This window comes from Rhineura floridana, chromosome 1 (assembly GCF_030035675.1).
Source record: "Rhineura floridana isolate rRhiFlo1 chromosome 1, rRhiFlo1.hap2, whole genome shotgun sequence".
NCBI lineage: Eukaryota > Metazoa > Chordata > Lepidosauria > Squamata > Rhineuridae > Rhineura > Rhineura floridana.
The window spans coordinates 244,382,989-244,617,362 of NC_084480.1; the positions used below are offsets into that span (position 1 = coordinate 244,382,989).

The following is a 234,374-nucleotide window of genomic DNA, read 5'->3' on the forward strand; positions in this document are numbered from 1 at the left end:
AGATATTAGCAGAGATTGTCAACAGTCTATCTCTCTCTGGGACTGGGAATCTCTCTCTTTCTCACAGAACATGAGTTTGAGAGCTGGGGGACTGAGAGGAGGAGCTGCAAGGACCCTACTTCTCACCTCATCTCTGCCAAGAACAAAAAAAATCAGCCTTAAGCCATTTATTATACGCCTAATGATTTTTTATTTTTATTATTATTATTATTACTGAGACAGTTTTTGTCCCACATACAATTCAGTCTTGTGATTAAACAGGACAAAAATACAAATAAAAAGAAAGATGGAGTTCAAATAAATATACAATAAAAAGCTAGCTGGCATTTTAAAAGGCAGGAGTGCTCTGTCTGGATAAATACAGCACACAGGTATGCATAGGAACAAGGGGGAGAGTTCAAAAAGGGGGGGAAGGAAGAGAAGTAGGCTAGAGCTTGGAAAAGTTACTTTTTTGAACTACAGCTCCCATCAGCCTAATCCAGTGGCCATGTTGCCTAGGGCTGATGGGAGTTGTAGTTCAAAAAAGTAACTTTTCCAAGCTCTGATGGCCGAAGTTTCAGAAGTGCCTTGTGATTGATGGGGGGGCGGCAGCAAGGCAAGGAGAGGCAGTGGGAGGGGCAGAAGGGGCCGCAGGGGGGGAAATGCCATGGGGGGCGGAAGGGGCCACGGGGGGGCACACACACACACACAAATCATCGTCACTCACCTCCACAGCTCTTCGCCATTCTGCTGCTGCCTTCTCCTCCGTTGTCCTTGCCCTGGCTTTTTCCTCCGGTGTCCATTTTTTCCTCTCAGACACTAGCAGGCCGTGCCTATTCACCTCTTCCGTCGTGCCTCCTAACACAGATCACGAGGGAAGAGAGAGTCTGCGCAGAGGTCCAATCAGTGTGAGGCACATGTCTTGTGTTAACCAATCACAGCCAGGAGCTGTCTTCCCCTTGTTCCCGCCCCCAAGTAACGTCCAACCTAACGTGGAAACGTTGAAGTTGCAGCTGAAAAGTAGGGAAATTACTAGTCGTTCCATTACTTGCCAAATGTAATGGAATTACCCACTCGTTATTTAAAATTGTAACTAATTACAAGTAACTCGTTAAAAATAACGAGTTACTTCCAAGCTCTGGGAATTCCACAGGGTAGGTGCTGCCACACTAAAGCTCCGTTTATGTGCTGTGTGAAGTACTTTCTTTTGTCTGTCATGAACAGCAGCTCCATACATTTAGGGCAAAGTATCTGGCTTTAATCCCATTTACGGGCATTCTATGTGCATACATGGTTGGAGAGAGTACAGAGGAAACATTGTACTGGATTAAGCAGCTTGTGTAAAAGCATATTAAATGTCATAAAGGGGAAGGTTGGATATGGAGGAAGGACTGGAAACCTGTGGCCCTCCAGATGTTGCTGGACTACAGCTCCCACCATCCCTGACCGTTGGCCATGGTAGCTGGGGCTGATGGAATCAACAACAGCTGGAGGATCACAGCTTCCCATATAGGAGATGAAATGTTATGTATGAACTCAAGAGGCGTTATTTTATTCATTGCGCCCATTCTTGATCTGCCTAGTGGTGCAGTTAAGACATCTGTGACACAAAAATAGTGAGTTACTTCCAAGCTCTGATATTTGTAAACATTGTTTGGTTGACAAACTGCACTGCAAAATTCGGATAAGTGCAAATTTTGAAGGATGGCTGTGTTTCTGTTCTCATATTGTTTTCGAAAGTGCGGATTTGATAGATTCAATTTGAAATGTGAACTGAATCAAATTTCTCCCCCATCTCTACTGGCTGCTGCAGAGTGGATCTTTTCAATAGTGCCTCTGCCAGTGGAGGCTAGTTCTTAGGGCAAGTGAGGCACTATCCCACCAAGTTCAAGCTGCCTTCAGTAAGACCACACTTGCCTATCTCCTTGCTTACAGCCAGTCTAGGGGTGGCACTAGCTGTCACCCTCCTCTTCAGTCTGTGTTGCTTCTGTAGAACTCAGTAAAGAGGATGATGGGGACAAAAGAAAAATTAGATAGCTCCACCTATCATTGGCCCTAGCTCCACTAGCATTTGCTCTGGCTAAACCAGGGTTGCAGCCTTCTGGGGTCGCAGAGGGTTGTAGACCTGGGACTTTTTGGGGAGCAGGGTCCCAGCCAGGTCATCTATGTGTGAGCCAGTCAGCATGAAAAGGGGGCATGTTAGCCATTGAAAAAAGTCCTTGTCCTTTCATGCTGATTGTAGCCAATCAGAGTGAAAGGAGGTAAGTCAGCCACTGAGACTATTCTTCTCACTAGCTAACACACAGCCTCCCCTTACATTGGCTCCTAGGGACATCTTTTGTAGTGGAGTGTGGACTTGTGAGATGACAGAGAGAGCAAGGGAGATGACAGAAAGTGGGAAAGGGGGCATGGCTGTGAGGGGGTGTGGCATGACTGTCATGAAGGGAACCTGCACTTCTGAATTTGTCACTACACTGCTGTCCTAAACCTACTGTTGGCCTTGCTACCTTTTGCCCTACCATCAGCCTCCACTGGACAGCTCCGCAGCTTTGAATGCTCTGACTAGACAGGTTTGCTGTCACCCACTTTAATGTCTTTCTGGTATAAAGCAAATAACTTTTTATTTTCACAAGCTTTTAAACTTTTTGTTGTTCTGCTGTACTTTTATTCTGCTATTATAAATGTCTTGTTTTTCGTTCATTTTACTGTACTATTTTTAATTATGTTTTTAATATTTAATTGTAAGCTGCGTTGATAATGTATTTGAAATATGTGGTATAAATCTATATAATACCGTAAAATTGCATTAAATGCAAATAAGATGCCTTCCCAATCTTTCCTGGAGGTGATGATGATGATGATGATTTAGTTCAGTTTAGTACAGTTTTATACTTTTAATCCTGAATTGCTTAGGACAACCCTACTAGAATAAAATTGTGTCAAAAATTACACACATCATGTGTTTTGGAAGTTTCCCCTCAATAAGGTGTAGAATCATAGCAATGAAGATAGCAAATAAGGTAGGAGCAATGACGCATCCCTGTTTTATGCCTGATCCGACTCTGAATGGATCGCTCTGAAAGCCATTGTTATCCAAAATTGTTGCTGTCATGTTGTCATGAAGGAGTTGCAAAATATTCACAAATTTATCAGGGCATCCAGCTTTCAGAAGGATGGTCCAGAGAGCAGTTCAATTCACAGTGTCAAAGGCCTTAGTCAGATCAATAAACTCCATTTATAAAGGTTGATTCTGGTCCCGGCATTTTTCTTGAAGCTGTCATGCAGTGAAGATCATGTCCACTGTCCCCCTGGAAGGGTGGAAACCATTTTGAGATTCAGGGAGGGCATCCTCTGAGATCGGCAGGAGGTGATTTGCAAGGATCCTTGAAAGGATTTTACCTGCAGTAGCAAGAAGAAATATACCTCAATAGTTCCCGCAATCTGTTCTATCACCCTTCTTAAAAAGGGTGATAATTATGGCGTCCCTAAAGTCTTCCGGGATCTCCTCCCTCATCCAGATTTTTTCGATGAGTTTATGAAGTTGTTGTGTAAGTTCAGGCCCACCTTCTTTAAAGACTTCAGCAGGAATCCCATCAGGTCCACTAGCTTTGTTGTTCTTCATTTGATTGATGGCTTTACTGACTTCATCCAAATTAGGGGATACTGCAAGCTCGTCTCTAGTTTGTTGTTGTGGAATTTGCGAGAAGACTTCATCAGCCACGATAGAGTTACGATGAAGGAGGTCGTGTAATGCTCTTTCCTGCACAGTGCAATAGACTCTTTATCCTTAAGAAGTTTGCTACCATCCATTGAACGTAAGGGATTTGTACCATAATTTGTTGGTCCTTTCTGGCATTAAAAAAGCCCCATACATTGTGAGCATCTGCAAAGTGCTGGATTTCTTGAGCTTGCTTTGTCCACCAGGCGTTCTTAAGTTCTCTAGTTCTTTTTTGGACCTCAGCCTTTGCACTGGCATAGATGTTTTTGTTAGCAGCACAGTTAATGTCTTTTTGCCATATCTGGAAGGCTTTCCTTTTCTTGTCGATGATATGTTCAATCTCACTATCATTCTCATCAAACCAATCCTAATGTTTCTTAGTTTGCTATCCAATAGTTTGTTCACATGCTGCAATAATGGATGTCTTCAGTTTAATCCAGTGTTCCTCGACATTGTCTGGGAGTTCCATCGGTAGATGTTTCTTGAGAGTTGTTTGAAAGCAGACTCGCTTAATAGGATCTTGAAGGGCATGGATGTTCATTTTACGCCTTGGTTTTCTTCCTTGGAGCCTACGTTGAGGAACAATATTAATGGCCATAGTGGATCAAATTAATCGGTGATCTGTCCAGCAGTCATCAGCACTCGTCATAGCCCTAGTGAAGATAACATCTCTGGCACGGACACTTACATAATCCAGGAGATGCCAGTGTTTTAACCGAGGGTGCTTCCATGATGTTTTAAATTTATTTTTCTGACAAAAGAGTGTGTTTGTAATAACAAGATTATGCTCTGCATATTTAGTCAGAAGTAGAATGCCATTCAGGTTGCTATTGCCAACTGCTTGTTTCCCAATGGTTTCTGGCCATAAATCAAAATCACGCCCGACTCTTGCATTTAAATCACCCAAGAGGATAATTTTATCCTCCTTAGGTATCTCTGCTAAGATGGTGTCCAGCTGCTTATAATAATTTTCCTTGATGTCTTCATCAGCATCTAATGTTGGTGCATAAGCACTTAGAATAGTTGCCTGCTGGTTTTTGGCAAGTAGTGTTTTTAGCTGGTAATGTGTACACAGCTACTGGTACAGAAATACCTGTGTGTCTGTCCAGAACAGAAAAAGGTAGTGGTGGTGGATGGAGGAGGAGTGAATGAGGGAAAGGATGAAAAACCACAACCAGATCCATTTTGTCAAGCACCACTCAATGATGTGGATGGCAAGCAGCAGAACAGGAATGAATATCCATGAGTGAAAAAATGGGAACAAGAGCACAAGAAGAGCCCTGCTAGATCAGACCAAAAGCCCATCTGTTTCAGAATCCTGTTCTCATAGTGGCCAACCAGATGCCCCAATGTATGGAAGCTAACATGCCAAATTTGCACACAGAAAAATTGGAATTGTATGTCATTCGTGATATAAGGACCCCTTCTGGAAGCATCCTAATACTAGCATAATGCCACTATAACAGAGTCACGACATCAGCTGAAAGCCATCACAGCAACACTGAGCAACACTCCCACAAAGTCCGTTTTATATTGCTGTTCTGTTTTATTAATTGTTTTATTTAATTATTTTATAAAATAAATATTTATTTATTTTATTTACTTAGCTATTGTTTTATTAATAATTTAAACTGTCATAGTTTTTAAAGGATTTATGTTGCTGCTATTGTAAGTTTTTTGTGTTACGTTTTTATGCTGTGTAGACTACTGTGATTGGGCTATGCTCCAAAAGATGGCCTATCCCTGGTAACTCTAGTATGCCTATCAATCCTAGGGGTGCTTACTAACAATGCCACCATATTAGCCATGCAGGGAAGGTGCCAATTAACTCACAGAAATCGCTAAACAATCTGATACAACACACAGCCTGGTACATACCTGCATACACTCCACACGGAACATACCACCTCACTCTCTCCAGTGCAGAATGCCATGGTATAGAAGGCAGATAGATAGCAACTGATACTTATAGCCACATGCTCCAGGCCTCCCAGTAAATAAGCATTTTTATTGTAGAAAAGAATAATACGTATTTAAAGGAACATAATAAAATGGACATATGTAATTGTGTACACCTCTGGCTGGGAGCCACCAGATTATATATATAAAATAAGAAAGAAAAGCTGCTGTGACAGCCAGCATCATCCCCATGCCAGCCCAGGTGCTGAGAGCGGGCCTTTTGCAGCTGACCCCATCATTCGCCATACTCTAGGTAGACATTTGAATGCCCCTTGGGCTAAGGGCCCTGGACTAACTGCATTACTTAACTTGAGCCTCTAATTAAGCCTAAGCATGTGTAACTGAAAATAATGCCTATCACTTTCCTGTTTAACCCTGTCTCCATTTCTCTCCCTTTGCTCTGTGGTTTTCCTCTGTTGAAATTTGGGTTGTAACCTCCTCGGAGCAGAGATTGTTTGTCTTGTGGCTTTTAAAGCTTTAAACACGGTAGCACGAATACAAATAATAATAACTTCATTGTGGCAAGTCACTGGCTGTAATCCAAAATTGTGAGTGGCTCTCACTAACCTGGTGCCCTCCAGATGATTTGGGATACATCAGCCCCAACCAGCATGGCCCTGCTGGCTGGAGCTGATGGGAGTTGTAGTCTAGAAGATCTGAAGGGTATGAGATTGGCGAAGGCTGCTCTGATACATGTGCAGCAGCAGAACATTCCAGTCACTGAAATGCATGGGGCAGCCACTGCTTGCCCAGAATTCTTTCCATATATAAGTCATTACTACACACACCCCAGAGCTGCTGGATCAATGTAACATTTAAAACTTTTATCTGGGAAGAAAGAAAAGCTCACATGGTGAGTGGGATCAAAATTGATGACGCTCAAGTGACAATATACCCTCACAACTTGTTATTTCTCAGAATTAAACCTGTAAAATGGCCAAGTGAGAATGCTTTTCAAGATTCCTGGCTCTATTCCTAATTATTGTTATGTGCCTTCAAGTCAATTACGACTTATGACGACCCTATGAATCAGTGACCTCCAACAGCATCTATCATGAACCACCCTGTTCAGATCTTGTAAGTTTAGATCTGTGGCTTCCTTTATGGAATCAATCCATCTCTTGTTTGGCCTTCCTCTTTTTCTACTCCCTTCTGTTTTTCCCAGCATTATGGTCTTTTCTAGTGCATTCCTAATTATACTGAGTTGGTTTTCTTATCTAAGCTACAGGTCACAAATGCATCACATATTTTGCTGGTGGCAATTAACAAATTAAAATACCCTGAAGCCTTGTTAGAATGCCTACTCTCTGATCCCCATCTTCAGTGGATTCCACAATTAATTGTCTTTCCTAACTAGCTTCTCCTGACATCATTTGCCTCTCCATTATTTAAAGAGGAGCTGTAGCAGATGTCAACACTCTTCCATGCTATTAACCTCAGAGTGAGCTTCAGGCACACAAAGGGTAATTCTCCTCTAGATGCCCCTATCTAGAGCTAGGGAAAAATTGTCCCTCACAAGTAGAATTTGAAGAGTTCCCTTGGCTCCTGTTTATAAGACAGGCTCCAGTTATTGCCAGGATCAACTCTGCCCACTGACAGATAATGTTCTAGTGGGAAAACAAAAACTGCAAGACAATGTGTAAAGTGTCCTCCTGAGTACAAAGGATAGATCATCCCAAACATGTAAATTGAGACTTTCTCTTTCTAAATGTATGAATAAGCTTGGGCAATTCTGTTCTGAAGCCAATTTTTAAATACATGTATAAACAAATACACTTTGTATTGCTATTCTGAAAAAATAGATAAAAAGTTATACGAACCACAATTAAAATATGTCAAATATGATTTATCATTAATAAATTAAGGGCTGCTGCTCCACATGGAACACTAATGACACAATTGCCATTGTGTTGTATCATGGATGAACATGTGAAAGAGACTGTGTGAGGAGAAAGAGTATCAACACTCTGATCTTGATACTCGAAGCACACATGGAGGTCCAACTCCAAATCATTGCTCCCCCCCCCTTCACAACTATGTCAGAATGGTTCTGTCTGTGCAGGAAATGTAGATATGAATGCATAACAATTCCTGTCATTGTAGTAAATGGGGAATTCTGTATGTGCATGCTCTAGATGGTCCAATCAGAACACCTGCTGCATACAGGTTTACTATCCATCTGTAACTGCCTTATTCCATGCATACTAGGCTCTGGTATAGCAGCAGGCAAAGAATGACGCTGTGTAGCTGAGCTGAAATGTTGTCTTTCAGAGATCTTGGTTACTGAATTTCATTAAGGGATTGGGGAGGGAGCATCACTGTCAGAAATGGAAATAGTAATACACCAGACAGGGGCCCCAATTTCTCTTACTCGCACAATTAATGGAATTTATGACCGTTTCTGAGATAGTTATTTCCCATGTGTCAGGGCAAATTTGAGGCATCTGTAATGTACATCTGATCTATGTAATCTGCACTGTAAACATCTGGAAATCTCTATTGGTGCAATGCTACCACCACCCTTCAATACTAACAATCAGAAAAGGAGCAAATATAGCTTACTATACTTACTACAGTACACAAATGCTTGGGGCTGGGCACTCTGAAAACTACACTGTGACTATTGCAATGGGTGCTGTTCTGTGTGCCCCTATGTCCTTCTCTCCCCACCACCTGACTGCTGGTACATTGCTTGTTTCTACTCTTGCATTTTATTGTAACACGCAAATCTATATATCAATATTTTTTTTCTGAGATAGCAATGTCCATCTGAGAATTAACAGATGACTATTGCCTCTGCACTTGCCTCCCAATGGCTAACAAGGAAGAAGAGCATGTTAGGATTTGGGGCAGAAGAGATGAAACATGGCAAATGGTGTAAGCAACACATACCCAAAATGTGCAAAACAGGAAACACTGTCAACATAGCCTAAAAGAAAACAAGGGAGGGGGAGTTGCTAATATGGATTCAGCAATATATATAAGATAATCTTTTTCTTTCTTTTTTTCTTTTTGAAGGGAGGTATATGTACTTTCTGAAGCCTGCTCAGCTCCCACCCCTCACCACTACTCCAAAATAATCAAGGTCAAAGAAGACTAGAAACACTTATTAAAACAGTTACCAGCCAGGAAAGCAAAACATCAAAGTCTCAGTATTTTCATAAACAGTCATTTACATTAATTACAGAGGTGCTGGCCAAAATACCGTATGATTAGTATCATATTTAAATGCTTTGTATATTTTCTGGTTTCAAATTAGGAGAGAGTGGTGTGTTACAACATTTATTTTCTATAGGTTTAGTTACACCTACCGACTAAATGTGAGTCTTAATTAGTACAACTGGAATCCTCAAAAATCAAAGTAGGAAACTTGAGTAACAAATCTACTTTTCTTGCAGTGATCTCAATATCTTGAGCATCCTCAGACCAGTTTAAACAGATTCTAAGCCCCAAACATCAAATGCAAAGATGTATCACTGAACCCCAAAGTCGAGATCATTCAGACCATGGTATTCCCAATCTCTATGTATGGATGTGAAAGTTGGACAGTGTTTTGTACACCGCCCAGAGAGCTATTAGCTATGGGCGGTCTAAAAATGAAACAAATAAAATAAAATAAAATAAAAAAGCGGATAAGAGAAAAATCAACTCATTTGAAATGTGGTGTTGGAGGAGAGCTTTGCAGATACCATGGACTGCAAAAAAGACAAATAATTGGGTGTTAGAACAAATTAAACCAGAACTGTCATTAGAAGCTAAAATGATGAAACTGAGGTTATCATACTTTGGACACATAATGAGAAGACAAGATTCACTAGAAAAGACAATAATGCTGGGAAAAACAGAAGGGAGTAGAAAAAGAGGAAGGCCAAACATGAGATGGATTGATTCCATAAAGAAAGTCACAGACCTGAACTTACAAGATCTGAACAGGGTGGTTCACGACAGATGCTCTTGGAGGTCACTGATTCATTGGGTCGCCATAAGTCTTGAAGGCACATAACAACAAGCCCCAAACATAGCTCTGTGTGTTGATTTAGGCCACATTCCACAACAGATAAAAGGAACTATAATCCCTTTCAAATATAAGTGAAATATTTCAACATATCTAAATATGAATCTTGTTCATATCTTGTATTTCTTTGATTCGGCATTATTTTAGACTTGTTTAACCTCTATTGTCTTGTGAGTAGGACTAGGACAAGTGATGGATCTTTCCAATCAGCCATGTTCATGGGAGTCTTTCAGACTGAGTACTGTGAGTAAAAGTGAACTGAATCAGTGCATCTGACACACACAAGTTAGTCACACAGGTGTTTTGTCAACATCTGTGCTGATTCCTGCTAGTCCAAACTATTGGACTGGCATACATGCTATGTTCGGTCCCAGACTAAAGCACAGTCTCTCTTTTAATTGGTGTCCATGTGGATGGGGGCTATTTTCCCTACACTTTTGTTGAACTGCAGCTGTTAGCAGCCATTAGATCAGGATCATTGGCAGTGTGCAGATCTGTGGGAGGGTCCTGCTCCCCTTGCTCCACATCCTAGAAGACCTCAGATTCAAGTTCTGGGAAAGGATGAACCCTGACGCTAACCCAGTGGGGCTTACTTCTGAGTAAAGATACATAGGATCAGGCCACATATTATCATGTTTCTCACTTCTATTCATTGCTTTGGTAGCTGGGATGAAGATTACTTACATCCTGATCCTATACAAGTTTACATAGTAGCAGACAGTAAATCATTTTACGTCCAAACATTGCGGTATAACTGGGTTGTGGATCAGCTTGTTAACACTATATAAACCTGTTTTTATTCATTCATCCAGTCATTCTGGAATGTAGACTGACAACATAAATGAATCAATATGCTTAAGAATGTAAACAGGCTTAATAAAAAATAATGTCCTTGCCTTTAAACACCCATTTTTCTTCTAAACAGATGTTATTTTTTAAAAAAAGAAATGCACAAGGCCTGGGTTATTGTTCTCAATTTCCTAAAAATCTTGTCTAGACAACTGCAAACATTGTCAATAAATGCTTTATCAGAAGATATTTCATATCTCTGGCAAACCTCTGCTCTGGTGATTCTTAGTAATATAATTGTTCAGTTCTGGCACATTTTCAGGAAAAAAGATGTAGTCCTCTTTTTCACTTCCCACAATATCATTAGTTCTCCAACCTTTTACAATATTTTAAATATTTCTTAATATAAATAATATTTCTTAATATAAATAAATAAATAATTTTCTGTGCCTCCCTTCCAACTGTAATCCTGTTGTAAACATACCAAATGGTCCAGGAATCTCCATAAAAAAACACCATAGTCAGGAGACCTCAAATCAAAGGAGATGAAGACAGCCACTTACACACTTGAACATTACAAGACCTGTTTTCTACATTGACTGTAGCCTTGCGTCTCTTCCGGTAAGGATATGGAAGTCCTCTCTCTCCAAGTAAGAGCGGAAGGAAGCAATACACCTTGCGCTGAAGTTGCTTGGATTAAGGGTATGGCTCTTTGGCCAGAGCCATCCTGGGGATGGGGAGTAGGAGTGATCTTCCTGGGCCTCATACATTGGTAGCCCTGTGGCTGGCACTGGCAGCCCCAGCCAGGAACCCTGCTGACACTTTCTGCCAACCCAGTGAGGCTCTCCACCTTCATCCTTCCTAGAGCAAGGCAGGATGGGAGGGGGAGTAGCAGCAAAACAAACAAACAAAAGTAAGGCGGGGGGAAGGTCAACATCAACAACTAAGCCAGGGGGAGAGGCTGCTGCTGCCACCGTGAAGAGGAAGAGGGATGGCGGCAGCAGCAGGGGTGAAATGAAGGCAATGGAAGGCACATGGTGTGATTTGCCCTGGGCCTCCACCTCCTTAGGGATAGCAGTGTGTGGGCAGAAACTACAGTTCAAGCAAGGTCAGAGATGTCAGTTTGAATCTTGTTGGAAGTCACCTATGATGACTTAGCATGTTCTTTATTAACAGATGCACTATTGCTTACGAATTATTGTTAAGAACTACTTCAAAATAGTAACAATTTTATTGAACAAATGTTAAGTTCAAGGGGTTGCTTGTCTTCATTCTGACAAAAACCTCTTGCAGAAACAACATCTTGCATAAGATAGTAAGAGCTGCAGAGCACAATCCCATGCATACCACAACTTCAGACATACAATCTGCAGAGGAAAAACACTGGGCCTGAAAATGTAGGTGGGTAGTGAACCTCAGGCCTGATGGGGAGCAAATGTGGCCCTCCAGGCCTCTCTATCTGACCTTTGCAGCTCTCCCCAGGCTACACCTCTTCTTCCTAGGCCACACCCCACATTGGCCCTATTTCACACCCTGAGTATTTTTGCCTGGCTGGAATAGGTCCTTGAACTCTGAGAATGTCTTTTGTTAAATATTGGGATGAAGGATACAGTGGTGTGCGGGTGTAGAAAGAAACTATCCTACTGTTCAAACATAAATATTACATTTGTTTCTCTGTCCACTTTTACTTCTGGCCTCACCTACCAATGGCATGTAGCCCTCAGAAGGTTGACCCCTAGGGAATGTGGCCCTTGGAGCAGTTTCCTTACCCCGCTGTAGAGCGTGCTTACTGCTTATCATGGTGCCAAAGATAACTTATTCCATGTTGTTTGTGTATGAATAAATTTGTTTGGTGCCTTCATTCTTTTAAATCGATTTTTTTTGTTGGTTGGTTTTAAAAATTGTAAAATACAGATTTCACATAGCTTTATAAATGTAATCTTTAAAAGTGTTTTAAAAGCTGTTTGGGTTTCGTTTTCTAATAAGGATGCTACTACTGACCGAATCGAAGTTGAAACGACATTCATACTCTGCGGCGATTATTCACCCTTCAGGATAAAAAGTGCCCCCCTCATCCCTCCATTTGTTTTCTTTTAATTAACAAGAGGTGATGTCCCCCAGCCTGGGGAAGGGACAAGCGTTTCTCAAACATGATACGAAGAGCTGGGGCTGTCTGGGCTTCTCCCTCACTTTTGTCCATCCTCAGAGCAGTTAACCCAGGAAAGGCTACACCTAGGTGTCAAACCACCACTTTTGCCTCCCACAAGCAGACCTCCGTAGGAGCCCGCTGCCGAGGAGAAGTCAGCAGCCCCAAGTAGAGCCGGGAGGGCGGCTGAGAGGTCAGGAATTTTGCAGGACAGTCTGGAGGTTTGGGAAGGCTGCGGTTAACAGAGTGAAGGAACAAGCCCTTCAGAGCTTCTCTACTCCTCACTCAACCTTCGCCTGAGGGTTTATTATTTCAGATTCTTCCCTTGCATCAATTTACAGCCCAACTCGTGAAAGAGGCGGGGAAAACGAGGGGGGAAACGAGGCGGGGGGGGAGTTGCTGGGGAGAACTGTGAAGCCAGCAGCTTTCTATCTTTTTCCAAACTGAGCAGAGATTGGAGAGGAGAGGCAGAGGCTGGTCGTGTGAGTTCAGGCCGGTGGGGAGAGTGTAAACTCTACAACTCTTTGAGGCAGCTGAGATAGACAGAGGGAAAGAGGTTGGTGCTGCTGCTGCAACCAGTTAGCCAGCCGGACAGCCAGCCAAGAGTTCCATGCATCTACTGATCAGAAGCTCCAGGGTGGTGCCCAGCATGAAAGTCCAATAAAGGAGTTCTGTACAACTGGAACAAACTTCTCCAGCGTCTGAAAGTTTCCTATGTGGCTGACCTGTGTGCCAACATGAAAGGTAAGCAAGAGACAAGGCATATGGCGCTTTTAGAAAGTGTTTTGGAAGGAGCTGGGCTGTGTGAGTATGACTCTGTCAGCAGTGAACATGTGGTGCTTGTTGAGGGAGCAAATATTTTTGTAAGAGTGTGTGTGTGCACGCACGCGCGTACAATTGAAGCTATAGTAGGTCTCTGCTGTAGTCCATTAATGATGAAAACTGCCATTTGTTCTTTAAGAAAAGTCTGAGCTCAGCTTCTTGCAAGTTGTTTACAGGTTCCCCGTTCGGATATTTTTATTGGAAAAATCTGTTCAGGAGAATGGAGTGCTAGCTCATATAACAATTTCTGCTTTCCCCAGCGCATATTTCTTGACCACCTATCTTTTTTTATCCCCCCCCTTTTTCAGCCCCCTGCAGTTTTTCAGAGAGCACAGTGGGGGGTTGCCAGCATTTCGTGATGTTCTTAGTATTGCTTCTAGACATCTGGCAATGATTAGGTTCTAGCAGAGGCTTAACTGGTTTGTGAAATATATTTGGCATTTTTCTCCTTCCTCAAGATCCACAGACTGGAAAATATTTGGTCTTTACATTACATGTGCTAAAGTCTGAAGTTTAAAGTCTTGCCTTCGCTTTTGAATCACACTTTGGCAGTAATTCATTGGTTATGCCAGTTGTGGTCCATACCTTGTGACTGCGGAGTGCCACTTAAATAATTAAGGCTCCAATCTTATATCCATATACCTAGAAGTATATCCCATTGATATATACAAAACCTGTGACTGGGTACTAGCTTGTTGCTTAGGTTGTGCTGTTTAATTCTGGATGCCAAGAGGGCAGTAAATATTATGATAGCTTTTTCCAGAGGCCAATAACAACACCATGGGATCATTGACTTAGCTTGCCAGAGAGGTAGTCCATGGGGAAAAGTATTTTATTTTACTGAGCCAAACACATATGAAAATAAGTTTTGAATGTCGTCTTGAGGGAAGGACTGTACAGAACATTGGAGATTATTAACCATTCAAATTGTCTGTAGAGCCACCAGGGTTCATATTTCCGATAACACATGGTACTACCGGGATTGACGTAGGGACACTAACAATTGGGAAGCAATGTACTTTTGTGTAATGCATAACTTACAATGTTCTTGTCAAGTAAGCCCATCATGCAAGTTTCTTATTTGGGAAGGAGGAGAGAGGAAGTTACCTTAACACTCCTTATTCCAATTGTTAAAGTGCCCTGGTCCCAACATAATTTTTTCATTGATTATATTGCCTTTCTGTATAATTTAGGTCACATGTAGATTTTTATGTAGTAAATGTATTGTACAAAAACTTCCTGTTCCCTTGACTGGTACTGTTTGCACGTGATAGGCTGCATATATGATAAGCTGCCACATGATGGGAGATTTCAGATAGCTGAAGCCATCAAAGGAAAAGTATTGTTTTAATGTTACCAAATGCATTATTTCTGCCTTGTTAATAGTCAATGCTGTGACATCTATAGCCCAAATGTTTGCCTGGAAATAAGCCTCACTGGGTTCAGTGCTACTTACTTCCAAGAAAGCGTGCATAAGATGGCAACTCTAGTGAGATTTTTCATTCTGATAAAGTAAAACTTTGAAATATTGGAGCTTTTACTCTCTAGGAGTTGCAGTGTTTGTAATGGTGATTCTGTCTGCGTAGGATGGTTGCATATTCTCAGCCTCCTTCATGGGCCAAATGACTCTTTTACTGTAAGAAATTTCACAATCCCTTTGGAGTGTTTTTCCAGAAACGTATAATACGGCTAGTAAAATGAAATCTTTAAATTACAAAGTTAACAAGAAACATTCTTCAATGAAAATTTGAAATGAGCTGGTAATGCAAGAGTTATGAAAATCATAAGCAGTGCCAAAGCCACTTTCACATCTATTTTTTTCTCCTGTTGCATCTTTAACTCACACATGTGGCTTTCCATACTTTTTTTGTTTAAATCCTCTCCTTTGCAAAAACTTGAGCTTTTAAGTATAGCATAATCACATGTTCGGTTCACGAGTAACAGAGCTGACCTGCTGTATGCAGTAAACAACTGTCTCTTCTTGCATCCAACTTCCCTGGGCAGCTGAATACTAACTAAATAATTACATCATTAGTGATTTCAAAATTGGGTTGATCCAGTCTTAGGGCACAATCCAACTCATATTTATGCCGAGCTGAGGGGAGATGGATATGGCAGATTCCCGGCAGAGCCAGCAGGGTCCTGGCTTAGCCAGCCTCCACCAATAGAAGCCCCTCACCCTGGCTTACCTGTAGCGGAGCTGGGACCCAGCTGGGGTCTGCTGGGGAAGCCCATCCCAATGGAAGGGGTGGTGGTGAAGGCCAGCATAAGGCCCAAAAAGGGGAGTTCTAGGGGCATGTCAGGAGGGGCCAGAGGGACTTACACAACATCTATATATATCTGTTTTTGTATTGCTTCTGTGATTTTCTTGTATTTATTCATATTTGTTGTACACCGCCCAGAGAGCTATGCTAGTGGGGCGGTATAAAAATCCAATAAATAAATAAATAAATAAATAAATAAAATAACATCCAGCTCCCATTCAGAGCACTCGTGCAGGTCCTGTTCTGGGCCAAAGTTATGCCAGGAAAAAGGTTTGTCTAAGAAAAGAATTACAATGGAAGTCTATGGAGAATGCTTACTCTCCAGAAGGGGTATTCATGAGAGCCAGCTTTTACTTTCTGGTTCCTGTGTGCAGCTCCCGGCTGAGCCTGCATTCAGCTGGCTCAGAGGCTCCCAAATGGAAAATGGATCCCGTGGACCTTCCCACCGGCTCCCACCAGCCCCTCTTCTGCTGGCTTCCCATGAGTTGGATTGCTCCGTTAGTTATCTTTAGAGTAAACCCATGACTAACTTAAGTCCCATTGATTTCAGTGGCTCTGCTCTAAGTAACGTTGTGTGTCAAACTAATTTGGATTAACAGGTGAAGCACCAGGCAGGGTGCAATGTGTGATGGTTGGGCTGTGTCCACTTTGGTGGGTCAGAAGTTGTGCTTGGTAAAACAAGAAAAATATTATTTGTGAAATGTACATAGCTGTTGTTTTATGTATATTAGGTTGTAATTGACCAAGTCATACTCAAAGTAGACCCAATGAAATCATTAGACTTAAGCGAGTTGTTGTGATTTAACTTAAATCCATTTATTTCAGTTAGAGTACTCTATGACTGATCGGATATAGCCCATTTTATTTAATCCAGCCTTTCAGGCTACTCTGCTCTCATAGGGCAGTGTACAAGACTGTAAAATTAAAAATGCAATAATTACAGTTTCAGTATTTGAAACCCATAAAATTAAAAGCAGCAGCTAATTTTTCCCCAACTATGGCACAATTCAGCCAAACACAAACTGGAAATGAAAACAACTTCAGAGTTGTTTTTTGTTTCTGTTTTTAAAAACCAGCAGAAATGAAATCCTCCCTTGGGTGGAAGTTCCAAAGATGTGACTAGCCAAAGAAAAGGCTTTGCCCTGCCATGCCAGTGTGGTGTAGTAGATAGAGTGTTGGATTCTGATTTTGGGAAACCAAATAGCCACTTTCCCATGAAACCCACAGGGTGATCTTAGGCCAGTCACCATCTATTAGCCTAACCTACCTCACAGGGTTGTTGTGAGGATAAAATGGGGAGGAGGAGATATGTGCACACCAACTTGAGCTCCGTGGAGGGAAGATGGGATATAAATGTAATAAATACATACATACAATACTCACAAGTCTGACAGCTTTCACTGGCAGAATTCTATCACCTAGGGAGGCTCATACAAGGATAGGTAGTCCCTTGGATAATCAACCATAGGCATTCCTTTACATAATCTATACACACTCCCCTCACCATTTAGGGCTTTAAAGTCAAGATCAGCATGCTGAACTGGGCCAGAAACTAACAGACAACCAACGTAGCCAATGCAGAATAGAATTAATATGATCTGAGTGCCTAACTTCCAGTAGCATTCTAGTTGCCACATTCCGTACCATTTGCAGTTTTAGAACTGTCTTCAAGGGAAGCCCCTTGAAATTTTCTATTCTGAAGAGATCTGTCACATTAACGTTTAAAACAAAATTTGAAAAAGTGCATAACATTGTTATCAAGAAGATCCAGTCTTCCTTCGGTCACCATTAGAAGTATTCTATATTTGGGTTACACAGCATGTCTCCTCAACAAGCAGTTCAGTTTCTTTGCCAAATTCCAACTTTCCCTCCAGCTTTCTTCATTTAAGGCTGACTTTTAAGAAGGAAAAAGGTCAGAAGGTTTTTTTTTTTCTTATGAGTGAAAAGTCATTCTCCTTGAATCCAGAAGTATTTATTGCTGTTCTGTCCTGGATCAAGGCCAAAGTTCAAATAGCTTTTCTCTTGGGTTAAAAAAAGCAGGTCCAGAGTATAGTAAATTTGCAAATTGTTATTAACTGCAAACCAAGGATTATAATGGAAATGATCTAGAAACTTGAGGTTCATTATACCTACCCCAAAGACTTGCAAATGGAACATATGAGCAGGTACTATAATAGTATGATGTAATGAAGAACACATTCTTAAGTATGCTACTATGTGATCATAAAATACGATAGCAATAAAACAAAACAGGTATTTGTTGTTTCTTGGAAATGGGATAGGGGGAGGAAATAGAAAATAATTGTGATTAATGGGAATAGACTTACACATTCAAGTCCACTCAGTTGGTATGGACATGTTGAGATCCTCAACTCACATCTTCTTCATTCATTCAGATTTAGGGACAACCCTGAATCCCCAGCAAACTTGAAACTCCCCCATGAAATAAATGGGAAAAACTCCACCCCCTGTCCCAACATCTCTGTGTGCTCATTAGAGCACACACACAGATTGCTGGATCAGAGCCATTAAAGTGGAAGTGACAGTATAAATTTGTTCCACCACCCTAATGCAAGGCATATTACACCTAAGCATTTGTAACAGGTAGCTGCTTAATCTTTCCTTCAGAATCTCCCGGAGGCGTTATTTCACATGTTCCCTTTAGGTAGCTGCTTCTTTTACTAACCTGCTCTTTTAGCTAGGTTTACCACCACATTTAGCTTAAATTTACTTTTCCCATAATTTAAACCCATTGCTCCTTGTCATATTCTCAGTAACTGTGGTAATCAATTGTTTTCTCTCTTCTTTCTGTAATTTGTCTTTTAAAATGTTTGGAAACTGCCATGTTAACTCTTTAACTAGCGTGCTAACTTCTCCCCACACTTGAGCCCCAGCAAATTCTATTCAGACACATATTGCCTCCAATACAGGAGGTAGCATACAGCTACCATGGCTAGTAGCCATTGATAGCCTTATCCTCCATGAATTTGTCTAATTCCCTTTTAAAGCCATCCAAATTATTTCCTTTTTTATTTGTATAAAACTATCTCACCTTTTTAGAGTTACAGGTTCATGATAGATTTCCTTTATTATTCTTTCCTAAGTTCACCATCCTAAATATGAAGTTCATAGGGACTGTACTAAGTTTGGAACACAGACATGTCTTTGGCCTTGATTTGTCAATTGTGATAACCAGCCAATCCATATCACTTGCTAGGAAGTCTAATTTCTCAAGTTTTCTTGAAAGAATATTATGTGACTTGACTTACTCTAAAGCCTTGATGAATGATTCTACTATATTTGCAAAATGCTTGCTTTGCAGTTTGCAGTTTGTTTTGTGTCACAGCCAGTTTTATTTTGTTCTGGCACCTGGGCTCCTACTGGGAGGAAGGGTGGCGCAGAGTGGTAAGCGGTGGTAACGCAGCCGAAGCTCGGCTCAGAGCCGGAGTTCGATTCCAATGAAAGGAGGAAGTCGAATCTCCAGTAAAAGGGGTCGAGGTCCACTCAGCCTTCCATCCATCCGTGATCGGTAAAATTTATTTATTTATTTTATTTATTTATTTCATTTGTATACCGCCCCATAGCCAAAGCTCTCTGGGCAGTTTACAACAATTAAAAACATTAAAAACAAATATGCAAATTTAAAAACACATTTTTTAAAAAAGCAATTTAAATTGTTGTGACTGGTCGCTGATGATGGGCTACTGCCAATTACTGCATTTGCAAAATATATAGGACAACGTTTTCAAACAAAAGTAATTACACATTTATAATTCCATTTTTCAAACATAGTGCCTAACTCTTAAAGAGTTTTATGTAGTATTTGGAGAAACATTTTTGGCTGAGAGAGAGAAGTATACACATTTTTAAAATGTATTTATTTATATACTGTCTTTCTCAGGCTCACGACACTTTGCATAAATACAGTAAAATCACCCAGTTATATAAAACACACTGCAAAATTCTGCAAATTCAGCAGCCAGAAAACATAGAAATTCAGAGCAACCTCTCATCAAGTCAGCCTCCTGAAATAAGTGGGTCTTGTAGCTCTGTCTGAAGACTACAAGATAGAAGCTAGCCCTGATTCCACAAAAAGGGCCACTCCCATAAAGGCTCTGCTCATGGCAATTTATTATTTTGTCTCACATAATAAGGGTATATACTATTTATTATATTACATTACATATTCTAAATGATAGTTATTCTCTTTACAGTAATGCCTCAGTTAACAAAGTAGATGCATTCTTGGATATTACTTCTTTAACAGAAACTTTGGTACCAGAGGTAGGAATCACATGGAAAGAATAGGGATAGGTTCCTGCTCATAGATGGTGGGGGCAGCTTCAACAGGGGCTTTAAAGGCAGCCTACCCAGCACCCACCCATTCCCACTCCTCTCTCCCCTCCTTCTCCTCCTCTGGATTGTATTGGATCCTTCCCTCCTCAGCCCTGGGCGAAAGCAAGAGATCTCTTTAAAGCAAAGCAAACACACAGGCTGGTCAGTTTCACTTTAAAGCAAAGGCACAAGCTTGAAAGTATATCATAGCAAAGCAAAGCTGGTCAGTTTCACCTTTTAAAAAAAGCCTTCCTTAAATGGAGCTTGTTCCTGGAGGATTTGTTTACTGAGGTATTACTGTATTTATATTTAATAGTATACCATTTGCCAGCACATATTTTGATATCTGAGCATTTCTAACTATTTAATTAGGAGACCATAAAGAAATGAGAGATGGATGGGTCAACAAGAAGAGGTATGTGGGAGTCAGCAAAGCATTTGGTCTCCAGCCCAGGGTATTGTGATCAGCCACAATTTTTTTTTTTTTAAAAAGAAACTTTGGATCTCGGGCTCCCTTTGAAAGCTGTTCTCAAAACCTCAGGGGGGGAAACCAGACAGGAGCAAAAAGAAAATCTGCCACAGACAAGACAATTTTAAAATGAATTGTCCTTTGATAGGTTCTGCTTAAGCCAGTGATCCAAGCCCAACTCACAAATGTAAAAACAGGAACACACCACTGCAAGGGAGGAAAACCCATTCAGGGAAGACAAATTAGGCTGCTTGTATGGCTGTGCAGGTCATTGTACACAGGGACCAAGGAATTAGGGGTAAAGAAAGGCCGGGGATGGAACTGGCAATCCCACCCCATATATATGGTCTGCCTAGTAAACATCGCAAGACATCACCCTAAGAGTCGGAAATGACTCGCACTACAAGTGCGGTGACACCTTTACCTTTTTATATCAGTGTGCCCATTCTTTGTGACCTGCCTGACTTTCCATATACTGCCATTTTCCTTTTTTGATTTTCATATGTGATCCATAGTTTGTGAAGATACATAGGGTTCTTCACATATTTCACAGCAGCCCATGCTAAAGTGCCCAGAATTGACAGAAGTCACACTGAGCAATTGTCTCAGGAATAATCCTTTTGAAATCAATAGGATTAATCTTGTGCAAATCATTTCAGGATTATTTGACGAAAGTGTATTTCTAAAAAATATGGTTTAAAACGCTATAGACGGTCAAATGGAATTATAACAAATCCACACTAACAAAGATATGGGAGATACAGGAAAAGTACATATATGTAATATGAATCAACACTAGATTTGCTGCTAAAATGCACAACACCCAGAACTGTTATTGATTTGTGTTAGGGGTAAAACGAAATTATTCTTGGGATCCTCTCTAATTGTAAAACTAGCATCAAGTGAAGAGGAGGACTATTAAAATGATCAAATCATTTTATTAAGTAAATAGTCTGGCAAATTCTGCTAAGTACCTCCTTTGCAGGGGCAATATGTTACCACAGAAAATAAATAGCAAATAAAGAGGGTATGTCTTTCTTTCCCCTCCTTCTGGCTGAAGGTGATGTCATTGAGGTGTTTGTGTGTGAAAGAGAACAATAAACTGGCAGTTTTGGAGTCCCACAGAGTCAGAGAGAGAGAGAGAGAGAGAGAGTTTTAGATTCTGGAAGCTAACAGCAATTGGGGATGGCTGTGTCCTCTAGAAAACTGATGGGAAATAGAGAACTTCAAAATTTGTTGAAGTTAAGCTTTATCTTCACTTCTCCTCAACTTGCATATATGTGCAAATAAAACCATATATCATGAAAATGCCATAAACCTCCAGTGACTTCATTCCAGGGAGACGTAGCCAGTGAAGTTCTCATTCCATGAGAATTGACCGCATGTAACAATACCAATAAAAGTGATGCAAATGGGATGATACAAACACCCCCCATTTGCTGCCTCTTGAATGCCTCCAGTGTTGGAGAGCTCACCACCTCCCTAGGTAATTGGTTCCATTGTTGTACTGTTCTAATAAAAATAAACTCGAGTCAGCAAACCAGAGGGATTGGAATCCCTTTGAATATAATGCTGGATCAAGCTGAAGATCAATCTAGTCCAGCATCTTGCTTCCCACAGTGGAAACTACTCCCCATCCAGCAATACCAAGCAATATATACACACACAACCTCCCCCTCTCTTCAAGAAATCTCACCACTTGCATTTAACAAAAGCTTTAAAAAATTCTTCTTCCCACCCAACAAAAGAATACATACCACACACACACATCTACTGTCCCCCTGCACTGTCCCCTTACAACTCCCAGACCTCAAGAAAGAGCCAAGAAGGAAGCCAATGCTCAAGCAAGCAATAAAACACAAATGACTTACCTCCTCTTCCAGGAAAACCTGTTGCTGATTTGTCTCAGTCAGTTCTCTCCTTTCACATACACACAAATTAAGTAAAAACAATGGCTGCTACCAAACCCTATTTTTTACTTCTGCTGTATAATTTCTGAAAATGAGGGAAGGGAACAACCAGCAAAGGACAGACTGGAAATTGGAAGAATGATTGACTGGGGAAGGGCGGACACAAGCCTGCCCTGCCCTCTCTTTTTTTCCCCTGAGTCTTTTGATATATGAGTGAGTCCATTAGCTACTTAGAGAAAAGGTGGAGGAGAGGAAAAATGGATGGACCGTTTGTGCCCTGCCCTGCCTAATCATGCTTGATTTTTTAAACCGTTTCCCTCCCAGGAGACAGAGGGTAGAACCATCTACTTCTACTGAGAAGCCTCTCAGTCAGTAAAAATGTATTAATTTTACTGTGGGTGTCAGTGAAAGACTGGCCTATGGCTTTGGAGGTTTGGGAGGGTTGGAGGTACAGAATATTGGGAGGTCTACACTCCCAAGATTTGCCCTTTAGACCACTTTACCCTTCAGAGCAGCCTTTCTAGCTGTGCTTCATAAAAGAAGGTATGCCTGGCTACAAGGGCTGGGGAACTGGGAACACAAGCCTGCATGGCCTTGGCTAGCAATACAAATTCATGTAATACAGGGGTGGAGAATTCCTCCCCACAGGTCCCCCATCCAACTTGTGGCCTCCTTTCCTCATCCTGCACTCGCATGCAGCAATTAGGATTATTTTTTTTAAACATCCATTGATGCCATAAGAAGCTTTTTTTAAAATTCTAATCACAATACAGGAGGCATGGGGGGCTGCTGGAAGGAAAGAGCTAGCTCTACTCCCCAATGAATATGTGAACCCAGTGAAAACTCCATTGCGTGGCTCGAAATTGAACTTGAAATTGGCTGCTGTTGGCTACAATGAGAAGCTGTTCCCAAGCAGTGGGGAATCTTCATGGAATTGGTGAAGAAGGGGTTAACCCTCCTCATGGTCTGCAATGTCCACAAATATCACCCCTTCCCTGGGAGACCAGGGTTGGAATCCCCACATAGCCATGAAGCTCACTGGGTGACCTTGGGCCAGTCACTGCCTCTCAGCCTCAGAGGAAGGCAATGGTAAACCCCCTCTGAATACCGCTTACCATGAAAACCCTATTCATAGGGTCGCCATAAGTCGGAATCAACTTGAAGGCAGGCCATTTCCATTTTTCCCACTAGCAATTAGGCCTGGAAAAGGTCCAGTGTTTTTCTCAAGCTTTGGAGCTGGGGAGGTATTGTGTACAAGAGAGAGTATGAGTGAGTAAGTGAGAGGACAGAGTATCTTGGGAAGTATCAGAGTGATGGAATGAATGAATGGCGGTATGTTATGTGTAAGAATGGATTATGTGGGTATTATGTGTATATGGATGTGTATGAATGCGTGTGTGTATAAATGTTTATGGCTATATGTATATGAATGGGTGTATAAGAGAGAGAGCGTGTGTTGGCCCTCCCATTTTTGCATGGCTGTGCCACCACTGGCATGTGGCTTCCTTCCGGGAAGGTTAGCTATAGTGGAATATGGGTCTGATGTAATATATAATTAATTGACAGACTTAAATCCCACAAGATGTTGTGATATAATCTATAACAGAGCTCTCTTTTAAAAGAAAAATTAGACATCTTCATGGCGGGCAGGTATGTCAGTGAAAACTACTCATAGTGTTTTTTTGGAGCCCCATTCTGAATTTGGACCCTGTTGAACTTCCAAATATATTTTTGGGGAGTATGCCTTCCCTTGAACCCTACCTACAAGGTCCCTTCTCCTCCCACTTACTTAACTTGCAGCAGGGACAGATGGGTGGTCTTGTTGGAGACCTTTGTACAAAGCCTCTCTCCCTTTCTGTTGTCTGGAATGTTGTAGTGGCAGCACCTAAGGTACCAAGAGCCCTGGAAAATGTAGTCTAATAGACTTATGTTCCATGAGAAAATTGTATTTTCCAGGACTTCTGGCACCATTGTTGCCCAACAGTCTCCCTGCCTGAACTGACAGACCTGGTCTCAGAAATGGTGCTGAGAATTCCGAGACTGTTGCTTCTGGGAGACTTCAATATCCATGCTGAGGCCACTAGCTCTGAGGTGGCTCATGACTTCATGGCCCCCATGGCATGGCCACTGATCCAAGATGTCATCAGCCCAACGCGTGTGGCAGGACACACTCTGGATCTTTTTCAGCCTGGCAGGAAGTGGGTGATCTAAGGGTGGGGGATAGTAACATCAGTTCCTTGTCATGGTTGAATCACCTTCTGTTGAGAGTTAGATTTTATGAAACATATTTCTGCGGTTTTTCAAATGTCCTCTTTAGGGCGCTATTCCATTATCTCATCTGGCCTCATGTTGGGCACCATCTTGATACTGGCAAGGCTGGCCCCTTCTTGTGAATGCACGGGGGTAAATGCACGGGGTTGCTTTCTCCTGTTACTCATATCTACTCAGAGTCCTTATATATTGAACGTTAGTTCACCTAAGCTCACAGGTTTCCAACACCAGTTGTCTAGAGTATTGAGCCTGCTTAGTGTCAGTGAAGGTGGCAAAGAAAACATACTTTGCTACTTCCATTGTATCCTCACTGTGTTATCTAGCAGAGCTTTTCTGGGCAGTGTGGAGCCTTTTACAGTCTGGCCCAAAGGAGGTGGTGGAACCTATGATGGCTTGCTAACTTGTTTGCAAAACACTTTGAGGATAAAATAGGTTCCATCTGCTGGGAAGTTAGAGCAGCTGAATCTCAAGAGGTGTTCAGAGCACTGTCTAGTCCCATTGTGTTGGATGAGTTTCAGTTGGTAGGGCTCGAGGAGGTGGACAAGGTGCTTGGCTCAGTGTGGGCAACCACTTATGCTCTTGACCAGTGCCCTGCATGGCTGATAAAAACTAGCAAGGAAGAGATGGCTGGGGCCAGATAAGTGATTAATGCCTCCTTGCAAGAGGGGGTGGTTCCCGCCTGCCTAAAAGAGGCAGTTGTGAGACGACTCTTTAAAAAACTCTCCCTGGATTCGGAAAATCTAAATAATTGTCGGCCAGTTGCTAATGTTCCCTTCATGGGCAAGGTTCTGGAGTGCATAGATGAAGGCCAGATCCAGGCTCTCTTGGATGAAACTGAATTTCTAGATCCATTTCAATTGGGGGTTAGATCTGGTTTTGGCACAGAAACTGCATTGGTCACCCTGTATGATGACCTATTTTGGGAAAGAGACAGGGGAAGTGTGTTCCTATTAAACTCTCAGCGGCTTTCAGTATCATTAACCATTACATTCTTCTGGAGAGGCTGTCCAAGTTGGGGGTGGGTGGCATTGGTTTGCAGTGGTTCCAGCTCTACTTGGACGGTCGTTTTCAGAGAGTGGTGCTTGGGGAGTATTGTTTACCCCATTGACCCGTCAGAGTGGGGTTCCACAGGGTTTGATTTTATCCCCATGCTATTCAGCATCTACATGAAGCTGCTGAGTGAGGTCATCAGAGATTTGGAGTAGATTGTCAGCAATATTCTGGTGACATACAACTCTGTCTCTTTACATATCCAGGTGTGGTAGTGGATTTGCTAGACCAATATCTTGCCTCGGCAATGGACTGGATGAGAGGCAATAAACTGAAACTCAATCCAGACAATACTGAGGCACTGTTAGTGGATGGTTCCCTAGACCAGATGGAGGGGGTATGGCATGCTCTTGATGGAGTTATACTCCCCCTGAAGGAGCAGGGGTGTAGCTTGGGGGTACCTCTGGATCCATTACTGTTGCTTGTGGTTCAAGTGACATTGGTGGTGAGGAGTGCCTTCCATCAGCTTTGGCTGGTGTTACGTTCCTATCTGGACAGGGATAGCCTGACTTCTGTTGCCTATGCTCTGGTAACCTCTAGACTAAATTACTGCAATGGGATATATGATAGGCTGCCTTTAAAGACAATTCAGAACCTGCAGCTGGTGCAGAATTCAGTAGCCAGATGGCTTAGTGGGGCTTACTGGGGCTTTCCATCTGTTCGATATGTGATTTCCACGCCAGTGGGAAGTTTCCCCTCAACAAAGCATAGAATCATGGCGATGAAAGTAGCAAATAAGGTTGGAGCAATGACACATCCCTGTTTTATGCCTGATCCCACCTTGAATGGATCACTTTGAGAGCCATTGTTATCCAAAATTGTTGCCATCATGTTGTCATGGAGGAGTTGCAAAATATTTACAAATTTATCAGGGCATCCAATTTTCAGAAGGATGGTCCAGAGAGCAGTCCGATTTACAGTATCAAAGGCCTTAGTCAGATCAATAAACGCCATATACAGAGGTCGGTTTTGCTCCCTGCATTTTTCTTGAAGCTGTTGTGCAGTGAAGATCATGTCCACTGTCGCCCTGGAAGGGTGGAAACCATTTTAGGATTCAGGGAGGATGTCTTCTGAGATAGGTAGGAGGCGATTTGCGAGGATCCTTGCAAGGATTTTACCTGTGGTAGCTAGAAGAGAGATGCCTAGGTAGTTCCCACAATCTGTTCTATCACCTTTCTTGAAAAGAGTGATAATTATGGCATCCCTAAAGTCTTCCAGGATCTCCTCCCTCATCCAGATTTTTTCAATGAGCTTATGAATTTGTTGTGTAAATTCAGGCCCACCTTCTTTAAAGACTTCAGCAGGAATCCCATCAGGTCCACTAGCTTTGTTATTCTTCATTTGATTAATGGCTTTACTGACTTCATCCAAATTAGGGGATACTGCAAGCTCATCTCTAATTTGTTGTTGCAGGATTTGCAAGAAGACCTCAGCCACAATAGAGTTATGATTAAGGATGTCGTAGTAATGCTCTTTCCAACGCAGTGCAATAGACTCTGGGCTCATCCAGACGACTGCAAAATGTGTGACACGCCCGCTATGTGTGTTCATTATTTTTCGGTCGTCCAAATGACGTCTCGTGCTGTTACGCATTTTCGCGGGTTAAATCCGCTCCTTGCAATACTGGCAAAAATGCAATTTGCTGTTTAAAATCGGGAATCATCCGCTGTGCCTTCAGAAGTTAGGATGCAATACCGCGGACTTTACAGCTGATGGGCGGTTCTTGGGTGTTTCCCCTTGCCCCTTCTCCTCATTCCAGCCAATCACGTATCTGCACTTTTGCTCATGTGCAAGAATAAGCCCGGGAAAATTGAACCAATCATTGCAATGGTGGGGTGTTGGGGGGGTCTGCAACTACTGCGCAGTTGCATTTTATTTTTTGCCAGCCTGCAAACTGGGCAGCCGCTCTGGGTGAGATGTGCAATGCACAGCAAGCGAGAAAGGGGTGGTGGTCGGTTTCAGCCTGCCTCCGGAAAGCTTTGTGAATTTCATTGTACTTGCTGGGGTTTTTGCTTCAAATCAGAAAAGCATACATTCGTTTAAGTGTAATATCGCAAATACAAACTTAGAAAATGGCTTCTGATCGGTTTCAAGCCTGCTCCAGAAAGCTTTGTCAATTTCATTCAACGTGAGAAGGAAAGGGAGAAGGAGGGGGTGGCACGTTTTTTGCTTTTTTGGAGAAATAAGTGCAATTGCCAGCATGTGTATCTCCTTAAATACCAATAAAGGCAGAAAAGCATACATTCGTTTAAGTGTAATATCACAAATACAAACTTAGAAAAGGGCTTCTGATCGGTTTCAAGCCTGCTCCCGAAAGCTTTGTCAATTTCATTCTCCAAGGAAAGGGAGAAGGAGGGGGGGGTGACATGTTTCTTGCTTTTTTGGAGAAATAAGTGCAATTGCCAGCGTGTGTATCTCCTTAAATATCAATAAAGGCAGAAAAGCATACATTCATTTAAGCATAATATCGCATATACAAACAAGGCAGGCGTGAAACCGACCAGCAGCCTTTCCTTCCCAGGCCAGAACTCCTTTACAGCCATATTGTGCTTTGTTGCAAAGGGGGAGAGGAGCATACGTCATTTTTTTGCTGATCAATTTGTTGATAGGGGGAGGTTTTAGAGGCGGAGCTTGGAAAAAGCGAAAAGAATGTACGGGTCTTACCGCTGCGTGTGCGGGTGCAAAAAAGTTTTTTTTTTAATTGGGAAAGAGCGAACTAAAAGGCAAAGTGAGGACTATCAGATGACAAACCAAATATGGAAACTGTGGATTATCCCGCTCCGTTTGGATAAGCCCTCTTTGTCCTTTAGAAGTTTGGTACCATCTATTGAACGTAAGGGATTTGTACCATAATTTGTTGGTCCGTAGATGGCCTCTGTGGCATTAAAAATGCCAGTCATGAGTATCTGCAAAATGCTGGATTTCTTGAGCTGTCTTTACCCACCAGACGTTCTTAAGTTCTTCTTTGGACCTCAGCCTTTGCACTGGCATAGATTTTTTTCTTAGCAGCCCAGTTAATGTCTTTTTGCCATATCTGGAAGGCTTTCCTTTTCTTGTCAGTGATATGTTCAATCTCACTATCATTCTCATCAAACCTCCTGATGTTTCTTAGTTTGGTATCCGATAGTTTGTTCACATGCTGCAATAATGGAAGTCTTCAGTTTAATCCAGTGTTCCTCAACGTTTTCAGGGAGTTCTGTAGGTAGATGTTCCTTGAGAGTTGTTTGAAAGCAAGCTCGCTTAATAGGATCTTGAAGGGCGTTCATTTTACGCCTTGGTTTTCTTCCTTGGAGCCTACGTTGAGGAACAATATTAATGGCCATAGTGGATCAAATTAATTGGTGATCTGTCCAGCAGTCATCGGCATTCGTCATGGCCCTGGTAAGGAGTACATCGCGATGATCTCTGGCACGGACAATTACGTAATCCAGGAGATGCCAGTGCTTCGACCGAGGGTGCTTCTATGATGTTTTAAATTTATCTTTCTGGCAAAAGAGTGTGTTTGTAATAACAAGATTATGCTCTGCACATTTAGTCAGAAGTAGAATGCCATTCAGGTTGCTATTGCCAACTGCTTGTTTCCCAATGATTTCTGGCCATATATCAAAATCATGCCCAACTCTTGTATTGAAATCACCCAAGAGGATAATTTTATCCTCCATAGGTATCTCTGATAAGGTGGTGTCCAGGTGGGTATAAAAGTTTTCCTTGATGTCTTCATCAGCGTCTAATGTTGGTGTATAAGCACTTAGAATAGTTGCCTGCTGGTTTTTGGCAAGTTTTAATCAGAGAGTTGAGAGTCATTCATTAATGCCAGTAGGAACTTCTGACAAGAGCTTCACAAGATCATTTTTAATAGCAACGCCTACTCCATGTATTTGTCATTCTTGTTCAGGCAGTCTTTTCCAGAAGAAGGTGTAACCAAGGAAATGTTATGTTCTTCATAATAGTTGAGAGAAGTGAAGGTTACTGCAAGAGGGACAACTAAGTCACCATCTCTCTGTTTCCTTAAATAGGATGCTGTAGTACAGGAAGCCACCACTTGCATCATTGCATCTATACTGACCCTAAATATGATCTTTGGATGGCTAGGCCTGAGCCTCAGCTTTTGATTCTCAGTAGATTTGCCCCCTAAATGTTTACACTGAGAGTATGTATCATCAAGCATTTTCATTCACTATTGATTAGGCTTCCTTAACCTAGTGCCCCCTCCTCTAGGATGCACATCTTAATGTGGTAAAGGGGTTTGAGAGTGTTGAAGAAGCTGAGAGCAATGCCATCAGGAGTCTAGACCAAGAGGTTAGACTCCTAGCAGAGTCACCCAAGACAGAATGGTCAAAGCTGAGACACCAGACTAAGATGCAACCGGACTCAGAGGAAGGCAATGGTAAACCACCTCTGAATGCCTCTTACCATGAAAACCTACAAACAGGGTATCCAAAATGTAACATGAGATAGTGCTGGAAGATGAGATCCCCAGGTCAGAAGGCACTTAATGAGCTACTAGGAAAGAACAATGTACAAGTACAAGTGGCACTGTGACTAATGATGCAGCTGGGTCAAAGCCGAATGGAAGCCCAGAGGCTGATGTGCCCAGATGCGAAAGGAGAGTCCGGAGTTGTACAATGTACACAATGGAACATGGAACGTAAGAAGCATGAACCAGGGAAAGTTAGAAATTGTCAAGCAAGAAATGGAATGTATCAACATTACAATATTTGGCCTGAGTGAATTAAAATGCACGGGAATGGAACACTTTCAATTGGGCAATGACAAAGTATTTTATGCAGGAAATGAGAAATTAAGAAGAAATGGGGTTGCTTTAATGGTGAGAAGTGATGTAGCAAGAGCAATCAAGGAGCTATAATGCAAGGTCTGAGCAAGTTATATCAATGCGATTTAATGGGAAACCTCTCAATGTAACCATCATCCAAATCTATGCTCCAACGGCCGACACAGAAGAAGAGGAATTAGAGAGATTTTACGCAGAAGTACAGGAAGAAATTTATCACACACCAAAACAAGATGTGCTGATAATCATGGGGGACTGGAATGCAAAAGTAGGGTACAGAGAAGAACTAGAAATTGTGGGGAAATGAGGCTTAAGAGATAGAAATGAAGCAGAAAAAAGACTTATTAAATTCTGTGAAGCCAATAATTTGTTTCTTACAAACACATTTTTTGAGCAACTGAAAAGATGACTGACTGTACACATGGACATCACCAAATGGTCCATATAGGAATCAAATCGATTATACAATTGGTAGCAGAAGATGGAGAAGTTCCATATTTTCTGTGAAAACAAGACCAGGGGCAGACTGCAGTACAGATCATGAACTGATAATATAGTACGTAGGGACAAAGAGAACGATTACAATAGTTATTGTATAGAAATAGAAGATAATAAAAAGGTAGAACAAGAGCCCTATGCCAAAAGTTTAGAGAAATGAAAGGGAAATTTAAACCAAAAGTAGGGATGTTGAATAATCAACAGGGGAACACAATGACTGACCAAGATGAAATAAAAGGAAGATGGAAGCAATACACTGAAGAACTCTATAAAAGAGATGCCAGGATGACAGACTCATTCACGGAGGAATTGTATAATGAAGAACCAGAAATCTTAGAATGTGAGGTGAAAGCTGCTCTTAAAATACTTGGAAGAAACAAATCACCAGGAACAGATGGCATACCAATAGAGTTGCTACAAGCTACTGAGACTGAATCTGTCCAAATTTTGACAAAAATGTGTCAACAAATATGGAAAATAAAACAATGGCCCACAAACTGGAAGCATTCAATATATACCCCAATGCCAAAGAAAGGAGATCCCAAGGAATGTAGTAATTATTGAGGTATTGCCTTAATATCCCAGGCAAGTAAAATAATGCTCAAGTTTCTACAACAAGGCTCTTACCATATATGGAGCAAGAAGTGCCAGACGTCCAAGCTGGATTTAGAAAGGGAAGAGGTACCAGAAATCATGTTGCAAATTTATGTTGGATAATGGAACAGACCAAGGAATTTCAGGAGAAAATCACCCTGTGCATTATAGATTACAGAAAAGTCTTTGATTGTGTGTAGATCATGAAAAACTATGGAATGCTTTGAAAGAAATGGGGGTGCCACAGCATCTGATTGTCCTGATGCACAACCTATACTCTAGACAAGAGGCTACTGTAAGGACAGAATATGGAGAAACAGATTGGTTCCCAATTGGAAAGGGTGTGAGACGGATGTATTTTATCACCGTTTGTTTAATCTGTATCAGCCTTCCCCAACCTGATACCCTCCAGATGTTTTGAACTACAACTCCCATCATTCCTGACTATTGGCCATTTTAGCTATGGCTGATGGGAGCTGGAGTCCAACAAAATCTGTAGGGCACTCGGTTTGTTGTTGTTGTTGTTATGTGCCTTCAAATTGATTTCGACTTATGGCGACCCTATGAATCAGCAACTTCCAATAGCATCTGTTATAAACCATCCTGTTCAGATCTTGTAAGTTCAGGTCTGTGGCTTCCTTTATGGAATCAATCCATCTCTTGTTTGGCCTACCTCTCTTTCTATTCCCTTCTGTTTTTCCCAGCATATGTCTTTTCTAGTCAATATTGTCTTCTCATTATGTGTATGATTACCTCAGTTTCATCATTTTAGCTTCTAGTGATAGTTCTGGTTTAGTTTGTTCTAATACCCAATTATTTGTCTTTTTCACAGTCCATGGTATCTGCAAAGCTCTCCTCTAACACCACATTTCAAATAAGTGGATTCTTCTCTTATTTATTTTTTTCACTGTGCAACTTTCACATCCATACATAGAGATTGGGAATACCATGGTCTGAATGATCCTGACTTTAGTGTTCAGTGATACATCTTTGCAGTTGAGGACCCTTTTCTAGTTCTCTCATACCTGCCCTCCCCAGTCCTAGTCTTCTTCTGATTTCTTGACTATTGTCTCCATTTTGTTTAATGACTGTATTGATAATCCAAGTATTGATAATCCTTGACAAGTTCAATGTCCTCATTGTCAACTTTAAAGTTACACAAATCTTCTGTTGTCATTACTTTAGTCTTTTTGACGTTCAGCTGTAGTCCTGCTTTTGTGCTTTCCCCATTAACTTTCATCAGCATTCGTTTCAAATCATTACTGGTTTCTGCTAGTAGTATGGTATCATCTGCATATCTTAAATGATTGATATTTCTCCCTCCAATTTTCACACCTCCTTCATCTTGGTCCAATCCCGCTTTCTGTATATGTTCTGCATATAGATCACTGTTTTGCAGCCTTAGGTCCCCAGATGTTGTTGGACTACAACTCCCACCATCCCCAACTAGTTTAGCCACTGGTCAAGGGATCATGGGAGCTGTAGTCCAACAACATCTGGGGACCCAAAGTTAAAGAACATTGGAGTAGGCCCATTGAAATTAGTGGAATTTAAGTTAGTCATGACTAGGTCTAATTGATTTCATTGGGTCTGCTCTAAGCATGGCTAAGTCTAGATTCAATCCAACAAGTTTAGACACTTAACAAATAATAATAAATGATGATGATGTCAGTAAAATGAAAACCTGGTAAGCCTGCTAATTCCAGCCCTCTTTTATCTGTGGAAGAACTAGACCACATGAAGCATGAGATCAGAAATTTCAACACATCTTGCTAGGAGGTCTTCACCCTTATTCATAAAGGATCTTTTCTAAGACAGGACATGGGTTAAATCTCTGTTTGTTTGCCTTATTGTAGTTGCTGCAGTGATACATTTAAAGCCAAGTATAGCTTACTTTCCTGGATATTGTTGGTAAGTAAAATTAATCTGTTCTATTAAACTATGTGCTAGACCACCCAATAATTTCCACACACAGGCTGCTGAGCATGACCAGATGGTTTTGTGCTTGTGATTCAGACAAACAGAGCTCCAAGAGTTATGTATCAACTGAAGATAGATGTTGCAAGGGACGAAAAATGTTGTTGATATTTTGATATTTTTCAGGCACCACTGAGTCATAGATTGCATTCAAATGCAAATCCTAAGCAGAGTTTTCAGCAAATGTCTAGTTTAGACATACATCATCATAGACTATATTATATATCAGTGACTCTCAAACATTAATACAATATCCTGCCTATTTTTTTTATATATCTGTCTATCTACACAGACGACTTTGGAGAAGAGGAGGAGGTTCAGTCCTTTGGCTATAAGAGGTTTGGTAAGTTAAATCCTCACATTTTCATATTATTTGAATTGAGAAGAAAAATGTCTTCAGGTATAGCACAAATGTGTTATGTATGTTTATGACTGGAATGTGATGCAAACATAAAAAGGAAGAGGCAAAATAATTGAAGACTGAAAGAATATGCCTGGAGCAGATGTGTTAGTTCATTGGTATTTTTTAAAAGATTACTTCTTATAGGGATCTCTTTTGATAATTTGTTTATTTACATTACTGTTTTAGCCAATCTTTGTAATTCAGCAGGAGTCATTCCTTGCTAGCAACTGAGATACATACCATCTTGATATTTTTACTTAAGTCACTTCCTGACATTGGTCTTAATAGTGACAGTAGCAACAAGAGAAGCCATGAATGAAAGTGCTTATTAAAGTGTTGCTTCTTGTTGTGAGTTTGAGTTACCATCACTGTTCTTACCTCTGTGGATGCTCTTTGTATGAGTAGAATGGGGAGTGCCCTCCTTGTGAGTGCTTGGTACTCTTATGTATCACCTTAAGGGCATTGCAGAGAGGATGTAGTCCTTTACATTGCAGAATATTTTTATTATTATTTATTAATCTATGAATCTCCTTTTACATATATATCTAAAGTCAATTTACAGACTTATAAAAAGAGCTACATCAATTTTTAAAGAGAGTACAAAAAACAACTGAAAATAGCTTTATACAAAATGAAAAGCTTGTCAAAACAAAAATGTCTTCAATTGTTTTTGGAAAGTACAAACAGTAAGTGCCTATCATATCTCAACAGGAATGCTGTTCCACAGAACATGGGCAGCCACACTGAATGCCCTGAGCCAAATTACTATGGAGTGGTCTTCTAATATTTTGGGGATTTGGAGAGAAACTCTTCTGCAGAACATAGTGACCTTCTGAGTGTATAGGGGATAAGGTGGCCTGTCTGGTCATGAGCTGTATAGGGTCCAAAACCTTGAACTTGGCCTGGCAGGAGACTGGCAGCCAGTGCAAACAAGATATTATATGCTGGCAGTCATTTTCCCACAAAGACAACCTAGCCGTCACGTTCTGTACAAGATGTAGCCTCCAGACCAACCTCAAGAGTAGCCTGACATAGAGTGCATTGCAGCAGTCCAACTTTGAGGCTACCAACGCATGGACAACCGCTCGCTTGAAACATGGTTATAAATGTTTGCATTGTCTAACAGGCAACGTGACGTTCTATTTTTGTTCTGCCCAGTCATGATGCTTTAAGTGGGTCACTTCTACAGTGCTCACCTGGTGCTTCCCTCATCCTCGCCACTCCCCTGCCCCCCCATCCTAGTACCAGCAACTGTCAATGCTACTACAGTTAGGAGGACAGCACAGCAGTGCCTGACTGCATCCGTTGCAACTGGTCCTGGCTGGCTTTTTGTGGCACTGCTGGTGTGTATTACTGCAAGAAATATGAGGGTGAAGTGTGCCTTTATTGTTGTTTCACACAAACAGGAGTTAATGCTGGATCTTCCCACGGTAAGGCTATTCTGAAGTAGCCATTTACATGCAGAAAATGCATGTCAAAATGGTGACTGTGCAGAAGATGCGTTTTAAGCAATTATGCTGCATTCAGACATAAATTCCTATTATATAAAAAGTTCCAAAAGCTAACAAATGAAGAACCAGCCCAGTGCAGGATTGTGGTAGAGTAATTGCCTTTTGCAGTTTGACAGATGTTTGCTATGTGGCTAGTAAATGCAAAAAGCATCATATCTATTCTAGAAGGACTCCACCTTGTACTTATTTAGAACAAATTTGGCCACATGAAAGTATCATTGGACCTCTGGAATGGCAAATGGGAACATTGTATTTTAAAAATGACTGACTAAGCAAAATTACAATGGAACAAAGATATATGATATAGTGGTTAATATAGTATTGAGATTTATAATTGTTGCATCAGTGAATCATTATTACCTACTTGTATTTTCTTTGGATTTTGTGTATTCTTCCATTTGTCCTGTACATGACTACAGCTTGATTCTCTTCATGGAAATAAATAACATTTTGTTCAATACAACATACTCCTCGGTAAATATACATAAGATTGTATGTATATAGAATACTGTACTGCAGTGTAGTTCTGTGCATGTCTACTCAGGAATAAATCTCACTGAGTTGAATGGGACAAATTCATGGAGGACAGGGCTATCAATGGCTACTAGCCATGATGGCTGTGCTCTGCCACCCTAGTCAGAGGCAGTATGCTTCTGAAAACCAGTTGCCGGAAGCCTGAGGAGGGGAGAGTGTTCTTGCACTCAGGTCCTGCTTGTGGGCTTCCCCTAGGCAGCTGGTTGGCCACTGTGAGAACAGGATGCTAGACTAGATGGGCCACTGGCCTGATCCAGCAGGCTCTTCTTATGTTCTTATGGGTAGGTAGGATTGCAGCCTAAATCTATCATTTCTGTTTGCAGGAATAACAATATTGGGCTTATATAGACCTTCTGGTTCTGAAGTTTAACAATTGTCAAAATATTAACATGCCCTGTATACAATATCTGGTGGCACCTACCCTTTGGAATTCCCTCCCCTTAAATATTAGACAGGCACCATCTCTGTTATCTTTTCAGCACCTACTGAAGAACTTCTTTCAACAAGCCTTTTAAGTAGAGACCTTATCCTAGTCTGCGTCTGTGTTGGACTTGCTTTTTAATATGTTTTTTAAAGCTTTTTAAAAAGTTTTTAAATATGTTTTGTGTTAATGTTTTTAAGGATGTTTTGTTTTAATATATTAAAATCTGCTTTTATGATGTTTTAGAATGTTTTTAGTGCTTTTGTTTGCTGCACTGGGCTCCTACTGAGAGGAAAGGGAGGATATAAATGTTTGTTGTTGTTGGTTGTTGTTGTTGTTGTTGATGATGATGATAATGAAAGGCCAATGAAAGGCTGTTCCATATTCTGGACAAGTGTTTCATTCCTGAAAGAATCACACAACCTTTAAGTCACATTGCCATTTTATATAGTCCTTCTTGACTGACACAGAGATCATCAAGTTGCTATGGTGGATAGGGCATATTCACCTCATCTTGCAACAAGGCAACTTTTTCCTCAGAACAGCTCCCATCAGACAGGTGTCCCAAACTGGTTTAGGCTCATGGACTCATTTGGAAACCAAATCACTGTTATGGGAGCCACAGAAGAAAATCTGGTGATGCTCAAAAATACTCCCCTCTAGTATTACAGGCAGAGCACCCACCCACCCACACCTAATACCCCCAAACAACCCACCCCAAAAAAGGTTAGGTAACCCCACCAACAGTCAACCAATGCAGGGACTCCCTCCCCAAAGCCACCAAAACCAAGAATACACTGCCCCCCCAAAAAACACAAGAAAAAGAACAGTCCAAACATTCTAAAACAACCACCACCCCCAACAAGCAAAAAGCATGCAAAGCAATTCTAAAAAACAAACAAAAGCAGATACAATGCACATGTATATCAGAGAAAACACCCCACACTCCAAACAAGTAGCAACAGTAGCAGCAGGGTCCATTTTCCTTTTCTTTCAGATGTCCTGCCATCTTCCTTTCCTATCCAATGAAGAATGTATCTCGACCCACATGGAGTTTAAAAGCATTCTGTGGAAAGGAAGAGAAGAGGGCAGTTTGGCTTGTGGTCTGCACTTCTCTTTCCTGCTGGCCCAGCCACCAACCAAAGTAAAATAAAGAGGAGAAATGCCAAAACAACCCTCAAAAACACAAAACTCGGGAGTAGGGTTGCCAGGTCAGAAGCATCCCAAACCCTGAGATTTCAGGGGGGGGGGCAAGTGTTGTCATTAAGCATGATACATTAAGCATCAACCACAGTTGCTTGGAGCGTACAATTCAAACAAAACCATTTTCCTGATTGGAAATCAAGAAATCTTGCTGTACTACAAGTTCCATCATCCCTGACCATTAGCAATTCTGGCTAGGGCTGATGGGAGATGGAGTCCAACAGCATCTAGAGGGCCATAGGTTCCCCATCCCTGGTCTACATGGAAACAGCTGCATGGACATAGACTCTTCAATGTGATTTGTAGCCCAGCATGATCAGAGTGCCCAATCATGCATATGCATGTAGCATATCTTCCACTGAGTGTGCATAGGTAAGGTGCAGAGCTAAATTTTCTCTCCATGTGTGTTCAGTCGATACTCGTACTGAATGAGTGAACAGGGGTTGTGAGTGCAGTACAACTGCAAACAGTTTGTAGAAGAAACTGAGGTCACCTCCAGACTGCCAGTATTTTGTGGGAAAGATTCAATTATATATCAGAAATTTAGGTTTGCACAATTAAAAGTGGATTGAAACACTCTTGTTGCAATAAATCCACTTTTGTTTTTTAAAAATGGACTTTTTGTCATTAGGAAAGTGACAGCGAAACATGGGTTAAACAACTGATTAACAGAAAGATGTATAATTGCAGTGCAAGCAAATCAGGATGGATATTCTTTGTCATACAACCTCCCCCTCCCCCCAAAAAAACCAGAACGAATGTTCAATAAAAGACTGGACATCATAGAACCTCCACATAAGTTTAGTGCAAACAAATCAGGATGAATGTTCAATAAACAGGTCACCTGGAGGCCCTGAGTTTTCATTTGGAAGCCTTTCAGTTGGCCTACACCATGATGGATTTAGCCGACAAAGAATTTAAAAACTGTAAATTAACAAAATAATAATTCAGAATTGCTGCTCGGAGGCTTTTTAATGTAAAGAATCATTGACACATCCTTTTCATTATCCATTATGGGACAGAATAGGTACTAATCAGTTAAGTTTTCTTTTGTCCTCTGTGGATGATTAATTTACCTTCTTTAAGCTATAGTAAATATCTTTTGATAATTTCAGAACTATCATATTACTGATGAGAAAGCAGAGTGGAAAGCTTTTTTAGGGTTGACAGCAGGAAGGAATTTCACACAGTGAACTAAAATGAGGCGACAGTTATGTCATTTCTTCATTGTTCACCCTCTTCCTAAATATACACCGGCGGTTTCTCTTCACTCTTGGATTCTATGTTTCTTGGTGGTTGAAGACAATCTTATATTTGGAAGATATCCCTTTTAAAATAGTCTAAATAGTGAATTCTCCCTCCCTCAACAAACAGGCATATTCCACATCCTCTGTCTGCGGGATTTATATCTTACTGAGTGAGTTCACTTGAAACACCAGATTATGCTACCATTCTCTGCAACAGACAAAACCATACTCTCGCTATATTAAGCCAAAAGAGTATTGAATAACAACCATTGCAGACTCTGGCCCTCTTTGAAAGCGCTTGGAGAAATATGAACTAGCTGTGTATGTGTGTGTGTTTAAATAAACAATAGAGGAAAGTCACAAAGGTTAGACATTCTAAGTTTTCATATTCTTCTGTGTTTAAATTAGCTTAGAAAATAGATGATTGGGGTGACCTGTTGAAATCATGAATGAGAAGGGGAAGAATAGAAATAATACAAGTTCAGTGCTGTTCTAAGTTTGTTTAAATCAAAGAAAAGAATCAGAGCAGCTTATTTAAGACAAAAGGATTCTATGAATATATAGAGGTGTGATGTATCAGTAACTACAATCTATGATAGCCAGAAGTACAATCTCCCCTTGCCAGTGCCAGTTGCCTAGAAGAGGCTGAGACTATAACAGGAGAGACTGGTTTTCCTGTCATTTTCTTGCTTATAAAAACTCCTGTAACATCTGGTTGGCCTCTGTCAGCAGATGCAAGAATGTTGAGCTAACTGGACCAATGATGTGACTCAGCCTGGTGATTTTTATATTCATAGGAATAACATGGGCCCTCAGTGATGGAATAGCATCTTCACACATTCCAGTGATGCTGTGGTGTTCAAAGAAATTGCCATGAGTGAACTATTTGCTGATTCAGATGTTTATTATTCTCATCTTCTGTGTTGGGTGCATGACAAAGCAGCTTTCCTTATCACTCTTAGTTAGACATCAGTCAGGGAGTAGCTTCTTTGAAGTCATTTGCTCCAGATAATGAACAAGAGATTTATGTATATTGTTTTCCTCCAGGAAGCTGTCACCAGCACTACCCCCTTCCTAAGCCAGGAATTTCCTGTTGAAAAGCACTCAGTGAACAAATTGTGGAAGATGGTTTGTTGAGATGTGTTTCTAAGAATTCTGTTTGATGCTTATTTCCTTACTATAAGAGAATGTTGGCTTTGATAACTTACTCCTTTGCATTTTAAATCTAAGGTCAGACCAAGTAAATTTGGAAATGAATTGGGGGGGGGAGTTTTACAGTCCTAGCCCCAGAGCTATATATAACTGTAACAGGTAGTGCTATAAGGAATACACTATAATGTCTGTGCTGAGCCAAAATTTATAAGACATTTTTTCTGAGAAAATTTCTGAGATTCTTCTTTTGCTCATCCACCAGAAAAAGGCCACTTTACAGTATGTTCTCCAAATATTCTCACCTTTTTTTGTGTGTAGTTGCCACATTTCCCCCCCCCCCATGATGCTAGGTTCAGAACATTGTGGACAATGCAAAATGGTGTCTAGGCTGCAGTGGCAGCAAAAAAACCCAAACCCATAGGTGTAAAAGAAAGAAGCTTTACTAATTCCACTGCTAATTGTGGGCTCCACCCCTGAAAATGTTTAGGAGAACTGGTGTATTTGGAGAATTTCTTATGGAGAAAGTAGATGAAATTGTCTCCACAACTTCTCTACCCATTTATAGGATGAAGAATGTTTAGAGATTAGTTGTGCACAACTCTAGTCTGTGTGTAGCAGAGCAGATACATGCTACTTTATACCCCACATATTATACACCCTGACAGGCCTTCACCTGCATGAATAGGTCTCTTGTCATGCTTATCCATTTTGTATTTTTTTAATTCATATTCTGATGTTTTTAAATGTTTTAAATTGTTTTTATTATATTTTGTACATCACCTTGAGAGAGAGAGAAAGAGAGAGAGAGATGGAAAGTGAATAATAACAATAATAATAAAGAACTATAGCCTATCATTTTACAAGTAAATGTAAGTTCATGTTGTAAGAAACGTGGTTTTTCGTGGTTTTCTTTAAGGGAAAAACCCCCTATGAGACCCCAAAATGGTCCCCTGTGGAAGACCCAAGACAGAGACAATTGTGAATCAAAATTTAAAGTTTTATTTCGTGCTTGCAAGCCCGGGTGGCTACCAGAAGGCAGACACACCCAACATGACATTGGTACAGACTTTTATCCCCTAGCGCGACGCTATGATTCCCTCCCCTGCCTCCTGATTGGCCAGAGGCAGGGTTTACAATCTTATCCGAAGAACGCCTTAATGAAGTCCCACCCCTATTTATTTTTCTTATTACTTAGATCTAAGATGTTCTACACCAATATTTGTTATGCACATATTAATTAAGCAAAACATTCTCAGTATATTCTCATTACGTCAAGCAAAAGAAAAATTTCCCTATGATTCTGCCAAGCGAAAATCCCCCTTTCTATATTAAAACAGACTTCTAACCGCAAACAGGCTTAGACTTTCTGTGTTCCAGATGTTTATCTCACCTCATTCTATCTTTATAGGAGAGAAACCCCCTTTTACCTAGCAACGTTCTGCCTAAAATCAATCTATAAAACAGTCATTTAAAGCAATCTATCATTCAACTTATCCCCCTTACATCAAGCAAAGCAGTTAAAGAATAAAAACCTCATCTAAATCAGCCAAGCATGAATCCTTTATCTATTTTAAAATTAACTTTGTCTAAAAGGCAAACAAAACAGCTACAGCCTGACAGCTTGTGGTCAGTCATGTCCTGTTTAAAGAAAAAGCCCCTTTTCTCTATTCTATGTTTACTTCAGCCTCTATAGAATGTCTACTGAAAACAGCTCATTAACTTATTAACCTTTTATTCTTAACACTAAAATCACATATTTTATTTATCCTTAGAATATTCTGAAAAAGCAACATATTATATGCATTTCTCTCAATCCCTCCTCTTTTTATTTCATTCTTTCTGTTGTCTTTTTCATTAAGTCTTCAGGTTTCTGTATGGTCTCACATCGAGTTTCCTGGGAAGATTGAGAATCTCCTTCTGGTTCTGCTAAAAGAAACATATTTTCATTATAGGGAGGAGGTTCCAAAGGCATTTGTTTGGTTACAGCTGTCTCTATTATTTTCTGTGCTAACCCCCGTACACATGGTATGATGCAACACCCTACAGGCATTAATACCCCTGCTACTATTATTAATGAAGTAAATATATATATAATCTATCCCTTCCATTTTCCAAATTTAGACTCCAACCACCCACTCCGTTGGTCATCTATACCTGATAATCTGTTACCTCTCTGTTATTTCTTCTACTAAACATTTTAATTTGTTCAAATGCCAGGGTAAAATGGTTTTGCCAATTTTGCTATAGCACATGTCCAGTCTTCAAGAAGGATAGCCTGTAATGTTCCACCTCCACAATACCATCACAAGTCTGCCTGTGCTACTTGAAGGTGAGAAGAACTACTTGACCCATCCCCTGTCCAAAGTTCCAACCTCTTGAGTGAGTCCTAGAAACTCTGGCGAACACTGGAGATGTCCCCAGTCTCTAGGTTTTAAGGCTAGGAACTGGTGGGAAAGCTCTTGACAGGTCTCGTCGTTCCAAGCACTCCCATGCTGGTATAGAGTCAACAGGCAACTTATTTTGGTGGTACTGTCTGGTCCTTCTATAGAGGAGGGAGCTATTTGTGCTATTAGCCTACTTGTTTCGCAAGCATAGCAGTTCAATTATATATTTTACCCATCCTACCCAGGCATTTTATTTCTCCATATCCTGTCTCTATTTTGAATATAAGCACACGGGCTAGGACCGTCCTAACCAAACTGCAATTTAGACTCCCCTTATCTCCTCATGAATTCCTGTCTCGCCCCTCTGCCTCACATCAAGCTTCTGCCGGTTGCCTCCCCCCTTCTTTCTCTGGTTAGTAAGGCAGAATATGCATATATTCCTAGCCTGTTTGTCTTCCATCTCGCCCCTGGTGTTGTAGAGAGTGTTGAGGCAGGGTTGTCCCTCCTCACTGTCCTCGCCTAACAGCAGGACATTGGTCAAGTGGGCGATATAGCTAGAAGCCAGACGCAGTGTCTCAATCTTGGAGACGGGCTTAAGGGGGATGAGGGTGCGGAGAGCCATAAAGGTCATGCTAATTTTCTGGGTCCGGACCTTCTGACTGGCATTATTGGCCGCCTGCCGCTTTCTCACCATTATCATGAATTTTATATTTTGACATATATTTCCCTTTTTCTGGTTAAACAATATAAACATAAGGATTAACACTTATTCCTATTGCTATTCCTATTCAAACTGCCCATCCTGAACTTCCATGACTTTTATCCTATGGAGGTCAATCTGTGGTGAACTGGATGACTTTTCTTGAGCATTTTTGGCTCTTTTTCTGATGGGAATGTTATTATCTGAAAACAACATTTCGAATGTTATTTTCTCCCAGATAACACAACTCCCATTCTAACTTCCACATTGCTCAGACTCATGCATCTCTTCATCTCTGGTGATCTCTTCACCAAACCAGAAATATAAGAAAATGTTCAACAGACAAAGTATTATTATTATTGCAACTCCAATCCAAACAATTCCTGTACAAATTACTTCAGGGATCATTATACATTTAACCCCTACCTGGGGTATTCTGTTAGGTGTTGTCTCAATCTCGAGGGGTGTTTGTACTAGAACCCTTGGTCTTAAGTGTTCAGGTTTCTTGTATACAAATATTATTGGTTGAGACCCCCCCCACTCCCTTATAGGCAGAAATTTGGTTCTTATTAGCTGTTTCTTTTGGCAATATTCTGCCTGATATTTTTTAAATCTTATGTGTGGGCACGGGGTCCTAACCCAAGTTTCCTTCCATTCCCACCCTGAACTCCAAGTATCTAATACTGGAATTAGTAAATTCTCAAATCTCCCCTTATCTGTCCAGTTTTTATCCTCTAAGTCAATCCGGTAACGGTCTTCCGGAGGAGTAGCCGTGGTGCTTGTCCTGGAGCTTCCGTCTGTATTGTACTGGTTCACATAGTGGGTAAGGAACCTGGTTTTACTGTAATGTAATGAGTCCAGCCTTTTTAGGAACACCCAGTCCCCTGGCTTTGTCTTATCTACAGCGTTCTCCAACGGTGAGGTTTGGGCCTGAGGCCCTTTTCCTTAGAGAAGATATAGAAGAAAATAGTGCCAATACATAATTTTTCATAAATTGATCCCTAATTACAAAGGTTAGTGTTTTTGCCATACCCCTAAATATAACAGTCCATAATCCCCAACCCATATATATAGTAACAGTTACAAAATGTGTAATAGTCATAATATATAAACATGCAAAAGGAGGGTCAGATTATACTGAATCCTGAAACTCTGGGCCATGAAATGAACGTCCACCATCCTTATCATGACCCAGAATAAAACTGAAATGCTCTTTTGCCCAATAACTTTGTTTATCATTATATATAGGGGCAATAAATGTGTATTATTCTTAACATAAAAATACAAATAATTTTAATACCATGATTATTTCTGATATTATCTAAAAACACCCCCCAACTTAAGGAGAGTAATTTTCTATAGTTAAAGGGTGTCTCAGGGCAATACCAGATAGATATATAAATAATTATATTGCCCCTTATCTTATAACGTTATCACAAACAGGCACTTCCTCCTGGGTCCATAAATAGGAATCTGTCTGTTTTAGCACAGAAGCAGTTCTTTTGTGGGCAATTTCTAAAAAGTTGGTCTTTTCAGCCTATGCTGGAACAATTTATCAAACTACTAGTTTCTCCATATTAAATATTAAAAAGTAGAGGTTCTGTTTCAGATGCTTTCTCCTAAGCCAAATGTCAGGCTGTAGTAAAAAAAAACAAAGCACGCATGTGAACCTTTCCCTGAGCGACCTGCTCAGCTGGGAAAGTCCCTGCCACTCAATTAAGAGAGAGACTGAAATGAAGTAGTCTCTTCAACTGGATGTTACCCCAAAAGTCCATTCAGACCTGGACTTTCCAGGTGACCGTTGGACTGGATTTTAAGGAAACTGGCACAGCTGAAAGTCCACTTCAGTAGATGCCCAGGTGTGAAGTTTCTGGCCCTTCAAAAGAACAATAGGCTCATGGAGAAGTCTCCATCAAAAGACTGGCAGGACCAATAATCCAGACCATGTAATATAAAACGGTAGGAATACCTTTTAGTTTCTTAAATATCCTTCCTTTACTTTTTATAAACTAACATTAATATGATTTTTATCCTATCAAATGATTAAAGTATACACATGTGTCAATTCTGTATACAGAATTTCTCAATGTTTTTCATCTAACAATTTATCTTAAAATTGTGTTTGGTTTAACAATATTTATGACACTATTTCCTAATTAAATCAGTCAAATTCATTTATATCTCATTCTCCTTATATATAATTACTATAGTCATGACTCCCCTTTCTCTTCTCATGACATTGTTCACTTTCCTGGGAGTATGTACTTATAACTAAATACTACTTATTCCAATTATTTTTAATCTTGAGTGAGTGTCCCCACTCAGGCACTACTTTATAATTACTGAGAAACATTCCAAGTTTTCCTAAAAACCTGAATGTTTATACATAAATCCTTACTCATTAGACAACAAAGGAGTAGGATAGAGTAATTTCCCTCAAAAAAAATATACATGTAAAATCATATGGCAGTTCCAAAATTTTAAAGTAATTGGCCCTACATTAATAACCCAAATAAAATTTATATTCATCCTATAACTTATTAGAAATTTAATAGGTTCTCTTCTCATTTAGGGGGACCTAGTTGTCAAAACTGGAAAACCAAGTCCTACCTTCCAAAGCCATTTTAATGATTTTAATTCTAAATCAAAGATTCTTTCTTCTGGGAACTGCTACTTTTTGCTTTAAGTGCTTATATGAGTATGCCACAAAGACAAGAATTCTACTGGAAACATGCCATATTTCTCATACATTTTGGACATTTTACTTTCTTATTTTCTGTTACAAAAGTGACAAGTGGGTAAAACTGACCATCTTTATACACATTTTACTTCTTTTTGTTCTCAATTTATTTTTCTCCACAACAAATCCTTGATAATGTTTGGAATCTAAACATTTGTTCCTTACAAAATCCAGAGGATGAGTTGTGGGGTTTATCTTAACTTGGGTGCATTAATTTTGGTCTGAATCCTAACTTCCTAATATGACCTCCTGCACTTGGTTCCCAGTTTCAAATTCCAATCTTTATCTAACAACTTTCTCCACCTCTCAATTGAAAACACTGGAGTGAAGGGAATAGCCTTCTCCTAAATTTTCCTTTTCCTTATTTCTATACCTATGTCCTCTTTATTCTGACGTTTTGATGGGAGAGGAGTTAATGTACAGGCCTGGTTTGCCAATATGTCTAAGGGACCTGTATTACAAATATTAGTTGGGCCTTGAATCACTGTTGGACGAACAGATTCAAGGTGACTAGGGAGGACCGAATTATTTCTAAAACAAGGAATTCCTGGTGGAATTCCAGGACAGGATACTATTTTTGGTCATCTTTTTCTCAATTTATTATCAAAATAAGGGTTTATTTTCCAAAACACCCTCTGCCTGGTTCTTCTGGAGAACGTGGTGTTTTGATGAAATGACAACTCACAGAGAGAGTATGACGTATTGAACTCTGCCATGACTTGTCTATGGTCCTATAATAGGGATAATTTTCCATTATGTACATATAAATTTCTTTTACTAAAAGTTTTTTATGAGGTGACATCATAATTGCCTGGAATATTAATTGTACATAGGACCAATGTGGCTTTGAGTCCTCAGATGTTTCTTCCTTATTTTCTGACTGCATAATGTCAGTCACTATGTTTGATTTAAATAGTTTTACATAGTTCATCTTAGAATCAGACCTTTCTTTCAACTTTTTCACCACTCTATACTCATTTCGTGTCCAGGACATGTCTCAGTCACACACATTCAGATCTGACACACACTCACACTTTTAAGGCTAGTACCTTCCTCTTCCTGCTTTACAAACAAGATGACAAGGTCCAACCCGGGACTTTATCCCCACTCTTCCTGTCTCACACACAGGACAGTAAGGTCCAGTCCTTGACCAAGGTCAGGGAGACTCTAACTCCTCACACCCCGGCTATTTTCCAAAGTCAGGGAGACTCTAACTCCTCACACTTTGGTTTTCTGACCATCAAGATAATACACAATTCCCAGTGGTTTTCTTACCTTGATCCGTGCACGGAGTTGCCTGGTCAAATTCACACATGTTCTAGGCAGTGTGCCTACCGTTCCAGGCCTTTCCTTCCTAAGAAACCCATACCCAAAGAATTTCCCCCTGATTCACAATGTCTGGTCTATTAAATTGGGTCCTGGGACTTTTTGTCAGTTGAAGGACCGGACTGTCCCCTTTACTACCTGGGACCGTTGAAAGACCAAGGGGACGCGTCCTCCCACAGTAGAACTGGGACTAGCGGTCACTCCAAGGACTGGATCCCGGACGAGCCCCCATCTGTAAGAAACGCGGTTTTTCGTGGTTTTCTTTAAGGGAAAAACCCCCTATGAGACCCCAAAATGGTCCCCTGTGGAAGACCCAAGACAGAGACAATTGTGAATCAAAATTTAAAGTTTTATTTCGTGCTTGCAAGCCCGGGTGGCTACCAGAAGGCAGACACACCCAACATGACATTGGTACAGACTTTTATCCCCTAGCCCGACGCTATGATTCCCTCCCCTGCCTCCTGATTGGCCAGAGGCAGGGTTTACAATCTTATCCGAAGAACGCCTTAATGAAGTCCCACCCCTATTTATTTTTCTTATTACTTAGATCTAAGATGTTCTACACCAATATTTGTTATGCACATATTAATTAAGCAAAATATTCTCAGTATATTCTCATTACGCCAAGCAAAAGAAAAATTTCCCTATGATTCTGCCAAGCGAAAATCCCCCTTTCTATATTAAAACAGACTTCTAACCGCAAACAGGCTTAGACTTTCTGTGTTCCAGATGTTTATCTCACCTCATTCTATCTTTATAGGAGAGAAACCCCCTTTTACCTAGCAACGTTCTGCCTAAAATCAATCTATAAAACAGTCATTTAAAACAATCTATCATTCAACTTATCCCCCTTACATCAAGCAAAGCAGTTAAAGAATTAAAAACCTCATCTAAATCAGCCAAGCATGAATCCTTTATCTATTTTAAAATTAACTTTGTCTAAAAGGCAAACAAAACAGCTACAGCCTGACAGCTTGTGGTCAGTCATGTCCTGTTTAAAGAAAAAGCCCCTTTTCACTATTCTATGTTTACTTCAGCCTCTATAGAATGTCTACTGAAAACAGCTCATTAACTTATTAACCTTTTATTCTTAACACTAAAATCACATATTTTATTTATCCTTAGAATATTCTGAAAAAGCAACATATTATATGCATTTCTCTCAATGTCCATTAAGATGGCTCTGCAAGACATAAATGCCTTTAGGATGCTACATGGTGATTCGTCTCTTTACTTAGCTGTTAAATTGTGGTCTTCCCTTTCTCCAAGGAGCTCAGATCATTTTAACCCTGAATCGTATGTTGAGATATGAGAATTTGCACATGTGAACTTAATAGCTAAATGGGAATTTTAACTTGAGTTTCACACAGTGAAACTCAACACTTCAGCAACTCACCGACCCATTCTCACCTTTTGGCATTATGTCTGGCCTCAGCCTATACTATCTTGATGGTATTCAGCATTTAACGGTGAATAGCTACTGACAGCCATCCCATTTTGACGCCAGTAGCATATCCCTGGCTTTAGACGCCAGCACAATACATCATACCATTAAGGTGGGGATAGGCTACTTGCAGCCCAGGAACTCAGCCAAGGCCCCAGTAATTGCTGATATAGTCCCCCATGAAGCTCATCAGCTTCATCCTGCACAAAAAAAAGCTGTTCCAGGCAAAGGACTTTTAGCATCTTCCTCCACAATTGAAACATTGGTCCTGCTCTTGCTCAGTTAAAAATATGGTCTCAGCTAGGGATGCAAGGACTTGTGATATGCTTTAAAAAGATGTTCATACAACTAGCTCACTAGAGTGCATGTAAAAGAAAATTAAAAAAGAAAAGTGAACAGACATATTTTCACCCATTGCAAAGGTATCCCATCTCCAGAGCAAAAAGCCACCACTATCTCCCCCTTTTTGTTAATGATCCTCTTATAGGTCTGGGATCAAAATTCACCATGAGTTACCATGAACAAATGCCTGTTTGTCTGTCTGACTGTCTGTCCATATCACAGCGAGCATTCAATGGGGGCAGGCACACAGCAGGTGAGAGGCAAGCCAGGACAGCGGACCAGTGGGCAGGTGAGGCCGGTATGAAGTGAGCAAGCAAGCAAAGTGGGAGAGCCACGGTGGAACACTCAGGACATCCATCCTGCTCTGCTGCTGCTGTCCCCCACCTCACCAACAGCCTCAGCATCAGAAGGCAAAGAGGAGAGAAGCAGCTACAGAGAAGGATGGTTGCTAAGGTGCTGCCTCGGCCATTTCCCACTGTTCCTGTGTTGCTTGCCTTGGCAGGCTGCTTCCCTCCTTGCAGGATAATGTCGAAAGGGGAGGAGAGGAGGAAGCTTAGTGACCCATTTGAAGGGAGAGGGTGACCTGTTTGGGAGTCTCTGTGTGTGTAGAAGTTGAAGAATATTTTTAAAATTAAGTTTTTGATAGCTGTCATTTGCTGCACAACTGTATGGAATCATTCAAGAAGCTGCAGTAAGTTGTCCTTCTTGAATATGAACAGAACAAGCCAAACTATAGGAAGCCAGCGTAACTTATGCCAGGATAAATTAACCCCATTCCAAACACTTTTCAGGAGTGGGCCAAGCTTGGCAGAGGAAAAACAAGTCTTTAAAATAGAGTTTGACTTAAACCACTCTTTTTGTCAGTGTAACTTCATGTGACTGAGCTGGACAGAGTTTGGGTTGGGGGTAAGTCTCCCTCTGCCCTTTGGTTAAAGCAGCTGAGCCCTGGCTGGCCCAAGATGGAGGACCTATGCTGGCATATCTGTGGCTGATCCAAGGTGAGGGACTTCAGCCAGCATATCTCCAACTGAGCCAGGATGAGGGACCAGCTGGCTCAGCCAGAGATCCTGCTATCCCAAACTCCACCCCTCCCGGCAGATCTTGGGTTTGGATTACTCCCTAAATGTTTTATATGCAGATATCACTTTGGAATTCCCTCTGTTTTGAGAAAATAGATTCCTTCAGTGTTTTAGACTCTTGTCATTGTTGAGTTAGCATAAGTTTCATGACAAAAAGCAAAAACTGGGAAGAAAGGGAAATAATTAGAGTCCATTGTTGCCATGGAATCATGAAATGGTGCCTGGTCTATGGATAATGGAGACAGGAAAAAAAAAATTATCTTCCTCAGCAATAGAGTGAAACAATGGATAAGGTTAACATCCATTCATCAATATGAATCCATCAACATTCATGTTGATCTCTGAGCTGAAGCAAAAATCTGAAAGAGATGTGATATATTCACACAAGGGTAAGTCAGAGCTTGGAAAAGTTACTTTTTTGAACTACTCTGATGGGAGTTGTAGTTCAAAAAAGTAACTTTTCCAAGCTCTGGAGTAAGTGTATTGGGATGCCACCCTAAATCTGGGGAGAAGCAGTTAACACAAAGCAGAATTTCTGAGGTGTGATAGAAAGGGTAGCATGTTGATGTACTGGAATTTAAATAGGGTCTTCTACAGTTGTTATTACCCCCATAGCCCTAAGGTAAAACAAGCTTAATGAAGCTTTGTTGTTCTCCCCATTGTTCAGCTTTCACAGGTTGAAGCTATTTAGTAATGGTCTGCTATGGCATCTTTAATTCTCAGCACTAAATTCAGAACAGCATAATCACTGGGATTAGCATAGAGTGGCTAGCTCATTGAAGGTAGATACCAAGACAGTATATGGTCTAATCAGTATCCATCCATTTATTATTTGATGAATCATTATGGACTAATCCAAGGTAGGGCATGATCTTTATAATAAATTGCTGCCAGAGCAGAGTACCAATTGTTCTTGTAATTGTCAAAGCTTAATGGAGAGCTCCCCATCATTATTCAGTGCATTGTATTCCCTCCATTCCATTCACATAGAATTGTGTTGCTTTATGACTTTTGCCAGGGGGAGTGTATGAATTAAGAGTCAAGTATATCCTCCTCATGATCATGTAGATTGTAGATGAATGAGGCAGCTGTTTACATAGTAGACCTATTCCTGACCAGTGACTCTTCACTCCAAGGGGGTCATAGGATGATAAAAAATGTGTACTGACCAAATTTTATTTCTACATAGAAACAAACTAGAAATATATTTTAATAGTAAAACATTTTCCCTCCCCATAGTCTTTTAATAAGACACTTGTGTGTGTTTGGAATCAGCTGCAGGTCATTCTTTTCAGATAGCTGGTTTGTTGCTTTGTTTTTATTGCAATCATCATTGGTGATCCAAGTTTACAAAGTTATGACATTGTAAATCGGATGAAGCTTCTGTTATAAGTTTGTTTCCAAGTGCAACAAACATATACCTTAAATAGCAGTAGTATTTTCTCAGCTTTATCTTCTTCTTTTTTTCATTAACCCACTCAAGCTGTAGACTCAACTTTGTGGTTCCATATACTTCCCTCCCTACTATTCCTTTGTATTTACTAATGGTGATTAAAATTGCCCAGGCTAGTTAGACCATGAAGTTGTTCCGATTTAAAAAATGTAAAAGAAGAGTAAGGTACTCAACAAACCGTAAATCACACCGTTCAAATGGAAATTTGCAATACATAACATTCTCAACTGCATATATGTCAGTATGCATGTAATAAACTCTCTAAATGTAACATAACACTTAGTTGGTATATAGTGTCTCAGTACTGCACACTGGCAACAGTACCAGCATGTTACTCCATTCACAGAGAATGTTCAGAACAAATACTGCCAAACTACACATAAATGTATTTTTTTTAAAGTGTGCTTAAACTGGCCACTTTATTTTGAAGAAAAAGCAGCCATGAGGGATCCAGTCTGGAACATGCTCCCATTGTAGACCGAGGTCGTGTTCTCATTTCCTGCTGAAAATCACCACCACCCTGGCTGTTCTTTGTCCCCAAAGCTGTAACAGCACTTTTGGGCACAAATAATAGCCAGGAGACATTTGCCAAAAAACTGGCATTGGGTCCCAATCTAGATCAGGATGGGGATCAGAAATGTGTTTTTTTCAAGTCCAAAGAAGGTCTCTAGTCCAAAAATGTTGAAACTGATATTATATTATGTACGCATACATACGTCTATAATATTCTAGGTTTGCTATGATTCTGCTGACTTTGAATCACAGTTCCACCATATGTTGCTATAGATTAGCCTTCACCAAGCTGGTGCATTTGGTCTACAAATCCCATCACCCCAGCCAGCACAGCTGTGTTGATGGGGGAGTTATAGCCGAAAAACCAAAGAAGGCACTAGGTTGGGGAAGGCTTCTGTAGACAGTACAGAATTAAAGGACTGAAAACACTTAATGCTTGCCTGTAGCAGAGAACAAGGAACTCCATATTGCTTTTCTGTCAGCAGAGTGGAACTGAAACCAAGCCTTTGTCCAAAATGCTGAGATCCTAAATGCTAGCCAAGGAACAGCAGGAATAGCAATTTTATTTAGTCTTGCTTCTTTTGAAAATGGCATTTTCCCTTTTGCAGTGAGTTATCAAAACAATGAAACAAAACTTTCTTTTGTTTGTTTTGAGCATATGTGGTGGCTTTCTGGATGAATGTGTAAGCACATCATGAAAAATATATGAAAGGAGAGACTTTGTTAAAGAAAATATGAAAGAATGTTGAGCAACAGCCTCTGTTTTCTTTCCCATTTTCCATATATGGACTGATAATGATACTACCAGGAAAGCTCAGCTTTGGGGGTGGAGGTGAAGCTGAATTTGTGTATTATAAAAAGATTGAGAACAATCCATTCTTGGACTTGTCTACATGAGGTGATATTAATATCTGATTTTAACATGAAAAAGCAAATTATTATTTTCACAGATACTTACTAGGATGCTGGATTCTAATGTTTTCATACACATGAATCCTTGTCTACCTAGTAGGATTGCCAGATTGTTGAAGACCAGCTCTTGTAGAAGAGAGGACATTGGGGTGAAAATTTCCTGCCACCAGCCTAACAACCAGTTCATAATATCATAGAGTTGAAAGGGGCCTATAAGGTCATCGGGTCCAACCCCCTGTTCAATGCAGGAATCCAAATTAAGCCATACCTAACACGTGGCTGTCCAGCTGCAACTTGAATGCCTCCAGTGTTGGAGAGCCCACCACCTCCATAGGTAATTGGTTCCATTGTCATACTGCTCTAACAGTTAGGAAGTTTTTCCTGATGTTCAGTTGAAATCTGGCTTTCTGCAACTTGAGCCCATTATTCCATGTCCTGCACTCTGGTATGATCAGGAAGAGATCCTGACCATCCTGTGTGGGGCAACCTTTCAAGTACTTGAAGAGTGCTATATCTCCCGTCAGTCTTCTCTTCTCCAGGCTAAACATGCCCAGTTCTTTCAGTCTCTCCTCAAAGGGCTTTGTTTCCAGTTCCGTGATCATCCTCATTGCCCTCCTCTGAACCTGTTCCAGTTTGTCTGCACCCTTCTTAAAGTGTGATGTCCAGAACTGGACACAGTACTCAAGTTGAGGCCTAAACAGTGCCAAATAGAGAGGAACACATGTTCAGTTGTGTTCTTCTGACAGACTGTAAAAGATTCTGCATGGATGTACATTCAGATCAGAGCTTCAGGGCTGCTAGAAAGCAAACAAATTTGAGGGGTGGGAATCAGGGTTTAGAACAATATATCTTATTAGGTCAAAGGGCACAGCTCTGAGGCAGCCATGAGCTACCTCTTCACGGTCTTCTAGGATTAAGGTTGTCCTGTTCTGGACAAGGCAGACAATTCCTAATCTCTCTAAATCTGTCTTGGTCAGTTTGTGAACTTCCCACATGGTCATTATAAACATGTAACCACTAGTCAAAGTAAGATACAAGCCCTTTAGAAAGTTATGCAACACCTGTTTAAACATGTGGCACCCTGCCTACACAAGCCTAGTAAAACACGTTATGTAATAGATTTTGGCCAATATGTTTAAAACTCGTGTTTTTTTTCAGCTGCGCTGTTCCTTCCCACTTCTATAACCATATCCCTTCTTTTTTTAAAAAAGCCAGTGATCAAGACTTTTAAAATGATAATTTCGTCATACATTTGAAGCCATAGCTATGGACCAGTTCAATTGGATTTGATTTTAGTATATTATTTCTATGCACTTTCATACACCCATAAGCTATGAGTGAGGTATTTGTTCACACATCTGCATGAAGAAAAAATATTAAATTTTAAAGTCATTTGTTGCATATCTGTACTATGAGGATCAGAAGCACTGACACAGCACACTCAGTGCAATTCAATACATGTCTACTCAGAAGTAAGTCCCGTTGATTTCGGTGACACTGAACTAGTTCACATGCCATGCTCAGCCATAGTTTTTTGTACATGATGGCTTAGTCATGAATATGCCTCCCCAGCTTCCCTGGCCCCCATGGATGCCACATGTTGGACAAACAATATGGGTTGTCATATTGTGCAAACCTGAATCATGGTCTGTTTGTTTCAAACCAACCATGAGTATTAATCCAGAAAAACCAAGGCTTGTTCTTGGGTTATTTCTGGCCTATTGCTCATGGCTAGTTTAAAACAACCATGATCTGGAGTCACATGGCATGTCAAGCCGTATTAGGGCTTGTGTTATGCATGGCATCTGCAGAGGCAAGAGACTTGTTCACAGTGAAGCCACACTATTGCTTAGTGTGACATACGAACAAGCATAATTACTTCTGGGTAAGTGGGTATAGGATTGTAGTCTTAAAATTCAGCCTTTCTCAATGTAACCTATTAGTTAACTAATCCTAATTACAAATAGTCTCCCTCTCACACAGACATGTGGTTGAGAGAAACTTTAATATAGATAGTGCCCTTGTTAAAGAGTCTGCATCCTAATTGTGACCATCCCATCTTCTGCTTTTTTGTTTTTCATTTTTTATAAAAGTTGACAATAATAATTAGAATAGAAGGAGTAAAGGGATAAATAAATAAAGACAGGAAGAAAAAAGAGAAAAGTTTAAAATAGGAAGCACCCACAAGGGTATTATATACAGTGTTGTTTATATTAATATATAAAGTTAGAAAGTAATGTTTTTATTTTAAAGTAATATAAGGATAAGGAAGGTTTACATAATTGTTTTAGTTATTTTTAAAATATATTTAATTACCTGCTTTTAACTGCTTTACTGATAATTTTAATATTTTTTGTAAACTGCTTAGAAGTGTTTAAATTTTGTTAAATACAAATGAATAAATATGGATAAGCATAAGATCAGGAGAAATATTGTCAATGATTTTGTTATTCTAGAAGTCGTTGAGAAGAGCCTGCCTTTCTATAAATTTGTCATGGATTACTTAAAGCTCTTCTTTGATAAATCAATTTAGTGATTACTTCCATTATGTTTTTTGTTTTTATTTGAATAAAAACCCTAGAAATGTATGCAAGATTCAGCTCTCTGCATATATACACTCTAACAGACTAAAAATAAAACTAAAAAAGTATTTTGTTGGGCTTCTCTCTCTCTTTTAAAAACATAACATTGGGACCTGTCAGTAATCAAAAATGTGGATATGGAAAAGAGTGATATGATGTAGTAGTTTCTCCAAGGTCAAACTTCTCTTGTTTGACTGACCATGACTACTTGGGGAATTAAAGACAACAGGGGATTGGGAAGTTCTGTTTTTTGCATTCCTTATGTGCCTGATATGTGAAATGTTCATCATGATAAAAGGTTGTTGCTGTAGTTATTTCTATACATGCCTCATTGAAATAAATGAGAGCTGAACAAGGACACTTTCACTCTTTTATGTAACTCCCATGCTTTTATGCAATTCCTTTCAGTTGAGCAATGGTTTCTGGTTTTTATGATTATGGAATAGAGCTCCATAACTTGTTGGTAAAAATCAACAATTGGTCTTGGATGACAATAAAGTCATTTGTTTCTTGAATGCTGCAAAGCACTTTGCTTTTTCAATAAATGCAAAGGGAATGCAATTTCAGATTTTATACCAGTTGCAATCAAAATGAAAACCACTACCAATTAACAAATGTTTATGGTGGGTGAAATGGGAACAACATATCTCTCTAGCCCTGTTACCAGCATCTGGCTTGTACTTAAAGGCCATGCAGTAGTAATATCAGCAAAAAACACAGAGGTCATCTTTTACCAATGGAAATAGCTCCAATGAAAATGTCGTAATGTTTCTTTAGTATTTTTTTGCCATAGCAACAGCATTATATTGCATTAAGTCAAACTGAATTTTATTCCAAAACATACAAGTAAGTTTGAGAACTACTTTCTACATTTTTAATAATATGCAAGTAGAATTTTCTTCTTGGTTTCTGTAACAGGTTTTAGAAAACATTGTCTTTCATATCTTTGAAAAGTCTTTTGGAAAGCATGAAGAAATATTTATACTCAATGGGAAGAATGTTATATTTGAATAGGTGGGTTTTAAGACAACATCAGTCCAGTAAATCTTTAATATAAATGCAGATTTTTAAAAACAACAGTGACCAATCTCAAGTCCCGGTTGGGAAAGACTTGCCAGCATAACGTCTTAAAGAACAAGCTAATAAACCTTTTAATTTAAAGACAATTTCATGACACTTGGCTCAGTTACATCACATGTCTCTGGTCTGGCACTGTGGTATTTATTATGCAGCTGGAAGCACAGGGAGCAGCAGCAACATGTCCCATGGGACACCCTTGAGCCACCCATGCTGCAGCTGTCCCGGTCCTTTGACTCTTTATGTTATGGCTTGTCCATTCCATTAGAGGCAAATGGATGAGTTCTAAGGGCTCTTCAGTACACAGTGGCTTGTTAAAGTGGATTGTACCTTTTTCTGATGTGTTTGTGCTTTGTGAGCCAGTGTGGTGTAGTGGTTAGAGTGTTGGACAGGAACCTGGGAGCAAAATGGAAATGGACTGCCTTCAAGTCGATACCGACTTACAGTGACCCTACGAATAGGGTTTTCATGGTAAGCGGTATTCAGAGGGGGTTTACCATTGGCTTCCTCTGAGGCTGAGAGGCAGTGACTGGCCCAAGGTCACCCAGTGAGCTTCATGGCTGTGTGGGGATTCAAACCCTGGTCTCCCAGGTCATAATCCAACACCTTAACCAGACCAGGGTTCATCCATGAAGCTCACTGGATGACCTTGGGCCAGTCACTAATCTACCTCACAGAGTTGTTTTGAGGATAAAATTGGGAGTGGGAAGTGAGTTTGTATGCTACCTTGAGCTCCTTGGAGGAAAAGTGGGATATAATTATAATAATAAAATGTTGGCATGACCACACAATTAGTCTTATGCATCTGCTGTCCAACTTGTGCCCCTTTCATATCAGCATCATGTAGGTATATTTGTGGGAGTGTACTATCTGTGCTATCCCAGAGTGCATCATACTGGAATTACTGCAGGGTGCCAATTTAGCATAAATAATGTGCCCCAAGGCTATAGTCGAGCATGTTTGTGCCAGTGATTTTAGCCTGTGATTGTTGTTGTTATATGCCTTCAAGTCGATTACGACTTATGGCACCCTTACGAATCAGCAACCTCCAGTAACATCTGTTATAAACCACCCTGTTCAGATGTTGTATTATACAGCCACGAGAGTGGCTGTACACTATAGCCAGCATGGATTTTTCACATTCCACAATGTTAAATTGAAAATACCCCCATGCTATTCTGATGCTTCCCATAAGCTCATTTCAAAACAAAACCTTACAAAACTTATAGCCCTGAACTCAGAAACGCTTGCTTAACAACTCCCTACATTTTCATGGTGATACACAAAACAGTCAGAGAGAATCAAGAGTTCAAAGTCTAAAAAGAGAGAGAGAAACCCCAGAGCCCTTTTGGGGTTTTTTCTGCCAGAGTTCTCATAATCTGTTGAAATTCATTAAAAATCAGCCATGTTCACAGAGTACCTGTAATCCTAATACTGACCTTGTCCCATACTCTGACTTTCATCTTCTGCAGTTTAAAAGTTAAAAAAATGCTTGGCTGATTTTATTTATTTATTTATTATCATTATTTTTACCCCGCCCTTTTTCCAAAACTGGAACTCACGGCGGCTTCCAGATAAAAGCACTCATATAATTAAAAACATACAAAAGTCTAGATTAAAATCAAATTAAACAATTTACAGTATTCAAACCATTCATACATACAGTTAAAATAATTAAACCTCAGTTTAAAATAATACAATTAGGCAACAGCAATGCAGCACCCTACAAGACCTGCCTTAACAGCTTTCAGTTCCAAAGGCTTGTTGAAATAAAAAAGTCTCTGCTTGCCGACGGAAGGACTGCAAGGAGGGGGCCATTCTTGCTTCCCTAGAAAGGGAGTTCCAAAGCCTCGGGGCAGCCACCGAAAAGGCCCTATCTCACGTCCCCACTAGTCGTGCTTGTGAGGACTTAGGTATTGAGAGAAGGGCCTCTTTAATTAATTTAAGAAATTTTGGCTTGAAGCCAATGATAAGGGCGGGCATGCTCAGTAAGAACCAACTGTCAGCCTCACAGCTGCTGGGCTTGGCTAATCAGGGTGCCACACACCAGACTTGATTTCACTTGAGACAGTCATGGCTTCTCTCAGAGAATCCTGGGAAGTGTAGTTTGTGAAGGGTGCTGAGAGGAGACTGCTATTCCACTGACAGAGCTTCAGTGGCCAGACTTGTTTAACAGTCAGCCACTCTGATTGAAGTCTGTGAGGGGAACAAGGCGTCTCCTATCATCTCTCAGCACCCTTCACTAACTACACTTCCCAGAATTCTTTGAGAGAAGCCTTGACTGTCCAAAGTGAAATAAAGGCCTAATGTGGATGTGGCCAGGGACAGCTTTGGTTTAAATTTGGGTGGGAGGCTACATGTGCCTGCTGTAGAATACAAAGGTGGGGGAAACGCTGAAAAGCAATGATACTGTTCATAATGTTTTCCTTTTGCTATCTCTGCTATCTTTTTGGTGCCCTTTGAAGACTTTTCCTCTTTCAGCAAGCCATTTAAGTTGACACCTATCCCAGTCTGCTTCTGTGTTACAATTGTTTTTAATATGTTTTCTTTAATAATATGTTTTTAACCCTTTTTAAAAAAAATGTTTTTAAAGCTTTTTAAAAAATGTTTTTAACGTTTTGTTTTAATATATTTTAAGGTCTTTTTATGATGTTTTAAAGTGTTTTTATCGTTTCTGTTTGTTGCCCTGGGCTACTGCTGGGAGGAAGGGTGGGAGAGAGAGAGAGAGAGAGAGAGAGAGAGAGAGAGAGAGAGAGATGAATGAATAAATGAATGAATGAATGAATGAATAAATAAAGGAAAGGGGCTTCCCTTCTGCCCAGTACCCACCTACCCAATCTCCTCCCCCTCCCCTCCCTGCCCCTCCCCCAGGTCAGTGTTGGACTACGACCTGGAAGACCAGGGTTTGAATCCCCATACAGCCATGAAGCTCACTGGGTGACCTTGGACCAGTCACTGCCTCTCAGCTTCAGAGGAAGGCAATGGTAAAACCATCTCTGAATACCATTTACCATGAAAACCCTATTCATAGGGTCAACATAAGTCAGGATTGATTTGAAGGCAGTCCATTTCCATTTTCAAACATGATTGCACAGAATTAAATCCCATTGAACTCAAAAAGTATGCAAACCATCAAACCCACCCTCCCTTCTCCTCCCTCCTATCCCCTCCCTCTTGCCACCTCCCTCCCCCTTCCTTTGCCTCTCCCTCCCCCTCCCCTTCCAATCCCCTCCTCCCCCTCCCCTTCTTCTTTCCATGGTCAGTTTTACCTATCTTAAGCATGATTGCACGGAAGTAAATACCACTGAACTCTATAAGCATGCAAATGATCAAACCTGCCCTCCCTCCCTCCCTTTGCCCCCTCCAATGCGCTCCTTCCCCCTCCCCCTCCCCCATGGTCAGTTTTTCCTATCCTAACCATGATTGCATAGGAGTAAATCCCATTGAACTCAATAAGCATGCAAAAGATCACACCTGTTTTTTCCCTCCTTCCCCTCTTCTCTCCCTTCCTCCTCCCCTCCCCACTTCCTTCTTCCTCCTCCCCTGCCCACTCCAGCCCTCCCTCCCTCCCCCCCGGTCAGTTTTACCTATCCTAAGCATGATTGCACGGGAGTAAATCCCACTGAATTCAATAAACATGCAAATGATCAAACCTGTCCTTCTCCTCCCCTCCCCCTCCTGCCTGCTCCCATCCCAGTCCTCCCCTCTGTGTTTCCTCCCCTCCCTCCTCCTCCTCTCCCCATCCTCTGTGGTCAGTTTCACCTATCCTAAGCATGATTGCAGGGGAATAAATCCCACTGAACTCAATAGGCATACAAATGATCATTCCATTCTCAGCAAACTTGGACAGGATCCCATTTCTTGCCTCCCGGATTAAAAAGCAGGGAAACAAACATACAAAAATATAATTCTCTGTCTTTGGAGATGGCAGGTGTTGCCACCACTCAGCATATGCTCAGAGGCACATTACCAAATTCTTCCAAGCTACACAGCAAGTGGATTGGACTGTGAAAGACCAACCCAAATTGTGTTTGCATTCTGACAAATTTGTAGGGCAGTCCAATATCTCAGAGAGGAGGTCAGGTCTCCTGCTCCCCTGGTGCATTCACTATAGCTGCTCAATTTCCCTGCTTTTTAAAGTTTGCTAGAAATATCTGTGGGCTATAGGTACATTCTTAAACGGCTAGGTTTTTTGCCTATTAGTGAATAATATAGCTAAATCAGCATACACACATCCTGGGCTGACCTCTAGCAATCCACATTTTGATTACATTATGCATAACATAACTTTAAATAGTTCTTTTATATTGCAGACCATTCAGAAGACCACCTCTACCTGTGGCAAATCACAGGCATGACACACTGAGGTGAATGTGTGGACAGGTCTTCTGTTTTGCAAAATTCCAGATTATTTGGGGATCTCTCCTGGGTAGTAAATATCATTCAGAAAGTTAACATTAGAGACATTCTGCTTTCTTAATTATGTTGAATAGTGCTTTGACAGACGTGCAGAGCCTACTCCTAAATTATTCTACCACAGTGGAAATCCCATGTGGAATGCAACTTGTGCATTCAAATTCTTTGATGGAATCACATGTATATACAACTTTGTTTTAAAAAATTGCATCTAAATTCCCCTAGAACTACAGAGTTAATCTAGTACATAAAAGGTGACCTGTCTAAATGCTAGGATGTGTTTAACTTAGTCCCCAGTACTTAAACCGTCCAGCATCCAGTTTTTCTTGGCACCAGGTTTAATAAAACTAAATGAAGACAGTTTTATTTTTCTGTCCTGTGTTTGATGTGTGTAGTGCTGAGAACAGCAAAAATGAAGAACAAAGTGCAAAGACCAGAAACAAGGTGTAGTTGAAGAAATAGTTATAGTTAGTGGAAGCGTCTCATGCTTTTCAAAATATGGAAGTCTCTTATTGCAGAATGATGAAAAATAATCTGTTGAGCAAACTTTAGCTGAGTTTTTCATTACAGCTATGTATCTGTTCTGTTGTTCTGGACACACTTCTTCAACAATTCATATTTTAATGTTCATTCATAGAAAGAAATATTAAAAACTTCAACTGCTCCAACTGACATACCTTAAAGTTCCCTCTGTGCTGTGACTTTAATTGTTTTGGTTTATATACTGTACTTAACTTCATCAGATTCGAATATGTGATACAGATATATTCTAAGACAAGGTTAAAAACATCTGCAGTTTAGAAACGGGGTCCCTAGGGAGGGTGTTCAATCCAGAGAGTGCTGATCTGTTTCCTGTCTTTGTTATGATTTCTGCACTGTAACTGAATATCCCTCTGAGCTACAGCAAATGAGAGTTATCCTAGTACGGCTGTGTCAGCAGTCCAAGAATTGCTGGCTTTACCTCCTCCTTTCACGAATTCTTAGCTAGCTTCCAGAATCCCAAAGCAGATTTTTATTCATTTACATTTTAAAGTGTTCTCTTAGAGGTCGCTTTGAATAAAATGGATACTTGCTGCATGCTCTCATGCCCTATTTGTTAAAGGAGCAAATGCCTGTCCTTGCCTATAAATACCTATGCTCATGTTTGCTTTCTCCAAAATTACATAAGAATACAATAGAGAACTTATTTTGTTTAAAAAAATATTGCACATTATATCCAGTCAAACCAGGCTAACCTAGTCCTGTTCATGATTACAGTAGTACATTTAGTGAACAAGGGGACAGCAGTTAATGTGACATGATCAGAATTCCACAGGACGTAATTATAGGAAGCTCAAGAAAAATGGCCTAGAAAAAAAACTGCCATAAGGTGTGTAGTGAGTGGCTGAAAAAACTCATGCAATTAATGAGTTAGTATCATGGAAAGAGGTATCCACCATCGTACTGCAGTGGCTAGTGTTTGCCCCGGTACTCTTCTGTATGAGTAGTCAGTGCTTTTTACATGAAAAGCATTATTTCCAAGATTTGAGGCTTAATACTATCAGGCTACACAGTACTGATAAGATGTCATTTGGACTGTAGTGTTCTGTGCTGAGTAATATATTCAAGAAGGATGTCAAACAACTTGGAAAGGATTGAAAGAGGTACATAAACTATAAACAATCTAAATGAAGAACCCTACAAAGACAGGTAGTTCACTATATGTGGAAAAGATTGTGGGAAGAGTATCATGCCAGCAGTTTACCAACAGGCTAGTACTGGAACAAGCTGCAGAAGAAACTTGGGATCTGCTTTCTAGGAAGTTTCAAGGCATGCATCAGGGAAGGATGCTATAGTATAGGATTTACTGCTTCAGGACAGGGCACCCATTGGTTTCCTTCCACCTATACAATTCTATCATTTAGAGTGAAGCAGATTTGTTTTAGATGATAGGTCAATTATTAAAAAAAACTAGACACTCCTGAAGAAGTATGACAATATTCTTATGGCTGGTTTGGTACATAATCCATATGATAAATATTCATTTAAATCACAAGTTGTCAACCCTTTTGTACCAGTGGGAACATCTGGAATTTTGAGAGTGGGTTGTGGGGGCCAGTCATAAAATGGTTACAGTGGCATGTATGGCATAACACAAAATGACTGCCCCATCTAAATGAGCAGAAAAAGTGACAGGAACCATCTCATGTACTGGGAATTTTATTGAGATCTTTTGTGGGTGCCACAGGAAGTTCTGGCAAGTGCACTAATACCCATGTATGCTGGCAACCCCTGTATAAACTATTTCAAAAATTAGCTAAATAATGAGTGTTAGTGATTTTGTACCCTGATTTGGATAAAATGGAAGCTTATTTTCCCCCAGAAGATTAGATGCTATGGGGTGCTAGTCTACCAGTGTAGAAGGACTGTTTTGAATACCATATGGAGAGCCAGTGTGGTGTAGTGGTTAAGGTGTTGGAGTACAACCTGGGAGACCAGGGTTCAAATCCCCACATAGCCATGAAGCTCACTGGGTGACCTTGGGCCAGTCACTGCCTCTCAGCCTCATGAAAACCTTATTCATAGGGTCACCATAAGTCAGAATCAACTTGAAGGCAGTGCATTTACATTTTATGGAGAATGGCTTCTATAGTTGTATGAGAGAAATGAATAAACAACTGCAAAGTCATTTACCATTTTTATAGCTTTTTGATTAAAATGTCCATTCAGTTGACAAAAAACATGGCCCTTGGGCCAGGCTCTGTACCACTAGTGAAAAGCAAAGGCACAACCAAATTCCAAACACAGCAATTTGGTTCAGTTTAGGTTTGTATGATTTTCTATCTGCATTCAAACATGTAGAAGGCTATACCTTCTGTAGTAGTCAGAGGTGTCTCAGTTTTCCAGTAAGAACAGACACTGCTACTTAATGGAATATAATTATTTATTTTGATATAAAACACAACTGAGGCCTAGATCCTCTAACTACACCCAGCTATCTTATCAGTATCAGAAACAAAATCAAGAGTTTTTCATCCCTTTCTGCCTCAGAAAGGCAGATGGCCCCTCTTACAATGATTAATTCTTCACTTTCTAGTACCATTGCATGCACTTTACCATAATACTTACCCAAATATAATGTTCAATAAAGGATTTTTGAACACCAAAGGATTTTTGAACACCAGCTACCAATGTGTTTTCTCTGTTTCCTTCCCTTCCACTGGAAGCTTATCTATGCATTCTTGAGGACTTTGCACTCATCAGCTGGATTGGGAAGGGGAACCTGTAGCCCCCCAGATGTGGTTGGACTCCCAATTCCTTTAAGTCTTAGCCAGCATACTTATTCAACCCTGGATGGTGGTCTAGCAACACTGGGAAGGCCACAGGCTCCGACCTCTGAGCTAGAGAAAAGTAACTGTGCCTTAGTAGACCAGCTGGGGGTGGGGGGAGGACTCTGTCCTTGAAAGGGGAGGACTTCACCCTTGAAAATAGTGGTGTTCCGTTCACAGTAATTTGTAGTGGTAAATGTGAGGACCAGGCCACTGAGGAGAGGAAGTTGAAAGAACAGTAGGCAGAGGGGAGCAACAATATCTTACATGATTTTCAGGAATAGAGAAATGGATCAAGTAGTTTTGGTGCCTTAGGTGGAAAATGTAAATAGTAGTAAAATATAATAATAAAAACAAATTGTTAAATAATTGGTGGTAGGACTTAGCAAGCTTAAAGCTGGAACAATAGAGTCTGCCTGTGTGGTACTACTAGAACTAAACTGAAGTGTTTATAGCTCGTCCTTTCATCATGTAGCTGATGGTTTTCCTGATTGTTTACTTTCATAAACCTAAGTGATAATTTACTCTATGACTGCTTTTGCAATGATTCTTTCCTAATCCTTTGTTGGGTGCCTGAAGATTATACCTTCCCTACTGGGTTAATTTTGTTTGTTTGTTTTCATTCTTGCTTGGTAGAGAGATGGACATCTGGCAGCTCTTTGATGCTTTCTGGTATGAGCTATGTGTTCTCAGGCTGCTTAAGCTGCCAGGGCTGACCGCCACTGAAAAACAGTACAACTAGTCAGCATATTTCTTGGTCTTGGAAATACATTGCTCAGAAAATCTGGAACTCACATTCTTCTTGAACTAAGCAATGAGGAATAGCCAACAGATTTCCAGTAAACTGTACATATATTTAACTCAGAAGAAGCAGTTGAACCATGTCCTCTGCGAGACATCTGAGCAAAATGAGAATGGTGCTGGAAATGGAGCGAACATAGCAGTTAAAGTAGTGACTTGTAATTTCTATGTCCTTTGTTCAGTGTAGGGGGAAAAATACATACCATGGGCTGTATCCAGCTATGTCAGATTCAGAGTAGACCTATTGAAATTAGTGGACTGGTCAGTGAAATCTATTTTTTTAATGAGTCTACTTTGAGCCTAACTTAGTTGGATACAACCCGATGACTTTTTTTTTTACTATTTCCACTTGAGATGTACAGAAAATGTAAGATTTTACTTGTTTTGTGCTATTATTTGTTGCATTTCAGTGCAACAAATAATAAATTCCATATTTCCAGTGATCTAGAAATATTAGTGTGCAGAGGTAGACTTTATTCACATAAATATTTCCCCCTCCTTAGTAATATCTGTAGTTTCTAATGACATTGATCACCAGGGGAGGGGGAAAACCTGGATGCTTGTATGTAGTTGCCTCATCCAGCCCCACAGTAGTGGTGATCAGTGCTGTGCAGAGATGATTGTAGAAATTATAATGCAGTCCATGAATCCCCCACCTACTGTATGGAAACTTTTTTCTTTTGCCAAACCCTTTTGTGAATGTGGACCTGATCCAGAAAGGCAGGTTCTATGCAGAAGTCTGTTCAATTCCTGTGGATGATCCTTATTAGTTCAGGGTAACTATATTTTTGTTGCAAACAGGATTCCATGCCCTACCTCAGTGGTGTTCTTGGAAATTTGAGTTCACTTTAAACAAAAGTACTGTATTAATGATGAAGTTGTAAATAGTTATCCTGCCAAAACTCTAAATAAAGTCAATCCAGTATAAAGGAACCCTAGATTATGATCCAACACATTTTGATATTTTTGTAATTTAAAAGGAGACTGATTATGAGTTCATTTATATTATCTGCTCCTGTGCAATTGGTATGGTTGGACTGGAGTTAATAAACTTACAGTAATACAAGGTAGTCCAAGGGTTGGTAAGCTCAAATTCAAAGATGCTTCAGAATTTCTTAATAATGGAGAACTTCCATCCAAGTTTATAACATTGATTTGCAAGTCAGTGAACAAATTATGATCAGTTTGCTCATCACTAGTTGTAAACCTGGAATGTTTCCATTGTTTCCAGCAAAATGTATTGTACAATCTACTGTAACTAAAAAAGAAATATAGGGTGATATTTAACTAAATTATACTCAGAGTGGACCCGTTTAAATCAATGGACAAGTTACTTATGACTTAGTTGGATGTTACCCATAAACACACTAATACTGAAATTACAAGCCACATTAACATGAGACTATTTTAGTGCAAAAAGGCTATTAAAAAGCTTCTAGATGAGCCAAAGTAGAATAGTGGTTATAGTGTCAGAAACCCAGGTTCAAGTCTGTGCTTGTTGGGCATTCTGGTCTCTCAGCCAGCTAGGCAAAACTATGACCCCAAGGCAAGAGAAAGCCAATACAATCATTGGAGCATAGGTGCGGCATTGTTTAATTGACCTACCTGTCAGTAGTAGGGTTGCCAGGTCACAAGCATCCCAAACCCTGAAATTTCAGAGGCGGGCCCAAGTGATGTCACAGGGCCGGGCCTGAGTGATGTCATAGGGCCCCAAGTGATGTCACAGGGCCGGGCCCAAGTGATGTCATTGAGCATGATACATTAAGCATCAGCCACAGTTGTTTGTAGTATACCATTCAAACAAAAACATTTTTCTGATTGGAAATTAAGATAGAAATCTTAGCTAAAAGATGAAGCCTGGGTAGGTAACATTTAATCTAGCTTGCTTACTTCTAGCAAGAAGGGTTTAAGTGCCCTGAGGCCAGGCCAGTCACCAGAAAGCCATTGTAGGAAGAAAGGAGCCTAGTGTTGTAGAGATGTTAGATGGGAGCACTCCGGAGTAAAGATGGATGCCCCCAAAGGCTGCAATTCTAAATACACTTACTAAGGGACTAAGCCCCTAGAACTCAAAAGGACTTACTTCTAAGTAGATATGGTTTGGATTGTGCTGTTGGTAAAGCTTGACTAGAGATCCTCTGCAAAGATATCTATACCCAAGCAGGGTTGGCAACCCCCTGTCTAGAATGCCCTGCTCTTTTAACATGGCTGCTCCAAATTTCTTTACAGATTTGACCCTTCACTTCAGAAAGTGGTCTGAGAAATGAGTAAGAGTTAAGAAGATTCTCTATACTTTTCTGCCTACCCTGTGGGCTGCTATAAACTCACTTTGACAGCCAACCCAATTCCAGTGTGTAATAACTGACAAAGAGAAAACACACATGGTTTGATCTACCTTCACAGGAAGCAGCTTGGGAACAACAACCATTTCAGACACACCAATACGTGAATTCTCTTTTACCACTATTGGGCAAGAAACCAATCAACCAACAAGGCACATCATCAGTGTGTTTAGAGGGTTGAGTTGAGTACATGGAACCACTGTTGTTGCTTCTATGCATATAAGGAAATGAGGCTAAAGGTAAATGAAATTCAAACAGAACCCTCCCCCCACAAAAGACAGTGATGATTTCCTAAATGTAATATCATACCAACCACAAGTTTCCTATGACTAAGTCAGAAAATTCAGTCTCCCACAACCAGTCAGGGTCCCTAACCAAAAAACAAAACTAAAAAATCCTGTCAGCCAGTAAGCCAAGGTCACAGAAATCCCTGTGCAGCATAACTGACTTGGGGATGCAGTTAGTGCACAATGCTGCAGCACAATTGCTGACATGAATGAGACTCTTGTCAGCAGATAATACCTCTGCTCTGAAATTTGCACTGGTTGCCGATTTGCTACCAGGCCAAGTTCAACATGTGCTTTCCATGTTACGCGTGCCACATCATACTTGTTTTGTTCTTGTAAGAAATCAGTCCTTTAATGTGGCAGCACCTACGCTTTGGAACTCCTTGCCTATTGTCTTTAGGCAGACATCTTCATTGTACTCTTTTCGGCACCTGCTAAAAACATTTTTGTTTAGGCAAGCCTACCCAGGCATGTAGAAACTATTTTGTTTTTTTGCCCGTTTTAAACTCATTGTTGGTTTTTACCTTTTAAACTCATTGTTGGTTTTATTATTTTAAATGTTTTTAAATACTCGTTTTTAATTGTTTTTGCCAATAATTTTATTGTTTTAATTCCCTCTGTAAACCACTTTGAGATTTTTTACAATAAAGTGGTATATAAATGTTGTAAATAAAAGACATAAATAAATTTTGGAGTCATTGTGGCCCTTGGGTCTCTTTCTACTTTTAGGAACAAAGGAATCTGCCTTATACCGACTCAGGCCATTGGGTACCATCTAGTTCAGTACTGATGACATGAACTAGCATTGGCTCCCCATGCTTCCAGGCAATAGTCTTTTTCCAGAAATTGAATTTTGGACCTTTGCATGCAAAGTATATGCTTTACCACTGAGCTACAACCCTTCCCGTTTAAAAAAGTATATTTTAAAATTGTTCTTTTAAATTCACTAATGAATGCACAGCATACGTAGGGCAGATCCACACCATTCATTTAAAGCACATTCAACACACATTTGAAGCACGTGAATCCCACCACAGAATCATGAGAACTGTAATATGTTAAGGATGGTGGGAACTATAACTGTGAGGGGAAAACTATACTTCTCAGGATTTTTGGGGGGAAGTCATGGACTTTAAATGTGAGTTGGATGTGCTTTAAATGAATGGTGTGGATCTGCCCTACGCATGCTGTGCATTCATTAGTGAATTTAAAAGAATTGTGTGAATCTACTTCGTAAACTTTGCCTGTATGTAAATAGTTTTAATTAATTTTTTTAAATGGAAACATGCTATAAAGTTTACTGGGTGACCATGGACTACTCACCATCTCTCAGCCTAATGTGCCCCTCAGGATGAAGACAGCAGAGGAGAACCATGACCACCCCAAGGAAGAAGGGCACACTTAAAATGTGGAGGAAATAATCATGTGCAACCATAGTGTGAAATCAGATACTTATTGGGACATAGTATGAAAAAATATTTACATAAGCATGACTGTCAAAGATGTTTATTATTTACACAAGCTGTAAAGATGTTTATAGTGTAATCCTATGCATGTTTACTCAGAAGCAAGTCCCAATGTATTCAGTGGGGCTTACTCAAACAGGGAAGCATGCATGATAAGGAACTTCACTCACCCAACCAAAAATTCAAAATCATGCCACTTTAAGCTGTTTTGCAACTGTTTATACTTGTTTTTATGGTTATTGGATTTTAAATAGATTTATTTATTATTGTGAGTTGCCTTGGTTTCCATTTGGCAATCCTACTTCATAGGGTTGTTGGAAAGACACACACACACACACACTGAAGATGTAAAAATACATACACCCCTTATAATAGTTTATTGTCAAAACTGATTGGTCATTGCAGAAGAATTTGTTCAAAAATATAAAATCAGTATTAGTTTCCTACATAATAAAAGCAGTGTACCTAAGTAAGTTCTGCCTGATTGCTTTAAAAAATAGGATTGGTGGGGGAGAGAAAGATTTAAAACACAAAAACAATTGTTTGCTATGTTCATTAAAAAGTTCTGTTAATTTACAGCACAATTCTAACCATGTCTACTCAAAAGTAAGTCCTATTGAATTCAATGGAATTTACTCCCAGTATGTGGGATTAGCATTGCAGCTTTACTCCCAGAAAAGTGAGCATTAGATTAAAGCTTCATATTGGGAAGGTTTTCAAAACACTGCCCTCTTCAACAGCCCAGGAAAATTTAAATTTGTTTGACTCCTGCACACTAGAGAAAAAGACTGAAAGCTACATACTTGCACAGTTTATCAGATTTTCAGATAAGCAGGAAAAACAACAGTTTTCTAAGCTTGCAATGGGGTCTAGCTACTGCCTGGAGGTCAACAAATCACAATCCTGACTTGTTGGCTACAAACCTGAAAGGGCGGGGTTAGAGCAGCCTGCTGCGATCTCATTTAACAGAAGTTGCAGGGGTGGTGGTTGACATTTTGGTGTATATCTCTTGAACCAGACCACCTAGAAACTTTTTTTAAATGAAAACTGAGTCCACAGATTAAGGTGACTCACCCAGAGACCTGGAGAGGACCACAAAAATCTGGAGTCTCCAGGCAAAAACTGGAGACCTGATAACCCTAGGTCAGTAGGTGGAGTACATTAAATGTCACATGCAAAACAGTTTTGACAGTTTTTATGTCTGAAAATATTTTAATAATATGCAATATCCACTTCATTGATTATTTTATTTTATTTTAACTGTCTCAGTGCTGGCTTTGTCATATAAATCAGAGAACCTTTTCAGCCCCAGAGCTGCATTCCCTTCTAGGCAACCTTCTGAGGGCCACATGCGAGTTGTGAGTGGGGCAAGAAGCAAAAATGGGCAGGGCAACAAATGTAAATTTTACATTTGCACAGCAGACTAGTTTCTACAAACATTCACACACCCCTTTCTATCCTTCTTCCAGACATGCAAAATACATTATCAGAGTTCAAGGGCATATTCCTACCTGGCAAATATACTCAGGGTGTGAAGCAGGTCAAGTGAGGGGTTTGTTCTGGGGAGATTTCCACGGGCCAGATAGAGAGACCGGGAAGTTGCATTTGGTCCCTGGGCCTGAGGCTCCCCAGCCCTGGTATAAATTCTTTAATAATACACTTGTGCAAATCGAATGATAGTAATTGTTCCTCTAGTGGGCAGAAAATGCTATGCTTATCCAGTGCATTGCTTTTGAACCATCGCTCAATTCAGATCACATCATTAAGATCCATGGATAATATTGAATGCTATTCTTACTCAGAGTAGACCCATTGAAGTTAATACACATGACTGACTTAAGGTTATTAATTTTAATGGGTCAACTTTGAGTAGGACTTAGTTGACTACAACTCCATATCTTCATGTTAAGAATGTTACATTCATGGGACTTTCATAGACATGTTGGAACTATATTACAGAATGCTGACTTCCTGTCCTCCCCATATTGATCTGAATAAACCACAATTAAAAATAATGAAATCACATTTTTGCTACTTGGCACCTTCACTGCTGTTTTTACTTTCAAAAGGAAGAAAATAGGGGTTACTCTATAATTCACTAAGTATAGCAAATCTGTGTTGTGCAGCTCAGAAGCTTGTCAGTTTGCTAGAACAGTTTCCTGGTTGATTCTATAAGAAATTTTTCTGGCTCACATTCTTTAGGCAAGCTGATTGTTCTGTACAAGTACAAGTTCACATGCCTTTGTAATTCCTAGTTCAATGAGTCAAGACAATAGGAAGTAGTAGTTTCCTATTTCTGTAATTGAATTGAATCACTGCATTGTACTGATTTTGATACAGGAAGTGGCCAGACAGCTTCCATTAATTCCTGTTTAAATATAAGAGCCAATAAATAGTGCAATCATATACTTATATACTAAGAAGTAAGCACCATTGAATTCAGTGGAGTTTACTCTTAATCCATGTAAGTGGATATAGCTTCTCGGTGTGTGTGTAATGTATACTTTTCAAGTGTGTGTGTTTAAACTATGACTGTTGTCATGTATATAAATGCTAGGAGAATGATGGACAGCTGCACTACATGTGGTAATGATAACTGGGTGATAGATTGCCACCTCACCTGCATATGGCATAGAAAGCGCCACCCCTCCTCTGTGGTTCCTTGCAACATTCCAAACCCATGAGCAGCTTCAGGCAACTGCCAAACTGTGAACACTTAACAGGAGGAAAAATCCTCCTTCCCCTGAATATGTGATTTGTTCCTTGATATTATATTGAATTCATGTCAGAACACAATGAAGAATCTGCTCGTAAGAAGAAGACAGGCATTGCCCCATTAGCTTAAAAGCTGGAATGTAAGCATCTGTTGGAATCTCCTTGCCTGTCTCTGGTATTGCTTATTTTATCAGCACCGGCATGGCAGATGAACCAATTGGTAATCACATGTAATTAAAATTTTGAGTCACAGTTTCTTCCAAGTGTTTCTGCTTCATTGCCAAAATACATGTTTTGCTGAACATACATTTTGGGGGAAAATCATAACATTAATAACTTTTCCTAAGTGACCTTAATGTCAGCTTGGAAGATGAGGTTCCAAAGGAAACGTGCAGGAAATTTTTACATTGAATTGGATCTCCATATGCCTGGTTCACCTATTCATGGAAGGCAAAGCATGAAATTCAGTTTAGATCAATCCATTTCCTCAATGTCCCTCTTTCAAAAACAGCTATTCCACAGTAGTGGAAAGTGTGTCAAACTGTCAACTCCTATTTTATGTCTTCAAGTTCAGCTGATTTTTGCAATGTCATCAAAGCCAAAGAAAAATTGAAATAAATCTATGACCACAACAGCAAAATCAGACTGATGCCTTTCAAGCAGCCTCTGTAACTGGGCAAGTAGTGCCCATCAGATATAGAGGACACATATTTAATGGCTGCATATATAGAACTTCATTATGTTTGCAGTTTGATTTTTTTTTTAATATCAGGTTATGTTTTCAAAACATTAAGCCTTCCCTAAGGGGTGGAATGATGTACAAACAATTCAAATTAATCAAGAAGTAAATATCTCACTGCAGGGTCAGTTTTGAAATGTAGCCCAACCATCAATGAGAAATGAGACTGGTGCAATAGAAGTTGTTGATGATGAGGATGATAATTTTCATGCATCTGTGCCATCATCCACTAATAGTTAAACTATAACCTATGCATTTCCCTTTTACACTTTCACAAAGCATTTTGTTAATGAAAACACCTCTCCTGCTTATAAAAAAGGGGAAAAGAGATTTATGGAGACATGTTTTAAAACATGAAAGCTTAATATGAAAGCTATGAAAATATTGGTGCTTGAAAATGTTTTTCTGAGGTCTATGCTGTAGTCATTCTAGTCAGTGGACCATGACCACAATCTACCAAAAGCATTACTTCTAGTAGTGTAGTGGCAAATTCAGAAGTGCTAGGTCCCTTCCTGGTAGTCACAGACCTGCCCCTCCTCCTCCCCCCATTTTTGCTGCCAGGTTGATAATGAGATCCTTATTAATGCCTTCTCCCACAACAAGAGATGTCTTCTCAGTGGCTGACTTACTTCATTTCACTCTGATTGGCTCCAGTCAGCAGGAAAGGACAAGAAGCATGTTAGAAGATTCTTCTCAGTGACCAACACACTCCCCTTTCATGCTGATTGGCTTGTAGGATGCTGGAGACATGGAGACCCTGCTGGGACTCTGCTCCCCCCAAAAAAGGAGTCTAAGCCCCCCCCAAGACCCCAGACAACTACACCTCTGATTACTGCTATGCATTAATTTTCCATTAATAGTAAGGAAATTTGTGCAGGAGTTCTGCTGAGTTAAAGTTACACAGCAGCCGAGGTTGGTAGACTGCAGCATGTATACTTTTCCTATAACACAAACTTTCTCATTTCTATATTACTCTGCTCTGCTTTTTAGGTCATTGATACAAAGTACCAAATTTTATGTCCAAGATGACCGGGACTTAATTAAATACAGTTCAATAACTTCTTGTCAGTGCTTAGCAACAAAACACATTATGTGTCTCATAAGTTACCACAATGAACAGAGGTAGATGGCAAAGTTAGGAAGATAACTCAAGCTGATGTATAACAGAGACACAAGCTATAAAGAACTATGCTGGCTAACATACTAGACATGTTAGTCATGGACCATTACTATTGATTTAAGTTTCCTACAGGTACAATAAAGAAACTAAGGAGAAAAGGTTTTCTTAGCTGCCAAAATGATATCAAGAGGCTAATTAATATGCACATGATGTGATGATAAGAACACAGCACAGTTTTATTTTCTTCTTTGTATTATCCACAAAGGGGGGGGAGATTGACTTTTCAAAGAGATTCTTGAAATCAGCATAACAAAATAACAGCAGGTAGAATCAGTACTCTATGACTATTGTCCTGGCACAAACATCCATTTAGCTCTCCCATATCAATGTACATAATTTATTTGTTTGTTTGTTTGTTTTATTTGTTTACCGCTTCATACTTGAAAAGAAGCCTCTGAGTGGTTTACAGTGTTGAAAAAAATTAACCAAAGTTACACATTTAAAACAATACAAAACACTGAAAAGAAACCATCTTAAACATTAACATGTTAACATTAATAATAAACATCATAAAAAGCAAATTACACATTTAAGACGATACAAAACGCTTTAAAAAAACCTTAAACATTAATAAAATCTAAAATATCTAACATAATAAATCATAATCACTACTAACAGATTAAAACACAAATATACCAGGAAGACAAAAAAAACCCACCCACCAAACACACAAGTGTGTGTGTACAGGTAGCAGCATCACTCCCACTTCTGTTGCTGATGAAACTGAGGATATCATGCTTTGGACACATAATGAGAAGACATGATTCACTAGAAAAGACAATAATGCTGGGAAAAACAAAAGGGAGTAGAAAAAGAGGAAGACCAAACAGAAGATGGATTGATTCCATGAAGGAACCCATAGACTAGAACTTACAAGATCTGAACAAGGTGGTTTATAACAGATGCTATTGGAAGTCGTTGATTCATAGGGTCGCCATAAGTCATAATCGACTTGCAGGCACATAAAAACAAAAACTGATAATGATCTCCTGATTAACGGAGTGGAACTCCAAACCCTAAAATCCATTTAGCTGAGAAACCCAACCAGCTCCTCTTGATAGATGATCTCAGCATTCCCTGGTCTATGCCCAAATACGCATAAATATACTCTGCCTGTTCTCCCATATTCCCTGTTCATGTTGCTCTAGAATGTGTGTCAGAAGCCAGATTCACACAGGGATGCATACTACTCATCACTAGATATCTCATAACTATACGTAGGGATGGGTGAGAAATTTGATTCAGTTCGCGTTTGAAGCTGAATCTATCAAATTTGCACTTTCTGAAACATGAGAACCGAACCACAGCCATCCTTCAAAATTTACACATTCAAATTTTGCAATGCAGTTCACCAGCCAAACAGTGTTCACAAAAATACTTATGTTAGGGGGAAGTGTGCCTAAAAATGAATATATGAGTGAAAATAACGTACAAAAATGCATTATATGACAAGAAACTGCTTGCAACAATGTGTATGTTAGTCAAAACCGCCTACAAAAATGTGATTCTGGGGAATATGCACTAAAATGCTGAAGAATTTTCATGAGGATTTTTTTCTAAAAAATATTCATAGATTTCTGCAGAAATGTGAAGAACTGAATTTAAGATTGGAAAAATGACAAATGGAGAGAACTGAACTTGACAGAACTTCCCATCCCTAGCTAGATGTAAGAGTTATCTCCATTGAAAAGTACTATTTTTCATTTCATATTTTACAGCACATGTGCTTTGAGGAGTTAGAAAAAGAGGTACATAAAATGTATTACTATTTTATTTAATATAAGTGCTGCATATAATATTTCAAAATCGGTAAATGATGAAAGTGTTGTATGTGAAGTGATGCTAGATGGCATGGCATGTCTATGATAATGGTTTCATACATGTAATTCATCCCTTAATGTTGCTGCCACTGAGTGATGAAAGTGCATGTTTGAATTCACTCATACTTGCATAATAGGAGGATCTTCTCTAGAATTCTCTCTTGTCACTTTATCTGACATTTAGCTTTATCATCCATAGCCCTTTCCCTCCTTAAGATACAAGGCAGAGGATACAGAAGGTATAATAGCCAATATTGGCACAATTTGCTTTTCTTATCAGAGAATTAAGTGCATCAGATATGTGCCAGAACAATGAATCAATTCATTATATATTTAGCATAACTAACAATAGAAACTGGAGAGGAAGTAGCATAATTTATACTTTGTGTGCTGTGTTTAAGCTATTGTGGAAAATCATGTACTCAATATAATCCTAAATGCATTCCATTTGAATCATCTGCATTGATCCTCAGAAGGGGCTTGTTTAATTTTTCATTTTGCTTAGAATAGCATCGCAACTTATGACACAGCAAAATGTATTCATTTATTTATCTAAAAGTATTTCTCACCTGTCCTTCATCTCAAAGCTATTCCAGAGGGTCACAAAATAAAAAAACCCTCATCAGTAACAATCACAAAGCATTTTAAATATTTTATGTTAATACAAGCATGTCAATAAAAACAAAGTTGTTTTAAAGGGGGTGGAGCCTTAATATCTTTCATCGGAAAAGGCGTTCTCCATGATTGCATGAAAATTACTCCATTTGAGGTGATGAGAGGTTATATGAAAGTTCTATCTATAATATGATTTACACAAGCAAATTATATTTTAATGTCACAGTTGCTGAGTGATTAACATGTATATCTAAACTTGCACTCATTACCTTACAGAGGAAGGAAAAGAGTCGCCCACAGATAAATTCAATCTCCTTCACATATTGGGGAAAGCGCACAGCTTATAATTGGGGAAAACACCAGCAGTGTAAAAAGCAATGGAATAGTCTTTCCACCACTTCACAGAGTAGTGCTGTCATAGCAGTACGGCTGAAAAATAAACTCCAAGAAATGAATTGTGAATTGAGACTTGCCTATTTTCAGTGAAGTGAAAGCCGACACAGTTACATTTGATTTCAAAAGAGGAAACTTCCCAAAATTGATGGGACTGTTAAAAAGGAAATTGACTTTGCCTTTCAAGAGGGTCAAATATCTTCAAAATGCTTGGGAGTTGTTTAGAACCACAATATTCGAAGCTCAGCTAGAATGCATACTGCAGATCAAGAAAGGTACTACCAGAGCCAAAAGTATGCCACAACCTTAATGAGAAGAGTTAAAGAAGCAGGCTTCCTTCAGAAAATGGAAGTCTTGTCCAAATGAGAAGAACAAAAAGGAACACAAACTTTGGCAAAAGAAATACAAGTGGACGGTAAGGGATGCTAAAAAAGAATTTGGTGTGAGGAGGCAATGTTAAGTACATAAAGACCAACAACAAATTAATTTTTAAATACATTAGTAGCAGGAAACTAGCTAGGAGCCAGTTGGACCTTTGGACCACAGCGGAGTCTAAGGAGTGCTAAAGGACGATGAGGCGATTGCAGAGAAACTACATCTGTCTTCACAGTGGAAGATATAGGGCAGATCCCTGTGTCTGAACAAACTTTTGCAGGAAGGAAGTCTGAGGAATGAAAGCAAATAGTGATGACAAGAAATGAAGTTCTAGGACTTGCTGAAAAAATAAAAACTGACAAATTGCTGGGCCTGGATGGCATACATCTGAAAGTTCTGAAAGAACTTAAATGTGAAATTACTGATATGTAACTTGTCCCTAAGATCAGCCTCCATACCTGAGGACTGGATAGTGGCTGATGTAACAACAATTAAAAAAAAACAATCTGGGAAAGTAAAAGCCAGTTAGGCTAATGTCTGTTTTGAGAAAACAGGTGGAAAGCATTGTCAAATGTAGAATTACCAAGCATTTAGAAGAGCAAGTCTTGCTGAAGGAGGACCAGCATAGCTTCTGCATAAGCAAATCCTGTCTTGCTAAACTTTTAGAGTTCTTTGAGAGTGTCAACAAGCATATAGACAGAGGTGATACAGTTAACAATGTGTACTCAGACTTCCATAAAGCTTTCCACATAGTACCTCACCATAGATTCTTGAGTAAGCTTAGAAGTCATGGAATAAGAGGAGAGGTCCATTTGTGGATCAGTAACTAGTTAAGAAACAGGAATCAGAGAGTAGGAGTGAATGAACAGTTCTACCAGCGGAGGGATGTTGAAAGTGTAGTCCAACAAGGATCAGAATTAAGACCTATTTTTTTAATATTTGTTCATAAATTATTTGGAGTTCAGGGTGAGTGGTGAGATAGCCACATTTGCTGATAATATCGAAATGTTCGGTGGTTAAAACAAAAAGGAATTGCAAAGAGCTCCAAAAGAATGTCTCCATACTGGGCGAATGGGCACTAAATTAGCAGATGCAATGTAATGTAAACAAGTGTAAAGTGACATACATTGGGAGAAATAAAATCTAAATTTCACATATACACTGGCAGTGACTGACCAGGAACGAGACTTTGAGATCGTAGTATATAGCTTGATGAAATGTTGACCAATTATGTGACAGCTGTGAGAAAGGCAAATTCAATTCTAGAGATCAGTTAGGAAAAGGATTGAAAATAAATTTGTTAATCTAATGTCATTATAAAAATCTATAGTGTGACCACACTTGGAATACTGTATATAGTTTTGGTTGCCCCACCTCAAAAAGAAAATTGTAGAGATGGAAAAGGTTCAGAGAGGGCAACCAAAATGATCAAGGAGATGGAGCCACTCCTCTATGAGGAAAGGTTGCAACATCTGGACCTTTTTAATGTAGAGGAAGGGCAAGTGAGAGGGGACATAATAGAAGTGTATAAAATTATGCATGGCATGGAGAAAATGTATGGAGAAAAGTTTTTTTGTTCTCTTATAATGCTGAAACTTAAAAAAATATTTTTATTATAATGCTGAAACTTGGGGGCATCTAATGAAGCTGTTGTTGGAAGATTCAGACAAAAGAAAGTACTTTTCCACACAGGGCATAGTTAAAACTATGGAATTCACTCCCACAAGAGGTATTGATGGCTACTAGGTTGGATGACTTTAAAAGGTAAGACAAATTCATGGAGGATAAGGCTACTGGATAGCCACAATGACTGCCATGTTCTGCCTTCACTGTCAGAGGCAATAAGCTTCTGAATACCAGTTGCTGGGAATCACAATAGGGAGAAGGCTGTTCTGCTCAGAATTATATTCAGGTCTATTACTATCAAAAATAAGACCCAATGAGTTTATACAATTACATTTTATAGCAAAATCTCACCATGACAGTGAGATTTCTTGATGAAATAGGAAAAGTCTTTAAGATTTGCAAATAGTAGGAAGAATGTTAAGGTAGGAGCATCTGATTTAAAATTGAAGAAAACTTTGTTAAACCATGTGTGAATTTCAGACTTCATTAAAATAAAAAAAATACATACTTCTGATTAGGAAATGCTACTTAAGAACAGTTTTTATTGCCACATAGCCACGGAAATTGCAAGGTCAGGCAAGCAAAAAGACCTTTTAATGTTGGTTGCTTAGTCAAAGTGAACGTTCATTTTATATGATGCCATCAGAAGATCTGAAATCTTTCTCTTCTAGAAAACAAATTAAGGAGCTCAAAACAACTTTGTTTAGTAACACAATAAAATTAGTAACACAAATTTAATGGCAGATTATTTTGGCTTCCTTGGAGACAGCATCTGTAAACAATCAGGCAGAAGCTTTTCCATAAAACAACACAGAATAATCTCAAAGAGCATTTAAAGTCTACAGCATTTAAACAAGATTTTTAACCTATGGGGAAGCCAAAGTCAACATGATACTTCCTGCACATAAAAGCTTGGAAAGTCATATCCATGTGGGGGCAATAAATGGGTTATACATTTGCCTCCAAAAGAAAGGAAGGAAGGTAGGAAGGAAGGAAGGAAGGAAGGAAGGAAGGAAGGAAGATCTGGACAGTGTTGGTATGAATATTGGCAGAAAGAAAATTGTGATTTATGAAGAATTGACTATTTTGTGGTATAAAAACAAGACATGTAATAGCTCTGAATTCTCAAAGATCAAAGCTGATCTCATCCAGATATTTATTTATTTATTTATTTATTAAACTTGTATACCGCTCCATAGCCGAAGCTCTCTGGGCAGTTTATTCTATATTCTATATAATAAAGTAGAAGCAGCTACTTCTGAGTCCATTTTATAATAGGTCAGAAGAAGAGGACAAAAGGTGTGATGTGGGATGGATTGCCTGATACTTCAAAGTAATAAAACTTAAAAGCCTTCACTCAAGATCCTAGAACCATTTATCATGATCCAGTTCTGGGTATGGGTATTTGGATGTGCACACAATGATCCCTTGCCTGATAGAGCTATCTCACTTGAAGCAAATTAAATATATTTGTGTTTGTTTTTTGCATAGATATGTCCTTTCCATTAAAGGCAGGGCACCCACAAAATCTGAGTGCACATTTGTCTGTACACAAATCTCTGAACTGGGGTAATTACATGAAAGTAAGGCTAACAGTGCTATGCTATACATTAGGAATAACAAGATGGTGCCCTTCAGGTGTTGTTGAACTCCAACTTTCATCAGCTCTATCCAGCATAGCCAGTGGTCAGGGATGATGGGAGTTGTAGTCCAGTAACATTTGGAAGACACCATGTTGGCTATCCCTGCTGTACATAGAAGAATGTATACACTTGAGTTCAGTGGGACTTACTCCCAGGTAGCCTAAGTGTATTAGAAAGCACTGAACATAAAGTGAAATATCTTCCTAGATGTGGACTTTCATAAATGCAACTCACATCATGAAATAAAATTCAGCCATGGAAAAAGGACTTTTTGTGCCAAATGCAGCCTCAGAGAGACAGTTTTTATTAGGACTGTGAAGTGAGGGAAAAGAGTTAATCTCCCCTTTCTATGCACTGTGGTGCTGTTCCTGATTGGGACTCTTTCCTCCCTGTCTGTTTTTTCTTTGTAAAAGCAAGGCATGTAAAATGTGATCATTGTTTGGCTGTTAATTTCAGTTAAGGAATGTTACATGATTACATTATAAAATGCAATGAGGTTTGCATTTATACATACAAGCAATGGAGGCTTTTCCACTAGGGCTTCTGGAACAGAGCCCTCCCTTTAAGAATGCCAAGCAATTAAGATCCCCCCCCAAAATCTCAAAGCTACACACTCCTTCCTGTCCCACACATATCTTCTATTTTTGTGGACTTTAACAGTGGCTTCTTTAGGCATTTCTGTCAATGTCCTGTTCTCTGGCCAATCGGCTCTCTGCACCACTCAGCCAATCCTAAACCAAAAATATAGCTATGGCAAAGAGGTTCCTCCCGTGTGTCTCTGGGCAGAAAAACTATGTGATAGACAGTTGATTATTAGGAGGACTGCTGACTTTACAGCCCCTCCTGTGAATGTTCCACTTTCTCTGTTGTTATGAGGGCAGTCCAGCAGCCGCAGTATCTGATTAGGGAGGACTGCTTGAAAAACAGTCCTGCCCCATCTGGTAGCCTCTATCCAAATTGTACATATGTTCTGAGCATGCTCAGAACTCTTTCCTTGAAGGCCAAATCTCATATCTTTTAGCATGTTCTGATAACCAGAGAAGCACCAACAAGTGTTTCCTACTTTGAGCTTTGTTTATTTGTTTAGTGACCTTACTAGAGAGTGAGAGAGTGACCAAGCAACAGTAGACTCAGTGTGTCTCTCTACCTATCTACTTGTATTATATTTTTGTAAGTGTCCCGTTACCAGTGAACGTGTCATGTGCCTGCACAGAAGCATCCACAAGTAGTGTGATGCTTACAGATGAGGCAGGCAAGGCAAGGCAAACTGCTGCAGGGAGAGGATGGCAGCAAGAAGGTAAGTGGCGGAGGCAGGTGGTTTAGGGAGTTTCTAAGGAGTAGGGGGAGTGATGGTGGGCCCACATCATAGGCAGGGGGAGCGATGGTGGGCCTGCACGATGGGTGATGATGAGGCCTGGCTTGATGATGGGCCTGCACAATGAGGCCCAGAGCTCAGCCTCACCAGGTGAGTGGGAGACTGGTTAGGGAAGGGGGGTTCTTGCACCCCCTGGGGTGTTATGGTGGTGGTGAAAAGGGGAGGGGAGGTCTAGTGACCTCTGAGGTGGTAGGGGGAAGGAGAGAGAAGTACTGGCATCCCCTGGGGTGGGGGGAGAAGGGGGAGAGGAGTTCTGGCAACTCCTTGGGTGATGGTGGTGGAGAGAAGGGCGGGAGCTCTGGTGACACCTGAGGGGAATGGGGGGACATCTATGGTGAACCATGGGGGGATGGGGCTTTGGTGACCCAGGGGGGAAGGAGGTTTGGTAGGTGGGGTTGGCAAATGAAGCGAGCAAGGGCAGAGACCCTAGTGATAAATATCTATTTTGTTACTTAATTGTTTTGCATTTTTGTGAATTGGAGTTGGGAGGAGATATGTCAGATGCCTTGTGTATGTATTGCAAGAAACTCTGTATTAACCATTTCCCTGCATTCTGTCATTAAAAGCTGCAGCAGCTGCTGCTGGGTGGAGCAGGGTGCATTTCCAGATTATTTTCCAGAGTATTTTCAGAAAAGGTTTGTGGATTCACTGAAGCCTTTTCCCTAGTTTTATTTGCGACTGAGGGGCAAAATAAGACACAGATGCATCAGCTTGGGTTGAACAAGGGCCACTTTATTAAATTATAGCAAAAAAACCCTTTTTAAAGTGACCTGCAGAGGGAAAACCTAGGTGCAGGAAATGTCTATAAGCAAGCAGCTTGCCATACAGCCCTTGGGCAACCAGCCCCTGCTGGGGCAAAGGGCAAGCCCATCTGCTTACCCTGGCCACACCCTGTAGGTGAGTAGGGGGTCCTTCTCACGTCACCACCTCCCGGGGCCATGAAACTCCGGGTTGATGAGGTAAGTTGGCCCCAGAAGCAGCCCATATCCTGCCCTCGAGCTGTAAAGTCCTGACAGACAGGCCTCTGGAACCACCAATCACCTCCAAAGGTGCCTAAGGGGGCCACCTAGCTGTCCTTAACTACTTCCCTTCCCGCACCTTCCTGCCACAAAAGGGGGACAAATCTCGGTATTTAGTCCCCCTTTACCCCACTGCCGAGAAGCACCTCTCGCAGATACCTCTGCAGGTCTCCCAAAAAAATTGTCGTTCGCTGCATCTGACAGGTGTACGGCATGAGCCGTATACAGTTCAACCCTCCAATGCTGTATGTGGGGATGCTGAATAGCCAACCCCCTGTGTCCAAGAAGAGCCAACCGAATCCACCAGTTGACCTTCTTCCATGCTTGATCAATCCCCCATGAGTCCCATACACCATGCCACACCATGCATGGGAGAATGTCTGACCACAGCAGAAGTACCGAAGGCAAACGTTGCCTTATCAACTGTATGTCCTCACATGCCTGCCAACTGACGGCCTTGCCCCTAAGTAACCGAGGCCATTGTTGCCTCTCAAACTGCATGTCTTCACATGCCTGCCATCTGAGGGCCTTGCCTCAAGTAACCGAGGTCATTCCCACCTAGGGGAATGACCACCACATGCGGAACCATCCACACTGAACCATGCTGGAACAAAGTGGGTAGGAGCCCATCCCAATGTATTCCTTGCCGGCCAAGCCACTGCACTGCAGCCCATCGACTGAGGCCCAACTGTGAGCCCATGCTCGATTTCACGGCCCTATGAGCTGCCCAGAAGACCATGCTGTGATTAGGATGCATGCTGTGATATTAGGATGCGTATCTGCTCCATACCTGTCCAGCAACCTGTCAAAAACAAATTGCAACTTGTTAGGCTTCCGAATTCCCAGGCCCCCCTTTAAAAGGGGCAAATATAGCCCTTATAAGCACCAGAGGGCCAGTGTCCAACAGCCTGCACCTTTGCCTGGGAAAACCCAAGACCTGCTGCCATAGAAGCAGCTCCTATTCTAAAAGAGTGGGTTCCAAACCCTGAGGAGTCCTGCCCTAGCCCCTGCAAGGCCCGTTTTGTGAGCACCCAAAACTGATATTTTGTGGGGGGATCCCCACTTGCATGGGTGAACAAATATCCTTTTCCAGATCCCCTGGCCCCCAGAAAAAAGCTCGCAAAGCCAGCACAGGGCAGAGGTTCGGTACCGAGGAAGGGGCTAAACGCACGGTCCACCCCTTGCATCTCTGATTCGTCTTAGACCTCCACAATTTTATGCAGGCACAATCCCCCTCCATGGTGACATCTGATAGTTGGGCAAGACAGGTCTCGCTTGGATCCAGCCACCACCTCTCCTATCCTAAAAGCTCCAAAAAACAGTGTAAGGGCTACTGCCTGGAATAGTCTGGCTTCATAGCTGGGGGATTGGGGGTGGCAGGGTGTTCTCTAGCCCACCCAGCTAACATACGGCAGACTCTAAAGTCCCCGGAATGATCAGGAAAAACCACTAGCTTTTGCTAGGAAGGAAGGTCCCGCCAGCTTACCTTGAAGTGCTCGAACTGACAGGTCCCTTCTCCTGCCATCCACTAGGAATCCCAGCAGGTGATTCCCTGGAATAGGCCACTCTGGCGCAATAGCCCTTGCTGGCCCAAAATTCCTGGGAACCCCTTCCTGCATTCTGATAGCTGTTGAGTATGCTGGGGCGACAGACAGGCTTATGGCCATCTCCAACTCCGCTCCCCAATCTCCCAATGTGCGGTTGCACAGCACTGCCAGAACCCCTCCAACTGATTCTGTGACAGCGTATCAATAACACTATGGACTTGCAGTTCTACCTCCCAGAGTCAGTCCTTCCTCCAAAATGGAACACACCCTTGCAGCCCCACAGGAAAGAGGGCCACACAGCCAGGTCAGCGCATAAGGCAGCCATAACCCTGAACCTGTGATAAGGCTGTGAAAGCCTTGCCATGGCATCATAAACCCACTGTAAAGACCCCCAACATCTGGGGGCAGAAAGGAAACATTTTCCTGGCTCCTGAAAACTCCAGGATCTTGATCTGCAACATTTCAAGCTTTTTTCCTGGGCAGTCTGCAGCTTTGGGCCCAAGAGTCAATCTTGATATCCAGGAAGGTTAGCACTTGGGCAGGATCCTATTTTCCCGGCTGCCAAAGGAAACCCCCAGATACATAGCCAGGCTATAAACTGTGACATCAGGTGCTAACATGCACCCCAAATCTGCCCTACCCATGAACAGGAAATCCTACAGATAGTGCCCCACTGCTTCTGAGCCCTCTCGTCTCCTGACTGCCCCCTCTAAGAAGGAGCTGAAGCGCTCCATGCGAGAAATAGAGCAGCCCATACATAATGCTCTGCCGCATAGAAAGGCAAAACTCAGCAGCTCAAAATCCTCCGTGTGTACCAGCAGGAAATGAAAGGCAGATTAGATGTCACACTTGCCCATAAGGCCTCCCTGCCACAGGCGTGCACCATGTTGAGTGAAGTGCAGCACATTATTCATAGACTATCTGGTATGAAGCCATAACTGACTGACCCCGTAGGTATGACAAATGGTGACTTAGGTGGACTTCGCCAGCTGCCACTTTGGTCCCTATACCGGGGGGGCATCCTGAGAACAGAGGTAGGGGATGATGGGAAAGGGCCAAGAACCCTGCCCAACTGTATGCCTTTCTCAATCTGTCTCTGGACCATTGTGTCCACGCTTAAGACAGATTTAAGATTGCCAGCCATGATGGCACGCCAGGGGCCACAGTATAGGATCTGGAAACCAAAAGAAAACCTCCTAACAAAAATGAGACTCCCCATAAACTGCGCAGTCTGAAAGCAAGGTCCATAGTACCTCAAGCTTAACTGGGAAGGGGCACTTTCCCTGAGCAGCTTCTGCTGGGGGCTTCTTCTTACCCCTTTGAGAGCCCCTGGCCTCATATCTCACTGTGTCACATATCCTTCTGTAAAGAAAGAGAGGAAATAATTTATGAGTAAGTACACTTTACCAACTACTATTCCATCGCAGCTAATCCCATTCCACTAAAGCACAGAGACTGAGAATATGTTACCATCACCAATAATTGGCCCCGCTGCTACAGCTTTCTTCCAGTGGGTTCCCAAACACCTATCAGAATAAATGTTCAAAATGCAAAATTTGCATGCTATATTGATTTCATGTAAATCATATCATTCCTATAACAAAAGATGCTGAGGATGTGTTGCTGTCACCCATATGTGGCCCCACTGTAGCAGGTTACTTGTTGTGGGTTTGCCCCCACATATCAAAATAGATGTGCCAATGCAAAAGTTGCATGCTATATATGATTTCAGGTAAATGTTATCATAAGTCCTAACAATGAAAGTTTTGTTGTTTTTGTTGTAAAATCATCAGGAAAGGGTGAAGATTATGTCTGGACCTTAAAAGGTACCCTCTGTGTCAATAAGAGCCTAAGATCCTGTCAAGGCAGCCTCTGTTTCAATAAGGGGCTAAAATCCTGTAAAATGAGGATAAGAGCCTGTTAAGTAAATCTGGCTTTCCTCTTATTCCTTTCCTCCAATCAAGCCACATTATCATCTGTTAGACCTACTATTCCTTGTGGAAGTGTGCATTTTTAAAAAACAACAACTAAAAATGCCATATGGCAATTTAGACATTCTCTAGCAAACCCTGTTATCTCTGCACACCATTATTATCCAAATAAGAATGGCACAAAAGGCTCACCAGGCCCCACAAAAGGCCGCAATGTACTATAATAGTAATATAATTAATGACCTCAACCTAATATATGCCTGGACCTAGCAAGAAGTCTTAAGCCTAACCAAAGAGCTCTGCACCCCACAATGCAGCCATCATGTAATAAAATTAATAAAGTACCTTAAACCTAATATAGGCCCTGGTCTAGCAAGAGGTCGCAAGCCTAACCAAAGAGCCCTGCACCATGGCCAATAAAGGCTGCCAGGGCCTAACCCTCCCCATACTGTGCACCCTACCTAGGCTGAACTCACACCCAGACATGGCATCCAAAAGGGGAAAAATAGGGCCTATGTTGAAAGGCTCGAAAAGCCTGTGCAGCCTCCTCTCCTATAGTCTGTCCAGAGCATTGGGGGGGGGGTTCTTAAAGGCACAAAACCTATCCCAGGTGTATGGGGGGAGGGAATTGAAAAGCCCAAAAGGCCTGTGCCACCCTCTCTCCTACAATGTGCCCTGTGCTAAGGGGGTGTGACTTAAAAGGCCCAAAGGCCTATATATTTTACAAGGGAGGGGAAGGCCTGAATGCCAAAGGGGCGCACAATCCCTTCCCTTATATCCCCTTAATGAACTGGCACATATCTATACACCCCCTGAGAAAAACCCACCCCTTGTGTTTATGGGGGGGGAGGCCTGAACACCCAAAGGGCAGCACAATCCCTTCCTTTATAGCACCCCACCTGTACCAAACCACCTGTATGAGGGAATGGATGCAACTGAAAGCTGAATGGTGGGGGAGGATGCCAGGCCCGAAGCCTTAAAACGGGGTGCTAGGCCGCCCAAGTATATCACCCCCCAACTACAGGGGGTGTAGCCAACCACACAATTGGCCTGGCCTCTTTAACGAGGCCCGCACCTTCGCTGCCTAAATCCTCCCCACCGCTTCAGTGGCTCCAGCCACTCATCTGCTGTTGCCCAACTGCCATGTGGGGGAAGGACAGCAAAACAAGGCTACCTTGGCCCCGCAAACACATGGCCTTCTTGCCACCGAACACGCAGTCTTCTCGCCGCTGCTGCTACTCAAAAGTGTCACCAAAATGGCGCAGTCCATGCGGCTGCCACAAATGGCTGCCGCTGCTCTCTGTCCTGCGCTGCTCCGTCTTGTGCCAAAGAGGAGGATAGGAGGGGCAGCCTGGACTTAAATAAGCCCAAGAGCTCCACCCCTCCATGCTGCACGTTGAACGTGCATAACCGCTGCGATGCGCGACGTTGCCCATAACAAAGATGACAGCGACAGCATCACCCCCATCTGCAACTATGCCCCGCTCATCCAGGCTGCACTGGCAAGTGGGGATTTATTTGAGAAATCTTGAGTGCAGAATGGAAGGAAATTATAGTGCTGTTGTTTCTCCTTTGCTTTTTTGTGAGTTTGTCAGTTAATTTCTAAAATGTATTGTTTGGCTTCTATGCTTTTCTGGATGTTGCTGACTGATTTCATATCCTTCCCCAAATCTGGAAGTTATTCTCGCTAATCATAGACATAAGAGGTTGATTATGATTACTCTGGTGTGATGCACTATGCATACAAGCAGAGATTACTACTTCATATTTTCAGGACTGAGCCATGCATTGCAAATATGTTGTGCTCTGATGTGCCCTGGCTCAAATGAAACAATCACTTTTGTCTATTGGTTGGAATACCTTGTTCTTTTAATTTAGAGAAAAAAGTGTTCTGCATAATGAAAAGTTTAATTGATTTTTTGGGGTGGAAGAAAACTATAGAATGTGTTCCTCATATTTTTAACATTTGTATATGCTTGTTTAGTTTTTTTGGCAACGAATGTCATGTGGTATGGCTTAATTTCTAAATAAGAGATATGGGGTCAAGTCTTATCTTAAAATCATTCAGATCATGGAAGCTCTTGCCCTGTCTGCGGATGTGCAGAGAATAATTAATGTTTTTAGTGAGCAGACAATAACATTCTGCACATGTGTAATGGCACACTTTCCTAAATAAGTGTTGTTCAAGTCCTATTGTGATGAAAACATCAAGCTTAAAAATTGCAACCCTATCAAGTTAAAATGTTACCAGCCACAATTGAGAATAAGTAATGGATTTTTCACTTTCATGATGAGCCTTTGCTTTTAAAAATAATTACATACATTCATACAAAGTCACTTTGAAATCAGTTGGTCTTATCTTTACATAATAGATGTAATCCTATAATAGTGGTATCCTGTGCACTCTCATTTATCCAAACTTTCATTTTCCTTCCTTTTGGGTATTATCCTGGCCCTTCAGATAAATAAGGTTACTTCCACCTTACAGCAGGCACCCTTGCTATCAATGCATAAGCTGTTACCTAGACAGCTTTATTAGAATCAAGACACTCTTTCAAATTGCTAGCTAGCTCATACTTTTTCTGAAACTTAAAATATGCCCATATTTCTTGCATGTGTATATGATGACTAAAATACATATTTTTAATGATCTGGCTTGTAAACAATATATATGGCAATCTGTGCATTGATTCTATTTCTTTCTTGGAAAAAATCAAAATGATTTAAAGAATACTGACAAGACTTCAGATACTGGAATGCATTTGAATGTGCATTGGAATGCACTATACCTTATAGACAGATGGGTGTTTGGCAAGCAGACAGACTGTTACTAAATAAGTGTATTTAAATAAGTACATTCATTCTGAAAGTATCATTTTTTTCTTGCAGAAACCTTGTTAAGAGAAAGAGAAGGAGCACATTCACCAGTATGAATTTAATCTTCATGCTCGTGTTCTTCCTTGTTTAATTCCAAACTGTAGTAATAAATTGGCTGATCTCCCACAAAAGGCAAATTGTGTCTCCTCTCCTTCCAGGTCATCCGGTATTACTAATGGATTATATACTGAAAACCTCAAGCTAATGACACAGCCCAACAATCCTGAAACTTGTTTCTTATTTTTTCAGTGGTCTGAAAGATTTATTTTGACATTCTCTTTTTGCTAATAAGTTCAGAAACAAATTACAGCTTTTTAGAAGTTTCTTTTGACTATGTAATTTATAGTGTAGCATAATGTATAGACTGTTAGAATGCTAACAGTTTGTTTTATAATGGCAATTGCAATAAATATCAGTATCAGAAGGGGATGGTCGAGAATTTCACTGAAATAGAATTTGGCACCAGACTTCCCTATATAGTAATACCTCAGTTAACGCAGCAGATGCATTCCTGGACATTTCTTCTTAACAGAAACTTTGGTACCAGAGGTAGTAGTAATAATATGGAAATAATAGGGATAAGTTCATATATCCACTCATAGATGGTGGGGGCACCTTCAACAGGGGCTTTAAAGGGTGCCTACCTGGCACCCCCTCCTTCCCCCCCTCCTCCTCTGAATTGTATTGGATCCTTCCCTCCCCAGTCCTGGGAGAAAGCAAGAGATTGCTTTAATGCAAAGCAAATACACAGGATTGTCAGTTTCACCCTAGGAAAGCAAAGGCACCCGTGCTGGCCAGTTTCATCTTAAAGCAAAGGCACAGGCTTGAAAGTTTATCCATAGCAAAGCAAAGCTGGTCACAGTTTCACCTTAACAAAAACCTTCCTTAGAAAGGAGCTTCCTTCCAAGAGGATTCATTAACTGAGGTATTACTGTAGTTCACATACTTGCTGTCTATGCGGACCAATTTTGTATGTGGCAAGCTTCTGCAGCTTTTGTCAACACCAGATTTTCTTTAAAAAGTATAGAATATAACAATATTGTTATCATCGTATTCCCTTTAACTTCCTTCAAGGAGGTGTCCATGATAATAATTAACATTCATTGTTTGCTGTAGAGTTTCTTTAGAGAGAGAAGGTGGCAGGGCTGCTCTACAAAGCCCTACAAAAGCCTGAGAGAGAGCGTGGCTTTCTCTCTGCCCAGTGCCTGCCTTTCTACCAATGGTCTTGAAGAGGGGAAGGAAGGGAAGGGAGGGTTGCACAATCATGGAACCAGAGGCAGAGAACCATCTACACTGACTGGCACTGACTCTCCAGGGTTTCAGAAAGAAATCTTTCCCAGTTTGACCTCATGAAACTGACTAGCATGTGTTTTTGCTTTGCTGACTGACCAGGTGATTTCTTGCTTAATCCCACAGTAACTGACCGGGCAATCCCTTGTTTTCTGCTATGGCTGGGGGATATCTTATACAATTTGGGAGGAGGGGAGACAAAGGGAGGTACTGGGCGAGTGGGCACTGTGGCAGAGAAAGCCACTTTCCTTTCTGAAAGGAAAACACAGGTAGAAATAATGATAATATTATTTTGGGGGAGGAAAAACACGAACCAGTAAAAGAAAAGGGTAGTGGAAAAATAACAAATAAGGATTATAACCACCTGGAGTTTACCATGAAAATTCCATCTCTAGTAGCAGGGCAATACACCTAGCACATGGTCTTATGTTTCGTAACAACTGAAGGGATCTAGAATACCATAAATAGAGTTCTGCTCATGCAGTGGTGATTTCCTTCCTTCACCCTGTAGTTTCTTTTGCCCCTGAAAAAGCACTCCTAAAGGTTGGGAGACCCTCCACAACAGTGTGAAACATGGTGCTTGGCTGTAACTGAAGGACAGAATTCATGGGAAAAACACCTCTCTTACATCATGGCCAGCAGTGTCATGATGCAGTGTCATGATGCAAGGAACTTTCTGGATCCTGCCTCTTTAAATGTATTTATATATTTTAATCCAGCTCCTCTTTGCAGTGCAATACTTGATGTGTAATTTCAATGCAAGGATTTCCAACATGGCACCAGCAAAAGCACATGAGTGTGCAGAGGCTTATCCTAGCATCCACAGGGTACCTTCCCCTGCTGAAATTAGGCTTGAAAGAAATATTCCATTGTAGCCAGTAGAAAAGATTGTGATGTGTAAGGATGGACAAATCTGTCAATTTCAAGGGTTTTTTGTATGCAATTTTGCTTAATATAACATTTTGCAAAGCAATTTCGCCTCATACAATGCATTTTGTATGTTACGACATCAGGTTTAGGGCAGGTGAGCGTGGCTTGTCCAAAACAGCCTCGCGGGCCAAATGGGGAAGCCTGGTAGGCCATGTTTGGCCTCTGGGCCAGAGGTTCCCCACCTCTGCCATACATTGTCTACCTCCTCATCCTGTTTTCAGTGAAGAGCGAGGGTGGCATGCACAGATCACAGTTCAATTTGTGCAGGTTCAGTAAAATTAGATAGCATTGAATGGTATCCGATTTGCTCTAGAGGCTAAAATACTCTTATGGGGTCCCTCCAGATGTCCTTTTTACTGAGCATGATGTGCTCATGATGCTATTGAGGTGGTTATAGGCAATCACACTTTTAATATTTGTGCCTGGAAAAGTTTCCAGATGGTCATAAAGCTTTACTTCCAATAGGTGCATGCACCCTGGTTTCCTGGTAAAACCCAGTAACATTTCATACCAAAAATTTTCCAAGTTTTGTTTTTGTAGTAACACTGGGGAAGTATTACAGAACAACTAATAAAGTGGAACAATGTGTGGACAGTGCAGTATAAATCCACCATAAATGAACTATTATTATGTCAATTACATGTTACAGAATGCACCTACCAAACAAAAAACAAAAACAACCAACCTATCAGTCTGGAGACACCCACTGTCTCACACTGCAAAAACTGTCTCCTCAGTCATCATCCTTCATTTGGTAGAGGCACCTGGAATAGAGCCTTTGACAATGAACTAAGGGACAGGCAGGCTGATATGTAGATATGAGATACAAGGCCCCAAACTGTAAGAGTAAATAATGAAAATTACTTAAAATAGAGACCTCTATTTTCTCTGCATCCAAAATATTTATTGTGACATATAAATATATTTCTATGTATGACCTATAAATATTTGCTCTATATCTGATCACTTACCTTAGTTGTGAAGCATTGTAATGGAATTTTTGTCTGAAAACTATAAAATATTTCTAGTTCTTTACCCATCAAAATAAATTTATCTGGGACGCTTTCCCACTCATTAAGGGTTTTTAATACATATTAAGATAAAAAATTGAAAAATATTAACACTAGTTCCTATCAATTTAAATAAGGTTCATAAGAACATAAGAAGAGCCTTATATTGTTCATAACTGTTTTTAAAGACTTGGGTCCAAACTAAGCTGGTTGAGATCAGAGGAACAAGTTAGTCAGGACTTAAAATAAGTCCCACTGATTTCAGTAGGAACTAAGTTCAATGAATTTGGTCTAGATTCAGCCCAATGACCTTTCATAACAAAGAGATGTCTGTTACTTCATTTATTTGTTATATGAGTAAAGGAATAGTCAGTCAAACTTGCAGATTGGTAGTGAACAATATAACTTGGTGAATGTACCCTGTTTTCATTGTAGATGTAGTTCAACTAGGTGGGTGGTATCCCTGAAAGTATCTTAGTAAGAAGTAGCCAACTGCTGTTTGTTTTTAGTAAGAAGTAGCCAACTGCTGTTTGTTTTCCAACTTTTCATAACACTTTTATTTCTAGTCCACTTCTAGCTTCAATGCTAGAATGTTGATGTTGTGAAAAACAGACTTTTACAAATAGCAGAAAGGATTGTTTCACTTAAGGCTCACCTACAATTTTTTATATATTGATGTTTGGGGAAATTGGGTGGACTGTTGGAGCTCAAACGCTGCCTCCCATTTATTAATGAGAGACAAGAAAGGTTTTATTAGGAGTCTGCATTATAAATAGCATTTTAGATGAAATATACTCAAGTTGATTGCTCCAAAAATTACGTACTAGTGCATATGTGAAAATCTAATAGCCATATATGAAGGAATATTTCATTCCTCCTCCCCCATATTTCGTTTGGTAATCCCACACCCACTTTTCGGCAGAGTATGTCCCACTGGACTCAATAGGATGCACTTTGGAATAAACATGCATAGGTTTGGACTGTCAGAGTAGGGATAATTTCATGTTATTTCCTTTGATTTCATATTTTGGCTGATGGCACGCATGCGTGCTACATGTGCGCGTTGCTGCCATCAACAAAGATGGCAGCAGAGGCTTCAGCTCCTTAGGGAAACCTTGGCAGACATCTTGATTGATGGCAAACCTGCGCGCACCGCAAAAAACAACGGAAAGGTAGGTGAAGTGTGGGGATAGGGGGCCCCAAACACCAATCAGCCTAGGGGCCCTCCTCAGCTTAATCCGGCCCTAGCTGGCCTGCCACCACTTGTTCAAGGACCTTGCCCAGGAATGGAAGATTTGCCACCGGCCTATAATTATTAAGATTTTCTGGGTCCAGGGAGGGTCTCTTCAAGAGTGGTCTCACTACCGCCTCTTTCAGGCAGCCAGGGACCACCCCCTCTCGCAGAGAGGCATTAATGACTTCCCTGGCCCAGCCGGCTGTTCCATCTCGGCTAGCTTTTATTAGCCAAGAAGGGCAAGGATCCAGCACAGAAGTGGTTGCACGAACCTATCCAAGCACCTTGTCAATGTCCTCAAGCTGTACCAACTGAAACTCATCCAAGAAATCAGGACAAGGCTGTGCTCTGGATACCTCGCTTGATTCACCTGCTATAACACTGGAGTTTAAGTCCTGGCAGATGCTAAAGATTTTATCCTGGAAGTGTCTAGCAGATTCATTACAGCGGGGGTCAGATGGATCTACCATGTCCCTGGGGCCAGCATGTAATAGTCCCCAGACAATTCTGAAGAGCTCCGGTGGGCAGTAGATTGTTGATTTGATAGTGGCAGCAAAATATTGTTTTTTTGCTGCCCTCACTGCCCCTAAATACCGCTTACCATAGGCACTTACCAGTGTGTAATTGCATCCACCAGGAGTTCGTCTCCATCTGTCCATCAAGCTGTCTCCTATATTGTTTCATCGCTCTCAGCTCTGGGGTATACCATGGAGCCGTATGAGCTCTACACAGGAGAGGGCACTCAGGAGCAATCGTGTCAACTGTCTGGGTCATTTCTATACTCCACAGTTCAACCAGGGTTTCGACAGGAGCGCCAGCCCTATCAGCCAGAAAACTCCCCAGAGCCCTTTGGAAACCGTCCGGATCCATTAGTCTCTGAGTGCGGACCAACTTAATAGGTCCCCCATCCTTGCAGAGGGGAAAAGTCGCTGCAAGTCTAAACTTCAGCAAGCAGTGATCTGTCCATGACAGAGGGACTGATGTAAGGCCCCCCACATTCAGATCACCATCTCCATGTCCAGTTGCAAAAACCAAGTCTAGAGTGTGCCCTGCTATGTGTTGGGCCAATGGCATATTGGGACAGTCCCATGGTTGTCATGGAGACGATGAAATCCTGAGCCGCCCTGGATAAGGTGGCCTCGGCATAGATGTTGACATTCCCCAGGACCAACAGTCCGGGGGATCTCAGCAGTACACCCGAGACCATCTCCGTCAGCTCAGTTAAGGAGTCTGTTGGGCAGCGGGGTGGGCGGTATACCAACAGAATCCCCACTCTTTCCCACTGACCCAACACAAGGTGCAAACACTCCAGACCAGTAGTCACATGGACAGGGTGCTTGCAGAGGGAGATGGAGCTCCTATAGACCACAGCAACCCCCCTCCCCGACCCTCAGGTCTACCCTGATGCTGAACCAGGTACCTGGCAGGCATAGCTGAGAGAGACTGACTCCTCCCTGCTCACCCATCCAGGTCTCAGTTATACATGCCAGATCGGCTTCTCATCCACAATTAAATCGTGAATGAGGGATACCTTATTGTGCACCGATCTGGTGTTTAGGAGCAGCATCCGGAGGTCTGAGAGCTGGCTGATAGGGCAACCAACAAGCTTGCGGGTGTGGGGAGGACCGGAACAAGGTACAGTCATTAACTGCCTGGGCCGTGGTCCCCTTACCTGGCAAGTCCTCCTCACAATGCCACATCTCCCTCTACCCGTCACTACACTGATTGGGGGGCCCTCAAGTCTCCCCACTTGGGGAGTCTTCTGTCCCAGGCACATGACTCAAGACCCACAAAAAGCCAGGCAATCTGCAAAGCAGGAGCCACCTCAGCCAGCCGGCTTATGTATCCCCTCCAGGGAAAGGACAGGTGGATTATATCAGCAACAGCTGGCTGAGTACCTGGGGGCCTGGTTTTGCAAGGCGTGACCCCTGCAGAGCAGAAGTCCAACAGGGAGAGGGCGGTAGTGGTAGCTGAGCAGCAGCAAGCAAGCAGACAGGCAGACAGCAGCAGCAAACGGCTCTCCTTCTTCCCTGGACGGTGGTGCTCCCCTTCCTCCTGCAGGCACTGGGTCTCCCCAGTGATGAGACCATGCTCAAAGTAGTTCAGCTTTTATAAAGGGAACCTGGACTCACTTTTTAGATAATAAAATGCCATAATATGGGTGGTGAGTAGTATTTCATTTTAATGGTATAAACATATGTATCTACCTACATTTTATTTAAGGCTTTGTAGACTTTCAAGATTGAGTTGAAAGACCTTGAGGCCTGGTTCATATGGCATGCTAAGCCATATTATGGCTTACAAGGAATGTACAAGCATGCAGGGTCTCCAACAGGAGCTCACAGCTGCTCTGCTCCTACCTGGTCCTTTTTGCTGCTGGGGTGTGCTAAATTAAGTAAAGGTTTGGCTTAGCATATCATTTGAGCTGGGACTCATGGTTAAGTTCCCTCCTCACTAACAATAAGCTATAACCAAGGTATAGTAGTAAATCCTATTAAATTCAGTGGTACTAGGTAAATCAGGTAAAGTAATGGAAGAAAATATTTTTAGAGATGGTACAACCAATCGGATTCATCTGGTATGGGATAGAGGAAAGGGTCCGTATTTTCCCAGGAATTCTCTGAAGCTTGGGATTATCCAACCTACAAAACCTTCCACATCATACCATAATCAAATCTCTAGTCTGCACATCACATCCCCCCCATTCCACAATTTCCCAACCTTACAAGTTGTGGGGAGGGGAAAACAGCAGCTGCGAGGGCTTGCAAAAACTGAGCCACCTTCAGTGGCATTGGGGAAAACCCTCAAAATAAACTAAGTTTATATTCCATAATGTTCTACACACATACATACACTCATCACTTTTTGATGAAAACAACCCGTTTCCTAAAGCTGAGGCAATTACATTTACAGTTTTTTTTTTAAGTTAAACAACAAAAGCAGTAAATGTTGTTTTGACTTTAAAGAAAACAACAGCATATGTGAATGTTCAATATGTGAAGAAAATGTTGGGAAACAAGACAACCTGGAGCGTTAAATTACTGTTTATTGGTCTATTCCTATACAAGCTGAAGACCCTGGAAACGTAAAAGAGATAGACATCAATAGTAAAGTGGACAAGAAGCACAACTAAGGGCTTATCCACATGGGAGCATTTCTTCATAGCAAATACACAGCTTTTACCAAAATAGATTTGCAAGAACCGCACTTTGTGTTCAATGGTAACTTCAAATCCATTGTTTTCCACTTACACAAGTAGGCATTCCTCTGGGAAGGATTTGTGTCGCTGTTTCCTTGTGGCACCACCCTCTAATTTTACATTGTTACTCCCTCCAATTGCTCAGTTACTGGGCATGTGCAAATATTTTTGACCTGTGCAGGAACGCCCTCCTTTCTCCCCTGCTTCCTAAAGTTTGGCGGTTGAAAAGAAGTATAGTCATCTGCCCTCCTTTTCTCCACTGCCCCTTGCTTTTTCTGAGTTAATTTTTCCCCACTGGAAAAACAAATCAACATAATATAAATATTTTTTAAAAAATCAATATTTTCTCAAAATATCAATACCAATATTTTCTTAAAATATCAATATCAATATTTTCTGAAAAAATGATATTGATATTTTTGACGCTACTTTTTTAAAAAAACAACCCACTTTAGATTTTTTTAGGAAGCAAAAGGAGTGAAGTAAGTTTGCTTGAGGAGAAAGGGAGGAAAGAAGGGAGGGCTGCAGCAAACTGTGAAGGGGGGAGGACAGAGCAGTCAGAAAAGTTGCTAGAATAACCACCGGAAACAAAATAGAATTCATGGAAGCTTTAGAGGGCAGAGAAAGGGGAAGAGCTGAAAGTGAGATTCACCCGCCCACTAAAAACCATTGAAGCAAACCATCTTTAAAGATGTGTGGAGCGGAGTAGAGCCGTATTCTAAACTTTTCATATTATCAGCGGATTGGGTTAGTGCGGATTTACTATGGAAAAACTGTGTGATAGCTTCTGTTTGCCGGTTGAAGTCATGTGAACCATGTGAATTAAAAGTAGTACCAAACACACTAAACCTCTGTGTAGATGAGCCCTAAAACAAAGGACTAGAAAGAAAAGGCATTGGCACAACTTTTAAATCGGCCTTTTTCATGAATTTCCACTTTATAGAATTTAGTTCAAAGTAACTAATCAGGATCACATTCTGCCTCAAATGTAGTTAATAATGAAAAAATGGACTCCTGTCAAGTCGATTCTGACTTATGGTAACCCTACGAATAGGGTTTTCATGGTAAGCAGTATTCAGAGATGGTTTACCATTGCCTTCCTCTGAGGCTGAGAGGCAGTAACTGGCCCAAGGTCACCCAGTGAGCTTCATGGCTGTGTGGGGATTCGAACCCTGGTCTCCCAGGTCCTAATCCAACAGCTTAACCACTACACCACATTGGCTCTCTTAGATACTAGCAAAAGGTTTAGCAGCTTGTCTTGTAAATTATCTGTTTTATACATCTGCCTTCATATATGTTCACATACATTCACACTAATGCACTCACTAATGTTTTTCCCTCTCTCAAGGAGTCTACAGTATGAAATAAGCAGTAATTTGCTGTTCACTGACCTGGTTCACAGGAAACGCCATGGATATGTATGATGTGTTGAGTTTCCATGTTTCCACTCACTTTCCTCCTCCACAGCCAGGAGGAGAAGTTCTGCTTTCAAATAACCCCTGCTTAATGTTACTTACAAACAGGGAATCCTGGGTTACCTCCAGACTGCTACTGTTTTGCAAGAGGGATTCAATCGTATACAGTAAATTTTGGTTTGTGCAATTTAGGTTGATTAAAGCCCTCTGACTCAACAAATCTACTAAAAAAAAACTTCTGAGTTCTTGCAGTTCGGAAAGCAATAGGGAAATGTACTCAAAAGTGAGGGTAATGACTGATTGATAGGAAGACGTATAACCATGCAAGCAAGCAAAAATGAATACTCAGTAAAGAGGAGACATCATATGACCTCATAAACTCTGTGCAAGCAAACCAAGTTATCTGCTGGAGCCCCTGGTTTATAACAATGTAACTAACAAGGGTTAGTTGCTAAACAAGCCAACTTCCTCAAACCATGGTTATGAAGGTGACCTGCTTAGGAACTACATTACAGTAAACCCTTGTTGTGTTCCTTATTTTAGCTTTCTGGTTTGTTTATGTTAATCACAAATCACTTTGAAATCTGAACATCCTAGATACTTGAACCGATCCACTCTTCAATCTATTTGGATACTTCATGAAGGTGGTTTTGTTTTGTTTGCTAGTTAAACTGAGTAGTGAATTCTATTGAGTTTGGCACATTCATTTGAATGCATTTCTCCTACTGCTTAATTTCATTTCTAGTACCGCTTCAGTGTTTGTAGGAATGGGCTGATCATATTTACACTCCATACTTCCTCCCTCTTGTCAGGGCTACTTTGCCTGCACTAGATTGGAAAGTACTGGGAATTTTCATCATGTACCACCATCCAGATAACTGACTTTTATTTGGCAAAAAATTTACCTTCAAAGCTTTTTGACTTTGCACAGAGTCATATTTTCTTTTGCTCCAGTTCAAGATTTATTTAGTTCATAATCCTTGGGAAGTGTATGATTCCAAATATCAGATATGCAGCAGAAAGAGCCAGCTTTCTGGGAGGAGCAATATTGGTGTCAGAAGGAACTACATCACTGGCTCTTCTTCCATGATCTCAGACCTCTGACATTACTGGAGTGGCATAGGGAGAACATAAGCAAGACTGAATCCTCTGTTTGTAATGTTCCTACTGAAATGGAACACAATGGACAGCTCACGTGAAATTGATGTAGAAATACTCCTAAATTTCACATTGTTCCTACAGTGTTCAGGGCTTGGATTAGGGCACACCAAATATTCTCCTATTTTGATTTTTAGACTGAAAATCAGGAGGTATATATGCCTTATAATGAGACAATTGGTCCATCTATCACAGTATTGTCTACACTGCCTCAAAGCAGCTCTCCAGAGTTTCAGAGAGGGGACTTTCTCAGTCCTACCCAGAGATACCAGGGATTGAACCTAGGACCTTCTGCATACAAAGCAGTCGGATGCTTTATCACTGAGCCATGGCCTTACCCCAAGGTTTACAAGTATTATAAAAAAAAACCTTCAATTGTGAGAATTTTTTTATCCTGTTCACTGCTATTTTTTTCCTTATCTTTTGTAGGTTAAGTACCCTTTTCACCTTCAGTTACTAATTCCCTCTTATTTATTTATGGATTAGGTATAGAAACAGATTTGACTATCTGATGATGTTTCTGAGGACAATCAGTTGGAACTGAGAGCAGTGCTTCCTGAATCAGTCGTGTGGGTGATCCCAGACAGTCAAAGATTAGATAGTGAATGGAATGATATCATGATGCTACAAAGTATATCAAATTTGAATACCTTGTGACATCACTAAGGGCAAACACAGTCAATTAATAAAAATATCAAGAGAGGGCAACATAAATGAAGAAGTGAACATTTTCACAAGCATTGCCAAATATATATGAAACTGGTGGGTGCTCTTTGATGCTGTGGAAAATGCAGTCAGTATTTTTGGCACAGCCTTAGTCAGAATCAGAGCTTAGCCTTCAAACAATGGCACTAGATGTTCTAAAAACCTGATTAAAATATTTAGATGTGCTCCATCTCTTGAAATAGCAACCCTGTTATGAATGAAAGCGGGACATGGCAATTAGTTGTGAGAGCGGCTACATCTGGGGTCCCCATCATGGCCCCCTGCCCCACACAATTTAAACAAAATGGAGGTTGTTTTGGATTTCTTTACCGTGGGTGGTGCAGGGTTGGCTGGAAAGCAAAGTGCAGGCATCCAGTCAACCCACCACCTTACATCCCTTTCCCTTGAATGCCTCTTGGCACCACACAGGGGTTCTTTGCCTGCATTTCTATGGTTTGCTGTATTTTTGGATTTTTTTCTGTTAGCTTATTCAGGGGTGTTCTGTCCATGTTTGTTTGAGTGATTTTTTTAAATTGTTTGCCTATTTTTGTGGAGAAGGGATGTTGCCTTTTTTCTTATTGTCTGTGTTTTATTTGTTTTGGGATGTGCATAGATGTTTTGCCTGTTGTGTTTTGGAGTGAGATTCTTAACATCACCAGTTTTTATTATGTGAGACTTGCATTTTGTGGTGACTACAACTGTTTCTTAGATTTCCAGATGTGTCCCTGAGCCCAAAAAGGTTTTCTATGGGTCATAAGCCACTCCCATAAATTCATTTCAAGCCCTATGTTACCTTAATATAAATGTGCATTTATATTATACATTTAATTATTAAATATAATGAAGTGCTATACTAGAGTTGCAATAAGCATGTGTACAAGAGTGCTTCTAGATGGGGGCTTAATTTGCAAATACATTTTTGCAACAGATTTTTAAAACTTAGATTTAAGTTTTAAATCTAAAAACCTAAATCATCATCATCACCACTGTTTATTTGTATGCCAACTTTCCATATCAATTTATGCACAAGGCGGCTCACAACATGAACAGAAAAAAAGTTACACAACTCACTGTAAGAAATAAATTCAAATGGTCAATAAGTTAACAAAAACATCATAAAAACATACAATAAATTGATACATCCTTGTACTTCCTAATAAAATCCAACACTAAAATACAGAAGCATAATCCCAATAACAGCAAAACAAACTGACCATCAGAAATTAAACTTTTACCCAAACAGAAGCCCCTAAACAACACCCCACAGTCAAGGTGGTCTCTGGCATCTTCAGGTAGTGATACCTTTTACAGCTGCAGTCAGTCAAGGCCCCACCCTTCCAGGCCAGACGGAAAGAGGCCAGCAAGCAGGGAGAGGGTCTCACAGCCAAGAAATGCCAATTATAGATTTAAATTAAAAATGTATCTCTGCTATTGCTGAGAGTCAGTGAAGCATAGTAAAGGTGTCAGATGGGCTGGGAAGCATTTAGTACAAATCTTATTTCAGTCATCAGGCAAGCTAACAGGGCTGCCAACAGGATTTTCTGGGCCTGGTTGATACATATACATACATATATATATATATATATATCTTTATATCTATCTATCTATCTATCTTTATATCTATATCTATATCTATATCTATATCTATCTATCTATATCTAGATATAGATATTGATATTGATATTGATATATATATATCTAAATATATAGATATATAAATATAGATATATAAATATAGATATATATATATTTATCAACCAGGCCCAGAAAATCCTGTTGGCAGCCCTGTTAGCTTGCCTAATGACTGAAATAAGATTTGTACTAAATGCTTCCCAGCCCATCTGACACCTTTACTATGCTTCACTGACTCTCAGCAATATATATATATATATATATATATATATATATATATATATATCCTTAGCATCTTGCTCTGCACATCTTTCTCCTTGCTTAACACTCTTGAGCTTTGAGACACACACCTCTGGCTTTTTATGACCTCCCACACTGCTAAAATCAGCATGTTTAGGTTAAATATAGTTTACGTTAGAAAAACTACACCCAGATTAAGGGGAGGGGGAAACAGGCTGGCATTTTGACACCAAAAATGTGTGAATGTTGCAAAAATATGCATGCATGAGGAATGCTGATCTCACAGTAAATACCTGTCTGAAAGTACTCTAAGAATATTAGGGTGCAATCCAACTTGTATTTGCTCTGGGCTAGGGAGAGTTGGATGTCCAGTGGACAGAGAGCTGGGAAAAGTTGGCAGAAGGCCCAAAAACAGTGTGTTCCAGGGGCGTGGTGGAGGAGGAGCCTTTGGGAGGACTTACATGCCATTCTACTCACATTCAGGGCGCTCCCATGGACCCCGATTAGGGTTGCCAGGTAAGAAGCATCCCAAACCTTGAGATTTCAGGGGTGAGCCCTAGTGATATCACGGGGGCAGGCCATAGTGATGATATGGACTTGGCCCAAGTGATGTCACGGGGCAGGTCTTAGTGATGTCACAGGGGCAGGCCCTGGTAATGTTGTTAAGCATGATATCTTAAGTATAAACCACAGTTGTTTGAAGCATACAATTCAAATAAATACATTTCTCTGATTAGAAATTAAGATAGAAATCTTAGCTAAAAGATAGAGCCTGGGTAGGGAACATTTAATCTAGACTACTTGCTTCTCACAAGAAGGGTTTAAGTGCCTTCATGCCAGGCCAGTCACCAGAAAGCCATTGTAGGAAAAAAAGAGCAGTGTTGTGGGTATGTTAGATAGGAGCATTCAAGAGTAAAGATGGATGCCCCTGAAGGCTGCAATTCTAAAAACACTTACAAAGGGACTAAGTCCCATAGAACTCAATAGGACTTATTGAGTAGATATGGTTTGGATTGTGCTGTTGGTAAACCTTGACTAGGGATCCTCTGCAGAGATGTCCATATCCAAGCAGGGTTGGCAATCCCCTACCTGGAATGCCCTGCCCCTGCCTTTTAAATGGCTGGTCTAAATTTCTTTACAGATTTGACCCTTCACTTCAGAAAGTGGTCTGAGAAATGAGTAAGAGTAGGAAGATTCCCTACCCCTTTCTGCCTACCTTGTGGGCTGCTATAAACTCACTTTGATAGCCAACCCAATTCCAGTGCGTAATGATTGACAAGGAGAAAACACATGATTTGATCTACCTTCACAGACAGCAGCTTGGGAACAACAACAATTGCAGCCACATTTCCCAGTATGTGAATTCTCCTTTACCACTATTGGGCAAGAAACAAACCATCATGCAACCAACAAGGCGCATCATCAGTGAGTTTAAGGGGGTTGAGATGAGCGCATGGAACCACTGTTGTTGCTTCTATGACTGTAAGGGAGTGAGGTTAAAGGTAAATGAAATGCAAACAAAAAAACAAAAGACAGTGATGATTTTCTAAATGCAATAGCATACCAACCACAAAATTCCTATGAGTAAGGCAGAAAACTCAGCATCCCACAACCAGTCAGGATTCCTAACCAAAAGCCAAAACTAAACAAATCCTGGTCTCCCAGCTCACAGTTCAACACCTTTAGGGAACATTTAATCTAGCTTACTTGCTTCTGGCAAGAAGGGTTTACGTGCCCTCAGGCCAGGCCATTATTGGAAGAAAGGAGCTTAGTGTTGCAGAGATGTTAGATGGGAGCACAGATGGATGCCCCTGAAGGCAGCAACTGTAAACATGCTTATTAAGGAACTAAGCCCCATAGAACTCAATAGGACTTACTTCTGAGTAGATATGGTTGCAGCCATATTAAACAAATTAAACCAGAACTATCACTAGAAGCTAAAATGATGAAACTGAGGTTATCATACTTTGGACACATAATGAGAAGACATGATTCACTAGAAAAGATAATAATGCTTGGAAAAACAGAAAGGAGTAGAAAAAGAGGAAGGCCAAACAAGAGATGGATTGATTCCATAAAGGAAGCCACAGACCTGAACTTACAAGATCTGAACAGGGTGGTTCATGACAGATGCTCTTGGAGGTCGCTGATTCATAGGGTTGCCATAAGTCATAGTCGACTTGGAGGCACATAACAACAACAGGCTTCAATCCTAAATACATATAGTAGGTTGTATATGCCCCGCCCTATGGAAACAGTGGGACTTATGAGTAAACATTCATAGGATTGTGCTGTTAAGTATTGAAGTTACAGCTATTTTTGTTAACCTTTTAAACCTCAATCAGCCTTTTTACTTTGAGCTTTTCATTGCATAAATTATTCTAGACATTAACATTTCATAATGAAGTTTTGCTTTGCATATAGTTTACAGATTTCTGGTTAGTCATGCAATCATTCCAGAGTCTTTTAGATATTGAATAAATCTGTTGCTGTGTCTTAATAAGGCAGTACATACAGAATTCTGCTGCAATCAGCGAGGAGCTGGGTTGCACTCATGGTGCGACCACATTCAGTGAAATCAGTGATAATTTAGGTTGCTGTCCTATGCATATTTAGGACTGGGAATAAATATTGTTAGTGGGTTAGACTTCCGGGTAAACATACATATAATCAAACTGTTAATTTCATAAAAAAGAAAGCAAAGCTAGTTTAAGGGCAGATGTACTGGCTGTTACAGATGCCATATTAAATACCACAGGGACTTTCAAAATTGCCCAGAAGGGCAAATTCCAGCAGACATAGTTTCTCACAACATTACAACCTTCCAGAAATTGTAAACTACTGTTAATTAAAAGGCATATAGGAAGTTGCTTTGCATTAAGCCAGGCCATTGGTCCAACTAGCTGAGTATTGTTTTGCAGGATTTCAGACTGGGGTCTTTCCCAGCCTGACTTGGAGATGCCAGGCCTTGCACCCAGAACGTTTCCTGTTCAAAGCATGTGGTATACCACTGAGCCCTTCCTTCAGGAATTTGCTTTTTTAAATCTGGCAGTGTTATAATGCAGGGTGGGGAAACCTATGGCACCCAGATGTTGGACTACAACTCCATTCATTCCTGACCATTGGCTATGCTTGCTGGGACTGACAGGAGTTAGAGCAGCCTTTCCCAACCAGTGTGCCTCCAGATGTTGTTGGACCACAACTCCCATCAGCCTCAGACAGCATTGCCAATGGTCAGGAAAGATGGGGATTGTGGTCCAACAACATCTGGAGGCACACTGGTTGGGAAAGGCTGAGTTAGAGTCTAACAACATCTGGAGGGCCATGGTTTCCCCAGCCCTGCTGTAGTGGCTGGTGGATCTTGAACTGTAGTGTATGTGGCAACTGGATATTTGCAGGATCAGAGCCCTCTGATAATCAGTTTATTGACCCAATGGGAGTTTCCACCCACAGCTCCCATCATGTATCAGCTGACAATTTTAATCAGGTGTGTGGAACCTTTGGCCCACCAGATGTTGCTGAACTACAACTCCCATCATCCCCAGCAAGCATTGTTAATAGCTAGGTAGGGATTATGGGAGTTGTAGTTCAACAACAACTAAAGGGCCACAGGTTCCCCACAGCTGCTTTTAACTGACTAGAGTCATTTATTGATTAGCCAGAAGACAACATGATTCAGATTATGTTGCATTGTGACTGAGCTGGGACACAATGGATCATCTGTAACCATTAGAAACAACAAGCTGACATGACAGCCCTTAACATGACTGTATCTTCACTAAACTAACATTACAAAGTTACCAACAGTTTGTAAGCTGCAGTCATAAACTGTAAAATAGCTGAAACTATGTCAACATCTATGTTCAGCAGGCACTTTGAGATAAAATAATTACAGTTGAACCTTCTATATTGTGCAGTAATTTTCAAGCAGTTTCTTTGTTTACAAGCTAAAGGAAACATCAGTTCAATACTATGTCACTCTACAGGTTTGAGTAATACTATACATACACTTCATCCCTGATAATTTCCAACAACTCTTCAGCTTGTGTTTACACATCCTTAGATTTCTGGGAAGCAATCACTTTGTAACCAGCTAGCTTATTTTATGCACAAGTTTAAAAATGTGGTTTCAAGAAACAAGCAGTCAGACTCAGTTCAGAGTTATTATTTCTTCATGTTCTGTTCTGTGCCTCTTGCAGCCCAGTCCCACATACATTTACTTGGAAGTAAGTGCTGAGTTTAATAGTAATTATGCTTGTGTGTGCACAGAATTTCAGCCTAAGGACAGAAGGGACTACATACTATTTTAGCAAATGCAGGTTCCCAAACCTGTGGTAGCCAAAATAATGTAAAGTGAAAGCAGGGGAGAACTGGCATGTTATTTTACTTTATCTGGAATATTTCTGTTTCACCCCATCCCAGGCTGGTTAACAATGCAAATGTTGGAAAGGAGAGAGGAATCTTTAAACTTACCTCTCACCTGCCAATTCCCCCGCCTCATGGCTCTAGCAGCTCAGTTTACTTTCAGTTATGGAGTCCATAAAGAGTGGGAGCAATGACCCAGGGGGTATTTGTCTGCAATAGCAGAAGGTGCAGTGGGGCTGAATCTGCTCACTCCACAGCTCAGTTGCCTGCCTGCCCCCCCTCTCTCTCTCGGGCCTACCAGCCTGTTTCCCCGGCGCGACGACTCCCAAGCAGAGGCCTAGCTACCAACAAGCCGGGCCGGCCTCCTCCGACGAGGCCTTCTTGCTCCAGGGGCGGCGGCTACACTTTACTCACTTCCTGTCTCTCCAGTAGTCCCTCCCTCAATGACAAACGGCGGGAAACAGCCATCAATCACGCATGCGTGCCTGAGGGAGACACTGAAAAGCCGGAGATCAACGGCTTCAAACAAACTATGGCCGGAGGCCGGAGACGGCCCCCTTTTGCCGGAGACTCCGGCAGAAAACCGGAGACTTGGCAACCCTAGGAGAAACATCTAGAAAGGGGTTACATCAGCCCATTCCTGATTGGATAATTAATCTGGGACCGTTAGGATCTTTTCCCTTAAGTATAGGGCTGGAATCCCAAAGCTTTTGTTCCCTGAAGTTGACCTAAAGGGTTCCTGGTTCCCTAAGAGTTGCCTATGGGAGGCAACTACGCAGGGTTCCATTCTTCTTGTTCTGATGCCAACCTCTCTTAGGAGAGTAGTCATTGCAACCATCTACCTCATGTGTAAGTATTAGGTTAGAAAAGGTTGTTATTTTCTTGTTGTGTCTATGAATCCTCTTGTTTGTACCAAAACCCCTGTTTGGGTGTATGGTCTTAAAGGATTACTTGCTGCTATATATTTGATGTGCATTTATATATTTTAATAAAGCTACTTCTATTTAACCTGGTGTGTTCATTGAGAGAGAGGGTGGTTCTGAATTCAGTACCTTGACCATCTCAGTCACGTAACTACCAAAGAGGGAGAAAGAAGTTAAAAGCTTAACTCTAAATTGAGGTATTAAACCAGAGGTTCCTGGCAAGGAGTGTAACTGTGGCTCTTGCCTCATAGGATCTTGGTTTTACCTACTGCCTGGGCTCACAGATCCCCTGGCTCTGAGTGGACCAGTAACAGGGGTGGTGGCAGCCTACCTTCTACCTTGCAGGGTTGGTGTTGGATTGCACAGCCTTGGCAGGGGTGAATTGATATTTTTCGGTTCCAGTCCCATTTCCTTAAGGGTGGGGTTTGGGTCTGACGCATGGTCCCTGTGCCTTGACGGTAGGGATTCATGACAGCATGTACTGGAGGTTGGGCCCAAAGGGCAGTTTAGGGATTCTACTTGTGTACCACCCACCCCGCTGCACAGCAGACTCCCTGACCAAGGTGCTCGAGGTGATCTCGAGCGTGCGGTTGCTTTCCCCCAACCTATTGGTTGTAGGTGATTTCAATGTACACGCCGAGACTGCCCTTATGGGACCCCCTTGGGATTTCATTGAAACCATGACTTCTTGGGATCTGCACCTTAGTAATACGGGGCCCACCCATGTAGCCGGTCATGCTCTTGACCTTGTGTTTGTCTCGGGAGGGGAGGGAAGTGTTCTGAAAATGGGGGCTGTTTCTTCTAACCCTGTGTCATGGTCAGATCACTATCTGGTGAATATAGATCTCTCGATGCCGCACACCCTCCGCAGGGGACAAGGACCTATTAGGATGGTCCGCCCCAGACGCCTGATGGAACCGCAGGGATTCCTGAATGCGCTGGGTGATTTGGAGCTGACTGAAGGACGCCTGGCCGAAGCCCTGGTGATGGAGTGGAACAGGGAGATCACTGGGGCTTTGGATAGGATGGCTCCAAAACGTCCTCAAACCCTGAATAGAACTCAGACAGCACCCTGGTATACACCACGGTTGCGGGGTCTGAGACAGGAGGTGAGATGACTTGAGCGCCGGTGGCAGAAATCTCGCACTGAAGACGATCGGACACTGGTTAGAGCGGCAATAGCTGCCTACCAGGTGGCAACAAAGGCAACAAAGAGGGAATTCTTTCTTGCCTCTATTGCATCAGCAGAGTGTTGTCCCAGGAGATTGTTCCAGGTGGTCCGAAGCCTGGTTGGTCCAGTTGCTCAGGAACCCATGGAGCAATTTAAAATCTCCTGTGACATTTTTGCTAAACACTTTGCTGGTAAAATCGAGCGCCTGAAGAGCATGATTCTGTTCGCCGTGGATACAGGTAGTAGGCCAGGGTCGGCCAGTTGCATTCCGGTCCGGTGGGATCGGTTTCAGCCTCTTCCCTGTGAGGAAGTGGACAAGGTGCTCAGTACTGTGAAGCCAACCACCTGTCTGCTTGATCCTTGCCCTTCGTGGCTCGTCACGAGTTGCAAAGAGAGACTGAGCGAAGGGATCAAGGCAGTGGTAAATGCATCCTTGAAAGACGGTGCAATGCCATCAGGAGGCGGTGATAAAGCCCATCTTAAAAAAACCCTCGTTGGATCCCCAAGAGCTGAATAACTTCCGCCCAGTTTCTAATTTACCATTCTTAGGCAAGGTAATTGAGCGAGTGGTGGCCAGACAGTTACAGACACATTTGGAGGAAACGGATTATTTAGATCCATTCCAATCGGGTTTCAGGACTGGACATGGAACTGAAACAGCCTTGGTCGCTCTGGTGGATGATATGAGGAGGGCGTTGGATAGGGGAGAATATACCTTCCTTGTCCTCCTAGATCTCTCAGCGGCTTTCGATACCGTTGACCATGGTATCCTGTTGGATCGCCTAGGGGGATTAGCAATAGGGGGCACTGTTTTACAGTGGTTCCATTCCTATCTCTCAGATAGGCACCAACAGGTAGCTTTGGGAGATGAGGTATCAGACCCTTGGCCTCTTAATTGTGGGGTGCCACAGGGCTCTATCCTCTCCCCCATGCTGTTTAACATCTATGTGAAACCGCTGGGGACCATCATCAGGAGTTTTGGGCTGAAGTGTCACCAATATGCGGATGACACTCAGCTCTATCTCTCATTTAAGTCCTCACCAGAGTTGGCTGTGGATACCATGTCCAAGTGCCTGGAATCCATAAGTGGATGGATGGGAGAGAACAGGCTGAAGCTGAATCCCGACAAGACCGAGGTGTTGCTTGTGGGAGACAGAGGAAGGCTGGGTATTACGGACCTGATGCTTAATGGGGTGAGATTACCCCTGAAGGACCAGGTCTGCAGCCTCGGGGTTATTCTTGACTCCAGGCTGTCCATGGAGGCTTAGGTCTCGGTGGTGAGTCGGGCAGCTTGGTATCAGTTACATCTGATACGGAGGCTGTGACCCTACCTTCCTGTTCATCTGCTCCCACGGGTGATACATGCCCTGGTCTCCTCTCGCTTAGACTACTGTAATGCGCTCTACGTGGGGTTACCCTTGAACATGGTCCGGAAGTTACAGCTGGTACAGAATGCGGTGGCACACTTGATTAAGCACAGCTGTCGCCGTGACCATATCACGCCAGTGTTAATAGATCTTCACTGGTTACCAGTTGTTTACCGGGCCCAATTCAAGGTGTTGGTGCTGACCTTTAAAACCCTATACGGTTTCGGCCCAGTCTATCTGAAGGAGCGCCTCCAGAATCACCAATTATGCCGCCTGACAAGATCAGCCTCACCAGACCTTCTCTCGGTCCCACCGGTTAAAACAGCTAGGCTGGTGCGGACCAGAGAGAGAGCATTTTTATTGTGGCCCCCACCCTCTGGAATTCCCTTCCTTTTGATCTCCGACATGCTCCCTCCCTGATGGGTTTTCGCCAAGCCTTAAAAACCTGGCTATTCAGGCGGGCCTATGGGATTGGGGAGGATTAATTTTATAAGGTTTTAAATAGAAATTGGTTTTAAATTGATTATGATTGTGTTTGCTTGTATTTTATTTTGTATTATATACTGCTCTCTATTATTGTAAGTTGCCTAGAGTGTCCACTAACCTGGACAGATAGGCGACCAACAAATAAAATGTATTATTATTATTATATTCAATTCAGTGGGGTTTACTCTGGGTATGTGGGATTAGCATTGCAGTTTTACTCCCAGAAAAGAAAGTATTGGATTAAAGCTTAATATGAGGAAGGTTTTCGAAACAGTGCCATTTTCAACAGCCCAGGAAAATTTAAACTTGTTTGACTCCTACACACAACAGAAAAAAAGACTTTTGGTACTGCTGAAAGGCATATACTTACTCAGTTTACGAGGTTTTCAGATAAATAGGAAAAAACAACAGTTTTCTATGTTTGCAGTGCAGTCTAGGTACTGCCTAGAGGCCCAGAAATCCCTTGTCAATCACAACCCTGACTTCACTTATTGGCTACAAACCTGAAAGGATGAGGTTAAAGCAGCCAGCTAAGAGATCATTACACTGAAGTTGTGGGGGGGCAGCTGATGTTTTGATGTATATTTCGTGAACCAGACTACCTAGAAACTTAATCTTTTTAAAAAATGAAAGCTCAGAGTCCTGAGATTCAGCTGAGTCACCCGGGGACCCAGAGAGGACCCCAAAAATCCAGAGTCTCCAGCCAAAAACCAGACATCTGGCAACCCTAGTCCTGATCTGGGCAATATTTCCTCTGGCAAAAAAGTCGGCATAGGAAAATAATCATAATGGCAGTCAATGGGCAGTGCTTACTCGCTGGTAGGGGTATTCATCGTAGCAGGCTTCTGCTTTTCTGATTGTGTGCACTGCTCCTGACTGAGCCAGTATTTAGCTGGCCTGGTGGCACCCAAATAGCAGGTGGATGCTGTGGAGGGTTCCGCCGGCTCCTCCTCTGCTGGCACCCATTCCTGCCAGCTTCCCATGACTTGGATTGCTTTGCCCAAGGAATAGTAATGAACTCTCTCTTTATCCTCTTTTTTTTTTAAGACAAGCTGTTCTAAGATGTAAACCAGAAAATCTGGAGAGGTCTCTGGTTTAGACTTGTGAATTAAATCCATATCTTTTGGACAGCCACATACATGTGAAATTGTAGTATATGAACTCCCCACTGAGTCCTGAACTTCATACAACCATAAATAATTCAAATCTACACTTATAGTCAGTCCTTTCTGAGACTCAGAAATGTCACTCTTCATATATTTATGAAGTGCAAGAACTTCTGTTATAAGGAAATGTTATAAGGAAAAAGAAAATACTTCTAAATCAAAACTGTTTGTGTAGTATTGTACATTTTTAGATGAAACAGATTCATGTTTTTAAAATATTTTGGTGTATTGCTGCATAACATATATATTATACGTCCACGAGAGTGGCTGTACACTATAGCCAGCATGAGTTTTTCAATTCCGCAATGTTAAATTGAAAATACCCCCATACCATTCTGATGCTTCCCATAAGCTCATTTCAAAATAAAACCTTACACAACCTATTGTCCTGAACTCAGAAACGATTGCTTAACAACCCTCTAAATGTTTGTGGTGATACAAGAAACAGTCAGAGAGAATCGAGAGTTCAAAGTGTAAAAAGAGAGAAAAGAAACCCAGACCCCTGTTGGCCTTTTTTTTGGTCAGAGTTCTCATAATTTGTTGAAATTAATTAAAAAATCACCCATGTTCACAGAGTACTTGTAATCCTATTACTGACCTTGTCGCATACTCTGACCTTCATCTTCTGCAGTTTAAAAGTTTTAAAAATGCATGGCTGATTTTTAATTAATTTAAGGAATTTAGCATTGGAGTAAATGATAAGCTTGGGCATACTCAGTAAGAAATGTCAGTGTCCTAAAAGCCAGACTCAGAGCTGCTTGGCTTGGCAAATCAAGGGCCATGCCCACACTAGACCTTTATTTCACTTGAGACAGTCATGGCTTCCTCCAAAGAATCCTAGGAAGTGTAGTTTGTGAAGGGTGCTGAGAGAAGACTCCTATTCCCCTGACAAAGCTCCAGTGGCCAGAGTGGTTTAATAGTCAGCGGCTCCAATTGAAGCTCTGTGAAGGGAACAGGGCATCTCCTAGCAACTTTCAGCACCCTTCACAAACTACACTTCCCAGGATTCTTTGGGAGAAACCATGGCTATTCACTAATAGGCAAAAAACCTTGCGGTTTAAGAATGTACCTATAGCCAACAGATAATTCTATCAATTTTAAAATGCAGGGAAATTGGGCAGCTATAGTGAATGCACCAGGGGAGCAGGAGACCTGACCTTCTCTCTGAGATATTGTATTGCCCTACAAATTGGTCAAAATGCAAACACAATTTGGGTTCATCTTTCACCATCCAATCCACTTCCTGTTTAGCTTGGAAGAATTTGGTAACGTGTGTCTGAGCATATGGTGAGTGGTGGCAACACCTGCCATCTGCAAAGATGGAGAATTACATTTTTGTATGTTTGTTGGTGTTCTTATTTTGCTTTTCTGTGTTACTACTGTTTCTACAGAGAATCTAACCTAGAAAATTATATTTCTCTCATTATTCATCCTAGAAATCTGTGTCAAATTTATTTTTATTAATTTCAAAGCCTTTTTATTGGTTGATGTCATACGATGGTGAAGATAGCCTTTTTTGTTTCAAACTGGAGGTTATGCTCTATTTCTATTTTGGACGCATTAACAGTTGAATCTGAAACTGCAGTTTGATGTAAAATCAGACAGATTACAATATGTTGCTAGTTAAGCAATGACTGTAGCTGTTGGAAAAAACAAACTTGGTCTGCCCAAGATGCATGTTTTCAGCCTGCTATGCTTAAACTACTCCACTTAAGGAAAGGTGGGCATGGTCAATAAAAAACCTAGAGTGCACCTAGAATTTTGCTAGAATATATTTCACCTCCCATTGTTTGATCTTGTGCAAACTGAGACACTTCCTCATGTCCATTGGAAGCTATTCTGCAGAACAGTCAGTGCCATTATTCCACAATTGTTATTGGAGCTTTTTTTTATTGTTGCAAAATGTTGCTGTAGTTCACATAGTCATAGAAACAGAAGCAAATGTCAAGAAAATGATTTACTATAGGAAACTTCACAAAAATTGCAAAGTAAATCAAACATATTTAAAGTGACTATCTGAACCATATCAACTGTTTTAATATAGTTGCTTCCTCCCTGTTAGGGGAGGGGAGGAAGGAGACGGGAGGAATGTAGCCTTCCACCCAAATTTAAACCAAAACTGGCTCCGGCCACATCCACACCACACTGTTTTTTCACTTTATGCAGTCACAGCATTTCCCAAAGAATCCTGGGAAGTGTAGTTAGTGAAGGATGCTGAGAGTTGCTAGGAGACACCCTGTTCCATTCACAGAGCTTCCATCAGAGCGGCTGACTGTTAAACCACTCTGGCCACTGGAGCTCTGTCAGGGGAATAGGAATCTCCTCTCAGCACCCTTCACAAACTACAGTTCCCAGGATTCTTTGGGGGAAGCCATGATTGTCTCACCTGAAATCAAAGTCTGATGTGGGTGATGCCCCCTGATTATGCAAGCCCAGCAGCTGTGAGTCTGGCTTTTAGAACACTAACAGTTGGTTCTTATTGAGCATGTCCGACATTGAGTTCAAGCCAAACTTTCTTAAATTAATTAAAAATCAGCCATGCATTTTTTAAACTTTTAAACAGCAGAAGATGAAGGTCAGAGTATGCGACAAGGTCAGTAATAGGATTACAGGTACTCTGTGAACATGGCTGATTTTTAATTAATTTCAACAAATTATGAAAACTCTCAGAGAAAAAAGTCCAAAATGGGTCTGGTTTTTCTCTCTCTCTTTTTACACTTTGAACTCTTGATTCTCTCTGACTGTTTTGTGTATCACCTTGAAAATTGAGAGGCTGTTAAGCAAGCATTTCTGAGTTCAGGACTACAGGTTTTTAAGGTTTTATTTTGAAATGAGCTTATGGGAAAAATCAGAATATCATGGGGAGGTATTTTCAATTTCTCAATGCGGAATGCGAAAAATCCATGCTGACTATAGTATACAGCCACTCTTGTGGTTGTATAATCTAAAGTGGTGACAGCTTTGGTTTAAATTTGGATGGGAGATTAAAAGGTGGGGGAAGCGCTGAGAAATGACACTGTTCACAATGTTTTTCTTTTGGAAAGGAAAGGGCTTCCCCTCTGCCCAGTGCCCACCCATCCTAACTCCTCCTTCCCCCTCCTCCTCCTCCCCCCTCCTCCAGGTCAGTTTCACCTATCCTAAGCATGATTGCACAGGAGTAAATCCCATTGAACTCAGTAAGCATGGAAATGATCAGACTTGCCCTCCCCTCCATCCTCTCATCACCTCCCTTTTGCCCCTTCCCGCCCCCTTCCTTCCCTCTATAGGAAACTTCACTAAATTTGCAAAGTAAATCAAATATATTTAAAGTGACTATCTGAACTATATCAACTGTCTTAATATTGTTGTTTCCTCCCTGTTAAAACAAGATCAGCACAGCACATGTCTTGTTTTTGTTATTTGGTCTGATTGAAGGTGTTGCCACCACTCACCATATGCTCAGAGGCACATGTTACCAAATTATTCCAAGCTACACAGGAAGTGGATTGGACTGTGAAAGACCAACCCAAATTGTGTTGACATTTTTACAAATGCGTAGGGCAGTACAATTTCTCAGAGAGGAGGTCAGGTCTCCTGCTCCCCTGGTACATTCACTATAGCTGCCCAATTTTCCTGCTTTTTAAAGTTTGATAGAAATATCTGTTGGGTATAGCTATGTTCTTAAACCAGAAGGTTTTTTTTTTGCCTACTAGTGAATATATATATACACACACAGAGAGAGAGAGATTCCCTACACAAGCTACAGTTAAGAAAAGCCTGCTGGATGAGAGCAATGGCCCATCTAGTTCAGCATCCTATTCCCACAATAGCCAACCAGAGGCCTAAGAGAAGCCCACAAGCAGGACCTGAACTCAAGGAATACACTCCCCTTCTGCAGTTTCCTGCAACTGTTATTCAAAAGCATGCTGGGTTCCAACCATGGAGGGAGAGCATAGTCATCATGGCTGGTAGCCATTGATAGCCTTCTCCTCCATGAATTTGTCTAACCCTCTTTTAAAGATATCAGAGTTGATGGCCACCACCGCCTCCTGTGAAAGGGAATTCCATAGTTTAACTATCTGTCCTGAATAGGGTTGCCAGGTCAAAAGCATCCCAAAACCTGAGATTTCAGGGGTGGGCCCAAGTGATGTCATTGGGTGGGCCCGAGTGAAGTCATTAAATATGATACATTAAGCATTAATCACAGTTGCTTGGAGCATACAATTAAAAAACTCTGATTGGAAATTAAGATAGAAATCTTAGCTAAAAGATGGAGCCTGGGTAGGGAACATTTAACCTAGCCTATTTGCTTTTGGCAAGAAGGGTTTAGGTGCCTTCAGGCCAGGCCAGTCACCAGAAGGCCACTGTAGGAAGAAAGGAGCCTAGTACTGTGGAGATGTTAGATGGGAGCATTCGGGAGTAAAGATGGATGCCCCTGAAGGGTGCAATTCTAAACACATTTACTAAGGGACTAAGCCCCATAGAACTCAACAGGACTTACTTCTCAGTAAATATAGCTTGGATTGTGCTGTTGGTAAACCTTGACTAGGGATCCTCTGCAAAGACATCCATATCCAAGCAGGGTTGGCAACCCCCTGCCTGGAATGCCCTGCCCTTATCTTTTAATGTGGCTGCTCCAAACGTCTTTACAGATTTGACCCTTCACTTCAGAAAGAAGTCTGAGAAATGAGTAAGAGTAAGAAGATTCTCTACCCTTTCTGTCTACCCTATAAACTCATTTTGACAGCCAACCCAATTCCAGTAAGTAATAACTGACAGAGAGAAAACACACATGGTTTGGTCTACCTTCACAGGCAGCAGCTTGGGAACAACAATTGCAGCCATACTTTCAAATATGTGAATTCTCTGTTTATCACTATTGGGCAAAAAACAAACTGCCATGCAACCAACAAGGTGCATCATCAACGGGTTTTAGGGGATTGAGCTGAGCACATGCAACCACTGCTGTTGCTTCTATGGATGTATGGGAGTGAGGTTAAGGTAAATGAAATGCAAACAGAAAATGAAAAAAAAAGACAGTGATGCTTTCCTAAATGCAATACCATACTAACCACAACAAGATTCCTATGAGTAAGGCAGACAACTTAGCATTCCACAACCAGTCAGGATTCATAATCGAAAACCAAAACTAAAAAATCCTTGCAGCCAGTCAGTTAATGCAGAATGCTGCGGCATGATTGCTGACATGAGTAAGATCCTAAATGTAAATGTACTGCCTTCAAGTTGATTCAGACTTATGGCGACCCTATGAATAGGGTTTTCATGAGGCTGAGAGGCAGTGACTGGCCCAAGGTCACCCAATGAGCTTCATGGCTATGTGGGGATTCGAACCCCAGTCTCAAGGGTGGTAGTCCAACACCTTAACCACTAGACCACACTCTGTCTAGAGTGAGATCCTATCAGCACATAATACCTCTGCTCTGAAATCTGCATTGGTTGCTGATTTGCTACCAGGCCAAGTTCAAGCTGTGCTTTCCATGTTATGGGTGCCACATAGTACTTGTTCTGCTCTTGTAAGAAATCAGTTCTGTAAAGTGGCTTTTGGATACTCTGTTCATAGGGTTTTCATGGTAAGAGGTATTCAGAGGTGGTTTACCATTGCCTTCCTCTGACTTTGGACACATATCATACTTTGGACACATAATGAGAAGACATGATTCATTAGAAAAGACAATAATGCTGGGGAAAACAGAAAGGAGTAGAGAAAGAGGAAGACCAAACAAGAGATGGATTGATTCCATAAAGGAAGCCACAGACCTGAACTTACAAGAACTGAATAGGGTGCTTCATGACAGATGCTATTGGAGGTCACTGATTCATAGGGTCGTTGAAATTGACTTGAAGGCACATAACAACAACAACAACAAAGTGGCAGCACCTATGCTTTGGAACTCCTTGCCTACTGACATTAGGCAGACGCCTCTTTTCAGCACCTGCTGAAATCATTTTTGTTTAGGCAAGCCTATCCAGGCAGATAGAAGCTATTGTGTTTTTAAATCTGTTTTTAACTCATTGTTGGTTTTATTAATTTGAATGTAAAGCAGTATATAACTGTTGTAAATAAAATACATTAATAAATTTTGGAGTCACTGTGGCCCTTGGGTCTCTTCCCATTTTTAGGAACAAAGGAATCTGCCTTATACTGACTCAGGCCATTTGGTACTACATAGCTCAGTACTGATGACATGGACTAGCATTGGCTCTCCAGGATTCCAGGCAATAGTCTTTTCCAGAAATTTAATTCTGGACCTTTCCATGCAAAGCATATGCCCTACCAATGAGCTACAACCCTTCCCCTGTTTAAAAAAGTATCTTTTAAAATTGTTCTTTTCAATTCACTCTTATTTATTATTTATTTATTTAATTTAATTTATATACCGCCCTAAGCCAAAAAGGCTCTCTGGGTGGTGTACATAAGAGATAAAACAAGCAGAATATATAAATACAATAAGTATAACAAAATCAAAGATCAAAACAAACAATAACAAAGAACCAACAATGTCAAAATACAACAATAATGAAAATACTGATAAAATACACTATAAAATACAATTTAAAATACACTTTAAAATGCCTGGGAGTATAAAAAGGTTTTCACCTGGCGCCAAAAGGATAGCAGCGTCGGCGCCAGGCGTACCTCATCGGGGACACTATTCCACAGTTCGGGGGCCACTACCGAAAAGGCCCTAGTTCTAGTCACAACCCTCCGGGCTTCTCGATGGGATGGCACCCGGAGGAGGGCCTTAGATGTTGAGCGCAGTGTACGGGTAGGTTCATATTGGGAGAGGCGTTCCACCAGGTATTGCTGTCCCATGCCGTGTAGGGCTTTATAGGTCAAAACCAGCACTTTGAATTTAGCCCGTAAACAAATAGGAAGCCAGTGCAGACGAGCCAGAACAGGTGTTATATGAGCAGACCTTCTGGTCCGCGTAAATAATCTGGCCGTTGCATTCTGGACTAGCTGTAGTTTCCGAACTATCTTCAAGGGCAGCCCAACATAGAGCGCATTGCAGTAGTCCAGCCTAGAAGTTACCAGAGCGTGAACAACTGAGGCGAGGTCGTCACTGTCCAGATAGGGACGTAGCTGGGCTACCAGTCGAAGATGGTAGAAAGCATTCCGTGCCACTGAGGCCACCTGGGTCTCGAGAGACAAGGAAGGATCAAAAAGAACTCCCAAGCTACAAACCTGTTTCTTCAAGGGGAGTGTAACCCCATCAAGGACAGGATGAACATCTTGAATGCATTTCATACCTAGGGCAGATCCACACCATCCATTTAAAGCATATTCAACAACCATTTGAAGGACATGAATCCCACTACAGAATCATGGGAACTGCAGTTTGTTAAGAGTGGTGAGAACTATAACTGTGAGGGGGAAATGACACTTCCCAAGATTTTTTTGGGAAAGTCATGTGCTTTAAATGCAAGTTGAATGTGCTTTAAATGTATTGTGTGGATCCACTTAATAAATTTTGCCTGCATGTAAATTGTTTTAATAAATTTTTCAAAATGGAAATGAGCTATAACGTATAGTGGGTGACCATGGGCTACTCACCATCTCGGCCTATCTGCCCCTCAGGATGAAAACAATGGAGAACCATGACCACCCCAAGGAAGAAGGGCATACTTAAAATGTAAAGGAAGTATTGTACAACCATAGTGTGAAATCTGATACTTATTGGGACACAGTATGAAGAAATATTTATATAAGCATGACTATCAAATATGTTTATTATTTACACAGCCTGTAAAGATATTTATAGTGCAATCTTATGTTTGTTTACTCAGAAGCAAGTCCCAATGTATTCAATGGGCTTACTCAACCAGGGAAAACTGCAGCCTCAAGTGATAAGGAACTTGTTCTTTTAACAAGCCTTTTAAATTGAGACCTTATCCCAGTCTGTGTCTGTGCTGGAATTGCTTTTTATTATGTTTTTAAACATTTTCTTTTTTAAAAAAATATTATTATTATTATTGTTTTTATTATTTTCAAGTGTTTTTTAGTGCTTTTGTTTGCCACCCTGGGCTCCTATTGGGAGGAAGGGTGGGATATAAATCAAATAATAAATAAATAAAAATAAATAAATAAACTTCATTCACCCAACCCAAAATTCAGAATCATGCCACTGATTGCTTTGCAACTATTTATACCTGTTTTATGCTTATTGGTTTTAAAAGGGATTTATTTCTTATTGTGAGCTGCCTTGGTTTCCAGTCACCGACCCTATCTCACAGGGTTGTTGGAAACACTCCATACACACTCACAGACACACACACTTACAGGTGTAAAAATACACCCCATATAATAGTTTATTGTCAAACCAGTTGGTCATTACAGAACATTTTTTTAAAAAATCAGTATTAGTTTCCTACATAATAAAAACTGTGATACCTAGGTAAACCCTGCCTAATTGCTTTAAAAATAGGATTGGAGGGGGAGAGAAAGATAACACAAGTCTGTGCTATGTTTACTCAAAAGTCCCATTAATTTACAGCACAATCCTAACCATGTCTACTCAAAAATAAGTCCTAATGAATTCAATGGGGTTTACTCCAGGTACATGGGATTAGCATTGCTTTACTCCCAGAAAAGCAAGTATTGGATTAAATACTTTCATATTGCCAAGGTTTTCAAAGCACTGCCCTCTTCAACAGCCCGGGGTCTGACTCTTGCACACAAGAGAAAAAAAACTTTAAGCCATATTCTTACTTACTCAAACAAACTGAAAATCTCAAAACCACCATTTTCTGATGTTGCAATGAAGTCTAGGCACTGCCTGGGTCAACAAATCACAACCCTGGCTTCACTTATTGGCTGCAATACTGAAAGGGCAGGGTTAGAGCTAGGAGCTGCTATAACAGATCTGTTTGATTTAACAGTCGTGGGTGGCAGTCGATGTTTTGGTATATATCTCGGGAACCAGACCACGTAGAAACTTTTTTTTTTAATTGAAGCGGAGAGTCCGGAGATTAAGGTGAGTTACCCGGAGCCAGTGTGGTATAGTGGTTAAGGTGCTGGACTATGACCTGGGAGACCAGGGTTTGAATCCCCACACAGCCATGAAGCTCACTGGGTGACCTTGGGCTAGTCACTGCCTCTCAGCCTCAGAGGAAGGCAACGGTAAACCCCCTCTGAATTCTGCTTACCATGAAAACCCTATTCGTAGGGTTACCATAAGTCAGAATCAACTTGAAGGCAGCCCACCCGAAGACCAAGAGGGGACCCCAAAAAACTGGAGAATCCAGCCCAAAACCAGACACCTGGTATCCCTAGTCCTGAATCTTCCAACATTTATCTATTGAGACTGTGGGTGCTTCCAGGTGGGGGATAATCTGCAAATGGGTCATTGGCAACAAGTTTGTTACTTACTGGTAAACAGACATTTTGTGTTATACACGTACACACACACACACACACTGCAGTCATTTTGTGACTTGCGTCCAAGGCACTTTCTCAAAATTTCAAAATGTGCCCACTGGTTCATAAGGATTAGCAACCCCTGCTCTAAAGTATTATACTTTCCTATTCTGCCAAAGGTTGTTCAGTAAATTTTACATGTATAATCTATGGTTGGCATTCACAGAGTTATTTCAAGGATGCAACCAGACAAGGCAATAGGTGATCCATGAACATTTCTACCATGATTTTTTAAAGTGAAATACAGACATTGGTCCCCTGATTTAGATCAAGCTAAAGCACTTGGGAGAGAGCACCTCTCTATGCTGTTTGTCACCTTCTTTCCTTTCAGGGTAAAATATTCAGGTACCATATGGCAGATTAACTAATGGAATTATCTTGAATGCCCAGTGATAACACATATGCAAAGTGCTTTAGACTTTTATTTAGTTTGTTAGTGGCTTTTGTTTTTGAAGTACTTGTGATTTCAGCTCTATTTGATCCGTTCCCTCTGCAGCTTTAAAAAAGAAAGCCCTCTTATAGGGTGTTTCCAGATGGATGTTTTATATTGCAAACAGGTTGTTCAGATCTAAATTTTCTGTGTGTGATTGGCATGTTAGATTCCATGCATTTGGATTTTTTTCAGTTATTAATATTTGTTGTTATTTCAATGCTTGCTCTCCACACCAATGGGTGGGCCTTGACAGAATGTATTCAAGCTGTGTGGTTTGGTTTTTGTCCCCCTCCTGACCTCCACTATTTTATTTTTTTTGTTCTGGGAATGCACCCTGTTATTTCTGTGCCTATACATGTGTGTCTACACCTTTGTTCGTTAAGAAAAATCAGCTGTAAGAGCACAAGAGCATACATTAACAGCTCTTAGTTTTCATGCTTCACAATAGGCGGAGTGGTGGAGACTTGTGCCTTTTGGAAGGGTGTCAATATTCTTTTTATTTGGTTTCTACATTTTTTAAATAGAGGTCTTGCATAAGAGTGATCTTTCACTATATTGATCTGCTGTTGATTTGGTGGGGGTGGGCTGGGTGGTAATATCTCAAAGCATTAGGAATACCCCCATAGACCATTGTAACTATTAATAGCACAACCATACATTTTCACCCTTCCAAAAACACTTCAGGAGCAATGACATAGAATTATGTCAAATAAGTCTTGCATAAGACCTCTCTATTTTTTTCAAACACGTTCAATGTATATACTACAATTACAGTCACCAAAGTAATCCCCCACATTTCATGTGTAGATATATTGAGAGAAAAGTGTTTCTGAACCAGGTTGTTGAAATTTGTACATGCCTTCAGCATGTGGCAATAGATAGATACAGGTGTCTTTCATTACATTAGAAGCTGCCAGAAACAAAATGACTAGGTTGTGCTCAGGTGAGGGGTAAATGGAAACATGGGTGTGGATCCCACCTTCTGCAATGTCACCATACACGTCAGAAACAGAAAATGCTCTTATTAACTTCCACATCAACAGTGACAGTCTATAGTAGTATTTTTCTTTATTGTATTTTCTGTGGTAAGGAGAAATTCTAACTAAAAGTAAAAAAAAAAAGTACAGTTGGCATTTTGATGATAATAACATTGTGTGGACATTGTGAAAAACATACGTGCATGAGCAGTGTCTATTCCAGAGTAAAATTCCCTCTGGAAGCACCTATATAAAAACATGACTACTTTTCTTGAGCAGTGACATGATTTAAAACAGAGGTTCCCAATCTGTGGGTGAGCTTCATCCAGATGGTCCAATGGCATGTTCACATTAAATATTCATATTTATTTGTAACTGAATTTTATTGCTTTTTTATTTTTTATATCGTATTTTATTGTTACAGTTTGAAATCTATGGGATGCAGATTGTAATACAGTAAAATACAATACAGGAAGTAAAAGAAGCAACAAAAATATAATTCAAAATCATCAAGCATCCAGCACAGTGCATTCCATTTGCTACAACAGGCAGAAAAATAACTGTGGTTCACCAAGAGCATCAGCCACTTTCAAGTGGTCCATGGAGAAAAAAGTTTGGGAACCAATGAGTTAAAATATTGCTACAAAAAGGAAGCTAGTATAGTAAAAGTCAGACCCCAAAGTCAGTGTAACTGCAAATCAAATTATTTTCTATCTGAAAGTATTAAATATTACTTAATAACAATATTATTTCTTTTTTAAATGTTTTAATTAGGTTTTCAATATAGCAGTTACATAAGTAATATGTGTAATTTTAATAATAATTTCACATATGATTTCTAATCATACTATTCTGATTTCAGTAAATTTTCTTATTTCATTAGTTGGTAAAAGCAATAGGTACTTGATTTAAGTTCTAAAATAGGTGTAGGAACCTGTGGCCCTCCAGCTGTTAGGAACATAGGGAGTTGCCTTACACTGAACCAGACGATGGATCCATGTAGCTCAGTATTGTGTATTCTGATGGGCAGCGCCTCTTCTTGGACCAACCCTAGTGGCAGCTAGTGCCCACTAGACCTGGTATGGGAGTGTAGCCGACGAGGTCATGGGGGAGTGCCCAAGTTTTGGTTTTCTCCCCATCCTCCTCCCTTGCAAACATACTGTGAATATTTAAGCATTCCAGTTTTGTATATAGCACTCAACTAAACTGTAAAGTGTCTTACTTTGGTTCAGAAGGGATACTGGCTGCTATCACAGCAGTATCGTGGATAATAGTTATTGCCTAAGGATCTCCAGAGTTTCTTTTTTTAAAAAAATAAAACCAGCCCTGTAAACTGTATGCTCTTATTGCTCGGAGAAAAAAATATGGCAGATGGAGAAAAACAAGAAGCCAAAATGTTAGAAAAAGGACACTGTCACATCATATGATGAGTTCTGAATACTGTTGCAGAACATTCCAGAGGTTCCTGCAGTATTCCACTGGTGTGGGGACTCAGACATTCACACAAAGTATATTTAAGTCTCTTGGTTTTTATAAAAGCAGGGATTTGCTTAACTCAAAATTCCTTCTCGTTTTGATAGACCACATTTACACAGGTCCCACCTCCCCACTCAAGGTGAAATTGGGGCTGGAAGTGTGCAACAACCACACATGCCCTGCTAATTGGATTACCAATGCCAGTATATCTGTGTTACCCACTACTCTCTTCTCCCACAGCCCCCCTCATGAAAGACACAGTCCTGGGTTCAGAAAGAAAATAAACATCTGGACTTCTTCAAAGTACTCCAAAGCTTTTTGTTCTTGGTCTTATCCCTATGGGGGTTAATTATTTTGATTAAGCCCATATCAAATGTTCAGATACTTTAAATAAATAAAAATAAATTTAAAAGGTCCAGACCAGACCAGTCCATTCTTGGGGCACTTTGCCACCAAAAACTCCTCTGACAATAAAAAAGGTCTAGTTCAGGTCCAGCCCATGAAAAAAATAGATTATCTCCATGCATGCACACACTTATGATGCCAGCCAAACATTTAGGGTGAGGCAGTTTGCTACCAATAATCTCTCCCCCCCCAACAATAAAAGGGCCCAGTTCAGCCCATAAAAGACTACGTGGCTTTGAGATTTTTGGGGGAGGGTTTTTTAAAAACTGCTTGACGTTCTCATTGGGAGGGCTGTGTCCAACTCCCATCAGCCCCAGCCAGCATGACCAATTATCAGGGACTATGGGAGATGTAGTCCAGCAACATCTGAAGAGCCATTGGTTCCATATTTCTGCTCAAGAGGAAAGTAAGATGACAATATGATATTAAAACAGATACCTGTCATTTATGTGTTGTAATAGCTATAAATAGTCTCAAAATCATAATAATCATAACCCCTCCAAACATGTCAAGAAAGCATTTGGCTATATTTCCCAAAGAAAATGCACTTAACAGATGAGTATGCTCAGCATTTGAAATGGGACAAAATCCCATTTCTTAAAAAATCCATACGGCCATAATGAAGGAGGTGTGAAAATTGGAGGGAGAAATATCAGTAATTCAAGATATGCAGACGATACCATACCCTTGGCAGAAACCAGTAATGATTTGAAACGAATGCTGATGAAAGTTAAAGAGGAAGGCACAAAAGCAGGCCTACGGCTGAACGTCAAAAAGACTAAAGTAATGACAACAGAAGATATATGTAACTTTAAAGTTGACAATGAGGACATTGAACTTGTCAAGGGTTATCAATACCTTGGCACAGTCATTAACCAAAATAGAAACAATAGTCAAGAAATCAGAAGAAGGCTAGGACTGGGGAGGGCAGCTGTGAGAGAACTAGAAAAGGTCCTCAAATGCAAAGATGTATCACTGAACACTAAAGTCAGGATCATTCAGACCATGGCATTCCCGATCTCTATATATGGATGTGAAAGTTGGACAGTGAAAAAAGTGGATAAGAGAAAAATCAACTCATTTGAAATGTGGTGTTGGAGGAGAGCTTTGCACATACCATGGACTGCAAAAAAGACAAATAATTGGGTGTTAGAACAAATTAAACCAGAACTATCACTAGAAGCTAAAGTGATGAAACTGAGGTTATGATACTTTGGACACATAATGAGAAGACATGATTCATTAGAAAAGGCAATAATGCTGGGGAAAACAAAGTAGAAAAAGAGAAAGGCCAAACAAGAGATGGATTGATTCCATAAAGAAAGTCACAGACCTTAACTTACAAGATCTGAACAAGGTGGTTTATAACAGATGCTATTGGAGGTTGCTGATTCATAGGGTCGCCATACACCAAACTCGACTTGAAGGCACATAACAACAAAGCTCTATAATTCTCAGATTATTTCTCTTTATACAAGAGTTTTTATTCTTATTTATAGAGCTGGTTTGCACATAATCCCAAACCAAACCATAGCTTAGCAGGAATGTGTTCCTGGAGTGGACATTGTAGCCACTACAGTCCTCCCCCAGTTCTGCTGCTGTGTTGCTATGAGCTAAGCTTATAGCATGTTGTCCAAACCTGGGTCATGGTTTGTCTCCTGCAGACGAACCACACATTGTAAACCAAGAACAAACTTTTGTTATGTACCACAGTCCTGTTGAACTTCTTCACCCCAGAATAGATGCTGCAATTTTTACAGTGATTGCATGTGTTTGTAAGTCTGCAATTACTAAGCAACACCATCTACACATATCTGACCACCACAGAACAACCTAATAAAAACAAACTGACTGCAGCTATAGTCACATCCGCATCATACATTTAAATACATGGCTTCCCCCAAAGAATCTGGGAACTGTAGTTTGTTAAAAGTGCTGGGAATTGTAGCTTTGTGAGGGGTAAACTATTAGTCCCATGATTCTTTGGGAAAAGCCATGTGCTTTAACTGTGCTTTAACTCAAGCAGATCAACCAGCCACATGTATAAAGCACATATATGCAGTATAATAAGTAATGTTTATTTGAAGTGCTTTTTTCAAAGATCTTTGCAAATGAAAGGATGGATTCAATGCACCAACGCACACACACTTTGTTGTCTGTGCGAACATTAAAGTAGAGAAGCCAATAGAAACAGTGAATAATTAGAATTATTTCTCAGTACATTTTGTGGAAGATCCCAGGCTCTGATACTATTCATATAATCTGCTTATCATTAACATGGTAAACGAGAATAACTTCTTAGGAGCTGAGGCCTACAAAATAGTTAAATTTATCACAACCAATTAAAATAAATCAAAATTGTATATTTTTATTTTATAAGAAGGGGTTGCAATATTGGTGAATATTTGTTTTCTTTGAAAGGTGTGGGGCCACAAGGGAGAAGGAACTTGGTTTGAGGAGGAAAGGGAGGGGACAAGGACCTGCTGATACCCTGTGCCCAGAAACCTAGAGTTGGCCCTGAGAGTGTCCTTCTCCTCAGCCACTGCAACAACCCCCAAGTACTGAACAAAGAGACAGTCAACCAAGTTCCTTCTTATAGCTATTCGCAGTGGAGACTTTCAGGTCAGCCAGTTGGATTACATTTTCCATACAATTCATAGTATGCCCTACACACACTGGAACTCCCTTGATCCAGAAAACATCCATGCACAATAAACATGCATGCACAATGCAATATATATATATATTCAAAGAACAGTTGAATGGAGGTAAGGAAAAGTAGTTCCCCTGTTTTCTAAACATGGGGAATTCAGACATCCCAAAGCTAACTGACTAGTTTATAGTTTATTTCCAAGTTGGCTGAAAAGACTAGACAGAATTTATACTGGATACCCTTCATGTCTCTTTTGCATTGAAAAAGGGTACATATCCATTTTTCATCCATACCTGTGATTCTTTATGAGTGAACAGCACAAGGCTGAATAACTACTAATAATTTTTATTAGAACATTTAATGCAATTTGCCTTTCTGTTTACTCACTGCATTTAATGAGAAAACATAGAGTGAACACAGTAAGGGAGTGGTGAGCAAAGAACAGATTATGGACAATGAGAGAACAGGTTGAGATATGGGTTAGCTTGATATGAGTGATTGGTAGAATTCAGGAATTATTTAAATGTGCGGGGTGTGGAGATTGCAGCATGTTTACAACTGATAGGAGCTGGATATAAGAAATAAAAATAATAGGACTGAGATCAGACGACATTGAATAAACAGCTAACATATGGCAAAGGGTAGAGGAAATACCGGGTAGAAATCCCCAAGGACATCTGTGGGTGCTGGACCAGGAAAAGCTCAGGCTTTGTCAGGACCAAACAGGAAACTACATCCCATATGGTTTAGAATGCCTGGGGACTACGGTTGCCAGGTTCATGGCCTGAGACTGATCCTGTATCTTTAGGAGAAGAGAAAGTCAGCCAAGTGCAGGTGTTCTTGCAACACTTTAATGAGAAAAACCACAAGATGGAATTCTCCCTTCCCCCTGCACAACTTTTAAAGATACAGAAGACCTCTTGGAGACCAGGCCTGGCAACCAAGAGGTCTTCTGTATCTTTAAAAATTGTGCAGGGGGAAGGGAGAATTCCACCTTGTGGTTTTTCTCATTAAAGTGTTGCAAGAACACCTGCACTTGGCTGACTTTCTCTTCTCCTAAAGATGCCAGATCAGTCTCAGGCCATGAACCTGGCAACCCTACTGGGGACAGGGACATGAAGACAGAATTTGCTACAGTACAGTGTTGAAGCTGGGAAGGAAATGGTTAGTTCTGCTGGATGCTGAGAGAACCTCATGCCCAAGTTCTTGGACATTACTGACAGGGAACTTCTGAGGAGCCACTAATGGCCAGGAGTGCCATATGTCCCACAGCCCTTCCTGTTGAAGAGTACCTCAAAGTATGAAGAATCTACCCTGTGGGGGCATGGAAGGATGGGATAGCATTCCATCCACTATCTGAATCTACAGGAGTCACTAGTAACACTCAGGCCCAATCTAGAATGATACTTGGTAAGGTAAATCATGAAGAGTTTGAAACATGTACAAGGTAATGGGTGGTATTCAATGTTAGTCAGAGTAGACCCATTGAAGTTAATAGACAACTTAATGGCTCAATTTCAGTGAGTCTACTCTGAGTAGGGCTTAGTTGAATACAACTCATGGAGTGAAAGAGAAGGGCTAAAGAGCCCCAAATCTCCTACAGTCATCAAACTCCCCAGATGTCTGCTTTAAAAGGGTTAAATTATACAGTGAAATATATTCATGCAGACTGTATTTAAAGCAGTCTTTTGGAATGTTAGGAATGTATTGTGCTTATGTGAGATTTTAACCTTCCTGCAAAGAAACTAAATGGTAGGGGTCCTGTAATGACTAAAACAGAGAAGAAACAGATGTTCATGACATAAATTACATTGTATCCTTCCATGCTACAATTTTATAATGAGCAAAGTTTTGCTTTGTAGTCACAGGACTGTCCAATTAGTTCAAATCAATATGTTAATTTTAGCCCTCCTCACCGCTTCCTTTCTCCCTTTGGGTTGCTCAGTCATACACCAGTGACAAAGGCACAACTGGCAGATTTTTTTTTGTCAGAGGTTGATTCTTGATACAGTTACCACTCTCTTTGGCCACCATCTCTTGACCAGCCTCCCAAACACATTGTCTCCTTCCATCCCTCCAGCATACAGCACCTTCTAACCTTAAGTGCTAAGGTTTCTTCATAGCTCCTTCTCGATTAGAACCCTCATAACTCAGTTCCTTGTCTCTGCTCTTTTCTGCTCTGCTGCACCCTTCCTTCAGTGTCTTTACCTCTGGACTCACTATCCCTGGTTAAGTTTAAGAAGACATCAGGGCCTTCTCCAGTTGGACTATCTCCCCCCATCCATCTGGGCACCGACTGCCCTGTGTAAAGAAGAAGAAAGCAAGAGACGCAGGGGGAAAGCAACATCACTGCCTCCTCCAAGTTGGACTGCCCCCTCTCTGATGCTGTAAGAACGAAATTCTGATGCCAGCTCCCGCTACAGAGGGGCTGGTTTATTTCTTGTGGGTCTTGATGTAATTCAGGGATAGGAGTGTAACTCAATGGGTCAGATCCTGAGCTCCCCTTCTCCCCCCAGCCACTTTGATAGGTGGGTAGGGCCACCCACTTGGCAATCACATGATGTCACCATGATGTCAGGTGACCCATTTTTCCTTTGCAGCGCTGCTTTAGTTCAAGCAAAGGCTGCAAGTGAAAAATGTCCCTTTACATGCGTGGGTTGCATTCAACCCACACCTGCAAAGGTACTCAGTGGGTCTTGAAATCTGATTGGTGGTGACTTCAAGCCCCACTTTTGGCATGGACTGGCTGCATTCCAGAGTTCTCCATGCCTTGTGTAAGTGTTGTGTTTTATTAATGTTGTTAGTGACTTGAGGACTCTAGTCAAAAAGCAAGATACAAATCTACTAAATAAAATAAATAACAGACAAACCTCCCTACATTCTGAGAGCTCTTCCCAAACCTCAAGCCACTCCTTTGTAAGATTTTCATCCCAGCCAAACTAACAACTTTCCTTTCTCCCACAAAGAGTTGCAAGTTCCTTCTATCTCTACAGTTCTATGGTTCTAAATTCTGTTTGTTGAGGAGGGGAGGAGGTGACCTTCGAGGAGGTGGCCGTGTATTTCACGGAGGAGAAATGGGCCCTGCTGGATCCCGGCCAAAGAGCTCTGCACAGGGAAGTCATGGAGGAGAATTATGAGACGGTGGCCTCTCTGGCAAGAGAAGGAGAGGGCAGGAGCTCCCAAACTCCAGCAGAGCATCTTCTCCTGCATCCTCAGCAGACCCAGTGCCTGCAGGAAGAAGGAGAACATCTCTACCCAGGGAAGGAGAGCCTGCCATTGCTGCTGCTGTTGGAACACCACCTCCACCACCCTTCCCAGTGGGACTGCTGCCTGGCAGATGTGCCTCCTGCAGGACCAGGTCCCAGGTACCCAGCCAGCTGTGACTAATTTCCATCACCTGTCCCTCTTTGGAGGGATACATAAGCCGGCTGGCTGAGGTGGCCTGGGTTTTTGTCTTTTGTTTTGTTTTTGTTTCGCTGCTTTTTTTTCTTTTTCTTTTTTCTTTTGGGTGCCATTGGTTTTAGCTATGGGTGGGTTCGGTTTTGTTTTATATTGTAGTTCTTGGGTTTTTATGTCGTTTGTATGTTGTATTTTACTTTATTTTGTACGCCGTCTAGAGTGGCCGCTTGTGCGGCCAGATAGGCGGCCTAGAAATAAAATTTATTATTATTATTATTATTATTATTATGTATCAAACATTTCTCTAGAACTTAATTCAGAGCCTATATGAACTTTGTTGCGGGAGGGTTAGCTGATAGAAATTTGGACTTACAGTATAGAAATTTGGACTTACCCAGAAGGAGCCAAAGTTCCAAACTGAATTGGTACTACAGCATTGTTTAAATACTATTATGTGAGATGAAACAAAAGGCCGTGACTCTTATGTTTATAACTTCACTACTTCCATAAATTGCTACCAGACTGTTAATGGCTTTAAAATAATGCCAAGGCACTTCAGATAAAAAGGCATTTTGGCGTTTTGCAATGCTATAATGTATGGCACTGCCTTCCATATACTATAAACAGTAGGCTAACAAATCTCAACCATAGTTTGCCTTTGGCAAACTGTGCTAAACAAAGGTATAGTTTGCTGTTGCAACCTTTTCCCAAACTCCTAAGAACCATTGCAAGCAAACAAACAAAGCCACAGGAATGAAGACAGTTGGGAAGCATAAACTGATGTGGTTATGGTTTAATTCAGAGGGCTGATGGCTTGTATTAGTAGAACAGAGCCTCTGTGTTAGCAACACTTGTGTCAGTCTTTTCATTATAAGCCATCATCTCTGTGACTTACTTGCTTTACAGACTCTGTGGCACATTCATAGAAAACAATATGTATCCCAAGAGAAGCTAAACTTCTCCATTTACTCTTGCAGGCTGTTTAAAGAGCTGTTCTAGTTAAAGTACCAATGGGTGCTTCAGTAATCAGTCTACTTGCCTTATCTCAACAAGCTTTTGCAGAGCAGTTCAGGAATACACCTGCAAAATGCTTTTAAAAAGTAGTCCAGCATGGACTACTTAAAAACTAGAAATATAAAATGGAGAGATCATCCTTCTCACTAGTTCTTTAAATATGACAAGAAAAAAAAATTAAAAGCTAAAAAAAAGAAGTTAGGCATCTTTCCAGCACAGCCCTCCCTCTCTCATCCACCTGTATAGCCAAACTAGACAAGACACTATACATGCAACTGCATGAATCACTTTTAAAAAGTAAATAGCAGGTGCAGGAGACCTGATCCAGCTCAGGACCTGGGGTATAGGGGAATGTCATCATTTACCACCATCCCTGCTGTGGGTTTGACCTGGACTGGAGACTCCATGCCCACTATTTGCATTGGAAGTAAACCCCCAATTTGCACCAATGGAAGCTTTAGTTGCAATGCAAATAGCACTTTATGGGAGGGATCTGGACTGGTACCATACAGGGAACAACCCCAATACCATGTTCCTAATCCAGATCTGTCCCATGATTGCTGTTTACATTTTAAAAAGTCATCCACACCATTGCTAATAGTGTACATTGTATTTTCCCCACAAGGAGGATAACTGACTAAAACAGTGTGGAAAGGCCCCACCACTCTAATAATATCCATGGTAACTCTCTCAAATATTCTCCAATGATGGCCCCAAGTTACATGCATTTCAGTGTGTATATGACATTATAGAACATTAAGACTATATTGTTTGACAGTCTTAGGTTTGTAGGGCGTCCCTGTTATAGTAATTAGTACTCCTATCATCCATTAATGTCGGTACTAATAGTTCCTGGATCTTTTTTAATCCTTTAGAAAATAAGAAAATGATAGAAATGACCTAATTTTGAGGGTCAACCTATAAAACTTAGAAAAGAGAAAGCAAGCCTGGTGTATAACGAACTAAAATGATAAGAGCATTGCTATATTTGATGTATAATGAATTCTTCACCTACTGGGATGCAAACAAATGAAAACTGGAAGAATTAAAGTAGTATATATTAATCTCCCTCCCTCTAGGATGCACACCTTAACATGGTGAGGAGATTTGAGAGTGTTGAAGAAGCTAAGAGCAATGCCGTCAGGAGTCTAGACCAAGATGCTAGACTCCTAGCAGGGGCACCCAAGGCGGAATGGTCAAAGCTGAAACACCAGACTAAGATGCATCTAAACTCAGAGGAAGGCAATGGTAAACCACCTCTGAATGTCTCTTACCACAAAAACCCTATGAACAAAGTATCCAAAATACAACACAAGATAGTGCTGGAAGATGAGACCCCCCCCAGGTCAGAAGGCACTTAACAAGCTACTGGGGAAGAACGAAGGACAAGTACAAGTCTTGCTGTGACTAATGACGCAGCTGGGTCAAAGCCAAAAGGAAGCCCAGAGTCTGATGCGCACAGATGCGAAAGGAGAGTCCGGAGTTGTATGACGCACACAATAGGAACATGGAATGTGAGAAGCATGAACCAGGGAAAGTTACAAATTGTCAAGCGAGAAATAGAACACATCAACATTACAATACTTGGTGTGAGTGAACTAAAATGGATGGGAATGGGACATTTTCAGTCAGGCACCTACAAAATATTTTATGCAGGAAATGAGAAATCAAGAAGAAACGAGGTTGCTTTAATAGTGAGAAGTGATGTAGCAAGAGCAACTAGGAGCTACAACACAACGAGTTATATCAATGAGATTGAATGGGAAATCTATCAACATAACCATCATCCAAGTCTATGCTCCAACGGCAAATGCAGAAGAAGAGGAATTGGAGAGATTTACTCAGAAGTACAGGAAGAAATTGATCACACACCAAAACAAGATATGCTGATAATCATGGGGGATTGAAACACAAAAGTAGGGAACAGAGAAGAATTAGGAATTGTGGGGAAATGAGGCCTAGGAGACAAATGAACCAGGAGAAAGACTTATTGAATTCTGTGAAGCTAATAATTTGTTTCTTGCTAACACATTTTTTGAGCAACCGAGAAGACGACTGTACACATGGACATCACCAAATGGTCAATATAGGAATCCAATTGATTATATAATTGGTAGCAGAAGATGGAGAAGTTCCATACTTTCTGCAAAAACCAGACCAGGAGCAGACTGCAGTACAGATCATGAACTGGTCATATTGAAAATCAGGGTAAAGCTAAAGAAGACCAACAAAGCAATCATAATGCCAAAATACAATTTAAATAACATCCCAGAAGCGTATAAAGATCAAATAAGGAACAGGTTAGAGGCTTTAAACTTAGTTGATAGAGACCCAGAAGAACTATGGAATGAAGTCAGAGACGTTATCAGGGAAGAATGCAAAAAGACAATACCTCTAGTTAAAAAGAGAGAAAGACCTCAATGGATGACTGAAGAAACTCTGACCAAGATGAAATGGAAGGAAGATGGAAGCAAAACACTGAAGAACTCTATAAAAGAGAGGCCAGGATGACAGATTCATTCATGGAGGAACCATATGATGAAGAACCAGAAATTTTAGAATGCAAGTTGAAAGCTGCTCTTAAAATACTTGGAAGAAACAAATTACTAGGAATAGATGGCATACCAATAGAGTTGCTACAAGCGACTGAGACTGAATATGTCCAAATTTTGACAAAAATCTGTCAAGCAATATGGAAAACTAGACAATGGCCCACAGATTGGAAGCGTTGCATATACATCCCAATTCCAAACAAAGGGGATCCCAGGGAATGCAGTAATTATCAAACTATTGCCTTAATATCCCATGCAAGTAAAGTAATGCTCAAGATTCAACAACAAAGGCTCTCACCATATATGGAGCGAGAAATGCCAGACATCCAAGCTGGATTTAGAAAGGAAAGAGGCTCCAGAGATCATATCGCAAACATACGTTGGATAATGGAACGGACCAAGGAATTTCAGAAGAAAATCACCTTGTGCTTTATAGAATACAGCAAAGCCTTTGGCTGCGTAGATCAGCCTTTCCCAACCAGTGTGCCTCTAGATGTTGTTGGACCACAACTCCCATCAGCCTCAGCCAGCTTTGCCAATGGTCAGGAAAGATGGGAATTGTGATCCAACAACATCTGGAGGCACACTGGTTGGGAAAGGCTGGTGTAGATCATGAAAAACCATGGAATGCTTTAAAAGAAATGGGGGTGCCACAGCATCTGATTATCCTGATGCACAACCTATACTCTGCACAAGAGGTCACTGTAAGGACAGAATATGGAGAAACCGATTGTTTCCCCATTGGAAAGGGTGTGAGACAGGGGTGTATTTTATCACCCTATTTCTTTAATCTATATGCAGAACATATCATACAGAAAGCAGGATTGGACCAAGATGAAGGAGGTGTGAAAATTGGAGGGAGAAATATCAATAATTCAAGATATGCAGACGATACCATATTACTAGCAGAAACCAGTAATGATTTGAAACGAATGCTGATGAAAGTTAAAGAGGAAAGCACAAAAGCAGGCCTACGGCTGAACGTCAAAAGGAATAATGACAACAGAAGATTTATGTAACTTTAAAGTTGACAATGAGGACATTGAACTTATCAATACCTTGGCACAGTCATTAACCAAAATGGAGACAATAGTCAAGAAATCAGAAGAAGGCTAGGACTGGGGAGGGCAGCTGTGAGAGAAATAGAAAAGGTCCTCAAGTGCAAAGATGTATCACTGAACACTAAAGTCAGGAACATTCAGACCATGGTATTTCCAGTCTCTGTGTATAGATGTGAAAGTTGGACAGTGAAAAAAGCAGATAAGAGAAAAATCAACTCATTTGAAATGTGGTGTTGGAGGAGAGCTTTGCACATACCACGGACTGCGAAAAAGACAAATAATTGGGTGTTAGAACAAATTAAACCAGAACTATCACTAGAAGCTAAAATGATGAAACTGAGGTTATCATACCTTGGACACATCGTGAGAAGACATGAGTCACTAGAAAAGATAATAATGCTGGGAAAAACGGAACGGAATAGAAAGAGAGGAAGGCCAAACAAGAGATGGATTGATTCCATAAAGGAAGCCACAGACCTGAACTTACAAGATCTGAACAGGGTGGCCCATGACAGATGCTATTGGAGGTCACTGATTCATAGGGTTGCCATAAGGTGTAGTCGACTTGGAGGCATGTAACAACAACAACATATTAATCTCTAATTTCATTTATTCTGTTAGTTACTTGTAAGATGCCAAGTAGCATCTCACGCTGGGGTTTCTAGCAACCAAGCTCTAGTGCAAGGGTGAGAAACCCTCAGGTTTCCAGGCCGAATGCGGCCCTCAAAACCTGTCTCTCTGCACTCTCCCCAGGCCACATCCCCTCCCCAGTTATACCTCTTACAGGCCCTGCTTTTACCCTGTGTGTTTTTGCTTGGCTGGAATGTGTCCTGAAACTGATAATGCTTGCTTTCCTGGATGGAGGACAGAGAGTACGTGTGAGTGTGTGTAGAAATTAGCCTGTTGAATAAAGGTAACATTTACATTCACCCACTTTTACTTCTGGCCTCACCTATCACTGGTGCATGGCCCGTGGAAGATTACCCAGAAGGGAATGCAGCCCTCGGACTGAAAATTTTGCACCACCGCTAGAATCTGTTCCTTCCTGTTCCACTAGTATTCTGATCTCATGAAAAGTAACAATGACTGAGGAATCCAGTCTTTATGAATTCTGATGTGAACTGACCTGATCTGCACCTATCAAATTAACGTGCACCTTTCAGGTTGGTTATCAACCATGTTTTGCACTTTCTAAATATTCCAATACAGTTCTTGACTCAAAAAAGTATAAAAATACATTTCAAAGTAGATGTTTTGAGAGAAAACACATTTAGAAATGTGCATTTTAAGAGAAAATGTGTTTTTAAAATACTATTCAGAAACCTATTTAAATGCAAAATTTCAGGTAGATTTTTTTTTAAAAATGGATATGAAAACAGAACGGGACAGACTTATAGGATGAACAAATGTAAAAGCAAAATAGACCAGAAATAGACTTTCCCATCATCATCCATTGCTAACTATAGTCTTGGCAAACTGAATTCTGTGGTTCATGAATGCCACCTAGGCTTAGTACCAGGCTGCCTGACTCAACAGCCAATCCTGATTCACCAAGTCCTGTGAAGCCCTGGACTCAGAGCTTGCTCCTCAGTCTGAACAACTTGTATATACAGTATGAGGATTCTGCATAGCTCCTCCAACTCTATTTCCTGATTTTTACTTTGGATCTTGACCTCTGCCTGCCTTTATTGATTACCTGCTTCTGGCTGTATGATACCTGTTTGCTGCTCCAGACCTTGACTTCTGCCTTATTCTGACCTATGTACCTGTCTCCAGCCCCTGTAATCCTTCTTGATCTGCCCTTGAACCTGACCCTTGCCTGTTTTGGACCAGGCTTCTGCCTCTGGCCTGCCTTGATAACCAGCCACCAAAACTGTTGCCATGTTTGTGGCCCTAGACCGAGTGCCTTCTGGGGGCCTCTCGGGTTGCTCTGCTCCTTCATCCCTTCCCACTCTGGTCTTGCCTTACATGTACAAGGTGGCTGAGGGTGGGTATTTTTTAAGAACATAAGAACATAAGAAGAGCCTGCTGGATCAGGCCAGTGGCCCATCTAGTCCAGCATCCTGTTCTCACAGTGGCCAACCAGGTGCCTGGGGGAAGCCCGCAAGCAGGACCCGAGTGCAAGAACACTCTCCCCTCCTGAGGCTTCCGGCAACTGGTTTTCAGAAGCATGCTGCCTCTGACTAGGGTGGCAGAGCACAGCCATCATGGCTAGTAGCCATTGATAGCCCTGTCCTCCATGAATTTGTCTAATCTTCTTTTAAAGCCGTCCAAGCTGGTGGCCATTACTGCATCTTGTGGGAGCAAATTCCATAGTTTAACTATGCGCTGAGTAAAGAAGTACTTCCTTTTGTCTGTCCTGAATCTTCCAACATTCAGCTTCTTTGAATGTCCACGAGTTCTAGTATTATGAGAGAGGGAGAAGAACTTTTCTCTATCCACTTTCTCAATGCCATGCATAATTTTATACACTTCTATCATGTCTCCTCTGACCCGCCTTTTCTCTAAACTAAAAATCCCCAAATGCTGCAACCTTTCCTCGTAAGGGAGTCGCTCCATCCCCTTGATCATTCTGGTTGCCCTCTTCTGAACCTTTTCCAACTCTATAATATCCTTTTTGAAATGAGGCGACCAGAACTGTACACAGTATTCCAAATGCGGCCGCACCATAGATTTATACAATGGCATTATGATATCGGCTGTTTTATTTTCAATACCTTTCCTAATTATCGCTAGCATGGAATTTGCCTTTTTCACAGCTGCCGCACACTGGGTCGACATTTTCATCGTGCTGTCCACTACAACCCCGAGGTCTCTCTCCTGGTCTCTTAATCTCTTTTTTACATTTAGAAGGGTCACAGTGACATGAAGCCCTTTCAGCCCACTCCTGCTGCTACACTTCCTAGAAGGGCTTCAGTGCGACTTGTCACAATATGGTATTGCATTGCTCTGGAATCACTCCAGGAAGTATGGCTGGCTGCTTCCCTCTTGCCACACTTCCTGGAGTGGCTTTAGAGAGATGCAAATTTACCCCTGCCCTCTCCAAAAGCCCAAGCCGCTCAACTCACTTGGGAGACTCCTGGGTGGCGGGGATCCCTAGACCTGTACCAACTAGTCCATTTCTAATGGAACCACTGCTGCCCAGTCTCCCATGCCTGGATTCTTATGGTCTAGAGAAGGGGTGGGGAACTTGTGGGTCTCCAGATGTTGCTGCTCTCCAACTCCCATCATCCCTGACCATTGGCCATGCTGCCTGAGGTTGATGGGAGTTGGAGGCCAGCAACTTCTGGAGAACCACAGATTACCCACTGCTGATCTAGAGCTTCATCCTGCTGCAGCCTGATATTGTTTTGGTTTGTCATTCTTTAGCTGTTTGCTTGGTAGACCAGAAATCCTATCCAAGTACTCTGCATGTGTATATAGGAATACATGATTCAGAACATTTATAAAGGAACAGATATAGATCATAATGTTTATGGTTCATTCAATAGGTCCCATTTTGTTTTCAAAATGGCATTTTCTGGTGATGAAACAGCGGTTGTCAAGTTGGAATTTACCTGATGTGCATGGGCTAAGCCAGAAGCTTTGTATTAACTAAACATATATTTTGGTATTAAATTAGTAACAAAAGTGGAGGAATTCAGACATATTTGTATTAAATTTGGTTTTGGAGTTCGACCCGTCAATACTGAATTTCTTTCTGCATTTACATAATTCTCCATATATTGTGCTATTTGAGAACAAGGTGGGTTCACAGATGTTCCCTAGTGACATGAAATGAGGCAGTGTGTAGAACATGTGATGAATCATATCAGCTGTAGATATTTGTATATGGAGACACACAAACTGTCTGTGATAATCAGATGGTTTTAAAAAAATTCAGCAATAGATCAAATTAATTTTACTATTTGTCCTAGTTTATAGACCCAACAGAATGCTACATTGACTTATTTTGGGTATTTCCCTTTATTATTTGTAAGTAAAATTGATAAACTGCTGGGTTGTTCTAATTTTAACCCAGCCTTTACATTATATTTTTTTATCTGGAATTAACATTGTGCATTCAACAGTTTTTACAGAGAATCAGGACAATGTTGTCCCCAGATTGTTGTATTCCAGTGTATCCTCCCATCTTTTGTTGTTGTTATTATTTTTTGGTCCTAAAATTTAATTGTAGTAGACTGTACAGCATAGACTGGCAAAGTGTTATTTTGGGTTTTCAGAGCTACTGTATTTTTAATGAATAGCTTCCTCCTTGCTCTTTCCTTTTAAAGAGGCTTCTGCACCTATGCTTAGTTGTTTCCTTCTGTTTTCTCTGCATTTCTGAGTTGGTCCTTGGTCAACTCCTGTTCTGTGTGGAGGATGGGAGCTTTAATTATTGATTTCTTCTTTCCAACCAAAGCAGTTTTTTTTATAAAAACAAAATTTAAAAATCAGCAATAGCTCTGGCTGCAATTAAATGGCAGTTTCAAGAATGCTAGGTTACATGAGCAAACAGGAAGAAATGAATTAAAGTGGCAGAAAACACTTTTTCTGGAGGAGGAAGCTACATAGAAAACAGTTGCAGGAAGAAGCAGGACATTTGCTATAACTTTCCTCTGAGTAAAGATAATAGGATTTTCCCCATGGAATGAACTGTCAGATTTTTATGGGGCATTTAGTGTTATATCAAGTGCTGAGTAGAACTACCATTTTAGTTCCAATTGCAGCTGAAAGTGGAAAATCCATACTGGAGTTTTAAAGGGTGCTAGTGTGGAAGTAGCCTAAAATCCTGTAATTTTATAAATTACACCCTGCTTGCTGAACAATGATACTGCAATTCCTGATTATGGAGCTGAAGGATGGAGAGATACATGGATATGGATTTAGAAACATCTGACTTTTGCAGAGCTTGGAAAAGTTACTTTTTTGAACTACAACTCCCATCAGCCCCAGCCAGCATGGCCACTGAATTGGGCTGATGGGAGTTGTAGTTCAAAAAAGTAACTTTTCCAAGCTCTGGACTTTTGTGTGGTTGGAATGTAGTCTCCTGTGCAAAGGGAAGAATCACTTAACATTTTGCTCCACCTATTTTCTTCTCTGGTCCTACCCAACGCTAGTGTGCAGCTCCTGGAATGTTGCCCATGAGGGAATCTGCTTCTCAACCTGAAGAAGATTCCCTGCACTGGTCCTACAAGCTAGAAGTTGCCCTGCAAGTACATTTAAATTGCCTGCCACACCAATTGCATGAGATCCAAAGGCTAATAGTATTTCCACAACTTGGGATTTATGTTAATTGAATAAAATGTTTGGCAAGGAAGAGGAAACGTATCCAGAGACATAACTTAGTTACATCTGTTCTTTCATTTGTTTTAGATGTTTTATTGTTTTTAGATGTGTTTTAACAGTTTTTACATGTTTTTTATTTTATTTTTAATTGTATGTTTATCACAGAAGTCGTTGTTGCCCTGGTTCCCTGGAGGAAGAGTGGGATATAAATTTAATAATAAGAAGTCATTGGGCTAGAGCCATACTAAGTTAGTTAAATGTAGTTTCCACTGTAAACAATTGGACTTTAGAAATCATGACTAATTTGTCCCTTTGGTGAAATCAAACTTAAGGTTACAGCCAAATGCTAGTCTTACTCAGAGCAGACCAACTAAAATTAACAAACATGACTATCTTAAATCCATTAATTTCTGAGTAAAAGTTGGCTACAACCCTTAGTCTGGATCCAGCTCATTGGAACAATGGATGAAGTAACACCAAGAATGAAAATAAATGTCCTTGTGTTCCTTGTGAATATTGAAACAATGGGATGATTACCTGAACCTGATGTGAGTGTGATAATCAAGCATAGAACTAGAATATATAATGAGGTCACTTACTCTTATCTCCTGCCACATGTTAAAGAAAGATCCTCTACACATAAATAAATAAATTTGGACTATTTCACTTAATCTTTAGTAAGTTAATTATTGCCAGTATGATGGCACATGGGGTTGAATTGAATAAGTGAGCATTTCTAATGGGGGGAGGGGAGAAAAATTAAGACAAGGAAGGGATATGTATTGATGCTGAGAGCAAGCTTATACACACAAATGTGGTTTGTATTTGCATTAACAGAGTGCACAAACACACACACATGCACAAACACACTTTCAGGCCACCTGGCACTCCTGCCTCCAAGAGTACTGTAAAATTATAAACCCCTGAAACCAAACTGGCTTTTAAAAGCTTGGAAGTCTAAATGGAAGACTTCAAGAGTGACTGACGGGCTTCCTGAGTTTCATTTAGTGATCCCTTCGTGAGTCCATTTCAGAGGTACAGCTTTATAGCACAGTTTGACACTCTGGAACAGGCTATCTTAGTTAAAAAGCTGTGAAGTGAATAAATCTGATGGTGAGGGGAAACCCTGAGACAAAGTTCTTGGCAGTTTTCTACTTCATGTATAGTGCTTCAGGTCACAGAGGTCCTGTAAATATAGCCTAGTAATGGTTGGTTCCTCAGCAGGCCTAAGCATGTGCTTTGAGTTTGCATAATAATTCAGAAGCATGCTGTGAGATAGCTACCGATAACAAGCAGATGTGAAGCTTGTTTTTCAAAGTGGGGGGGACTAATAAGAGGGAGTTGTAGTAGACATTAGTTGAGTCTGATTGTGGTAGGCATGATATAATTCCCATTGTAAGTGCTTTTGGCACCAATGTAAGCATTAAGGAGAGCATATTCTAAGAAAAATGTTATGCCCCTGTCCTGCAGATACACAAGTTCAAAATTTGCATATAATTTAAATGGGTTCTGAGTTCTTTATTTATGATCTTATCTCAAAAGATTATGAAAAACAGTTTTCTACTGACCTGCTATAAAAGCTTATTTTGCCTGTTTTATAATATCTTGAAGCATTTTAGTAATATTACATACCTGCTACCACTTTTAAAACCAAAGGAATGAAACGCCACCCTTGCATATATATATATATATATATATATATATATATATCTTTTAAAGGCTTGTATAATTTTACCAACAGGAACCTTTCCTGCATTCGCACCACAATGAAGTTCCACAGTATGCTGGTTCACATTATGGAAATGGAACCAACCCTCTTGGCACAGCCGACTTTGTAGAAAGAGTGAATGCTTCTTGGTGGCTAAACATCATGTTTTGCGTACATAGCACTGTAAGAATGGACTAGCACCTTAGTGTACATGTGGGTTGTAGTCCCACATGCCTGAACAGATAAAAATAAAGAGAAAAGAAATTTTCTCTTTGACAGTGGGGGGGATATGAGCTGGCACAATGGTTCAATTTGGGGGGAATGTCAGAACCCTGAGGATGCTGCTGTTGGCCCTGACTACTTTTGTGATTAAGAAGACTCAGAAATGAAAAATTGTTGACACATCAAAAGCTATTTGAGTCTTTTACAGAGGCCAACTGTTGCTAATTGCATATTATTGGATTCACTGTTATAGGCAGAGAGACCTTTGCCTTTCCTTTTGTTCTTCTTCCAGGAAACAAGCTAATGCTGAGGCTGTCTCAAGTGCTTAGTTAGCAGCTACAGCACTCCAGAAGTAGCTTTGGAATGAATCATGAAAGATATTTATTGTGTTTTGGAATGAAAGATACCTGGAGAATATATATCGATATAACATTTGCACTTCTGTAATGTGATATAATATGATGTTGTTTGGTATGATAAATATGTATGCATAAATCATTTTATCTGCAAATAAAACAATTTAACTGTTCCCCCCTTTTTTTCTTTTTTAATGTATTGTAATGTAAATTGCTAATAGTTTTGTTATGTCATATATATTTAAATAAAAAGTATTTTAAAACACACACAAAAAAATACTGATTGAATACATATGAATTTAACCAACTTCTCATGGAGCCCAAGACTAGCATAAGCAACGTGGGGGAAAACAAAAATAAGAATGTATTTATTTATTATTTTTGAAACTTACGTATGTGTTGGAGCTTTTTTTATCAACAGCATCCACTCAGAAGATTAAGATTTGTTGTGCAGTTTCTAGGTAGTTTCTAGGTAGATTTGTGGCATTTAAAAAATTAAGGGTGCATCCAGTCTTGCAGACAGGTTATTTAGATAAGTTGTTAGCAACAGCTTGTTGTTGTTTTATTGGGTTTTCTGTGGAAAAGGTAAACTTCGATTAAAGGCGTTAGGATTCAAGCTGGCATGTTGATGCCAACATCATCTTGTGAGTGCTGCAAAATACTAACATTTATCCATTAGATTTATATCCCGCCCTTTCTCCTAATAGGAGCCCAGGGAGGCAAACAAAAGCACAAAAAACACTTTAACACGTCATAAAAACAGACTTTAGAATATATTAAAACAAAACAACCATTAAAAACATTAAAATAAAACATCTTTAAAAAGCTTTAATAACATCTATTTTTTTTATAAAAGAAGGTTTAAAAACATATTAAAAAGCAATTCCAACACAGATGCAGACTGGGATAAGGTCTCTATTTTAAAGGCTTGTTGAAGGAGGAAGGTCTTCAGTAGGCGCCGAAATGATTACAGAGATGGATCCTGTCTAATATTTAAGGGGAGGGAATTCCAAAGGGTTGGTACCACAACACTAAAGGTCCTTTTCCTATGTTGTGCAGAATGGACCTCCTGATAAGATGATATCCGCAGGAGGCCCTCACCGGCAGAGCACACTGGTTGACTGGGTATGTAAGGGATAAGATGGTCTTTCAGTTATCTTGGTCCCAAGCTATATAGGGCTTTGTACACCAAAACTAGAACCTTGAACTTAGCCTAGTAGCTAATAGGCAGCCAGTGCAATTCTTTCAGCAGCAGGATGACATGTTGGCGATACCCTGCCCCAGTGAGCAGTCTCACCATCGCATTTTGCACCAGCTGCAGCTTCTGGACCAACTTCAACAGTAGCCCCACATAGAGTGCATTACAGTAATCCAGCCTGGAGGTTACCAGTGCATGGACAACAATGATTAGGCTATCCCAGTCCAGAAACGGCCTCATAGCTGTCTTACCAGCCAAAGCTGGTAAAAGGGACTCCTAGCCACTGAGGTCACCTGGGCCTCTAGCGACAAAGATGGATCCAGGAGCACCCCCAGACTATGGACCTGCTCTTTCAGAGGGAGTATGACCACATCCAAAGCAGGCAACTGACCAATTATCTGAACTATGAACCTACCCGTCCACTTCATTCAGTATCTAAGGCCCTCCTCCAGGTACCAAATCATCAAGATGCCCGGAGGATTATTACTAGATCCAGGGCCTTTTCTGTAGTGGCCCCCGAATTGTGGAACAGCTTACCAGAGGAGATACGCCTACGGTACTTTCTTTTAGGCGCCAGGTTAAGACCTGGCTATGCTCCCAGGCATTTTGATGTTTAATGTTAACGTTAATGTTTTATGTTTAATGTTTAATGTTCTAGTTTTAAAATCTTGCTGCTATTTGTTATTGATTTTACTGTAATACTGTATTTTAACCTTGTACACCGCCCAGAGAGCTATTAGCTACGGGCGGTTTATAAATGAAATGAAATAAAATAAATAAATAAATAAACTCGGGAACCAACCCACAGCGTCTCTGTCTTGCTAGGATTCAGACTCAGTTTATTGGCCCTCATCCAGCCCACCACTGAGTCCAGGCACCAGTCCAGGGCTTGCATGGCCTGTGCCAGTTCAGATGTTACAGAGAAATAGAGCTGGGTATCATCAGCATACTACTGACACCTTGCCCCAAATCTCCTGATGACTGCTCCCAAGGGCTTCATATAGATGTTAAACAGCATTGGAGACACAATGGTACCCTGAAGCACCACACAACACAACTGCCAGGGTGCTGAAAGACAATCACCCAATGCTATTATCTGAAAATGACCCTGGAGGTAAGATCGGAACCACTCTAAAACGATGCCTCCGATACCAATCTCACTAAATCAGCTCAGAAGGATACCATGGTCAATAGTATCAAACACCACAGAGAGATCAAGTAAAAATAACAAGGTCTCACTCCCTCTGTCCTTTGTCCAATGGATGGGCATTTTCAGGAGTGGTTGGATCACCGCCTCTTTCAGGGCATCTGGAACCACTCCCTCCCACAACGATACATTGACCACACCCTGGATCCACTAGGTAACCCCCCCTTGGCAAGCTTTAATAAGCCAAATAGGGCAAGAGTTGAGAGGACATGGTGCTGTCCACAGTGTTGCAAGCACCGTGTCCACATCATCAGGCTGCATCAACTGAAATCGATCCTAAGAAGTTGTAGCAGACATTGCACTGACACCTCACTGGGGACTACAGTAGATGTGGACAGGACATCAAGATAGGTAGATTACGACATTAAACAGAAGTGCAGCAGAACACTTCATGTATTTATTTTTCAGATGAGCATAAGAAAGGTTTAATCGTTGTTACCAGGACAAGGATAATTTTAACTAAATGTTTAGTGTATATTTCCGTCTAGGGCTAGATTGTGGGATAATTAAAGTTATCCCACAGGGAATTTAGGGGCCATAAAAGGCAATTATTTTGACACTTTTCCCAGCTGATCTGTCAGAAAACAAATGACAAGTAAATTTGTTAAAGAACAGAGACACATGAAATGTCAGGGGATCCATCATGAAGGTATGCATGAAGAAAGAATGTGTGATATTTAAGTTTTGCTCCTCATGTGATGGTGCCTGATACATAATTTCTAAAAATGATGCAATGTTTCAACATTTCTTTATGTTGCAATTTCTTTTATTGAATTTGTCTAATATTCAGCAGTCCTTTGGGTGGATGGTCCCAAACAGCAATACACGTTTGTATTTCTTTAACTAAGGAACATAGTCAAAATCATTGTGTTGCACAAGATTTCAGGTTTTTTAAAATAAAAAAACCACCTTCATACAATATTCAGCAACTTTTGAAGCTATTAAAATTGTATGTATGCATTAAATTAGCAATCTCCAATTCTCTGCAGGCTATTATTTATCTTGAATTGCAGAATTACAAAACAGCATCAGATCAGCATCTGATCACTTGGTTCTTCAGATGTTTCTGATGTTCTTTAGGGATCTATTTTGGATTATAGATTAAGGATGTGTACATAAGAGAATATGTACATATAGGGATGGACACATCATCATATGGCTGTCCCAACCAAGCCTTTTTTGCTTTTATGCCAACCTGGCACCATTTTGATCCATTTAGTGGTAGAATTTTTAGAAAAAAATCCTATTAAAATCTGCCTTTAAAAAAATTACTTGCAAGATGGTTCAAGGGCTGCCTCTTTCTTTAACCCTAAGCATTAAGCATTTTAAGCTGCTTAAAAGATCCTTTTTAAAATACTTCCAGGAAATAACTATATGCCATTGTATGAAACCAAGATAGCTGACCCCATAGGTCACCATCTTTATTTCCATACAATTCCCAAGGAAGTGGCTGCACATTTTGACATGCAATCACTTCCTAGAAGCATTTTACAGAGCCATGCACAGTTCAATCTGTTTATGTGGCTTAATCCTCAGGTCAATATTCTGATCTGTGCAAGGGTCTGAAGGAGTCAAAATGGGAAGGTTCACACCAAAATGCAGAGCAAACTGGAATCATCCCCAAACCTATGTTCATATGAGGTTTGCAGTTTGGGATGATTCTGGATCAAGCTTCACTCCTGGATTCTCAGGTGACAGATGTGGACAAGGATACTTTTTACCAGCTTTATTTGGTGTTCAGCTGTGCCATTCCTTGAGGCTGACCACTGAAATCCATACTTTGGGTAAGACTGTGGTAATGTGCTATACATGAGATGGCTCATGAAGAAGGTTTGCAAATTACAACTATTGGAACTCAGTGGTAGATCACACGCTTTGCATGCAAAAAACCCCTAGTTCAATCCCTGGCATTTCCAGTTAAAAGAACCAGGCAGGAGGTGACATGAAAGACCTTGAATTTTAGAAAGCCAGTGCCAATTGGAGTAGATGACACTGAGCTATATAGACAAACAGTCCAACCTGGTATGTGGCATGTTCTGTTGTAATTGGTACAGCAAAACACTGCCCAGTTCTTTTAAAAGCATGAGGATAAAATGTTTAAAGGGGAAATTTCATTGGTGTTCTTGTACTGTTCCCTTATTAATTTTCCTTTTTTAAACTTTAAAGCTCTCGATAACTCTAAACCATCAACCTGCTTTTCAGCTAAGGGGATTTGAAATGCATTCTTTGAAAATTTTGTTGGAGCAATTTATGAGAAGGAAACTCTTAGTCAATGAAATGGTGCACATGTGCATAATATGCATGCGTGTTTGTCTGGAGGACTGGCAATGCCTTCATATTGTTGGCTGTTTTCATAAGAGATGTTCTGGTTGTGATCCAGTCAAAGTTAAGCTCATTTTAAGTCACATGATTTTGGTGGGAGATAGCTAATCATGTGAGCTTTGCTGGTCTATGACTGTAATAAATTTATTGTTATTATTATTATAATCATGTGAGCAACTCTCCCATTTGCATCAATGGGACTTAAAAGGGTTTAACTTTGACTAAATAGTGCCCATGGAATTTTTGTTGAGAAGTTGCCACACACATTTTCTTTTTTATAGTGATGGCAACTAGTTACTGACATTGCATATTTTTATAATTCAAATGTCATGCTGTATAATTAATTAAAATGACTTCCTGCATTAAATGCTGAATTAACAGTGCAGTCCTACTCTCCTGATCAGCACTGCTGGATGGAGTTAGAATTAGGTAGAAGTGTCCCTTTCATAGGCTGGACTGGCGGTGTTGGGGGCTCCATAACAAGTGTGAATGGTTTGGAAGCTACAATTGTAGTCCTTGCTGGTGTTAGCCAGCATCGAGCCCCGAAGCCAGGTGTTATGGGTGGAGCCAGAGCCAGACAAATAGTGGAGTCAAAGGTGCTCCATTCCACCAGAGAGGGGCCCAATTCAGGCCATTCTGCTGTGCCAGCCTGAGTCCATGCAGCAAAACAGAAGAAAAAGACCCCCCACACACACCTTCCACCCTGCCAGCGTGAGTGTTAGGTCTTTGGATGTGGTGATGCCCAGTGGTGCAGTTGTCCAGGGTCTCAGAGGGTCTTAGAGCCCTTTCGTTTTTGGGAACAGGGTCCAAGCAAGGTCCCTATGTCTCCAGCATCCTATGAGCCAATCAGCATGAAAGTGGAGTGTGTTAGCCATTGAGAAGAATCTTCTAACATACTTTCTTGTCCTTTCCTGCTTATTGGAGCCAATCAGAGTGAAAGGAGGTGAGTGAGCCACTGAGAACACTCTTTTCAGTACCTAACACTTGTGCTTATTGGCTCCTAGGGACGTCTGTTGTTGTGGGAGAAGGCATTAACAAGGATCTCATTCTCACCCCAGCAGCAAAAAAGGGGAGGGTATGGCTGTGACTATCATGAAAGGATCCTGCACTTCTGCATTTGCCACTACGCTACTGGTGATGGCTCTGCTGCTTCACTCCACCCACTGCTCCTTGCCCTGACCCCATTTCAGATTGCTCTGACCCATATCCATAGTTGCTTTTTAAAATCCAATTTAGTATTTTAAAGCCTGAAGTGAAGTTTTGATTTGGCAAGGCTTGCTTTTTAAAGTGGCAGTTGAAAGGATATCAGTCCCAGGAGTTTAATTGTCTTAGCACGTTTCTGTGGTTTGACTGCTGTAATAAATCTATGCTGTTCCTCAGAATGAACCATGGCTATCTTGAAGTTCATAATGTTTGGTTAACATGCAGTTCAGATACTCTTTAGAGTTGTTGTTTTTTAATTTCCCCATGTTGTAGTTGAGTCTTTTTCTTCTGTCGTTTCAATTAAGATGTGTTTAATCATAGTACGGTATTGTTTGGTGATTCCCTATAATTAAATAACTATGGCTGTTGAAGTGTGTAATTAGGATTTTTAATGATTCATTCTGTATCTCTGGCCTACAATGAACAAGAGCAAAGCCATAAACAAAATGACTGAGTTATAAAAACAAATGAGAGATTATGATCAAACTGGGTAATGGGAATTCTTCCCTTCTTTAATGAAAAGGTTTGTGTACAGTGCATGCAATCAAAAGTATTTTCTTTGATGAAGCTCTTCCAAAGAAAATAATGGCATCATTTTGGGACATTTTGTTATGTCAGATCTGAAAGAGTGGGGCGCAGCAGTTGAATCAACGGTTTTGCAAAAAAGATCTTTCCTGTCACTTCGTGTATAAAGATTTTTTTTAAAACTGGGTATATGACATTCAGAGATACTGATGGGAAATTGGAATAAAAAAACTGTTGAAATTTAGAGGCTTGGACACATCTATGTTTGTCTAAAAGACCAAATGTTAACATATTTCATGGAGTTCCTAGCAGCATCCACTTTAATTTGACTTCATTTGAATCAATAGCACATGCAGCACTGTTAATCAAAAGCTTTCAACATTTGTGAGCCAGTCTACCACCTCCACTCCAAGCCCTGGAGATTTTGTTCTTTAGATGTCATATTTTCAAGGCCTTTTCGTACCACCACAGATTCACCTGGATGATCTTATCTGAAAGCTCTCCCACCACCTCAAATTTCCAAACTAGCTTCATTTCTGATGAAAAGCTTTTAACATGAGGGAATGCTCTATTTTCAACTGAGGTAATATGGGCATGTGAGGTGAGGTGATTCAGTTATGTGAAGTACCATGTCAGTTCTCCACCTTTGAATGGGTCTTCATTTGGTCTGAGAGTTGAAGGAGGCATAAAATTTCTCATATAATTAGGGCATGGGTGGAAAACGTTGTCTAGGACCACATTCCTACAGGAGGTAATAGGTTGTACCCAGTGCTAGCCCTACTCAGAGTAGACCCACTGAAATTAACGGTCATTACTAACTTTGTGCCATTAATTTCAATGGGTCTCTGCTGAGTAGGATTTAAATAATGACAACCCAATGTTGCAGGGGCTGAGACCAGAGCTAGTGGTGGGTGAAATCAGAGTCAAAAGTGGGTAGGGCACCCATTTCTATCTTTTTGCCATCACCTTTTTCTCTGTGCTATTCCATTGCCCCTATTCACCCACAGAAATTAGACTGATGGCTGCATGATTTAGAATGTTAAGTGTTTCTGATAGCACTTTCCCCTGGAACACTCCCTTTGATGTCCAGCTACTCTTGAAATATTTTGAGTATCACAGACTATAGCCATGGTCTATAGATACATAAGCAACTTCCCCCACCTATTTTCTCTTCAGCAGCTCCCCCATCCCCTGAATACTGAAAGCATTCTTTTTTTAAAAAAATGTATTTGTTTGTGGCTTTGTGCAATGAACAGTCAAAAAGTATAACCCAGGTGAACATATGATGTCCTTTGTACGTATTATATTGACCAAATTATATCAAAAGCACTGCACAAGAGAAAACTAACTGTTTCCTGCAATTATTCTAGAATTTGGGGGGGATACACATTCATTTTCTGTCAATACAGAACATTTCTCGTATCAGTTTTAGTCCACTTTAGACTTAGAAGTGTTAAGACTGGGGTTCCACAAAATTGCCTGGTTTTATTTTACATTTCAAGTTATAAAATTCATAAAGAAGCGATCAGGAAACGGCTTTGATGTCTTCTAGTCATAATACATTGAAAGCATAAAAGCTAAAGAAATATATGCTCATCTTCTTATAACCAAGTCATTCTTACGCATTACGGACACTGATAGTATTAAGTCCCTCCAGCATAATAAGTCCCTCCAGCATACCTGGAAAACCTACTAGGCTTGTCAGACTTTCCTGTCGAATGCTCAAAGAAACAATTATAGTAGACAGAGATGCCAAAAGCCAGTGTTAACAGTCAGAAAAAAACTTAGAAGAACTCTGTTCTTAGCTGCCTGCAGAAGCATTCAACAGTCTGTGCCTGCCTGATTTCCAGAGGGGAATCATTCCACAAAGTAGGTACCACCATGGAGAATGATGGACACCTGCAGATTATATTATGTTTAACAGGGTCTTCCCCACAGATTGCAGTGACTGGGCTAGTCTATACAGGAGAAAGCATTCTCCCAGGTAACCTGGTCCTCGGCTGTTTAGGACTTGATAAGCCAATACTAGAACCTTAAACTTGGCTTGGTAGTTAACTGGCAGCCAGTGCAGCCCTTCCTGAGCAGGTGTTGTATGCATACAGTAGGAGGCTTCAGTTACCTAGTCACCACATTCTGCACCAACTGTAGCTTCTGAACCAACCTTAAAGTAGTCCCACATAAAGTGCATTACAATAATGCAGTCTTGAAGGTATTAATGTGTGGATCACACTAACCTAGCTATCCCCATCCAGGAATGGTTGTAGCTGACTTACCAGTCAAAGCTAATAGTAGAGGCTCCTTGCTCCTGAGATCACCTGGGCCTCCAGCAATGATGATGGGTCCAGAAGCATCCCCAGACTACATATCTGTTCCTTCAGAGGGAGTGCAATCCTATCCAGAACAGGCAGATTCTCCAATTCCCAGACCTGGAACATCCTCTGTTATCAGAATTCAGTTTCATTTTATTGCCTGTAATCCTGCCCGCCATTACATCCAGACACCAGTCTGGGTGATGCACAGGGCAACATTCATAAATGTGGTCTCCCATCTCCAATCTGATGGATCACCAGTGTCTGCTGTTTGAATAGGCAGCCTAACTTCAAGCACCTGATGTATCATGTAGGTATGCAGGTAAAAAAATAATGTAAATGGCCTACTTAGGTCTCGTTTGCACTACACATTTAAAGCAGTATCATACCACTTTAAACAGTCATGGCTCCCCACCCCCAGTGAATCCTGGGAACTGTAGTTTGTTACGGGTGATGAGAGTAGTTAGGATACCCCTATTCCCTTCACAGAGCTACGGTTCTCAGAGTTTCCTGGGAAGAAGGATTGATTGTTAAACCACTCTGGGAATTGTAGCTCTGTGATGGGAATAGGGTCTCTTAACTCTCAGCACCCTTTACAAACTACCGTTCCCTGGATTTTTTTAGAAGAAGCCATGGCTTTTTAAAGTGGTATAATACTGCTTTAAATGTATGGTGCATATGGAGCCTTAGTACATTTTTATCCAACCCTTCCCACATTTTATCCTCACAACAACCCTGTGAAGTAAGGTATGCTAAGAGAGAGTAAGTGGCCCAATGTCACCCAGTAAGTTTGAAAGAGTTCTTGGAAGGAAGCCCTTGTTAGGATAAACCAGGTATAATTTCAATAGAACCTTTAGGTCTTTATCTGTCAGCTTTGCTGTATGTTAAAATTTAAAAAATGGACTGCCTTCAAGTCGATCCCGACTTATGGCAACCCTATAAACAGGGTTTTCATGGTAAGCGGTATTCAGAGGTGGTTTACCATTGCCTTCCTCTGAAGCTGAGAGGCAGTGACTGGCCCAAGGTCTCCCAGTGAGCTTCATGGCTGTGTGGGGATTTGAAACCTGGTCGTAGTCCAACATCTTAACCACTACACCACACTGGCTCTCACTGTATGTTAAGCATAAGATTTTATATTTTCACCTCAGATAGACTCACAGAAATAGCTCAATGGTGTGTGTGCATGTGTGTGACACATACATACACAGGCACACAGGCACATACAGACTAACATTAAAAAGAATGACACATGAGATGAAATTTAATATGTTAGACAGTTTGCCTCTTTGAAAAGCATTTCTCTCCTTCCTGAAGAGGCTTTTTTTTTTCATTCTTCCATAGTAAAACAGTCCAAAAAGAATCTGCAGATGGAGACCCCCCACATGAGAACAAAGTCCCCAGTCACTGGAATGTAATACTAGAAAAACAAATGCTACAAAGGCTAGTAACAGGAGGATGTCTTTCTAGCTTGTTTTTGTGTGACCATCTTGGCTCCTGGAGAAAGGGGGTCCCCAAAACATGTGCACCAGCTGGATCCCTTTGTACTGAACTCCAGTCTGTTTAGTCAGATGTCTTCCCAACAGTGATGAAAAAAACAGAGCTCTTATTATAATAAGTCAGGAAATAAAAGTGTGTCAAGTGAAAGGAGGCTTATTGTGTCCCATCTGATATTTATTAACCGTTGTTTAAGTCAGCAGTGAGAAATGTGCAACATCCGGAAGTGACCCCGACTCTCTGGTATGCTCAACCAGTGACAAAAGTCTGGGAGCAGCTCAACATTAAAGCCATGTGCTCAGATTGCATAACGGTGCGCAAAGAATGGAACAATAATAACAAATGAAAATCTGATGCAGTCAGCTCAGTTCTGCATGACTTAATGTAAGGCTTCTAAATAGAACAATGTATGGAGTACTGGTCTATGAAGTTTTAATAAATAATCTACTAACGAGATGTCAAAAAGCTCTTAAGACTGCACACTTCTTTTTTCATAGCAAAACAGTCGTGGGACTGCAGTTTTAATAACACTTGTGCATGCTTAAATTCCATTTATCTTAATAGGGCTTGCAGGCAACTAAGATTGTTCAGGATTCAAATATTCTATTTTAATAGGAGTAAAAAAAACCTTGAGTATATATGCACTTGTGATAAAAGTGAGTATCTACTTTATGCAATGCTGCAATTTTGTTGGCTGCATTAAGATGACATTGTAAACTGTGATCAGAGCTTGGAAAAGTTACTTTTTTGAACAACAACTCCCACCAGCCCAATCCAGTGGCCATGCTGGCTGGGGCTGATGGGAGTTGTAGTTTAAAAAAGTAACTTTCCCAAGCTCTGACTGTGATTTAGTATTGCAAGAATGAGACTAGCCTCCACCCCATCCCCATCCCCGATTGATCCACTACTCCCACTTCCCTCTTCTCCTCTGACATGACTGCGAGGAAGAGATCAGAAGCTTAAGAGCATAAGAAGAGCCTGTTGGATCAGGCCAGTGGCCCATCTAGGCCAGCATCCTGTTCTCATAGTGGCCAATCAGTTGCCCCAAGGAAGTCCACAAGCAGGACCTGAGTGCAAAAGCACTCTCCATTCCTACAGTTTCCAGAAACTGGTATTTGGAAGCATACTGCCTCTTACTATGGAGGCAGAGCATAGCCATTATGGCTAATAGCCACTGATAGCAGCTTAGTTTGGACATACTCTATTCATTATTGGCTAAGTATCTGCTTCCCCAATGTCTCTGGTTTATCAGGTTCCACTTGATTCTTTTATGTCTACCTGGAAAAAGCTAAGTGGTAAAATGAGTACTGTTGGTTTGTTCCCTTTGGATCCCTTGTCTTTGGATCCAATGCAAACTAACTCCATTGTTAAACAGAAATCAAAAAATATGGATGGCCAAGAGCTACATGCTTTAGCCAATGGGCCATGTTCACCATGCTCACTGGGCCTGACTTGTTCTGCCTCTAACCAACATATGTCAAACTTTTTCACAATGCCTAAATACTGTATAGAAGAGTTGTTTTACTGGTATGTTTTAACATTTTACCTTCAAAGATGTTAGAGCATGGATTTGCTAAAGTGCCTATCCAGGAGTGCAGTCCTCCAAGGTCGTGGGGGGTCGTAGACCCATTACATTTTTGGGAGCAGGGTCCCAGCCAGGTCCCTATGTATGAGCCAATCAGCATGAAAGGGAGCATGTTAGCCACTATTATTTGTCCTTTCATGCTGATTGGAGCCAATCAGAGTGAAAAGAGATGAGTGAGTCAGCCATTGAAAAGACCCTTCTCAGTAGCTAACCCACAGCTTCCCCTTTCATGCTGATTGGCTCCTAGGGATGACTGATGTAATGAAGTGTGGACTCCGAGACCACATGGAGAGCAAGCAAGATGAGGGAAAGTGAGAAAGAGGCATGGCTGTGAGGGGACGTGCTGTGACTATCTTGAAGGGACCCTGCACTTCTGAATTTGCCACTACACTACTGTGCCTATCAAGGATAGGTGCTATCCATGCAATCAGCGGGAACTTGAAACAGTTTCTCATGTGCATTTTTACTGTAGATTTTATCAAGGGGTCGGAGAACACATATAATCTACCCCCTCATGAGGCAGTTTCCCTGTTGATCCTCATTAACTCTTCTGCGTATTTCCTTGCGGGGGGATCTCAATATTTTCATTACTGAATAGGTAGCAATATTTCTGAATGTAGTAATATTTGTTAGACATTCAATGATTGTTAACCCTTAATCTTCACCTTTGCTATTTTGATTTTGTGACTATGTATTTATACAGTTGTATATTCTTTAATAGTTGGTTGACTGCAATAAAAATGTTGATAGCCTTATGCTCCATGAATTTTTCTAACCCTCTTTTAAAGCCATCCAAGTTGGTGGCCCTCATTGCCTGTTGTGGGAGCAAATTCCATAGTTTAACAATGTGATGTGTAGGGATGGGATCTGTTGACTGGCGCTACTTTGAAAACATTTTGTTGACCCAACAGGCAGTATCGATTCAAGTTCATTCTTTGTCCACTATCTGCTACTTTTACTGGTCCATTTTTGTGCCCCTCCAAATTGATATTAATATCGATAATTTCTTTCAGATTATCAATATTTTGAAAGTTTGAGATGTGTTTGCTCTAGTAAACGATAGTTAACACCATACTTTATCCAGGTTCAGATATAATTAGAAATCTCTGGTTTCACCAGAGGAGGGGAGGGAAGAGGAAGTACACAAGCCTCAAGCTACGAATCTAATGCCAAAACAATAGATTAGCATTACATGCAAACACAGCCAATGATTTTAGTTAGCTCATACACCCAGTTGTCACAGGACTATTCAAATGTTATTCTGTCTATAGGCTCTTTCCATAATTAACCATAATACACATAGGGATCCTCCAGTCTGCTATATGCATGTTCAAAGTAACATATGAACAGTTCTTATATACTGAGTGATCAAGTGATGAGAAATAAAGCGTACATTTCAGATGTACATAATTGAGCAAATGAGCCTTCTGAGGAAACACACATCACATGTTGGCTCAGATATGCAGTCTGAGCTCAGGGGAAGGCTAAACCTAAAATCTTATTTTCTTTTGCAGGCATTCAAGAAGGAACACAATGCACAAAGTGTAAAAGTAACTGGGCACTGAAGTTTTCCATCATACTGTTGTATATATTATGTGCCTTGTTGACAATAACAGTAGCCATTCTGGGATACAAAGGTATGTACCACATCTGTAACAGCTGACTCTTGGGTAGGAATCCAAGAAAAGGGACAAAAAGGAAATGTATAAATGGAAGGATTTAAAAAAAAAATCAACTGTGATGTGATTACAGAATAGGCTATACAGTAGGGCCCCACTTTACAGCGATTCGCTAATGCGGCAGCTTTCATTTAGGGAAAGTCCCCGCATTAAGGTGCTTGTTCCGTTTTTACGGCGTTTTTTTCCGTCGCGCACCATTTTGACGTCATTTTCACACGATGTGTCCCATTATCGTCAATGGGTTTCGCTTTACGGCGATTTCCGCTTTATAGCGGGGGTCTGAAACGGAACCCGCCGTATGAGCGGGGCTCTACTGTACCGGGGGTCCCAAACTGTGGAGCTTTACTCAGGTGGTCTGCAATGCCTCTTTGAATTTGTGGCTGAAGACGGGAGACAGCACAGTCATCACATTAAATATTCATATTAATTTTTAATTATATTTTTATAGCTTGTTTTATTTCTCTATGGAATTCAAATTGTAATACAATAAAATACAATGTATAAGAAATAAAACAAGCAAGACAATTAAAAATCATACAAAGCACCTAAAGATTGACAGCAATAGGACAAGGCAGACCTCTCTGAAAACATTCCACAATTGGGAGCCACCTCTGAAAAGGCTTGATCTCATAGCCACCCTCTGTATCTCCCTCAGATGGGGCACATAATGAATGGCCTCAGTTGATGAACACAGGGTCCGGGTATGTTTATATGGGGAGAAGTGATCCCTAAGGTATTGGGGTCCTGAGCTTTATAGGTCAAAACCAGCACTTTGAATTGAGCCTGGAAACTAACTAGCAGCCAGTGCAGTCAAACCAGAACTGGTGTTATATGACCAGACCTCTGACCTTCAATGAACAATCTGGCCACTGAGTTCTATGCTAGCTGCAGTTTCCAAACTGCCTTCGAAGGCAGCCCCACATAAAACACATTGCAGTAATCTAACCTAGAGGTTACCAGAGCATAGACAACAGAAGTCAGGCTATCCCTGCCCAGAAAGAGTTGTACAAAGCTGATAGAAGGCACTCCACACCACTGAGGCCACTTGTGTCTCCAGTGACAGTAATGGTTCCAGAAGTATCCCCAAACTGCACACCTGCTCCTTTAGGGGGGAGTGCAACTCATCCAGAACAGGTTGAACCCTACCTATCCAGTCAGAGGAACCACCTACTAACAGTGCTTCAGTTGCATGGCTGTTATCCAGTCCATTATCCAGTCCGAGGCCAGATGCCAGTCCAGCACATCCACTGCCACATCAGCTGATGTAAAGGAGAAATAGAGTGATGTGTCATCTGCATATTGATGACAACACACTCCAAATCCCAGGATGACTCCACTCAGTGCATACATGTAGATATAAAACAGCGTGGAGGATAAAACAAACCCCTGTGGCAACCCACATTTGAGGGTCCATGGGATGGAACAGTATCCCCTAAGCATCACCTTCTAGCAATGGCCACCTGAGTAAGACTGGAGCCACTGTAAAGTGGTACCACCCATTCCCAACTTGGACAGCCACTGCGAAAGAATACCACGGTCAATGTTATCGAAAGCTGCTGAGAGATCAAGGAGAATCAATAGGGTTGCACTCCCCATGTCTCTCTCCTGACAAGGTCATTATAAAGTGTGATCAAGGCAGTTTCTGTGCCAAAACAAGCCTAAATCCTGATTGAAATGGATTTAGAAAATCAGTGTCATCCAAGAGAGCTGGATTAGCAACTGGATTCATGCCATTCTATACATATTTGTTTGCAAATAAGAGCTAGTTTATGTAACTGCAACATAAAGAAATTCTGTACATATGGTAGAGAATTGGGGGGAGTGCAGTCTGTGCACACATGAATCCTTAACCTATCCAGCCATTTTTAATAGTTTTATTTTATGGAGAAGGATCACAGAAATTAGGTGTACATGTATAGGCCACATGTTTCATATGTATGGTAAGCTGCGCACATGCAGACCTTGATACTCCACCAAATACAGATTTTTCCACTGCTGTGCCCTGTTGGTTTCCAGGGAAACTGACTTCCATATAAGTGTGCTTAAGGAATGCAGACTGTGGGAGAGAACAAAAGTCTTTTTATGGAAGGTGTTAACATACATTTCTTTGGGAACTTCATCTACGTAATTCCTGTTGAAATCTATCATGGGAGATTAAGTCCATTTACTTCAAACCTCTGCATGAAGAAGGAATGCTCATACCCAAACAAGTTTATTGTAGTGCAATATGCTTAGGGATTTTGTGGTGGTGAAACTTCTGGTAGCAATTGGTAATGGAGAGAATGAAACAGTCAACAATATTTAGGTAGTGGTTTATTTTAACCCTGTCCAAAGGCACATGTTTGAGGTGGGTAAAAACTTTTTTAATTCTATTAAACAGTAACATTCTATCTAAATTTTGTGGAATAGAATGCACAGCTTCCGTGAGGGAATCTAAACTCACTTTGGCTTAGGAATCCCTGTCACACAGGCCTGAGGGGCAGTACATAAAATGCAAAAATAAAGCAAGGCCAAAGAGGCAATGATGTGAAACAGAGGGAGTTGCCTCTACATTTGATACATTGATTGACACACACTAAGTTCCAAACATTGAAAAATATACTACAAAGGAAGAAATGTGTGGCAAATATGTAGGATGTGGTCTACGCAGAACCCCATGCCTCCACTGAAGGAGGGAATGAAGGTACAAAGCTTTGGTGTGTCTGCCTCTTGTGGCAGCATTGCCAGTTCTCAGGCCACATATCCCTCACTTCGCTTTGTAGTTCACAGATGAGCTACAGTGGTGACCTTAGGCATGTAGTTCTAATACAATAATGGAATTGGTTCAATGGTAATAAATCTGCTTAGAATAATAACATAATTTTAATTCAGATGATTCTATACATTGTGGGGAGGTAAAACAGAGCAGCAGTAGCCAAAGTACATTTACCATGACTCAAGTACCCATAGGACAACGAATATGTTACTAATGCAAATGCAGATAGCTCAAGCAAACAACTCATGCCACACACAAAAAGGAAATATTAACCATCTTGACTATTTCCATGGTTAACATTCAAATGTAACTAGAGTGTTGCTTCCCAAGTCAGATGCATTACACCAGGGATAGGGAGACTCCAACTCTCATCAGCCCCATCTGTCATGTCCAATGGTCAGGGAGATGGGAATTGTAATCCAACAACATCTGGAAGGCCACAGGTTCCTTAGCGCTCCATTAGACTCTGATTATGAAAGCAAAACATGTCCATAAAAGCATACCTAATCCTTGGGGGAAACAAAGATAATCGGTCTTTACCATTAAGCCATCTTAACTGGAACCTCGATCCTTTGATTACCATTTATGATGTCTCAGATGAGAAAATATAGCAGGGACTCAGATTTTAAGATGAGAGTCTTTAGTCTCCTGACTGTTCTAGAAGGAATAGTTAGATTATCAACTGCCCTCTTTGTTAGAAACATTTTTATATAATATTGGCAATGTAATGCAATTATGTTGCTAGGTATGAATATTACAAGATCATCATTTTCTGCTTATTCCATACCCATATTATTCATATTATTATCAAATATCATTGTTTCCCTATCAGGAAGTAAAAACTCCTCCTATTTCCAAAACAAAGAAAAAAACAGAGGCAAGCATCACTCAAGTCTTTGTTGAACTATAAGAGTTTAAATCAGAAAAAGCATGGCATCCTCCAGATATTGTGTACTACAATTGGCCATGTTGGCTGATAACGCCACATTGGCTACCCCTGATTTAAATCCATACAGTGCAGAGTTACCGTAAAGTGTATTGTTTATCTGAAACGCATTTGTGAGCAAATATTGACAAAATACAATGATATTTATTAACAAACAAATGTCAGGATTTGGCATAAAGTATTTACTAAAATGATTTGACTTTCAACAAGCACTATTTTAGCATAGCCACCCCCTCCCAAATGTGTCTTGTAGCCTGTATTTTACATTTTCGTCCTGCTTCCCAGGTATGTTGCTTCTGTTTTATATATGATGCCTTGCTCCGTTTGCCTTCCTGTCACTTTGCTTGCTTTCCATTCAGTAATAATAATAATAATTTTATTTCTATTACTACCACTACTATTACTAAGATTTGTTAGTAGCTTGTTAACCGAAGGTTTCCAAGCAACTTACAACACTGTTAGAAACACAAATAAATTTACCATATATTTAGACCACATTCCAGCACAGAGTTAGGTAAATTTAAGCACATTGCAACCAATGAGCTGTGAATGTCCTAAGCAGGTGCAATTAGTATTGAAAGTGCTGTTGCATATAATTGTCCGGATAGCATCATAAGCATGAATCATGATGAATGCACAATAAAAGGGACATCTGGAGCATTACAGATGAATTTTGTGTTTGGGAACAACAGCAAGAGGCTATTGCCTTAATTGCCTGCTTGTGGCCTTTCCATAGGCCCCTGTTTGGCCCCTGTGGGAAACGGGATGGTGGACTAGATGGGCTTTTAGTCTGATCTGAACAGGTCAATCAGAAATTAATATTAGAAGTTCAGTAACTACAACTAATGTATTGTGAATGTGATTGTAAAAATGTATTGTACAAGAAGATGCAAGAGTGTAACTCCATGACTTATATCTCTATTCCTTTTTATACGAACAAAACGTCAATAAAACATTTATTAAAAGAAGAAGTTCAATAAACTACAGAAACCATCTGAACTATCTGGCCAGGATTACATTTAATGCAAATTCCTCCACTCTTAGCACTCACAGAGCAACTAGAATATGGAAATTCTCAACATATTTATTTGTTACATTTATATTCTGCCTTTCTTCCATGATGATACAGGGAATTTAGGTCAGTGTCAGAGGCCTTGCTCTCTGTACCATTTCAGGGGATTTGGCAACTGAGCACAAGAGACAAGGCTATCCTATGGGGGTGCCATGACTCTAGAACTGAAATGGTGGAAGTCACTTCCAGATTGGGTCACGCCAGCTATAATTTATGGTATAATGTTTTTTTAATTATTGCTAAGATAATGTTTTCATTGTTCTAGTTGTAGAAAAAATGGACAATGTTACTGGTGGCATGGAAAATTCTCATAGAAGGTATACTGAGAAACTCACGGAAGTGGAGAGTGACCTGAAAAAATTGGGTAATTCAAATAAAAGAAAGATGTTAATTATTGCCTGTTTACTTTATTGATTGATCAGATTTCCTTGTCAGTTAATTAGAACTTAAATCCTATTCCGGGGTAGTGGTGTGGGTGTTTTTCCATGCAAAGGAGAAATATGTGTTGTTGGAACTGTTCCCAGAAGGGAGGAAAGACCTTGTGTCTGATCCCTTGCAGAAACCCGGATTGTCCCACATGAAGGAATGGGGAAGAAATTGGATTCAGTTCATAATTATAGGTGAACCTCCCTACTTTACATTTTTTGAAACAATACACAAGCTACATCACAGCCATCCTTCAAAATGTGCACTTCTCTGACTTTTGCAGTGCATTCTCCAGCCGAGTAATATGTACAAAAATGTATATATACTAAGGTAAGGTGTGCATAAAACTTCCTATATTTGTGGAAATAGTAAACAAAAATACATTATATAAGGAGAAATTGCTTTGCAAAACTGTGTAAATTAGGTAAAATTGCATTCAAAGATGTGTATATTAAGAGAAATTCACATTAAAATGCTAATGAATTTTTATTATGATTTTTTTTTTAAAAAATCACAAACTGGTGTGGAAATGTGGAGAATGGAACTTAAGAGAGCAACTATTAACCGGAACTGTAATGCCTCTGATGCATTCTCTGGTGGTTGGCTACATATCAAGCAATTGTAAGCACTGTATATAATGCTATATGTATGTAGCCAGTGAAATGGCATGTTGCTTGGTGTTGGATTTGGAGTTTGAAGACCCATATTCAAATTCACATTAAGTCATGAAGTTCTTTGGGTAGTCTTGTGCAAGTCATTGTTTCTCAGTCAAATCTACTTTGCAGGGTTGTTGTGCAAATAAGCCAAAGGTGGTGGAGGAATCTAAATAAATTAATGTCAGGACAAGCTGAGTTTGGGTTGAGGAGCTGATAGAAACTCTCATTTGCTAGCTCTGCCTTGTTCAACTCTGCCCTGTTAAAAGTGGGTTAGTCCAGTCAACATTAAGCACTTTTAAATCCCATTGACTTTAGTAGGAGCATAAACATATGCTTAACACTCCCACTGAAAACAAAAGGACTTAAAAGTGTTTATCTTGGCTGAACTGGACCCAGTGACTGAAGCACTGACACAGAGGATAATAGAATACAGATAAATATGAATCCCTACCATTTTGAAGCCTTTCTCTCATTAGCACTGGTGTTTCACAAAGTGAGCCTGGTCTGTTTATTTCATTTTTTGAAGCAAATTGGATGTAACAAGGGAGGCCCATAACTCAGTGGTGGAGTGCAAGCTTTACATGCACAAAGCCCCAGGCTCCATCTATGGCATTTCTTAAGCAGCAAAACAGAGAAAGATCCTTGTCTGAGACCTTGGAGTACTCCTGACAGTCAGAACAGACAGTAGTTGGCTATACGGATGAATAGTCTTCCTCTATAAGACAACTCTTTCAGATTCATTCAATGCATTCTAGAGAAAATTAGAACTTATAATGACATCAATGTATTTTATTTCAAATAAACAGGAACTATGTTAATGTGCATAAAATGTATTTTGTTTCAAAGAAAAAGGAACCATCAGCTTATGTCTAGTGTATATACTGTTTTTTTTTGTTCCTGTGGAGTTAAAAATCCATCATATGCCAAAAGATTTTTAGCTTGTTTCATCAGTGGGATTAATTCTAACAATGCAACAAACTATTAAACTGAAGTTCCTCTGCAAAATAATAAACCATAAACTTCCCTAAATTTTCCTTTTCCTTTTTCTCAGATTACCAAACTGGAGAGAAAGCTGTGAGCACCAACACAGAGCTTTCAAGCTTCAAAGATGACATCCTGGCACTTCGCCAGCAGCTTCATGAGATTTCAGAGAAAACAGCAAAGAACAAAGACACACTAGAGAAGTTGCAAGAGTCTGGGAATGTGTTGGATGACCAGCAGAGCCAAATTAAAGGTGTTTTGGATAGCAACTCTTTCATGATTTTAAGTGTCAACAAAACTCTCCAGGCTTACAATAGCTACATCAACGATCTTCAGCAAGACACAAGTAATATTCAGACAAGTTTGCAAAGTCAAATGCACTCACACAACATAGTGATCACAAATCTAAATAATCTGAATCAGACACAAGTTCAGCAAAGAGATCTTATCAGTGCTTTGCAGAGATCTGTGGATGATACAAGTCAAGCTATCCAAAGAATCAAAAGCGACTTTCAAAACCTTCAGCAGGTTGCCCTCCAAGCAAGGAAGGACACAGACTGGCTTAAAGAGAAAGTGCAGAATTTGCAGACATTAGCGGCCAACAACTCAGCTTTGGCCAAAGCTAATAATGATACACTTGAAGATATGAGCAATCAACTTAGCTCATTCAGCGGACAGATGGAGAACATCACTACTATTGCACAAGCCAATGAACAAAGTTTGAAGGATATCCAGGAACGCCACAAAGAATATGAAAACGGAACATCTGCCAAGTTTAGCCAGCAAGACGAGCGATTTCATAACTTCGAGACAGATATTGTCAACATCATTAGTAATATTAGCTACACTGCCCATCACTTGCGGACACTAACTAGCAATCTCAATGATGTCAGGACAACATGCACAGATACCCTTAGTAAACATACAGATGAGCTGACTTTTATGAACAACACATTAGCAAATATTCGCCTGGATGCTACTGCTCTTAGAATGCAACAGGATGTGATGAGGACAAGATTAGACATTGAAGTATCCAATTTATCAGTAGTAATGGAAGAAATGAAGGTGGTAGATTCTAAACATGGCCAGCTCATTAAAAATTTCACAATACTACAAGGTAAGAAATGTCTTGGATAATCCTTTATGCGTGGAACCAAGATACTGCCTAGTAATACTCAGTGTGTATCATATGAAATGAAATCATATCGAATCTGTTGTTTTTAAAAAACCTAAAACATGGAGCTGTCCACTAAGAATGATTTCAGATACATTGATTTCCTGTAGCCGTCACCTAAAATCCACATATTCAGGATACCAGATCCCCATGACAATGGGTGCTGATGCAAATAGATAGCTTGGCTCAGTCGACCCAGGCAGTACAGTTACAGTTGTGCCAAAATAGCACAATAGTTCTATTTTCCTCTCTGCACTGCTTAAGAAGCACTTGTTCTTTGTGGTACTACATATTAAACTTGCCAGTCTGGTGCTAACTGAATTTCTGGGAATTACAGAAGCGTCCTTCCTTTTTCTTAACACTAGCTTGACAGATGGTTCTGCACCTGAATATTCTGTAGTATGGTTGAGTGTGGTTGATTGTTTGATAGTCTGTCATCTTCTAAGCTGTACCTGTATTTTCACTGTGAACCTTGCACATCACCACCTTGATTAACTTGGCTATAGAATGAGCACATGTATTTTGTATGACTTCTTGTAATTCAAGGTTTCTGCTTTTTGCATGTCTGCCTGTGCTCTCTGTCAGTTTGTTGATGGTTTGAGTAGCTGAAAAGGAAATAATGCTAGATATGCATGAAAACAGCTGTGTATCTTTATGCTTGAGCCATTAAATTGGTGAAATCCCCCAAGTCAGGGGGTCAAAGTAGGGGAGACAGGCCTTAAAACTTTAATCAGTGGGGATTCAAAGATATTTATTTTTGAGGTAATTTTGACTTGATGTATTTCTGTGATAGGGAATGAAATAGTAAATATGATACCCTTTCCTCCTAACAATCAAGTAATTCATTAAAAGGTAACTAATCAACTAAACATTCTTCAAGTTCTGCTGTGGGATTTGAAAAAGTTGGAGGATATGCAATATCAAGAAACACACACACACAAAATCCAAAATGAAACAGGATGTCTGTAGTTGGAAAAAAAGTGATTAGTGCTAAATGCACATATTCTGAACAAAGTCAAAGAAAATGGGGCTAGTAGTGGAGCAAGAATAGTGGGGGGAAAGTCAGATATTACTGGACGTTTGCCCAAACACATATAAAGGATATTGAACATAAGTCTGTACTTTATTAATGAAGGACTAATTTTCATGTTAAATGCAGGAATTAAAGGCACCAATTGATATGAAACACAAGATGAGGTCAAGACTGCACAAACAATTGTGGTGGATTCTGTAGCACAATTACATGGAAACCTGTTGTTTTGAGCATTTCAAAATTTAATATAAAATGTGGAGTAGACTGCTCTCTCACAAATAAATATAAGAAGAAATAGCTGTGTTCTTTTAGCAATTAATGTACAGCTGGTATAGCACAGTGGGGAGGACAGCTTGGCTGTGAGTCCAGAGTCTGAGTTCATATTCCCGCGTGTGTCTCCTGGGTATCAAGGGCCAGCTAAAGATCACCCCCACAATGAGTGGCTCAGGAATTATGTGCCCTACCACCTGTGCAGCTGTAGGCATGCTGCATAGTCCCAAGGAGCTGGCAGTTGCGGACAAGGCTTGTGCAGCTGTGGCCAGCTGAGCAGGCCCTAGCCAGCTGTGGAGGACTAGTCTCAGAGGGAGGCAATGGTAAACCCCCTCTAAATACCACTTACCATGAAATCCCTATTCATAGGGTCACCATAGGTCAGGATCGACTTGAAGGCAGTCCATTTCCATTTTTTTTAGCAATTAATATAAACCAATTGATCTGGGCTCTTCCCAACCTGACTTGCAACTTAGATTTTTCCATCAAATACATATCCTCCTGCACCTGCCTGGAATTTGAATGTTCTGAAATTAAGTACCATCTCAGTAAAACCACAGAATTTCTACAGCATAGTCTAACAGGCAAAGGAGTGTGTCAGCCCTAAAATGTCAATCTCTACAAAGGAGGAAATGAATTAAAAATAATAGTTGCAATGTACCCCAAACAGATCAGTTTTGGCGAAAACATTAACAGCTGATTAATGCTGTGTTTTTGAAAAGCCAGGGTTACAGCCTTTTCTTTTTACATCAAAGAACACTTTCTGAAAAATGCACTAACATAATTTTCATTGCCTTTTCATCTGTTCTAATTATCAAGAATTTCACAGGTATTAATACACATATTGGATTGTATGAACTGTGCAACGATTTGTTAATGTGAACATGTTTCATGGCATATGCTAAGTGTGCCACTGTACCATAGATCTTAAAACATAAAAACACACCAAAAAAATGGATAGAGAGAATTTCCCCCCCTTTCTAATTATAGAACCAGGTGACAGCCAATGAAGCTGAATGGTAGGAGAGTCAGGACTGATAAAGGAAGTACATATTCACATAGCACATAGAATGATGGAGTTCACTACCACAAGATGTATCAGATAACCACCAACTTAGATGGCCTTAAAAGAGGACTAGACAAATTCATGGAAGATGAGACTATGAAATGGCTACTAGTCATTATGCTTATATGCTTTCTCCAATATGCAAGGCGGTATGCTTGTGAATACCAGTTCCTAGGAATCATGGGCAGAAGAGTGCTATGTGCTCATGGCCTGCTTGTGGACTTCTCATAAGTATCTGATTGCCCACTGTGACAACAGAATGCTGGACTAGACAGTCCTTTTGTCTGTTCCAGCAAGGCCTTATATTCTTCAGTCTCCTCCAGTCTGACAGACACGGGAACAATCTTGATGCCTTAATGTTCTTCTCTTTCAGTTCAGTGTTATTAAGCAATGGAGGCCAGTGCAGATGCAACACTGAAGGTCTATTAAAACTGGTGAAAAGATTTGGAGTGGTTCATGAGACTGTGCACTTATGCTGCAACTGTTTTTTCATGACCCTGTAAAAGTGGGGAAGGGCCTTTTGTGGGTTTTAAAGAGACAAAGGACATGGAATATTATAAAGTGTTTCTGTATATGCAATGGAAAAATAAAACAGGTCATAGTTAAAGATAAGCAAAATCACAGTTTCCCGTATTGTCTATATTATATCTATAACAGTTCTGTGGGCTCCTGCCAGGAGGAAGGGCGGGATATAAATCAAATAATAAATAAATAAGATCGTTCGTTCGTTCTTGTACTTATGGTCCTACACAACTGTGCCCATTCGTGATTGAGGTTCACTTCTTTGCTTCTTTGTTCACTTCTTTACAATACCATAATGTCTACACAGAAATAAGCTCCATTGTGTTAGAGTATAGGATTGCAGCTTTAAATACATATGCCAAGTGCATCTCATTCCATTCTGTTTTTATTCCTCCTTCCCTGATACTCCAAAGATGGCAATTCATTCCTTTTAAGACCCAAAACTGTATCTTCTTTGTTGAACTCAATTTATGAGGTCACACAACAACTTCTACTCAATATATATATTTCTCAAGAATTCCTTTGTTACCTTGGTAGCCAAGATTTCCTTGGGCTTAACCAGGTATTGGAATGAGTTAAAGAAAAAGAGCCCTGTGAATCATGGATTTTGGAATCATCTCTTCTGGGATAAATAAATATGTAAATAATATAATTAACTCAGATAATAATATTGAGATTTCCTGATGGGTTATCAATTTGTGTTAACAACCCAAATTAACCACCTCAAAAATAAACTTGGGCAACCCTGATCATATAAAGAAGCTCCAGCCACCTGCTTTTTAACAATACCTTAGGTTTGAAGCTTAGTTTCCTGCTAGTTTCTATATTATTATAATATAGTTTCTATATTATTATTATTATATTATATTTCTAGTAATATAAGTACAGTTACAGACTAAGTTCTCTAGTTTCTTTGGAGGAAACTATCACATGTGATAGTATTTTCAAACTAGTCTAAACTTCTAATGAAAATATGCCCTGTAATATGTCAAGTCTCTACTAGTCTCATGCATTACACTTCTAGTATTTTGTTTTTACTATAATTCAATATACAGAATTACCATTTTAACTTTCCCCATGTGTTTGAATTATTTTAGGCCCTCCAGGTCCGAGAGGTCCCAAAGGTGACAGAGGGCCCCAAGGTCCTATGGGTTTTGTTGGGCCCAAAGGACAAAAGGGAGAAAAAGGTGAACCAGGAGCACCAGGACCTCAAGGTGAAAAAGGACCACCTGGACCATTCGGACCACCAGGTGAAAAAGGTGGAAAAGGTTCCAGAGGTTCACCTGGATCCAAAGGCCAGAGAGGTTCAACTGGAAAGACTGGTCTGCCAGGACCCAACGGAGAACCAGGATTACCTGGACCACCTGGCAAAGAGGGCCCTCCAGGCCCACAGGGCCCACCTGGACTTCAAGGTCTACAAGGAATTGTTGGTGAGCCAGGAATACCTGGTCCACGTGGGTTGCCTGGTCTGCCTGGTACTCCTGGAATGCGTGGACCTCAGGGCCAACCTGGACCTCCTGGGCCACCAGGTCCAGGAATACCAGTGGCACTACAAAGTGAGGCTAATGGTAAGCTCTTTGTTCACATGCATCCCTACCAATCTGTCTGCATGCTGCTCTAGTATATTGTTTGGTAATATGTCAGCTACCACATTATATAACATACTACAAGTGAGTACCTGAAACAAAATAGTTGCAGAGTATCCCCATAGAAGAGTATGACTATTCAAAGCCCCAACCACCTTGGACCAGGAGACTTCTACTGTTCATGGGTGGTTCAGGAGGGGGAAACCCAAACAGGACAGTTTTCCCTTTTAAACCACCTTTCAACTTTCCCTCATCTGCTATACAGCAATAATATGCTCAGGTTAAATATTGGTTCTCATCCAATATGGTGGGGTGGGGGAGGAGCCTCCGGAAAGTGGAAAAGTAGGCACTTATCTCCTCCTGAAGCCTCCCCTCTCATAGTGTTTTTAAACCATGACCCTGTTCTCCTCTCCATGATACTATAAAGGCCTCAAACAGGCCAGTTCCCATGCCCATTTTCCTTTTTTTCTTTCTCCTGCTGACACCCTCAGCGTTATGTGGGTTTTGGAGGCCACTGAGCATGCTCCATCCACGTTGGGCTGCGTTTCCCTCCCTTTTCTTTTAATTCACAAACTGATATATTTCTGATTAGCTGTGGAGCAGAAACCACTACTGTTGTGGTGTATCCCAGCCTTTAACAAGAGTTGGGGCTATTATGGGCTCCACTAGTAACTTTGTAGCATTCTTCAAGACTACTGAGGGGGTAGTTTGAAGAGATGAGAAGGGAAAAGGAAACTTTTTGCTGCCAAATTGACCTCCCGTTTGGTATTAAAAGGAATTAAGACAATATTTTGAAGATGTGGTAGTTTTTTCCAGTGAACAGCATCATTACCACCAACATCAATATTATTTATTGTATTTATTCATCACTTTCTACAGAAAGAAATTTCTCAAAGTGACATATTGTTGAACTGTGTCTGGTTTGCCCTTTATATTTGTCTGGAAATTGATTTAAAGGCCAAATTGTTAGAAAGACATGACTGCAGCTCTATGAATAATGGAAATGCCATTTAAATTGTATTCAATACTTGTTTGTCAAATTGATCATCTCCTAAGTGTCTGGATACCACTGTGGTATCCTGCCATTTAGGACATGATCACACATCAGTTCAGCTGTTTATGGGGGCCCAGTTTTCATTAGACCACTGGCTGAACAAGTGTTCCATGTTTCAGGTTGTCCTGTTTATTGGAAGAATTTTACGGGCAACTGTTACTACTTTTCATCAGAAAGAACCATTTTTGAAGATGCAAAGGCTTTCTGTGAAGAGAAATCATCACATTTGGTTTTTATAAACAGTAAAGAAGAGCAGGTATAGAACCACATCTGATATTCTGAGAACAAGAGAAGGCACTTTGGAGGAGGAATCTTCTCAGTAGCATGAATATTAAAGTACTGGGGGGGGGGGCAGAGGGTGTCACATAGTTTCAGTTTTCCAACAGTTTCAACTCAAAACTCAGTAAGGACCAACAGTGGCAACATCAGATCCTTCTTGTTGGGGCCAAGCAACATGAAGATCCATGCTTGCTTTTCTGAACTTTTATTTTACTTAATTGAAGCCATCAGGCGTTACCTGTTTGTTCAAAGTAGCATCATAGAGTAGGATGTGTTACTCTTTTCCCTTCATGCTATCTTCTCAATCATAATTCTGTCCTATCCATGGTCCTATTGGCCCCACAGAGGAAGATAACACCCTTTTGCTTTTGAGGCCATGGGTTGTCAACATGGCATCTGTGGGTGCACATGTCCCAAAGAGACCTTCCTTGGTGCCCACAGAGTCCTGTCCTTCCCCTCCCCCACCACTCTTTGCTGAAATTTAGCCTTGAAAGAACCATTAATAGAAGGCTTGTTTTTTAAAGCCTAATTGCTGATGAAGGGGAGCCTGAGTATACATGTGCTTGGGGATGTGTGCATGGTGCCCACAACAGCTTATCCAGCTTGTGAAGTGCCCATGGGCCCAAAAAGTCTGGCAATCCATTCTAGGCAATGGATTAAGGAGGTTGCTGGTGATTGGGAAAACAGCACAAAGGAAAGAAGGAAACACCCCATCCTTTCCCCCATACTGCTTTGAACCAACTGGCAGCCCTCCTCCTCATGACTATATTTAACTAAAAATAAAATAAAATTAGGGGATTAATCATGGATCTCCTGAGGCCTGTAGTTGAACCCTATCAGGATGATTACTTACAGATGAGTGTCTGAAGCAAAAAAAAATTAAAATGTCTAAATATTTTATTTATAATAACTGATCAATTTAAGTCTATGCTGTATAACTAATGCTACTTCTAACCTGGAACTAGTAGCATGCAACTTTGAATAAAAGGGACTTAAGGGACTTTTATACTCAACACCTTTGCATGTTTTGAGATATGGAATAATGCCACCAGTATTTTCTTCTGTACACAGCAATGGCTAAAAAAACAGGTTATTGCAAAAGGCAGCTTCTGGATTGGCCTCACGGACTCGGCAAAGGAAGATGAATGGCGATGGCTGGATGGAACCTTACCGGAATATATGTATGTGTAGGAAGGATCTTTTCTGTTTTTGCTTTTGGCTTTTTCATTTGTCACCATACAGACAGAATACTGCAGATGGGAAAAATTGCTGCAACGTCATGTAGCAATGCTTTATCAGGAAATGCTACTGTCTTTTGCTCTTCTATACTGAAGCGCTTCACAAAGTTTTATTTCCTTGCCAAAAAAGAAAATAGAATATTGAGTAAAAGTGACATAGAAGAATAGTACGCCAAGGTGCTTGTTACAGAAATTTATTGCAAACTGGGGATGGAGAAATCACAAGGTTTTTTTCCCCTTGGACTTCTTTTACATTTTTTATTAATTTGTATTACAACTGGCCATAAAGAGAGTCCATACAGGAAGTACAGCCTCTCTGCACTTGCATCAGATGTATGTCAGCACTGGAAATAATTTTCTCTCTTCCCCCCCCCCAAAAAAAAACAACCTGAGGCTCAAATTGAGCCAAATTCCTTTTAAACTGAAATCAGGATATACGCTGTCTCACTTAAGGCTAATGCTAGATCAAAGAAACTAAGACCCATAACTCCCACTGAGTGAAATTATGCCTGTCTCCTTCAGTCATTCTGTTTGCTTACTATTTGATATTGTGGCCACACCCACAACATACATTTAATGTACTATTATACCATTTCATTAGTCATGGCTTCCCCCAAAGAATCCTGGGAACTGTGGTCTGTAAAGGGTGCTGCTGAGAGTTGTTAGAAGACTCCTATTCCCCTAACAGAGCTACAATTCCCAGAGTTCCTAGGAAGAGGGAACCACCCTATTAAACATGTGAAGTCACCTTTAGAGCAGCACTTTTTATTATAAAATGGTAGGCAGAGGTAGAGACTCTTGGTGGTGACAGGGGAAGCAGACCATGCAAGAGGAAAGGAAGAGGACATGATAATACAGCTCAAGTCAGATAAAAATGAAATCGGATTGTTGTTGAAATATAAGAAGTCTGAAACCTTGCCAAACCAGCAGTTGCACTGGCATAAAGCCAGGCATGCAGAGATGCTCCTAATTAATATTAAGCTAGAGTGAGTGGCGCAGAGTGGTAAGCGGCGTTCATTTCCAACAGAAGGAGGAAGTTGAATCTCCGGTAAAAGGGGTCGAGGTCCACTCAGCCTTCCATCCATCCGTGGTTGGTAAAATGAGTACCCGGCATATGCTGGGGGGTAAAGAAAGGTCGGGGAAGGAACTGGCAATCCCACCCCATATATACGGTCTGCCTAGTAAACATCGCAAGACGTCACCCTAAGAGTCAGAAACAACTCGCACTATAAGTGCGGGGACACCTTTACCTTTTTTAGAGACTATCATCATTGTTTGTATAGAGTGTGCAACATGCAAACTAGGTAAAAAAACTGTCATCTAAACTCTAAGAAGGTGTAATTTTGGTAGATGCCAAACTGCCATTTTCTTTTTACCTATTTTAAACACAAAAAGCTTAAGACAGACATACGGCTGTTTATGCAGCATCTCTTTTTCGGTGTTTACCGTATGTTGTATTTTCTGTGTACCCTTGTAATCTAAAGGCCAATAGTCATGCAAGCTAAATGTAAATGTTTGTTTGTTTGTTCTAGAAAACTTGGTGCCTTCCATAGTCAGGGCTGGTTCCAGGTTTCTGGGGGCCCTTGGGCACAGGGTATCAGTGGGTCTTTGGCCCCTCTCTTTCCTCCTCAAACCACATTCCTCCTCCCTTGTGACCCCACTCCTTTCAAAGAAAGCAAATCTTTGCCAATATTGCAACCCCTTATAAAATAAAAAAACAAAATATTGATTTATTTTAATTTGTTGGGGTAAATTTACCTATTTTGTAGGCCTCCTAAGAATTTATTCTGGTTTTCCATGTTAATGATAGGCAGATTATATGAATAATATCAGAGCGTGGGATCTTCCACAGAATGTACTGAGAAATAATTCTTTTTTGCAGTTTCTGTTGGCTTCTCTACTTTAATGTATTCACAGACAAAAAAAGTGTGTGTGGGGGTTGTATCCATCTTTTCCTGTCACTTGCAAAGATCTTTGAAAAAAGTACTTCAAATAAACATTTCAATTTTCTACCAGGATTTTCTGCTCACATAGGAAGCTGCCTTTTACTGAGTCAGATCATTATTCCATCTAGCCCAGTACTGTCTACACTGAATGGCAGCAGCTGTCCAGGCAGGAGTCTCTCCCAGAAGGTCTCTTAGGTTCAGTCCCTGATGGCATCTCTCCTACCTGGAGATGCCATTGAGGACTGAATCTGAGGGACCTTCTGCATGCAAGGCAGATGCTGCAATGGTCCTTTCCCTGCACTCACAACTTACTCAACTGAGCTGAGATATTGAGAGGCATTCTAGAATTAATCTTAGAACCCCTTATTGCCACGTGGCATTGTTATATCAGAGCACCAGGGCATGACAAGGACAGAACAGTAAATTTTAAAGGCAAATACTATTTTTAAAAAGTTAAAATTCTATTTCTAAAACAAAGGCATTCACAATAATTCAGCTACAATTCACCTATATGTTAAGGAGTGTGTATAGTGTACAAAAATGGCACTAAAGGGTACCTCCACATCACAGGGCTTACATGCAGAGAAACCTTCAGATACAGTAGACCCATATAAACGCAGATGCAACACAATACTCCAGCATGCCTCACTCCATCAGAAACTCTCATAAAAATGTCTAATAAGAGGAATCACCTTTGATGTCTAGTGCAGAATAAATACACAGCACTGGTGGAGATTTAATGCTCTTAGTACTATTAGTATAGCACTTTGTGTGAAGGACTGAAAAAAAGGGCCTTTCTAGGGACAAACAATTAGTTTCTTACCACCAGGCATCACAAATGTACAAGTTTCCAAGTTAAAGAGCAACATAACTAGGACCTCCTGCCAGATCTGGTTTCAAATCCTTGCTCAGCCATGAATTTCACTGGATGACCTTGTTTCTCTGTCTAACCTACTTCTCAGAGGTGTTGAGAGGATAAAGTGGGGAGGGAATGGAACCATCTTTGAGCTCCTTATAGAAAAAGCAAGATATAAATTAAAATAATAATAGGAGGTTCCCAGCTACAACTGGGATGGTGGAGAGGCAGGAAGGGAGAAAGGGAATTCATATACAAAAGCCACAGTACAGACCTGAACAATGGAAGCTTGCCTGAAAAGAAGCTCTACACACATGCACATACAATCACATCAGTGGGGCAAAGGGAATGAGGGGGTGGGAGGCAAAAATTATTATGCAATTAAAGCTGCAGTCCAATGCATTTACATGGGAATAAGTCCATTGAACCCAGTGGAGCTTTCTGAGTAGAAATTATCGGATTGCAGCCTAGAAAACCAGGAAAGCCTTCTTACCTTCCTTCTAAGCTCCACATCCCACTCTTAGGCTGCAATTCTAACTACATTTGCCTGGGAGGAAGCCCTTCTGAATTCAACAGGGCTTACTTCTGAGCAGACATTAGAACAGACATAATTAAGCTCTTTTCCAGCCACTTCCTCTCCTCAGCATTGCCTCACTTCTACTGCCACAGGCCAGTAAGCTCTGCCCTCGTCCCATGCCTGAAAGGATAGGTGGGGCAGCTCCTTAGCAACCTTCCTGGTGCTTTTCTTCCCCAACAGTGGTGCAGCTGAGCGGACAGACTCTTGCTTTGGCTTGCTTGCGCCATTGCCCGCCAATTCCCTCCTCTGCCGCTGGCCTGCTCTTATCCCGGGAGGGCCCCCTGGTGCCCTGTGTGAGATGCTGGGCCCTCGGGCCTGTGCCCCACCTGGCCATGTGCTAGCACCGGGCCTGCCCACAGTGTAACTCAGACTCCATGAGCTGGACAAGCATGTTCCTAAATTCTTATGTTCTTTAGCTTTAGGTGTTGTAGCACCATTTCAGCTAGCAACCACAGATTTGTGCTTAACAAGCTGTTTCTTCAATAAAGATAAGCCTTTAAAATTCTGAGATTGGCAGCACATTTTGTTTATCAAATCAAGTGATTTTGGGCCCATCATGTGAAATTCTAAGTTGAATCCTACCTCCCTCTGTAAAGATTACAAAACCTTTAGGAGTTTTGTTCATTTCCAATCCAAAGTATAATTTCCTAGGCAGATAGTATATCTTCCTTTCCAATGACACAACAGAGGGCTGATGACACATGCATATAAAACTATCTTTGCCACAGGATAGTCCTTGTGATGTTAGATGGTCAACTGTGAAAATGCCTTGGGTTTATGATACTTTACTACTTTCTGTTATGCCTATTCCAGTGCATTAGATAACTAGAAATGTTGTGCTTGCTTTGATTTGGGGATGCATATATAAATCCAACAGGAAGACATCTTTATATCCCAGTAGCTATTCTATAGCTGCTTCTCCCAGTAGCTATTCTATCTCTGCAATAGGAAGCAGCCAAATGCTGCCCCATAGTTTGTCCATCCCCTCCTCATGTATCCTTGTACATCCCCAAGTCAGAACAAAGTTCAGTGGACTAATTTTAGGTTTTTGAGCTTTGGCAGCTTGTTGAATTGATTCTCTTCTCTGCAGCCCAGATGTTTTCCATTTCCAAGAAGAGTCATGCATTGTTTGTTATAAGGAGTATGTTTTCTGCTTCAGAACAGATTGTTGGTATTTTATTTTTGTTTTTATTAATCTCACATGTCACAGTATCACATGGCGGTTTGTTATTTGTGTTGTGGAATGATCTATTTTCTGTTTTGTTGAAAGAAACTGGAGTGCTGGGCAGCCCGATAACTGGAAACATGGCCATGGACCAGGGGAAGATTGTGCCGGGTTAATTCATGCTGGGCTCTGGAATGACTTTCACTGTGAAGATGTTAACAGTTTTATTTGTGAACAAGAGATGGACAAAGGTATGCTAGAACCTTACTAGGCAAGATTCTCACTTGCCACAAATGCCAAATCCCAAGCCAAGTTTACACAGCTGACATAAGGGGGAATCCAGTCCTCTGGGAAGAAGATTGCAGTTCAATCCATTGTAGCAACTGTGTACAGATCAAAGCTTATTTCTAGTTCAGTTTTCATTCTTCAATCCATTGAGTTTCCAAAGTGCTGGCAAATACCCAATTACTGTGCAGCCCTTCTAATGATCTGGGGTGTGTGTGTGTAAAAATATGTACTCCATATATTCTGCACAGTTAATGTTCAAAAACATAGCCACCTCATTATGAAGCAAAATCTATACAATACATTTATCTTTCCAGTTAACCCTAATGTGTTTCAGAATTCAGAAATACAAGCATAACTTCAGCAGTAGCAGCAGCAGCAGCAACAGCAGCAACAACAACAACCAGGAGTTTACACCAGATGAGGAGAACATTAGGCCTTCCAGATGTTGCTGAGTTACAACTCCCATCATCCCTTGCCATTGGCCATGTTTGCAGGGGCTGATGGGAGTTGTAATTCAACAACATCTGGAAGGCCAAAGGTTCCCCACACCTGGTGTACACCCAACTGCTGAATTTAGTTCACACCCTGAATCAGCACTTCAGAAAACATCCTGATTCGGCCTGAAGTGCTTTGAAGGCTGTTCAATTCATTCCAAATCCCAGTGCAGTAATCCGAAGGATCATCTCTCCTGCATTCACTATTGGGGGGGGGAGGTATAGCTATAACTTTTTTTCCCTTTGGAAATAATTGGATTAAATTTGCAGGCATAATAGCCTCTCCTGAATGGACAAACAGGTCCATGATGCGGTTTTTTGGTTGTTGTTTTTTGGAAGAGGGGGCTTGTGCTGGACATCTTTAAAGTTTTTTTTAAAGGAACCATGTATAACTCTGTTGTTGTTGGTTTTTTGGCAGAATTGGTTGAAATTTGCATGCTTGCTAGGGGATGAATTTGCCCAGTATCAGAAGGACAGCTGAAGTGGTTTTCCTGCAAGGGCAGCTTTTACAGTTTGGCATGGTTAAACCCTGGCATTTTTCTCATATGGTAATCCTTGGGGAGAAATGTTTCCATTTTTGCAGACACAGTCTGCACCTTTTAAAAAATAACATCCCTGAATCTCCCCAAAGCACTTTGGCTGTTCAAGTGCTTTAGGTCAGGGCGCTTTAAAGAGATCCCACTTACGCTTGGGACCCATCCAAATCTGATGCACATGCCTAGTGGCAACAGTACCCCAGAACTGCTGAGGTTTCTGGACTATAGTCTATGATAAAGCCAAGAACTGCTTTCTAATAATTGTGTAGCAGTAACAAATATGTACTGCATCCCTATGAGGGTATATCTGTCATCATGTCAGCACCACACACAGATTAAGGCTCTACTATCCAGTCACGTGTAAGTAAATGCCTTATGTTTTAAATTGATTAATGTGTGGTTTTAAATTGTATGTTGATATTTTGATGTTGTGAACCGCCCAGAGAGCTTTGGCTATGGGGCGGTATAAAAATTTAATAAATAAATAAATAAATAAATAATACCAGAGATGTGTACACACCATACATTTACTTCCCTCAAAGAGTCCTGGGAACTGTAGCTTACCCCTCATTGGGCTACAATTTCCAGGACCCTTAACAAACTACAGTTGCCAGGATTCTTTGGGGCAAGTCATGTGCTTTCAATGTATGGTGTGCATGCAGCCTAGATGTTATTTGGGAGATCTGTGATTGGACCTACCAACAGAATTTTCTGTTCTAAGGGCAGCCATGGAAGAATGGGGTCTAATCCTTTCTCTCCATATCATTACCTTCTGTCCACAGTTGCAGAGGGGGAAACATACTGTAACTTATTGCCCATGGACGTTTCCTCTTCCTCAGGAGCAATTTGGATCAGAGCTATGGCTGTTTTTAGAACAAGAAAATTATGTTGGGAGATTCAACCATGGCTCTCCCTTGTAACATGTAGTTTGAAAAGTAACTGAGACAGATAGAGACAGAAAACCCAGCCAATATAATTTTTCCCCTTGTACTGATGTGGAGAAACTTAATGGCCATCAAATAAGGGCTGTGGGCAGAATGAGCGTTTGTGCACTGGAAAACAGGTCCTAGAAGCTGATGCCACCTTTTTGTCCAGCAGTGCAAATACATAAAATACTTTTAGAAAAGCAGCAATTTCTAGAAAGCAATGATCTCTTTCACTTTAAAAAGAAATGTAGAATATTTAAATATAAACTACAATTTTCACAGACTTCTTGATTTCAGTAAGTCTCTTCAGAAAAAGAATCATTCAACATTTTGCCGTTGCAAACAAAAAATAAAGCACATTCTCCATAACATCTAGCAAACTTCATAGCAATTAAAAACTGCTGTTGACTTTAGCATACAAATACCTGATGTTTTCCCTCTACAGCAAATTGCTTTTGGGAGGGGAAATTTTTAATCATTCAAATAATGCAAGTGGAAACCCCCAGCACTGCAACCTTAATCTAAATTGCATTTCCTCAGGCTGGGCTGTCCCTACCATTAGGCAGAGTGAAGTGGCTGCCTCAGGTGGCAGCTGCTGGAGGGTGTGGGGGAGCAGCAGCAGCAACAGCTGCTCTGGCTGCTCCTATATGTTGGAGGACAGAGCTGTGTGTGCCAGATAGCCTGCCCTGCACCCTGTAAATTAATCTTGCTGCTCTCAGTGTAGTGGAGTACCCTGTGCCATCACCACTGTTGAAGTAAGATTCAACAGCCAATTTATCCAGCTTCTATACATGGAAGGAGGGGTACCACTTGGGCTGGTCCTGCTCCCAGGCTGCAGGTAACTTTAAAGAAAAAAGTGGAAAATCCAGTCCAATCATTGTTAAATTGCCATAACCTACCCTGGAACCTTATAGCGAAGCCTGGATAAGAAATCAATATGGTGATGAAGACAACCACCAGCTGCACAACGCCCCTTCAGGGAAAACTACATGTTGCAATCTAAACACAACTCCATGTTTGCTTTTTAACTCTAAGGAGGTTGAGTGTATTTGCAAGGAAGAAAGACTGTGTGGGAAGAAAATGCTTTATATTTCTTATGAATTCTCCCCTGCAAGTCTTCAACTTTTCCCAGCTGGGCTCCAAGACTGACAATAAGCCTAACCAGGAGTGGGGAATTGTCTGAGGGCTCATTTGCAGCGGACACAGGAGGGTTTATCTCCCTACACCTACCTGCTGCCCATGTTTTCCTCTACAAATGTCCACTGTTCCCAGATTTGTGTTACCTTGGCAAATATGGGTTTGGAAAGCTGAGTTTGTCAAGGTGACATGCAGTTCTGCTCTTAGTCTATGGGTTTTTAAAACCAGAACTTGCTTTTATAGCACTTTAATGTGTTGCTTTTTCCTTTCCTGCTTTAGCTGGGGCTCCAGGATTGTAATAGGCTGTGAACTGAAAGACACAAATGAGTGAAATTTCCTGAATGATGAAGTATCTTCTGGGACAGAATCATCACCCAACCAAAAGAGGGAGCACTGAGAACTTTGATGGGAAAAAAAATCATCAGCGCAATTCATTCTCCATGTCTTCTAATTTTTCAGAGGTTTTACAACCTGTTGCACAAAAGCACTGACTGGAAGTACAATTGGACTAAACCAGCTACAGATCCTTCTCAACTTTAATACATAAAAATACTGAAGATTTATAAAAGAATGGACAATGCCAAGCTGACTACAAATCACAACCTTTCCATAGGAAGAAAATCCAATACAAACCTACTATGTAAACACAACAGCCACTTCCTAAAATTCCAAATATTGGCAAATTATATAAATATACATTTATAAATATATATATATAAATTTTTATATAAATACCTATAGGCCAATTCTGATCAGTAATATAGAATATACTTTTAAATTTTTTGTATTTTTGTACAAAATATTTGCCTATTACATTGGTCTTTTTAACTTCCTTTTTATATGTAGTACACAGATGCCAAAGAAAATAGCAGTGATACTACTTATTCACTAGAAGAGATTGTCAGGTATAGGTCTCATCAGTTAAAAACACATATTTTGATTTAATATATATATATATATTTCCCAGATAAATCACCCTAGTTTAATAACTTTTGAAAATGACTATAGGTGGCATTTGTAGTATTTTATGCAAGAGTGTATAGCAGCTGTCACCAACCTGGTGCCCTCCAGATGTTTTGGAATTCTATATCCCTCAACTCCAGCTAGCACAAGCATGCTGACTGCGGCTGATGGGAACTGTAGTTTAGAACATCTGGAGGGTACCGCATTGGCAAAGGCTGGCACAGACCATGTTGTGATTTATCCCCAAGACAGATATGATGCAGTTCTCAAATACCTTTCTTCTGACTTGGTCCTATTTAATGTGATGGGATGACTGGAATATGCAGAGAATAAACCACATGGGGATGGGAGCCTAACAGCCCTGTCCTCATGGAACACCTGATACTATTCTGCCTTCAAGGAAGTGGGGTCATGCTTGAGGAAAGAGGCCAGAACTCAGTAGCAAAGCAGAATGTCCGGGTTCAATCCCTAGTATTTACAATTAAAAGGGGTAGTAGCAAGTGATGGGATAGACCTCTGCCTGGACAGCTACTAATGCCAGGCTAGATGAGGAAATAGTCTGAACTGGTGTAAGGCAGATTCCTATGTTCCCATTCTATCCTTATCTATAGGGTTTCTGTTGGTCCTGGGGACTCAACTGTAATACATACAAATGGAAACTCAAGGCCAAACTAGACAATGCAGTTCAATATGTGTAACTTGTCCCCAAAGGCATTTCGGAGAGACCAATGGGCAATACAACAGCAGGGGATACTTAACCCTTGCCTTTCCAGCCATTTTTCTGCGCCAAGTCAGTCCCTCCAAGCTGCTGCTCTTTTCTCTGCAGGGACGAATGACTGTCAAGGAAAAGGTTAAGCAGCTCCTTCCCAGAGCTGCTCCTCTGCTTCTTGTCAACCTCACCAAACCTCCTGCTTTGGGGATTTTTTCTTTTTAAGACATTGAGGAAAATCTAGTTTGGTTCTCAGCTGGCACAAATACTGGCATTAAGAAATCCTGGACAAGCATAATGTTCAAGAATGAACTGTACTTAAAATAAATATTGTGTTCAAAATTGTCACACATTTTGACCTTCATGAGAGTAATGTGACATTTGTGTGTAGAAGGAATCATGCAACTATGTGTATTTTGATTTAGCAGAAATGTCTTATGATCACTTGTTGCTGAAGGTTCTGGGTACCTAAAAGGAATTTGTTTTGTCAGTGGCGTCACTAGGGTTGGTGTCACCCGGTGCAGCCCGCAGCGCCTTCTCTCTGACTCCGAGCGAGCGCATGGCCGCATACGCGGCCACACGACAGGACCCAGGAGCGCGCCGCCGCCTCGTTGTCTGCCACCGCTTCCACCTTCTAACAGGAAGGCAGCCAGCGTGCCACACGAAGGCTCTAGGCGGTGCCGGGGGGGGCGGCTCTGGGTGTCACCCCTGTCTGGTGGTGTCACCCGGTGTGGCCCGCACCTGCCGCACCCTCCTAGTGACGCCCCTGCGTTTTGTCATACAGCAAGTGAACTGATGATGTACAGAAGCTAATGCCGACAAATATCAAAGTGGCCTTCATATTTTTTCCCCTGAAATGTTTTGCTCAAACATTAGTATCACTCATTCCTCTCATCTGCTCCATTCCAATTAAATAACATTTGCTAAAACTTTACTATTTCCTTCTGTGCCTAACTTTCCTCAATATTTGCCCTGGTTAGTGTTACAGTGAATAATCAGTGAATAAACAGGAAAGTTTAGAAATCTATGCAGATAAGGCGAAAGGTGATCTATCTCCCTGTTGTTTTATCCCCAAGGAACATTTCATTTTACTATTTACTGTTGCATCTAAGCTATTTTCAGATGTTACCCTGCTTCTCCTTCTGGCATTCAGTTAACTTGAAAAGCCCCCCCCATCTTTATTCTTTATTGGAACACCAGAATAGGGTCCTCCACACATGCAGCTTGTACCAGTGGAGGCTGGCTTGAGGCATTCAGTTAATGAATTGATTCTGTCATTCTGATGCCACTGCCCTGTCTCCTGGTAAATCACCTCAATCTCCAGACTCTCAGGTTTCATTTTTTAAAAAATTAAGTTTCTAGGTGGTCTGGTTCAAGGGATATACACCAAAATGTCAATCCCCACAACGTCTGTTAAATGAGTTCATAGCTGGCTGCTCTAACCCTGCCCTTTCAGTTTTGTAGCCACTAGAAGTCAGGGTTGTGATTGACAAGGGATTTGTTGACCTCCAAGCAATAGATCCCATTGCAAGTCCAGAAAAATGTTGTTTTTTTCCTGCGTGTCTAAAAAATCTCATAAATTGAGTAAGTTTATAGCTTTCAGCAGTAGCCAAAGTCTCTTTATCTCTAAATACCATTACAATGTGCTATGCTTTTCAAATTATGAGGAGTCAAACAAGTTTAAATTTTCCTAGGCTGCTGAAGAGGGCAGTGTTTTGAAAACCTTCCCAATATGAAGCGTTAATCCTATACACTTTTCTGGGAGAAAAGCTGCAATGCTAATCCCACATACCCTGAGTAAACCCCATTGAATTCAATAGGACTTGCTTTTGAGTATACATGGTGAGGATTGTGCTGTAAATTAATGGGACTTATGAGTGAACATAGCAAAGAATTGTGCTTGTATTGTAAATCTTTCTCTCCCCCTCCCATCCTATTTTTCAAAGCAATAAGACAGGTGTCACTGCTATTATTATGCAGGAAACTAATACTGATTTCATTTTTTTTAAAAAAAGTTCTGCAATGACCAACTGGTTTTAACAATAAACAATTATATGGGGTGTATGCATTTTATATCTCCAGTGTGTGTATATATGGAGCCTTTCCAACATCCCTGTGGGGTAAGGTTGCCGATTGGAAGCCAAGGCAGCTCACAACAAGAAATAAATCCCTTTAAAATCCAATAAAAAAACAAGTATAAAACAATTGCAAAACAGCTTAAATTGCATGATTCTGAATTTAGGGTTGAGTGAAGTTTGTTATCACTGGAGGTTGCAGTTCTGTGCATGTTTCTGAGTTTGAGTAATCCCCATTGAATACATTGGGACTTGCTTCTCAGTAAACATGCATAGGATTTCACTATAAATATCTTTACAGGTTGTTTAAATAATAAACATATTTGAAAATCATGCTTATATAAATATTTCTTCATACTATGTCCCGATAAGTATCTGATTTCACACTATGGTTGTACATTATTATTTCCTCTACATTTTAAATGAGCCCTTCCTCAGGGTGTTCATGGTTCCTCTCTGTTGTTTTCATCCTGAGGGGTAGATTTGGCTGAGAGATGGGGAATAGCCCATGATCACACAGTAAACTTTGTAGCTCATTTCCATTTTAAAAAATTAATTAAAATGATTTACATGCAGGCAAAGTTTATAAAGTAGATCCACACAATACATTTAAAGCACAGCAAGCTCACATTTAAAGAGCATGACTTTCCCCAAAGAATCCTGGGAAGTGTAGTCTCCCCCTCACAGCTATAGTTCCCACCACCCTTAACAAACTACAGTTCCTATGATTCTGTGGTGGGAATCATGTGCTTTAAATAGGTGTTGCATGTGCTTTAAATGAATGGTGTGGATCTGCTCTAAATATGCTGTGCATTCATTAGTGAATTGAAAAGAACAATTTTAAAAGATACTTTTTTAAACAGGGAAGGGCTGTAGCTGTAGTGGTAAGGCATATGCTTTGCATGCAAAGGTCCAAAATCCAATATCTGGAAAAGACTCTTGCCTAGAATTCTGGAGAGCCAGTGCTAATCCATGTCATCAGTACTGAGCTAGATGGTACCCAATGGCCTGAGTCAGTATAATTTATTTTATTTATTTATTTATTATTTCAATTTATGTACCGCCCTTAGCTGAATAGCTCTCAGGGCGGTGAACAAACAAGGTAAAATACAATATATCATGGTAAAAAATCACAAAAACATGTACAAAACAAACAACAGAAAGCACAACAAAAACAAATACAACACAAATTAAGAAGGATACATATTAAAAATAGAAAGATTAAGAAAATTAAAAGATTAAAATGCCTGGGAGCATAAAAAGGTCTTTACCAGGCGCCGGAAAGATAGAAGTGTAGGCGCCAGGTGTACCTCTTCGGGGAGGCTGTTCCACAACTCAGGGGCCACCACAGAAAAGGCCCTAGATCTAGTAACCACCCTCCGGGCTTCCCGATGAGTTGGTACCCGGAGGAGGGCCTTAGATTCTGAACGAAGTGAATGGGTAGGTTCATAACGAGAGAGGCGTTCCACAAGGTATTGAGGTCCCACGCCGTGTAAGGCTTTATAGGTCAAAACCAGCACCTTGAATCTCGCCCGGAAGCAAATAGGGAGCCAGTGCAGACGCGCCAGGACAGGTGTTATATGCGAAGACCGACTGGTCCTCGTCAATAGTCTGGCAGCCGCGTTCTGCACCAGCTGAAGCTTCCGAACTGTCTTCAAGGGCAGCCCTACGTAGAGCGCATTACAGTAATCCAATCTTGAAGTTACCAGAGCATGAACAACGGAGGCGAGGTCGTCCCTGTCCAGATAGGGGCGTAGTTGGGCTACCAGACGAAGATGGTAAAATGCATTCCATGCCACCGAGGCCACTTGGGCCTCGAGAGACAAGGAAGAATCGAAAAGAACCCCCAAACTACGTACCTGTTCTTTCAGGGGGAGTGTAACCCCATCCAGAACAGGGTGAACATCCACCATCTGAGCAGGGAAGGCGTTCACCAGCAGTGTCTTGGTCTTGTCTGAATTGAGTCTCAGTTTATTAGCTCTCATCCAGTCCATTATCGCGGTCAGGCAACGGTTCAGCACATCAACAGACTCACCTGAAGAAGATGAAAAGGAGAAATAGAGCTGCGTGTCATCAGCATATTGATGGCAACGCACTCCAAAACTCCTGATGACCGCACCCAGCGGCTGCATGTAGATGTTGAAAAGCATGGGGGACAAGACCGACCCCTGAGGGACTCCACAATGGAGAGTCCATGGTGTTGAGTGAAGTTCCCCAAGCACTACCTTCTGGTGACGGTCCGCGAAGTAGGAGCGGAACCACTGCCAAGCAGTGCCTCCGACACCCAACTCCGCGAGTCTCCCCAGAAGGATACCATGGTCGATGGTATCAAACGCCTCTGAGAGATCAAGGAGAATCAACAGAGTCACACTCCCCCGTCCCTCTCCCAACAAAGGTCATCATACAGGGCGACCAAGGCTGTTTCGGTGCCAAAACCGGGCCTAAAACCAGATTGAAACGGATCTAGATAATAGGTTTCATCCAAGAGCGCCTGGAGCTGGCCGGCAACCACCCGTTCCAAAACCTTGCCCAAAAAAGGGACATTCGCCACCGGTCTATAGTTGTTCAAGTTATCTGGGTCCAAGGAGAGTTTCTTTAAAAGAGGTCTCACTACTGCCTCCTTGAGGCTACCAGGGACTACTCCCTCTCTCAAGGAGGCATTAACCACTTCCTTGGCCCAACCGGTGGTCCCAGCCCTGCTAGCTTTCACTAGCCAAGATGGGCAAGGATCCAGAACAGACGTGGTTGCCCAAACCATTCCAAGCACCTTGTCCACTTCCTCGAGCTGCACCAACTGAAACTCATCCAATAATGAAGGACAAGGCCGTGCTCCGGACACTTCAATGGATTCATCTGCCGCAACATCGGAGTCAAGATCCCTGCGGATACATGCGATCTTATCTTGAAAGTGTCCAGCAATTTCATTGCAGCGGGCTTCCGATGTTTCCGTAGTATCGTGGGGGCCAGAGTGTAAGAGCCCACGCACGACTTTAAAAAGCTCCGCTGGGCGGCATAAGGATGATCTAATAGAGGCAGCAAAATAAAGCTTCTTTGCTGTCCTTACCGCTTTTGTATACAACTTATTGGTGGCACTTACCAAGGCATGATTGTATCCACTGGGAGTTTTCCTCCATCTGCACTCCAGCCTCCTCCTCTCATGTTTCATTGCTCTCAGCTCCGGGGTATACCACAGAGCTGTATGAGCTCTACAGCGGAGGGGGCGCGCGGGAGCGATCGTGTCAATAGCCCAGGTCATTTCCGTATTCCACAGTGCGACCAGGGCCTCGACAGGAGCACCAGTCCTATCAGCCGGAAAATCTCCCAGAGCCCTCTGAAAACCTGCGGGATCCATCTGGCTCCGGGAGCAGATCAACTTAATAGATCCTCCACCTTTGCAGAGGGAAAGAGCCGCTGTAAGTCTGAATCTCAGCAAGCGGTGATCTGTCCATGACAATGGGGTAGATGAAAAACACCCCACCGCCAGATCACCATCTCCATGTCCAGTGGCGAAGATCAAATCAAGAGTATGTCCCGACACATGCGTTGGGCCGGTAGAAAATTGAGACAGCCCCATTGTTGTCATGGAGGCAATGAAGTCCTGAGCTGCGCCAGATAAGACAGCCTCGGCATGGACGTTGAAATCCCCCAGTACCAAAAGTCTAGGGGATCTCAACAGCACCTCCGAGACTATAAGGCAGATTCCTTTGTTCCTAAAAGGGGAAAGAAACCCAAGGGCCACAATGACTCCAAAATTTATTTATGTCTTTTATTTACAACATTTATATACCACTTTATTGTAAAAAATCTCAAAGTGGTTTACAGAGGGAATTAAAACAATAAAATTATTGGCAAAAACAATTAAAAATGAGTATTTAAAAACATTTAAAATAATAAAACCAACAATGAGTTTAAAACAGATAAAAAACATAATAGCTCCTACATGCCTGGGTAGGCTTGCCTAAACAAAAAAAAATTCAGCAGATGCTGAAAAGAGTACAGTGGTGTCTGCCTAATGTCAATAAGCAGGGAGTTCCAAACTGTAGGTGCTGCCACACTAAAGGACTAATTTCTTACAATAGCAGGACAAGTACAATGTGGCACCTGTAACATGGAAAGCACACCTTGAACTTGGCTTGGTAGCAAATCAGCAACCAGTGCAGATTTCAGAGCAGAGATACTACATGCTGACAGGGTCTCACTCATGCCAGCAATTGTAACACAGCATTTTGCACTAACTGCAGGTTGTACTGCATGGGGATTTCTGTGACCTTGGCGGATAGGATTTTTTTAGTTCTGGTATTTGGTTAGGAATCCTGACTGGTTGTGGGATGCTTTCTGCCTTACTCATAGGAATTTTGTGGTTGGTATGCTATTGCATTTAGAAAATCATCACTGTCTTTTATTTGCATTTCATTTACCTTTAACCTCACTCCCTCACATCCATAGAAGCAACAATAGTGGCTCCATGCACTCAGCTCAACCCCCTTAAACCCACTGATGATGCACCTTGTTGGTTGCATGATGGTTTGTTTATTACCCAACAGAGGTAAAAGAGAATTCACATGCTGGGAAGTGTGGTTGCAATTGCTGTTGTTCCCAATCTACTGCCTGTGAAGGTAGACCAAACCATGTGTGTTTTCTCTCTGTCAATTATTACTCACTGGAATTGGGTTGGCTGTCAAAGTGAGTTTATAGCAGCCCACAGGGTAGGCAGAAAAGGGTAGAGAATCTTCTTACTCTTACTCATTTCTCAAACCTCTTTCTGAAGTGAAGGGTCAAGTCTGTAAAGAAATTTGGAGCAGCCATGTTAAAAGACAGGGACAGGGCATTCCAGGCAGGGGGTTGCCAACCCTGCTTGGATATGGACATCTCTGCAGAGGATCCCTAGTCAAGCTTTACCAACAGCACAATTGAAACCATATCTACTTAGACATAAGTCCTATTGAGTTCTATGGGGCTTGGTAAGTGTGTTTAGAAGTGCAGCCTTCAGAGGCATCCATCTTTACTCTTGAGTGCTCCTATCTAACATATCCACAACATGGCTCCTTTCTTCCTACAATGGCCTTCTGGTGACTGGCCTGGCCTGGGGGCACTTAAACCCTTCTTGCGAGAAATAGATATTGTTGCAGAGGATCCCTAGTCAAGCCTTACCAACAGCACAATCCTAACAATATCTACTCAGAAGTCCTGTAAGTCCTGTTGAGTTCTATGGGCCTTAGTCGCTTAGTAGTCCCTGTATTTAGAATTGCAGCCTTCAGGGGCATCTATCTTTACTCCTGAGTGCTCTCATCTAACATCTCCACAACACTAGGCTCCTTTCTACAATGGCCTTCTGGTGACTGGCATGGTCTGAGGGCACTTCAATCCTTCTTGTCATAAGCAAGTATGCTAGATTAAATGTTCCCTACCCAGGCTCTCTAAGCAGGTGAGAAGGAATGATTCCCTCACTTTTACCATCACCATCTTTTAGCTAAGATTTCTATCTTAATTTTCAATCAGATAAATGTTTTTGTTTGAATGGTATGCTCCAAGCAACTGTGGTTGATGCTTAATATATTATGCTTAATGACATCACTAGGGGCTGCCCCTCTGACATCACTGGGGCCTGCCCCTGAAATCTCAGGGGTGGGAATGCTTCTGATCTGGCAACCCTAGTTGGACTAGTAAAGGGGGAGCCTACATAATTGCCCTCTCATCATTCCTGACCATTGGCCATGACAGCTGGCATGACGGGAGCTGTACTCCCAACAACATCTGAAGGCACTGCAGCCCACTGGACTGGGCTAGTGTGTTTGATCTGAATTAAAACCTCTTTCAAACCAAGTGTGCTTGCTATGCTTTTTCTTTTTCTTTCTTCATCAGAACTAACTAAAAAAATTCAATCATATTACCCTGACAACCATGAAAGTACTCTCAAAGGATGATACCTAACAGACATTGACTAGTTCTGTGTCACAAATTTTATCTTTTTAATTACACATTTTCTATGATCACAAGTTGTTATGATGCCATTAATTCATAGTGTTTTCTTTTCTGAAATGGCTGTTTGCAAACTTAACAAAATTAATCAGAACTTCCATCTACTATATAATGTGGAAAGTTGCTTGTTCGGTATGTATTTGTACACTTCTTAGGATATTGTAACCAAATTCTGCATGGTGGTTCCTGAGATCAAGGAGCAGGTGCTTATCTATGTATGAATACAATTGGACATCATTTTTAATCAAGATGGCGGACTGAATCTTTCACAGTTGCACTGATTTTAACCACTGATTTTAAAACTGCACTGATTTTTTTATTCCTTTGAATTCCCAAGTAACACTGGGTACAAGGCTCCTAGTACACACATTTCTGGATATTCAGCATGTATAGAGATGTGAAGGCCTGGAAAAAAAGGAGGAAAAATGGGGGGGGTGTCTTTTCTTTTTTTTCCCCTGGTTTTTTCCAGGCCTTGACATCTCTAAGCATGTCACAATCTAACTCCACCAAACCTACCTCCATTTAGCACACTAGAATGCTTGTTTACTATTTGAAGGTGGCTAATATCTTGTCTCCCTCTTACTTTCTTCTCAAATCGAAACATGTCCAATTCCTTCCATTTACCACAGTTAATTCATGATCTCATCCTCTTTATTATCTATCTGTGTTGCTCTCTGAGTAGATTCAGTAATTGCTCAATTCTACCTTAATTTCAGTTTTTTAATTTTTGAGTAACAAGCTAACAGTAGGCTTGTGCTTCTTATTTCTAAAATATCTATAAAAATAATTCCAGGATCCAAGATAAATCAAGATAGCCAGAGTGGTTTTGTGTGTGGATTATATAAGAGTTAAAAAGCATATTTTCAGATATCCTTCAGTTAAAGTCATGAAGGTTTTAGTCCAAAATATAATTTAAAAGTACAAAGATACGGAATCTTTGCAGATATTGGAATCAACAGCTTTTTTGTGTCTTCCCTTTCTTTGTTGATATTACTTGCAAAAGAGGAGAAAGGCTGTTTGTTCCATTAAAAGCCTGCTGCTGACCATAAAGGAGACACTGCACTTAGCTGACTGCCAAACTGGAAGTTTGATGGACATTATGGGACAATTCAGACATAACACCAAACCATGGTTTGGCATTCTGAAAATAAGCAGACACAATCCTTGGTCTTGCATGCTCCCCCCTCCTTCCCCTCTTTTTGAATTAATCTGTGGTTTATAGCAATCTATACTTTTTAAAAAAAGGTAAAGGTAAAGGTGTCCCCACACTTATAGTGCGAGTCGTTTCTGACTCTTAGGGTGACGTCTTGTGACGTTTACTAGGCAGGCCGTATATATGGGGTGGGATTGCCAGTTCCTTCCCCGGTCTTTCTTTACCCCCCAGCATATGCCGGATACTCATTTTACCGACCACAGATGGATGGAAGGCTGAGTGGACCTCGACCCCTTTTACCGGAGATTCGACTTCCTCCTTTCTTCGGAATCGAACCCCGGCCGTGAGCAGAGCTTCGGCTGCGTTACCGCCGCTTACCACTCTGCACCACGGAGGGCCAAATGAAACAGCAAACACCTGATTTGTCACAAATAAGGGGAGGACAGAGTAGTTAACTCCCTGATTGCACTATTCATACTTATAATATCAAACCATGATAGAGGTTTGGTACATCTGAATAGCCCCATTATGTCCATCAAGCTTTCTTTCCACATTCCACCACAGATAGTTATACAACAGATGAAAGTATGCATCCCTACCATGGAGCTAATTCCATGAGAATACTGTACCTGCTACCCTGCTGTCTCTTGAACTGCTGTCAGAGGCACAGGAACCATGATGGGGTGACTGGCTGGCAGCTAAGCATGTGTCTCCCTTTCCAAATCTCCATTCCATATGCTGTACAGTAAAGGCTTTGACATTATCACGTGTTGTGTCATTGTTAATAAAGAGTGATAGAGAGAGCTCCCCTCCTGACACCCTAATGTGATCTGGCTTCAGCTGATTTGACAACAAAGGGGCAGGCAGGAAGCTTGATGAGTCAAGACCCTCCATGCTTGGCTTACTCAGGTTCCTGGGTGTTAGGATTTAGCCCAACCAGAACCCCAGGGCACCCTAATTCAAGGAGGGGGCAAAAGATCCTACAGAAAACCATAGCACAGTGGGAGAATCTGAAGAGCGCACCGAGCTACCTTCAGTAGTGGTCAGTGGGGTAGCGTAGGAAGGATGGGGTTGCTTACCTGCCTTCCCAGCACACAGCGTAGCTGCCATTTCCTGAGACGGGAGAAGTGCAGGAAGCAAAGCTCAGTGTGGGCATGGCAATGGAGCCAATCCAAAGTTCCTGCTGTTACCCGCTCCTGCTGACATCTTGCCAGCCCTCCCAGGTGATCCCCACACCTGCCTCAACCACTGATTCTCCCAGAGCCTAGGAACAGAGATGGTGGTGATCTGGAGGGAAATCTAGAGCCGACAGAGGCCTACACATCAAGCTGCCAAAAGGCTTCAGTCTCAGTGGTCAACATGGGAGAAGCCAGTAACCCAGGAAGAGAAGGGGCTGGCTATATAAACCCCTCAGTCTTTGCTGGGCTTCTGCTGAGGTTACAGTTTTCCCATAGCTCTCTTATGCTAGTTCCAGTGTTAGTTCCAGGCCTTGTAGTGTTCCATGTTTTCAGCTATTGACCAGTGTCCCTTGGCTTTAGAGCTATTCCAGCATTAGTGCTCCTGAATTGGGGATCCTGCTTCTGTACCCAGCAATACCCTTGCTTCTGCTTGAGCCCAAGTATGAGGAATCGATTTTTGGATACCTGACTTGTGCTGGCCTCTCTCAAGATGCACAAGTGGGATGGGTGCTGCCAGTAGGTTGCATGATGCAATCATTTGGGGAGAGAAAGGAATGAGAGAGAGGGGTCATGAGTCCTACTGGGATGCTACTCATCAGAGACTATGGGGTAACATAGCAAGGGAAGGACTGGCTGCATTGGTTGCCAGGGAATGGGCTAAAAGGGCTGGTTGCCCTGTACAGGAGTGAGACCATTAGTCAATGCAGTGCTCCTCCTGACTGTGGTTCAAGTGTGTCTAGGTGTGAAGAGCCCTGCCCACCTTTCCTAGTGTTGAAGTCTATGCCAAATATTAATTTCCTATGAGCACATACAACATTTCCCTGGCTATGGTTCCTCCTGCAGCCCAGGTGCTCATGGCATCTTAGGCTGAGTATTGGGATTCTGAGGGTAAGACAAATGGCCCATAATATGTCTGGTTTCTGTCTGCCGGTCTGACTGAGTAGCTAAGGTGCTGCTCTGTGGTAATTGCAGTGTAAGATGAATCCTGAGAACTTCCTCTCTTTTTCCCTGACAGTACCTTTTGCATGCTGGATAAGTGGAGTCATGTTCCCCAGGCCTCCTGCTTGAACTCCCATCTTTTCCTTCCCAACTCTGCATCCTATGGAGTGAGTTGCTAGAGATGGCTGCTTTCAGTGCATGTCAGTAGCTGCCCATTTTGTGTGATTTCCTGTGTCTTTCCTTTGGCTGCTTGTCAAAAGAGTCTTTTGTCTCCCTGGTTAAGACCTGAAATCTTATTCCAGGAGGGCTGTGTACTCTCTGCAGGGTCCTTGCCAGGGAGCTATGTAGGAACTGGGTTAATGTGAGCTTTCCTTCCTTTCCTTTGTGTGTGCTATGCTCCAAAATAGTAGCTGTGAGGAGCATAAGGGGGTTTGAAGTTCTGCCTATAGGGCAGTGGAAGAGTTGTTGTCTGCTGTCTGTGCCAGACCAGTGGGGCTGATGGACTGGGGAGATGCTGTGGCATTGTTGCAAGTATTGTGTTACATGGGCGCATCTCATAATTGGGAGCTTCCATGTGTAAGCCGTATGTGAGATCATGAGTGCCCTCCATGTGTGATCTGATTTTGTTAGCATAGTGACTGGCGGGGGGGGCAACGGTGGTGTTTTGAGAAATGGTATTGATGTGTCTGCCATTTTTATGCCACTTTTGGATTATTTGTGCTGTGTCTCTTCCCTTACCCTCCTGGGCTCAGCATATATAGAATATGGTGGTGGTTCCACTGGTGTGGCAGCAGCCTCTCTCCACACCCCTGAGAGGTTCAGCAATGAACACCCCAACAGATGCCCCAAAGTTCAGCACTCCCTCCGTATCAGACTTCTAGGGAAACCTCTGCTCTGTCTCCCTTTCTCAAAACTGTTTTCTTTACATAGATGCCACTTGAATTACATCATCTCTAGACAAAGGAGGGGGAAGGAAGACACACACCCTTCCAAAAGGTGTCTCTAGCCAGAAAAAGTCTCTAGCCATTTCCTTTTCCTTCCCCTTTTCCCAACATTTGTGGAGCTATTACATCCTGTACTCTGTAATCACGCAAACCAGGATAAACAATGAGGAACAATGTGCAACTGGGAAACAAGACAACATTCCAGAATGTTTTGGCTTCTTTACATAAACAATTCTAGGGTAAAAATGAATGTTCGTGGTATAGCAGGCAAGACTAGTCATTCTAAAAATGACTTACTGCACCATAACTGTCTTTCAGTGTCCAGCCTGATTGTTGTTCTGCCATGCATTGCTGTGCCTGAACAATAAGACATGGGGTATCTGGCAAGTCACAGAACTCACAAACTCAATATGCCACTCAAACATTTAAATATTTTAATGAGGAGGAGGAGACATGTTGCAAGACATCATTTCTCTGAGGAATTGTTCTTTTTGTCAAGCCTGCATATTGGTGCCATCTGAAAGATGTTCTCATGCAGATCTGACCTGTTGTGTGCAATGCAGCTAATAAATCTCCTTTGCAGGCAATTCACACAGGCTGCATGAGCTGAGATGGCACTGCACTAGTTGAGCACATGCTGAAGTAATCACATGCTCAATGTACATTTTCAGATGATCTGTGGTACCATGGGAAATGTGGGTTGAATGAGAGGTGGCTACATACTGAAGGCATCAAACAAGTCCTTCAGCATCTGCCAAATCTACTAATTTAATCATGTGAGAGCCTATTCCCATAACCCTCTCAGTGCATGGAGACTACGGTATTGTACGTCAGTTCTAACTTCCAGCTTCACTGTTATCACACACTGAGTTTGTTGTGTGAATGACAGTTTCACAAAAGAATTGCCTTTTCATACGACACCCCAGTCACTCAAATGCAGTGGTGATGACATCTTAAGTACTGATTAGGGCTGACTTCACTGCATGATGTCAGCAGTCACATGATCAGCTGAGCCTGTCGGGGGTTAGGGCTGGACGCTATCCTGGAGTTACTAATAGTAAAAGCAGATAACTTCAGGCCACCTTGGAATGGCATTTTAATCCATATTCCCAAACATGTTTTTCCTCCCTCTTTCAAGCACACATCAAGTCAAATTTTCAGGCAGCTGCAGTGCACAGCACAAGTGCAAATGAGAAAGAAAATAGTTAAAACCTATTTTCACAGTATCCCTAAAAGAAGGGTGAAAGTCTTCCAGGGATAATTGAGTGTTAACACCATTATATACCGGGAAACATCTTCACATACTGATTACTCTAAGATACCGTGGTCTTAAAGTAAAGTACATGCAAATTGTCTTGCAGAAACAACCTTATGCTTTTCACTGGCCCTAAGGAGCTATGGATGCCACAAGGCTCCCCCAATTACACTTGCCTCTGTGTGTTTCTGGTCAGCTTGTGCCTGTATCAGTAATTAGCCTTTACACGGCACTGCAATATTTTGGAAGATTTCATTAACAATGGTACCAAGCTTTTTGTAAAAGCAAAACTAAAATTTTCCATTCTTTCAGAATAGGGTCAAAAGCCTAAAAAACCACACACAATGAAATGCAGGAATTCCATAGCAAAGTTACTAAAAACTGTTTTTGTTTTGTTTATGCACTGACTGGGATTCAGCATTATTAAGGCTGTGAATATCATATGCTAAAGAACATGTTTTTGAATATGTTTTTACAATTATTCCTACTTACCAAAAGGAAGTGACTTAAAGAACTTCAAAACAATCTGTAGTAATTTCACAAATTAGAATGACAAATAACTTGGAAGACAGGAGGCTCTTTAAAAGATAATCCCTTCATTTGTTAAAAGCTTCCATTTACTACCATGATTATGCAACTTGCTAGTAAACAGATGATAATCCAATGTAGGTATGTCTAGCATGGATGTGGATTCTCCAGCCAGTTGTTGCAACGTCTCTCATCTGCTTTGGAGGAGGTTGTTGTGCAAGTGGCTTCTCAGCAGTCTTAAAACACATCTAAATACCATCACTTTCCCAGCATATTACCAGGTTTTCCATCTGGGTATATGGCACTCAGAAAGTATTTGGTGGTTTCAAAGTAGAGACTGCTGGGAGCAACTGAACTTTATTGTCACTGCAAGTCTTCTTGTGTCCACTGATGTGATTGATCATGAGATATTGTTAATAAGGGTATGGTAACTTGCTGGACCACTTTTGGGTAGTTCTGCTTATTTCTAGCTTGTCCCAAAAGGCACTGATGGGCAGTTGCTTATTTTGTCCTCATGGCTTCCCTATGATATTCTGCAAGATCATTCCTCATCAGATATCATTTGGATGTATTGCCTTTGGCACCATCTTAAGCTGATGACACTCAGCTATGCTTTTCTATTTAACTTGACTTAGATCTTATGTTGCTGGTTCTTGACCAGTGTATGGTAGGAGACTGGATGCAATGAAGCCAAGTGAAGTAATTATGGTTAACTGACCAGGCGACCATAGGGAAATAAATTACTGATGGATTTCATTCCCTTTTCCTTTGTGATACTTCTGGAACCACTGTTGCACCTCGAAGGCCTTCCACCAATTCCACCGGGTGGTGAGGGGACAATTCTGTTTGATGAGAATCTGGCAATTGACATTAATGCTGCCTCAAACTAGTTATTTCAATGCATAACTTATGTGCTCCATATGTGTCTCCCATTCTTCCTCCTTCCAGTGCTATCCACTGTAGGCACAAAAGTCCACATTGACTTTTTCTCTTGCTTGCTCATGAGGCACATGACATGTCCTAACCTGTAGTGATACCGCTACTTAATTCCGTAGTTTTTCAGACTCTCTTATGATGTGTTGTTCTTTCACTGTGGATTTCCATGTGAACCAGCTGCACATTATTATTACTATTAGCGGTGGCAGTTGCTGCAATTCTGCAGAAGCAGTTTGGCACCCTTTCCCCCAATCCAGTCTTTAACCTCTGGTAGGTGGAAGTGAAGCTATGGTAATAAAATTTTATCCTCCATTATTTTCTCTGGTTGGATGGTCATAATAATTATTTCAAAAACTTTTTTGGGGAAAAACACTTTTCAATGCACACCTGCACAACTGCGCATAACTATAAAAGCAATGGACCCTAGTCCATGAAAGCATATGGCATAATTAATTTGTTCATCTTGAAGGTGCCACAAGACTCTCTCTGTTTTTTCTCCACAACTTTCCATGCACCAAGAGAACTTCATTCAATATAATAATATACTGCTGTTGCATTTTGTATTTCTTATACTGCGCTTTCTTTTATACACTGCATTACCATTTGTGCAAATCTGAATATGGATGTAACATCAAAGATCCTATTTGTCCCCAGACATTACTGTTGCAGAACCACACTGCTGCAAGGTATAATCTTTAGAAGCCACCTCCTGCACTGATGTATTCAAAGAACTGTTTTTAAAGTTTGTTTTGGTATATTTTAAGGTCTGTTGTTATGATGTTTTGATGTGTTTTTAGCACTTCTGTTTGCCACCCTGGGCTCCTGCTGGGAGGAAGGGCGGGATATAAATAAATAAATAAAATAACCTACCTCACAAGGTTGTTGTGGGGATTAAATGAGGAGGGAGAGAACCATGTATGCCATGTTGAGCTCCTATAAGAAAAGGTAGGATATAAATGCAATAATACAATATAATGTAATAGGTGTGCATGTTTGAAAGACAGAAATGCAATTTCCTATGCATGTCTATTGGAGTTTTTTAATGGATTGATAGCCATATAGGAAGGTGGACTTACTTATTTCCTGCATTGTGCATGCATGTGTATATGGTTGCTTTCAGATGACCGGTTCATTGAGCATGAATCCTAATTTGTTTGCACAAAGTTTGAGGGGTGGGTAGATGATGTTGGCTACTTAGTGACCATTCATTCTGATTTGTTTGCAGCAGGTTATATGATGTCACATCAAACAATTGCTATCCCACACTTTCCAGTTGCATTCCCATCACTCTCCTTATCTGCGAAATATGCTCCCAAGTGAGGTCCGACTGGCACCATCATTGACATCTTTTCTGCACCTGGTAAAGACTTATCTTTTTTTGCTAGGCATTTGATAGACTGAGATTATGTTGTCTGCTATTAGTACTTCCAGTGGCTGCATTGGGGTTTTGTTGTTTTATTGTTTTGTTTTTACAGTCTGGTATTTTTGTTTTTGTTTTTAACTTTGTGGTAAGTTGCTTGGTGACCTTCGGGTAACAAGCGACTAAGAAATCTAGTAACAACAAGAACAACAAGAAGTAGTCTGATGGGGAGGGCTTCCTGCAGAACACCAAATCAGTTTTAATTGTGGACCCTGAATTGGCCAATATGTGATTGAATCTCACCTAAAATAGCAACAATCCTGAAGTGCCATGTGTCACCATCACAAGTGAACAATCCTTCACACCATTTTCCCCATAGCCATACATAGTTAGAATTTTTTTTCACTACACCACCCCACCCTGGTCACACATACATTGTAAATCATATTCCCTATATTTTTATTGTTGTTGTTGTTGTTATTATTATTACTACTACTACTACTACTGCTACTACTACCACCACCACCACCACCACCTGCCCTTCACCAGCAGGTTCCAGGGTGGGTTATGACAGTACTTCTTTGGTGCCACTATTAACAAGCACAGCATCCTGAAAAGTCATCCTGAGATCTGTGTCCCAGCCGTTTCCTTACCTATTCATGGGTCTTATCAACTGACACAGATGTGTCACTAAAACATTATCACTTTTAACTATGTCATGGATAAGAACCCTGGATAAGAATCCAGATGTTACTGGACTCCAGTCCCCATTATCCCTGACATCGGCTGTGTGATTAGGGTTGCCATATTGCCTGGTTAGCCGGATTTTACCTGGATTCTTTGCATGCCACCCGTTTAGCCCCTTAGGTGGCCCAGATTCTCAGCTTTAATTTAAAAAAAATATTAAGTTTCTAGGTGGTCCGGTTCTCGAGATATACCTAAAAACGTCAGCCCCCCCAACTGTTAAATCTTTCTTTAAACAGTACGGTATAACACTTCGTAGCTTTAACCCTGCCCGTGCAGGATTGCAGCCAATCAGTGAAGCCAGGGTTGCATTTGGTTGACCTGAGGCAGTGTCTAGAAAACCTCATTGCAATGCCAGAAAATGGTGGTTCCCCCCCCCCCGTTTATCTGAAAATCTCATAAATTGGATAAGTATATACATTTCAGGTTTTTTCCTCTTGTGTGCAGGAGTCAGATCCTGGGCAGTGTTTTGAAAACCTTCCCAATACTTGCTTTTGTAAAAGCAATGCTAATCCCATAAACCCAGAGTAAATCCCTTTGAATTCAGTAGGACTTACTTTCGAGTAGACATGGTTATGAATGTGCTGAAAATCAATGAGACTTTGGAGTGAATGTAAAAAAGAATTGTGTTTGTGTTCTGTTTCAGTCCCCCCCCCCTCCAGTCCTATTTTAAAGCAAGTAGGCAGGGCTTACTTAGGTATTACAGTTTTTATTTTGTAGGAAACTAATACTGATTTCTTTAAAACTAATGCTGATTTTTCTGCAATGACCAACTGGTTTGACAATAAACCGTTATATGGGCTGTATGTATTTATACATCTGCAGTGTGTGCATGTGCGTGTATGGAGTCCTATGATTCGGAATTTTGGGTTGTGTGAATGAAGTTGCTTATCACTTGAGGTTGCATTTCTGTCCCTGTTTGAGTAAGGCCCACTGAATATACTGGGACTTGCTTCTGAATAAATAAACCTAGGATTGCAGTATAAATATCTTTACAGTTTGTGTAAATAATAAATATATTTGATAGTCATGCTTATATAAATATTTCTTCATTTATCATATTTTTAGTTTTTGGTTAGGAATCCTGACTGGTTGTGAGATGTTTAGTTTTCTGCCTTACTCATAGGAAACTTGTTGTGGTTGGTATGGTGTTGCATTTAAGAAATCATGGTACGAAATGGCCTGAATCAGTATAAGCCAGATTCCTTGGTTCCTAAAAGTGGGAAGAGACTCAAGGGCCACAGTGACTCCAACATTTATTTATGTATTTTTATTTACAACATTTATATACCGCTTTATTGTAAAAAATCTCAAAGTGGTTTACAGAAAGAATTAAAACAATAAAATTATTGGCAAAAGTGTTAAGGACAGATATGTAAAAACATTCAAAATAATAAAACCAACAATGAGTTAAAAACAGATTTAAAAACACAATAGCTTCCACATGCCTGGAGAGGCTTGCCTCAAGAAAACTGATTTTAGCAGGTGCTGAAAAGAGGTGTCTGCCTAATGTCAATAGGCAGGGAGTTCCAAAGCGTAGGTGCTGCCACTTTACAGAACTGATTTCTTACAAGAGCAGAACAAGTACTGTACTATGTGGCACCCATAACATGGAAAGCACAGCTTGAACTTGGCCTGGTAGCAGATCAGCAACCAATGCAGATTTCAGAGTAGAGGCATTATTGTCAGCTCTACACTGCGTCAGCAGTGCCGGTGGGGGGCTGGAAATTCCTGGGTGGTTGGCAGGGAAGCAAAGTCCTTAGCCGGCAGTCTGGTCATAAATCTGCCAGGTCTAGGAGGAGGGGAGCTGATAAGGGCCAGGCTTGTCCGAAGCGTACTTGCCGAGTCAGGAGTCCAGAAGTGAGGTCAGTAGAGGTCCGGGATCAAGTGCCAAGGGGTCAGTCCGAAAGAGGGTGCCAGGAAACTAGGAACACACAAGCCACGCCTGACGTTGCAGTCAGCAACAAGCTGCAGCCAAGGTGTGCCTTATAAAGAGCAAGGTTGACAGCAGGTGTGAGTCCTCAGCGTTTGGGCCTTAAGGAGACAGGCCTGCCTCTCTTCTGCCTGACCTTCTGCTGTCTACGTTCTGCAGGTGAGGGGGGAGTATCCTGTTCACTGTCTGTGTCTGGCTGCAGGGACTCTGCTGTATCTGGGGTGCTCTGCAGCTGAGGGGGAGAAGGAGCTGGATTCTCAGGAGGCTCCTCCATGTCTCCTTCTGAGTCTGCTGCTCCTGGGTCTGCTGCTGTTACTCCCGAGTCGTCCTCATCTGAGGAGTCCTCTGACAGGGCCATGACACCATCCCCCGCCCCACGACCAACCCTCCGCCTCCCGCCGGGGCCCGGCTTATCCGGGTAGCACTGGTGGAAGCGCCGGACTAGACGAGGGGCATGCACCTGCGTCACCTCTTCCCACGAACGTTCCTCAGGGCCGTACCCCTGCCAGTCTATGAGGTACTGGAGGTGGCCCCGATGCCTCCGGGAGTCCAGGATCTGTGCCACTTCGAATTCCTCTTCCCCATTGACTTGTATCGGCGGCGGGGGCTGTGGTTGACTACCCAAGGGGTGAGGCAGGAGAGCGGGAGTCAGCAGTGATCTATGGAAGACAGGGTGAATGCGGAAGGAGGCAGGGAGTTGGAGCCGGAACGCCACCGGGTTAATTTGCTGGGTGATCCGGAAGGGACCTACGTTCCGAGCCTCCAGCTTGTGAGACGGCCATTGCGAACGCAGGAATTTGGTCGAGAGCCATACCCGGTCCCCTACCTTCAGCAGCGGGCCTGGTTGGCGGTGGCGAGCAGCAAAGCGCTTATACGCGTCCTTGGCCTGCTCCAGCTGCTCCTTCAGGACTGCCTGCAGGGCCTGCAACTCCTGCAGCATGACATCCGCAGCGGGGACCGGCGATGGGGGTCGCACTGAGGGGAAGAATCGGGGGTGGTAGCCATAAGAGGCAAAGAACGGGGTCTGGCGCGTGGAGGCATGCACGGAGTTATTATATGCGAACTCCGCCAGCGGTAACAGATCCACCCAATTGTCCTGTTGGAAGCAGGTGTAACACCGCAGGTATTGGTCGACGGTGGCGTTGGTACGTTCTGTTTGTCCATCTGATTGAGGGTTGTGGGCGGAGGACAAGTGGATCTGGACGTGCAGGGCCCGAAACAGGGCCAGCCAGAACCGGGCGGTGAACTGGGCTCCTCGGTCAGAGATCAGGTGGTCGGGGAGGCCGTGCAACCGGAAAACCTGGGTCAAAAACAGTTGCGCAGTTTCTGGGGCAGAGGATAGTCTGGCACAGGGGAGGAAATGGGCCATCTTGGTGAACAGGTCTATGACTACGAGGATGGTGGTCATTCCCCGGGAGGCTGGTAAGTCCGTGATAAAATCCAGGGAGACCGAGCACCAGGGCCCTGGGGGGGTAGGCAGTGGAAGCAGGAGCCCCGGGGGCTTGCCGGGGTGGCTCTTGGCTCGCTGGCAGGTATCACAGGCCGCTACATAGTCCTTGACGTCCACTTGGACCCGGGGCCACCAGAAATCCCGTAGGACCAGGTGGAGGGTTTTATACGTATCAAAATGCCCTGCAGGCTGGCTGTCATGGCAGAGGTGGAGCACCTCTCCCCGCAGAGCTCCCGGGGGAACGTACAACCGGTTCCGGTGGTACAAGAGGCCCTGGTGCAAGGAAAAGGGGCTGTCCCGGGCGGGCGTCCCGGACTGAAGCTCTCGCTGCTGGGCCAGGGCATAGGGGCCTTTTGCTGCTGCTGCTGCTCCTGCACCTGGTCCAGGAGGGGTTGTGGTTGGTGTGTAGCGGCGAAGTTCTCTGGGTGGAGGATTGGGCAAAGGGGGCAATCGACCTGCTCGGCTCGGTATTCCGGCTTGTGAGAGAGCGCGTCTGCTAGGGTGTTTCGGCGGCCAGGGAGGTAGGTGACCGTGCACTGGAACCAGGAGAAAAACAGGGACCACCGGATCTGGAGTTGGTTCAGCCGTCGGGCGCTTTGCAGGTGCTCCAGGTTTCGGTGGTCCGTTCGTACCTGGACCGGATGGCGTGCCCCTTCCAGGAGATGACGCCAGGTCTCAAAAGCTACTTTGATGGCCAGTAACTCCTCCCAAATGGTGTAGTTCTGTTCCGAAGCATTGAGTTTCCGGGAATGGAATGCACAGGGGAGCAGGGACTGCTTGCTCCCCACCGGCTGAAGTAGGACCGCTGCCACTGCCTTATCAGATGCATCGGCCTCCACTATGTAAGGTCGGGTAGGGTCGGGTTGCTGGAGGATGGGTTCAGATGTAAAGGTGTGTTGGAGGTGCCGGAAGGCCTGTTGAGCGGCCTCCATCCAAACAAACTTCTCTTTGCCTCGAAGCAGGTCTGAGATGGGCGTGGTGAGTTCGGAGAAGTGGGAGATGAACCGGCGGTAATAGTTGGTGAAGCCCAAGAAGCGCTGCACATCTTTGGGGCTTCGCGGAGCTGCCCAGTGGAGGATGGTCTCAATTTTGGCAGGGTACATCTGGATACCCGAGGGCGAGATCCGATGGCCTAGGAAATCCATGGTCGTGAGGTCAACGGCGCATTTTTCGAGCTTGGCGAAGAGGCAGTGCTCCCGCAGGCGCTGCATCACCGCTCGAACGTGCTCCTTATGTTCCGAGGGGTTCCACGAGTAGATCAGGATGTCATCCAAGTAGATCACCAGGAAGCGGTCTAGGAGGTCCCGGAAGATGTCGTTCATGAAGTGCTGGAAGACGGCAGGGGCGTTGCACAAGCCAAACGGCATCACGGTGTACTCAAAGTGCCCATAACGGGTGTGGAAGGCCGTCTTCCACTCATCGCCCTCCCGCATACGCACCAGGTTGTAGGCCCCTCGCAGGTCTAGTTTGGTGAAAATGCGAGCGCCCCGCAGCCGCTCTAACAGTTCTGGGATCAGGGGCAAAGGGTAGCGATTCCGAACTGTAATCTGGTTGAGGGCGCGGTAGTCATTGCACAGCCGGAGTTCCCCACATTTCTTTTTGACAAAGAGGACAGGGGCGGCTGCAGGGGACGTGGAAGGGCGAATGAACCCTCAGCGCAGGTTCTTGTCTAGGAACTCTCTGAGGGCTGCCAGTTCAGGTTCTGACAGGGAGTAAAGCCGTCCCACAGGAATCTTGGCTCCGGGTAGCAGATCAATGGGACAGTCGTAAGGATGATGGGGCGGCAACTGGTCTGCCTCTTGCTTCCCAAACACATCCACGAACTCCCGGTACTGCTCTGGTAAGGCCTCGAGCGCGGAGCTTGCCTCCCGGGTCATCAGGATGCACTCCTTTGGCCTCCAGCAGGTGGCTTGGCAATAGGGGGATCCGAGGGTCAGCCGGCCCGTGGACCACTGGATGATGGGGTCGTGCCGCTGGAGCCACGCCAGGCCCAGCACGACCGGGAAGTGGGGTGCGGCAGCCAGGTTGAACTGGAGGCTTTCCTGGTGCTCCCCCAGGGCCAAGTCGAGCGGCACTGTCTCCTGTACTACAGGGCCCGAGGCGAGAAGCCGGCCATCAATAGTCTCCACCAGGAGGGGGCGGCGAATGGGTTGACTAGGAACCCGGTGGAGCTTGGCAAAGGACACGTCCATAAAATTGCTGGTGGATCCCGAGTCCAGCATGGCGGGTACTTGTAGGGTCCCCCTTCCCGGGACTGTCAGTGCAATCAACACGGTCAGATGCTTGGGCGGTGAGGAACTGAGGTGGCAGGCCCCTGGAACCACGACGTTGCCCCGGCTCAGGGGCCTGTGAAGGCCAGGGCATGGACGTTTCCCGAGGCAGGGGCTGTGGGTCGTTTCGCAGAACACTGGGCTGCAAAATGTCCCGGGGCCCCGCAATACAGGCAGAGGCCCTGTTGCCGGCGTCAGCAGCTTTTCGGCCGCAGAGAGATGTGGCCGAGCCCCTCCCAGCTGCATCGGTTCTGCCGGGGGTGTAAGGTCCTTGTCGACGGGCTCCGAGGGCCCAGCCACTGGGGCTGATGCTCTGTAGACTGGCCGGGGTTGGTTGGCAGCACGCCTGCTTTCCAGCCTCCCGTCAATCTGGAGACACAGGCGTATGAGGGCGTGCAGGGTTCCAGGGCGCTCCACCCTAGCTAGCTCATCCAGAAGCTCATCCGACAACCCCTCCTGAAATTGGTCCGTGAGAGCTGCTTCGTTCCAGCCCAGGTTTTGTTGTAATAAACGAAAGTCTGTTACATATTCCCCCAAGGGGCGTCAGCCTTGCTGCAGCCGGCGTATGCGGCAGTTGGCTGTAGCTGATTGGACTGGGTCCTCGAACATAGCCTTCAGTTCTCTGGTGAAGGTGGCTAAGTCGTTGAGCGCGGGGCTCCGCTCGAGGAGTAGGGGTGTGGCCCATCTAGCTGCGGGCCCGGTGCACAGGTTAATCAAGAATCCCACCCGGGTCTTATCATCTGGGAAGGCCTCTGGTCGTAACTCCATGAAGAGCTGGGCCTGGGCCAAGAAGGCTGGGAGCTGGTCGGAAGCCCCAGTAAATTTCTCTGGGAGAGTCACAGGGCACTTGGCTCTCCCTGTAGGGAGAGAGGGTGGGGCTGCTGCTAGCTGGGTTTGCAAGCCTTGGACGGCCAACAACAGCTGGTCTACTTGTGAGCGCAGGAGCAAGTTTTCCTGCTGGAGTTGCTCCATGGTCAGCACTTCCCCCACTCCCTCGTTTGCCTGCTTTGTTTTGGGCTGACTGCAAACTGTCAGCTCTACACTGCGTCAGCAGTGCCGGTGGGGGGCTGGAAATTCCTGGGTGGTTGGCAGGGAAGCAAAGTCCTTAGCCGGCAGTCTGGTCATAAATCTGCCAGGTCTAGGAGGAGGAAAGCTGATAAGGACCAGGCTTGTCCGAAGCGTACTTGCCGAGTCAGGAGTCCAGAAGTGAGGTCAGTAGAGGTCCGGGATCAAGTGCCAAGGGGTCAGTCCGAAAGAGGGTGCCAGGAAACTAGGAACACACAAGCCACACCTGACGTTGCAGTCAGCAACAAGCTGCAGCCAAGGTGTGCCTTATAAAGAGCAAGGTTGACAGCAGGTGTGAGTCCTCAGTGTTTGGGCTTTAAGGAGACAGGCCTGCCTCTCTTCTGCCTGACCTTCTGCTGTCTACGTTCTGCAGGTGAGGGGGGAGTATCCTGTTCACTGTCTGTGTCTGGCTGCAGGGACTCTGCTGTATCTGGGGTGCTCTGCAGCTGAGGGGGAGAAGGAGCTGGATTCTCAGGAGGCTCCTCCATGTCTCCTTCTGAGTCTGCTGCTCTTGGGTCTGCTGCTGTTACTCCCAAGTCGTCCTCATCTGAGGAGTCCTCTGACGGGGCCATGACAATTATGTGCTGATAGGATCTCACTCATGTCAGTGTGCTGCAGCATTGTGCATTAACTGCAGTCCCCAGGTCAGGTTGTGCTGCATGGGGATTTCTGTGACCTTGGCTGACTGGCTGCTAGGATTTTTTTAGTTTGGGTTTTTGGTTATGAATCCTGACTGGTTGTGGGATGCTGAGTTTTCTGCCTTACTCATAGGAATCTTGTTGTGGTTGGCATGGTATTACATTTAGGAAAGTGTTACTGCCTTTTGTGTTTTTTTTTCCTACTTGCATTTCACTTATCTTTAACCTCACTCCATTACAGCCATAGAAACAACAGCAGCATATGCAAGGTAATTAACTCCTATTAGTGATAAGAGCAAGAATTTATAATTATTATTTTAATTAAAACAAGAGGCTTATCAGTACTTTGAAGAGGACCAGATATTTATTTTCTTTCTGAGCCCAGGACTGGGTCTTTCATGATGCCCGGGGGGGGGGGAGCAGGAGAGTAGTCGATAAGACAGACATCCTGGCATTGGTAATCTAATTAGCAAGGTATGTGTGGGGTTGTTGCACACTTCCAGGCCCAGTTTCATTTTGAGTATGGAGGTGAAACCTGTGTAGATGTGGTTGATCAAAGGGAGAAGAAATTTTGAGTTAAGCAAAGCTCTGCTTTTATAAAACCTAAGAAACATACAGATACTTTGAATGTCTGAGTGCCTGCACCAGTGGAATACTGGAGGAACTTGTAAAACTTGCTGCAACAGTATTTAGAACTGAGCATGTGGTGTGAAAGACTCCTTTTCCTAACATTTTGGCTTCTTGTTTTTCTCCACCCACCACATCTCTGAAATATATTGTATATGTAATGGTTAACCATACAAAAAATGTAAATAAGTTTATTTCGGTCAATGACCAGCAAAGGTTAACCATACTGCTGCCCTGACTTACTTTATGTTGGTTGCTATTTTGTGTTTTCATTATGTTTTTATATAGATTGTGTATTTTTATTATTTTTATTATATTTGTAAGCTGTGCTGAGCTCTGTTTTTAACAGCAGAAGGGCAGGATATAAATCCTCTTAATCAATCAATCAATATTCCATAGTGTTGGAAACTAGAGTCTAGGCATTTAAGGCTGAAAATGTTGCTTTTTAAAAAAAGATTTCTCACATCTTTCCCCAGTTTTTGGTGGTAATTCCTAGGCACAAAAACAAAACAACTGGACAATCCAAATATTAATATGCAAACGATTTGCATAATATGCAAATAATTTGTGAATAATTTGCATAATATGCTAATTAGCCTGCCCAGATTTGTAGAACTGGAATATGGCAACCCTATGTGTGATGGATACACAGAACAACTCAGCGTCCTGAGCTGCATGTGTGCCTGTGTGTGTATTTATCTAAGAAGCAGGCTTTTACCCTGCGTTTAGATCACTGAGACTTGAGATGTAGTAAAATAAGAAAAGCTACAGTACTTTATTTATAGAAATACACAGTAGATAGGAAAGACAGATCTAGTTCTAACTAAGTTGGAGGCGCAATGCCCAGACTTGGGTGTTGCCCTCATGGCTCAGCAGAGAGAGCAAAGACAAAGATGTCTCCTCTCTTCTCGGACAGTCTAAGAAAAAAAACAAAGCTTCCCTGAGCATATCAGTTTACAATGGAAGGAAGTTAGCTAGAGAAGATCGTAAGTAAAAGTAGGCAAGCCTAGCCAGCTGGAGGACTCTAATTCTATCTTCTTTCTGGAATACAATCAAAAGAACCCAAACAGAAGTTGCTCTTGCCCCACTTCCAAGATGCTGGTTATGCTTCCTGGGCCTGAGTTTGCTTCTCTCCTTTACTTTTTCATTCTGTTTTGGGAGCAGGGGTGGCGTGGCTTATAAAGGAGACAGGATTATGCAGAGAGAGAAAGAATTGTGTTTAAAATGATTGTTTCTATATTATTAAACATCTTAAAAGAAGAATTTAAGAAATAAAGTGCTATATTACAATGCTGTATTAATAATAATCTGCATAACAGATGATAAGAAGTCTAAAGAACAGATCTAATACTCTTTTACATACACAATTCTTTAAATATAACTTTTATTTGCAAATAGGAATAGAAGAATCTGCCAGGTTTGGTTTCTCTCAGTTTCTCATTTTTTCAATCTTAACTTCAATTCTCCACATTTCTGCAGTTTGTGATTTCTTTTTAAAAAGCTCTCATGAAAATTCACCAGCATTTTAGTGTGAATTTCTCAGAATATACACATTTATATGCAATTTTGTCTAATATATACATTTTTGCAAAGCACTTTCAGCTAGTATAATATATTTTGGTATGTTATTTTTACTAATATATGCACTTTTATGCATAGTTTACCCTGGTATATGCATTTTTGTACATATGACTTGGCTGAGAACTGCACTGCAAATTTGGAGAAGTGCAAATTTGGAAGGATGGCTGTGTTTCCATTTGCTTATTGTTTTGGAAAGTGCAAATTAAATGGATTTGCCTTTAAATTCAAACTGAATCCATTTCTTCCCCATCTGCAACAAATTGATTTTTTAAACTGATGATATGGCTTTTTCACATGACAGCATGTTAACTACATTGTGCAAATCAAAGCACAAATGGATTCAGGCTAGCTAGAAATCAGGTTCCTAAAATGTGGCTTGTCAAGTATTCTAATTGTCTTTAAAGATAAATGGCTTTCCTTTGTACTATTCTCTCATGACCACTTTGGAAATACTAAGCTGCTTAAACTAATCAGGTGATCTCTTATGCACATTCTAGTCAAAGCAGTATGAACTAGTAGAATTGTGTATCTGTGTAGATTTTGGAAAACAAGTGTTCAGTGTCATTTTCTGAGGGGAAAAAGGGTAGAAAATGAGAAGGCTGCTCAAATGGAAGTACCATTTTAACATGCTGAAAAAATATCTATGGACCAAATCCCACAATCAGCTGTACTGTGAATACTCCAAGCAAAACTGAGGAAACTGGATTTTGTCTGATTTACATGAAGCTTCCTAGTCTTTGGGCATACTTAAAATGGAATTCTCTGTTATACAACATAATTCTGTTATACAACCAGGATTCTCAGTTTAACAGGGAAGGGGGGACAGGCTGGAACAAAACAGGAAAGCAATATAAAAGACTTGTGCACTTCAAGCTTTGGCTGATAAAATGAATGGAAAGTTACAATTACACAAAACGTGAAACAAATATTTTCAAGGTGTTGACCAGTCTTTGCACAAGCCCACATTGACTTTTCGTTTGGAATATCCATGCAGGCAACAAAATATGAGACTTTAGTGAGCTACTATACTTGGTTTGGGCTTGATAGGTCACAAGTTTGTGCGGGCCTGCAGTAGTTGTGCTTCAGCTTAACAGAGGCATGGGTATATCCTTATTTTCCAGGAAGAGATACCACTGGCATGTTAGATGTAACTGATAAAATGCACTCTTGTCACAGCCAATTAAAACCTCAAGCCCTCTTCATGTTGCCTTTTATACTGTGCTTGAATTCAGTGAATAGGGAAGTCTAATTAAATTCTTCTGTTTTAAAAATATTTTGCACTCTCCTTGGAAAGAGTACCTCTATACAGTTTCTATTCTAAAACATTTTTTATTTGTTGGCAACATCATCCTATCTGCTTCTAGCCAAACTAAGCATTAGACTTTTTTTAAAAAAAACAAAACACCATTCTTGAGTGACTTTGACAACATGCTATCTGTGGTATATGTACTGTGGATTCCTCCTGATTTTTAAATTAGTGGCTTTACATATAAAAGTTTTTAATTGAAGCCTATTCCACAGCGATGCCTTCAAGTTTAAAGCACACTTGCTGTCCAAGGAGAATTCCTGTGGGTGCAGCGAAGCAGGAAATGAATCATGAAAAACTGGGAATGGAGAGACTAGCTTGATTCAGCTGAATAAGATCCTTACTTCATCTGGACAGTAAACATACTCTGTTAGAGCAGAATAAGAATAGCAGAATGAGAAGTAACTTCATTGCAAAGCTTGAGAGTAGGAGGATGGGGAAGCAAACATCTTTTCAGCTCAGCTTGCATAGGGTATACCCTAGGATTAGAAAATACAAAAAAAATTACTTCCAAATAAAAACATTAATAATAGGCCACGAATAGCGTGTAATATCTCTGTTTTTTTTTTAATTTCTTGAAATGTATCACCTATGCTGAAACAAAACTACAAGTTCTACCAATATGAAGTCAAGGCTGGATAACTAATGCAGTCACAAGTTGCAGTCAAAATGCCTTCAAGTTTCTAACACGGCAAGCTGAAATGTAAGTTGAAAAACAGAAGGTGGACAGCACATGCTTATTTTCTGTGTCGACCCTGACATCTGCTGGCACAAGAACCTGCTACAGTCACTATACTACAAATAAGTACACACACTTAACAAACTGTTCCTATGCCAGGAAGTGAAAAAGCAAATAAAATCAGAACATCTTTGATGTTCAGTTACCCAAAGGAAAAATATTTCTTTGATCCATTCATTCTGTTTTTTGAAAATAAACACACACTATTTTTCAGCTGGCCAACTGAAATAACAACAAGGTTTATTGGTATGCATGAAAACAAGTGTCTCGCAGTCAAATCCAAGTGCATTTTTTTCCTTTGTGCAAGTCTCCTGCAATACCCAGCCCTGAAGTGGTGGGGGAGATGATAGAATTGCCTTGCTGTAGCACCTTTTGTCAGTATTGCTTTCCATTAAAACTGAGAAATGAAACAGGCAAGATTTATCTATTTTACTTGACGGTTTTTCATAGCAATTGAAATTGGCAAAGCTTCCAAGTGTGTGTTGCAGAGCTGACTAGAGAGTGCACATACTTCTACAAATTAATTTGTGAGCACACTGGGCCCATTATGAACTTTTTCTTAACACTCGTAGCCGCAGAGTGTGTGTGTAGTTCTAATAGTACTGGGGAAAGAAAAAGTAACCCACCTTTCCTCATGTGTTGTGCTTCTATGTAAGGATCACCCCCATATCTATAATTGAGGAAGAAAAAGATGATAACATAATTGTATGCTACATAGCTAGTGAAGATCTTGCTTTACCTTTAGTCTCCAGTGTTCTCTCGTCCAAAGGAAATTAAACATTATAGTACAGTACCTGCAATTTTTTCACTGTTTAGTACAAAGCACTTTCAAGGAAATAGAACACAAGGAGTAAAAATAAATCCAGCTCAACAGATTGTGAAACTGGAGGCTAGTTCATTCATGAAAATAGTAAGGGTGTTTTCTACTGAAAGTTCATATATGGATCCTTCCAATTACAAATGTTTCCCCAAGTTTCATTTTTTGCTGTGGTCTAAATTAAGAGCTGATTCGCTTGGTAGAAAGGCAACCCGTAGCTTTTAATGGACTGTTCTCAGTAATCTTGAAGATATTGTTAGCAGAATTTTGCAGCATCACAATAACGATAAAGTATTTTGGTTCAATATATGCAGTGGAGCATATTGCTTTGATATACAAACAGAGCAAGTAGATAGTTGTGTTTTCCTGCTCGTAAATTTCCCATGAAGAAGGATAATCCATAATGGATTAATGAATTTGTCTGCTTATTAAAATTGTTATCAGAGCACTCCCCTCCCTTGTGTCTTAATTACCCCTCAGATAAGCCTGTATGGAAACAGGGAGAGGCCTTTCCCAGTTGCTGTCCACAGGTTCTGGAATACCCTCCCAAGGAAAGAACATCTTGCCCCCCTCACAAAACATTTTAATGCTTTAATTCTCCTGGCAACTATTTTAACTGTGAACTCTGGATTGTTACATTCATTCTCCCATTTTTTTAATTCTTGTAGTTTAATTCTTGACTTTATATGGTATTATTTTTTCTTAATTTAACCACAGAAGTCTTGAATACTGTGTCCAGTTCTGGACATCACACTTTAGGAAGGATGCAGATAAACTTGAACAGGTTCAGAGGAGGACAACGAGGATGATCAGGGGACTGGAAACAAAGTCCTGTAAGGAGGGACTGAAAGAACTGGGCATGTTTAGCCCTGAAAAGAGAAGACTGTGGGGAGATATGATAGCACTCTTCAAGTACTTGAAAGGTTGGCATACAGAGGAGGGCCAGGATCTCTTCTCAATTGTCCCAGAGTGCAGGGCATGGAGTAATGGGTTCAAATTGCAGGAAGACAGATTTTGACTAAACATCAGAAAAAACTTCCTAACTGAAAATTCAGGAACCAATTACCTAGAGAGGTGGTGAGCTCTCCAACACTAGAGGCATTCAAGAGGCAGTTGGACAGCCACCTTTCAGAGATGCTTTAGTTTGGATTCCTGCATTGGACTCTGTGGCCTTGTAGGCCCTTTCCACCTCTAAGATTCTATTATTCTAATAAATCTACAAATTCCTTAAGTGGTTCGCAATTTTCACAGACATGACAGTGATTACATGGGAAATTTCCTTTAACCTTTTTTATGCAAAATCACACCTGTGGTATTTATTTATTTATTGCATTTGTAGACCACCCCATAGCCGAAGCTCTCTGGGCAGTTTACAATGATTAAAAACATTTTTTTAAAAATACAAATTTAAAAACACATTTTTAAAAAGCAATTTATACTTTTAAAAGTATTATAATTGCTTTTTTCTATTATTACTATGTAGTAATATATATTTCAAGTTTCTAGCTCATTTATATACAAATGGAGGTTTTGCTTTATATCCAGGTTTATATCTGCGAATACATTCCAGTATTTAAGTATGGCCTTTTGTACTGGATCATGATATCCAACCTTCGTCAATGGTGCCAACATCCTGGATTCCTGCTGGTTTTTATCTTTATGTTTGAACAACTTTTTTTGGTCTATTCTAACTTTGTACATGGCTTGTTTCAAAATCCTTTTAGGAAAACCATGGGTCTGAAGTTGTTCAATTAATGTTTTGGCCTGTTTACCAAAATTAAATACAGCAGTACAATTCCTTCTAAGTCTGATCATTTTGGAATAAGGTAGTTTATCTTGATATGGCCTGGATGAAAAATACCATATTTCAGAAAAGAATTGGTGTCTGTGGGTTTTCTTTAAACTGAGATTCCATTTTTAATTACTGTGACATCCATAAAATGGATTTTAGAGGTGTCATAATTAAATTCAAATTTGATGGTATCATGCTTCCCATTGATGCAGGTTTTGCATTTCAAAGGGTTTCAGAAGTGCCTTCCCAAATGTCATCTAAATACCTTTGTGTAGGATTTTATATATTTTTGAACATTTGAATTATGAAAAACATTGTCTTAATGTAGAATATAGATTTTTTTCCCCCAAGCATTTCCATGTTTGCAAATGCTGGAGCAAAATTAGAACCTATGTTCCAGATGTCTGCTAGTAATATTGGGTTTGAAATGAAAAAAAGCTCTCTTTTTTTCAATTACATGTGTACCAATGAGCCGATAATATTGGTTGGCAGATTCCATGAATTAGCCCTCTTGTTAAGAGTAAATTCTATAACCTCCATTGCCTCCTCATTCAGTATGTTGTATATAATTATGTTACATCCATGGTGGTCAGCAAGCAATTCTCATTCTCCAACCTAACTAAATATTGTAGGAAATCCCCTGTATCCTTTAAACAGGCTGATATCAGTGAAACAAATGGTTTAAGGAAATACTCTACAGAGGACTGTGATATCAGTTCAAGAATAGATTCACATCCTGACATAATCGTATTGCCAGGTACTGGGAGGATCCCTTTATGAATTTTTGGTAACAGTTAAAACACAGGTATTTTGCTGCATACATACAGTAAAAAGTTATGTGTTTTTTCTGATCTATCTCTTGAACAGACTTTTGTCCGCAGTCTCTACAATTTGTCATATGACTTTTTGTGCTGATTCCTGGCTACAGTACATTCCCATTTCTAATTGCCTGTGTGCCCCCTTAATCGCTAATATCCCAGATGACAACTGCACCCACCTTATCTGCTGGTTTGAAAACTATAAATCATCCTAGTTCTGCAGGTCATTTAATATTACCCTTTTCTGTTGGGTCAAGTTATATCACACTCTGTTTCTTTCTTTCTGTATGTTCTGGGCTTCCTGCATTACCATATCTCCAAAAGTCTGGATTTTGCAATTTTATGTGTTGGGGTTAAATGAAGATTTGGGTTTAAAGATACACTTGATCTCACACTGAGAGCCAGTGTGGTGTAGTGGTTAAGGTGCTGGACCTGGGAGACCAGGGTTCGAATCCCCACACAGCCTTGAAACTCACTGGATGACCTTGGGCCAGTCACTGCCTCTCAGCCTCAGAGGAAGGCAATGGTAAACCACCTCTGAATACCATTTACCATGAAAACCCTATTAATAGGGTTGCCATAAGTTGGGATCGCCTTGAAGGCATTCCATTTCCATTTTCCATTTTCCATTTTATCTCTCTAATCACTTGATCCTCATTAAGATCTCTGCAGATAAATGTTACAACTTTACAAACCATTAGCCAATGGTGATATTTCTAGAATTTTCAGTGTTTCAGGTCTGGCTTTTGTACTTGTTCATTATATCATTATTTTCTTGTCAAGTCACTTTGCGACATTTCTTTTTTGTAAAAAGCGATTAATAAATGCAATAAATGATAGTAGCAGTAGTAGTAATTGCTTGTGTTTGTTTAACATTTATTTTAGTTATTTTTAACCCATTTTTCAAACTAATTTTCTTGGCTTACAAGAACTATTACAATATTAAAAAACCCAAACCACTAAAAATGCATAGCAGTATTAAAAACCAGTAGAACACATAAAACAGCAGAGTCAAATAATGAAATGCCTTCCAGAATTAAAACATTTTCAAGTGCAATCTAAAAATGAAAAGGAGTTTGTTGGACCTCACTGATGAGAAAATTCCACAACTTGTGGTACCACCACTAAGAATGTTCCTATGTCTAGGATCTTTCCTAATGAACCAGAGATCAAGGCCTCTTATGCTGTTTAGTGATGGGGTCTGTTTCTGCAGTAATTGGAGTTGTCATCGGATTAATTGTTGTTTCTGATATTCTCTATCTTTGCGGAGAGATTGTTTATTTATTTATTTGATTTATATCCCGCCCCTCCTCCCAGCAGGAGCCCAGGACAGCAAACAAAAGCACTAAAAACACTTTAAAACATCATAAAAACAGACTTTAAAATACATTAAAACAAAACAAGAATGTTGAAGTAGCAACTCTCCGTGCCTGGTTTCCAATTAATTGTTTTTTTTTCTGGCTAATTTTTTTAAAATTCTCTTTGAAATAATTGATAGCGTAAACAATACTTTTATCAACCTGTTTTCTAAGTGAGCTCTTCAAATGTGTATTCCCTTTCACTGATGTCAATGAGGTGTTGATTGTAACTGACAGACAGAAAGCAGCAGAGGGAAAGGTGTTGATTGTAAGCTGCTGGGGGGGAAGACACTGACTTGATTATCTGCCTTAATCTGTCTGCAGTGCACTTGAAAAGGAATGTAAACAGGTAATCATTACAGAGTTCAGAATAAAGATCGATACCAGCGGAGACTCGTGAAGAAATAGCAATTATAATATTGATAATTATCTGCAAAGCAAAAAAAAAAAAATCAGAGAAGATTGGTAAAATGAAAAGATATTGGAGGAAAAAGGAATCAGATCATTAACAATCACCATGGGGGCACACTTAAAGATGAAACATAAAAAAGGAGAGGATTCCATCCCTGATGTTGATCTTAAAGCCTTTTCTGTTTCAACGATAAACTATAACAACTTCATCAAATATTGGAGTACCGGGGAGGTATTAAAGTAAAAAGTTGCATTAGCACAATGGGATTTCTCCACCCCCACCATCCCCCTACACATCTCCACCATCCCCATATCTGCTCTGGAGGGTTGGAGGAAAACCCAGAACAGATTTAAGTGGCATACAGGGGGAGAAGAGGGGAAGACTGTTCTGTTGCACAAGGAACATACCTTGCACTGATGGAACAACCTGCTTAATGCTACATTGAATACAACCCCTGATGTTTTTGACACATTGCCCATTTTCCTCTTTGAGTTCACACTTCCATTAAACAGCACATTAAAGTGTTAATGAATCTGTAGACACACAATTTTGGAATGGCTTTCTCATGCCTTCAGTGTCCTTTCTGGTAACTACATTGTCCCCTCCTCTTCTGGTTTATGCAGAGCTTGAAAGTAACTAGTTACAAGTAACGAATTACTTGTAATTTATTACTTTTTGAGTAACGAGTGGGTAACTCCATTACATTTTGCTGGTAATAGAACAAGTAGTAACTTCATTACTTTTGAGGAGTAAGTGTAATGTTTCCAGCATTACTTTTGCGCATTACTTGGGGGGGAGCAGGGGAAGTCTTCTGCTCCTCTGATTTGTGAATAAAAATCATGTGCTTCAAATGGGGCTTCTGTGCAGCGTTCTTCCTTCATGCTCTATGGGTGCTTAGCAGGCAATGAGGGAGGAGGTGGAGAGCGAGACGGGGTGGAGAAAACAATTGTTTAAAAATGGACAGGAGTGGAAAGAGAAAAGAGCTGGAGGCAATACATATATATACAAAAATGTGTGTGTTGGGGTATCATCATTGCTGGGGGTGGGGTGAGGGGATGTGAGATTCTGTTATGCCATTCTGTTAATCTTACAGATAAAAAAAAATATTCTACTACCCTCTGTGTGTGTGTGCTTATTTTTAATGTTGTTTTAGGCTACTTAGATGTGCAGCAGCCAAGGCCAGCACCTTGTAGGCAATTTTGTTTTTTAAAAAAGTAACTAAAATGTAATTGTAGCAATTACTTTTGAGTAAAAGTAAAGCAATCAGTTACTTTCAGAACAATTGTAATTGTAACGGTAATTACTACTTTTTTGGGGCCATATAACTGTAACTGTAAGCTCTGGTTTGTTGTCATTGTTTATTTGTTTATAAAATTATTTGTATACCGCTCTTTCATTGAAAACATCAAAGCAGTTTACAACATTTTAAAACAACCACCACCATAGAATTAAAAAAAACATTAAAAATACAATAAAAGCAAAGGTCAATTGTTGCAAAAAAAAAGCATGTTCTACAGAAAGGTTTTCAGCAGGTGCTTACAAGTTAAAACAGAAGGCACCTGCTGAATCTCTGTTGGCTGAGCATTCCAGAGAACTGAGCCAATGACACTGAAGGCTTGATTTCATGTCGATGTTAAATAACCCTTGCCAATTTGGGGATGACCAAAGCCGGTCCTGCACAAGATCTCAGTGATTGAGCTGGGATATAAGGGTTCCGGTGGTCCCTAAAACACCCTGAACCTAAGTTGTTTAGGACTTTGTAACTTAATACAAGGTCCTTGAACCTGGCACGGTAGCAGATGGGTAGGCAGTGCAGATGTTTTAAAAGTGGTGTCACATGTTGTCGGCCATATACTCCCATCAGCAATCTGGCCACTGCATTTTGCACCAGCTGGAGCTTCCAAACCAGGACCAAGGGCAGCCCCACATAGAGCACATTGCAGTAATCCAGCCTCAAGGTTACCAATGCATGGACTACAGAGGTCAAGCTATCCCTGTCCAGGAACGGCTGTAGCTGCTAAACCAGACAAAGCTGGTAAAAGACACTCCAAGCCACAGAGGATACTTGGGCCTCTAATTATAAAGATGAATCAAGGAGTACCACAAGGCTACAGACTTGGTCCTTCAGAGGAAGTGCAACCCCATCCAGAACAGGTAACTTGCCTATCTCCCAGACATGGGAACTACCTATCCAAAGAGCCTCCATCTTTCCAAGATTCAAGCACAGTTTATTGGCCCTCATCCAGTCCACTACAACATTCAGACACCAATCCAGAGCATTCACAGCCACTCCTGATTCAGATGTTATGGAGAGATAGAGCTGCTTGTCATCAGCATATTGCTGACATCTTGCTCCAAAACTCCTAATGACTGCTCCCAACAGCTTTATCTAGATGTTGAAGAGCACTGGGGAGAGAACAGTACCTTGCAGAACCCTATAGCACAAGTACCAGGGGGCTGAGGAATACTCACCTAATGCTACTCTCTGGACACAATCCTGAAGGTAAGAGTAAAACCACTGTAATACAGTGCCTCCAATACCCATCCCACTAAGTCAGTCCAGGAGGATACCATGGTCAATGGTATCAAATGCGGCTGAGAGATCAAGCAGGGTTGCACTCCTCCTGTCTCTCTCACGATAAAGGTCATCCATCAGGGCAACCAAGGCTAATTTTGTTCCGAAACCACGTCTGAATCCAGATTGTGATGGATCTAGATAATCAGTCTCATCCAGGAATTGTTTTTCACATTGTGATATTGGACACTTTAAAACATTTAGGGATAAACATGACTGTACTCTTTTTCTGCTTTTTGAATGTTTTTATTTTTTTTAATGCTAGAATTTGTTTTTATGATATTGTATTTAACTGTATTGTATATTTTTATGCTATAAGCTGCCTAGAGAACAAAGTTATTGGGGTGCTTTATACAACTATAAAAATGTAAATGTACTGCCTTCAAGTCAATTCCGTCTTATGGCAACCCTATGAATAGGGTTTTCATGAGGCTGAGAGGCAGTGACTGGCCCAAGGTCATGCAGTGACTGGCTTCATGGCTATGTGGGGATTCAAACCAGGGTCTCCCAGGTCGTAGTCCAACACCTTAACCACTACACCACACTGGCTCTCTATACAACTATAGTGAGAAAATAAATAAATAAAACTTTACAAGAAGGAATTGGCATTTGCAGACCAAACAAAAAGGATGTTCCCATTTGTGTGTGTTTTCCCCAGTCATATCAAGCTAACACATTCCTAGCCTTTTTAGAGTGGTGGGAGCTATAAGCAGAAATAGAGTTGTTATGAAAGAGTGGCCTTTACAATTTGTTCATGCACCACTGAGGATAGCAATAACAGAAATAAGAAACATTTCATTTAGCCTTCCCAATAGATTGTAAAAGCAATCTAGAATAAAGATTTTTTGCTCCTTCCCCCCCCCCATTGACAACTGTGTTGTACCTTGTGATTTAATAAACAAACACTATGGAGTGGTCTTACCTGAAGGTGAATCTGTGCTGTTTTATAAGCTGGTGACAAAAAGAGTCCAGTCTCCAGAGAGTAAAAGAAATGAAAACATCTAGCCATGCAGTAGTCTCAGTAAAAGAACAATTTCCTATTTGGTTTTCTTGCAGATTTCCACATAATCCATCACGGTGACTAGGTATTGTAGCTCACACAAAACAAAGAATTACTGGCTCCCTCCCTAGTTCTTGCCTACACTAGTGCCTTATTGTGTGCACCAATGTCTACTAAATACACAAACATATTTACAATATTTGCCAAAGGCACATAGAAAAATAATATTGTTACTGAATTACTACATCAAAACATCTCCAAAACTCAAGGAACAACTTTTTTACCACAATAAATTATTACAATGCAATAAAATGTGTATAGATGGAAAGATTGCATTTAACTCTGGGTGTTATGATTAGTAATACTTTATTTCATTCATTCTCTTACCCAGCATTTCTTGAAAAGATGATATACAAGTTAAAGAAAGAATCTGATAAGTGAGCAATTACCAGTGTACTTATGTGCTCTGCTGCAGTGGTTTCCAAACTTTTCCCCCCTATGGACCATTTGAAAATTGCTGATGGTCTTGGCAACAACTTAATGATTTTTCTACCTGTTGTAGCTGTCAAGAATGCCTGGTTTGAAAGCTTAAAAACTAAAATGGTTCTAGGGCAACCTTTCCCAACTAGTGGGCCACCAGATGTTGTTGGACCACAGCTCCCATCAGCCTCAGCCAGCATTGCCAATGGCCAGGAAAGATGCGAATTGTGGTCCAACAACATCTGGTGGCCCACTAGTTGGGAAAGGCGGTTCTAGGGCAAGGAATTGTGGGGGGAAACATCTTGCCTGAAATGGGGCCACTGAGAGGCTATGAGATTCCAGTTCTCACAGCTGAAGCTAGTTAATTAAGCTACAAGCAAGTACACCTGCTTATCAGTTGAGACTGCTACTTCAAGGCCAATTGGCCTGGGAAGGTTGGTGAGTGTGTGACCATTAGGCATGAAAGCTCTAGAAGGTTTCATCATCAGAAAACCCCGATTGCCTAATTAATTTCTGACTGTTGCTGGGATTTTCCCATAAGAATAGGCTTCAGACCTTTGCCTTTGTTTTCCAATGTTTGCTAGTACTGCCGGTGTTGGGGTTCCATATTCCATCTGCTATCTAAGCTTTGCATCTCTGGGGAGATGTGGAACCATGAGGTGGTTTGCTGTTTACCTCTATTGTAAGTATAGATTAGGCTAGACAGTTTTGTTATTTTTATTTGTGACTGTAACTTTCTGTATTTTACCTGGCCCTCGGGGGTGTGGGTTTTAAGGAATCATTTCACTGCCATATATTTGTGCACTTAGCTTTTTATTCTAATAAAGCTGCTTCTTATTTACCAGTGTGTGTTCATTGCAGGGGAGATTTGGCTCCGAGTCCAACACCTTGGCCAATTAGCCACGGACTACCAGATATTTGGCTATTTTGCCTGAAGCTCCAAGACAAGGGGTGTACCCTTGGCTCTTGTCAGGTCTTGTCAGGTCTATTTCTGGCACTTTGGGTTTCCCCTTGGCCTAGAGCGGGTAACCAGGTTTAAAGGGGTGTGGTGGAAGTCTACCTACGTTGCAGGGTTGTTGCAGGGTTGTTGTTTATTTACTCAGCCTTGGTAAGGGAGACACAGCTTGTGCCTGGCCAGGATCATTTGCCCTGGGTTTGGGAACTGAGTCCTGGTGAGAACTGGCAGCAGTTCATGACAGTAGCAATTGTAATTCCAGGATACCTGAAACACCGTCTTACCCCTTATTTGCCCAGTCGATCACTGCACTCTGCAGGTGAGGGCCTCCTGCAGATACCATCTTATCAAGAGGTTCATTCTGCACAACATAGGAAACGGACCTTTAGTGTGGCAGCACCTACCCTGTAGAATTTCCTCCCCTTAAATATTAGGCAGGTGCCGTCTCTGCTATCTTTTCGGTGTCTATTGAAGACTTTCCTCTTTCAACAAGCCTTTTGAGTTGAGACCTTATCCCAGTCTGCACCTGTGTTGGAATTGTTTTTTAATATGTTTTTTAAAACCTTTTTTTCTAAACAATATGCTTTTTTAACCCTTTTTATTTAAGATGTTTTTAAAGCTTTAAAAAAATGTTTTTAAAGTTGTTTTGATTTAATGTATTTTAAGGTCTGTTTTTATGATATTTTAAAGTGTTTTTAGTCCTTTTGTTTGCTGCCCTGGGCTCCTGCTCGAAGGGTATAAATGATATAAATGATATAAATAAATAAATGATTCCATAGAATTCAAACTGTAATACAACAAAATAGAATATAAGAAATACAAGAAGTAATAAAAATACAATTAAAAATCTATATGCATATTTAATGTGATGGATGTGCATTCTCCTATCTTCAGTGAACCACAAATCCATAGACATGCCACAATCCACCTGCATGAAGTTTGTGGACCACCCATAGTTTAGGAATCCCTGCTCTATTCCCCTAGCAACTTGGTCCAGTACTTTTTCTTCTAATCAAGCTGATTTGTGAACCTAGGTGCAGCCATTTTCCCCACATGGTTCATGTTTTTCTCTGTTTTGTTTTGCAGTCCACTCTGTCTGAAAGCTATCTGAATCATACAGTTGGGGCACTTGATATTGCATGAGTGTGTTTGATACTGCACACATCAGAACATGTTTTTCCTTTAAAACAAAAAATGTCAAACAGTATTTTTTTTTTTTTAAAACAAAGCTTATAGAATCATATAGTTGGAAGGGGCCTATAAGGCCATCGAGTCCAACCCCCAGCTTACCATATATCTGTAGGCTGATCAATAGTTGAAGATCTTTGCTGAAGAATATTATATTCCTCGTTGTTTCTACATATTATGATTCAGTAGTCTTGCATGTTAAAGGAACGTCATGAAGGGGCTTGTACAGAAAGTATCTGTTTTGTGAATTGCCAGTTTTGTATTAAAAATCCTTTCAACAGAATATAAATCACAGCATGATACACTATTAAATGCAGACTATACTGAATTGTTATTTGAAAACTTCAATAATTTAAAAAAGAAAAGAAAATTCAGGGTTTACCAGCTATATGGGTAAAATAGAACATATCATACACAAAAATAAAACTGTCAATATTAGTGCCATTATATAAAACTATGGTGCGACCACACTTGGAATACTCTGTACTGTTCTGGTCACCTCACCTAAAAAAGGATATTGTAGAGCTCAAAAAGGTTCAGAAAAGGGCATCCAAAATTATCAGGAGGATGAAGCAACTCCTCTACGAGGAAACGGTTCAACATTTGCAGCTTTGGGGGTTACAGAAAATACAAGTTAAGAGGGAACATGATAGAGAGATATATATTTATTTATTTATTTATTTATTTATTTAATTAAGCTTATATACCGCCCGACTAGCAACAGCTCTCTGGGCGGTGAACATTAAAAATAACACAAAACTGTACACAAAACTGTACAGTCTAAAATCAAAATATAATAATTTAGAATTAACAGGAATTAAAATGCCTCAGAGAAGAGAAAGGTTTTAACCTGGCGCCGAAAAGATGATAGTGTCGGCGCCAGGCGCACCTCCTCGGGAAGACCATTCCATAGTTCGGGGGCCACCACTGAGAAGGCCCTAGATCTTGTCACCACTCTCCAGGCTTCCCTATGAGTCGGAACCCGGAGGAGGGCCTTCATAGTAGACCGTAGTGTACGGGCCGGTTCATATCGGGAGAGGCGTTCCGACAGATATCGTGGTCCCGCGCCGTATAAGGCTTTATAGGTAAGTACCAACACTTTGAATCTGGCCCGGAAGCATATTGGAAGCCAGTGCAAACAGGCTAGCACAGGTGTTATATGCTCAGACCGCTTAGTTCTTGTTAGCAGTCTGGCCGCCGCATTTTGCACTAGCTGTAGCTTCCGAATCGTCTTCAAAGGTAGCCCTACGTAAAGCGCATTGCAGTAGTCCAGACGCGAGGTTACCATAGCATGTACCACTGATGAGAGGTCCTCCTTACTCAGATAGGGACGTAGCTGGGCTACCAACCGAAGTTGGTAGAACGCATTCCGGGCCACCGAGGCTACATGAGCCTCAAGTGTGAGGGAAGAGTCTAAGATGACTCCCAGACTACGCACCTGTTCCTTTAGGGGGAGTGTAACCCAATCCAGGACAGGGTATATATCCACCATCCCATATAAAATTATGCGTAGTGTGGAAAAAGAGCCTCTCTCATAAAACTGGAACTTGAGGACATCCAGTGAAACTGAGTGCTGGAAGATTCAGGACAGACAAAAGAAAATACTTCTTCAGACAGTGTAGGGTTAAGGTATGGAATTTGCTCCCACAAGAAGTAGTGATGGCCACCAACTTTGATGGCCACGATGGCTATGTTCTACCTCCACTGTCAGAGTTAGTATGCTTCTGAATACCAGTTGCTAGGAATTGCAAATGGGGAGAGTGCTGTTCTGCTTAAGTCCTGCTTTTAGGCTTCCCATAGACATCTGGTTGGCCACTGTAAGACCAGGATGCTTTCCTAGATGGGTCATTAGCCTGATCAAACAGGCACTTCCTATGTTCTTAAAATTTTGCTGGCATGAGCATACATACTGCCAATTTACTCTATCATAAGCTAATGACTAAGAACACAGAAAAATGTATGTGCAATACATGAACAGAATGAAAATCCAATGACTTATTTCAATATAAACAAATCACACACAAAATCAGGTAGGTAAATACATTTTCCAAACAAGCTTTGCCCCCACACCCGCCAAAGAAGACTCGTGAGACGTGGCATTGGTTTAAATATTATATTTATTAAATATAACATAATCTGAATCCAAATTCAAACATATCCAATCATAATTAATAACTGCTTATAACCCCTGGGCAGGTGAGGAATTACACTATTCTGGTGGGGATGGAATCCCCCCAGCCTCCTGGGCATGTATCACAGCTGATAGCTGTGGGCACTGATGCAAGGATATGGACCAAGACTCCCTCCTTGCCCAGTGAACCTTGGGACCAGCTTGCCATGCGCATCCTGGCCCTGCTGTACCCGCGTTCACCCCAATGTGCATGACAATTCACAGGGGCACCCACCAGTTATCTGCAGACCGAAGTCCTGCAAGATTCCTGAGGGGCATCCTTACCCAAAATTGCCTCAGAATACCTACCTCCCTCTCCATCAAATTCCTCACCTGCCCAAACTCAATGCCAAAACTGGCAGTCATCACACCACTCCCTGAAAGCCAAACGAATTATCACCACAGTATCAAGTAGGCAAAACGTGAAGGGCTCCTAAGAGCGGGGCCCAACCAAAAAATTGCTACTCAGCTCCACTGGCAACCGGCAAAGCCTATACTGCCAGAGGGAGAGAGGGAGGGAGGGCACGAACGAATACGAGGAGTAGAGTTAGGGAGGGGGATCAGTATTAAATACTATCACTCCCCTCCCCCTCCCACTGAGCCGTGACGTGGCCTCACCCTACTCCCTCACCCAATCTGGAGTAGACCTCCCGAACCTTCTAACTCATATGGGGTGAAGGCAAACACGCCCCTACGCTAAGGTGGGAACACCATTGCCCCCAGACCCGCCAAAGAAGACTCGTGAGACGTGGCATTGGTTTAAATGTTATATTTATTAAATATAACATAATCTGAATCCAAATTCAAACATATCCAATCATAATTAATAACTGCTTATAACCCCTGGGCAGGTGAAGAATTACACTATTCTGGTGGGGATGGAATCCCCCCAGCCTCCTGGGCATGTATCACAGCTGATAGCTGTGGGCACTGATGCAAGGATATGGACCAAGACTCCCTCCTTGCCCAGTGAACCTTGGGAGTGGCTTGCCATGCTCATCCTGGCCCTGCTGTACCCGCGTTCACCCCAGTGTGCATGACAATCCACAGGGGCACCCTCCAGTTATCCGCAGACTGAAGTCCTGCAAGATTCCTGAGGGGCGTCCTTACCCAAAATTGCCTCAGAATACCTACCTCTCTCTCCATCAAATTCTTCACCTGCCCAAACTCAATGCCATAAGAGGTGTATAGCTCATGTTTATAAACAAATCACACACAAAATCAGGTAGGTAAATACATTTTCCAAATAAGCTTTTTGAGAATGAACAAGTTATCTGAGTTTAATATGTGCAGTTTTTCATACTTTGTTTCCCCCATTTTAAATATTTGGTTTGCTCATTTGAGTTGCACTTAATTTGTTTTTGCTCCTGCTTAGAGTATGTAAGATCTGAATATTTTGGGATACTAGCTACTGTGAACGAACATGTCTGAGGTGTTGTACAATGTATACTGTGCAACAAACTCTTTGTCTAGAAAGCATCTTTAGATAGAAAATCAGTCTTGTAACTTTGGACAATTTTATAGACAGCTGTACAGTATTTCAACGAACTTGAATTATTTTCATCTTCAGTATGTTCCCAACTCATTCTACAACTTGGCTAGATCAAAATAACTGAATTTAAACCAGTTTTATTCTACTGATGTCAACTAAAATTTGGACTGCCATTTTAAATTATTTTTAAAGAACCTGCAAAGCCTTGATTGTGAGAGATGCCAGTAACTGAAGCTATTTCTTTGTACCCCACTCACAACACAAGTAAGAATTTGGGAAGAATTACTTTTCAACTATACAGAGAGCAAGCTTGGTCTAAAATATAAATATTTAATGACTTCAAGAGCCAACATGGTGTACTACTGGCTAGAGTATAGGACTGGGATTAGGAAGGTCCCACTTTAGGTGCCCATTAGCCATGAAATTCACTGGATGACTTTGTGTGAGTCATAATCTCTAAACTTTAGCCCAGTGGGAAATGTAGGTGTAGGGGGGTATCATTTTGAATGCTACTCCATGTTGTTGTTGTTGTTGTTGTTAAAGGCTGAAAGTTAAAAAGATCTGTTACATCAAGAGCAATGGTGACTGGTGCCTAATAGACCTGGCAGGGCTGCTATGAGGTCACAGGGCATAGCCAAGTTGTTCTGGTTTTCTCCCCATCCTCCCTTGCAAAGATACTGTAGACACTTAATTGCTGTTTTACAAATCATTGGCACCTAACTAAACTGGTTCAGAAGGGTCCCTGCTACCACAGTTGCTTCTCTAATGGGAGAAAAGCTGGGGGCCCCCACCTGTTCTGGTTCTCTCCCTATCCTTCTCCTTTGCAAAGAAACAGTGGACATTTAAACTTTGCAGTTTTATTAATATCTAAGTGTTAGTTCAAAAAGGGTCCCTGTTGTCACAATTTCTAGTGCTCAGAGAGATAAGCCCCCACTGAATTCCATGGGGATTGCTCCCTGGTAAGTATGTACAGGATTGCAACCTGAATTGGTTAGTCTTAAAGGTGCCACACAAGACTGTTAATAAGGGGCCCCATACATTTCCAGACCTACAGGGGAAAAGCTATTATTTCCCTGCTCCTCCAGATTTTTCATTGTCACATTTTCCCCCCAGAATGTGAAATAAAATGCAGGGAAACTAAGTGGACTATGATGTGGGAGACTACAGATAAAATCACCACTCAGTCAGGAAACTCCCTGTGTCACCTTGGGCCAGTCACCATATCTCAGCTTAACCTACCTCACAGAGTAGTTTATTATTTTATTTATTTATTACATTTATACCCCACCTTCCTTTTGATAACAGAAACCCAAGGCGGCTTACATACGGTTCCCAGGCGGTCTCCCACCAAACCTGACCCTGCTTAGCTTCAGCAGAGTGCTGGCCTCATGTGCCTTCACACCATAGCCTGGGACCTAGTTGTGAGGACAGCATAGAGGAAAGGAGGCCTATGAATGCCACCTTAAGTTCCTTAGAGGAAAGGTGGAACGGATATAAATATAATACTGATATATAAGGAACACTCAAAATAAATTTTAAAAATCATCTCCGCTCTGCCCATCCCTGATTTTGATCTGCGGGCGGGATGGGGGTACAGGTTTGGAATCATGAAAAAACCCAACCAAAAGAAAAAACCCATGAAGAAAAAAGAATCTAGAGCACAATCAAGATATTCAGACCTACAAATACTGGACTTTGCATATATGTCCTCAACAAATCCAATGTGTGGATGCCTGTGGGTGGGCAGGCGTGCATGCTTATGTGCACGTGTTCAAGGTGTTATCCATGCTCCATGCATTTTGATTTGAACCATCCCCTGTAGCCTTCTGCATTTTTGTAATAGCATTTTAAATTTGCCAAAGTGTTTTATAGTCTTTTATCTTCACAACAAGCCTCTAACGTAGGTCACAATACAATTTTAGCAAAACAGTACTACCACCTTATATACTAAAAAAAGTATTATGGCATAACCTTTCTTGGGCTAGAGTCCACTTCATCAGATGCACCATTCTTAGTAATCCATGAGGTTTATGCAACAATCAAGGCAAGATTAGCGCAGTTGGGGGGCCTGGTGCTGTTTCTAAAATAGGTCCCCCCTTTTCTAGAAAGGAACATGAAGTAAGGGATCACAAAATAAGTCTTGTGCTGTCTTCAAGACTAACACATTTATTATGTCATAAACATTTGTAGACTACAACAAATGCTCTGAGCACTTGCAGTTTCACAACTCTCAGAAAAACACAAACAAAAACATTTGGTCAGATTTGATAAACAAAGAAAATACTCTGAGCATGTGCATTTCATATTTTACACTCGCCTAACTCATTGTTTTTGCTCACTTCTTGGCTTATTTAGTTATTTATGACATTTATATTCCACCTTTTCCCCAAGAGCTCAGGGTGGTGTACATGGTTCTCCCTCTCTCCCTTTCATCCTCATAACAATCCTGTGAGGCTATGACTGACCCAGGGTCCACCCATTCAGTGTCATGACTGAGTGGGGATTTGGACACTGGTCTTCCACGTCCCAATCTGACACTCTAACCATTATTCTCCACTGACCCTGACACTGGCCTTTGGGCCAGTTACCAAGTCTCAGCCTATTTCACATGGCTGTTGTGGAGATATAGAGGAGATGTGGAGGAATAGAATGCAAAAGGGGACTTTGTGCTTGTATCATAGGCATCAAGTTTTGGTTCCTTTTACCAGAGTGAAGCATTTCTGCCCACCACACTGCAAATTAGTACCGCTCCAAGGCTTCAGTCAGTCTAAATATGCCTGATTATTACAAGTTTTAGATGCATAAATCCCACCTGCGTTCAACTGATTTTACTCTCAAATTTGTATGCACATGGTTTTGATTCCTAAGAAGAGTTATCTTAGGCCAGCAGCCATGGTGAGGGGGGAGACTATGGAAAGAGTGATTTGTTTTCATTTTTAAAATGATTTTTTTTTTTAAAAAAAACCTTTTACAATTTTACTTTTACAGGTAAAATAGCAAGGAGAAGCATTTTGTGGGTTTTTAGACTAGAAAGGTGGGTGGGATATTAGGAGAGTGGAAACTTACTACAACCTCCTGCTCCCAACTTTCCAAGAGCCTTTGGGAACAAACACATTTGTAGAAAAGGACAACTGCCAAGCAGATGGAAGGTGGGCATGTGGGGGAATTGGACAATAACTCACCTTCACCAGCTACCCCCTTCCAAATCCATCAAGTGTAGGGGCACAGACTAGAGTCCACCATTTCTTCTCCCAGTCCTCCAATAATATCCCCATGTCCATTCACAAAAATAAATGCAAATAGTTTAAAAATGAACAATAGAAAAATGTTTATTATATTGTTCTGAGTTTGAGGGTTGAGATAGATGATTTCTATGAGGCCCCTTCCAGCCTTTGATGTGGAACCCTGCCCCTGGAGGTGGGCTCTGCAGTTGAGAAGCCTTCTCTGCTGGTCAGATGAGTCCCCTATTGTTGTTGAAAATCTTCAGGAGAGCCCCCCCCCCGGCCTAAGAGAGGCCTGTGTTTTTAAATGAGTCTGAGGAAAGGCTGGGAACTGGAGGCAGGCAGAGAGGCTGGCTCTCTGCACTGTCACTTTAGGGTGCCTCCAGCCTCCTGTAAGCCTGATGGAAAATGCAAGATCTGTTGGACTGCTGATGCTTTGAACCGCTCCATCCTAAACTCTGGTTGGAATGTGTGTAAACAAATACAGTAGGGCCCCGCTTTTTGGCGTAGCGTGGGGAGCTCCAGCTGCCGCGTTCCAGCTGACAGCAATCAGCTGGAGTGTGCAATCAGCTGTAGCCCGGGGAGCTCGTGTGCTCCAGCTGATCACTGTCAGGTGGAGTGTGGCGGCTGGAGCTCCCTGTGCTCCAGCTGATAGCGCATTACAGCTGATCAGCTCTAGTGCGCGATCAGCTGTAGAGCGGGGAGCTTGCGAGCTCCAGCAGATCGCTGTCAGCTGGAGCATGGTGGCTAGAATACAGTAGGGCCCCACTTTCTGGCGGTTTTTGCGTATACGGCAGGTTCCGTTCCAGGCCCCTGCCGAAGAGTGGGGGCCTACTGTAAACCATATTTCATAAAGACATCACAGTCTCTGCTGACCTTCTTTCCAAGAAAACCAAACCCTGGGTAAGTGCAGGGACCCCTGTAAATCTCACACCGCTCGGAGATTGGAGTGGCGTGCAACAATATAAACAGACTCACACTGTCCATTGCTGCACTTGCACGATGCTGAAGTTGGTTCCTGGTTCCAAGTTCTCAGTTCTTTATTTGTTTGAAAGTTCAAAACACTAAAAAATAAAAGTTGACAGGTACAGCAACTCCTGCAATGCCAAATGCCTAGCCTTTGCCGAGCACAAGACTATTGGGTTTGAGATTTCAAGAGGACCATGAACACAGCGGGCAGAGGAGAAATTGAAGGCTTTATTACAGCAAAGAGATACAAACAGCTAAAATGGAGCTAAATAGCCATTAGAGCAGGATTACAAATGGCTAAAATGAAACTAAGTAGCTAACATGTTGCCACTCCCCTCCCTTCTCTAAGTGTTCTTATCGCAGTCTGTTTCCCTGCATGCTGGGAACCTAACAGCACAATGATAAATCTCGCCTGGGAGGGGCTGAAACTTCAGTCTTCTTGATGTTGGTTCTTGATGGTACTTCAAGGTTATGTCAGTCCCTGGAGGCTTAACCTTGATGGTATCTTGGGGCTTCTTCAGCCCCTGGAGGCTTAATCTCCCTGATCTAGGGGTCCTGTATTTATCCTTCAAAGACCCCGGGGAGGGGACACCTTACACCTATTAGATCATTATCTTCCCATCATTCAGGTAGCTGGTTCCCTCAGGTGATGTCTCCTCCTGATCCTGTCCTCATGACCTCTTGGGTGTGAGAATGCAGCTGCATCCTCAAGGTTGCTTGCTTGTTTTGATTATCAGGCTACTTGTTTACATTAGCCAAGTGAGAACATTTGTAAGCCAATTAGCTCATCATCTCTTCAAACCTTGAGAAAGCCATAAACAAACCCACCTGACAGAGCAAAAGTGTGGGATAAACTGCATTGTTTTGGTTACTGAGCAAAAACTTGCCAGACCCTGTGTTGTTTTGAGCACAGGGGCATGGGGAAACTTCCTGAATGCTGTGATTATGTCAGGGAGCCTGCATTTTGAGCTTCCAAGACCCCAGTTCTAAGCAGTAACAGAGTACAAAAGCAATCAGCACCCCCATAAATCAGGGGTTTAGAGGCAATAATTAGGGGCAGAGGCCATTCACGTGCCATTTCTAATCTCCTTGTTACATCGAAGTTCTTGCGGTGACTGACAATACAACTCCAACCCAAAGTTAACATGTCTCTGAACCCCAAAACATATCTTGGGGTTCTGCATATCATATATCTCTTTGATCTGGAGTCTCCCCATCACAAATAACAATAAATTTATTGTGTCAAAATTATCAGACTTCTGAAATGCTCATGAATACATAATGATATCATAAAAGCATAAAAAATAAGTAACTGGGGGTGCCCACCCCACAGTCTGTTCTGGGCCAGGACAAATCATACACCCCAGGAAAGGGGAGGGTGTCCTCTATGAGATGCCAGTGAGTCCCATCTGGCCCATAGTTTCTGCTCGGTGCAGGGTACTCATAAGGGCATCTGTGCAGAACTAAAATAATGAAGTAGAGAAAAATATGTAATTTGGGGTGACCACTCAAAATCTGCTGTAGGCCATGAAACATCATTCATCTGAGAAAAGGGGAGAGTTTCCTCAATGAGATGCCACTACATGCTGCCTGGCATGGATTTTCTTGGGGAAACACGAAATGGATATGTGCATCTATGCATAACAAGCAATGTAGAATGTGCATAAGGAGCTATGGGTTCCCACCCCAAAACATGCTATGGGAACAACAAGTCAGATATCCATGCTTGCGGGAGAGAGTTCCCACTCAGTTCAGAGCTTCTTTTGTATGTATGGTACAGACACGGGCATATTTTTTTGTATTTGAAAAATAGTGAATATGTAGAGGAAAGAAAATAAGAAACTGGGGTCCCCATCCTAAAGATGATTTGGGGCACCACAAATAATACTTCCATGCATCTGGGAGAGTATGTTCTAGGAGATGCCATCCATGCATACTTTAGAGTGTCATCTATGAAATTACATCTTCAAGAAATCACTGTTTGTTGACCCTGTCACGGGTCCTTCTGTCACCAACATCAATGGCTTTAAAAAATAATTATACAACCACTAAATTATACAGTCATTAAAAATCAGCCATGTTCACAGAGGACCTATAATCCTGTTACTGACCTTGCCCCATACTCTGACCTTCATCTTCTGCAGTTTAAAATTTAAAAAAATGCCTGGTTGATTTTTAATTAATTTAAGAAATTTTGCATTGAACTGAATGATAATGTTGGGCATGCTCAGTAAGAACCAACTGTCAGTGTTCTAAAAGCCAGACTCACAGCTGCTTGGCTTGCCTAATTGGGGCCACACCCACACCAGACTGATTTCACGAGAGACAGTCATGGCTTACCTCAGAGAATCCTGGGAAGTGTAGTTTGTGAAGTGTGCTGAGAGGAGACTGCTATTCTCCTGACAGAGGTCCAGTGGCCAGAGTGGTTTAACAGTCAGCTGCTCTGATTGAAGCTCTGTGAGGGGAACAGGGCATCTCCTAGCAACTCTTAGCACCTTTCATTAAATACACTTCCCAGGATTCTTTGGGAGAAGCCATGACTATCTAAAATGAAATAAAGGTCTGGTGTGGATGTGGCCAGGGACAGCTTTGGTTTAAATTTCGGTGGGAGGCTACACGTGCCTGCTGTAGAATAAAAAGATGGGGGAAACCCATATACTCAGAGACACGTTACCAAATTCTGCCAAGCTACACAGGAAGTGGATTGGACTGTGAAAGACCAACCCAAATTGTGTATGCATTTTGACAAATTTGTAGGGCAGTACAATATCTCAGAGAGGAGGTCAGGTCTCCTGCTCCCCTGGTACATTCACTATAGCTGCCCAATTTCCCTGCTTTTAAAAGTTTGATAGAAATATCTGTGGGCTATAGGTACATTCTTAAACCACAAGGTTTTTTGCCTATTAGTGAACTGCAACAAGTATCTCACACTAAGATCAGACCAATCTAGCACATAGGAGAACTTATGAGCAGTAAACAAGACCTAAAAAGCCAATTAAGTAAACCGAAAACTGACATGTTTGGTTTGAAGGGGAGAAGAAGAAAACGACACAAAGCTTTGCTTCCTGATGGTTTCTTCCTTCTAATAATCTTGTTTTGTATACAATCTAATGTAAGAGCTGTAGTTATTTTGTCCATAACTGGTACAGAACCCTAGACTTCTTTTGTGCTTCCCCAGGCAGTCCATGGAACACTATTATACATGCACATTCTCTCCCCGCCCCCAATGCATTTGAGCTAGAATCTTAAAACAGATTAACAGTATCTTTACAGTAGCTGAGTTAAGCTTAGATACTGACAACAGGGGGGAGGGGGAAATTGCACAACCAGGTCAAATAAACAAGCAGTACTGGTAAGATTGTTAAGAGTGACCATTCACAGGGCAGTGTTGATGGTAACACAAAGATTATGGTATCCTGAAAGCTTAATTAACATCAATAGCAGTGGGATAAAAACCCGTTACCTTGATTACAAGCTCATTATACCAGGCCTTTAGGGCTGCAATCCTGTTGTTGTTATGTGCCTTCAAGTCGATCATGACTTATGGCGACCCTATGAATCAGCGACCTCCAAGAGCATCTGTCATGAACCACCTTGTTCAGATCTTGTAAGTTCAGGTCTGTGGCTTCCTTTATGGAATCAATCCATCTCTTGTTTGTTCTTCCTCTTTTTCTACTCCCTTCTGTTTTCCCAGCATTATTGTCTTTTCTAGTAAATCATGTCTTCTTATTATGTGTCCAAGGTATGATAACTTCAGTTTCATCATTTTAGCTTCTAGTGATAGTTCTGGTTTAATTTGTTCTAACACCCAATTATTTGTCTTTTCACAGTCCATGGTATGCACAAAGCTCTCCTCCAACACCACATTTCAAATGAGTTTATTTTTCTCTTATCTGCTTTTTTCACTGTCCAACTTTCACATCCATACATAGAAATCAGGAATACCATGGTCTGAACGATCCTGACTTTGGTGTTCAGTGATACATTTTTGCATTTGAGGGCCTTTTCTAGTTCTCTCATAGTTGCCCTCCTCAGTCCTAGCCTTCTTCTGATTTCTTGACTATTGTCTCCATTTTGGTTAGTGACTGTGCCGAGGTATTGATAATCCTTGACAAGTTCAATGTCCTCATTATCAACTTTAAAGTTACATAAATCTTCTGTTGTCATTACTTTAGTCTTTTTGACACTGAGCTATAGTCCTGCTTTTGTGCTTTCCTCTTTAACTTTCATCAGCATTATTTTCAAATCATTACTGGTTTCTGCTAATAGTATGGTATCGTCTGCATATCTTAAATTATTGATGTTTCTCCCTCCAATTTTCACACCTCCTTCATCTTGGTCCAATCCCGCTTTCCGTATGATATGTTCTATGTACAGATTAAACAAATAGGGTGATAAAATACACCCCTGTCACACGCTTTCTATTGGGAACCAATCGGTTTCTCCATATTGTCCTTACAGTAGCCTCTTGTCCAGAGTATAGGGTGTGCATCAGGACAATCAGATGCTGTGGCACCCCCATACCTTTTAAAGCATTCCATAGTTTTTCATGATCTACACAGTCAAAGGCTTTGCTGTAATCTATAAAGCACAGGGTGATTTTCTTCTGAAATTCTTTGGTCTGTTCCATTATCCATCTCTGGTGCTTCTTCCCTTTCTAAATCCAGCTTGGACGTCTGGCATTTCTTGCTCCATATATGGTAAGAGTCTTTGTTGTAGAATCTTGAGCATTACTTTACTTGTATGGAATATTAAGGCTATAGTTTGATAATTACTGCATTCCCTGGGATCCCCTTTCTTTGGAATTGGAATATATATTGAACACTTCCAGTCTGTGGGCCATTGTTTAGTTTTCTGTATTTCTTGACAAATTTTTGTCAACACTTGGACAGATTCAGTCTCAGTAGCTTGTAGCAATTCCATTGGTATGCCATCTGTTCCTGGTGATTTGTTTTTTTCAAGTATTTTAAGAGCAGCTTTTACCTCACATTCTAACATTTCTGGTTCTTCATCATATGGTTCCTCCGTGAATGAATCTGTCATCCTTGCATCTCTTTTATAGAGTTCTTAGTGTATTGCTTCCATCTTCCTTTTATTTCATCTCGGTCAGTCAGTGTGTTCCCATTGATTATTCAACATCCCTACTCTTGGTTTAAATTTCCCTTTCATTTCTCTAATCTTTTGGAATAGGGCTCTTGTTCTTCCCTTTTTGTTGTCCTCTTCTATTTCTATACAATAACTATTGTAATAATTTTCTTTGTCTCAACGTACTAGTCACTGTATTGTTGCATTTAGGGTTCTTACCTTGTTTCTATCTCCTTTTGCTTTTGCTTTCCTTCTCTCTTTAACCATTTTAAGAGTTTCTTCAGTCATCCATTGAAGTCTTTCTCTTTTTAACTAGAGGTATTGTCTTTTTGCTTTCTTCCCTGATTATGTCTATGACTTCATTCCATAGTTCTTCTGGTTCTCTGTCAACTACGTTTAAAGCCTCAAATCTGTTCCTTATTTGATCTTTATATTCTTCTGGGATGTTATTTAAATTGTATGTTGGCATTATGAGTGCTTTGTTGTTCTTCTTTCGCTTTACTCTGATTTTCAATACCACCAGTTCATGATCTGTACCGCAGTCTGCTCCTGGTCTTGTTTTTGCAGAAAGTATGGAACTTCTCCATCTTCTGTTGCCAATTATATAATCAATCTGATTCCTATATTGACCATCTGGTGATGTCCATGTGTACAGTCGTCTTTCCGGTTGCTCAAAAAATGCGTTTGCAATAAACAAATTATTGGCTTCACAGAATTAAATAAGTCTTTCTCCTGCTTCATTGCTGTCTCCTAAGCCCCATTTCCCTACAGTTCCTAGTTCTTTTCTGTTCCCTACTTTTGCATTCCAGTCCCCCATGATTATCATATCTTGTTTTGGTGTGTGATCAA

The 234,374-nt window shown here is 41.3% G+C and overlaps 1 protein-coding gene across 2 annotated transcripts; it reads left to right on the plus strand.

Moving 5' to 3' along the window:
• The first annotated feature begins 13,021 nt into the window (after positions 1-13,021).
• On the plus strand, positions 13,022-182,888 carry COLEC12 (collectin subfamily member 12). 2 transcript variants are annotated; one of them, XM_061596699.1, is made up of 11 exons: positions 13,022-13,350; positions 33,881-33,931; positions 155,674-155,796; positions 160,877-160,975; positions 161,575-161,658; positions 162,745-163,791; positions 167,837-168,307; positions 169,499-169,635; positions 170,730-170,839; positions 175,546-175,691; positions 179,101-182,888. In XM_061596699.1, the coding sequence occupies exons 1-11, from the start codon at positions 13,344-13,346 to the stop codon at positions 179,118-179,120; spliced, it is 2,295 nt and encodes a 764-aa protein (XP_061452683.1). In that variant the 5' UTR covers positions 13,022-13,343; the 3' UTR covers positions 179,121-182,888. The 2 variants fall into 2 exon arrangements, with proteins under 2 accessions (XP_061452683.1, XP_061452693.1); XM_061596709.1 differs by lacking the exon at positions 161,575-161,658 and having other exon boundaries at positions 179,101-182,887.
• The last annotated feature ends 51,486 nt before the right edge of the window (positions 182,889-234,374 follow it).

What these genes read in the sequence shown, in the direction of transcription:
- COLEC12 (XM_061596699.1), top strand. An exon ending in TGGCTACATATCAAGCAATT is followed by an intron (nt 161,659 to 162,744) that starts GTAAGCACTGTA and finishes CCTTTTTCTCAG; the next exon opens with ATTACCAAACTGGAGAGAAA. An exon ending in TAAACAGTAAAGAAGAGCAG is followed by an intron (nt 169,636 to 170,729) that starts GTATAGAACCAC and finishes TTCTGTACACAG; the next exon opens with CAATGGCTAAAAAAACAGGT.